The sequence below is a fragment of the Pan troglodytes genome, chromosome 16, assembly GCF_028858775.2.
Source record: "Pan troglodytes isolate AG18354 chromosome 16, NHGRI_mPanTro3-v2.0_pri, whole genome shotgun sequence".
Lineage (NCBI taxonomy): Eukaryota > Metazoa > Chordata > Mammalia > Primates > Hominidae > Pan > Pan troglodytes.
In genome coordinates, this window is record NC_072414.2 from 12,816,128 (window position 1) to 13,104,485 (window position 288,358).

The following is a 288,358-nucleotide window of genomic DNA, read 5'->3' on the forward strand; positions in this document are numbered from 1 at the left end:
ACTAGGCATGCACATTGGGCCTGGGGTCCACCTGGGTCCTGATGTCTACCTGAGGCTGGTATTGAACTGAGGCTTGTGTGTTCACTTGGAGCCTGATGTTCATTTGGAAACTGGTGTTCACCTAGGACATGGGTATCCACCTGGATCCTGATTTTCAGGTGGGGAGTGGCTATAGACCTGAGACCTGATGGCCACCTATGCTATAAGTAACCCAACCACCTGGGGCCTGGTGTTCACCTGTGGCCTGATATCCACCTGGTACCTATGTGTCAATCTAGTGCCTGGTGTCCACTTGAGGACTAGGTAGACACCTGGGGCTTGGTGTTCACCAGGGGCCTGGTGTTCATCTTGCGCCCAGTGTCCACCTGGACCCTGTGTATCAACCTGTGGACTAGGTGGCCACTTGGAGCTTTATGTGCACCTGGGGCCTGAGAGCTTCCTGGGATCTGATGACCACTGGGGCCTAGCGATCCACCTGGGACATCAGGCTCCAAGTGTACGCCCAGGCTCCATATGGACACCAGGCCAGGAGAATGTCAGCCCTTATCTGAACATCAGGTCCTAGATGGATGCCCAGGTCCCATATGTACATCAGGCCCCAGGTATACACTGGACTCGAGGTGGACACCAGCACTCAGTTGGATACACACACTGAAGGTGGACACCAGGCCCCACGTGAATTCCTACACTCCAGGTGAACATCAGGTCCCAAGTGGATACCTGGACCCCAGGTGGATACTAGTCTCTAAATTAATACCAGGCCTCAGATGGTCCTTAGGAGCCATGTGGGCATTAGTCGTCAGGAAGTTACCTAGGCCCAAAGTGGACATCAGGCCCCATGTTGACACAAGATCTAGTTGGAAGTCAGGCCCCAGGTGGACACCCAGGCCCTAGGTAAATACTTAGGTCCCAAGTTGACAGCAGGCCCTATGTGAACACTCAGAACTCAGGTGGACATGAGGCCTCAGGTGGACATCTGAGTTCATCTGGAACCTCGTGTTACAGGCCCCATGTAAACACCGGGCCTTAGGTGGGTACCCAATCTCTAGGTGGACATCAGAGCTCAGATTGACACAAAGACCCCAGTAGACATAATGTACCAATGAATATCCAGGCCCCTGGTAAATACCCAGGCCCCACATTGACACGAGGGTCTATGTGGACACACAGGCCCTGGGTAGAAAACAGTCCCAAGGCGGACACTGGACTGGACATCAGGTCCCAGGTTGACAACCATGCTTCAAGTTGACACCAGGACCCAAGTGAACATCTGCCCAGCTGAACACTGGTCCCCTGGTGAATATCTAAGCCCAAGGTTGAAATCAGGCCCCATGTGAACACTAGACCCCAGATAAACACTTATGCCTTAAGTGGACATCAAGCCTCAGGTGGTTACCCGGTCCCAAGGTGAACATCAGGACCCCGATGGGTACCAGTTATCAGGTGGATTCCTAGGCCCCAGGTGAATATCAAGCCCTAGGTGGATACCAGGCCCCAGGTGGATACCAGGATCCTGGTAGACATCAGGTCCCAAGAGGACCCTAGAACCCAGGAGTACATTAGGCCACATTAACACGAAGGCCCCAGATGAATACCAGGCCAATTGTGGACATCAGGCCTGAGAAGGGTCCTCAGGCTCCAGGTGGACATCAGGCGCCAGGTGAACATCCAGCACTCAGATGAACATTAAGCTTCAGGTAGACATCATGCCTCAGGTGAACTCCAGGCCCCAGCTAAACATCAGGCCCCAGGTGGATGCCCAGGTTCTGGGTGCACATCTGGCCACAGTTGGACATTCAACCCTAGGTGACCATCAGGCCATGGGTGAATACACAGTTTCCAGGTGGACATCAGATCAAAGGTGAACATCAGTCCCCCAGTGGACATCAGGCCCAAGGTGGACACTGAACTAGAGGTTTACATCAGGCCACACGTTGACACCTAGTCCCAGGTGGACATCAGGCCCCAGGTGGATACCTAGGCTCCCAGTGAATTTGACACCAGGTTGACATTCAGGCCCCCAGTGGTCATCTGGCCTCATGTGAACACTCAGACCCCAGGTGCACATGATGTCTCAACTGGACACCAAACCCCTAGTTTGATACCCAAGGCCCAGGTGGACACCAGGTCCAAGGCTGACACTCAAGCCCTAAATGAATACCAAATTCTAGGTGAACAATTCAACCCAGGTGGTCATTAGGACCCAGCTGGATACCAGTCCCCAGGTTAACACAAGGCCCCTGGTGGGCACCTAGGCACCAGGTGTACATCAGGCCCTATGTAAACACCCAGGTCTCAGGTGAAAACCATGCCACAGATGGACATCAGGCCCTAGGTGGACATCTAGCCCCTGGGCGACATCCAGCCCCAGGTGGACATAACCATTTCCATGGATAAACCATTCCCAGGTGGATATCAGGCCTCAAGTGGATAGCAGTCACCAGGTAGCCATCAGGCCTCAGATAGACACCAAGGTCCCAGATGTATAGCAGGCCCCAACTGAACCCCAGACTCGTGTGGACATCAGGCCACAGGTAGACACCAAGCCTTAGGTAGATACCTAACTTCAGGTAGACATCAGACCCCAGGTGGACACCCAGTTCCCAGGTGGACAATCAGGCCCCAGGCACACATCAGGCCTTAAGTGGACACCCAGGCCCCAAGTTGATATCTGGCTCCCAGGTGATCACCAAGCCCCAGGTAGACACCAGGCCATAGGTGAGCAACAGGATGCAGTAGATCATCAGGCCACAGCTGGATACCAGTCCCCGGTGAACACAAGGCCCCAGTGGGACACAGATCTAAGGCAGACATCAGGCCCCAGGTGGACATACAGGCCTGAGGTGGAATTCACCCTGAGGGGGACATTCGGCCCCAGGTGCGCATCAGGCCTCAGGTGAATAACCAGTCCCCAGGTGGACATTAGCCTGCAGGTCAACCACAGTCCCCAGGTTGATACCTGATCTCCAAGTGGCTACCCAATCTGCAGGGTAACATTAGGTCCCTGTAGGATCCCAGGCTGCAAGTGGATTCCTAGGCCCCTGGTGAACATCAGGTGCAGGTGTCCAAGCAGGTCCTGGGTGGACATAACTGTGTACAGGTAAGGAGTTGACCTGTGGGGAGGGTAAGCAGTCAGCAGCCCACTGGGGTCCTGAGAAGGTTTTCTGGAAGGAGGAGGCCGAGGGGTTGGAAACTTAAAGAAGCGACCTCACTTCCTTGGCAACAGACCCTAACAGAACTAAGAATTCTGGTAGCCAGGCCAGGCACGGTGGCTCACACCTGTAATCCCAGCACTTTGGGAGGCTGAGGCAGGAGGATCATGAAATCAGGAGATCAAGACCAGCCTGACCAACATGGTAAAACCACATGTCTACTAAAAATACAAAAAACAAATAAGGTCAGCAAATCGAGACCATCCTGGCTAACACAGTGAAATCCCGTCTCTACTAAAAATACAGAAATTATCCGGGCATAGTGGTGGGTGCCAGTAGTCCCAGCTACTCAGGAGGCTGAGGCAGGAGAATGGCATGAACCCGGGACGCGGAGCTTGCAGTGAGCCAAGATCTCGCCACTGCACTCCATCCAGCCTGGGCGACAGAGCGAGACTCTGTTTCAGAAAAAAAAAAAAAAAAAAAAAACGAAAACAAACAAACAAACACAAAAAAACTAGTCAGGTGTGGTGCTGTGTGTCTCATGTCTGTAATCCCAGCTACTCAGGAGATGGAGGCAGGAGAAGTGATTGAACCCAGTAGGCGGATGTTGCACTGAGCCGAGATCATGCCACTGCACTCCAGCCTGGCCAACAGAATGAGACTGTCTCAAAAAAAAAAAAAAAAAAAAAAAGAATTCCGATAACCAGGCACCCACATCCTAGAGTTAGCCCCGTAGCCAGCTCACTTGGTGGGAGACACTCAAGAGAGCAAGATGTTCTTGTGCTGCATCCCCACATCTCCAGGCTCTGGCTTCAGGAATGGCAGGAGTGAGAGCCTTTCTTTGCTGATGACACCCTTGTAGGCTCATCCCTCACCCCAGATGCCTCTGGCCATTTGGCAGAAGCCCCCCCCACCCCCTCCCCCAGGTACCACAGGACAGGAGTCACCAGGTAGACATCAGGCCCCAGATGGAGCTAGCAGGCCAGGCCTCACCAGTGTTCCCACCAGGGCCACATCTGCACATTGTCCTTTTCCAGCTGGAGCCTCTGGAGCTCATTGAGACACAGGCACATGGTGAGGTCACCTGCAGTCTGGAAGTCTTTCCAGGGACAATGTTTTCAGGCTGAAATTCCTTTAAATTCAATGAGGTTGTTTTCATGTTTGTAAATTCCAGTGGAAAGCGAGTGATATTGGTGACCTCTCTCCTTTTTCAGCTCCTGCTTCAGGTGCAGAAATACAGCTATTTCCAGTGCCAGCTGTTGAGCCACTGCCAGCACCAGGGCCAGATTCCCCTCCAGGGACAGCGCTGGAGCTAGAGGAAGCTCCAGAGCCCTCCTGCCGCTGCCCTGGGACTGCCCAGGACCAGCCCAGTGAGGAGCTGCCTGACTTCATGGCACCTCCTGTAGAGCCACGGGCCTCAGCCCTGGAGCTGAAAGTGTGGTTGGAGCTGGAGGTGGCAGAGAGGGGTGACCAGCACAGCTCCAGCCAGAAGCTCCCACACTGCTCCCAGTCCTGGGCACAGTGGAAGCTATGGAGGCAGAGACCAGGATGTGCAACCTGGGCTCCTCTGCCTCACTGGAGAGGGACTTCTCTCATTCAGCAGAGCAGCAGCCCTGCTGCTGAAGGGCCTGCTGCTACTGCTGCTGGGGGTGTTTGCCTGCCTGCAGGAGGTGCTGGAGAGCAAGAAAAGGAGCCTGTGAGCAGGGGTTCCAGCAGGTCCTCCTGCTCCCAGAGGTGACCTCCTCCTCCAGGAATGGAGGTTTGCCCTCAGCTAGGCATCTGGGCCATTTGCCTCTAATGTGCTGCCCAGGATGGCCTCTTCTTGACAGGTGGACAGGGGTTGAGGGGGCCAGGGGGCATCTCCAAAGGAAGCTCTTAAACTCAGCAGCAGCACTCCAGAATCTCCATGCCTGCACCTGCCCAAGGATTTATTCATAGCTTAACTAAGAATTTCAAATTTCTACCATAACACTGAAATAAAGTTTGACTTTTTGAAACTTCCATGACTTCTTTCACTCCCTAATATCGTAGATGGTGTTTTTGAGGCAATGTTGAAAACCTCTGATAGTTGCATGTTTTGTTGTGTTTTTTTCTGTGATTAAATTGCCATCTGATCAAGTGATATTGAAAACCCTTCAGGTATGGCTTTTAGAAGACTTTGACCTATTTTTGCTTTTGTTGACTCTCCCTCCAGCTTTGCGGAAAGAGGGATCATGTAGGTTCATTTCTCAGGCAGATCAGTCACCTTTTGCCATCAAAGTTTTAGCATCCATTTCCAAAATTTGGTGTACAAGTTGATATTTTGGTGTTTTTAGCTAATCTGGGGTCAAAACAGAATGCCATAGATGAGGAAGCTTGTAAACAAATTTGTTTCTCTCATTTCTGGAGATGGCAAAATTCAAGATCAAGTGGTTAGCAGATTCCAAGTGTGGTGTGGGCTTGCTTTGTGGTTCATAGACAGCCATGTTTCTACCATGTCCTCACATGACAGAAGGGATGAGGGAGCTCTCTATGGTTCCTTCAATAGGGGCTACTAATCCCACTCATGTGGTCCCTACCTTCATGATCTAATCATTCCCCAAGGCCCTACCTCCAAATATCATCACATAGGGAATTAGATTTCAACACTTGAATTTGAGGGGGACAATAACATTTGGTCTATAGCATCAGGTTACCCAGAGCCTTATGCAATCAGAGGAAATCCAAAATCACCTATAAGTATTCGCTGCTCCCCTCTGGGCTTAGGGAAATCTTTAATTGCAGCTCTTGATTCAGCTTGGTCCAAGCTTAAATTCTACATTTGCCTGCATAACTTGTTCATGGGACAGAGGGAAGTTTAGAGGAAACTGACCATTTGGAGTTTTAGGACAATTGATGGAAGAGGGCTTGGCATCTGGATGAGAAGTGGAGGGAGAATAGAACAAAGGCACAGAAGGAGAGAGCACAGTGAGAAAGGGGAAGAGGGACATCTGGACATAAGGGCCAACTGGAGGGCAGGGAAGGTAATTTTCCTTACATTTTAAACTCAGACCACATATCACATCAGAATCACCTGAGGGAGACATTTTCAATGCATATTCCTGAGTTTCTTCTCTTGGAAATTTTTATTTCTTAAATCTTGAGTTGTGCTGATTTATCCATATTTATCATAAGAATTTTGGATAATTCTTAACTTTGGGAGGCCCAGGCAGTGGATCACTTGAGGTCAGGAATTCAAAACCAGCCTGGCCAATATGGTGAAACCTCATCTCTACTAAAAATACAAAAATTAGCCAGGCATGGTGGTGCACGCATGTAGTCCCAGCTACTTGGGAGGCTGAGGCAGGAGAATCACTTGAGTCAGGGAGGCAGAGACGACAGTGAGCTGAAATCATGCCACTGCACTCCAGCCTGGGCAACAGTGAGACTCCATCTCAAAAAAAAAAAAAATTGTGGATAATTCTGATGCAGTTAGAAAACAAAGCAGAGCTTGACAACCACTGGGTTGGGATGTATATCAAGAAGACATTTGATTATGTAAAATAACTGCAAAACAAACTGAAGGGGAATTATTTTAAAATGCTTGAATATAATTATATAATTCAACTCTTCCTATGTACATAGTTTGACCAGATATTTCATGTCTGCTATACTAAGATTGGAAATGTGTAGAAGTTTTTTTAAAAATCAGGTAGAAGCACAGAAAAAAGGAGTTGGAGAGAAAAGAAAACTAGCTATTGTCTGGTAACAAGAGAAGAGAAGGGAAACGAAGTAGCATATTTTTGTTCATTGTTTGATGGCATCTAAATTATGATCCCAAATATTTTTTTTCTAAGAAATCCAATAATACAAGTATTCAGAGTGGAGTACCAACACTGATTTACTGGAAAGAGAAGTGTACTCTGTTTTGCTGCATAATGTTGAGGGAGAGGGAAAGGAAAATTAGTTGAGTAAACAAGTAAGAGACTGGTCCTCAGGGAAGCTGTCTGCCTGAAAAATCACAACTACTGCACCTACAGATAAGCCCTGAACAGATAAGCATGCAGGGTCCAGCACAGATGCCTTCTGTTCTTTGTGTAATTGGCAAGCTCTCAGGAAAAATTTTCCTCTCTTTTTCAGGCATAAACATGGTGGCCTCTGTGGGAACTTGCACAGGGAGGAGGGGGGCTTACCTAAAACAAACCCACAGTTATACAAACAAGAGAAGCCCACTTTGTGCTTGACTAGAGACATACCCACAGCTGGATATATAAAGGGAATTGTGCCGACAGTTTTATATATAGCTGAGAGGAGTTTCTTATAAAAGCTTTTTGATTCAACTGTAAAAACGGCAATCCACTTGGACGCCCTTGTCTGCTGCAGAGAGCTTCCTCCTTTTGCTTATTAAACTTTCACTCCCACCTCACCCGTGTGCCCCGTTCCTTAATCATCTTGGTGGTCAGATGAAGAACGCCAGGTGATACCTCACAAGAGAGACAGCTACATTGTGTTGCCTTGGCGAGACTGCAACTTTAAGAAGTGTGACTTTTATTGCTGCTGAATTATTTTATCTCCTACCCAATTGAAAATAAAGGATATAAAGTGCTTAGGTTGAACCCAAAGTCCTCTGCTCTAGGTAACATCTTCAGCAGCCACATTAGTAGAGGGATGGGTGGTAATGGTGGAGTAGATGTCTCTTTGCTTCTGACAGGGTGTCTGCTTATGTGTTAAACAAAATAGTATGGTATATATTTCATTAAGAAATCTGCTAAAAAATGAAGTAAAACAGGTTCATGTTCTTAAAAGGCACAGTATTTGCTATGGCAGCAAGACCAAAAGGCTTAAGTAGCAAAAATGCGCGTAGTAGTTACAAACATTTTCATATAAACAAAACAATGTGAGCATCTGTATATGACAATAACTCATGCAAAAAATATTTTTTTAACTGAGACTGAAATCATTTTATACATAACAAAAGTTATCACTGCATTCTGAGGTAACATATTGTTTGTATATAGATGTTGTAAATAATAACTTATTTAAGTTATTCATCATTTATACAACAAATAATTCTTCGGAATCTACAAAATGCTGGTTTTGTTCTAGGCACTGAATGTACAAATTGACTTAAAATATGTGTTCTTAGAGTGCGGTAGATTAAAAAATACAAAATAGACTGAACACAGTGGCTCATGCCTGTAGTCCCAGCACTTTGGGAGGCCGAGGCAGGTGGATCACCTGAGGTCAGGAGTTCGAGACCAGCCTGACCAACATGGTGAAACCCCGTCTCTACTAAAAATACACAATTAGCCGAGGGTGGTGGCACATGCCTGTAGTCCCAGCTACTCAGGAGACAGAGGCAGGACAATCGCTTGAACCCGGGAGGTGGAGGCGGCAGTGGGCCGAGATTCCACCATTGCACTCCAGCCTAGGCAACAAGAGCAAAACTCTGTCTAATATATATACATACATTTTGTATATATACATATATACATATGTGTGTATATATATACATATATGTATATATGTATATGTATAATATACATATATATCTGTCTAATATATATACACATATACATATATAATATATATGTATATGTGTATATATACATATATTATATATATACACACATATATATTAGAGGTTGTACTGCTGAAAACAAGAGCTATTAATAAAAAAATTTCAGGAAACTGTGATTATTTTTAATAGAAGTGGATATTTTAATACAGGTCTCTTGTTTTTTCTTGTGGAAATAAATGACAAGATGGAATTTCTGGGTGTTTGGTATCTGAATATTTAAGTATAGCAGGTATGGTCAGTTTTTCAAAGGCATTTTACCATCTTACTTGTCCATCAGCAACTCATAAGATATTATGTTGAACAATGTCCTCTCCAACAACCTCTAGTATCAGTCTTTGTAAAGTTTGTCAAGTAAATGGGTGTTTTTTTGTTTTTGTTTTTGTTTTTTGAGACAGTCTCACCCTGTCACCCAGGCTGTAGTGCTGTGGTGTTATCTTGGCCCACTGCAGTCTCTGCCTTCCAGATTCAAGTGATTCTCCTGCCTTGGCCTCTCAAGCAGCTGGGACTACAGATGCCCCCCACCACACCCAGCTAATTTTTGTATTTTTAGTAAAGACAGGGTTTCACCATGTTGGCCAGGCTGCTCTCAATCCTGACCTCAGATGGTCCACCTGTCTCAGCCTCCCAAAGTGCTGCGATTACAGTCATGAGCCACTGCACTTGGCTGGGTTTTCTTTTTCTTTCTTTTAAATATATATATATATATATACATATACATATATACACACACACATATATACACACACATATATATGTATATATGTATATATACACGTATATGTATGTATATATGTATATATACACGTATATGTATGTATATATGTATATACACGTATATGTATGTATATATGTATATATACGTATATGTATGTATATATGTATATATACGTATATATATATACACACACACATACTTAAAGTTCTGGGATAAATGTACAGAATGTACAGGTTTGTTACATAGGTATACATGTGTCATGGTGGTTTGCTGCAAAATGGGTGTCGGTTTTGCAGGTAATTATTATATTATTAAAAGATAACAGAATACCTAGCTAAAAAAAATGCAAGGAGGCATTGATGGGCACATGTTTACTGAGCACATCCTGACTCCAGAATTAGAAATCCAATTTATGCCTCTGCAGTCCAATAAAATTTTTCCTTAAGAATCCAAAGATCAGACTTTCACTTCAGCAAACACTCCAATATGGTTTCTCACCTACTCACTCCAACGAAGCTGCTCGTATCAAAACATAAGTGCTATCCATATTGCTAAATTATAAATTGAACCATAACTCCTCGGCCTTCGTCTTAATTTATATATCAGCAGCATTTCACATGGTTGATCTCTACCTCCCCTTGTAAAACTTTTTTTATAGAATTCCAGAAAACTTAACCTACTTTCCCTCCACCATGTTTTTGATAATTACCCCTAGTCCTTTTTTGCAGGTTTCGTCTTTAGTATTTTTTAAATGTTAGAGGATGATTAGGCTCACGACTTTGACTGCTTATCTTTCTTTGCTTTCTTGCTGATTTTTGTGTCATTAATTTCCTGATATTTCATATTACACCTAAACACTGGACACTACACACAACACTCCCTGACTTATCCACGTGGATGTCAGTTAGGAATCTCAAAATTAATATGTTTATATGGAGCCACTGAAACTCCCCAAATTTGCTCTTCCCCATTCTGTTTAATGGCAACTCCCATTGTATAGTTTCTCAGCTCAGTATTCTTGGTGTCCCCTTTTAATTCTGTCTCTGTAGCCCTGTCACTCTCTTTCTGTATCCGTCTGATTCTCTCCTTCTCTCCAAGATCAACAATGGAAGAACCAGGATGCAAACCCAACAAAAAGACCCATGAAAGAAGAAGTAGCTGGACAAGCACAAATTCATTTCTAGAGCTAGTAAGACAAAAACAAAAATGATATGGAAAATATATGATAGCAGGTATTGTTGCCTTGACATAAAAATAATAGCACTATAATTCTTCAATATTATTATGGTTATTAAAGTCACTGAGAAAAAAAGATCTTTTAATATAGGTAAATTCAAACTTTCCTCTCTCTCTCTCTCTATATATATATATGTGTGTGTGTGTGTGTGCGTATATATATAAATATATGACATAAAAATAAAAAGAGAAATACCAATGCAAAAATACAAAGGCCAAAGAGGGAATTTTTAAAATGTTTTTCCTTTCCATAACACAATCTTCACATTAATTATTTAAATTGAGTTCAATATATATATATATGTGTGTGTGTGTGTGCGTATATATATAAATATATGACATAAAAATAAAAAGAGAAATACCAATGCAAAAATACAAAGGCCAAAGAGGGAATTTTTTAAATGTTTTTCCTTTCCATAACACAATCTTCACATTAATTATTTAAATTGAGTTCAATAAATAAACCAAGCTTCCATACAAGACAAGTACTCCTTCAGAATTATCAACACTTTGAGTATAATGTGTAATTCTCTTTCAGCTCCAAGTAGTTTGAGACTTCACAATTCCCAATGTGATTTAAACAGAACCTTCATATATTTCCCTAGCCAGGTGTACTGCACATTTAAAACTAACTCATATATGTGCATGCTATATCTTACCTAGAGTCTTTGTTCTTAAGAATCAATGAATGAGTTCATATTAAGTGCCTATTTTATAGTTACTGCTGTCAAATAGCCTTTTAAGTATCTGTTTTAATATGGATGGTTTGATTTCTGAAACAACCTTTATTCTCTTGAGAGTTAATATCCTAAAATAGAGAATATAGAAAAATTTTTTCTAAAGTATAGAAAAATACAAATGATTTATAAACATTTGAACAAGTATGCTTTCTGAAGTTAAGAGGGGAAAATTAACTGGTTTCTCCCTCCCACCAAAATATAAAATACAAACTTTGTTCTACAGATTACTTGAATGCACTATTCAATTATTTCATAAATATTTTGAAAAATAAAAAGTTATAATAATCCTTAATCACTAAAATATTAGTCATTTCAAGGTATCTAAAATACTTTGAGAAAAATTCAATTTTGTCCATTTCAATTTAGAAAATAAAAATAGGCTGGGCACGGTGGCTCATGCCTGTAATCCCAGCACTTTGGGAGGCCAAGGTGCACAGATCAACTGAGGCCAGAAGTTTGAGACCAGCCTGGCCAACATGGTGAAATCCCGTCTCTACTAAAAATACAAAAATTAGCCAGGCGTGGTGGCATCTGCCTGTAATCCCAGCTACTCGGGAGGCTGAGGCACAAGAATCACTTGAACCTGGGAGGCAGAGGTTGCAGTGAGCCAAGACTGCACCACTGCACTCCAGCCTGGGTGACAGAGCAAGACTCTGTCTCAAAAAAAAAAAAAAAAAAAAAACAAGGAAAAAGAAAAAGAAAAAAAATAGTGTGTTAAAGAACTCAAAAAAGTCAGTAATACAAAACAACAGTGTGCTTCTATAAAAGCAAGGTCAGGTCCAGACATTTAACTGTCTAAAATGCCCACCCTTTTTTCAGGTTTTTCATTCCAGGTAATCGTTAATTTATTGCAAACTAAGTCTTTTACTTGATTCGAAACTGACATATATGTTAGCCCTGATTAAAATTAGAAGAGAAAATCTTTAAAGTAGTCATTTAACCATTGTTTCTAAATATTACAAAATTATCAAGAAGAAACCATAAAAAAAGAGCTTCAAATAAATTTAAGGAAAATCTTATAGAATTTTACATGTATAAGAATTAAAGTTTGCACATATTACCTTCACCGAGTTTGAAACTATCCAACCAGAATGCTATCTAAATAACACAGAAGACACAGTCTTTATATTCTAGAGTAAAATGTAAAGTAGAGTAAAGTAAAATGTAAAGAAAACTTTACATTTCTTTTTTTTTTCAGAGAAAGATACGCCACTTTTATAATAGACAAAGTTAACCTGCCTTAATTATTAGGAACGCTTATAAATCAACAAGAAAAGGAAAGCTATTCATTAGAAACATGAACAGGTGGCCTAAACAGCAAATTTACAACGAAAAAGAAAGACAATGGCTTCTGAACATACTAAAAGATATTTAGCTTGTAATTGTAAATGTTTGTCTAGCATGGAGCTAACCTGCACAATGTGCACATGTACCCTAAAACTTAAAGTATAACTAAAAAAAAAAAAAAAAAAAGAACACAGGCGCTGTCCAACTGCAGCCTGGTAGTAAAGTTGCCCTATTCCACTTCGTTTCTCTTCCTACGTTTCTAAAGAGAAGAGACACAAATAAATACCTATATATAGGCAAAGATTTCCTGCCCAAAGACAATTTTAAGATAAACACTAGATGTATTATCATACTTATTGGTGTACTTACAATTTAAAAAGTACTCATTCAAACAATACTTACTGAGTTCTTACTACTTCAGATAACTTAATGTACTGGGCAGGATAAATTTTACTTCCTAAAGACATGAATTGGGTTCCCAAATTACTAGCTCTATGGCTTTTGGCAAATTACTTAGCATCTCTGAACCTATTTTCATCTCTGAAAAAGGGGAATAATAATGCCTACTTTGTGGATTCCTTGTGAATATTATAAACAGATAATGTATGAAAACTATGAAGAAAAGTTCCCAATGTATTTGGCACCCATAAATAACATACCATTCACTAAACTACTATTTTAATTTTATCTACTATGTCCTCATGATGAGGTTCATTTATGCTAAAGTTGATTATTAGTTACCCTTCAGAGTCATTCATTCATTCAAAAAATGTACTAAGAGCCTACTTTATGCCAAGTACCCTGTCCCAACCTTGGATCATGGATATATAAAGACAGACAACATACGCACACTCAAGGAAGTTTCACTAGAGAACCAGTTATGAGAACAATAGAGAATATCTAAAATACAGATTTGAGAGTAATAAAAGTAATTACTATAAGTAACAGGGAAGGAAAGACAAACAGAGAAGAAAGACTATCATAGAAGTATTCACTAAAAGCATAAAATGAACCATAAGACTATGCTTGAAGGATGAAAAGGAATTGTTCAGTAGACAGGGGTAAAAAAAACATTCCAGGTGGAATCTTAATATGATACAGCACAGATGCTTGACAAAACTTTCTTCAGTGTGTAGGTTTAGAAGGAAAAACAAAAACAAAAACAAAAACAGGCAAAGACCAGATTATAAACAGACCTTTAGGAAACTGGCCTTTGTTTTTTGCATAATGTGGTATAACTAAATAATTTTGAGCAGGGAAGTTAAACGATCAGCTTCATAGTTAAGGAAAATACCTGGCAGCAATGTGGAGGTGAGATAGGTAGGCAAGTGTGGACAAAGATAAAACTGAAAAACCACTGCAAAGGTTTAGGTAAGACACCATAAGCCGCTGAACTAAGACAAAGTCATTAGTAATTTTAAAATGAGGATGGGAATTAACTAACAACTGATAGGAAGTGTTAACATACAACAGGGGAGTCTAAGATGGCTTCCAATTTTCACTTAGATGGGTAAGGGTACCATTAACTTAAGATCATTAATACAGAAAAATTAATCAGATTTGGAGTTTATCAAGGTTTGCTTTTGGTTGTAACAATAATATATGGTAAAATTAAATGAATAAATAAATGAATGCACTGATGAATTAATGAACTGATCTCAGTTAAGACCAGAGTACTTATTTACAAGAAAAGTAACTTTTCTCTTTCCTTGGTACATCAAACTGTACTCTACAGATAACGGACACAAGTGAGTTTTTCAATGGTTAAAAAAAGCCTAACTTTTGACCTTATATATGTTGACTAAAGAAAATAAAAACAAACTTGGAAACTAGCTGTGCATACTGATATTATGTATATATAGTGAAGTCTGCATTTAGTTTGAGACTCAAAAAGAAATTTATAAAAGAAGGACACAACCAGGAATAAGGGGAAAAAAAAGATCCATATTAAGAATCCACAAGATATATATTACAAATTGAAGATATGGAAATAAATTGAAGACAAAAAAGTACAGATGATATCAATAATAGCTAATATGTCTAGAGCACATATTACCATTAGGTAACATGCTAATGGTTTATACCCATTTTCACAAGTTCTAACAGCTGGTAAGTGGTGCAGCTGGGAAAGCAAAAGTTTTAATGTAAAGATTTCTTTTTGAAAGGCCAGTAAATCTCTTATTAGGAAGGATAACAACAACTTAGCTAGGGCATCTGTGGGAAATTAAAGAAAGGAAGAAATAAGAGAATAAATTTATTTTGAATAATGAAACACAATGAAAGCAAATACTTATGACTTTTCAAGGTTTTTGAGAATCTTCACAGAAGACTTTTAAAAATCCACATCATTCTCTGGCCCTGCTCCTAACTAGACCCTTAGTATCATTGCATATTGAGAGCTTTACAAAGGAGAATGTGTTTTCCACAAGTAAACAGTGAAGAAAACACAAAATAGAAAAAGTGAGAACAAATGGGTTAAAGCGCTTTTTATTGGCTAATGACAATTTCATTTGGTTATAACTTCACTCTAATTGTTTGCATGTATATTCTTTAAACCACTGTTTCCTAAAACTGTCTGATGAGAAAGTTACCTAGCATATTCATTACAAACACACAATCCTAACATGAAAAATTATAATACCAACAATCTGTACTTCTAATCAATTCCACTGAAATTCAAAATAATTTGGCAATTTTAGCAAACAATCTTGGTCTTATCTTAGTTTTAATAAAACAGAATTTCCAGAGCAAAGGCAATGTGATTGGTATTAAAGAAATCAATTTGTATTAAAAAAGAAAGAATACACCATTATAACGAACGAATATATTTATTCAGATCTTTGCTTTTTAAACTATTTTCTAAGTATATATTGATGAATTATTGTTAAATTGATATTCTTTAATAGAAACCACAATTGCTGACATTAAATATACAACAAATATTTTCATTAGAATCACATAAAATCTAAACAAATTTTTGAAAATACCACCCAAAATATTTTTTTTCTGTATATGACAAGACACACATCAGATCATAAGCTACAAGAAAACAAACAAAAAAGATATGAAAAAGATATAAAGACCTCCCCCTCACCACATTTGGATTCATCATATCTGTTATGATTGTACCATTAATCACAAAGGGTAAGGCGATATTTCTGTTAGGAGGAGGCAGTGTGCCCTAAACAACGTTGACAATCTCACTGTCATATACCCAAGAATGAACCCTGAACCTGGAAGGGCAAAAAAGCCTTAAACATGTGAGATGGGAACTGCTATGCACTCTGTCCTTGTTTTCTTTCATCTGGACATTCAGATGGTTTGTTGCTCTGACACAAAGATGGAGTCTGGTACACACGCAGGAAAATCTCTCTAGAAAATGCCACCCGATTATGAATGAATTATCTCTTATAATTCTAATTATACAGTTGCACATTTCTCTGCATTTTCTCTTTACAGCAGTTTTTAAAATGTGTTTTGACCTTGTTTTTGCTATTATTTGGGATATTTAGTAAAGACATATTTTATGAGCCAAAACTAACAGTACAGCAACATTCAACTCCTTGAAGCCAGCATTATTAAAGCATCACAAAATAACAAAACCTCCACTCTTAGGAAACAAGATTCAGAACTACTAGCATTAGGTGAATCTCCCCAAGAAAACTATGTGTGCATTGCTTAATCTGGGGGTTTAACATTTAACTTTTTAAAAAAAGAGGCAAAGATTTCTAACTCCCTAGTGCCTACAATGGTGTCCAATACTCAGTAAATAGTAAGTATCTATTGAAAGAATGCCATAGAACAGATGAGACTGAGATAATGAGAGAATGTAAGAGAAATACACGCAAGAGATCAAAGCACTGACCTTACAGAAGACAAAAATTAGACATAAAAGTAAAAAGAAAATGCAAACAAGGATAAGAGAAAACCATTTAAAGCATAGGAAATCCAGTGAAAGAGAATACTACAGAGGTCATAAAAGGATAGTTAAGAATTCTGTCATAACAAGTGAGTTATAAAAATATTTACTTTTACCTACCTTACGTGGTTGAAAATCATATTTCGCACAATGCTGAAAACATTTTCCTTTGGACTTCGATGATGTGACCATAAAACAGTTGCCAACAAAATGAGCAGAGTAACCAACTCCTTTGCTAGCATGAAAACTGTAAAGACAACTGAGAATAGTATAATATCGTCTGATAAAAAGAACTAAACACCTAATGGCTATTAAACATTCCTATAAAAATAAAACTTATTTCCCTGTATGGTAGAAGGAGTTTAGTATGTGTCAAATAAAAACTAAAGAAAAATATAAAAGGTTTAGTTATAAGTAAATATAAGACATTTAAACTAGGAAATAAAAGACTATGGAAGCTTTTAGTATTTCAATCTAAAATCTCAGAAATACATAAAAACAAATTAATTGCCAACAAAACCCTACCACCAAGTAGACATTATCTACCTTTAAGGACCATTTGCAATCAGCAAATACAGAACACATTTATACAAAGTTCACATTTTAAATGACAACCTGCTCTCTAATTCTGGTATACCTTTGAAAATAGCATACAAATTAAAAAGAAAAAGGAAAAAAAAAAACTTGGTCATAGTCAAGTTTGATAAATACTGCAGCTGATCGAGCAAAGCAGTACATTTTTAGTTTAAAAAATTAAAAAGATGTAACTATGAAATATAGTTGTTTTCTTCTACAGAAGCATTCCCTTAGCTGTAAATTTAATCATGAAGTAGAAAAATGTGTAATCATTGAAAAATGAAGGTACCACTGAAATTAATGTATAATCTCCCAAAATGACCACTTTGAAGTTCAACCCCATTTATGTTTGGAAGTTCAGATGCTTATTTAAAACTCGCTCTCATGTTATCCATATATAGTATTTTATAATAGAGCTTAAAAGATAGTAATAGCGCACATATTTCTGTGCTCACATTTCTGACCCAGGCATTATAAAAGGGCTTTAAATATGATTCTCTCATTAAATCCTATGGGATAGGCACTATTCCTATCCTCATTTTATAGTTGAAGACACCAAAAGTACAAGGTGAATAGTAGGTGGTGAAGCCAGAACTTGAACACAGGCAGTCTTATTTCAGTGTATTGCAAGTATTACATGAGTACATATATATAAACACTTACAATGCCTAACATATAGAATGGCAATCAATGAATGTTTGATGTTCTTATAGGTAAGTATGCTGTACTGTGCATTACTGGCATACTAAAATTACAGAGGTTTCAATCCTTACAGATCAACACATTGTTAAGTTGATCAACTCATTCTAGTGGTTTTCAGTAGCAATCCATTTGGTTAAAGGAGATTGAATCTTTAAAGCCAAAAATGACTGAGCTAGAGAATGTTAATGGAATCAATATTGAAGAAATGCAAGCATTAAGAGATAATGTTCATAATGTTAACAACATTGAAACCAAGAAAGGCAAAGCATGACACTTATTACTCAGCAACATAACCACTGATATTTATAACCAAAAAGGATTTAGATCCATTCATAAGCAGAAAAGGAATAACGTAGGACTCCTTTGAAAATAGCAATCAAATAAAATGTAGCCATTCTACGGAATAAATGAGAAAGTAGCTGATTATTTCACCTGACTTCAAGAAACATCTGAATGGATTTATTTATTTTCCTAGACTTTATTCAAATTCTACATAAAAGATAATTACCCATTATGACTTTAAAATTCATCTGTTCCCCAAACAGATCCTTCACGTTGCTGATAATGGCCTTTCTCAAATACAACATGGACCTTCCATGTCAAAAATCTTCTGCATTCAGAATAAAATTGTAATTTCTTCAGGTTATACAAGACTTCCCACATGCTATGGCTCCAACAAACCCTTTCGATTTTATCCTCCTCTAGTACCCAACCCCACATTCCAAAGTACATCTAAATATACCAGCTGTTCCACTTGTTCTTTTACAGTTCCTCTTCCTATACATCACGTTGCTTCTATCCAAATCATTCTTCCTTCCAACAAATTCTCGATTATTCTTTAATAGCAGACTAATATGTTCCTCACCTGTGAAGCTTTTCTGGACTTCAACCTAGCTTGGTTTCTCTTTTCAGTTGTGTCCCCATAGTTTTGAGTACCTAAATCTACAGTATCAGTTATAAAACAAGCTGTATTTGCATGTCTAGCCATCAGAGTTCTTCAAGAATAAGGAATGTAATCTACTCCAAACATAATGGCTGAAGATATAGAAAATACTCTGTAGGTGGCCAATAAATAATTTCAAAGTAGTCAAAGAATTCTAAGTGCTTGCCGTGAAAAAAAGTACACATACACACTATTTCAAATGAGTTAAACCCTATACTAACCTTTCAGATTTTAGTGTGTAAGCAACTATTTCAGGCAGTTTTATTATCATACAATATAACTAGCATTTTATTATCAAACAATATAGCTTTTCTTATCAATTTGCTATAAATGTTTAATTTAGCCACCTTCTAGTGACACTTTTACTACATTATTAAATAAAAAGTACCCCATTGAACTTAACATACTACAATACATTCAGATGTGAACAGTTAGAAGTGTTTTGGTGGCTACTGGTTCTTCCTTAGTATAATATTTAAAGTTTAATTTCTCTGTTAAAAAGCAAGACAGAGGTATTTTTCTGACATTTATTCTCTTTTCTCATATCCTTCCATCATCAAGCTCTTTTGAAAGGAAATACTAGAAATTACAAAAAGTGAAAAATTTTGTGTTATTAATATTATTACTGAGAAAAAGATAGGAGAATTAAGAAGCTTTATATAATGGCAATGTCAAAATATGAACTTCTATGGTACGATCACCCTCACTGTCACTTTTACATTTCAGTGTTGATGAATTATGTACTAGTAAACTACTATGCATGTAATTTTGGCTCATTCTCTAAACTGCACTCCATAGAGTAGCAGGCAATTTACAAAAAAAAAAAAATTAAGAGCTTAAACTCAGATATAAGAATTGAAGGATCATATGATGTTCTATAAAACATGTGTACACATAAGTCTATATTAATAAATTCCTATTAAGTAACTCTAGAATTTATAGAAATGCTACTATTAATATATCTGTATTAAAAAGGTATTTTAAGAAACAGATGTGTGAGTCTCATTTTTCACCAAGTTAGCCATCGCTCCCCAATACAGGGGTGCTAAGTCATTATAAAAAAAGATACATGCCACCCTGAAGGTAATTACATATGATTTTTAATATATTTTCTCAGAAAATCAAATTTTTGGAAATATTTAAATTCAAAGCATTCTTTTTGCGATTTTGCATTCTTTTAACCCATTTTTCATTCCATTCCTTCTCATTTAATGTCTTGTTACATAAATTTTAAACATAATTAAATGCGTAAGTCAAAATGTTTAAGAGTATTCTCTGGTATCTGAACTACTTTGCAGGATCAGATATTATACTGTGGAGAGTAATATCAGCACTTTTATAATTATGAAAATGCTTTTATGTCAGAAGATACTTAAGCTGAAGATTCATGGGTTACAAAAAATAAACATTTCAAACTTTAAACTTATTTTCTGGAATGATACTCGCTCTGAAATAATATTCAAAACACTTTTCCGAAATGCATCTAGCCACACAGGAGAATGAGCATGCAAGGAGGTAGAGGGTTGGTGGTGAAAAAATTATAGATTTCAAAGTTATTGTTTGAAATAACCCAAACAAGCAAAACATTAGTATTTTTATCTTGAAATTCTTGGTGAATTTTATGTTCTAGCCCATAATATATTAGTTTATTTTAACACAAAAGTTTCTTCCAAAATGGACATGTCCAAAAGATACACCATGCTGGCGACGGGGGTGGCGGCGGCGGCAGCGAGTTCGGTTGCGCGTGGCGCACCGGGTGGGAGCGGAGACCAGGCCGGGAGCAGGCGCCACCGCCAGCGACCATGGGGAACATGTTGGCCGCCAGCTCGCCGCCCGCAGGGCCGCCACCTCCGCCCTGGCCGCCGGGCTTCACGCTGCCGCCGCTGAGAGGCGGCCTGGGCGCCGGCACCACTAGGAGTCGAGGTTCGGAACGGACCCCCGGGGCTGCAACCGCCAGCGCCTCAGGGGCCGCTGAGGATGGGGCCTGCGGCTGCCTGCCCAACCCGGGCACATCCCAGGAGTGCCACCGGAAGTGTAAGCAGCTGTTTCCCATTCAGATGGAGGGTGTCAAGCTCACAGTCAACAAAGGGTTGAGTAACCGTTTCCAGGTGAACCACACAGTAGCCCTCAGCGCAATCGGGGAGTCCAACTACCACTTCGGGGTCACGTATGTGGGGACAAAGCAGCTGAGTCCCACAGAGGCGTTCCTTGTATTGGTGGGTGACATGGACAACAGCGGCAGTCTCAACGCTCAGGTCATTCACCAGCTGGGCCCCGGTCTCAGGTCCAAGATGGCCATCCAGACCCAGCAGTCGAAGTTTGTGAACTGGCAGGTGGACGGGGAGTATCGGGGCTCTGACTCACAGCAGCCGTCACCCTGGGGAACCCAGACGTCCTCGTGGGTTCAAGAATTCTCGAAGCCCACTACCTCCAGAGCATCAGGCCTTGCCTGGCCCTGGGCGGAGAGCTGGTCTACAACCGGCGGCCTGGGGACGAGGGCACTGTCATGTCTCTAGCTGGGAAATACACATTGAACAACTGGTTGGCAACGGTAACGTTGAGCCAGGCGGGCATGCACGCAACATACGACCACAAAGCCAGTGACCAGTTGCAGGTGGGTGTGGATTTTGAGGCCAGCACAAGGATGCAGGATACCAGCGTCTCCTTCGGGTACCAGCTGGACCTGCCCAAGGCCAACCTCCTCTTCAAAGGCTCTGTGGATAGCAACTGGATCGTGGGTGCCACGCTGGAGAAGAAGCTCCAGCTCCTGCCCCTGACGCTGGCCCTTGGGGCCTTCCTGAATCACCGCAAGAACAAGTTCCAGTGTGGCTTTGGACTCACCATCGGCTGAGCCCTCCTGGCCCCCGCCTTCCACGCCCTTCCGATTCCACCTCCACCTCCACCTCCCCCTGCCACAGAGGGGAGACCTGACCCCCCTCCCTTCCCTCCCCCCTCAGGGGTTGGGGGGGACATCGGAAAGGAGGGACCCCCCCACCCCAGCAGCTGAGGAGGGGGATTCTGGAACCGAATGGTGCTTTGGGATTCTGAGTACCAGGGGCAGTGTGCCCAGTGGGCATGGGGTCCCAGGAGGGATTCCGGAATTGAGGGGCACGCAGGATTCTGAGCACTAGGGGCAGAGGCGGTCAGACAACCTCAGGGAGGAGTGTCCTGGCGTCCCCATCCTCCAAGGGGCCTAGGCCCGCCCCGAGGGGGCAGCGAGAGGAGCTTCCCCATCCGGGGTCAGTCCACCCTGCCCCGCCCACTTTCCCATCTCCTCGGTATAAATCAAGTTTATAAGTTATGGAAGAACCAGGACATATAACAGAAAAAAAAATATATATATATACGTGGGGAAAAAAAAAAGATACACCATGCTTATCTAAGGCTTTTAGTACCTCCTGTCACAGTTGCATATATGCCAGATTGAGGGGCACAGACCTAGGGGAATTTGATAAAATGCTCATTATACAGAACTGTAATACCTATTGTGGCATTTTAATTATGTAAAAGCTTAATGAAATACTACATAAAAAGATACTGTTTATTTTTCTGATAGATTTCATAGCACTCCGTGGTACTGAGATTTTCTAAAATTTAGAAAACAACATTAGTAATTATATTTGTCTACTATAGTAAGTATATTTTTCTTCTTTCACTCTTCAGGCTTTCCATTAATATAAACAGTAAAATTTCCATACATTTCCATTTATTTTAAATCAAAGTAGTGTCAACAAATCTACATTACCTATAGAATATAAAGAGAAGTATGTGAAACTTTATAAACTTTTAAGTTATACTTTCCTAACAGACAACCCCATACCTGCTCTCATGTCATCTACAGCACTCATTTTCAGCAATACTTGTTTAATTAGCCCAACTTCTGTGCTAGTCTGTACATTCCAAACACTTTTTCATAGAATGGCTGTAAACATGCTCCCTATTTCTGCTTGACATGTCACATCACAGTGCTCTAGAAGCTCTGTCATGCGTATTATACTCTCAGCATCCTGGATAATAAAGTTCATGTCCAGTTCAAATTCTCCACCAACCAGCTGAAAGTAAACAGAAAGAAACAATAGTGTTAACATGGGAGGTTACTGATAACAGTAGAATAAAATAATAACAAGAGTTCAAATCTACCACTCTAAAAAAATTTCAAGGCTTTTGGTGTAAAATTACTTTTTATAAAAAGTATAAGAGCTACAGATAAATGACAGGCATTGTAAGCATTGAAACTAGCGAACACTGAAGGGGTGGCCTGCCGCTCCACACCTGTGGGATATCTCATCGGGTGGGATGAGAGACTGAGAAAAGAAATAAGACACAGAGACAAAGCATAGAGAAACAACAGTGGGCCCAGGAGACCAGCACTCAGCATACCAAGGATCTGTACCGGCACCAGTCTCTGAGTTCCCTCAGTTTTTATTGATTATTTTTTTCATTATCTCAGCAAGAGGAATGCGGTAAGAGAGCAGGGTGATAATAAGGCGAAGGTCAGCAAAAAAACATGTGAGCAGAAGAATCTATGTCATAATTAAGTTCAAGGGGAGGTACTATGCCTGGATGTGCACGTTGGCCAGATTTATGTTTCTCTCTGCCCAAATATCTCAGTGCAGTAAAGAATAACAAGGCAGCATTGCTGCCAACATGTCTCGCCTCCCGCCATAGGGCAGTTTTTCTCCTTTCTCAGAACTGAACAAATGTACAATCGGGTTTTATACCGAGACATTCAGTTCCCAGGGACAGGCAGGAGACAGTGGCCTTCCTCTATCTCAACTGCAAGAGGCTTTCCTCTTTTACTAATCCAACTCAGCACAGACCCTACACGGGTGTCAGGCTGGGGGACGGTCAAGTCTTTCTCATCCCATGAGGCCATATTTCAGACTATCACATGGGGAGAAACCTTGGACAATACCTGGCTTTCCAGGGCAGAGGTCCCTGTGGCTTTCCACACAGTGCACTGTGCCCCTGGTTTATCGAGACTAGAGAATGGCGATGACTTTTACCAAGCATACTGCTTATAAACATTTTGTTAACAAGGCACGTCCTGCACAGCCCTAGATCTCTTAAACCTTGATTCCATACAACACATGTTTTTGTGAGCTCAATGTTGGGGCAAACTGGCTGGGACAAAGTGGCTGGGGCAAAGTTACAAATTAACAGCATCTCAGTGAAGCAATTGTTCAAGGTACAGGTCAAAATGGAATTTCTTATGTCTTCTCTTTCTACATAGACACAGTAACAGTCTGAGCTCTCTTTCTTTTCCCTACAAACAGAAATCTAATTTTCACATACATGGGAAAGGGTGATTTCAAATCTAGTAAATCAGAGCAAACTACAGCATGTGATTCCTGGATGGGATTCAGGAAAAATTCCTAAAAAGAGGGTTTGGCCTTTAAAAGTGATAATCAACAGAAAATATAGAATTTACTAAGGATAAATTTTAAGACATGAAATTCATTTTCCTTTTTGATATTACTAGTCTTACAGATAAAGAGATGTAACTGGGGCATAATCTCCATATACAGAAGATGAAGAAATATGAAACTGATACAACTTACAATAAATGTTGCAATAATGAAATGAATGTTAAAAATAAGTTGAACAGAAATATGCAAGGTCTTGTAATGCTTGTTTTTTAAGCACAAATGTGAATTGGGTAAAGAAAGCTGATTTAACAGCAACACATTTGACTTCAATATTATGGCAAATGAGTCCAAAGTCATACTGCCCCTCCCATTTGGTATTTTAAGTACAGTAATAGACAAATACACACAGAATAAAATACCATAATAATACTCTGTTACTCTCTGTTGATCGAATCCCATAGGAACTATTATATTCAGTTATAAGCATCATTCTTAAAAAAGAACACTGTCAAACTGGATATCCTTTTGGTCTAAAGAATGATAAGATTTAGGAATAAAATAATAATCATATACAACATCTCGCAAATTCAAAGTAATTAATTCCTTTGTTCATTCAATAAATAATTTATTAAGGTCTAGAAGTTACTGTTCTGGGAACTAGAATATATGAACATCCAAGATAAAGACCATGCACTAACAGTGCTAAATTCTAGGAACAAAGATTTATATGTATGTATGCATACACTACTTTATTCCAAAAAAAAACACTGAAGGTGGCTACAAGTTATGTAAAGCATGAAGGAAGGCATAAAATATGAGTAGATGAGAAAAGAGGAAGCAAAGGAAAAACAAGATTAGGAACAGACAGGGAGTAGAATTAGGATCAAGAAGTAGAAATAATTTCCTATCACTGAAAGGTATTCGCAAATACTGACAGGTCAGCACAGAATATGATATAAATAAGATAAATAGTAACAATACCACCACCTAACCTTACATGGCGTTTAGTACTGTTTTAAAGGTTTTACATCCATTATGACACTATTCTTATCTTCATTTTACAGAGAAGGAATCATAGGCACAGAGTTATAAGTACGTTGAAGAATGTTACAAAACGGGTAAGAGACCCAGGATCCAAGCACAAGACGTCTGTCTTCGTGCAAGTTCATATAAACATTACAATCTCATTTAAGAATTTTTTTTAGGAGGGAGGTGAGACAAGATGGCAGAACAGAAAACTCCACAGATCATCCTCCTACCCCTACCACAAGGATACTAAGTTAACAAACAACTACACAGAAAAAAGCATCTTCATAAGAGCTAAAAATCAGGTGAGCACTCACAGTACCTGGTTTTAACCTCGTATCACTGAAAAGACAGAAAAACAGTTCTGAGTCTCCGATGCCACCCCTCCCTGACCCCAGCAGCATGGCTTGGTGCCAAGAGCATCTCTGGGTGCTGGTGAAGGGAGAACAGAGCAATTGTGAGGCACTGAACTCAGTGCCATTTTGTTGCAGCAAAAAGGAAAACCTGACCAAACTAAGCTGAAGTCCACCCAAAAGAAGGCATGTCAACCAGACTTAGCCAGAGGGCAATCACTGATACCAGCAGTCCAAACCTGACTGCCCGCAAACCTCAGTACCAAAGGCCACAGTGCTCTTGCTGTCTAAGTAAACTTGAAAGGTAGTCTAGGCCATAAGGACTGCACCTCATAGGTGAGTCCTAGTGCTGAACTAGGCCCAAAGACAATGGACTGAAGTGGCATGGGACATACTGAGATACCAGCTGGGGCAGCTAAGGGAATGTTGGCATCACCTCTCCCCTAACCCGAGACTGCACAGCTTGTGGATCCAAAAGAAACCCCTTCCTTCCACTTGAGAAGAGGAGAGGGAAGAGTTGGGAGGAGTTTGTCTTGCATCTTGCTTATCAGCTCTGCCACAGAAGGACAGTGCACCTTGAGGTCATGAGGCCCTTGTTCCAGGCTCTAGCTCTGGGATGACATTTCTAGATACACCCTGGGCCAGAAGGAAACCCACTGCCTGGAAGGAAAGGACCTAGTCCTGGCAGCATTCATCATCTGCTAACTGAAGAGCCCTTGGGTCCTGAATAACCAGCAGTGATACCCGGGTACTACGTTGAGGACCTTGGTGAGCTTCTGAGACTTGTTGGCTTCAGGTGAGACTATGCACATTACCAGCTGTGGTGGCTATGGGGCAAAACTCCTTCCACTTGATAAAAACAGAAGGAAGAGTAAAGGGGACTTTGTTTTGCATCTTAGGTACCAACACCACCACCGTGGGGTAGAGCACCAAGTGGGCTTTTGGGTTCCCAATTCTAGGACTTGACTCTTGGACAGCATTTCTAGACCTGCCCTTGGCCAAAGGGGAGCCCACTGCCCTGACGGGTGAGTCCCAGGCCAGGCAGTATTCACCACAAGCTGATATAAGAGCCCTTGGTCCTTAAGGGACCATCGGTGGTACTTTGGCAGTACTCCTCATGGCCAGGTGTGGCGGTGGCTACGGGGTAAGGCTCCTCAGCTTTTGGAAAGGGGAAAAAGTGGAAAGAGTGGGAAGGATTGTGTCTTGTGGTTTGAGTGCCAGCTCAGCCACAGTACAACAGAATGCCAAGTAGATTTCTAAGTTTTTTGACTCTAGTCCCTGACTCCTCTATGGCATCTGTGGACCCACTGGTGGCCAGGGGGACTTTGCCACCCTGAAGAGAAGGACACAGGCCCAGCTGACTTTTCTACCTGCCAATTGTAGAGTCCCAGGGCCTTGAGTGAATATAGGCTATAGCCAAGGAGTGATTAAGACAGGCCTTGGGCAAGACCCAGCACTGTGCTTGCTTCAGGTGTGACCCAGCACCTGAAGTGGTGGTGGTGGTCATAGGGGTGCTTGTATCATACATCATACCAGCCCTAGCTTTACGTGTCTCAGAACAGAGAGAGAGAGAGACTCTGTGTTCTTGGGAGAAAGTAAGGGAAGAGAAAAAGAGACTCTGCCTGGTAATCCAGAGAATCACCCCAGATCTTATCCAAGGCCATCAAGGCAGTACCTCTACAAGTCTGCAAGAACCAGTGTCACTGGAAAACCTTCCCAAGAAGGATGGCTACAAATAAGCTCAGGCGATGAAGAGTACAATAAATACCTAACTCTTCAATGCTCGGGCCCCGAGGAACATCTACTAGCATTAACACCATCCAGAAAAACAGGACCTCACCAAATGAACTAAATAAGGCACCAAGAATCAATCCTCGAGAAACAAAGATATGTGACCTTTCACATGGAGAATTCAAAATAGCTGTGTTGAGGAAACTCAAAGAAATTCAAGATAACACAGAGAAGGGATTCAGAATTCTATCAGGTAAATTTAACAAAGATATTGAAATAATCTTAAAAAATCGAGCAGAAATTCTGGAGCTCAAAAATGCAGTTGGCATACTTAAGAATTCATCAAGTCCTTCAAGAGCAAATTGGATCAAGCAGAGGAAAGAATTAATGAGCTTCTGAAGAAAGGCTATTTGAAAACACACAGAGGAGAAAAAAGAATAAAAACCAATGACACATGCTTACATGATCTAGGGAATAGCCTCAAAAGGGCAAATCTAAGAGGTATTGGCCTTGAAAAAGAGGTAGAGAACAGGGTTAGAAAGTTTATTTTGAGTAAACCTTCAAATAACAGAGAACTACCCAAATCTAGAGAAAATATCCAAATACAAGAAAGTTATAGAATACCAAGCAGATTTAACCCAAAGAAGACTACCTCAAGACATTTAATAATCAAACGCCCAAAGGTCAAGAATAAAATAAGAATCCTAAAAGCTGCAAGAGAAAAGAAACAATAACATACAAAGCAGCCCCAATACATCTGGCAGCAGACTTTTCAGTGAAAACCTTATATGCCAGGAGACAGTGGCATGACATATTTAAATTGCTGAGGGAAAAAAACTTTTACCCTAGAATAACATATCCAGTGAAAATATCATTTGACCATGAAGAGGAAATACAGACTTTCCCAAACAAATAAAAGCTAAGGGATTTCAACAACAGCAGACCTGTCCTACAAGAAATGCTAAAGGGGGTACTCCAATCAGAAAGAAAAGGGCATTAATGAGCAATAAATGATCACCTGAAAATACAAAACTTACTGGTAATATAAGTACACAGAAAAATACAGAATATTATAAACACTGTTACTGTGGTTTGCAAACTACTCTTATCCTAGGTAGAAAGACTAAATGATGAATTAAACAACAATAATAACTACAACAACTTTTCAAGACATAGGCAGTATAAGATATAAACAGAAGAAACAAAAAGTTAGAAAGCAAGGAAATGAAGTTAAGGCAAGTTTCTACTAGTTTTCTTTTTGCTTGTTTGTTTGCTTATGCAAATAGTGTCATGTTATCAGGTTAAAATAATGAGTGATAAGATAGCATTTGCAAGGCTCATGGTAACCTCAAACCAAAAAACATACAATGGACACACAAAAAAATAAAAATCAAGAAACTAAATCACCAGAGAAAATCATCTTCACTAGAGGAAGACAAGAATGCAAGAAAGAAGACCACAAAACAACCAGAAAACCAAAAACAAACTGGCAAGAGTAGATCCTTACTTAATAACAACAGTGAATGTAAATACACTAAACTCTCCAATCAAAAGACACAGACTAACTAAATGGATGAAAAGACAAGACCAATTGATCTGTTGCCTAAAAGAAACACACTTCACCTATAGAGACACACAAAGACTGAAAACAAACAGATGGAAAAAGATATCCCATGCCAAAGAAAAACAAAAAAAAGAGCAAAAGTCACTATACATATATCAGACAAAAGAATTTTCAAGACAAAAACTAACTGTAAAAAGAGACAAAGAAGGTCACTATATAAAGATAAGGGGGTCAATTAAGCAAGATGATATAATAATTTCAATATATATGCACCCAACACTGGAGCACCCAGATATATAAAGGAAATATTATTACAGCTAAAGACAGCTATAGGCTCCATAATATCTGCAGACTTCAAAACCTCACTTTCAGCTTTGGACACATCTTCCAGAAAGAAAACAAAGAAACATCAGAATTAATCTTCACTACAGACCAAATTGAGCTAATAGATATTTACAGAACATTTCATCCAGAAGCTGCAGAATACACATTATTTTCCTTAGCACATGGATCAGTTGAAAAGACAGACCATATGTTAGGTCACAAAACAAATCTTGAAACATTCCAAAAAAATGAAATAATATAAAGCATCTTCTCTGACAACAATGGAATAAAACTAGAAATACCAAGAGAAGTTTCAGAAACTATACAGGTACATGGAAATCAAACAATATGCTCCCGAATGACAAGTGGGTCAATGAAGAAATTAAGAAGGAAATTGAAAAATTTCTTGAAACAAATAATAATAGAAACACAACATACCAAAATCTAAGGGATACAACAAAAGTTGTACTAAGAGGGATGTTTATAAGTGCCAATATCAAAAAAGAGGAAAAATATCAAATAGACAACCAAATGCTGCATCTTAAAGGACTGAAGTATCAAGAGCACACCAAATCCAAAATTAACAGAAGAAAAGAAATAATAAAGATCAGAGCAGAATTAAATAAAATTGAAATAAAAAATGCAAAAGATCAAAGAAATGAAAAGTTTATTTTTTGCAAAGCTAACGAAAATTGACAAATCTTTAGCCAGACTAAGAGAGGAGATCCAAATATAGAAAATCAGAAATAAAAAAGGAGACCTTACAACTGATACTGCAAAAGTTCAAAGGATCATTATCAGCTACTGTGGGCAACTACATGCAAATTAGTTGGAAAATCTAGAAGAAATTTATGAATTGCTACACACATAAAACTACCAAGATTGAACTAGGAAGAAATCCAAAACCTGAACAGACTAATAACAAGTTACAAGACTGAAGTTGTAATAAAAGTCTCCCAGTAAAGAAAAGTCTGGGAAATGATAGCTTCACTCTTGAATTCTAACCAAACATTTAAAGAACTAATATTAATCCCACTCAAACTATTCTGAAAAATAGAAGAGAAGGGCATACTTCCAAATAGAGGAGGAAGGAATACTTCCAAACTCATTCTATGAGGCCAGTATTACCCTGTTACCAAAACCAGTCACAGACACAAATTTTAAAAAATATATTTATTGACTGACCAAAAAACAGAACAAATGAGGGATTCTTACCCCAATTTTGTTTGTTATAAATATTTATAATATGTCTCTAGTTCTACAGTAAGGATATAAGCTTGGTTAGTTACATGGCTTTAACAAGTTTACATCAAAAAATATCTCATAAGCCACTGGCACTCTGAAAAAGGTACTGTGATGCATTTCATTGGTTTCATTATAATAAGGTCTCTTGTAAAAATTGTCACTAAGCAAAAAATAACATAACTCTGGGCTACTAGAAAATCCTTAGTTCTTCATAAGTACAACAAACAAGCACCTAACAGTAGAATTAAATTGGACATACTGCCAGAAATTACAACAATGAATGCAAGTTTGAATACTAGCTTCATAGTTCTCAGCCTCAAAAGTGAGAACCTTAAAAGGTAAAAAGACTTTGGGATGACAGTTTCAGTAACACTTGGTTGGGAAAAGATTAGGAAAAATACAAAGAATAACTTTATTCTTAGTTTTTCCTAAAAATGAATTATTAGGGAAAAATATAATGGATATCACGTGTGTAACTCATAAATTACTGACATTACACAGCATAAATATTTTTAAACAACTACATTTACATGTAAGAGTTTTTGAGATATTAGCTTGCTGGTCTAGAAGCAAAATAATTACCACTTGGGGAATAATAGTAAGGAAGAATGAGTTCATATATCAATGTGCAATGGAATCAGAGTATCCACATTTTAAAACTGGAAAAGATGTTACAAACCATCTATTTGAATTGCTCCCTTCATGGAGAGCCTAGCTAGGCTTTTATAGAGACAAATGGATACTGTTTCAGTGACTTTTAATATTTCAAAAAGTATCACGTATCATATCTCACTGGAAAACAAAGTCATATTTATTTAATAGAAATAACAGTAGAAACTGGAGAAGAAGGTAAGGTAAGAAATAATTTTAAAAATTAAATGTTGGTAATCATGGAATCCCGACACCAGGGTCAAAAACTAAGGTAACAGACAGGTAGAATATTCAAATTTCCTGACTAGTCCAGTGATCTTGCCCACCTCCACACTACTTTGAATACAGGACATAAATAATAGATTTAACAAATGCCAAATGTTTACAATAGTGACCATGGAGCAATGAGATTACTGGCGACTTTCCATTTCTTCTTCACATATATTTTTAAATGATTTGCAATGAGCACATATACTATTATAATAAAAACATACGCAAACATGCACACACACATTCACACACATTTAATAGTGAGTCTTCCTAAAGCAAAACCTATAATTGGACAAATCATGTTCAGAAATATGATTTTCCCATGTTTCCTTTTCCATTCACATAATCTTGGAGTATGTTTCATCATTTATAAAACAAGGGTAATGGTTGGTTCTTACACTATGTTTCACTAATTATTGCTGGGACCACTCAAAAGATAGATGTAAAAGTAAATCTACTAACCGATTATGCAATGAGTGCCACTCATGTGGTATCTAATAAACAGTCTTCATTCACTAGAAACATAAGATAATTTTTTTTTTTTTTGAGACGGAGTCTCGCTCTGTCACCCAGGCTGGAGTGCAGTGGCGCGATCTCGGCTCGCTGCAGGCTCCGCTCCCCGGGGTTCACGCCATTCTCCTGCCTCAGCCTCCCGAGTAGCTGGGACTACAGGCGCCCTTAAAAGCCTAAAGGAGAACTAACATTTTATTCCTTACTACACCTATCTATTGAATGTATTTTGCAAGCCATGTGTAGTTTCAAGGTACAGGAAATATAGCGGTAAATGAAACAAAGTCCCTGTCTTCATATAGCTTATGTTCTAATACAGGTCACAGACAATAAACTAGTAAAATGTATATAAATAATATGATTTCAGAAAATGATACTTTTTTATGGTATTTATTTTTATGAAAAAAATATAGTCTTGTAGTAATTTGTTATACAATTTTTTCCTGACTACCTTAGCACTACTTGAAGGCAGGGACTATAGCTTATAAATAAACTCTGCAGCAATAAGCTATGCTCATTGATTGATACATGGTAAATACTTGATAAATGTCTCAATTAAGGAAAGATAGGAGGAAATACCTTAAAGGTAAAAATTCAATACATTCAATAGTTTGATACAGATTACTTACATTACAAGGCAATGTCACATATTAAAGGAAGAAAAACAAAAGGTTTTAAAGTCAGAATAAAATCATTCCTCTAAAGGACTGTTAAATTCCCTAAAACATGATTTTGGGGGAATAATAAGGTCCTCAAAACTAGCATTCAAAGTATTAAACCATCATTGTTGTGTTAAGTAAATTATTTGGCCTCTTGGAGTCTTGATTTTCTTACCAATGAAATAGGAATGAGAGCATAGGAATGAACAGCTGTCATTATAGAAAGGGGTTGTAAGCACAAATGAGATAAATTATGATCCTTTGAAAAGTACAAAGTATTACAGAGAAAGCAATAGCATTAATTCTGGCAGCAGTCTGGAATGGAGCAGTAATTCCAGTCATCTGGAAATACAGGCAGTAGTGAGTCATGGCTATAGACTCAGAGCAGGGAACTGGTTTGGATAAAGTGTGTGACAAGTTGTGGGGGATATTAAAAGGAGCTAGGCAGGGTCAGGCATGGTGGCTCACGCCTGTAATCCCAGCAGTTTGGGAGGCCGAGGCGGGCGGATCACCTGATGTAGGAAGTTCGAGACCAGCCTGGCCAACATGGGGAAATCCCGTCTCTACTAAAAATACAAAAATAAGCCGAGCGTGGTGGTGCATGTCTGCAATCCCAGCTACTCGGGAGGCTGAGGCAGGTGAATCACTTGAACCCGGGAGGCAGAGGTTGCAGTGGCCACTGCACCACTCCAGCCTGGACAACAGAGCAAGACTCCGTCTCAAAAAAAAAAAAAAAAAAAAAAATCAGAGCTAGGCAGGTTCCACACCCAGAGCTAGTGGTCAGGAATCAAATGGCAAGGAATCAAATCTAGTCATACAAGCCACAGTCGGGTCAAACCTGAAAAGACAGTTGCAGTGACCATGGATCCTCAAGAACAGAATAGGAAGGCAATATAAAGTTTGGTAAACAGTCAGGAATCTGGAAATGTGATGAACAAAAAGAAGGATAATGTAAATGAGAGGCCAAATTTGAGATCTTCAAAAATGCAGCAAGGCAGTTTTGTGCATCAGCTCCAGTGTATGTATAAGGATCCTTTGAAGGAAAGCATTCACTCTTGAGGAGCAGGTGCTCAGGATTACATGATTGAGGTAAGGGAATGTAGGTGGAGCCGAACCAACACTTTCTCCTCAAGAAAATTCTGGCAATAAATATCTTAGCCAGTTTTTAGAAGAATCTTTCCAGTCATTCATTTTCTAACTGGACAGCAAGATAAAGCTTCATCAAATCTCTAGACGAATTTCCCTTGGGACTTATGCCATGTTTTCATGATACCACAAAATATTTTGAAAGTAAAAAAACTCAATCGTCGATGTATGCACTCATTATTAGATCCTCAGTATGTATGGTTTCAGCTATGAATGAAAGCACTGCCTCCTTTCTTGTTGACCTGAGTTTACTAAGTAATTGGCTAAAGTTAATTAATGAATCAATTGTACTGTAGCAACATGCATGTGAATGCTGGGCAAAACCCTCCTGTGGATGGGAGAGAATTACTGTCTTTAGGTAACTGTTTGTTTGCTTTCTATCTCTACATTCAAAACTGACCAAGGAATGCCACTAGCTAGACATGTGTAGTGACTACCAGCGAACCTCAGGGAGGCTCACTCAGGACTGGCTACCCCCAGGATGGAGGGGTGGCATGCCAGTAAGGAACCTGGCCTTAGCAGCAAGTTGGTTTTTTTTCTGCAAGTATCTTATATATCTTCTCCAACCAATTTTGTTCCCCTTGGTTCTTGGGAACCATTATACTGTTAGGTTAATGGATCATTGGTTTATCCACCTGTACATTTCCTGAATTTTGGCCATTCAACCATGCATTCCTGGTGACTGGGTTTATAAGTATTAGCTTCCTAGGTCCAACACCACATTTGGATATCTCTTAAGTATAAATTGGTGTAGTAACCGTGATATATCAGCATAGAGATGGCTCCATCCATTAAAAATATATTGGTATTGGTGGTTTCAAAAAATTGTATATTTGTTACTGGCATATAAAACAAATGAATGGCCAGATACAAAATTGTACAGAACCCAGATTAGTATCTAATAAAGAATTAATAAAGAATATGTATTAATGTAGATATATTCATTTACATATTGTTTTTTTCAAATTGGCCAAATTTTTCAAAACAATTACATATTAAAAACTGAGATATACGGAAATTCCAACTAATAGGTTTATAGTCATTCCTAGGGTAGGCATTAACACTTCTTGGTAAGTTCTGTAAGTTAATTATAGTTTAACTTCCTAATTAATTAATTCTGTAAGTCAATTTATAGTTTAACTTCCCAGAGGCTTTGGTGTCTTTTTTTACCCTCACTTTAAAGTACACACAATCGTATAAAATAGATCACATCTGGTCAACAGTTCAAATTTTTTTATTCTTTAAAGCACGTACAAAAAATATACTAGTTAGAATTCCTGTGAAAAATTCTAATACAGAGGAATTATATGGCTATGTTTGGAAAGATAATATTTCTTTAAAAATGTGTTTTTTTATGTTTTATGTTTGCAATAAGGATTATTTAAGTTTGATTGAAGAACTTCATGATTTTTATGTATTATTTTCTTGTATTGAGAAATAGTGGCCCATTGTTGGGCTGTATTTAAAATTAATGTGTATGAAACAAGAAATATTTAATTAGAGTTATTAATTTTCCACAAGTAATATGTGTACTTGACGTAAATCAGTATCTTTTATCATATCAGCCTCACATACAACAAGAATAATAGCAAGGACAACAACAACAAATTTGAATGTTTCCTTTGTGCCTATGCTCCCAACTATCATGTTATACTCATTCATATAAACCTAACAATTAATTTGAAGTCAGACACACAGGATTTACTCATCAGTATTAGAGCATTCGCTGTTATCCAGGAAGAAAACTATCCCTGGTGCTGAAACTGCTCTGTGTAGTCCTTGCGGTTGAAGAATTAAAAGTCTCTTTTAGACATTTCCTTTCATTGAAATTATGAATTGGATAAGTGTTCATACCTTAAAGGAAGTATTAAATTTCACATATGTTAACATCTTAATTAATATAAGATTAATATTCTACTTATGACTATGTTTTAATATTGAAAAATGAGTTTATGATGAGTTTCATTAGTTTCTAGAGAAAACAGTGGTTTAAAAAATTTCAGTCATAAGACATTGAAGAGTCTATGACTGTTCCAGAAATCTGAAAACATATACCACTAATCAAAAGTTTCTCCACTCATGTTGACTAGCATTTGCCTTAGGTGTCAGAATTAATGGATTTGTGTTAAAAATAAACACCTGAAATCTAATTCCCTAACTACATTATAACACACTTGATTTCAAGTTCTTAGCTTTTATTTAATGCTTATAATGACTTTAAATTGTAGCAAAATGGGCTTCTCCCAAGAGCACTGCTTTGTTGATCCTGAGTTGGGGTCCTAAGCCAGAAGTTAACTATGCTTTCTTATATTCTTGCAAGTAGAAGTACAGTGTTGGTGTAAATTCCCCTTAGATGGATAGCTAAGCCCAGAGGAAATGATGGTAATTGGAACCATATGACCGTATGCAATTCATGTGCATATTTATATCAAGAAAAGAACATTATAGGTCTGGTGAGACCCTATTTTGTTCTGACAATGCCATCTGTATTTACATGTCTGTTTCGGGAGTTTGGATGTCAAGGGATTCTGTGCTGGATTGTAAAGCATGTGCTTCTGCTTGATGTAGCTACTCAATTTTGTATTCTTGACTAATAAAGTCATAAACATAATTCAACCTCTGTGTGTGTGCTCTCCTTCCATTAATTTATACTTTAGCAAAAAGTATTGAATGTGTGTGTTATGTAACAATTTCCTATAAATTATATTAAATGATTTAGTAGCTTTATTCAATAAAGTTTTAAGTGTTTTCTTCTATGACTACATTACTTGTTAACAAGAAATTTCTTTAACTGAAAACTTCAAGGAAGATTATCTGGGTAACTCTTTCAAAAAGAATTGTACCTGTATTTTGGGATTGAATATATTAATTTCTTTTACTCTTTTAACAGCACATAATTTTACAAGACAAGCCACTTTTTCAAAGCCTGCGTCTCCTCCCATTTTCCCTATCTCTGTGATTGACACCTTCAACCCCTGTAGCCTGCCTCTGCTCTCTCTTAACCAGTCCTACTGATACTACTTCCTAAGTATTTTTCAGCCCTGTCCTTCCTCTCCATCATGATGGATTCACTTCCAGTTGAAATCCTTATGGTACCCTCCCTGGATTATGGCAGTAATCAGAGAGCTGGTCTCCTTAACTCAGGATTCACTTCTTCTCATCTGTTGTTCACAGTGACATCAGAAAGATATTTTAAAATGATGAACTAGAATTAATTATATAAAACACACATACACACATAAATAATACTTAAATTTTTCAATGATGTTCCAATTATGTAAAATATAATATAGGAGGCACTTTATGTTCTGGCCTCAATCTTTCAATTCAAACTTATCTCCTGCCACTATCTCCTTTGAACATTGTATTCCAGCTACTTTAGAATAATAATAATATATAATATTCATAGAGCCCTTCCTGGGTTCCTATCACCGTACAAAATACTTCACATATAACATTTAATCTTTGACAACTTTATTAGGCATGCACAATTATTATCTATCTATATATCTATATCTATATATGTATAATCTATATTTTATAGATAAGAAAATAGAGGGTAAAAACTTGCCAAAATTACAAAGCTTAGAAGTGTAGCAGTTGGGATTTGAATCTAGGCATCCTGCCTCTATAGTCTACAGTGGCTTTCTTGTGCCAAAAGCCTTGCAGTTCCCTAGACTTAACATTTCTCAAAATCTGTGTCTTTCACATGCTCTTCCAATTGTCTGGAAAATCTTTCCCAACCTCAGTCTAACTGTGGTACTCATGTTCACCCCACAAGAATTGACTCCATCTGTCCCCTCTCCATGAAAATTTCTTTGAATCTCAGCACTTTGGGAGGCTGAGGCAGGTGGATCGCCTGAGCTCAGGAGTTCGAGATTGCCCTGGGCAACATGGTGAAACCCCGTCTTTACTAAAATACAAAAAAACTCACCTGGTATGGTGGCACACGCCTGTAATTCCAGCTGCTCTGGAGGCTGAGGCAGGAGAATTACTTGAGCCTGGGAGGCAGAGGTTGCAGTGAGCCAAGATTGCACCACTGCACTCCACCTTGGGCTACAGAGTGAGACTCCGTCAAAAAAAAAAAAAGAAAGAAAGGAAGGAAGGAAGGAAGGAAGGAAGAAAGAAAGAAAAAGAGAAAGAAAGAAAGAAAGAAAGAGAAAGAAAGAAAGAAAGAAAAGAAAGAAAGAAAGAAAGTAAGTAAGTTTCCCTGGTAAGGGCTTATGCCTTGGCACTGAGGGCATCTTGCAAAACTCAAGGATGCCACTTGGCATAGCAGATAGAAAATAATTGTGATATGAGACAGGCCTGAATTGGATTTATGGCTCTATTGCATATTGGTTTTGTGATTTTGGGAAAGTCATTTAATCTCTCCGAATTTTAGTTTCTTTAGGGATTAATAGTACCTTTTCCAGGGAGCTGTTATTAGGATGAGACAACGACCAGAACATAGCAAGAATTCATTAGTGCTCTCGCCACCCTTCCTCCGTTGCAGCCCTCAGTACCTGAATGGCAATCGTGCATCTTCTCATCGGCCTGGAATTGCTTCCCCTTTCATCTTTGGCTCTGCAGTATTCAGTGTCACTAGTGAAATGTGTGAAATGAATGAATCGACAACTGATGCTTAATACCTAATGAGACAAGTGAATGAATCCTTTTGCTCATTTTATGGCCAGAAAGATAGTGTAATTAAGTAATAACAACTGGCAAAAAAGAGAAACTCAACCTATACTTTGTCCTTTTCTCAAGTAGCATCTAAAACTTTTTCCTTCTGATTAAAAAATTATCACTGAAGGATCTCTTTGAATGTGTCTTGAATTTTATATAAGCAGATGATCACAGCTCAGCATAATATTAGAAGATTATATGATTTTAAAAATTGGTTCATAGTTTTATAGTCTTGGAATATCTATCTATCTGTCTCTCTGTCTGTCTGTCTGTCTGTCTATCTATCTAGGTATCTATCTATCTACCTACCTACCTACTTACCTACCAATCTGTCATCTTCAAATATATTTAGGCTGCTTTCCTGAGGCTAATTTTTTATTCCATTCTTTCATCTTTTTCAAGATCCTGGTATTCCCTGGTGTATTGGGTCTAGGTATTTATGATTAGGAGAAGAAATGATTCAGTGGCAGCTCCCCAGGATTTTGAATTATGAGATATGAAACTAGAAATGGCAACTTAGGTGGATTGTTTGAGAACACTGCGTATTACTGCTTCTGTATCAACTTCTATTCTCCCTTGTTCATACTTTTTAAATACGCATTTCAAGCACTATATATTGGTGAACATTTGAACCCAAATCATATAGCAATAGAAGATGCCATAGTTGGAAAGGCATAAAAGGTCATTCTAAATGTGTGAACAAATTAGAGAACTACAAAATTAGAGATCATCATAGCTATATTGCAGACAGACTTCATTGCTTTTCACAGAAATTAAGCCATAGATAACAATGACAGGTTGAAATAGGTCATGATTTCTAAAAATAATGTCATGTAAATTACCTATCTAAATACACTAAAATATGAATTATTTGAAAAAATGAATAGCAGGTCCTCAGAATAGCCCTACACATAAGTATCTAATAAAAGCATGAGTTCAAGAGCAGAATGTTAATGAAGCTCCCTGCCTTGGTTTCTTTAATAAGATTTTCTATTCCGCTTTCTGGAACTATTATGTTCCCATTATAAACTTTGTACCAAGTTAAAAGTAAGGCCCCTTTTGCCCCTTTTTTCTGTCTTCCTGGCTCTCTAGTCCTAGGAAGTTAAAAAGAGTCAGAAAATCCCATCTTTTCTTCTATGAAGTTTGGGAGAAAAGTCAAGATAGGCTATAAAGTGTTGCACGTGATAATCCAAGCATCCTTCTACTGATAGTAGAGTCTCATTATCCTTCCTCAGATATATGCAATGATGAAAATAGATAATGAGAAAGCATGCATCCAAGTAACTCTTTGAGTGTATAAGGGCTGATTAAGTTGAAAGAAGATTGCCAGGCGAGGTGGCTCACGCCTGTAATCCCAGCACTTTGGGAGACTGAGGCAGGCACATCACTTGAGGTCAGGATTTCGGGACCAGCCTCGCCAACATGGTGAAACCCCATCTCTACTAAAAATATAAAAAATATTCAGGCGTGGTAGCGCATGCCTGTAATCCAGGTACTCGGGAGACTGAGGCAGGAGAATCACTTGAACCCAGGAGGCAGAGGTTGCAATGAGCTGAGATGATGCCACTGCACTCCAACCTGGGCAGAAGAGTGAGACTCCATTAAAAAAAATTGCAAAGTATCTACTAATCTAAAAAATGCACAGCCTCAGTTCTCAAAGAGTTTATGTTGTAGGATCACGTCAGTTCCATATATAATTTGTTTATCACAACTGCACACTGTTACTGAATCTGAAATGCTTCAAAATCTGAAAGTTTTGAGCACTTACATGATGCTCAAAGGAAATGTTCATTGGAGCATTTCAGATTTCAGATTTTCAAATTAAGGATACTCAACTGGTAAGTATAATGCAAATATTCCAAAATCTGAAAACTATCCAAAATCCAAAATACTTCTGGTCCCACGAATTTTCGATAAGGGATACTCAACAAGTATTTTAAAAGATCAAAATAAGGTAAGAGAATATGGATATTTAAGCTTATGGTTATTTACATGGAACAGTTGAGGCCATTAAAAAAATGTCTAAGACATAGGCAGTGGAAGGCTGAATTCAAGAAAAAGTCTCAGAGCTGAGGAAACAAAGAACCTATGAGGTTAAAGTGTTAAATGAGCCAACCACATGAGTGTGAAAGGGAGGCCAAATGAGAAAATGATGTTGCTTGGATGTAGAGGAAGTTCTGGAATAAATGTGGCAGTTGTTAGAAGACATTATAGTTAGAAGACATTATAGTTAGATGGATAGACAGTAAAGAAGGGGCTTTTGTATTAAAATAGAGGAATAGTGGTTGGGAATAGGAAATATGGAGCTAAAATTATGCCAACCCACTTCTATTAAATAAATTCTATGACACCTTAGCCTTTGGGAAAACGACTAGCCTTCAGTGGAGCACATGTCAAGGGAAGCATTGTCCCCATATAGATAGCTGAATTTTAATTAAAGCAAAGAAATGGAGTCAATGTCCTCTAATGAGGTTTCCAGAAGTCACATTGAAAATATTTGGGAGGGAGGGAAGATTGATTCAGAAGTAAAACACAGAGCAGTATGGAGATAAGACACTGGAGAGCATAAATGAGTCGAGTTTTCAAAAAAATAGAACAAAATTTTTGAAGTCAGTTGCCTATTAGCTTCCCTCACAGTTCTTAGGGAGATATAACTGAAGGCCTCCAAAGAATTTGTGTCTGTCCATAAGGTACAGAATAAATTTATTTCAAAGATCTCCTCCTCCCAGAGTTGATTATTTGACTTAGGGCAAAAGACTGAATGTAAATAGTAGCGAAACTGTCTCTGATATTATTGTAAGGAATAAAATAATTTTGCTTTGTAAATAAAATAGAATATTTTCTAGAGAGAACTGACCCAAACTCAATTTTAGGACTGGTCCTGAAATTCAGAAATGCCTTTCCCATATTGCCTAACTGTGCCTTTTTCACTGGAAAAAAAGTGCTGCCTTCAGGGAGCACGCCTCCCCCAGAGATCAGTAAAATCAATGAGAAATGCAATGTCCATTTGTCAGTAAAGACATCTGAAGTTTGATGGGTTTCTTGGGACTGGACAACTAGTTAAAGATTCTAAAGAAAAATTAAGTGGGGCGTAGAAACCAAAAATCTCAAGAGATCTTTGAAGAAGGAAACATGAAAAATGAGGACAAATTTAGAGAAATGTTGCTGGCATAGATGTTAACTTCCAGAAGAAGATGGAAATAGACTACCATGCAAAACAAAAAGACAGAAGAGAATATTAGCACTCTGTTGCAAAGGAGAATAGGTATGCTCTACTGGTAAGTATAATGCAAATATTCCAATATCTGAAAAAAATCCCAAATTCAAAATACTTCTGGTTCCCTGCATTTTGGACAAGGGATACTCAACAGGTATTTTAAAAGATCAAAATACAGATCACAGAATATGGATATTGAAGAATATGAGCAAACGAGAATAAGAAAAAATGTTGGAGGACTTTTAAAAATGTATAAAGAATTAATGAATGCAATTAGTATTTTTTTTTAATCAGTCATTAATAGCCACTTGCCATGATTGCCAACCCCTTTGATGAGTACTAATTTCAAAAGTATTAAGGAAAGGCAAATATTTAGACTCATACAGGTTAAAAGAAAATATTTTCAAAATTTCAAATTTAAGCTTATAAATGTTCTAATCTACTTTTGAATGTGTATTCGTGACCCAAGATTGGTTTTTTCCGGGCCCCATCATTCTAATGACTTTTTTTTTTTTTTTGAGACAGAGTCTCTCTCTGTTGCCCAGGCTGGAGTGCAGTGGTGTTATCTCGACTCACTGCAACCTCCACATCCCAAGTTCAAGCAATTCTCCTGCCTCAGCCTCCCGAGTAGCTGGGACTACAGGCACATGCCACCATGTTCGGCTAATTTTTTTTTCTTTTTTTTCTTTTTAGTAGAGACAGGGTTTCACCATGTTAGCCAGGATGGTCTCGATCTCCTGACCTCATGGTCTTCCTGCTTTGGCCTCCCAAAGTGCTGCGATTACAGGCGTGAGCCACTGCACCCAGCCCAGAGTTTTTTTTAACAAGGTTCTTCTCAGCAATTCTAGTATCCAGATATAGGCCCATCATAGACATCACACAAGCGTGTACTTCATAATCCTGGTGAATACAGAAGTTTCCTGGACTCCTTGATGAGCTACTGCTTTCGCTCCTATATCAGTGTTTTCAGCTGATGTCATTTGTGATTGTGTTTCTGACTTTCTGTAGGCAGAAAAAAACTTTCATTTTTTTTGCTTACATGCACATAAATGTAAGTGCTAATTCTTATATTAAACTGTTTATTTCTATAATACTTAATTGGCTGTTTTCCTGGCTGAACCAAACCAAGAGCATAAAGGGATGATAACCTTCAAAACTGATTAAATTAGAGATCAATAAATGGAGCTGTTTTAATTCTATTATTCTTCTTTCATACATTAAATAGAAAATTTTTGTAGATAGTTTTTCTTCACTGTCTCTTTGGTTACCATGAGGTACTGCTTGTAGTGAAAAGGTAGAATAAATACGTGATTCTTTCCCTTTATTTACCATTTTCTATTTATCACTCTTTTATTTGCCAGTTTTCTAAGTAGCAATATGGTTTCCTAAAATCCTAGAAAGTACTTGAAGTTAAAAATGGATTGACTTTTTAAAAATTAATTTTGGGAATTATTCTCCTGACTCTTCTCAGTCTGATGAAATTTTTCTGTAAGATGTTGTATTTTTAAGTACTAGAATTTTTTTAAAGTTTTTATCTCTGCTGAGGCTTCACATCTGTTTGCTCAATTTTATTTTTATTTCAATCCTTGAGCATGTTTATAATATAGTAGTATCCCCTTATTGTGGCTTTACTTTCCTCACTTTCAGTCACCCACAGTCAAAAAATATTAAATATAAAACTCCAGAAGTAAACAGTTTATAAATTTTAAGTCACACCTTGTTCTGAGGAATGTGATGCAACCTCCCGCCATTCTGCTGTATCCAGTTCAGGATGTGACATACCCCTTTGCTCAGCAGATACACAATTCCTGCTTCCTGCTCATTAGACACGTGCAGCTGTCTAAGTTATCAGATGGACCTATCTCAGTATCGCAGTGTTTGTGTTCAAGTAACCCTTATTTTACTTAGTAATGGTCTCAATATGCAATAGTATTGATGCTGGCAATTCAGATATGCAAAAGAGAAACCTGAAAGTGCTTTCCGTAACTGAAAAGCAGAAAGTTTTCCACTTAATGAGGAAAAAGATATGCTGAGATTGCTAACATCTAGGGTAAGAACTATTCCTTTATTGGTACAATTGTGGAAAAGGAAAAATAAATTCTTGCTAGTTTCGCTTTTGTACCTCAAACTTCAAAAGTCACAGACACAGTGTGTAGTAAGTGCTAATGTAGGGTTCGGTATTATCCATGGTTTAAAACATCCACTGGAGGCCTTCCAAAGTATGCCCCAGAGATAAAGAGGGAATACTGTAGTCTTTTTATGCTAATTCCAGTATCTGGATAATGTATTTATTCTATTGACTGCATGCTTTAACATCATTATAAGCTCAATGATTTAAACATATAAGGTGTGCACCTGCTCATTGCAGTCATCATCATCATCATCATCATCATCATCATTTTGGTTTGTTTGTTTTTGAGACAGATCTTGCTTTACGGCCCAGGCTGGAGTGCAGTGGCATAATCACAGCTCACCGCATCCTCAGACTCCTGGGCTTAGGTGACCCTGCCACCTCAGCCTCTCAAGTAGCTGGGACTACAGACACAAGCTACCATGCCTGGCTAATTTTTTGTTTTCTATTTTTGGTAGACAGAAGGTTTTACTATGTTGCCCAGGCTTGTCTTGAACACCTGGGCTAAAGCAATCCACCTGCCTTGGCTTCCCAAAGTGTTGGGCTTATAGGTGTGAACCACCGTGCCTGGCTTGTGGTCATCAATATTATTGATGCTTATATTAGTTCATGTTTGGAGAGTGGGACTTCCTTCAAGTTGCCTCTTGGATCCTATGGACACGATCCTAGGGGGTATAAAAGTGCCCTTGCATTCCAGTATGATGACATGCTCTAGATTGATTTTGCACATTGCCTGCCTGCAGCCAGAAAGCAGCCATTTCTCCGAGAAGCTTTGGTTCCTTTTAGTGAATGATGACATGGAGAATCCAAAGTTATGGCACCAAGGTGCTTTCTGCTTCTGTTTTATTGAATGCTTCCAGGACTTTTCAGTGGATAAGTCTAAAAGATAAGTGTATTTTTTAATAAAAATTTATAACTTTTAAACAAACCTTTCGGTTAATAGTCTTGATTAGAGGATTTTAATTATGCTCAGAGATATTACATCTATATCTTCTATTTCATTAGAAAAGTACCAGTTTTCAATGTCACACCCATAATGAGATGGAGTCTAGCTCCGTCACCCTGGCTGGAGCGCAGTGGTGTGATCTAGGCTCACTGCAACCTCCACTTCTGGAGTTCAAGCAGTTCCCTACCTCAGCCTCCAGAGTAGCTGGGATTACAGGCAAACTCCACCACACCTGGCTAATTTTTGTATTTTTAGTAGAGACGTGGTTTCACCATGTTGGCCAGGCTGGTCTTGAACCACTGACCTCGTGATCCACCCACCTTGGTCCCCCAAAGTTCTGGGATTACAGGCATAAGCCACCGCGCCCGGCGCTTTTTTTTTTTTTTTTTTTTTTGAGACGGAGTCTCGCTCTGTTGCCCAGGCTGGAGTGCAGCGGTGCAATCATTCTCCTGCCTCAGCCTACCGAGCAGCTGGGACTATAGGCACGTGCCACCATGCCTGGCTAATTTTTTGTATTTTTAGTAGAGACAGGGTTTCACCGTGTTAGCCAGGAAGGTCTTGATCTCCTGACTTCGTGATCCACCCACCTCAGCCTCCCAAAGTGCTGGGATTATAAGCGTGAGCCACTGTGCCCAGCCGATTTTTTTGTATTTTTAGTAAAGATGGGGGTTTCATCATCTTGGCTAGGCTGGTCTTGAACTCCTGATCTCGTGATCCACCCACCTCGGCCTCCCAAAGTGCTGGGATTACAAGCATGAGCCACCGTGCCCAGCCCCATAACTACTCTCTTTTTATTTCTTTTTCTTTTTCTTTTTCTTTTTTTTTTTTTGAGACGGAGTCTCACTCTGTCAGCAGGCTGGAGTGCAATGGCACCACCTCGGCTCACTGCAACCTCCACCTCTGGAGTTTAAGCAATTCTCCTGCCTCAGCCCCCTGAGTAGCTGGGACTACAGGCACATGCCACCACGCCCAGCTAATTTTTGTATTTTTAGTAGAGAGGGGGTTTCACCATGTTGTCCAGGATGGTCTCAATCTCTTCACCTTGTGATCTGCCCACCTCAGCCTCCCAAAGTGCTGGGAACTAATTGTTTTTTTAAAATCCTGCAATATAAGACAAACCAATAGCCTAGGACTAAAAATACAGCCTTCTGAAAAATAATAAGCAATCTGAGATTATTTTTGTGCATTATTTTGTTCTTAGGCTATATTTCATCATGAATATACAGTCATATTATTGCTTTTTAAAGTCAGTGTAATTCTGATTGACAGATGACATAAATATATTGATTAGAAAATAAAATATTATTTTCCAACCATTCCTAGACAGTGTTCTAACATGATTAACTTTAATTGCCAGAAGTAAAAGCTTTTATTTTACATGATTACACTTCATTGTACTAGAATATATCACAATCTCTATTTCCTTGAGACAAACAGTTTCCCTAATATGGTATTATAAAACTGTTTAAACATATAAAAATGTTGTGGGAAGTGCATATTTACAGTCCAACCACTTAGATTGTACAATTATCATTTTGTTATATTTGCTTTATTACATATCTATCACTCTATCCACCATTCTATCCAATTATCAACTCACCGTTTCTTACTTATGTCAAAGTATATATTTTTCTTACATACTTAACATATGTATCATTATTGTTCAGTATTTGTGTACAGCTCATTTTTTTTTAAGTTACTAAGGTTTTTTATTAACACCTCAGAGTAGAGGTTATGAAAGGACCCTGAATTGTTCTAGGAATTTTCTTCAGTGAGCATTTGTGAAGACTCGGGGATCAAGGTTGGGTTAAACTTTGTGATGGGTCCATTGGCAGTCTAGTCACAAGCACCTCCTCGATCCTTAGGTCCCAGTGGAAAATGATGCCAGACTCTTAAACCGCCACAAGGTAGCCTGGAAAGAACTCTACAGTCCAGAAAGAGCCTGGAAAGTGGTTTTGTGAGATGAAATTTACTCCTGGTGAAAATGCTGTGAATATTGTTTAGCCTACAACAAAGGATTTAGAATATTGATAAACATAGTAAAACAGTGGCAGGGTGTGAGAGGACTGACTCCAATTTTGAAAGAAGTTCTACTATGGGTAAAATGCTTATCAAACAGTATCGCATGGTACACTGAAATCTTTCGTGGAAGGAAGAGTCAGTTAATGTGGCAAATTTCATTGTTTTCTTTTAAGAAATTGTTACAACCACTTCAATATTCAGCAACCATCGCCCTTATCAGGCAGCAGCCAACAACATCAAGGCAAGACCCTTCACCAGCAAAAAGACTAAGACTCCCTGAAGGCTCAGGTGATCATTAGCATTTTTAGCAATAAAAGATTTTTATATTTTTTCTTTGTTTTAAACAATTGAGCTTCAAGTAAGGGCAGCAAGTAGTTTTTCTTCTTTTTCTTTCTGTTTTTCTTTTTTCTTTTCTTTTTTTAAAGACGTGTTTTGCCATGTTGTCCAGGCTGGTCTTGAACTCCTGAATTCAAGTAATCAACCTGTCTTGGCCTCCCAAAGTGATGGGATTACAGGCATGAGCCACCGAACCCAGCCAGCATCAAGAGTTTTAAAATTAAGGACATAACGCCATTTCACACTTTAAATAGACTATAGTGTAGTGTAAACATAGCTTCTTTTTTTAAATAGAGACAGGATCTCCCTATATGCCCAGGTTGATCTCACAATTCCTGGGCTCAAGTGACCCTCCCGCCTCCGTCTCCTAAAGTACTGGGATTATAGGCATGAGCCATCACACCCAGCCAATATAACTTCATATTCACAAGGAAACAAAACAATTTGTGTGACTCACTTTGTAGCAATATCTGCTTTATTGTGGTGGTCTCGAATCAAATCTACAGTATCTTTGAGGTATGGCTGTACTTTCTAAGCATTTCCTGAGTCAGCCTACTTTTTCTCCATTTTTATTGTCACTGTTCTATTTTTTGTTTTGTTTTGTTTTGTTTTCTTGTTGTTGTTTGGAAACAGGAACTTGCCGTGTCACCCAGGCTGGAGTGCAGTAGCACGATCATAGCTCACAGCAGCCTCGATCTCCTATGTTGAAACCATCCTCCTGCCTCAGGCTCCTGAGTAGCTGAGACTACGGGTGCATGCTACCACACCTGGCTCATTTTTAAAAAGATGTTTTTAGAGATGGGGTCGCATGATGTTGCCCAGGCTGATCTGGAACTCCTGGCCTCAAGCAATTATTCCACCTCAGCCTCCTGAGTAGCTAGTGTCGATCCACTGTTGAAGAGTACATGGATGTTACTTTGCAGACTGTCAACCTGAATTTGTATTTGCTTGACATTGCCTAATTATTAGTTTCAGTTTCAGCTTACCCACTTTTTGTCTGCAACATGCAGAAGAGACAGTGCCCTTTTTAGTGCATCATATCAGGAATCATCTCACATTGGTTTGTGCCATTACTGGTGCAGTGACTTTCAGCCACTTGGTTAAAGTGGAGTTGGCCATATGTCTCCACTGCAAAATTACTGATTTTCCTTTTGTAATTAATAAGTGTGTGTGCAAAGATTCTTTGAGATGAGGTATATATCTCACTCTTCATCAAACTATAAGTTTTTTTAAGTAAAAGAAAATTTATTATGAAACTAAAGGAATAAAAGAATGACCACTCCATAGGCAGAGAAACGTCACTTTAAGGTTTTGACGTCAATTGATTTTTGTCCAAATCAATAATTACTGCAATGATTGAAAAATGATTATTACTAAGTTTATTTTCATTGTCTCAAGGTCTGCTGAACTCTGGATCCAGGCTGTGTCAACGGGTAGTGTGGTGCCTCCTGTACCTGTCTTGGCCTCCTACAGTCCTTTTTACTTATTTTGTTTTTTAGAATAGAGACAGGGTCTTACTATGTTGCTCAGACTGGTTTCAAACTCCTAGGCTCAAGCAATCTTCCAGCCTCAGCCTCCTAAAGTGCTGGGATTACAGGCATGAGCCACTACACCCGGTCAAGTTCTTTACCATCTTCAGAAGGCTTAGCTTGCACTTTTGGAAGAAGAATAGACTCCCAGGAAGACTGTGAGAGAGATTTGGGGCCCAAATTGATATTATCAAATACACCGAACTTGACTGTATTCACCATGTTCTGGCTCCTGAGAAATGAGAGTGCTAGTGAGGCTGGTGCCATTTTGTGTATCTTCTGTACCTTGAAGTCCCTCAGAAACCTTGCCCCTGGTCTTCTCTGGTCTTCTCATTCTAAGGACATAACAGGTTCTCTTTTTCTCTGGAGATGAAATCTAGATCTTCGATTTTGGAACCAAATTTGGACTCTTAACTCTGAAGCACCAATTTCTTCAGCAAGTTGTTCTCTGGAATCAATCCCAGGGTATGGGTTTTTCATAAATGCATGGATGACTGTGTGTAATTGAAAGGTGCTATAGGTGGTACGACACCATCTGGCTTCTCTATTTTGAAACTCCACACCAGGTAAATCTTGTCCATGGCTGTGGCTTAAATCTAAAGTCAGGTTCTGGTGTTTTCTGGAATCCATGCCTAGCTCTTTGATTCTGAAACCAAATCTGGATTCTGGACTCTGCTGCATTGATTGCTAAAGCAAGTTTTTGTTTGGTAGCATAACCTGGGTAAGGTTTTTGAGTGAAGGTATTGATGAGGATTTTCAATTGATCTTCTGTGAATTTGGTGCAATTGCACCTATGATTTGTTGCTACCATCTTGTGTGAAGAGGTGTCTTCAACTATGCAGAAAGAGAGTTCTGGAGGCTGAGCTACTGTCTGGGAGACTGCTTACAGCTCATTTTTTAAAAAGAAAGGTCACATATAATACAATATAAAATTCGCAAATCTAAAGCTTATGGTTTTCTGGGTTTTGACAAATGAAAACTCCTGTGCAACTTCAAGCCTTACCAGGATATGGATGAGGGTTTCTACCCAAAAGCACCAGTATTCTAACAAACAACTTTACATTTTTTGAATTGTCCAGTGCCTGTGAGGATTCCTTACTCCAAGTTTATGACAAACATATTCAGAAGGCATAGTCTACAATTAGTGTTTGGGTAAGTATTTTCATCAATTGTCTGATTATTTGCTGTGAATTTGAAGTATGCTGATTTTTATGTAATTGTCTTCTGAGAAACATTGTGCCATTTTTCTTGTGGAAACCACCTGTAGAATAAACAGAAATTATGAACGCACAGAGTTGGTTGTGATGGGCACGTCTACCTGTGGCTGCCATTTAAGTGGAAGGTGGAATCCGACTCTGGAGCATCGGCAGCCTGAGCTGCTGCTGGGCTCACACTGACCCTGGGAGTGCTCTATGCATGCTTCACCTTATGAGGGGTGCAGAAGGAACAAAAGTAGAAAAGTGTGCTCTACTTTCACGTGTTACCAAAGGACAGAGGACACTACCAAGGATTTAGAAAACTGTTAAGTGAGGATTTATTCTTCTTAATAGCCTTTCAAACAAGGAATTTGAAAACAAGATTCTACTCATCCCACACCAAAATGTAAACAGATATATTATTTTCTATACTCCAAGGATAATTTTGGTTTTACTTAAGCATCACTATTGCCCTCAAATGTCAAGTGGAAAAATAAATGTGAATAATCCCACCACTAGCCTCCAGACTTGATGTTTATGCCATTTCGTTTTTAAAATGACCTTTTAAAAGTTATAAATTAGAAACGTGGAAGTAGAATGGCTTCATGCAAGAAATACTGGAAGAAGATCCCTGTTCTGGCCCCAGAGTCTTAGACAAGTCATTCAGCCTTTCTAAGCATCAGTTCTCCCTTCGGGAAAACATGGGCATTCATCTCTATGGGAGCTGCTAGCTCTGTCAGTGAGTTTCTGAAACTTGCCCAGGAAGGAGCAGCCCCAGTGTGAGTGCATGCCGCCCCTGTGCTTGCCTTTTGCCTGCTTCTTATCCTTGAGGTAGCCTGCAGGCTCCTCCTCATTCGTCTCCTAAGCCAGTGCTATCTGACGGCACGGAATATGTTTCCAATTCTGGTCTCATCTGAAATAAATTTTTCCTGGAAGAAAGATTACATCTATGACCTGCAAAGCATTATGCTCCTCTCTGTATTCCGGATCTTGTGTTATTTTTTTCATATGGGAAAATTTATGATTTTTTTTTTTCCTGAGATGGAGTTTTGCTCTTGTCACCCTGCTAGAGTCCAATGGCATGATCTTGGCTCACTGCAACCTCTGCCTCCTGGGTTCAAGCGATTCTCCTGCCTCAGCCTCCCGAGTGGCTGGGATTACAAGTGCCTGCCACCACACCTGGCAAATTTTTGTATTTTTAGTAGAGATGAGGTTTCACCATTTTGGCCGGGCTCATCTTTAACTGCTGACCTCAGGTGATCCACCAGCCTCAGCCTCCCAAAGTGCTGGGATTACAAGCATGAGCCACCACTCCCAGCACGATTATGTCTTTTTATATGAGAAAAATTTCTTGAGATCATAAGGAAAAAAAAATCCCTGAGCCAAAAAATGTCAACCAAGAAGAAAAAGAAAGTGAGAAGTAAGAAAAATATGTATTTTAAAGAAAGTGAAGTGGGCATAGCAATCACATTGAAATCTGGGTATAGAACAACCTTCATCTCTAAAATTTATATTTAGTCAACCACTATGCTAAGCAAGGTTGTGGTAGGAATACCTGCCACCTATTCTAGGCCACATGTCTCTTACGGGCAAAAAGTAAAGCAAAGCCATAATTGTGGTTCGATATTTTGGATGTATTAATTCTCATTTCAGCATTTGCATAGTCTCCCATTTTGGAAAACAAAATTGTGGTGATTTCACTTGTCTCTCCATATCATGATTATATTCAAAACTAGGAAACAAACGTCGACTAAAGAAGCAAATACTAAAGAGTGAGATCATGCAGGTTAAACAGATACTCTTTCTCAGGGAAAAGTCATTTACCCATCATGAGCTGATATACTGTTGTGAGTTTATATGGTTTAGTGTATTTACAACTTGACTAAGTATACATGATTCACTGTGTACTGTAGAATATAATTAAATTGACATTTGCTGGTACGGAATAAATTTGCACATCAGTGAAATAAATGATGAAAATAAATAAAGTCTGAGGCCAGATAATTCCATTGGTTACCAATTTATGTCTTCAGCTCTACACCAAAGCAAATATTACAACTCTAAACAAGCAAACAGGTGAAGAAGAGATTTGCTGTAACCTCAGATGTCAGAGAATGCATTTGTCTCTGAAAATATTTGTATTGGTTATTTATTTATTTTTTTTTAGTCATGCTGTACTTTATTTAAAGGTGGCCATAGCATTAAAGCGTGAATTCATTTTGTACAACCAGAAATGGAAAAGGAGTCAGTCAAGGTGGGGCAGAAGTTTCTAACAAAGTCTAAAGCATAGTTTTATATAACTAATAATAAGGACACAATATTTAGCTTACTTAATTCCCAAACTGAGGTCGCTAAAACTTAAGAATATCTACCAAAACTTAAGCAAAATCTCAAAGAGAAACTTTAAAAATAACATTTTATTTTTGATCATTCAAAACGTGTAGGTGAGTGCTTTCTCCATCTTTGCACATGTGAAGTGCGCCTGAACCATAGCCCCACATTTTCTCAAACACCATCACACTCATAGAACAGAAAGGAAAGGGCAGTTTCACCAGCTAGCCCCCATAAACCACTCCCTAGGTTCCCCCCCAGCACCTGCTAAATTTGGGAGGCCTGATTCCAGGGGGCTGGATAATGAGCTGGCAAAATAAACCCAGAAGAATCGTAATTGCAGACAAAGATAAACTCAGGTTCCAGCGCAGATAGACAGCCCATACCAGTGCTTTTGATATTAGCTGCAGTTAAGGGGGCAGGAAAGGCTCCCACTCTATGGCCGGTGGTGTGGTCAGCTCAGCGCCGCCACCTCGGCAGGCTCCATCCCACCATCACCCTCCCAATCAGGCTGATAGTGTCTCCTTATGCCAAGTGGAAGGAACTGCAATCAAATTCTAACACGACCTGCAAATCCTCCAGGGCCCTGGGCTACTGGTTAGGCAAGTAGAGCTGTGTATCAACCGATTAAACCAATTAATAACTGGCAGCACAGCACGGCCTCCTTCTCAACAAATTACGATGCTGATCCCCAGACTCGGCCATCCATGCCCATGGTCTATTGTTCTTACGCTTTCAAAACGCCTCCCCTGCTTCATGCTTTCTAGTCTTGAGGACTTGGCTTAAACATGCTTCTGAATTGCCACTCCCTTTTGTTGACAATTCTTTTTTTTTTTTTTTCTTTTTGGAGACAGAGTTGCTCTTGTCACCCAGGCTGGAGTGCAGTGGCGCGATCTCTGCTCACTGCAACCTCCGCCTCCCGGGTTCAAGCAATTCTCCTGCCTCAGCCTCCTGAGTAGCTGGGATTACAGGCATCCACCATCACGCCTGGCTAATTTTTGTAGCAGAGACGGGGTTTCACCATGTTGGCCAGGCTGGTCTTGAACTTCTGACCTCAAGTGATCCGCCCCTCTCGGCCTCACAAAGTGCTGAGATTACAGGCGTGAGCCACTGCGCCCGGCTGACAGTTCTTTACACCGTTCTCCAGTTGGGGCGGAGTGGGAGACACCACGGAGCCTACCTCTGCAGGAGGCATGGCTTGACAGAAGGGAGACACCAGCCAGAGGAAGGGTGCACTTTAGGCACCGAACTTTAGGTAAAGCGCTCTGGGTCAGGCGTCTCCTCCAGAGTGGTCTGTTTAAAGTTAAAAAGGTCGCCTTCAAAATAGTTGTAAAATCTATACACTTACCCAGACATACACATTTTTCGAGACACAGTCTTGCTCTGTCGCGAAGGCTGGAATGTGCATTCCATCTTCCTGCCTCAGCCTCCCGAGGAGCTGGGACCACAGGCCCGCACCACCACACCGGGCTAATTTCGTTTTCTGTTTGTTTTATTTTCGTTTGTTTGTTTTGGAAGGACGGAGTCTGACTGTGTTGCCCAGGCTAGTCTCGAACCTCTGGGCTCAAGGGATCCTCCCTCCTCGGCCTCGCCAGGTGCTGGAGATTAAGGCTTGAGCCTCCACACCCGGCCCTATTAATTATTCTTAATTAAAACATTTAAAGGACACAGCATTTGGGGTCAGCGCAGCATTTGCAGTGGCTGCTCCAGCTTCGGGGCCGCAGGTCACCGCGGGGGCCCGGTGCCTACTGGCCCGGCCGCCCTGCGGGTCAGCTCATGGGGAGTCTCTGGAGAACCCTCAGCCCACCTCCTGCGCCCCGCCCAACCTTGGGTCCCCAGGCCCAGCCTCCGAGGCCCCGCTCCCAGCGCTGCCGCCAGAGCTCCAGGCTGTGCTCCCCCAGGCAATGGAGCCACCGGCGTGTCCAGCGCAGCCTCCTCCTCCAGGCGGCGCCTGTGAGTCAATGGAAATGACCGTGGCGGGCGGAGCAGCCACCTAGGACATCGCGGAAGCCTCCTGAGGGGACTTCCACGGCTTGTCCCAGGAGCTTCTACAACAGCTGGCACTGAGAGTTCAGTTATAATATTTTCCGCCAGTTTTTCCCAGCCCGGCCCCCAAGCGTCTGATTTTAAAGTTCCCGCCTCAGGCTCCGGGGCGCCTACCCTGCAAGGGCGCCAGTTCTCCGACACCTGCTAGGGAATGAATCCCCATCCCAGGAGGAAGGCGTGGCGGGGACGGAAGAACCAACCACACGATCTGTGACAGTGACCAAGCTTTAGAGGCCCCGCGTGCCTGCCAGGCGCCTGAGCCCACACCGTCCACGCTTCCCTGCCCCGGCGGGAACCAGCTGTTCTCCTTGCACCTGCGAGGGCGCGGGGTCACCCCCGCCGGGACGACCCCAGGCGTGAGCTCCAGAACCCCCTCCTAATCGCCCCGTCTTGGGAGCGCAGGGAGCCTGGCTCTTGCCTGCCAATAACGAAATCATCACGGACAGAAGGAAAGCGCGGCGAGGCTGGGAAGGGAGCGGCTTTAATCCGGGGTCCGCCTCCTTCAATTCTCCAGCGCAGCGGTCCCGAAAGTGGGGTGGGGACGGGGATTGAGGCTGAGCTCGCTTCTTCCTTGTTTTCCGGGTCTTGCGCCTCTGAAGCGAACTAGGCCTGGAGGAGTGCTGGGGGGTCGAGGAAACAGGGTTGGGGATGACCCAGGGAAAGGTGGGGCGGGCCCCTGGGCCCCGGTCGAGGCGGATTCCGAGGCGGAGCCGCTGCCTGCCTGCGCCTCGCCTGCTCGGTCCACCCAACAGCTCCACCCTAGACTCGCAGCTGCGGAAGCGGTGGGCCGGGTGGTGATTACAACCCTGAGCGCTGTCCCTTTAGAACCTGACTCCCGACTCCGCTCAGCAACCGGGACGTTGCGACCTCAAAGTCCTCTGTGCTTCTCCATCGATACCGGGCCGCCTCTCTCGCCTGCAGCGCACGCCTCGGCCCCCAGGGGCAGCGCAGCAAGGCGGAGACCCTCCTGCATTCCGAGCGTGCGGGGCAGCCCTCAGACTGCGACTTCGTGGGACGCCGGTGTCCGCCACTGCGCCCCTCCAGGGAGCAGAGGCGGCTCTGGAAGTCGGTTTAGGGCGGAGACCGCGACTGGAGGGGCGCAGAACGCTCTTCCCAGCGTCCCGGGCTCCGCCTGCACAATTTTAAAGCCAGGGGCGAAATCCGAGTCCTGCCGCCACGCGGGGTTGGAGAGTGACCGCCTCGCCGCGCGCTGTCTCAGGCTCCGCCGGCTTTAGCGCCGCGAGGCTGCCAGGTGAGTTCCAGGGCTCTGTGGTTCCTAGAGCGCTCCCGGGAGTCTCCTGGCTGCAGCGGGAACCGAGCTGGATGCCCGGACGGCGCCGGGGTCGTTTTTCTGCCCCCGCCCCGTGGCCGGAGCCGCAGGCCTGCCGCTACCCCCACCCGGGCCGCGCCTTCCTTCCTCGCGGCCGGACCGCTCCAGAGTCCCGGGCCCTGGCTGGAAACTCGCACGCCCCGGGCAGCCGGGGCCGCAAGTGCGATGAAGAAGCGGGGCCCGGCGCGCACATGGGGTGCCGGGCAGGAGCCCCGGCCGCCTCGTGCCCTTCTTCTCGCCCACGACGGTGGCCGGCGGCGGCCTCTGCTTCCCGGACCCACGAACAAAGCTGGAGATGTGGCTTTGGAGTCGGCCCTGGGACCTGCTTCTTCTCTTGGCTTCGGGGCCCGCAGCCCCGGATCGGTGGCCAGGGCTGCGGGCCCTATCTTGACTTTCTGATGTTTTTAAAGAGTATTTATGATAGATTTAGTTATTTCATTAATATTGAATGTATTTAAAACTAAATGCATCCCAAAGGAAACTGAACAGTTAAAACATGGTTTATTTCTGCAAATATTAACTTAGTGAGAAATCCCAGGGAATCTGCACATTTGTGTTTACTATCTAACAATCGTGAATTTCTTAGTGTATGTTTTGATCAGGCTGTCTTTTGATCACAGTTTTGTGACCACTCTGTTATTCCTCTCTCTGGCAGTCATTTCCCAGAATTGACAAGGAATTCATCCTGAGATGATTTCTGCTAAGTAAATCCTAGCACTTCTTGACACTTTAGAAAAGGCTTTGGAATAATTTTATATTAGCATTTTTCACCTGCATATTTTTACATGTAAATATAAGCTGTGAATGCATTACTTTGAAAGAGAGCCAGGATAAAATTTAAAGAAACATGGTTTTAGAAGTCCAATGGTAGTATAAGAGTTCACAAAGAAACAGACTGCTCTTCATTCAGTACTTCCTATTTACTCCCCAGACACAGCCAACTTCAACATTTTTTACTTAAAAAATGTATTTTTATATTTCAAAATAACATGTTTATGTGACCTGTCTCTCACCCATCCTGCCCTACTCTGGCTTTACCCCCTTCAGAATATTTAAAATTTCTTGAGTATCCTTAGCATATACCATTCCAATCATGAATCTTGGGGTAGGCTTATTTTTTTTTAATTTGTGCATTTAATAAACCCCTAGTGGTACATGTCTGTTTTTCTTGTTAATTCTTGGAAATGTCTTTCTATTGTTTCTATAATAATTTTCTTCCCCTCTAGCTTCCCTTTTTCTTCTGGATCTCGTTAGGTATTGAACCTCTTGAGTTGATTTTCTAATTTTTGTCATCTCCCTCTCTCATTTTTTGTATTTTGTGTTGAATTTTCTGGTATCTAATTCACCTTGATTTTCTATCTTTCTGGTGATATTTTCATATGCTGTCACTCTTACAGTTGTCAAACGCCTTCTCCTGACCTTGCCTTGTGTTCTGTTTACTCTGCCCACCTCTTCGATTCTCCCCATTGCTACCTGGTGTTTTGGTTTCTTTTTCTTTTCTTTTCTTTTCTTTTTTTTTTTTTTTTTTGAGACAGAGTCTCGCTCTGTAGCCAGGCTGGAGTGCTGTGGCGTGATCTCAGCTCACTGCAACCTCCACCTCCTGGGTTCAGTAGCTGGGACTACAGGCACATGCCACCACACCCAGCTAAATTTTGTATTTTTAGTAGACACTAAACATACATTTCACCATGTTGGCCAGGATGGTCTCGATGTCTTTACCTCGTGATCCGCCCATCTCAGCCACCCAAAGTGCTAGGATTACAGGCGTTAGCCACCGCTCCCAGCCTTGGCTTCTTAATTTTGTTTTATAAGCTTTCTTCAAAGGCCTGGTCATCATTTGCTGTGTGTTTATATATTTTTATTTTTTCAGTGGGCAAAATACATGTAACATAAAATGTATCACATTAACTATTTTAAGTGTACAATTCAGTTGCTTTAACTATATTCATAATGTTTTGTAATGATTCCCACCATTCCTCTCTAGAACTTTTTCATGTGAAGCTCTGTACCTGTAAAACAGTAATTCCTAACTCCTGTCATCTTCCAGTCCCTATTAACCACCATTCTACTTTCTGCCTCTATGACTGTGCCTATCTTAGGTACCTCATATAAGTGGAATCATATAGTATTTGTCTTTTTGTGTTTGGCTTATTTCCATTAGCATAATGTATTCAAGGTTTCATTGTTCATCCACATTGTGAAATGTGTCAGAATCTCCTTCCTTTAAAAAGGAATCATATTCCAATAATATTCCATTGCGTGCATATATCACATTTGTTTATCCATTCATCCACCAGTGGGCATGATGTTGCTTCCACCTTCTGGCTACTGTGAGTACTGCTGCTGTAAACATTGCTATGCAAATATCTTTTTGGGTCCCTGCATTTAATTATTGGGGCTATATACCTCAAAGTGGAATTACTGGGTCATATAGTAATTCTGTGTTCAACTTTTTGAGGAACCACTGTGCTGCTCTGTAGAGCAGTCCACCACTTTACACTACTATTAGTAATGCACAAGGGTTTCATTTTCTCCATGTCCTTGTCAACACTTTTAATTTTCCATCTTTTGTTTGTTTGCATTATAATCGCCATTTTAATGGGTATGAAGTTGTACTTCTTTGTGATCTTGCTTTACATCTCCCGTATGACTTGTGATATTTTCTGCACATATTTTAAGGTTTATATACTAACAAAGCCGATTACTAGGGGTGTGTGTGTAGGGGGAACTGTGTGGCTGCTGAGTGGCTTCCCTGTGGGATGATCAGCCAGAACCCACTATTGTATCAGGAAATCCCCAGGTGTCACCATCTATGGGTCTTTTGTAGTTTTTATGGGTACACAGTAGGCATATATGTATTTATGAGGTACATGAGATATTTTGATACAAACATATAATGCATAATAATCACATCAGGGTAAATGGGTTATCCATCATCTCAAACATTTATCATTTCCTTGTATTATGAACAATTCAGTTATACGCAGTTATCTTAAAATGTACAAAAAACTATTGCTGACTATAGTTACCCCGTTGTGCTATCAAATAAAAGATCTTATTCATTGTAACTACATTTTGTACCTATTAACCATCCCCACTTCCCCCCACTGGCTACACTTCCCAGCCTCAAGTAACAACCATTCTACTCTATCTTCATGAGTTTGTTTTAATATTCAGCTCCCCCAAATGAATGTGAATGTACAAAGTTTATCTTTCTGTGACTGGCTTATTTTACTTAAAATAATATCCTACAGTACCATTCCATGTTGTCACTAATGACAGAATCTCATTCTTTGTCATGGCTGAAAAGTACTCCATCATATATAGGCACATTTTCTTTATCCATTCATCTGTTGATGGACACTGAGGTTGCTTCCACATCTTGGATATTGTGAGTAGTAATGCAATAAACATAGGAGTGCAGTTATCTCTTCGATATATTGATTTTCTTTTTTTGTGTATATATCTAGCAATGAGATCGCTGGATCATATGATAGCTCTAATTTTAGTTTTTTGAGGAACCTCCAAATTGTTCTCCATAGTGGTTGCACTAATTTACATTCCCACCAACAGTATGCAAGGGTTGGCTTTTTTTCCATATCCTCACCAGCATTTGTTATCACCTGTCTTTTGAAAAAAAAGCCATTTTAACTGAGGTGAGATGATATCTCTTCATAGTTCTGATTTGCATTTCTCGGATAATCAGTGATGTTGGCCACCTTTTCCTAAGTCTGTTAGTCTTTTGTATTTCTTTTTTTGAGAAATATCTATTAAGATCTCTTGCCCGTTTTCAAATCAGATTATTAGATCTTTCTCTATACAGTTGTTTGAGCTTTTTATATATTCTGGTTATTAATCCCTTGTCAAATGAATAGTTTGCAAATACGTTTCCCCATTTTTTGGATTTTTTCTTTGTTGACTGTCTCTTTTGCTATGCAGAAGCTTTTTAACTTAATGCAATCCCAATTGTCCACTTTTGCTCTGGTTGCCTGTGCTTGTGGGGTATTGCTTAAGAAATCTTTCCATAGTCTAATAGCCTGGAGAATTTCCCCAATGTCTTCTTGTAGTAGTTTAACCTACCAAGATTGAACCATGAAGAAATTCAAAACCTGAACCGACCAATAACAAATAATGAAATCAAAGCCTTAATAAAAACTACCAACAAAGAAAATCCTGGAAGCAATAGCTTCACTGCTGTATTTTAACAAACACTTACAGAATAACACCAATCCTACTCAAACTATCCCAAAAAATAGAGGAGGGAGGAATATTTCAATGCCTGATACTTAAACCAAAGACAAATTAAAAGAGAAAACTACAGGCCAATATCCCTATGAAAAATTGATGCAAAAATCCTCAAGGAAATTTACAAACAAAACAAATCCACAACATATTGAAAATTATTCATAATGACTAAGTGGAATTTATGCCAGGAATGGAAGGATGGTTCAAAATACGCAAATCAATGTGATCATCATATCAACAGAATGATGGACAAAATTTATATAATAATGTCAATTGATGCGGTAAAGCATTTGATAAAATTCAACATTTTATTGTAAAAACCCTTCAAAAAACAGGGTATAGAAGAAACATACCTCAACACAATACAAGCCATATAAGACACTCCCACAAGTTTAGTATCTTACTGAATGGCAGAAAAACTGAAAGCCTCTCCTCTAAGCTCTGGAGCAAGAGATGCTCATTTTCACCACTCTGCCTCCTGAGTTCAAGCAATTCTCCTGCCCAAGCCTCCCTAGTAGCTAGGACTATAGGTGCATGCCACCACACCTGGCTAATTCTTTTCTTTTCTTTCTTTTTTTCTTTTCTTTTTCTTTGTATTTTTAGTAGAGATGGGGTTTCACCGTGTTAGCCAGCATGGTCTCAATCTCCTGACCTTGAGATCTGCCCACCTCAGACTCCCAAAGTGCTGGGATTACAGGCATGAGCCACTGGGCCCAGGCCTTCCTGTCTTCTTCTAAGCTCTCCAAACTGTTCCAACCTCTGCCCATTACCCACTTCCAAAGCTGCTTCCACATTTTCAGGTATCTTTATAGCAATGCTCTACTTCCCAGTACCAATTTTCTGTATTAGTCTGTTCTTGCACTGCTATGAAGAACTACCTGAGACTGGGTAATTTATAAAGAAAAGTGGTTTAATTGGATCACGATTCTGCAGGCTGAACAAGAAGCATGGCTGAGGAAGCCTCAGGAAATTTACAATCATGGCAGGAGGTGAAGAGGGAGGTGACACGCCTTACATGGCTGAAGCAGGAGGAAGAGAGAGCAAAAGGGAAGATGCTACATACTTTTAAACAATCAGATCTGGTGAGAACTCACTATACAAGAATGGCAAGGGAGAAATCCTCCCCCATGATCCAATTACCTCTGCCCAGACCCCTCCTCCTACACTGGGGATTACAATTAGACATGAGATTTGAGTGGGGACACAAATCCAAACCATAAGGTTAGTATTAAAAGTTAATTGCTTTCCTATATAGTAGCAATGAAAAAAATTGGAATTTGAAATTTCAAATACAATGCTATTTACATGAGTACCCCCAAAATGAAATATGTAGGCATAAAGTAAACAAAATATGTACAGGATCTATATGAGGAAAACTTCAAAACTTTAACGAAAGAAATCAAAGGAAACCTAAATAAATTGATATATATTTCATGTGCAAGGATAGCAAGACTCAGTATTGTTAAGATGTTAATACTCCCCTTCTTGATCTACAGATTCAACTCTACTCCAATTAAAATTCTAGCAGGTTATTTTGTAGATATAAACACATTTATTCTAAAGCTTATATGAAGACGCAAAAGACTCATAGTCAAAATGCTGAAGAATAACAACTCAGAGGACTGACACTACCCAACTTTAAGACTTACTCTCCAGCTAAATAATTGAGATAGCATGGCATTAGTGAAAGAACATGCAGATTGATCAATGGTTCAGAAGAGAGAGCCCAGAAATTGACCTATGCAAATATAGTTAGCTGAGCTTTGACAAAGAAGCAAAGGCAATTAAATGAAAGAATACAGTCTCTTCAACAAATGGTGCTTAAAAATTGGACGTCCATGTACAAAAAAAAAGAATCTAAGTTCAGACTTTACACCCTTCTCAAAAATTAAAACTCAAAATGGATCAAAGATCTAAATGTAGAATGCAGAATCACAAAACTTCTAGATCAAGAATATCCAGGTGACCTTAGTTTTGGTGATGTATTTTTAGATACAGCTAAGTGTAGGTGCAGTGTCTCACACCTGTAATCCCAGTACAGGTGTGGCTGTAGGGAAGCTGAGGGAGGCAGATCGCTACAACTCAGGAGTTTGAGACCAGCCTGGTCAACATGGTGAAACCTAATCTCTACCAAAAATACAAAAAATTAGCAGGTGTGGTGGTACGCATCTGTGGGGCCAGCTACTTGGGAGGCTAATGGGGGAGAATTGCTTGAGCCTGCGAGGCAGAGATTGCAGTGAGCTGAGATTGCACCACTGCACTCCAGCCTGGCAACAGAGCAAGACTCTGTCTCACGAAAAGAAAAAATGTCGTTTTATCCACTGGGTTTTGTTTCCTACTTTTTTGATTTGTGTTAAGAAAGGGGAAAAAAATCACAAGTTTGTCTAACCATTCAGTAGAAAAACAGAGCATTTGCAGACAACTTGGCAAGGGTAGAGAAATGGACGTACTGTTTTTCAGTATTTGGGGAAGGTGGTTTGAGCAGTATTTATTGACAATTTCATTAGTGGGGATGTTTCTATTAAAAACACATAGTAAGATCATTAAGTGTTCTTGTAATATAAAGTAATAATACCACCAGTGTTTATCTTACTGTTTTCATATTCTAAATGCACGCACCTGAGTAAAAGGATCTGGGCTGCAGTCTAGGCTGAGAGATGCCAGCAAAGGCTGCCTAGGCCAGTGCAGTCCAGTAAATCCCTCTTTAATCTTCTCTTCCACACAGACAGCAGTGATGAGCATGCCCATGAACCCACATGATTATTTTGGGAAAAATGAAAGAGTTGTATCCTTTTTGTGGTAGTAATTCCACTTCCAGGGGCAAATACATTTTGATTATTTTATCACCTTTCAGTGAGTTGTTTTTGTTCTTTAACCAAGGATGTATGTTTGAGGTAAGAAGTAAAGCGTAAAGTATATGATTTTTTGTGTGTATTTTTATCTTGCTATACCCCTAGGGAATGTTCAATTCTGCCTTGGAAGTGGCCATATTTGAAGGTGCTGTGATTCAAACTGTCAGCGAGATAAGGCAGCAGATCAAGAAAGCACTCCGGGCTCCAGAAGGAGCCTTCCAGGCCAGCTTTGAGCATAAGCTGCTGATGAGCAGTGAGTGTCTTGAGTAGTGTTCAGGGCAGCATGTTACCATTCATGCTTGACTTCTAGCCAGTGTGATGAGAGGCTGGAGTCAGGTCTCTAGAGAGTTGAGCAGCTCCAGCCTTAGATCTCCCAGTCTTATGCGGTGTGCCCATTCGCTTTGTGTCTGCAGTCCCCTGGCCACACCCAGTAACAGTTCTGGGATCTATGAGAGTAGCTTCCTTAGTGAGCTTTCCCTTCAAATACTTTGCAACCAGGTAGAGAAGTTTGGAGTGAAGGTTTTGTTCTTTGTTTCTTCACAATATGGATATGCATCTTCTTTTGAAAATGTTAAAGTAAATTACCTCTCTTTTCAGATACTGTCTTCATGTGAACTTGGTATCCTGTTTCCATCCCAGCCTTCTATAACCCAGTAACATCTTTTTTGAAACCAGTGGGCGAGAAAGACACCTGGTCAGGAACGCGGACCACAGGACAACTCAGGCTCACCCACGGCATCAGATTAAAGGCAAACAAGGACTCTGTATAAAGTACCGGTGGCATGTGTATTAGTGGAGATGCAGCCTGTGCTCTGCAGACAGGGAGTCACACAGACACTTTTCTATAATTTCTTAAGTGCTTTGAATGTTCAAGTAGAAAGTCTAACATTAAATTTGATTGAACAATTGTATATTCATGGAATATTTTGGAATGGAATACCAAAAAATGGCAATAGTGGTTCTTTCTGGATGGAAGACAAATTTTTCTTCTTTAAAATAAATTTTATTTTATATATTTGAGGTTGACCACATGACCTTAAGGATACATATAGACAGTAAACTGGTTACTACAGTGAAGCAAATTAACATATCTACCATCTTACATAGTTACATTTTTTTTTGTGTGACAGGAACAGCCAAAATCTATGTATTTAACAAAAATCCTAAAGACAATACATTTTTATTAACTACAGCCCACATGATGTACATTAGATCTCTAACTTGATCATCCTATATGTCTGCTACTTTGTATTTTCTTAATGTACGTCTCCCCATTTGCTATTGGTCATTTCCTATTTGGCTCGTTTTTCAACTGGGTTGTTTTCCTGTTATTAAAAGAGTTCTTTACTGATTTTTGGACATTAACTCTTTATCAGATATGTGATCTGCAAATATTTCCTCCAGTCTGTAGGTTCTCTTTTCATTTTGTTGGTTTTTTCCTTTGCTGTGCAGAAGCTTTTTAGTTTGATGCAGTCCTCCTTGTTTATGTTTCCATTTGTAGCCTGGCTTGTGGTGCGATATCCAAAAAATAATTGCTAAGGCCAATGTCAAGAGGCTTTCCCCCTATGTTCTCTTCTAGGAGTTTTAAGGTTTCAGGTCTTATTTGGGTCTTGGGTCTTGTATCTGTTTTGAGTTGATTTTTGTGTATGGTGTATGATCAGGGTCCATTTTTATTCTTTTGAATGTGAAAATCCAGTTTTCCCAGCACTATTATTGAAGAGACTATTTTTCTTTCCATTGTGTTGTCTTGTTTGCCCTTGTCAAAAATTAGTTGACAGTATATGTTTGGATTTATTTCAAAGGTCTCTGTTCTGTTCCATTGGTTTATACTTTTTGTTTTTATGCCAGTATCATACTGTTTTGATTACTATAGCTTTGTAATACAATTTTAAATCAAGAGGTGTGATGCCTCCAACTTTTTCTTTCACAGTAATCTGTTGGCTGTTTGGGGTTTTTTGTGGTTCCATACGAGTTTCAGGATTGTTTTTTCTGTTTTGTTTTGTTTTGTTTTTTCTTGAGATGAAGTCTCACTCTGTTGCCCAAGTTGGAGTGCAGTGGCACAACCTTGGCTCACTGCAACCTCTGCTTCCCGGATTCAAGCAATTCTCCTGCCTCAGCCTCCCAAGTAGCTGGGACTACAGGCACATGCTGCTATATCCAGCTAATTTTTGTAGTTTTAGTAGAGACAGGGTTTCACTATATTGGCCAGGCTGGTCTCCAAGTCCTGACCTCGTGATCCACCTGCCTCAGCCTCCCAAAGTGCTGGGATTACAGGCATGAACCACAACACCTGGCCAGGATTGTTTTTTTCTGTGCTGTGAAGAATGCCACCAGAACATTGATGAGGATTGTGTTAAATCTATATATTTGCTTTGGGTAGTGTGAACATTTTAACAATATTAATTCTTCTGATACATAAACATAGGATATCTTTTCATTTGTTCATATCTAAATTTCTTTCATCAATGTTTTATGGTTTTCAAGTGTACACATCTTCCATCTTATTGGTTAAATTCATTCCTAAGTATATGTTTTTCTTTGATGTTATTGTAAATGAGATTGTTTTCTTGATTTCTTTGTCAGCTAGGTTATTTGTATATAGAAATGCAACTGATTTTTATATGTTGAGTTTATACTTTGCAGCTTAACTGAATTGATTTAGTAGTTCTTAGAGTTTTTTGTGGAATGTTTGGAGTTTTTTACATAAAGGGTCTTGTCATCTGCAGATAGAGATAATTTTACTTCTTTAATTTAGTTGCTTTTTTTTTCCTCATCAGATTGCTCTTGCAAGTACTATGTTCAATAAAAGTGAGGAGACTGGGCATCCCTATCTTGTACTCAATCTTAGTAGAAAAGCTTTTAATTATTCCCCACTGACTATGATGTAGGCCATGGGTTTCTCATAAACGGTCTTTATTATGTTGAGGAACTTTCCTTCTATACATAAACTATTAAAAGGTTTTATCAAGAAAGGTTGCTAAACTTTGTTAAATGCTTTCTCTGCATCTTTCATTTTGTTAATGTGATATATCACATTGATTTACATATGTTAAACCAGCCTTGCATGCCAGAGATAATTCCCACTTAATCGTGATGTATAATCTTTTTGATGTGTTGTTGAATTCTACTTCCTAAATTTTTTTTTCCTGATCAGCCATTTATTTTTATATACATATATATATATATATTTTTTTTTTATTACACTTTAAGTTCTAGGGTACATGTGCACAATGTGCAGGTTTGTTACATATGTATACATGTGCCATGTTGGTGTGCTGCACCCATTAAGTCATCATTTACATTAAGTATATCTCATAATGCTATCCCTCCCCCCTCCCCCCACCCCACAACAGACCCAATGTGTGATGTTCCCCTTCCTGTGTCCACGTGTTCTCTTTGTTCAATTCCCACCTATGAGTTAGAACATGTGGTGTTTGGTTTTCTGTCCTTGTGATAGTTTGCTGAGAATGACAGTTTCCAGCTTCATCCATGTCCCTACAAAGGACATGAACTCATAAATTTTATGGCTGCATAGTATTCCATGGTGTATATGTGCCACATTTTCTGAATCTGGTCTATCATTGTTGGACATCTGGATTGGTTCCAAGTCTTTGCTATTGTGAATAGTGCCGCAGTAAACATATGTGTGTATGTGTCTTCATAGCAGCATGATTTATAATCCTTTGGGTATATACCCAGTAATAGGATGGCTGGGTCAAATGGGATTTCTAGTTCTAGATCCCTGAGGAATCGCCACACTGACTTCCACAATGGTTGAACTAGTTTACAGTCCCACCAACAGTGTAAAAGTGTTCCTATTTCTCCACATCCTCTCCAGCACCTGTTGTTTCCTGACTTTGTAATGATCGCCATTCTAACTGGTGTGAGACGGTGTCTCACTGTGGTTTTGATTTGCATTTCTCTGATGGCCAGTGATGATGAACATTTTTTCTTGTGTCTTTTGGCTGCATAAATGTCTTCTTTTGAGAAGTGTCTGTTCATATCCTTCGCCCACTTGTTGATGGGGTTGTTTGTTTTTTTCTGGTAAATTTGAGTTCATTGTAGATTCTGGATATTAGCCCTTTGTCAGATGAGTAGATTGCAAAAATTTCCTCCCATTCTGTAGGTTGCCTGTTCACTCTGATGCTAGCTTCTTTTGCTGTGCAGAAGCTCTTTAGTTTAATTAGATCCCATTTGTCAATTTGGGCTTTTGTTGCCACTGTTTTTGGTGTTTTTAAACATGAAGTCCTTGCCCATGCCTATGTCCTGAATGGTATTGCCTAGGTTTTCTTCTAGGGTTTTTATGGTTTGGGGTCTAACATTTAAGTCTTTAATCCATCTTGAATTAATTTTTGTATAAGGTGTAAGGAAGGGATCCAGTTTCAGTTTTCTACATATGGCTAGCTTGGCAATGTCAACTTTGTAAATTAACTGAGAACTGTCTCAGATTTTGAGGGTTCACAAACTATACTCCAAGGATATAGTAACCAAAACATCATAGGTCTGGTACAAAAACCATGACACAAAAGCCAATGGAACAGATTAGAGAAGGTTGTAGGCTGCACTCCTACAACCATCTGATCTTTGACAAAGTCTATAATTAGAAGCAATGGGAACAGACTCCCTATTCAATGAATGGTACTAGGATAACTGTTTAGCCATATTCAGAAGATTTAAAATGGACAACTTCCTTCCAACATATTAAAAACTCAACTTAAGATGGATTAAAGACCTAAATGTAAAACCTAAAAGTATAAAAACCCTAGACAAAAGCCCAGAACATAATATTCTGGACATAGGCAATAACAAGGATTTTATGATCAAGTTTCCAATAGCTATTGCAACAAAAACATAAATAGACAAGTGGGACCTAAGTATACTAAGGAGATTATGTTCAACAAAAGAAACTATCAGCAGAGTAAACGGACAACCGACAAAATGGGAGAAAATATTTGCAAACTATGGATCTGACAGAGGTCTCATATCCAGAACCTGTAAGGAACTTAAAAAAATTTTTAAGCAAAAACTAAACAACCTCATTGAAAAATGGGCAAAGGACAAGAACAGACACTTCTCAAAAAAGACACACATGCTGTTAACAAGAATATGAAAAAATGCTCCATTTTAAAAATCACTAATCATTAGAGAAATGCAAATGAAAACCACAATGAGATACCATTTCATACCAATCACAATGGCTACTAATAAAAAGTCAGAAAATAACAGATGTTGCTGAGGTTGCAGAGAAAAGGGAAATCTTATACACTTCCGTTTGGAATGTAAATTAATTCAGCCATTGTATAAAGCAGTGTGAAGATTTCTCAAAAAACTTAAACAGAACTACGATTTGGCACAGCAATCTCATTACTGGGCACATACACAAAGAAATATGAATTGTTCTACCAAATGACACATGTACTTGTATGATTATCACAGCACTATTAACAGTAGCAAAAACATGGAACCAACCTAGAGGCTCATCAGTGTGGACTAGAAAAAAAAATGTGTACCGCCTGACGTGGTTGCTCACGCCTGTATTCCCAGCACTTTGGGAGGCCGAGATGGGTGGATCATTTGATATTAGGAGTTTGAGAAAAGCCTGGCCAACATGGTGAAACACCATCTCTACTAAAAATACAAAAATTAGCCAGGCATGGTAGTACATGCCTGTAGACCCAGCTACTTGGGAAACTGAGGTGGCAGAATAGGTGAACCTGGGAGGCGAAGGTTGCAGTGGGCCCAGGTTATGCCACAGCACTCCAGCCTGGGTGTCAGAGTGAGACTCTATCTCAAAAAGAAAACAAATTGGTACATATACACCATGAAATACTGCGTAGCAACAAAAAAACAATAAATTTATGGCTTTTGCAACAAAATGGATGTAGCTGGAGGCTACATCCCACAAATTAAGCAGATTAACACAAAAACAGAAAAAGAAAGCATATATTATCACCTATAAATGAGAGATAAACATTGGCTCCACATGGTCCAAAACAAGGACCAATAGATACTAGGGCCTGTGTGAGGGTAGAGGGTGAAAAATCGGTGAAGATTGAAAAATTACTTATGCTTCTCAGGTACTATGCTCACTACCTCAGTGACTAAATTATTTTTTCCATGAAACCCCAGCAACATGCAATTTACCTACATAACAAAGCTGCACGTGTACCCCCTGAACCTAAAATATAAATTAAAAAAGAAAAAAACGAATATCAATAAGATACTTAGTAAACACACAAGTGTTTGGAAATCAAACAACAAACTTCTAAATAATTCACAAAGAAACATCAAAATAAAACTTAGAATACATTTTGAATTGAAAGATAAACATCTGAAGTGCTGAAAGAATAGAGATGGCTTTAGTCTCGAAACTTACATATAAAAACATTGAAATTTCAATCAGATGGCAATTGGTATGTGATTTGATAATCTACTTTAAAGTTTATACAAAACTGAGAACCCGGTTAGGTGCGGTGGCTCATGCCTGTAATCCCAGGACTTTGGGAATCAGAGGTGGGTGCAACACGAGGTCAGGAGTTCAAGGCCAGCCTGGCCAAGATGGTGAAACCCTGTCTCTACTAAAAATAAAAAAATTAGCCAGGCGTGGTGATGGATGCCTGTAATCCTGGCTACTCAGGAGCCTGAGGCAGGAGAATCAATTGAACCAGGGAGGCAGAGGTTGCAGAGAGCCAAGATCATGCCACTGCACTCTAGCCTGGGTGAGAGAGCAAGGCTTCATCTCAAAAAGAAAAAAAAAAAATTGAGAACCCAGATAAAAATAGCTAACTTTCTTCTCCAAAAGAAAAAAGAATGACAGTGAGTAGAGGTCTGCTTCTATTGGCTATCAGATAATCTTATAACCCTGCAGTACTGTGATGGTACGAAGCACATCCACAGCAGTAGTGTGACCGTCAGGTATCAAATAGACAAGAACTTCAGAGAAGACAAATGTAACATTTGAAATCAGTAGAAAGAAGTATTACTTTGAGAAAGTTGGTTATTATTTGGAATTTGAAGAAATAAACAATAAATTTCAAATAACTTAAAGAATGAAATAAAAAATAAAATTAATACTACAAGGAAGTTTTTAAAATATTCATGCCTTTTCCTCACGACATGAAATATAAATATCATGAAGTAAAAGACAGACAAATTTTACTAACTAAACAAACTCATTTTTAGCAAACAATTGATAAATACCATTGAGACAAAAAACAAATTAGAAGAAAATATTTACATGGTATATATAACCAAAAAATGGATATTCAGAATGTATAGAGATTATCAAATAATAAAGAACTTGCAAATCCCAGTGGGAAAATGAGCAAAGAATATAAAGAGGAATTACACAGAAGAAAAAGTATGCTATGTATTAACAAATGAAAAGTTGCTTCATCTGTGTAATGGCCAAAATGTATGTTAAAATATAAGACAGCATTTCTCCCATCTCATTGGTAAAATAAAAAGTACATATGCACCTCATAAATTCATATGTCACTTCAGCATTTTACAGTTAATATCACTTTTGTTATTCTTAAAAAGTTGAAAAATTAAATGAGTTAAAAGCAGTATGAGAGAAATTATTGCAAATATGTGTATAATATTGTTAGGAGAAACCCAAGTAAGACCCCAGAGGTACAAGTTTAAATTGAAGACTAATCATTTATATATATAATAATTTAAAAATATTCTGTGCATTATAAAACTCACAAAAGAATTAAAAGGCAAAAAAATCAAGAAAAAATAATTTCAAAATAAATGCCACAACACAGCTTCCTGTGGTCAAGATTTCTCTCCATTCTACTTTGACGTCTAAATAGATTTTTGGGCATCTAGACTAATATTGGGTTCGTATACTCCCAGAAAATTCAAGACTACTAAATGCACCCAACCTTACAACCCCCAAGCATATTATCACATAGGGGTCTTGTGTAGTTTGCTAAAATATAATGTACTACCTGTCACAGAATGAGCACTTAACTGATGTTGGGTGTGATGTAGCATAGTAGCAAAAAACTTTAGAATTAGGCCACAATGTTTTTAAGGGCTTTGCATGACCCATTATTTTTTGGCACTTAATTTAAAAAAATCTGCATGCTTATTTTAATTTTGTCATTACTTGCCATTGTATCCATCTCAGGACACTGATCAAATAATCACAAAAATCACAGAGATGATACTCTGCTAATTAAGAAAGTTTTCTTTTTTTCTTTGTGAAACCATTCTTCATTTTTTTTTTTGGTATTCAGAAATAATTTCTAGTGCTAATTTATTTTTAGTGACATTTTGCACAGACTCTCCAAATAAAAAACCAAGAATGACCAATTTTATTGGGAAAATACTAAATGTAACAAACTTTATTTTTTGATAAGTGAAGACTATTTTTCTAATTTTGCTTAAAAATTTTAGGTTTAGCCTTAGGTAATAAAGTTAATAGAGAGAATGTTTACTACCATGCATAAATTCAAAAGACTTGTTAGTTTAGATTGTCAATTTAATGTTGAACAAAGTTGCTTGAAATTTTCAGATAAAATAACTTTAGGTAAGCTTAAGAAAAGTTTGATTGCATTTTGTTTATAATCTTGTACTTCTATTTTCATTCTGATTTAGTAGGCTGCACACTTTTTTAAAAAAAAATTTCAGGTGGATTGTGGCCATTCCTTTTCCTCTTAAGTCTTATTTGATTGTTCTTCCAGAACAAATATTAACATTTGCAGTCCTGCATCTGGATCAAGCAGTTTGGTTAGAGAAATTTAAACCTTTAAATCACAAAACAGCTTATTTTCAATTGTCATAGCTGACACTGAATCTATGCCTAATGGTGTAAGCAATGTGGATATTGGAATGTCTCTGAGTTTTATATTAATAAATTTACTAGCTACATAAGTGATGTAATCATCTGTTGATGTCTGAGATGAAGAGTGAGTAAAAACCACATAAAAATCTTCCATAAAACGAAACTTATCTTGGAATTCTTTGTAAAAATAATTTCTGTGAGATGGAACTTTGGAAAGTTTTCCTGTAATTTCTTGAAATCAAATTTAACAGTGCATGGTAGTCTGACCATTCTGCATTCTCCTTTCTGTATAAAAAACATCACTATTTCAAGGCCAGAGAGCCCCCTTTACATGGCTTGTTAAGAATTCTTCAAAATCCAGCATGATTCAAGATACTGATGGATTTTGGGTATTTGAAGAGAATTCCTCTGGTGGCTAAAATGCTTTGAAGATCATTTGTGCAGCAGTCACTCAAGATGAAAGGCTCCCTAGTTAACTGTCCAGTGAGATTACAGTTCCTGTGACAGTGGCAGAAGAAGTCCAGCAAGGAGTTAGCAGCAGCCTAGTTGGCTTTTGTTGCATTCTCAATGACAGCAGAAACTAATGAATAGCACTCAAAGTAATCAAGTTCCTGCTTTCTTGTCAAAAATTGAAGATGTACTGCTCCAGCTACTTTGGGGCTTAACACTTTCTCCAATTAAGAAGAGATGTTGAGAGCTTCTAGGAACCCATCATCCAAGACTGCGGCACTAAAAAAACACACCTGAGATTTTACTCTACGAAGTTATTTTCTATTAAATTCACTGCCTTTTTCACATCAGAGTGAATAATGACAAAACATTGTAGCTTGGTCATTTTGCACTCTTCATTCTGATTTTGCAGCAACTTGCATTCCTTTCAACTGCTCATAAGTTAAATTTCTCAATGAAGTAATCACAACAGAACTATCTCCTTGGACAGTTTGGAGTTCCCTGAAAAAAACAGATATACCACCATATGATCCAAAAATCCCACTGCTTGGTATATACCCAAAAGAAAGGAAATCAGTATATCAAAGAGACTTCTGCACTCCTAGGTTTGCTGCAGCACTGTTTACAATTACTAATATTTGAAAGCAACCTAAGTGTCCATCAACAGATGAATGAAGAAAATGTGGTACATATACACAGTGGAGTACTATTCAGCCATAAAAATGAAAGCCTGTCATTTGCAACAACATGGATGGAACTGAAGATGATTATGTCAAGAAAAATAAGCCAGGCACGGAAATACAAACAGCATGTGTTCTCGCTTATTTCCGGGATCTAAAAATAAAAACAATTAAACTCCTGGACATAGAGAGTAGAAGGATGATTACCAGAGCTTGGGAAGGGTAGTGAGAGAGTGAGGGGGAGGCAGGAATTGTTAATGGATACAAAAAACAAAAAAGAAATAATATATAATACAAACCTACTATTTGATAGCAAACCCAGGTGACTATAGTCAATAATAACTTAATCATATATTTGAAAATAACATAAAGAGTGTAGTTGGAATATTTGTAACTCAAAGAATCACTGAGGGGATACCCCATTCTCTAGGATATGCTTTTTTTCATATTGAATGCCCGTGTCAAAACATCTCATGTACTCCATAAATACTATGTACCCACAAAAATTAAAAATAAAATACAAAAAAGAACCATCTTCTCTCTGTGTAACAAATACTATAGTTTCAAATCCAAGGCTAGAGAGCTGCCCTGAAATAACATACACTCTTTTGACTTGAAGAGTTTTCTCTTTGCTCTATACATAGGTATTTGTAGAAGTTAACATTCTGGAACACTGACTTCCAACACAGCAAGAGGGACAGCCGCACATGTAAAATACAATGACAGAGCAGGACTCACAAGTGCATTCTGCTGAAAATGTGAGCAAGCCAACTTCAAATTATTTTTCAAACTCATTGATTTTAGCTACCGAAAGGTCTATAGGACATTATCAGACAGAGTTTTTGTAGAACCTAAGATTTAGAAAGTGAACTTGAATGTGACTGTGATCATTATGCAACAACTGCTGTAAAAACTCAGGTTGGTGTTGGCCACATAGGACTACAACACTCTTGTGTTGCCTTGACGAGCTCCTCTAAACGTGGCAGTAAACTTAGTGCCTTTCAGTATTCTCCTTTTTCCCACAGACTCACAGACAGCGAGAGACACTTGGCTCCCCCACATCACTTCCTTAGCAGCCAAGAACAGCATGTCACCCAGAATGAATTCTGGCTGTGGCAGAAAATGGCCCACACAGAGAGATGTCTGGCATTTGGTAGTACCTGGGTGAGAGCTTTCCAAGCTCTTATGAAGTATACAATGCATAAGGTCCATTTCTAAATACTAGAAACATCTTGCTGTGAAAGCACATAAAGTCCATAGTTAAGATGATGATGCCATGCAGAAAAACACGTGGCAATGTAACCACCAGTCTTTACTTTTTCAATGGCCTTGCACATGGCTGTTACTGTACTGCTGAAGTCCAGCGTCAGCAGTTTATGTTTCCCCATTGTGTCATCAGCCCAATGCAAAGTACCATCAAAATAACACCTGGAGGTGCTAACAGGAAAATAATCTGAGTAAATCCACATTTGCTGTCTCAGCTTCCAAAGACTGGTCATCAAACAGTGTGTTTCTGTCTTTCTATCTTGGCTGCCACCTTTACTACACTGTAGGGGTCTGAGGTTTGTAGAGTGGATATCGCAGAGTTCTGGTTGTCCTTGTGAGGTTTTGATATGATAAACTTTTTAAAAGAAAGTATGCCTGATTACAGAAATGAGCATTGTCCCGACAATCCACATAGAATTCTGGGGCATTCTTCTCTTTACATTCAATAATAGCTTCCGCTAAACTTGTAATGTTCTGTGGGAATGTATCACTTCTTCACCTTCTTGCTCACTTCCCACCTTCTTGCTCAGAGCTCCAATGGGCTCAGAGCAATGTTTGGAGTGCCAATCACCCTGAGCTCAATCTTGCTCTGAGCATCATCTTCTCTGAGCTCCATCTTACACTGAGAAGCACCTGCTGCAAGCTCCATCTTGCTTGGAGCTCCTTCTTGCTCCAAGCTCTATCTACTCCAAGCTCCATCTTGCTCAGAGCTCCATCTGCTCCAAACTCCATCTTGCTCGAAGTGCCAATCGCTCCAAGCACTATCTTGCTGTGAGCAACATCTGCATAGACATTCATCTTACTCAGAGCTCCATCTAGTCAGAGATCCATCCACTTTGAGCTCCATCTTGCTAGGAGTTCCAATCACTCCAAGCCCCATCTTGCTGGGAGGTCCAATCACTTCTAGCTCCATTTTGCTCTGAGCACCATGTGGACAGAGCTCATCTTACTCTGAGCTACATGTGCTCTGAGCTCTACCTTGCTTGGAGCTGTAATCACTGTGGGCTCCATTTTGCTCTGAGCTCCAACTAAAACCAAGCAACATCTCCTCCAAACTCCATCTTGCTTAGAGCTCCTTTTTTGCTCAGAGCTCTGTCTGCTCTGAGCTGCATCTTGCTCAGAGCTCCAATTGCTCAGAGCAATGTTCAGAGTGCCAATCACTCTGAGCTCCCTCTTGCTCTGAGTACCATCTGCTCTGAGCTCCATCTTACACCAGCAACATCTGCTCCAAGTTCCATTTTGTTTGGAGCTCCTTCTTGCTCAGAGGTCTATCTGATCTGAGCTCCATCTGGTTCGGAGATCCAATCACTCCAAGCTCCATCTTGCTCTGAGCACCATCTTCTTGAAGCTCCATCTACTCCCAGCTCCATCTTGCTTAGAGCTTCCATCACTCTGAGCTCCACTTGGCTCAGAGCTCCATTTACTCAGAGCTCCATTTGCTCCAAGCTCCATCTTTCTCAGAGCTCCAATCCCTCCAAACTCCATCTTGCTCTGAGTACCCTCTGCTCAGAGCTCCATATTCTCAGAGCTGCATCTTCTAGCTCCATCTTGCTGATATCTCCAATCACTTCCAGCTTCATTTTGTTCTGAGCATCATGTGCTCGAAGCTCCATCTTACTGTAAGCAGCATGTTCTCTGAGCTCCAACTTGCTCTGAGCACCATCTGGCTCTGAGCACCATCTGTTCTGAACTCCATCTGAAACTGAGGAACATTTGCCCCAAGCTCCATCTTGCTTAGAGCTCCTTCTTGCTCCGAACTTCGTTTGCTCCAAGCTCCATCTGCTCCGAGCTCCATCTTGCTGAGAGCTCCAATTACTTCCAGCTTCATTTTGCTCTGAACACCATCTGCTCAAGCTACATCTTACTGTGAGCAACATGTTTTCTGAGCTACATCTTGCTCAGAGCTGCATCTGCTCCAAGCCCCATTGTGCTCGAAGCTCTAATCACTCCGAGGCTGATCTTGCTCTGATCACTATCTGCTCAGAGTTCCAATCCTCCAGAGTAAAGTTTTTAAGTTCCAATCATTTCAAGCTCCATGTTGTTACGAGCATCTGCTCTGAGCTCCATCTTACACCGAGCAACATCTGCTCCAAGTTCCATCTTGCTTGGAGCTCCTTTTTGGTCAGAGCTCTATCCGCTCCAATCTTCTCTGAGCTCCATCTTGCTTGGAGCTCTAATCACTCTGAGCTCCATCATGCTCTGAGCACCATCTGCTCTGAGCTCCATCTGAAACTGAGCAACATCTGCACCAAGCTCCATCTTGCTTAGATCTCCTTATTGCTCAGAGTTTCATCTGCTCTGAGCACCATCTTGTTCAGAGCTCCATCTTGCTCAGAGTTCCAACTGCTCAGAGAACTGTTGAGAGTTCCAACGACTCCAAGCTTTATCTTGCTCTGAGCTCCATCTTACACAGAGGAACATCGGCTCCAAGCTCCATCTTGCTTGCAGCTCCTTCTTGTCTGAGCTATATTTGCTCTGAGCTGGACACTCCATGCTCCATGGTGCTCTGAGTTCCATCTGCTAAGAGCTCCATCTGCTCCAAGCTCCATCTTGCTTGGAGCTCCAATCACTCCAAGCTCCATCTTGCTCTGAGCACCATCTGTTCTGAGCTCCACCTTGCTCAGAGCCCCAGTCACTCCTAGCTCCATCTGGCTCTGAGTACCATCTGCTCGGAGCTCCATCTTGCTCTTAGACCACAGGCTTGGTGCTCCATCATACTCTGAGAAACATCTGCTCCGAGCTTCATATTAATCGGAGCTCCATCTCACCTGGAGCTCCATCTGCTCTGAGCTCCATCAAGCTTGGAGCTCATCTTGCTCAGAGGTCCATCTTGCTTTGAGAACCATCTGCTCCATGTATGGTTATAGCAGCACTATTCACAATGGTAAAGACTTGGAACCAACCCATATGCCCATCAATGATAGACTGGAAAAATAAAATGTACTACATATACATCATGGAATACTACACAGCCATAAAAAGGTATGAGATCAAGTCCTCTGCAGGGACAGGGATGAAGCTGGAAGCCATCATCCTCAGCAAGCTAACACAGGAACAGAAAACCAAACACTGCATGTTCTCGCTCGTAAGTGGGAGCTGAACAATGAGAACACATTTTAATACTATTATGCCCTCTGAAAATGGTCTCTGTTTCTCTTAACAAAGGATATTTATACTTTGTAATTTTTTTCTCTCTAAAGGATTGTGGCTTCTTCTGTCTGTGCCAGTCTAGGGTACAGGTTGACTACCTCACTTTGAAATGACCCACCCCATGTCCGTCCGCACATGGTTGGTCCCTCCTGTAAACTGTTTGTTCACAGACTGTTACCACCTGTGGGTCATTTGACGGGAGGTGACCTCACATAGCAATGCACCAGGCAAATCACCAACTGAAAGAATCACTGAAACAACATGTGTCTGCTTATTTCAAAGAACGAATAGGAGTCAGTTGAAGGTGATTAAGTCAGCAACATCTTAAGGTGATAAGATATCAGTAACATCTTAGATGACCAAGAATAATCTTGTGGGCCCCAAGAACATATGACAATATGGACTACGCCAGCAAAAATCTCACCCATCAGACAACAGCAAATGACACTGTGGCTCAAATGTTAAATGTCCTCTCTTGATGTGTGAAAGCACATGACCAGCAGGAGGCAAAAACATCAGGGAGACAAAGGCTTTGTTGCATATCTGTGGACTTCAGTCTCCAGTGAGACACTCAGAGCCTACATCTCCTCTGTTACCACTGCTGTTCTTATTGCACAGAACATTTCCATATATGTTTCATTCTACAAGAAACGTTTCGACACACATACATCTGATGAAAGGCTGTCTTCAAAATGTCTAAGCAACTAACACTACTTACTAGCAAAAACACAAAAGAGAAACTAATAACCAAACAAAACCTGAATAGACATTTCTACAAAGAAGACATAACATTGAAAACAAGTTTTAAAAACTTGAATAACATCACAAACCATGAGAAAGATATAAATCAAAACAACACACATATCTCACTATAATTCAAATGGATGTTATCAAAGTGATACAATATATTAAAAGAGACACAAATGCTGGTGGAAATTTCCAGAGAAAAACTCATTTGGTAAGAATGTTAATTAGTATACAGCCAGGCACTGTGGCTCACGCCTGTAATCCCAGCACTTTGGGAGGTCGAGGCCGGCAGATCACGAGTTCAGGAGATCGAGACCACCCTGGCTAACACGGTGAAATGCCGTCTCTGCTAAAAGTACAAAAAATTAGCTGGGCGTGGTGGCGGGTGCCTGTAATCCCAGCTACTCAGGAGGCTGAGGCAGGAGAATGGCGTGAGCCCAGGAAGCAGAGCTTGCAGTGAGCTGAGATCATGCCACTGCACTCCAGCCTGGGCAATACAGTGAGACTCCATCCAAAACAAAAAGAATGTTAATTAGTATACATACTACAGAAACCAGTGGGAGGTTCCTCCAAAAATTAAACCTACAACTACCACTTCATCTAACAATTCTACTACTAAGTATACTTTCAGTGCCAAAGAAATCAGTTTATGCAAGAGGTATCAGCCATCCTATGTGGACTGCAGCACTATTCACAATCGCCAAGATAAGGAATAAACTTACCTGCCCATCCACAGATGAAGGGATAAAGTAACTGTGGTGGACATACACAAAAAGAATAGTCTTCAGCCAGAAAATCAGAAGGAAATTTCATCATTTGGAGCCATACTGTTGAACCTGGAGGATTCATGGTAAATGACCTAAACCAGGTAGAGAAAGAGAAACATTGCCACATCTCACTCATGTAGAACCAAAATAAAAGGCTTTATTGCAATAGATCTAGAGAGCACAACAGTGGTTTCCAGAGATTGGAAGGAAGCAGGGGCATGGGCAGGGATCAGAAATAGGTACAAAATTACACTTAGATGAGAGGAATGAATTGTTCCTCTCTGTTCCACAGCACTGTGACCAGAGGTTAACAAAACATCACAGCTTTTTCACAAAATCTGGAAAAGAGGATTCCAAATGTTTTCACCACAAATAAATTAACAACTGTTTGTGATAACAGAGACTCTAAATATCCTGATTTTAACATTCCTCAGTGTCTGCATTAAGCAAAATGCCCCACTCTAACTCCCCCCATTGTATACCTTTACTATATGGCCAACCTTTTAAAAAATATGTAAATATGCAATGCTAAAATTCATGCAGACCACAAAACACTCTGAATTTCTAAAGCAATCCTGAGAAGTCCACACTACATTGGTTGTGTCACACTTCCCGATTTTAATTTTCATTGAAAAGCTAGGGACCCCATTTCACACAGAGCAGTGGAACAGATTACAGGACCCAGATGTAAACCCACACCCCTAACACCATCTGATCTTCAAAAAAATCCACAAAAATAAGCTTTGGAGAAAGGACTCCCTCCTCTCAATAGATGGTGCCAGGATAAAGTGCTAGCCAGTTGCAGAAGAAAAACAGTGGGCCCCTGTGTCTCACCCTGCACAGAAATTAACTCAAGATGAATGAAAGATGTAAACACAAGACCTCAAACTATGAAAAGCCTGCAAGAGAACTTGGAAATACCCTTCTTGACAGAGGATTTGGCAGAGCATGGCTATGCCTAAGTCCCCAAAAGCAAGTGCAACTAAAACAATTATTGACAAGTGGGGCCTAATATACAAAAGAGCTGCTGCACGGCAGAAGCAATTACCAACACAGTAAACACACAGCCTACACAATGGGAGAAAATGTTCCCACATACGCATCTGATGAAGTCTAATATCCAGGATCTACCTCAAATACATTAAGCAAATAAATCAGAAAAACAAAAACTCAATGAAGAAAGGGTAAGGGGCATGAAAACATGCATCTCAAAAGAAGGTTTACAGCAACCAACAGACAAGATATCATTTCTTTACCTCAGGAATCATCAGAGAAATGCAAAGCTAAAGGCCCATGAGATAGTATTTCACACATTCTGATGAATGACAATTATGACACAGTCCACAAGAATGAACACCAGCAAGGCAGAGGAGGAGGGATGCTGGTCTGCTGTTGGTGGAAATGCAAACTAGTTCGGACACCATGGAAAGCAATGTGGGGATTTCTCAAATAACTTTCTCGACATCACTAAACCTCACAAAAAAATGTCCATGAAAACCACACTAAGATTCCATCTCATTCCACTCAGAATGAGTACTACCAAAAACAAAACACAAATTTTTGAAGGTGACATCCAGTGTAGACTTACAGAAAGGTAACCTCTTAAACACTATTGGTGAGGATGTAAATTAGTATACACACTATAAAAAACAGCTAGAGGTTTCTGAAAAAATTCACAGTACAACTACCATGTCAGCTAACAGCCCCACCACTGGTTCCACATTTAAAGCAGTTGAAGTCCCTAGGTTGAAGAGAGCTATCTGCCTTCCCACGGGTACTAAAGCACTCTTAACTGTGGCCAAGGTAGAGAACCAACCTACCTGTTCAAACACAGCTGCAGGGATGAGGAAACTGCTGTACAGATACACCAGGGAATATGTTTCAGCCATAAACCTTTGGGAAATCCTGCCATCTGCAGCCACATGAAGAAACCTGAAGAACATGAGGTTCAAAGAATAAGGCTGGTAGACAAAGTCCCATGCCACGTGATCTCAGGCATGCAGACTGAAGAAAGCTTTATCTTCTAGAAGTGGAAAGTTCAATAAGGCTTACCAGAGACTGCTGGGGAAGTGGAGGCAGTCTCAGAAGGAATCAGTGATGGGTACAAAGTTACTCTCAGATGAGACTGATCAATTCTGGCCTTCTATTCCACAGCAGCGTGACTAGCCTTAACACAAATGTATCATATGTTTCAAAGTAGCTAGAAGGAAAGATTCTGAATGTTGTTACCACTCAAAAATAATAACTATATGAGATGAAGAGATGCTAAATAACCTGACTTTATCATTACTCAACACATACACCTATCAAAATCTTCCTTGTACCTTTTAATTGTATACATTTAGTATATGACAAATAGTGTTTTAAGAAATATAAAGAAACAATGCCAAAATTTATGTGGAAATGTGAAACACCCTGAATTTCCAAAGTTATTCTGAGAAATACAAACCATATGGGATGCGTCACATTCCCTGAGTTCTAATTAAATGAAAATCTGTAGTTAACAAACCCATATGTTACTGGCGTACACAGAGAAACACAGACCAGTGAGCAAAATGAATGTGCTCAATAATAAACAAAAATTTATATGGAATGAACACATTTTTCAAAACACCACCAAAATGACACAACGGGGAAGATTTCCAAAACTAGATATCCATATGCAAAAGAATAATACAGGACTCTTATGGTACTAGATACACCATAATCAACTCAAAATGATTAAAGATTATACACAAAACTTGCAACCATAAAGCTCCTATAAAGACAACCTCAGGTGTGCGTATATTTAGGGCAACTTGGATGTATGCTCAGGGTTCGCAAAAAGTAAACAAAAATACAAGGGAAAAAATTATTGACAATGAACTGCTTTGGTAGTGATTTGTGATTTTGTTTTTTCTTGATTAGTAACCAACAGCACAGCCACCAAGAAATTATGCACATGTGGGACCACGTCAAGCTGAAGCGTTTGTGCCCAACAAAGGAAACAATAAAGAAAATAAAAAGGCACACTAAAAATTACAAGTTTGGGATAAGGGATTATTTTTGAAAAGGTACAAGCGAGTCATACTACCAGCTGGCAAAAAAAAAAAAAAAAAACAGAACAATTGCCAGACAAAAACTGGGCAAATAACCGGATTAGATATTTTTCCAAAGAAGACAGGAAACTGACCCAATGTCTACAAAAACGTGGTTAACATTACTACTCATGAGAAAAATGCAGATCAAAACCACACTCAGATCTTATCTCACTCCAATAGAATGAACATTACAAAAAGATCAAAATATTTAAAAAGACAATTCCTGGTATGAATTTCCAGAAAGGGGAACTGTTTGTGGAAACATAAATTAGTATTAACACTATAAAAAACAGTTGGAGGTCTTGCAAAGAATAGGAAAAAAAGAAATACCATATCATCTAGCAGTCCCATTACTGGGTATAAATTCAACCTACCTGTTCATCCACAGATAAAGAGATCAAGAAACTCTCATCTACATACACTAGGAAATATTCTCCAGCCATCAAAATAATGAAACAGTGTCATTTAGAGCAACACAGATGAGCCTGGAACACATTATGTTAAATGTAATGAGCTAGGCCTAGAAAGACGAACACTGCATGATACCACTCATGTGAAATCTTAAGATGTTTATCTTAATGAAGTAGAAAGCACAATATTGGTTACCAGAGTTTGGGAGATAGAGGGGGAATGGGGAAGGATTGATTATGGAAACAAAGTTATCTTAACATTAAAGGAATAAATCTGAAGTTCTCCTCCTCAGCCTGGTGACTGGAGTTAACAATATCATATTTTTCTAGAGCAAGAAGGGAGAATTTTGAATGTTCTCCCCACAAAAAAGAAAAAAAAAATGCCTGGACGAGCAAATAGAGATCCTAAGTACCCTGATTTGATCATTACCCAATCTATATGTATGAAAATGTACCCCTAATTATGGACCTTTATGTTGTGAAAAAAAGTTAATAGAAATAAATAGGTATTGCTAAAAATCACAGGGAACCACAAAAGCAATGAATACCTAAAGGAATCCTCAGAAATACAAAGTGAAGACCCACAATCCTCAATATCAAACTACACTGCCAAGTTGTAGTTATACAGCTGATATATGATACTTGCATAAACTATGGACAAAAACAGGGAGAACAAAAACATGATCAACACAAATATGGACACAGTCAACTGACTTTGATAAAGAACACTGCAATGTGGAAGGCAGAGAATGAATACCTTTGAGAAAAATGATATTCAGATGCAGAAGCGAGAAATAGGACCTTATTTTACACGATGTATGAAAATGAACACCCCCTCCCCCAAATTGAAGGCAAAACAAAAGACCATAAACCACAAAATGTTTTTAACTAAAACACAGGACGAGCATATATTTTGGGTCACTTGAATCTCTGCTCACCTTTGCAAAGAGGAAAATAAACAAACACCCTAGAAGAAAAACCTCATTGACAATTAAATGCTTTGTCACTGATACATATTTTCTTATGTGGGTGACAAAAATTACATGCATGAAACGCAAAAATAAATATATGGGACTATGTCAACATGAAAAGTTTCTGCACATCAAAGAAAACTACTTTCCAAATTAAAAAGCATCCTATAGATTAGGCAAAAATTTCAGGCAATCATGTAATTCACAAGGAGTTGTCATCTAACATGTACACAAAAAACACTACAAAGTAGCAAAAGCATCCAATCTAATATTTTGCAAAGAACCTGAACAGACAATTCTGCACAGCCATAAAATCGAACAACAAATAAGAGATAAGGTCCTCAAAATAAACTATTCATTAGAAAACTGTAATTCAAAACCACACACAGATAATCTCACACTTATTGAATATTCCTAGATTTTTTTATAAAAAAAATAAGAGGGGCTGGGAATGGTGTCTCATGCCTGTAATCTCTGCACTTTGCGAGGCCGAGGCAGGTGGATCACCTGAGGTCAGGAGTTTGAGACCAGCCTGACCAATATCGTGAAACCCCATCTCTACTAAAAATACAAAAATTAGCTGGGCATGGTGGCGGCGCCTGTAGTCCCAGCTACTCCGGAGGCCGAGACAGGAGACTTGCTTAAAACCAGGCAGAGGTTGCAGTCTGCCGAGATGGCGCCACTGCACTCCAGCCTGGAAGACAGAGCAAGACTCCGTCTCAAAACAAAAACAAAACAAACCCCAAACCAAAAATAATAGGAATGCGGGTGTGGTTTTGGAGAAAGGGAAACTCATACACTGTAGGTGGAAATGAAAATTAGGGTACACACCATGGAAAACAGCTAAATAGCTGGAAACTCCTCAAAGAACTGAAACTACAGATGTCCCCTGCTCTAGAGAGGTCTCTTTTGAAAGGTGCTGAGGCATCAAAAATAATCCTAGACTCCAGCTCAGAGGCCCCTGAGGCTCGGAGGGACCCAGGTCCGGCGTTTCACCGCCAGCTGTGGGCCAGGGCGCTCCTATACGCTGGACGCGGGTCGGACATTGGCATAGCCTTCCCGGTCGGGGTGCGGACGCTGCAGTAGCCAGGACCCCACAACCGCCCCCACGCGGAGGACTCGGGCCCAGATGCCCACGAAGAAGTGAAAGCACGAAAACAGGGAGAGGCAGGGAAGGAGCCGGGAGGGTTCCCGGTGGGGTCCGCGCCCCCGCCACTTACCGCGGAGACCTGCCTCCTACTCCACCATCACATGGAACCCACCACTGCTTCTCCGAAGCTCGCTCTGACCACGCCGCTGCTGCTGCTGCAGGGGCCTCGAAGGAAGTGCAGTCTCGGCTTCCGTAGGGACACGCACGCTGGCAGCATCCCTCGTGCCAGGTTGAAGCTCCACCCCCTCTTTTTTTTTTTTTTTTCTTTTTTATTGATCATTCTTGGGTGTTTCTCGCAGAGGGGGATTTGGCAGGGTCACAGGACAACAGTGGAGGGAAGGTCAGCAGACAAACAAGTGAACAAAGTTCTCTGGTCTTCCCAGGCAGAGGACCCTGCGGCCCCCCGCAGCGCCTGTGTCCCTGGGCACCTGAGATTAAGGAGTGGTGACGACTCTTAACGAACATGCTGCCTTCAAGCATCTGTTCAACAAAGCACATCTTGCACCGCCCTTAATCCATTCAACCCTGAGTGGATACAGCACATGTTTCAGAGAGCACAGGGTTGGGGGTAAGGTCACAGATCAACAGGATCCCAAGGCAGAAGAATTTTTCTTAGTACAGAACAAAATGAAAAGTCTCCCATGTCTACCTCTTTCTACACAGACACAGCAACCATCCGATTTCTCAATCTTTTCCCCACCTTTCCCCCATTTCTATTCCACAAAACCGCCATTGTCTTCATGGCCCGTTCTCAATGAGCTGTTGAGTACACCTCCCAGATGGGGTGGTGGCCAGGCAGAGGAGCTCCTCACTTCCCAGTAGGGGCGGCCGGGCAGAAGCGCCCCTCACCTCCCGGACGGGGCGGCTGGCCGGGCGGGGGGCTGACCCCCCACCTCCCTCCCGGACAGGGCGGGAAGCTCCACCCCCTCTTAAAGGGACGCGCCTCGGACTTGCCAGAAGCAGCCTTGGGTGGCAAAACAGGCTGAGCCTCTGCCCAGCCCCAGGGGACGACGAAAGACCCCTGGTCTCTCATCCTCCCCAGCTTTCGGGCCCTAGAAGTCGCAGGGACGCTCCCTGTGACCCCCTCCCCGAGATCGGCTCCCTTTGCCTAGGGAGCACCCGGGACCTGCCCCTGCCCTCCTCTGGACCTCAGTTTCACCATCCGCAAAGGAAGCAGCCTCGCTAGAGCTCTGGGGTTCCTCAAGTTTGGCGTCTCAGGATCCAGGGTGTGCTCCCCTGCCCCTCTGCAGAGGGGGTCCAGAGAACCACAGAAAGCTGGGGTCTGGAGGGACAGTCCGGAGGGCAGCAGGGCCTCCCCGGCCTCACTGTCCGCATCTGTCCTGTGGGAGCCCGGGGGCCTCGCTATGGCCCAGACACCCACAGCCTCACCAGGGCTGCCTGGGTCACCGGGCTCCCCAGGAGGCAGGCAGGGGCCCTGGGGTCCAGCGCTGCCCCCACCTCAACTCCATCCTGCGTCAGGGCCCACGAGGGGCCCTGTGGACTGGACGCAGGCCCGCCCATTCCCAGGGAGAGGCTATTAATTATTGCCTCAATTTCAGAGCCTGTTATCGGTCTATTCAGAGATTCAACTTCTTCCTGGTTTAGTCTTGGGAGGGTGTATGTGTCAAGGAATTTATCCATTTCTTCCAGATTTTCTAGTTTATTTGCGTAGAGGTGCTTATAGTATTCTCTGATGATAGCTGGTATTTCTGTGGGATCGGTGGTGATATCCCCTTTTCTATTTTTATTGCATCTATTTGATTCTTCTCTCTTTTCTTCCTTATTAGTCTTGCTAGCGGTCTATCAATATTGTTGACCTTTTCAAAAAACCAGCTCCTGGAATCATTGATTTTTTTGAAGGGTTTTTTGTGTCTCTATTTCCTTCAGTTCTGCTCTGATCTTACTTATTTCTTGCCTTCTGCTAGCTTTTGAATGTGTTTGCTCTTGCTTCTCTAGTTCTTTTAATTGTGATGTTAGGGTGTCAATTTTAGATCTTTCCTGCTTTCTCTTGTGGGCATTTAGTGCTATAAATTTCCCTCTACACACGGCTTTAAATGTGTCCCAGAGATTCTGGTATGTTGTGTCTTTGTTCTCATTGGTTTCAAAGAACATCTTTATTTCTGTCTTCGTTTCGTTATGTGCCCAGTAGTCATTGAGGAGCAGGTTGTTCGGTTTCCATGTAGTTGAGCGGTTTTGAGTGAGTTTCTTAATCTTGAGTTCTAATTTGATTGCACTGTGGTCTGAGAGACAGTTTGTTATAGTTTCTCTTCTTTTACATTTGCTGAGGAGTGCTTTACTTCCAACTATGTGGTCAGTTTTGGAATAGGTGTGGTGTGGTGCTGAAAAAAATGTATATTCTGTTGATTTTGGTGGAGAGTTCTGTAGATGTCTATTAGGTCTGCTTGGTGCAGAGCTGAGTTCAATTCCTGGATATCCTTGTTAACTTTCTGACTCATTGATCTGCCTAATGTTCACAGTGGGGTGTTAAAGACTCCCATTATTATTGTGTGGGAGTCTATATTTTGGTTGAAGTTGAGTTTCTAGTCAAAGAAAAAAACACATGAAGGGCATTCATGTTTCCAGGAACAGAAGCATCCTGTCTGGTTTTTCAAAGGTGAAGGGAGCAGTCTGAAGGGGCCATGGCATACGTGTGTCTATAATCAAAGCTCACAGCCAAGGCCCTGGGGGAGGGTCAGGGGTGCCCCAGGGGGTGCGCCCCATCCAACACTGCACTGCCAGGGGCCTCGTCTTTATTAAATTCTGGGCCTTTTCCTGGGCAATAGTTACACAAGGTGGGTTCAATCAACCCTGTGTCCTGTGGCTGCCACCCATTTCAGGGTCGTAAAGGTAATGATCACCCCTTCACCTTCTGCTGAGGGTCCAGGTGACCCCCTGGTGGTGTAATCCAGGCCCTCGCCCCTAAGGGGTCCTGAGTCTTGCTCACCACTGAGTCCTTGGTCTAGGGCTCCCGCACTTGTCCAGGTACCATCAAATGCTGTGTACTGAGAGGCGCTTGCGTAGAGCCACTTCTTCCCCAGGCAGCACAGCCCTGCTCCTGCTGACACCATGGTCCAGGTGGTACACATCTTTCTGCCCGCAGGTCCCATGGAGGAGCAGCCTGAGAACAAAGCAGCACCCAGAGCTTGTTTTTTTCAGAGAACCTGGCTCTGTCCTGTCTAGAAGCCCCACAGCTCTGGAAACCAGGACCTCCTGCTTTTCAGAGCCTAGATGTGCAGGATATAGATGCACCTCAGAGGTCCTGGGTGTGAGGTGGAAGGTTGGGGGACACTGGGCTTCCTACTGCTGTGCTCCCATTGCCACATCTTCTACCTGGTGGGACAAGGCAGCTAGCAAAGGTGACAGATTCACCCAGACACTGTGTCCTCCCACATCCTGACCTGGCACCTGAGCCACACTGCTGGCTCTGAAGTTCCCAGGAGCGTGTGTGTGCTGTGACCAGCGGACCTATGGCATGTGCCGTCTTCCTCCCTCTGTGGCATGGTACCAGTTCCTCTGATGGTGTCATGTGAGGTCTCGTCCTGATGGGCAGAACTTTCTATAAACCATCCCGTGGCCCCGGGGAAAGGCAAGCTCATCCCTGCAGGTTTAGTTGTTTCTGTTAAATGCAACCCTGTTCTTCCCAGGATGTCAGGGCCTGGTGCAGTTGTCCCAGCCTGGCAGGCAGTCCCCTTGATGGTTTTGTGGAGCGCGCAGCCTGGGCCTAGCTCATGACCCTGGCAAAGGGCAGGTGAGCCCTGGGGCTGACCACCTGCACTTTCTGTTTGGTGGTGGGAGATGTGGGGCAATATTTCTTGCCTTTCCTTTAGAGATCATCTCCCAGCCTGCACAGACCACTAGACCCCTAAAAATGTGATTTGTAGGCAAGGCCTGGCTCTCTGTGGTGCTTTTCTCTCCCCTCCAAGCACCTGTGACTCCCAGGCCTCCAGCACCGCCGGTTTCCCCTATCTGTGCTCCTGATGCAGGGGGAGGACTGTATTATGGCAGACAGCATGCTGGTTTACACAGTTCTGGGACAAAACTGTAGGTATACATTATTTTATGTCCCAAGTAAATGAATCCAATTTCTGGATGCTTTTTTGACGCAGAGGGAAGAAATGCATTGGTGAGATCCATGAGCCAGAGCTCAGGTCCATGCTCAGGCTCTGGGAGCAGCTGTGCAGCTCTGGAGCTGTTGCGGGGCCCGGGGAAGGCGTAGGTGCTGTGTCTTTGCTCACGGTGTTAAAGGCTTTATTTGTTTCTTTGTTCAGTTTGTTTTCTTTGATCCCTGTTTAGCAATACTGAAAATCAAGCATTTCTAAGAGGCGGAGACCTTGATTTGGAGCAGGGGCGGGGCATTGGGTGGAAATGGAAAATAGGTTGATAGTGGGAATTTCATGTTCTGGAGCTCACGTGCAGCCTCTTGATGGCCCCGTCACAAGTTCACCTGATGACCTGAGTGGCCACTGTCCTTCTCCTGAGTGGTTTGCGTGCTTGCGAGGCACATGAGCAGTGCATGCTCACATTCTTCAATTGAAGGAACTAAGAAGGGTTTGTCAGCAGATTGTAAGCCTGAAGCTGCCAGTGTTTGGTCCACAGTAAACCACATGTGGAGAGCTTTAAAAAATTGCCTTCAAATCTGGCAAGAAAATTACAGTAATAAATTATTACTATAATACACATATTTATTTAGTTACAATTATATATATAAAAAACAATTTTGCAGAAGTTTCCCATCGACCAGCATTTATTATTATTATTATTTTTGCATGATAAGTTTCCAAGGAACCTTAGTGATGGGGACTGTCTCTTTTAAAATTAAATTGTGTAAATAACTCCCAGAGCCATGCTGGTAAGAAACAAAACAAAACAAAAAGAACTAGAAACTTGAAACAAACGTAGGATTTCTGCCGGTAAAAGGATGCAAAGCAGGCCTGCCTGCTGCACTTCCCCAGAGCTAATCCTTGAGCCAAAAGAGCTTCCTGGTGAAGCCTCGCACTCTCCGTAACAGGGTGTGGGGGGACCGAGACATGTGGGCTCCAGACTTGACCATCTTTACCTAGTTATGGGATTTCAATCATGTCTTTTAAATTCTTTGAGCTGCAGTTTTCACATATATAAAGTGGAAATATTTTTAAATTTTTAATTTGTATTATAACCTTGTGTAAAGATAAAATAGTACACTTGAAAGCATTTTAGCTGAAGTCAAACGTTCATGTGTGTGCATGCGATGGCTTAATTATTTTAGGGCTTATCCTGGTTTTACTGGTACTGTTACTAGCACTGCTACTTCTCCATATCTCTGAAGACTATGAAATACTTAGAACTGAAGCAACAAGAAGCACCTGTTAAAGGGTTCTATGGCCGATGACAGATTTGACACAACTGGATATAATAATATGTTAGATGGTGACTAGAGCACTGCTGAGCAGAGACTTCATGCTGTTCAAAGTCAAAGGTGTCCCTAGAATTCTGAACCTGCTGAAGCAGCATTCAGAACTGAAGTTGAGAAAAGTACATTTTCAATTAAAGAAAGTCTGAGAGAATGTGTTGCCATCACACCCAAACCACAATAAATGCAAAAGAAAGCTGTTCAGCTTGAAGAAAAATGATAACAATTGGAAATTCTAGTTCTCAGAAAAGATGAAAGTGTGCCAAAAATAGTAAACACGTGGAGGGGAAACTGCTGTTTTAATGACATCCTCCAGGAATTACAACATGTGCAGAAGAAAAATCTATGACAACATGGCACAAAAGATGAGAGAAGGGAGGAGGGTAAGGTAAGGTTTTTATATTTTATATACAGTGTTATGATATTTAATATACTTTAAGTATTTTTATTTTAATTTCTAAAGAACTCACTAAAAATAAATAAATGAAACAAAGAGTCATAGTTAAGAAAAACACAAGATACAAAATCCATACTAAAAAAAAAAAGAAAACCCCATAAAACAAACAAACAAACAAATGAAAACTACAATAATCCAGAAGAAGACCAGGAAGGCAGAACAGAGACTGTCAAAGTAGGTAAAAAGGAAACCTCAGTATCAGCTTTTAAAACGAAATACACTTATGAGGTAAAGATACAAATAGATTCAAACTGAAAAGATGGACTAATATACACTATGCAAATCTTTGTTATCAAAAACTGCAGCCAGTGTATTAATGGCAGATAAGACAGACTACAAGAAAGACAAGCATCAACAGGGATAAAGAAGGATGTTTTATGCAATAAGTCCATTTGCTTAGAAAACCTAATAAGCATAAGCATGTATGCACCTAAGAAAAATAACAAAATACACAAAGCAAAAGTTATTGAATTAAAAGGATAAATGCATAAATCCACAATTTGACAATTCTAATTCTTATATCTCAGAAATTAATAGAAAAAAATAACTACGACAATAAGGCTACCCGGTATTAATAGGAGAGATTATAACCAGAGCACTGGGAGAAAAACAGCAATATCCAATATGCTTACAATATTGGTTGACAACTCAAAAGTTCCCAAAATAATTTTTGACACTAAAGGTAAATAGCCTGGAAAACCTAAAAGTCAGCATAGGAAGGAAGTGGAAAATGAAATGCTGATTGAAAATAAATCTGGAAGTCCGGGCGCGGTGGCTTATGCCTGTAATCCCAGCACTTTGGGAGACCAAGGTGGGTGGATCACCTGAGGTCGGGAGTTCGAGAAATTCTGTCTGTACCAAAAATACAAAATTAGCCAGGTGTGGCGGCACATGCTTGTAATCCCAGCTACTCGGAGGCTATGGCAGAAGAATCGCGTGAACCTGAGAGGCAGAGGTTGTGGTGAGCCGAGATCACCCCATTGCACTCCAGCCTAGGCAATAAGAGCAAAACTCCATCCCCCACCCCCCCAAAAAAAGAAAAGAAAAGAAATCTGAAAAAAGGAAAAGAGAATTGAGGATAAAGCTTTGGGATACAAAATCCAAAATCAAATGCTAGAAATAAGTTCAAATATATCACTTTTTCCTACCAAACATAGAAGGATTAACCTCATATATTAAAATACAAAATATCAGTAACAAAGCAGCACTTTCAAATTAAAGAAAGAAAAATAATGGGAATAAAAATTTTAAGTAAATATTCACAGAAAGCAAGCTGCTACCACAAAATTAATTTTAGTTCAAATAAAATTTAAGGAAGAAATAATGAACAGCAGGAGAGACACTGCACATGGAGGGACCATAGAACCGAGTAGGTGAAGCAACGTCAAGTCCAACGCTGGCCTCGCCTCCAGGACATACAAAGAAACTAACAGGAAGAGCAGGTCTAGAGAGGGACGCTGGAACTCATACTTCTGAATTTAAATGGGAAATAGACAAAAATGTTATGTGTTTATAAAAGATTTTAAAATCACAACAAATGCTGAATATACAGCATTTCCTAGTATATGTAATACTTACTAAATGGGACTCATATTAGGTTGCAAAAGAAATTACAAAAAAACTGGAGCTAGGGACCAAAGGACTAACAGAAGTGAGAACAAAAAACACACCCCATATATTTTAGGAAAAAACGGCACAGTGATTTAATGGTAAGTCACTATAAACATGAAGGGAAAGACTGCCATCCAAGGAAGCGCAGAAAAGGACACCCCTCAGGTCCTGGATGGAGGAGGATGACCCCCAAGTCCTGGATGGAGGAGGAAGACCCCCAATACTGGATGGAGAAGGATGCCCCCAGTCCTAGATGGAGAAGGATGCCCCCCTCAGTCCTGGATGGAGACGTCATGAGTAACTGTCGGTAAGAAACATCATGTTCCTCATTCTGCCCTTGCTCCTTGGGCTCCAACAGGAAAAACCAGAAATTCTGTGGATATAAAACATGGAAACATTCATTCTTTAAAGAAAAAGGCTGCAGAGACAAGAACAGCGAAAGGATGTTATTGAATACATGCGAATGGATAAAATATGAATGATTATGTTCTCATGTTCAACCCAATTTTTAAAAGTGGATGTATGAGCAGTGCGAGCATTTAGTCAGGCCATGGTGAGCCTGTGGGCAGCGGTGGCAAACCCGGACTCTGCCCGCCGACACCAGCGGCCCCGAAACCCTAGAGCCAGAGGCCACCTAGTGGCCAAAGTCAGGCAGTCGGCCCACAGCTGCAGGAGAGCTGCAACCCGCCCTTCAGCGGATTCCTGGAGGCTGCACAGTGCCCAGCTCCCGCCACCCGGTGCTCTGGGCGCGGGCAAATGACCCTCAGGCCATCTGGGACCGGACCAGCCCTGCAGCCTCAGCGGTGGGCTCAGGGACGGCTGCCACGTGCACACGGTGAACTATAGCAGCTGTGGCGGCCCCCGACCCTGTGCAAGCCACCGGCAGTGCAGACCCCATGACCAAAAGCCGCCGCGTCCCCTAACTCAGGCGGTCGGCCCCCCAGCAGCCAGAGGGAGGAAACCTGCAGCTCAGCCCCATCCCAGCGCTTGCACTGTGCTCAGCGCCTGTAATCCCTCTCTCTGGGCGCGGACAAGGAAGACTGGACCTTACGGTGGGAGGGCGGTGCACTCGGGGACCCTCAAGCCTTCTGGAACAAGCCCTGCCATCCTCCGCCGCGGGCTCAGCGGCAGCTGCCACCTGCACACTCCTGGAAGCAGCAGCGGTGGCAGCTCTGGTCTCTGCCAGCTCCAGCAGGAGCGCGGACCGTAGAGCCAGAGGTCACTGCAGCGCGTTAGGAGGTTGGCCTCTCAGCCGCAGGAGGGCGGGAATCTCCGCCCAACCAGATCCTCATGGCTGCACAGTGTCCAACGCCCACGACCCCGCAATCTGGGCGCTGGTCTAGGAATAACGGACCCTAGGGTGGAAAGGCGGTGCACTCACCCACCCCTGGGTAGCCTCACACCAGCCCTGCCAGCATCTGCCTTGGGCTCAGCTGCAGCTGGCGCCTGTGCATGGTGCATGGCAGTAGCAGTGGCAGCCCTGACCCTGCCCTCAGACACAAGCAGCAAAGACCCCAGGGCCAGACGCCTCCAAGGCATCTAAGTCAGGTGGCCGGTCCCATAGCTGCGAGAGGGCGGGAATCGGCTGCTCAGCCCCATAGCAGCTGTGGCAGCCCCCATCTCTGTCCATGCCACCAGTAGCACGAACCCCAGGGCCAGATAATGCGGCGGCGCCTAATTCAGACTGTAGCTGCAGCAAGGCGGGAATCGGCCGCTCAGCCCCATCCTGGAGGCTGCTCAGTGTCTAGCGCTCGCACACCACGTCCTGGGAGCAGTCTAAGGAACAGGAGACTCTAGGGTGGTAAGGCGGTGCACTCAGCGACCCTCAGGGTGTCTGGGACCAGCCCTGCCAGCCTCTGCCATGCTCTCAGCTGCAGCTACCAGCTGCACGGGGCCAGGTGGCGCCCGTTAGCAATGGTGGAAACCACACCTCCATCCCCCGACCTTGCCTGCCCCCAACAGCAGTGCAGATTCCATGGCTGGATGCCTTGCCAGGGCGGGAACCAGCCGCACAGCCTATTCTGGGCAGCTGCACAGGGCCCAGCGCCCGAAACCCCGAGCTCTGGGCGCGTGCCAAGGAAGAGTGCACCCTAGGCTGGGAGGGTGGTGCACACCGCGATCCTAAGGCTTTCTGGGACCAACCCTGCCGACCTCTACTGAGAGCTCAGCTGCAGCTGCCACCTGTACAAGGGCACGACAGCAGCAGAGCAACCCGGCACTTTGCCTGCACCACAGCCCTGACACCAGGGACAACGCAGCCTCAGCGCCTAGTTCAGGCAGTCAGCCCCGCAGCTGCAGCAGGGCAGAAACCTTTGCCCTCGGCCCAGTCTCCTTGGCTGCACAGTTCCCAGTGCCCGCGACCCGGAACTCTGGGCTCAGGCAAAGGAACAGCGGACCCTAGGGTGGGATAGTGGTCCACTCAATGACCCTGAGGCTGCCTGGGAAACGCCTTGCCAGCCTCTGTCATGGGCTCAGCTGCAGCAGCCACCTGCACATGGCGGGGGAGCAGACTTGATGGCAACCCCAGACCATGCTTTTACACCAGCCAGGCACACTCCAGGGCCAGGCGCCGCCCAGCGGCCAATTCAGGTGGTCCGGCCCCAGCTTCAGGAGGGCGGGAACCGGCAGCTCAGCCATTTCCTGGCGGCTGCCCTGTGCCCAGCCCCTGCACACCCTGATCTGGGCACCTACAAGAAAGAGCTGACTCTAGGGTGAAAGGGCCGTCCACTCAGCGACCCCCAGGCTGTCTGGGACCAGCCCTGCCTGCCTCTGCTGTAGATTCAACTGCAGTGGTAACCTGCACAAGGCGTGCAGCAGCAGCTGTGGCAAATTCTGACCCTGCCAGCGCCACCAGCAGCGCGCACCCTTGGGCCAGAAGACTCCACGACGCCTAAGTCAGGGGTGTTGGTCTCCAGCTGCAGGAGGGCAGAAACTGGCTCTCAGCCTCACCTCAGAGGCTGCATGGTGCCAGAGCCAGGGCCCAGCTCTTCTAGCGCAGGTTGTGGAGGGGCCAGGGGCCCCCCAGGCTGGAGAGGCCCCCCAGGCTGGAGAGCAGCGTCATGAACACAGCTTACTGAAGCCTCAACCTCCCAGATTCAAGCTACCCTCTCATCTCAGCCTCCCGAGTAGCTGGTAGCTGGGACTACAGGCGGGTGCCATCATGCCTGGCTATTACATTTTATATACATTTTGGAGAGACAGGGTCTCACCATGTTGCCCAGGCAGATCTTGAAAGCCTGGACTTCAAGTGATCCTCTCACCTTGACCTCTCTCAGTGGTGGGATTATATGTGTGAGCCACTGTGCCCTACCTGCCGCTTTTCTTATAAGGATACTTGTCATTGGATTTAGGGCCCATCCTAATCATCTCAAGGTGCTGGATTTAATTACATCTGCAGATTGTTTTCCAAATAAAGGCACATTCACATGTTCCAGGTAGACATATCTTTTGATAGACCACCATGCAATCCACTCTAGGAGTATTAAAGTGCCAGTGTGGACTGAGGCACCAAAGAATCACATTATTAGGTCATATAACTTGCCTTCTTTGTAGTGACCAGTGGGCTTGGAAACAACGATTTGCAGCTGTCAGGGAAGTGCACAGTGCCTGACCTTTCCCACAGCCTCCTCCCCACTGGTCTTCCATGAGAGGATCACCCCTTGGAGTGTCCAGAGATTCCTGTTAAATGCTAAAGACCACAGGAGAGTTTGGGAGGGGAAAGATGTTTGGGGAGCAGCTTAGTTGTCCTGAGGTGCCCATCACCCTTCACCGTTTCAGCAATATGGATCTTCCAAGGATCTGGGAATGGGAACCAAGCATAAGACAGATACATGTGGATGAGAAGGGGCCAGAGTCTTTCTCTGTGTAGGCACCATCCAGCCCAAGATGAGCATTGCTCCAGAAACACATGCACTCATGATGCTAAACCCAATCTATTGAGGACTTAATACAAACTGCGATTTTTTTTAAAGCATTTAATTCTTACCACAGTCCTTTGACATCTTATTATCTCCATTTTACAGATAAAGAAACAGGCACAGAGGGTTTAAGTAACTTGCACAAGGTCACACAATCACAACTAGTAAAGCCAGAATTAAAGTCCAGTCGGTCTGCATTCAAAGCCTGTGCTCCTGCCCCAAAGTGACAATTAGTGACTTAAAGGCAAGAAAAACAGACCCTCCTCTACCCACCATCTTCATACACAGCCTTCCAGCCCAGGATCTGAACCATTTATTCATTTTCTCTCATATTCATTCATTCATTCAATTCTTCATCACACATTTAGTGAAGCTCTGCCGTGGAATGTTCACACAGAAGTTACAAAAATGAGGCAGGTGTATTTTCTCCCATCTAACAGGGGATGACCACATGAAAAGAACTGGTGGCCTCTGTGTCCCATGGCCTTACAGGGCAGTGGTGGAGGGTGGCCCGGTCATCCACTTTCTGGGGAGGCAGAACCAGAAGCACCAGTGGGACAACTGCTAAGAAGATATTTATGCAGCCTCATATGTTAAGTCGTATATTTTGAAAGCTTTTTAAATTTTTTCTTTAAGATTTTAGATGCTTATCACTGAGTACCAGAGGGATGTAGGCTGATGCCCTTATCAACAAAGTCAGGGACTGTGGCACACAAGGATTGACTACTGCAGACACGGTCACAATGCTACCTCTAGAGTGCCTGAATCCCCCTGCCCTCTCTGGTGGGGAGAAGGGCTGGCAGAGCCATTAGCATGGGCTCCGGCCAATCCTGGCCACTTTGACATTCCTGGTGCTGACCCAGGGTCCTGGAGGAAGGGATGAGGTGGGCAGTAGAGATGCTCAGGGCAGTGGCCCCTTTCCATCCACACTGGAACTATTTCAGTATTTTACCACCAATTCAGCCATTCCCTTGTGCACTGGCTGAACATCAGCCCTGCTCCAGGTCTCAGTTTCCCCTTTGTAAAGGGACAGCTCTGGATTCAGGAGTGATGAGAGGTCATCATGGTCTTGAGATTCCAGGCCTGTAGGCAGGGGGTGAGAGGTTCACTAGGAGCACAGAAGGCAAAGGTTGGGGAGAGGCAGCAGAGAGAGTGGCTTCCCTTCGGCCCAGGTGGGAGGTTCACAGAGGCAAACTTCCTTCTTCCTCAAGGCAGGACTTGTTACAGTGAGCTTCAGGCAGTCTGGCTCTTAGGACTAACTGGGATGTCACCCTCCCTGCAGCATCCACTCCACAGACAACATGAGAGGAGTGTGTAAGTATAACTAGGAACAGGCTAGTGTCCTGATATTCTCTGTGATGGAGGGGATAGCCCTCCTCAGAGACGCGGGGGAGCCCAGAACCATGGGCAGCCTGAACACACCTTACTTTCTCAGCAGTGACAATCAGAACCTTGGCCTACTAAAGCAGAAATTAAAAGGAGAAAAACCTAAGTTCTGGCCTGTTCCAGGCTGACTCAGTCCAAGGCCCTGCTAGGACTGAGATAACTTTATATACAAGGCCAGGAAGAGCCCAGAAGGAATGGACTCCAGGAACAGGGATGAGAAAAACAAGTTCTTATCAGCTTCCCCATTTGAGATTCTTTCCCAGGCCAATATTTCTTTGCTCTGCTCTCATAACTATTTTTGTAACTATTTCTGTAAGTTTATAAGGATTTTTTAAGTTCCTGTTTTCCATCGGTGTGACCCTGAGAAGGTCACAAGACATGCCTGTGCAAGCCTAAAATAGTTGCCATCTGCTGAGAGCCTGCTGGGTGGCCCAGCAGAGGTCACCAGACATGTTTGAGTCATACACTTGTCACTGTTGGATTAACTGCCTTTGTTCTGCTTCTGTAAGCTTGCTAAGCCTGCCCTGTAAGTTTTGCAAAGCTGCATGCTTAAAAACCAGGCCCCATCTTTTTTCCGGGCTCAGCCTTTTGGATGCAAATCCACTGGGCAAGTGGTCACTTTAATAAAATCCTCCTGTCTCACCCATTGGTCTCTCCAGTCTCTTGACTCCCTCAACACTGAGATGGCTCCAAGATAGCATGTGAGATTTAAGTAATAACTTTTTTGTTTGTTTTTATTTTTGTATGAGACTGGGTCTGGCTTTTTCACCCAGGCTGGAGTGCAGTGGTGCAGTCACAGCTCACTGCAGCCACTTCCTGGGCTCAAGCCACCCTCCCACCTCAGCTTCCCAGGTAACTTAGGACTACAGGTGTACACCACTATCATTGGCTAATTTTTGTATTTTTTCCAGAGACGAGGTCTCACTGTCTCACTGAGCTCAGGCTGGTCTCAAATTCTTGAGCTCAAGAGATTTACCAGTCTCAGCCTTCCAAAGTGCTAGGATTACAGGCATGAGACACTGTGCCTGGCCAGTAATTTTGTTTTATTATATTAAGGTCAGGTTTATACCACCTTCTTCTGATTACAGAAGTAATACATGCTCATTATATAACACTGGAAATGTAAGCAGTATAAAGAAGAAAATAAAAAAGAATATGAAAATCACTAGTGGTCCCATTGCCTACCGATACACTATGTGCTGCTTTCTAATCTTTACTTCCTCTCCCTCCATGTGTGTCTTTGTGTGTGTGTGTGTCTGTCTGTGTGGTTTTTTTTTTTTTTGGCACATAGGACAATAGCTGACATTTATAGCTCCCCTACCAGTGTTGAACATTATGTTAAGCAATTGAAAAAGTGTATTTTAACTCCTACAGAAAACCTATAAAGGGGAAGGGCAGTATAATTAACAGAATTTTCCAGATGAAAAGACTGGGACCTGACTTCAGGTCACATTTTATATACAGCATTGCATTTTACTTCAGACACTTAACAAAGTAAGTGTCCTGGAGAATCTTGGTCTGTTAGTCTATATAATAACATAAGCATCTTTTGCGGGATTAATAGTTTTTCCAAAGCATGCCTGGAATGCTTGCATAACATTTTAGAGTTTAAATATGTTGTTTATCGCCAGGCACGGTGGCTCACACCTGTAATCCCAGCATTTTGGGAATCTGAGGAAGGTGGATTGCCTGAGCTCAGGAGTTTGACACCAGCCTAGCCAACACGGTGAAACCCCATCTCTACTAAAATGCAAAAAAATAGCCAGGCATGGTGGGGTGTGCCTGTATTCCCAGCTGCTTGGGAGGCTGAGGCAGGAGAAGTGCTTGAATCTGGGAGGTGGAGGTTGTGGTAAGCCGAGATTGCACCACTGCACCCCAGCCTGGGCAAGACTGAGAACTTGTCTCAAAAAAAAATGATTTTATCAAACCATTTTCATCTTTGAAACATTTTAGGTCTCCTCTTTGGCTTTTTCACATTATAAATAATACTGTGATAAACATCCTTCAGCAGAAACCTTCATAGGCCAGCTTCCTAGAAGTAGAGGTATTAGGTCCAAGGTTGTGAATTATTTTAAAGCTATTGATTTTTCTGGATAAAATTGCTTCCAGATATATTGTCCCATTGCATTGCAATCAGTGGATCTCACCTTCAGTATTTTGTGCAAAAAAAAAAAGAATGTTTCTCCTTTTAAAGATTGTATTTAAAATAGCTTTTAAATATTAAAAATTTGTATCTACAAATAAGAGACAGTGAAAAAAATAATAAAAGAAACATAAAAGTAGAAAGTAGATGAAAACATCAAAATTCAGATCACAGGCCTCTGTCATGGAGAAGACAGCTGCAATAGCTTTTTTGTTCTTTTATCTATCCTTGATACATTTTTCTTTTAATTAATTTTTACCCCAACTTTTAGTGCTGGCTGAGTTGTCGATTTGTTGCTGGGATGGAAAGAAGAAATTTGCACCTTGTCCTTTGCAGGTTATGAGAGCCTGTCTGTCCTCGTGGTTATGTGGATGTCTTTTAGATTATTGTGAATATTGAGCTTTGAAAATAAACTAACAGTCAATCAATTGCTGAGATACTATTACCAGTAGTGGGACACAATGTACATCATGTAGAGAGGCAGACTCGTCATTGACAAAAGGGCTGACCCCTGGAAAACCAGCACAGAGCCAGCTCTTCTGTCTGAATCCACTCTCTCCAAAACATAACATAAGTCATGGAAAGAAATGAGTCTCAAGAAATGAGACTCTTACCGTGATGAGAGGGGGACACTGAAAAGCTACTTTAGTGATTAGGGAGAGAAGTCCCCTTTTGCATCCCAAATCAAGCAGAGGACTGGTAGTCCAAATATAATTTTGGAATAACCTGAGTCACCTGGGCCTTGAGGAATCCTGGCCTCTTAGTCCACATTTGCAGAAATATCAGAAGGTCAATCAGGAAGCTGGTTAGGCATCTCAACACAGGGTCAAAAAGCTCCTAGGTACGCAAATAAATGTGCACACTGGAAATTGAGTTCAGTAATTTTTCCATGGCCTAGAGAACTATGATGATGAAAATGTTCTACATTTGTGCTGGCCAGTTTAGTAGCCAATAGCCACATGTGGCTATTGAGTAACTGAAATGTGGCTAGTACAACTGACCAACTAAATTGTAAATTTTGTTTTATTTGAATTAATTTTAATTTTAATAGTCATCTGTGGCTATTGGCTACTGTACTGGGTAGCACAGAGATGAGAAATAATAGAAACTTTTTGTTCGGTTGTTTCAAGAGCTAACATTGTCAAAAGCTCAATTCCTGTTTTATGTAAGGTTTTGGTTTATATTTTCTCAAAGAAGTGAAGTACAGAAAAAAGAAAACAAAACAAAAGGATGATCAAGCAGAACTTTGGTAAGGAAGGGTGAAGCAGAGATACTTAACTCAGGGTGGGGACAACAGCAATGACCTTGTTTGAAATGCAGCTCCTGTCTCTGTGGCTCTCTGTGCTCTGCTGGGGCATCAGTTCCTTTACTTCTTAGTTAAAGCAGTTATTTTGATGGTGCAATGCTTTTTTGTTCAATAAGCATGATTTTTTACACAGCTGGTTTATCTCAAGTATGGAAGCTCTCTGCTTAATCATCTTGATTTTTCTGGGTTTGTTCCCACTCTGCAGATGTAAGCATGACACCTGTATCTCTCTCCCCAGGCTCTGATCTAGGATGACAGTTTCTATGATGTGCCCATCTAGAGAAATACTCAAATTGCAACTTTAGGAAGAGGAAAAGAGGGCCCTGCAAAAGGCATCTACAGGCCCCATGTGCTGTTCACCTTTCTTATTTATGGGTGAAGTGAGTCCTCATCCATTTATTGGGCAGTTACAAGCAAAGGAATTAAATGACTATGACAACGCACCTTGAGGTACAACAATTTTGTCTGTTTTGAGTTTCCACTGTTGAAAAAAACCTAGTTATTCCAATTAAGAATAGTTATAGATAGTACAGTGATAACATTTTTTTTGAGACAGGCTCCTGCTCTGTCACCCTGATTGGAATGCAGCAGCATGATCATGGCTCACTGCAGCCTCAACCTCCCTGGGCTCAGTGATTCTCCCACCTCAGTCTCCTGAGTAACTGGGAATGCAACACATGCCACCATGCCTAAATTTTTTTTGTATTTTGTTTTCTTTTGTAGAGATGGGACTTTGCCATGTCACCTAGGCTGGTATTGACCTTCTGGTCTCAAGTGATCCTCTCTCCTCAGCCTCCCAAAGTGCTAGGATTACAGGTGTGAACCAGCATGCCATGCCTATAGTGATATCTTTAAGTAAGCCTCTCCTATCTTCTTTTGAGCAGTTTTTCAAAGCAACAGGCACCTTATTAAATTAGAAAGTTGATGTGCTTCCCTAATGCCTGCTAATAAAGTAAAGAACTAAAGAACCTCTGTGATTTCAATGAAGTCCATTCAGATGTTATGGGCTACTTGTTACTGACAAGTATGGTAGGAAATGTAGGTCAAGCTGTCACAGGCAAATAGATCTTGCTGAAGAGGAAGAATTATTGGCTAAGATAACACCCTAGGACACCTGGCATATTTTAGACACAGCTAAATTGAATGCTTTCTGAGGAGGAGTGTATTAATCTGTTCTCACACTGCTATAAAGATACACATGAGAGTAGGTAATTGAAAAAGAAAAGGGATTGAATTGGCTCACAGTTCTGTGGGCTGTACAGACTTATGCTTATAGGGAGGCCTCAGGAAACTTACAATCATGGCAGAAGGTGAAAAGGAAGCAAGCACATATTCACATGGCTGAAAAGAGTCAGGGGAGGTGCTACACACTTTTTAAACAAGCAGATCTCAGGAGAACTTTATCATCAGACAGCACGAGGTGGATGAGGCTTAACCATTAGAAACCACCTCTATGATCCAGTCACCTTCCAGCAAGCCCCTCCTCCAACACTGACAATTACAATTCCACATGAGATTGGGGGTGGGGGGTGCACAAATCCAAACCATGTCAAGAAGCATTTTAAAAATTGAGGGAAGTTCTAATCAGATAGCAATTCAGGACAGGGCATTTCATCAGCATAACACTCCTCTCAATACATGCCAAAATGGGAAAAAGGAAAAATTGCAAGGACGAAGATGGGACACAGCAAAATGACAAGATGACTAACAAGATGACCCCTGTGGAAAGCATTTACTGATTCAAAAACCAAATAATGAAGAAAATAAGAGCAAATTTGCTGAGTTTATATGCTCTTTATGCTTAGTAGGGAAGGGCAAAAGCCAGCCCCTCAACATTGTTATTATTAATTAACATCATCACCACCTGCTCTTAAGTGTCTAGATACTTTCTGGAATCTAGTATTATCTTCACTCAAATGTTTTTTGGATATGCCCTTCGTGCATGTGATACTGCAAAAACATTCTACATTAGCCACAGCAAGATGGCTATGTAATAATTGGGATCACTTTAGGGGAGGGTATTTGTACCACATTTTGAGACAGAAAATGAAGTAAAGATGTCCATTTGTCAATTTCTTCTACGTTATGTCAAACATTCAAAGAGATTATTTTATTTATTTCAAAGATGTATACATGTTGAAATTAAAATTTAAATTAAGAAAATTTATAAACTGAGTCAAAAGTAAGCGAGGCAGTTGGTTAATGTGTCGGTTAATGCCACCATAGTTCTGCATGCCCTGGAAGTGCCAGGCATAAACAACTCTAAAGTATTCGGCATGCAGCCAGGTGTGGCAACTCATGCTGTCATTCCAGGATGTTGAGAGGCTAAGGCAGGTGGATTGCTTGAGCTCAGAACTTTCAGACCAAGCAAGGCCACGTGGTGGAACCCCGTCTCTATGAAAAATATGAAAATTAGCCAAGCATGGTGGTGCCCGCTTTTAGTACCAGCTACTGGAAAGGCTGAGACGATCATTTGACCCCAGGAGGTTGAGGCTGCAGTAAGCTCTGGTTGCACCACTGCACTCCAGCCTGGGTGAAAGAGGGAAACCCTCTGCCCAGGACTCTTGGGATATGACTATACCCATAGGGACTGCCCGCAGTAACCTCACATTTGAGTGGAAGTGGAGATCATATGTACCTACACCAATATGTAGCAAAAAAGAAAAACAGAAATGATAGCAGAAATGGCCCAAAGAATAAAAGAAGGTGGGGGTAATGGAGAGAGGCTTTCTGGTGATAAAATTTGAACTGATTTCTGGAGAATGGGTTTAATTCCAATAGGGGGAGATGGACCAAATTTAATTTTGATGAGGGAAATGTCTTGAGAAAAATGTAGAAAAGGAAAATATGCCCATTTTAAGTTTTAATGAGTGGTCCAGTTGGGGTACAGTGCAAGAAGAGAGTTCTAGTGAAAAGGTAGTTGGTCTGATAGGTCAGGGTCTTGCAGGCAGAGGCAGATACTATCATTATTCCGTTTTTCAGATTGGAAAACAGACACAGAGAGTCCAAGGTCACAAAGACAGAAAGGGAATCTGGGCAGTCTAGCAGTAGCACCCTCTTCTTAAATGATCCGTTAAAGGGCCTCTTCTCCAGGCACTCTAAAACCCTTCTCCATCTTTAGTTCCCCAGAGTACAGTGAGGCCCACTATCTACCTCACAGGACGGGGTCTCAGAAAAGCAACAGATCCCAACTCATACTAGCTTTTAAATAAAAAAATTTATAACCTTGCAAAACAAGAAGTGCAGAGGTTGGGCAAGAGCCAGCCCTGGTTCATTCAGCAGCTCAACAATAAATCCAAGGACCTGGGTATTGGTTCACCTCTCCCCACCACCGTCCTCATGGGCCAGCTTCTACCTCCTCCTGAATACTGTGTCTTTCCCTAGTTTTCTCCCTGATTTTGGCTCAATTGCTGCTTCCTGGAGGCATCCTTTCCTGTCTCTGTCTTGGGGTCAGTCCGCCTTCACAGGCTCTTGCAGCACACCTGGGTCTGCTGCACTTTCCCTTATTACATAATTTTGTGACTAATGTCAGCTCTTTCTGTTAGATTCTAAGCTCCACTAGGGAAGAAATTCTGTGCATTTTTGATCACTATTGAACCCTGGAGTCTACCACTCAAATATTTGTCAAATGAGTAAATGGTAGCTCTGTGCAGGGCCAAGGAACCCAAGAACCACAAGAAATCATCTGCCAAAATACTCATTACAGCTCACTCTCCTCTGGTGACATTTCCCTGAGGCACATTCCTGTTGGTTTCTTCCCCTCAAGAAGCATTCTTCTTTCTCCTTCCTATAAAAGCCAGGTTTTTCTCAGATAGCCACACCATGCCCCATGCAAAGAGATTTGGATTATTCTACCATCTTGAAGCATTTCTGTGGAAACTGCTATCAGCCAGGTGGCCCATGACCTAAGTTGACCCAAGCCGACTGAAGGGAGGATGTATTCTATGCACCGTATGGAATTCCACAGGGTGCTGGTTGTCCCGGCTGCTGCTGGTGGGCATCATGTAGTGAAGATATTTCTTTTTTCAGCACAGGCCTCAAAGGGTTCCAAATATCCACTTGCAGATTCTACAAAAAGACGGTTTCCAAACTGCTCAATCAAAAGAAAGTTTCAACTCGTGAGAAGAAAGCACACATCACAAAGAAGTTTCTCAGAAAGTTTCTGTCTAGTTTTCATGGGAAGATATTTCCTATTTCCCCTTAGGCCTCAATGGGCTAACAAATATCCCTTTGCAGATTCTACAAAACGACGGTTTCCAAGCTGCTCAATCAAAAGAAATGTTCAATTCTGTGAGATGAATGCACACATCACAAAGAAGTTTCTCAGAATGCTTCTGTCTAGTTTTTATGTGAAGATATTCCCTTTTCCACCATAGGCCTCAAAGCGCTCCAAATATCCACTCACAGTTTCTGCAAAAAGAGTGTTTCAAAACTTCTCAATCAAAAGAAAGGTTCAGCTCTGTGAGATGAATGCACACATCACAAAGAAGTTTCTCAGAATGCTTCTGTCTAGTTTTTACGTGAAGATATTTCCTTTTCCATCATAGGCCTCAAAGCACTCCAATTATCCACTTGCAGATTCTACAAAAAGAGTGTTTCAAAACTGCTCAATCAAAAGAAAGCTTCAACTCTGTGAGATGAATGCACATATCACAAAGAAGTTTCTCAGAATGCTTCTGTCTAGTTTTTAAGTAAAGATACTTCCTTTTTCACCATAGGCCTCAAAGTGCTCCAAATATCCATTTGCAGATACTACAAAAAGACTGTTTCCAAACTGCTCAATCAAAAGAAAGGTTCAACTCTGTGAGATGAAAGCACATATCACAAAGAAGTTTCCCAGAAAGTTTCTGTCTAGTTTTTATGTGAAGATATTTCCTATTGCCCCATTGGCCACAATGGTCTCACAAATATCCCTTTGCAGATGCTACTAAACGACTGTTTACAAACTGCTCAATCAAAAGAAATATTCAACTCTGTGAGATGAAAGCACACATCACAAAGAAGTTTCTCAGAATGTCATGTAACCAAGGTATTGCTAGTGCTTATGGAGAAAATAGAGCAAGTGGAGAGAAACTGAGTAGGTAAAAGTGGACAGGGCTTGGTGATATTTGGGATATGAGGGATAAGACAGAGGATGGTCTTAGGAAAATCTCCTGTTCCTTCTTTTTGGACAATGGTATAGATGAATAAAAGTTCCAATCACTGGGATAGAAAACACTTGGAAAATATGAGATTCATCCAGGCGAGTCTTTCATAAACTATTCCATAATCAGTTTTCTAAGTGAAAGGGAGTCAGAACTCATCTCAACCTTGTTTGCTTCTATCATACTGTGTTGTACCCTGTTGGATCTACTTATCATATTCTTCCTGCTAGCAGACTTACCTACTAATGTTTGCACTTACTCCTTGCCGGCCTGGAAGCTCTGAGGCAGCAGGAGCAGTGTGTGTGCACACGTGTGTGTGCACTTTCTTGGGTGTGTGTGTGTCTGTGTAATTGGATTCCCCACAGCACATTATTGTTTTATCCATAGTAAATGGTGGATGAATATTTGCAGTATTTAACTGGACTGCAGCATTGTGGAGGTCAGATAACCACATTTTGATAGACAAGTTGCATTCTAACCTTGAAGCAAACAAAATGCCCATCTTATCAGCCTCCCTCACACTGGCTGTGCCTTTCCTTTGTGGTTGTATGTTTAAAGAGCTCATCCAACAAGCTTCTTAAAAAGGGGATTGGACCTTTGCCAGCCTCTGGCTGCATGGCAGGGTGACTGTGTCTTTGAATATCCCTGCTGAAAGCTGGTCATCCTTTTGTCTTTGGGTGAATAGACTACTCAGGAAGACAGGGATGAATGCAGCCCCCACCCTGCTTTCTTGTTAATGAGTTTGCAAATTATTTTGGCAGATCTGAAATAATATTTCGAAGGCAGTGTAGAAGCAGATGGGGACATTACTTGTAATTGTTTAATACTGTTATGACATGACATTTGCTTACAGAAGGAGAGGCAAGCCACCATCTTCAAGGGAGGGCATAGTCATTGACTGTGATCCTGGTGTCCATGTTGGAATATCATGTCAACTATCTCCCAGCACTGGACTTGATTACTTCTACTGCATTCCCAGTGATAGCTGAGTTGCTTAATTTACTTTCTTCAACACCGTTTGAGAAAGGGAAGCTAGAAAAGTGCACTATGTATGGCTTAGTGCACTGAAAATTTGATGTTATCAAAGGAGCCATGATCTCGTCTCTCTCTATCCCTCTCCTAATGTTTTCTACAATTATATTCAAAGGCTCATGGGTCTTACCATGGGTCATCGAGGAAGGGCTGGTAACTCTTTCAACCACAGGTAAAATATTACAAACATCTGAAACCTGCATTTTTACAGGTGAGAGAAATGAGGCCAGAAAAGTTAAGTGCATCATGTCGAATACAATTTTCTTTGGTGATCAGGCAGCCCTGGGATCAAATCCTGGCTCGATTGCTACCAATTAAGCCACTTAACTCCATCTGAGCCTCAGGTTGTCCATCTGCGTAACAAGCAGTAATAGCAGCTATCCTGTAGGACTACTGTGAGAATTACAACTCAGGCAATGACCATGATATTTCTTGGCACAGAGGTGTTCACTACTTAGGTAGTGTTATTCTTATTATGTCTAAAGTCACAAAGGGAGTTTTTGAGAAAGCTGGAATGAAAACTTGTTTCTCTCAACTCTGACCTTATTAGAGCACACTGTTGCTTGAATGAAGCAGCCCTGCAGTCTCACAGTGGAGGGTGTTTGTAACATCTGCTCAGGCACGGTTTCATTTACTATATACCCAGAGACTAGCACTGTACAAGTTGTGGGGAGATACTCATGTGAGTTGGTGGACATTTGGTCAAATATTTTCCCTAAACCCAGGTCTCTATGGCATTCTACAGAACACTCTGCATCCTTCTAAGGGACACTCGAAGAGCAAATGGATTGTACAGTGAGTTACAAATAAAATGGCCAATCTCAGCATGAAAGACTGAGGGTGTTACCTGAATGAGGATGCAGACCCTCCATCTACATATAAGCAAACCTAGGTGACCATGAGCCTGCCAGAAAGAAATCACATGCTATGTAAAGGCTTAGTAACAGTGATGAATATTTGAACTTGAACTCCAGCTCCAGAGCAGTTCAGTGGCCTCTCTTCCAGGAACAGAAGCCAAAGCAGCTCAGGATTCTTGAAGGCTCTGAAAGGTCAGTGAGAATCCTGGTATATGTTAAGACTTTCCCACCAAAGAAGGGCTCTGTGTGTAGAGACTGAGAAAGGATTCCCAACTTTGGTCCCTTCAAAACCAGAAACAAAGGTGGGGGATAGCCCAATTAAGTAGCCCTAGAGATTTGCCCAGGAGCTGGAGCCTTCCGGAGAAGTCCAGTTTTCCTATGCAGGGAGAGGACTGGGAGTTCTCTGGTCACAAGCGTTCTGCCTTTGTTTTCATGAAGCTATGTCTCTTATCTGGTAAGAAAAATGGAACTGCATGCAGCTGCTGAAAACTTTAACCAGAAACCCAAAGATGCTGGCACAAAGAAAGGAGGCCTGAAGAAAACAAGTGACCATGGAAACACATTTAGCTCTTAATCTGACCCATTTCTCATGGGCCAGGCCTGGTGCCAGGAATGCGGTGATGAATAAGGCCTGAGCTGAGATTGTGAGGATGAGAGGGAGTCCACCCTGTGGGGATCTGGGATGATAGAAGGGCTCCACAGATAGAGGACCCGGGTGGCCAGAAGTTCTGCTGAGTGGAAAAGGGCTTGGAGTAACTGAGGTCAGCTGGATTCCTTAAACACTGCCCAGAACCCTTGAAGCCATCTAAGGGCACACTTCTCAGGGCTGCGCCGAACCACACTCAACTGGGAATCTTTTGAGGACAGCTGCTGGGTTAGGCTTGCCAGAGATGGTGCAGTTTTTCCCCGCGGCGGTATAGAGGAACAGACCGCCTCTGTGCAGGAGCGGGGCCTCACAATGCCTTGGACTAGGGCAAAGGAGGATCTCCGCCTCTCCCCGTTCTGGGCTAAGACATGGCAGGACGCCGACCCATGGCTCCATGGACTCTGGCACCAGAGGACCCTCAATCTCCAGCGCCGTAGACTGAAGCAGAAGACCTCAGACCTGCTCCGCCCTGAACGAGAGTACAGTGGGACCCACGACCCGCCCTGGCCTCAGGCACTGGAGGACCCCTGCAACGCCATGCGCTAGACTATGCTACTGAAGGACCTCTCCCCCGGCTCTGCCCTGGACTAAGGTACCGGAGGATCCCTGCCCCGCTGTGTCCTGGGCTGTGTCACTGCAGAACCCCCACCCCTCCACACCCTGGACTGTGGCTCCCGAGGACCTCGGCCCTGGCTCACCCTGAGCTATTCCTGCCCCTCTGTGCTCTGGACTGTGGATCCAGAGGACCTGGTCCTGAGGCAACTTGGGCTACCGCGTGGACTCCAGGACCTCAGTTCCGCCGGGCCCTAGACCAAGACACGGGAGAACCTCTGACCCACCGCCCCCTGGATAGGGCACCAGAGGACCCACACCTTGCCGTGCCCTGGACTACAGCACGGAGGGACCCCGATCCGCCGGGCACTGGGCTCCTGCACAGAGGAACCCCCGCCATGGAGATCTGGACTATCCTTGCCCCACCGCACCCTGAACTACCGCACGCCAAGACCCTCGCCTGAAAGCGCCCTACACTCTGGCATGGGGGAACCCCGCCCCGCAGAGCCCTGGACTCTGGCATTGTAGTACTCCCACTCCATTACGTCCTAGACTTCTGCACCAGAGGACTCCTGCCCCACCGCACCCTGGACACCTGCACTAGAGAACCCTGCCCCGTCGCCCCCTAGACTATGGCACGGGAGGATCCTTGCCACCGACTTCGGAACGATAAGACCCCTGACTCGCCATGAACTGGATTCCAGCACTGGAGGACCCCCTGCCACGGCGCTCTCTGGGCTACTGCTGCCCCTCCGCGTCCTGCACTACAGCACAGAAGGACTGCCATCCCTCCGCGCACTGGACTAAGCTACTGAAGGAGCCCCACCCCTGCCTAACCCTGGACTAAGGCACTGGAGAACTCTTGCTCCGCAGAGCCACGGACTCTTGCACAAGAGAACCTCCGCCCAGCCGTGCCCTGGACTGTGGCACAGTAGGGCCCACACCACACCATGGACTCCTGTATTGGAGGAAGAGTAGTGATAAATGTCCAGGTTTACAACTTGAAAAGTAGCAATCAATGTGCCACAATAGATGGATGTGATGTAAAATTATAAATGATGAAAACATTATGTGTAATTGCCTAGCCAGAACAATTACACAAGACAAAGACGTATAAGAAATCCACATAGGGGAGGAAGATGTAAGATTGTTTCTGTTTTTTGAAAATATAATCTTTAGAGAAAATCTTAAAGATTCCACCAAAATAAATGGTTACAGCTGATGAAGAAATTCAATAAAGTTAATAGTTACAAAATCAACATACAAATATCATTATTGTTTCTATTAACTAATGACAAACTATTACCTGAAAAATAAATTAAAGGCAATTCAATTTATAATAGAATCAAAACAGATATATAAATATATAAAAGACAGGAGTAAATTTAATCAAAAACACAAAAGATTTACATACTGAAAACTATAGCACATTGATGAAAAAATTAAAATGGCATAAATAAATGGAGAAACATCCTTTATTGATGGATTCAAAAATTAGTATTGTAAAAGTGTCAATGCTACCCAAAGCAATCTACAGATTAAATGCAACCACTATCAAATTCCAATGTCATTCTTCACAGAAATAGAAAAATTACTGCTAAAATTTGTATGGAACCACAAAAGACCTGGACCAACCAAAACAATCTTGAACAAAAAGAACAAAGCTGGAGGCATCAGACTACCTGACTCCAAACTATATTACAAAGCTATAGGAATTAAAACAGCATAGCAATGGCATAAAAACAGACATGTAAAACAGTACAAAGGGATATAGAACCTGTAAATAAATCCGTGTGTCTGTGGTCAATTGATTTTTTGATAAAATAACTAAAAATACACAGTGAAGAAAGAAAATTATTTTCAATAAATGGTGTAGAAAAAACTGACTATCCACATACAGAAGAATAAAATTTGACTTTTATTTTGCTCTTTATACAAGCATCAAATCAAAATTAAAGTTTAAATGTAAAACTACTACAAGGAAATATAGAAGGAGACTGTATGACATTGGCCTGAGCTACGATTTTCTGTAGATTATTCCAAAAGGCAACAAAAGCAAAAACACACAAATGAGACTGCATAAAACGTAAAAGCTTTTCCACAGGAAAAGAAGCAATGATAGAATTAAGAGAACCCACAAATGGGATAATATTTTTAAACCACACATCAGATAAGGGGCTCATATAATAATATATAAGCAACTCAACCTACTCAAAAATAAGAAAAAAACTATGCTTATTAAAAAATAAGCAAAGAATCAGAATAGACATTTCCTACATCATACAAAAGGCCAACCAGGTACATGAAAAAAATCATAAACATTCCTAATTATCAGAGAAGTGCAAATCAAAGCCACAATGAGATATCACCTCACACATTTTACTAGGGCTATTATAAAAAAAGATGGAAGATAAGTGTTGGTGAGGATGTGGAGAAAAAGAAACCCTGTACACTGTTGGTAGGAATGGAAATTAGTACAGCCATCTTGGAAAACAGTACGAAGCTTTCTCAAGAAATTATAAATATATTTACCCTATGATCCATCAATCCCACTTCTGGATATGTGTCCAAAGGAATTTCAATCAATATGTCAAAAAGAGACATCTGCAATTTCATGTTCATTGCAGCAATATTCATAATAGCCGTGAATTAGAAACAACCTAAGTGCTTATCAACTGAAGAATGCATAAAAATATGTGGAAAAATTGGAACCCTTCTACACCACTGGTGAGATCTTAAAATGTAAAACAGTCTGGTAGTTCTTCAAATGGTTAAACATAGAGTTATCATATGACCCAGCAATTCCACTCCTATGTATTTACCAAAAAGAAAAGAAAACAAATGCTACACAAAAAGTAGTACACAAATGTTTATAGCAACAAAAAGTAGAAAAGAACAGAAATGTTCATCAACTGAGGAGTGGATGAATAAAATGTGGTGTGTCTATAAAATAGAATCTTATTTGTAAACAAAAGGGAAAAAAGTGTTAATGCATGCTCCAAAATGGACGAACATTAAAAATATGTTAAGCGAAAGAAGTGAGTAAGAAATGACTATGTGTTATTATGATTCCATTTATGTGAAATGTCCAGAATAGGCAAATTCATAGTCAGAAATTAGATGAGTGGTCACCTAGACTAGGAGGGGTTTTAAAAAGGCTGGAAAAAATAGGGAAAGCTTGCTAATGGGTGCAAGTCTCTTTTAAGGAGCATTAAAATGTTCTAAAATTATCTTATGAAGATTATTTGTCCACCCAGGTAATATACTAAACGAATTTGAAGTTTGTACTTTAAATGAGTGAATTACATAATGTATGAATTATATCTCAATAAAGCTGTGGAAAATTAAAAGTATATGTAGGATGCATACAAAAATACTATTTATCTTTATAAATGAATGAAATTCTGTCATTTGCAAAAACGCGGATGAATTTAGAGGACATTATACTAAGTAAAATAAGCCAGACACAGAAAGACAAATATCTCATAATATCACTTACATGTGAAATCCAAAAATGTGCACTCATAGAAGTTAAGAGCAGAATGGTGGTTTATCAGAGGCTGAGCAGGTCGGGCGGCGGGGGTGGAAAAAGGGGAAATATTCAATGGGATAATGCTTCAGTTAGGAGAAATACATTCTGGTGATATGGTACACAGCAAAGTGACTGCAGTTACTCATAATATAGTGCATATCTTAAAAGCGCTAAAATAGTACATTTTAAATGTTTCACCATAATGTAATAAATATCTGAGGTGAAGGATATGTTATTTAGCCTAATTTGTCCATTTCACAATATTTACATGTATTGTACCACATTGTACCCATATATATTTATCAATAAAAACAAAATTTTCAAAAGTTAGAAAAACAGATGTGCTAGATCTTCATCTAAAGACATTTCTGAGAAAAATGTATCTGTTTTCTTTCAGAAGAAATTTACACTTAATGGATATTATGGTAACTAAAGTAAGGCAGATAATTTTGGCCATCAGCTTATATTGTGGGATAATCTCTTTTTGCTGACCTTGTAAAAGCTGTGGCATATTAACAACAAGTAGGAAAATTTTTTATCATGATCAGGTAAATGTTCTGCATGCTTCTATTTTGAATAATATTTTCCCCTTAGAATCACAAAGTGTGAATGCCTTTTATTTCAGAGGTCTAGCCCTAAATGGTTTAGTCAATTACATCATGCATTCTGAAATAAGTACTGGTGCATTTGTGAAGGTACTATATATAATTGCGTTTTTAATTTAACCATCATGTAAGTCTACTTTTCTAGTTAAGAGTCTATATTGTATAGAGGCCCTCCATATATATATAAGAGCTTTTCTGACAGTATATCCATTAAATTTCAAAGATAAGTAAAGGAACAATTTTGCTTTCATTTTTTATTATTGTTATTATTTTTCAAGGCTAGTCAAGTGAAGCAGTGGGAGTGGAGAAGGAACTGCTTTAATTTTTATATGTTGGTGTTACAGGCTATAGGTGACAGGCTATATATTAGTCTGCTGAATTTTAGAAACAAAGTGAAATATTTATTTCATATTTCATTAGATAGGGATGATGATTACATTGAGAGATTGGGACTAGACTGAAGGCACCACATCATCAATCACTTGGAAACAAAATTTTGCCTATGTGTTATGTTATATTGGCAAAAACTTTTATTGTGTCAGGCAATATAGCTCCTTATTGAAATATGTGAAAAATGCAGAGAAAAAAAGGCAGTATTGGTTATCAAGGGATATTTAGGCCTGAGATACATGATGCAAATATTGAAAACATACACTTTTTAAAAATTAGATTTAAAATGTAAATTGAAGCAGAGCATTTAGAAAAAGACATAATATCTACTATAAAAGTCCTGGGTTAGAAAAGTTAAAATACTAAATGAAAAAATAATGCTTCTTGGGTGGCTTAAAATCAAATATGAGACAAAAAATTACTCAGAAATTTTTCTAAGATTAAAAACGTATACAGTTTCTTTGATACAAAATGAAATAAATGTCTGGATGTAATTTTAATAGAATAGAATAGGGAGACAAGGGCAAAGAGCAGGTGTATGCAGAATGAAGTGAACATATTATTGTAACAACGAGAGGGACAGAGTTGAATGATTGCTCTTGGAGACAAGGGGTTTTGATGTCTAAGTTAATGACAAATCTTTTGTTTGCAAGTTAAAAAAATGTAACTTAAACTTGGTGAAGGAATAAAGGGTGGTTGGAGGGATGATTCTTTGTACATTAAACTTGTTTTAATGACTAATGAATTAATCATAAGTTCAAAAGATTTTATGGAGGCCCTTTCTTTTTTATTTGATGTTTCTGGACTCCTTTTTTCTTTGTATTTGCTCCATTTTTACCTACTTCAACAATTTTTACCCTCGAAGTTTAGGAAACACTGTAACCAAATGTTCCAACATGATGTGATCCCTGAAAGCATTTGCAGCTGGGGGATTAGAAGAAAAGGGATTTCTCTTTCAACAAATGCATGTTAATCTCGATGAAAACTCAGAAGTTTAAACATGGTCCTCCTTGGGTCATGTGGCTACCCCAGGACCAATCATTGCACAAACATAGGAGATAATCTCAAAAGCCAGGCTGGAGTCAAGGTTATCCAGTGGAGTTTCCACTTTAGAAATCAGTTTTGTCAGCCTTTGTGTTTGCATATTACAGACATGATAGCTGTCTATTCCACTTCTATTAGAGATGAAAACTAAGAGCATATGCCCATTCAAAGGATTTTACATGAATCTTCATAGCAGCTTTACTTGCAACAGCCAAAACCTGAAAACATTCCAAATGTCCATGGCAGGTGAATTTGTGACTTATAAACTTACTATGGTATACGTATATAATGAAATAATACTCCCTAGTAAGAACAGAACAATTGATAGATGTAGCAACATGAATAAATCTCAAAAATAGTGATGCTGAGTGATCAGAAAGTATACATACCCTATGATTTCATGTATTTGGAAATAAAAACTCATGGATAGTGACTGGAAGTGGATCCGTGGTTGCCTATGGAAGGGATGGGGATAGGCAGGAAAAAGTGAGTAGAAAAAACACAAGAAAACTTTGGCGGTAAAGGTAATGGATATGTTTGCTATTTTAATATGTTGCCGGTTTTATAGAGCTACAAATGCCAAGAATTATCAAAATGCACAATTGAAGTATGTGCAGTTTATTGCATGTAAATAAACCTTTTAAAAATTAACCGATACAAATTGACTTACATGACCAGAAAGCTCTTGAAAAACTCTCCTGTTTTCTCCCCTATTTTTATTCTTGCATGCCCTTATAGACTGTGTTAACACATTTCTCATCTTATGGTTCTTTTGTGTCTACATTTCTCCAGGTCACTATAACTATCACCATAATTTCTTGGTTTCTCTTTAGTTCATCAGTAATTATGAGTAATGTATTGAAATGTTCATGATATGTTCATGCATTCAGAATCCTCTGCTCGCTGATCTACATAATAGTGAATTATGCTATCAACAATTACACAGTATATTGCTTTTTTTTTCTTTTTTGAGACAGAGTCGTGCTTGGTTACCCAGCCTGGAATGCAATGACACATTCTGGGCTCACTGCAACCTCCACCTCCCGGGTTCAAGTGAGTTTCCTGCCTCAGCCTCCTGAGTAGCTGGGATTACAGGCATCTGCCATCATCCCCAGCTAATTTTTGTATTTTTATTGGAGACAGGGTTTCACCATGTTGACCAGGCTGGTCTTGAACCTCTGACCTCAGGTGATCTGCCTGTCTTGGCCTCCCAAAGTGCTGGGAATATAAGCATGAGCCACCACGCCCAGCCAGAATATTGCTACTTTTGCAAATAGCTACAAATGACCCTGATCTGGACACATTGAGTTGATCATAGCTTTGTAAAAGAGGATAGCATTGTAAAACTACAAAATTAGACTAATAATAAATAACATAGAATGCTTTCAGTAGAAGAAATAATACTATCCTAAGCAAAAATAAATAAATAAATAAAACTGGAGAAATTATATTTTCTGACTTCATATTATACCACAGAATTATAGCAACCAAAAGAGTATGGTACTGGCATAAAAATAGACGCATAGATCAATGGAACAGAATAGAGAACCCAGTAACAAATGTACATACCTACAGTGAACTCATTTTTGACAAAGGTGCCAAGAACATACACTGGTGGGAAATGGTGTTGAAAAAACTGGATATCCATATGCAGAAGAATGAAAACAGACTAGTATCTATCACCAAATACAAAAGTAAAATCAAAGTTGTTTAAAGATGGAAAGCCAAGACCTCAAACTATAAAACTAGTACAGAAAAACGTTGGGGAACACCTCCAGGACATTGGTCTGGGCAAAAATATCTTGAGCAATACCCCACAAGCACAGGCAACCAAAGCAAAAATGGACAAATGGATCACATTAAGTTAAAAAGCTTCTGCACAGAAAATGATACAATCAACAAAGTTAAGAGACAATCCACAGAATGGGAGAAAATATTTGCAAACTACTCATCTGACAAGGATTAATAATCAGAATATATAGAAAGCTCAAACAACTCTTTAGAAAACAATCGAATAACCTAGCTAAAAAAAAGGGGGGCAAAAGATTTGAATAGGTATTTCTCAAAAGAAGACCTACAAATGGCAAACAGGTATAAGAAAAGTGCTCAATATCACCGATCATCAGAGAAATTTAAATCAAAACTACAACAAGATATCATCTCACCACAGTTTATATGACTTGTATGAAAAAGACAGGCAATAACAAATGCTAGCAGGGATGCAGAGAAAAGGGAACTCTTGTACACCGCTCCTGGGAATGCAAATTAGTAAAACCACTAAGGTGAACAGTTTGGATGTTTCTCAATAAACTAAAAGTGGAGCTACCATATGATCTAGCAATCTTACTGCTGGGTGTATACCAAAAATAAAGGAAATCAGTATGTCAAATACATATCTGCACTCCCGTATTTGTTGCAGCACTGTTTACAACGCTAAGATTTGGAAGAAACCTTAGTGTCCATCAACAGATGAATGGATAAAGAAAATGTGGTACATATACACAACGGAGGACTATTCAGCCATCACAAAGAATAAGATCCAGTCATTGTCAGTAACATTGATGGAACATTATGGATCATTATGTTAAGTGAAATAAACCAGGCACAGAAAGACAAATGTCACATGTTCTCACTAATTTGTGGAATCTAAAATCAAAACAAACTCATGGACACAGAGAGTATAAGGATGGTTATCAGAGGCTGGGAAAGGTAGCGGCAGGGGGTGTTGTGGGAAGGTGGGGATGGCTAATGGGTATAAAAATAGAGAGTTAATAAGACCTACTATTTGATAGCACAATAGGGTGACTATATTCAATAATAATTTAATTGTACATTTTGAAATAACTAAGACTGTAATTGAATTTTTTATAACTTGAAGGATAAATGCTTGAGGGGAGGGATACCCTATTCCCCATGATGTGCTTATTTCACATTGCATGCCTGTATCAAAACATCTCATGGACCCCACAGATACATACACATACTATGTACCCACAACATTTTTAAACAATCTAATACAATTTTTTAAATGGCACTTACTTTTTGTTACCTTCAACTCTTGTAAAATATATTCTATTATTTATGATTAGCCCTGTTTGAAAACAAATTTTAAAAACACTATTGAAAACCAAATAAATGGACTAGGAGTAACTTGCATAAAAATGACAGAAATTGCTGCTACTTCTTCTAATTATTGAGATGGTATTTCTATATTTGTGAAATTATCTGTGATAGAAAGTTGAATTGTTTCCAACATTATTTTTATAATTAAATATGTTATATTGCTACTTCTTTAAAAGTAGCCTTTAAAATATTACCAATCTACTTTAAAGTCTACTTGCCAAAATATTAAACTATTCTTAAAAAAAGTAATTTATTTAATTACCTAACTTCCTCAAAGCAATGTCCTAATTTTCTCAAGCAATTATCTGATTTTCTCAAGCAATTGATATTAGCAAGTTGTGCTAGTTAACTGCTGAGAATCATTGTCTACATATCAGATAAACCATCTGTCAATCCTTTAAGGAAGATTTTATGAGCCTTAGAGATGGTAGTCCAATCTGTATCACTGACTTTAAACACTGGATAATTGACACTCCATGTTGCCTGTAAGCCTATTTCACAGCAGCTGAGTGATGTTAATAGGTACTTCTTGGAGTGCCATTTTCCTTGTAACCCTTAGATTAATTCAGATTGACTGAGTTCTGTGTCAGTGGAAATTGCCAGAATTACATCATTGTGCTTTGCATCTAGTTTCACTTTTCCAAAAGCCTACACAGATTTCAGATGTTGAGAAAATAGCTCTTGTTTTCCTTCTGGGTAATCTTTTTCATGTCACCACTCTTGTCAGCATCTGCACTGGGCAAATTTCCTAGGACCTCCCTTCTGCTTCTTTTAAAATACGAAAACAAAATCAATGTAGCGCAGCAAGCCAGGGAAAGTCTGCTTTGATTGACTTACGACCATAGTCACCCAGCAGTTCCTTCAGAGGTGGCTTCCCAAGTCAGACACTGAGTCCACGCGCTGTCCTCCTGCCTGCAGAAGTGGCTCTGAGAGCTGTTTGAGGAGAAAATGGGGGACTTTGAGCTTCAGCCCGAGGAGAACACGGTGGAGATGGAGGAGCCCCTGGGGGTCCGCAGGTTAACTGAAAACATGAGAGGACACAAGCGCGGGACCAAGTCTGTCACTAACCTGTAAAGAACTCTGACCAAGCTGACTGGGCACTCTGTCTGCGCGCCTTTGCCACCATGTGTGCGGGAATACCTGGGGCACGACTGGGCCATCCCAGTGTTCTTGTTTCTAGCCATTCCGAGGTTACCCCTCAGCAAAACGCCAGAGGCTGGCAGACACAGCGGAGCATCCTGCAGTAGGGATCCGAAGCCGTGGAATCTCCAAAGGGCCACGACTGCTTCCCAGAAGCTCTAGCACGTTGCCCGGAAAGCCCAGATCGTCTTTGGCAAGACCTCCCAGATTGTGGTTTTGACTTGCATTTCTCTGATGACCAGTGATGATGAACATTTTTTCATGTGTCTGTTGGCTGCATAAATGTCTTCTTTTGAGAAGTGTCTGTTCATATCCTTCGCCCACTTTTTGATGTGATTGATTTTTTCTTATACATTTGTTTAAGTTCTTTGTAGATTCTGGATATTAGCCCTTTGTCAGATGGGTAGATTGCAAAAATTTTCTCCCATTCTGTAAGTTGCCTGTTCATTCTAATGGTAGTTTTTTTTTTTTTTTTTTTTTTTTTTTTTTGCTGTGCAGAAGCTCTTTAGTTTAATTAGATCCCATTTGTCAATTTTGGCTCTTGTTGCCATTGCTTTTGGTGTTTTAGACATGAAGTCCTTGCCCATGCCTATGTCCTGAGTGGTATTGCCTAGGTTTTCTTCTAGGGTTTTTATGGTTTTAGGTCTAACATTTAAGTCTTTAATCCATCTTGAAAACTTAATAATAATAATAATAAAATATGGAAGAAATAATAAAAAAAAAAGACCTCCCGGAGACCAGGAACTTGGTCGGTGCTTGTGGCCTGAGATCGAGCTCTGGGGCACCTTCCTGTCCTTCTGCTTTTTCCTTGGCCGCCTTAGGGGGCGCGCCTCGCCATGGGTCTCCCTGTGGGCGGCGCGGTGGTGCTCCTGGATGTCACCTCCAGGCGCTTTTGAGACTGCGACCCGCACCGGGCGCCCAGCACCTGCGGATTGGCCTCCCCACGCCCGGCTCAAGGACCTCCAGCACTCCGCAGTGGGGGCTGCAGGCGACCTCAACGTGGAGCTGCTGCCAGCGCCACAGGTCCCAGGGACGCCCAGGATCTGCTTCCCAGGCCCAAGAAGGGCAGTTTCGGAAAGTCTTTGGCATGATGGAAGGCGGCGCCCATCCGGGGCGGGGCTGAGAACTAGGCTGGCGCCGCTGCCTGGTAAGCGGGGACCAAGAGGCCCACGGCCTCCATCAGGAAACAGGTGCTTCTCCAAATCCCGGACTTCAAGGAGCAGCAACGGCGTCAAGCTGGCTGACACCAGGAACACCCAGAAGTCCCCGCTCCTGTCTGTCCTTCCGCACTCAGGAGCGGGGATGGCCGCAGGGTCACCATCCGCCCACAAACCTCTGGTGTTTGCTGCCATGGTGCGCGGAGATGCGGTCCCCGAGGCCACTTTCGGCCAGGACGCCGGGATCTTATCTGCGGCAGCATCCCGCGCTGACACTCAGTATTGACTTTCCCCAGACATTGCTGGATTTTTTTCCTTTTTAAAACAATTTTGCAGTGGGAGAACAAAAAAGGGCATCCTCGGAGCTTTTACAAACTTCTCCTGGACCTGTGGTTCTATGGTGTTCACCTCTGCGTTTTACTGACCACTAATTGGCCAGAGCTCCTAAGGCCTATAGGGGTCCCTCTGCCCCACCGGGCGCTTTAGACACTCCTGAGGGACATTCATGGCTCAGGAGGATAAAGGTCCTCAGGGGCCTGCTGCAAGGAGGACATGCAGCCCCTCTGCCGCCGCGTCTTCCGCCATTCCAGCCTGGAAAGAGAGACCTTGCCCTCCACCCCACAGGCCTTCCTGACCTTGGGACCCACTCTTTAGAGGCCACGTGCGTTTCCACTGCCAAAGCAATGACACAGGAGATGGAAAGAAATTCTTGGCCTGGCGCGCTGGCTCACGCCTGTAGTCCCAACACTTTGGGAGGCCAATGCGGGCGAATCACGAGGTCAGGAGATCGAGACCATCCTGGCTAGCAAGGTGAAACCCCGTCTCTACTAAGAACACACAAAAAGTAGCGGGCGCCTGTAGTCCCAGCTACTCTGGAGGCTGAGGCGGGAGAGTGGCGTCAACCCAGGAGGCGGAGCTTGCAGTGAGCGGAGATCATGCCACTGCACTCCAGCCTGGGCAACAGAGCGACACTACGTCTCAGAAAATAAAAAAAAAATTTTGCCTTCACCATATGTCCAAGTAATTTCTCGATTAGAGCCCAGAGTCGTGGGGCCCACACCGCCAGCTGACACATGAAAGTGTGGCAATGATGTGGTGGTGTCTGTGTGGCAGTGTGTCCGCATTTCTGTGTGGTGGTGTATCTGTGTGGCAGAGTGTCTGGTGCTATGTCCATGTGGTGGTGTATCTGCAGGGTGATGTCTCCGTGTGACAGTGTTTTGTGTATCTGTGTGACAGTGTCTGTGTGTCCTTGTGTCCACATGGCAGTGTGTGTGGTGGTGTGATGGTGTGTCGGTGTGTCCATGTGACAGTGTGGCAGTGTGTGTGGCAGTGTCCATATGGCAGTGTGTCGGTGTGTTCATGTGTGTGATGGTGTGTCCATGTGACAGTGTGGTGATGTCTCGTGTGTGTGTCCCTGTGGTAGTGTGACAGTGTGTCCATGTGGTGATGTCTCCGTGTGTCTGTGTCCCTGTGATAGTGTGGTGGTGTGTCCGTGTGGTGATTTCTCCATATGTCTGTGTGTCCGTCCATGTCACTATGCCAGTCTGTCCGTGTGACTGTGTGACGGTGTCTCCATGTGGTAATGTCTCCGTGTGTCTGTACATGTGAGTCTGGTCGTGTGTCCACGTGGCGGTGTGTCCGTGTAACAATGTGGCGGTGTTCCCTCCCCGGCTTGCGGAGCTAGCATCTTTCTCTCTCAGCCCAGGACGCCTGAGGAGGCCCCAGCTTGAACATAAAGTATTGATATTTTACACATTTGCACATAATTAGAATTTTGAAGCCATAATTTCAGATAAGGTGTCTAGGACATAACAATATTGATGTAAGAAAGCCATAAGCAATGTTTATTTTCAATCAGATTTACTAAAAAATTTTATTGAACTGGTCAATTTTCTTTGCCAATATTACTGTATTCTTATTTCTAGTAATAGAAGTGTGAAAAAGCATCAAGGAAAATTAAATTGCATTCTCATACTGACTGCATACAATAATTCTGAAAACAGCGGAAGTTATATATATCCCCCATAAGTAAAACATGAGTAACACAACAAATGAAAAACTAATAGGAGACAATTCAAATAATGGCAACCTGTTATTCTCATCTAGTTAAGTACTATTATTTTCTAACAGGAATTTGCTATTTCAAATATATTATCTGAGATGTCTATATATTTATATTTTGAGATACTATACAAATTTGAGCCAACGACATAGAATTTTGCAAATCAAGAAGCTTATTCTGGGGCCATTTCTTTTGACGTTTTCTCTAAACTACTAAAGAGGCATTAATGATCCATAAATTATAGTATCTACATTTACAGCATTTAAAATGTGTTCAGCATGAAATATTAGCTACAGGGGAAGCTAAATAAATTAAACATGGAATAAAGATTTGTCCTTAAATATAATCTACAAGAAGACTTTGATATTTGTTTTTCACAAGTGAAGCATTCTTCTAAAGTGTCATAACCTTTCTGGGGAAACTATGGGAAAAAATGGAGAAACTCTGAAGGGTTTTAAGTATCTTACTGAAGCTACAGACTCCATAACCTCTCTTTACAGGGAGCTCCTGCAGCCCCTACAGAAATGAGTGGCTGAGATTCTTGATTGCATAGCAGAGCTTCTCATCTAAACCCTTTCCCTTTTTAGCGTCTGTGTATCAGTATACAAGTTCTATAAACTGTAGTTACTTATTTTAATCCCAAAGCACAGTAACAATATACTTCATCCTAGGGTTGGCAGTTTCTCTGAGTGTTTTGTTTAATTATCATTATTATATTTGCAGGATTCCAAAGCGCCTAAAAGTAAAATATTTTAAAAAGGGGAAAGAGAGAAAGAGGAAGAAAATAAAATTAATAGCCCATTCTGTCAGTTATTACACACCAGAATACCTTTTTGTTAATCTAATTAAAATTAGTGACATCATTTAACATTTATGTCTTCAACAAAAGTTTGGAATCCTGAAAAAGCCATTTAATTTGCTAATAAATATATTTGAATTGAATTGAAATCCTTATGTATTACTTTAAATAAAGAACACAAGATGAATTATGATGTAGAAAATTCTATCCCTCATTGTCCAAAATCTAATAGTTAAATTGAACTTGTTAAATAATATTTTTGTCCAGGCGTGAGGCTTACACCTGGAATCCCAATAGTTTGGGAGGCAAAGGCAGGTGGATTGCTTGAGCTGAGGAGTTGTAGACGAGGCTCGGCAACATGGTGAAACCCAATCTTTACCAAAAAAAAAAAAAAAAAAAAAAATTAGCCAGGCATAGTGGCTTGCCTGTACTCCCAGCTACTCAGGAGGATGAGATGGGAGGATCACCTGAGCCTGGGGAAGCTGGGGCTGCAGTAAGCCATGATTGTGCCACTGTACTCCAGCTTGGGCAACAGAATGAGACCCTGTCTCAAAGAAAGAAAGACAGACAGATAAGAAAGAAAGAAAGAAAGAAAGAAAGAAAGAAAGAAAGAAAGAAAGAAAGAAAGACAGAGAAAGAAAAAGAAGGAAAAAGAGAAAGAAAGAAAGAGAGAGAGAGAAAGAAAGAAAGAAAGAAAGAAAGGCAGGCAGGCGAGAGAGCGAGGAAGGAAGGAAGGAAGGAAGGAAGGAAGCAAGCAAAGAAGGAAAGAAGGAAGGGAGGAAGAAAAATAATGGTTTTGGTGCCAATAATCTTTGTGGAATTTTGCTTTAATGAAATAGATTTAACTAAGTAGTGACATGATCTGCTTAAGTGTATTGACCCTAGCAATCAGAGGCATCTGAATCCCCACAATGACTTGACACTTACATTTGACAAACATTGATTCTCCTATCATACCTACGGCATAGTCGGAATTTCAGAATTCCAACTTTCCCTATGCTATTTGAGCACATTGCTTAACATTTCTAAGACTCGATATTTTTACTCTTAAGATACTACAAATAATAGTACATAGTTTCTATGATATAATGTGTATCAAAAGCATTCTACTTTCAGGCAGACAGCAATTTCCCAATAAATATTTGCTAATGTTTTAGTACAAACAGGAAAATTGGATTATGATATTTATGACACTGTTGATCCTCCTTCTAGAAACATTTGTTTCTAAAACTTGTTTTCAAGTTAGAGCACTATTTTGTGTTCAAATTGAAAATACTATATGTTCAGATTTTTAAAAAAACAGTATTGCATTATGTTTTAATAAAAATATTCCTAAATGAGCTTGAGCAAGGAGGATGGGGAGATAAGTAAAATAAGGCTTTGTGGCATAGGAGACATTTGGTGGAAATCTTTCAGCTCAACTAAGATTTGAAAAAAAAAAGAGAATTTTTATAAAAAATATAAAGGCAGGATTTACCCTGATGAGCTTGTGGAGAAAATACAAAGTCTAACGTAATTCAAAAGAGACTAATCAGTCAAAGTAGTTTTGAAGGAAATATCTTGAAGAGAGAGAACATAAAATGAAGATCAGGTATGTAATTATTTTAATAATCTATCCATGAGATAAAAAGCATTGGGGTTTTTTTTATTTGTCAAAAAGGGACAATAGTTTTAAGAACCATTCTTTGTTCAGCCTAAAGAGGATTTTACATCTTGAGCCAGTGACATATTGTGCTAAGTAGGATAATATCCTAATTTGTGTCTATATCAACAATTTTGTTCTCAATAAAAACACTTTATTCACACAACTGATGATCACCTGCATTTGATTTAGTGCTGAACTGTCAAAGGGGGGCTAATAAAAACAAAATATTAGAGTTGCAAGTGGCATAAGCGGAAAATAATGATCATACTCATCACTACCGAAATAATAAAACAAAGCAAAAAATAAATAAGAAAAAAATTGACTACATGAACATTTGCTTCTCTCCTAAGAATCAAAACCCTTCATTTTCTGTGGCAAAAAAGCATCTGGGTCCATGAACCCACACAAAAAAGTCTACTGTTTCTGGGAGATAAGAAGCAGCAAAACACAACAGCTTTCCGAGAAGGTTAAGAAACCTCTCATACCCTACCCTATCCCACCTGAGACCAGGCAAAGGATCACTGCTTCTGGGGGAGGGATGCAAGAAAAATACTTCTCCATCAGGAGAGGAACAAGGATTGTTTTGGGGCCCAGGATTTTGCACTAATGCAGAGTTGTGCTACTGTGGTAAAGGGTTGGAAAATCTCCATCCAGTGACACAGACAAAGGTGCATTGTTCCTATGGAAGAAGAAATAAAATAGTATGTCCTTAGTGTGGGGTTGAAAACTTGCAATGATATAAATCAAAGGTTTTCTACCACTGAGGTGGGAGGAGGGCAAGGTATCATTTCTTCCTCAAAAAACAACACAGATAACAGACAGTTTGATTCCCACTAGAATAAGAGTCAGGAAGTGCTAAAAATACCCCTTCTCTGAGTGTCCAATGATGAAACTGGCTCAAAAATAACATGAATCATCCCTCTGCCCCCAACCTGAATTTTCTGCCTAGTCACACACACACACACAAAATGATGTTCTACAGTTAGAGAGGAACAAGAAAGTGGAGAGAGACCCTCCTATGACATATGTGGTAAGGACTACGGAAAGATAACTGGAACAGGAGCACTGGAATATGCCCTCCAGAGCCTAAGGCCCCACACAAGGGACATGATATAGCAGCCTGCTGCTGGAGAAATCTGAGTTACGTGGTTCACTGAATGTTTCAGACACCGCAGCAAAAACCAACCTTTGTTCCTGCCCTCACTAATAGCATGACACAAACCAAAATGAAACATAAATATAAAACAATCTCAACATAAACAATTATCTCATGATCTCCTGATTTTCTACATCTGATGATTTGCATTTTTTAGAAATTGGGAGACACATAAAACCAAGTTAGAAATTTGGGTTATGAGTTATAATATTTTCAAAAGATAAAAAGTCAACAGAATCAAATTCAGAGATAATTCAGATGTTGGAACTAAATGCAACTAATTTAAAATAATAATGATCAAAATGTTAAAGAATCTACTTAAAAAAAGACAACATGTATGGAAAAATGAGGAATTTCAGCAGAGATGGGAACAGTAAAAGGCAAAAGCTAGAAATAAGTGAAAGCATGAGAACAGAAATGAAGAATTACAACAGCAAGCTGATTAGCAGACTGGTCATCAGAGCTAAAGAAAGAAGCAGTAAATTTTATGCTAGGTCAATACAAATTATTTGAATGGTAGCACAAAGGGAGGAAAGAGAAAAACAAAATAAACCAATGAGCCAAGCAAATAAAATACTCCAGTGAATCCAAGAATTCTCTGGTAACATGAAATTAAGTAAAATACAATTAATTGGAATTCCAGGAGAGTAAAAACAGAATGTAAGGGAAGAAAAATTTGAAAAAGATGACTAAGGAGACCAAATAAACTCAAAAAGATCCAAGAAAGATACATACAAAATTTAAAGAACGCTAGAATAATCACACTAGTCGAACTGCTGAAAACCAACGATGAGCAAAAATCTTGAATTCAGTCACAGAAAAATAGGAACACTGTGTAGAGAGATAAACAGAAATTGACATTACAGTGAACTGCGTGTCAGCAACTCTACAAGTCAGAAACCAATGATACAAAATTTTTAAATAACTGGAAAAAAGTCAACCCCCAATCTTACATCCATTAACTATATAGTGAAAATAACAATGAAATGAAGACATTTTCAGATTAACACTGCAAGAGTCCCTTGCTAACAGGTCTGCACTAAAATAAATGTCAAAATCATTTCTTGAGGCAAAAGGAATATGGAGGCAGATGAAAGTTGAAACTACACAAAGAAATAAAGAGTGCCAGAGAAGATATAAAGATATATAGCCCAATTATTTTACATTGCTCTAAAGATAATTGTCTTATTTTTTTAAAAAAAGAGTAACTTTATATTATGGAATTCATAATATTTGAGACTATAATGCATGACATAAATAGTATAAAGGAGAGAGGAAACAAAAATATACATTTTAAGGTTTTTATACCATGGTTGGTATAATACAAATTATAGGTTACTATAATAAGCTAGAATAGGTATTGAAATCTCTAGAGAAACCATGAACATTTTCAAAAGATGGTATGTGCATTAATATTTTCATAGAACTTCCAGCTTTTGTTTTTCTTCATTTAATTTTATTTATTTATTTATTTATTTTTGAGAGGGAGTCTCGCCCTGTTGCCCAGGCTGGAGTTCAATGGCCTGATCTCAGCTCACTGCAACCTCCACCTCCCAGGTTCCAATGATTCTCCTGCCTCAGCCTCCCAAATAGCTGGGATTACAGGTGCCCACCACCATGCCTAGTTAATTTTTGTATTTTTAGTGGACATGGGGTTTCACCACGTTGGCCTGGCTTGTTTCAAACTCCTGACCTCGTGATCGGCCCACCTCAGCTTCCAAAAGTGCTGGGATTACAGACTTGAGACACTGTGCTAGGCCCCAGCTTTTATTTTTTAAGGTAGTTGTTGTGTTATTACATGTGAAGTAAGGTTATTCTTGAATATCCACGCTTTGAGAATAATGACAAATTAATTTATCTCAACCTAAATAACATTTCATTATTGAATATTTAAATATTTTTATTATTTTTACTTTTTAACAGAAGTCATTCTAACTGGTGTGAGATGGTATCTAATTGATGTTTTGCTTTGCATTCTCTAATGATTAGTGATGGTATGCATGTGTTAATATGTTTGTTCGCCACATATGTGTTCTTTTGAAAACTGTCTGTTCATGTTCTTTGCCTATTTTTTAATGGGGTTATTTTTTGCTTCTTGATTTGTCTAAGTCTCTTATAGATTCTGGATAATAGGCCTTTGCTGTATGCATAGTGTGTGAATATTTTCTTCCACTCTGTAGGCTGTCTGTTCAATCCCCCTAGAGAGTTTCTCATGCTGAGCAGAAGCAGCTCTTTAGTTTAATTAAATCACACTTGTCAATTTTCATTTTTCTGGCAATTGCTTTTGAGGACTTACCCATAAATTCATTGCCAAGTGCAATGTCCAGACGAATATTTCCTAGGTTTTCTTCCAGGATTTTTATAGTCAGAGGATGGAATCTTATGCCAACGGGTCTTAATAATCAAATGACTCCACAGTGAGAATCATTACTCTGAAAAATTGATTTTGTTATAATGATAGAAATTTAAATATTTGAAATTAAAAACACATGCCACCTTTTTGCTAGAACTCTGCAAGGCAAATTGCTGTAAGACAGGCAGAGGAAGCACAATATATATATATATCCAAAATATAATTTGCAGTGAAATAAATGAAAGCAAATTATAAATAAACTTACCTGATTTTACAAACTAACCTGTAAAGGGATTCCTACTAATTTTTCTATTGCCTGCATTGCCCTTTCTTCTAGATCCAATTTATATTTTTGTACTTCACCAATGTGTCTTGACCAATGTGTACTTTCCATATGTTTTTTAAGATTTAATATTACTTTTTCCAACATCTTTTTATCCTCTTTAAGTTTTTTATATTCCTGTTGTATTTTTTCGTAAATAACTCCTGTTGAATAACTTCTTTTTAGTCAAATAGACATATTTTGAAGATACAGCTTTCAGCTTTGCTGTAAGATCATCGAACTACATTAATAAAATAATATAGCTTGATAATGAAGTAGGCTGAGAATAATCTCATACAAAACCAATAACAAATTTTGAAATACATTTACTTGCAATAAAATGTTATCTGTAATGTAGATTCTTTAAAAGTTAACCCGTACTCAGATATTCAAGAACAAAGTAAAAGCCACCATGAGTCACAAACATATATTCTTTACTCTCATCATCTTTGCCACAGAACTTTTGCACTTGATCTTACTTTTGTTTTTCTGATAATTTGTGTTTTTTCCTTTCTTAAATGGCTCTAAGTTAACTCTTATTAGAAAGTTTCAAACCCCCTTCTCTCATCATCATGCCCCAAAATTTGTCAAAAAAAAGTTTCAGAGATATTATATTGAGTTATTTAGGCCAAAGGCAATAAATGGCTCTTAGAATAAGACTTTGAAAATAATGTAATACTCTACAATAGGCATGGTGTATCATGCATATAATCCTAGCACTTTAGGAGGCTGTGGCAGAAAGATCCCTTGAGGTCAAAAATTTGAGATCAGCCAGAGCAACATACTGATACCATAATCTCGACCAAAAAAAAAAAAAAAAAAAAAAAGTGAAAAAATTAGCCAGGCATGATGCCTTATGCTTGTAGATCCAACTGGCTGGGAGATTAAGGCAAAAGGATGGCTTGGACTCAAGAGTTCAGGGCTGTGGTGAATTATGATCAAACCACGGCACTTCTGCCTCGATGACAAAGACCATATCTCAAAAAAACACAAAATAATCCTATAAATAAGGATTCTAATGCCACAAGCCTTTCCATAGGCTGTAAATGTTTTATGCTAATTTAAATTGCATTTTAAAAAGCAATGATTCTTGGGGTAAAGGCCATAGAATACAGTCCCAAGAAATAAATCCACATATTTACCTTACAAGAAATAAATCCACATTCTTGTGTTACAAGAGCTCCTGAAGGAGGCACTAAACGTAGAAAGGAAAAACCAGTACCAGCCACTACAAAAACATATCGAATTGTAAAGACCATTGACATTATAAAGAAACTGCAAACTAATGGGAAAAATAAAAAGCTAGCAACATCATGACAGGATAAATTTCACATGTAACAATACTAAACTTAAATGTAAATGGGCTAAATGCCCCCGTTAAAAGACACAGACTGGCAAGTTGGATAAAGAGTAAAGACCCATTGTTGTCCTGTATTCAGGAGACCCATCTCATGTGCAAAGACACACATAGGCTTAAAATAAAGGGATGGAGGAATATTTACCAAGCAAATGGAAAGCAAAAAAGAGCAGGGTTTGCAATCCTAGTCTCTGATAAAACAGACATTAACTGAAAAAGATCAAGAGAGACAAAGAAGAGCACTACAAAGCAGTGCCATCTGCTTTTCCTCAGGCCTCTGCTCCATCAGCCATCAGGTGGCAGCCACTCAGGATGTTGGAACCTGGCCATCCCTGCTTCTTTGAGTGGGTGAGGCTGGTGGCTGCTCCACCTGCTCCAGGCACACCCTTAACAGAGGTGGCTGCTTGCTCTTTAAGCCAGCTTGGCCTTGCCTGACATGCACAGACCCCGGGGACCGACATGCTGCTCTGACTGAGACCGTCCTGACTTTGTCAAATTCTACGTCTGGCCTGGGCCACAGAAGCACAAGTCCCCTGGGTGGTACCACTGGCTGCTTTCTGGACTGGAACATAAAGTCCTCCTCAAGACGACCTGTGGTCTGCCTCTTGGCAACCAACAAGCCCGCAGTGTCATACGACCCATGAGACATGGACTGAAGGCCCAAAGGGAGTGCACACCATGCTCCAGAGCCAGCTGCTCCTTTCCTCTATATGGCCCCATTTGCAGCACAGTTGTTGCACTGAGGCTTGTGCATGCTGGGCAAGGGCAAGCTGGCTCAAAGGGCAACCAGCTACCTTTGCCCGGATGTGCCAGCATCAGGCAGACCAGCCATCAACCTCACACGCTGCCAGTCAGGCTAAATCAGCTCTTCTACCATAAGGTAGGGCCACAGTGCCATCTGGTTTTCCTAAGGCCTCTGTTTCTTCAGCCATTAGGTGGCACCCACTAAGGCTTTGGGAACCTGGCTACCCTGGCTTCCTGGAGTGGGTGAGCTGGTGGCTGCTCCACCTGCTCTAGGCGCACCCTTGCAGAGGTGGCTGGTTGCTCTTTGAGCCAGCTTGGCCTTGCCTGGCATGCATAGGCCCCAGCTACTGACACGCTGCTCCGAGTGAGCTTGTCCTGTCTAGGCCAAATTCTAAGTTTGGCCAGGGCCACAGAAGGCAGAGTCCCGAGGGTGGTAATCCTGGCTGCTTTCTGCACTTGAACATAAAGTCCTCCTCAAGAAGGCCTGTGGTCCGCCTCTTGGCAACCAAGAAGCCTGCAGTACCATACGACCCGAGGCATGGACTGGAGCCCCAAAGGCAGTGCACACCCTGCTCCTGAGCCTGCTGCTTGTTTCCTCTCTGTGGCTCCATTTGTAGGACAGTTGTTGCACTGAGGCTTGTGCATGCCGTGCAAGGCCAAGCTGGCTCAAAGAGCAACCACCCACCTCTGCAAGGGTATCCCAGGAGCAGGTGCACCAGTCACCAACTAGCGGCCGGACATGGTACATCACTTCTTCTACCCTAAAGGTGGGCTACAGCGCCATCTGCTCTTCCTAAGGCCGCTGCTCCCTCAGCAGTTAGGTGGCAGCTAAGGCAGGACAAGCTCACTCAGAGCAGCGTGTTAGTACCTGGGGCCTGTGCATGCCAGGGAGGCCGAGCTCGCTCAAAGAGCAACCAGCCACCTCTGCAAGGTCTGGCCAGGGCTACAGAAGGCCCCCCTGGATGGTAATCCTGGCCGCTTTCTGCACTTGAACATAAAGTCCTCCTCAAGATGGCCTGTGGTCTGCCTCTAGGCAACCAAGAAGCCCGCAGTGCTACACGACCCCTGAGGCATGGACTAGAGCCCCAAAGGCAATGCACAACCTGCTCCTGAGCCTGCTGCTCGTTTCCTCTCTGTGGCTACATTTGTAGCAGAGTAGTTGCACTGAGCTTTGCGCATGCTGGGCAAGGCCAAGCTGGCTCAAAGAGCAACCAGCCACCTCTGCAAGGCTGGGCCAGGAGAAGGTGGACCAGTCACCAACCTCACTTGCTGCCGGACATGGTACATCCATTCTTCTACTCTAAAGGTAGGGCCAAGAGGCAGACCACAGGACGTCTTGAGGAGAACTTTATGTTCAAGTGCAGAAAGCAGCCAGGATTGCCACCCTGGGAACTCGGCCTTCTGTGCTCTGCAGTGCCATACGAGCTCTGAGGCATGGACTGGTGCCATGTGCTTTATAGAAAAATTAACTTAAGATCCATTAAAGAGTTAAACGTGCCATCTCATTTTCCTCAGGCCTCTGCTCCATCAGCTATCAGGTGGCAGCCACTCAGGCTTTTGCAACCTGGCCATCCCTGCTTCCTTGAGTAGGTGAGCTTGGTGGCTGGTCCAACAGGTCCAGGCTCACCCTTGCACAGGTGGCTGGTTGCTCTTTGAGCCAGCTTGGGCTTCCCTGGCATGCGCAGGCCTCAGGTGATAACACGCTGCTCCGAGTGAGTTTGTCCTGCCTTGGCACAAATTCTAAGTCTGGCCAGGGCCACAGAAGGCCGAGTGCCCTGGGTGGCAATCCTGGCTGCTTTCTACACCTGAACGTAAAGTCCTCCTCAAGATGGCCTGTGATCTGCCTCGTGGCAACCAAGAAGCCCGCAGTGACATTTGATGCCTGAGGCATGGACTGGCGCCCCAAAGGCAGTGCACACCCTGCTCCTGAGCCTGCTGCTCGCTTCTATATGGCTCCATTTGTAGCACAGTTGTTGCACTGAAGCTTTGTCATGCCGGCCAAGGCCAAGCTGGCTCAAAAAGCAACCAGTCACCTCTGCAAGGGTGTGCCAGGAGCAGGGGCACGAGCTGCCAACTAGCAGCCAGACATATACATCACTTCTTCTACTCTAAAGGTGGGCTACAGCGCCATCTGCCTTTCCTAAGGCCTCTGTTCCATCAGCAATTAGGTGGCAGCCAATCAAGCTGTGGGAAGCTGGCCATCCCCACTTCCTTGTGTGGCTGAGGTGCTGGATGCTCTGCCAGCTCTAGGCGCACCCTTGCAGAGGTGGCTGGTTGCTCTTTGAGCCAGCTTGGCCTTGACTGGCATGCATAGGCCCCAGCAACTGACACGCTGCTCCGAGTGAGCTTGTCCTGCCTTGGCACAAATTCTCTGTCTGGCCAGGGCCACAGAAGGCCGAGTCCCCTGGATGGTAATCCTGGCTGCTTTCTGTACTTGAACGTAAAGTCCTCATCAAGTTGGCCTGCGGTCTGCCTCTTGGCAACCAAGAAGCCTGCAGTGCCATACGACCCCTGAGGCATGGACTGGAGCCCCAAAGGCAGGGTACACCCTTCTCCTGAACCTGCTTCTTGTTTCCTCTATATGGCTCCATTTGTGGCAAAGTTGTTGCACTGAAGCTTGTGCATGCCGGGCAAGGACAAGCTGGCTCAAAGAGCAACCAGCCACCTCTGCAAGGGTGTGGCAGGAGCCGGTGTACCAGTCACCAATTAGCGTCCGGACATGTACGTCACTTCTTCCACCCTAAAGGTAGGGCCACAGTGCCATCTGCTTTTCTTAAGGCCTCTGCTCCATCAGCAATAAGGTGGCAGACACTCAGGCTGTGGGAACCTGGCCATCCCCACTTCCTCGAGTGGGTGAGGTGGTGGATGCTCCGCCTGCACTAGGCGCACCCTTGCAGAGGTGGCTGGTTGCTCTTTGAGCCAGCTTGGCCTTGCCTGGCATGCATAGGCCCCAGCTACTGACACGCTGCTCCGAGTGAGCTTGTCCTGCCTTGGCACAAATTTTAAGTCTCGCCAGGGCCACAGAAGGCTCAGTCCCATGGATGGTAATTTTGGCTGCTTTCTGCACTTGAACGTAAAGTCCTCCTCAAGAAGGCCTGTGGTCCGCCTCTTGGCAACCAAGAAGCCTGCAGTACCATATGACCCGAGGCATGGACTGGAGCCCCAAAGGCAGTGCACACCCTGCTCCTGAGCCTGCTGCTTGTTTCCTCTCTGTGGCTCCATTTGTAGGACAGTTGTTGCAATGAGGCTTGTGCATGCCGGGCAAGGCCAGGCTGGCTCAAAGAGCAACCACCACTTCTGCAAGGGTATGCCAGGAGCAGGTGCACCAGTCACCATCTAGCGGCCGGACATGGTACATCACTTCTTCTACCCTAAAGGTGGGCTACAGCGCCATCTGCTTTTCCTAAGGCCACTGCTCCATCAGCAGTTAGGTGGCAGCCAAGGCAGGACAAGCTCACTCAGAGCAGCGTGTTAGTACCTGGGGCCTGTGCATGCCAGGGAGGCCGAGCTCGCTCAAAGAGCAACCAGCCACCTCTGCAAGGTCTGGCCAGGGCTACAGAAGGCCCCCCTGGATGGTAATCCTGGCCGCTTTCTGCACTTGAACATAAAGTCCTCCTCAAGATGGCCTGTGGTCTGCCTCTAAGTAACCAAGAAGCCCGCGGTGCTATACGACCCCTGAGGCATGGACTAGAGACCCAAAGGCAATGCACAACCTGCTCCTGAGCCTGCTGCTCGTTTCCTCTCTGTGGCTACATTTGTAGCAGAGTAGTTGCACTGAGCTGTGAGCATGCCAGGCAAAGCCAGGCTGGCTCAAAGAGCAACCAGCCACCTCTGCAAGGCTGGGCCAGGAGCAGGCGGACCAGCCACCAACCTCACTCCCTGCCAGACATGGTACATCATTTCCTCTACCCTAAATGGAGGGCCAAGAGGCAGACCACAGGCCGTCTTGAGAAGGACTTTATGTTCAAGTGCAGAAAGCAGGCAGGATTGCCACCCAGGGGACTCGGCCTGCTGTGGTCCGCAGTGCCGTACGAACTCTGAGGCATGCACTGGTTCCATGTGCTTTATAGAAAAATTAACTTAAGATCCATTAAAGAGTTAAACGTGCCATCTGATTTACCTCAGGCCTCTGCTCCATCAGCCATCAGGTGACAGCCACTCAGGCTGTTGTAATCTCGCCATCCATGCTTCCTTGAGTGGGTGAGCTTGGTGGCTGGTCCAACTGGTCCAGGCGCACCCTTGCACAGGTGGCTGGTTGCTCTTTGAGCCAGCTTGGCCTTGCCTGCCATGCACAGGCCCCAGGTACTAACACGCTGGTCCACGTGAGTTTGTCCTGCCTTGGAACAAATTCTAAGTCTGGACAGGGCCACAGAAGGCCGAGTGCCCTGGGTGGCAATCCTGGCTGCTTTCTACACTTGAACATAAAGTCCTCCTCTAGACAGCCTGTGGTCTGCCTCTTGGCCACCAAGAAGCCCGCAGTGCCATATGACGCCTGAGGCATGGACTGGAGCCCCAAAGGCAGTGCACACCCTGCTCCTGAGCCTGCTTCTCGTTTTTATATGGCTCCATTTGTAGTACAGTTGTTGCACTGAAGCTTGGGCATGCCGGCCGAGGCCAAGCTGCCTCAAAGAGCAACCAGCCGCCTCTGCAAGGGTGTGCCTTGAGCAGGTGCACCAGTCACCAACTAGCAGCCAGACATGTGCATCACTTCTTCTACCCTAAAGGTAGGGCCACAGTGCCATCTGCTTTTCCTAAGGCCTCTGTTCCATCAGCAATTAGGTGGCAGCCAATCAAGCTGTGGGAAGCTGGCCATCCCCACTTCCTTCAGTGGGTGAGGTGGTGGACGCTCCGCCTGCTCTAGGCGCACCCTTGCACAGGTGGCTGGTTGCTCTTTGAGCCAGCTTGGCCTTGCCTAGCATGCATAGGCCCCAGCTACTGGCACGCTGCTCCGAGTGAGCTTGTCATCCCTTGGCACAAATTCTCAGTCTGGCCAGGGCCACAGAAGGCCGAGTCCCCTGGACGGTAATCTTGGCTGCTTTCTGCACTTGAATGTAAAGTCCTCCTCAAGACGGCCTGTGGTCTGCCTCTTGGCAACCAAGAAGCCTGCAGTGCCACATGACCCCTGAGGCATGGACTGGAGCCCGAAAGGCAGCGTACACCCTGCTCCTGATCCTGCTGCTTGTTTCGTCTCTGTGGCTCCATTCGTAGCACAGTTGTTGCACTGAGGCTTGTGCAGGCCGAGCAAGGCCAAGCTGGCTCAAAGAGCAACCAGTCAACTCTGCCAGGGTATGCCAGGCACCGGTTCACCAGCCACCAACCTCACTCGCTCCCGCAAATGGCACATCAGTTCTTCTACCCTAAAGGTAGGACCAAAGGGCCATCTGCTTTTCTGAAGTCCTCTGCTCTATCAGCCATCACGTGGCAGCCACTCGGGCTGTGGGAACCAGGCCATGTATTTCTTTGGTTAAGTGAGGTTTGTGGTTGGTCTACCTGCTGCAGGTCCACCCTCAAATAGGTGGCTTGTTGCTTTTTGAGCCAGCTTGCCCTTGCCTGGCACTCACACGCCCGAGCTACTGCCACACTGCTTCGAGTGAGCTTGTCCTGCATTGGCCCAAATTCTAAGTCTGGCCAGGGCCACAGAAGGACAAGTACCCTAGATGGTAATCCTGGCTGCTTTCTGCAGTTGAACATGAAGTCCTTCTCAAAACGGCCTGTGGTCTGCCTCTTGGCAACCAAGAAGCTCGCAGTGCCATACCATCCCTGAGGCACGGACTGGAGCCCCAAAGGCAGTGTACACCCTGGTCCTAAGCCTGCTGCTCATTTCCCCTATGTGGCTCCATTTATAGCACAGTTGTTGCACTGAAGCTTGTGCATGCCAGGCAAGGCCAAGCTGCCTCAAAGAGCAACCAGCCACCTCTGTAAGGGTACGCTTGGAGCAGATGGACCAGCCACCAACCTCACCCACTCAAGGAAGCAGAGAATGCGTGTTTGTACCATGCATTTCACTACAAGTATACTTCCCCTGAGGTTGGTGGCCTATGTTTTCTTCTAGGTTTTTTGCTTTTAGGTCTTACATTTAACTCTTTTATCCTTCTTAAGTTAATTTTTGTATATAAAGTGTAAGGAAGTGGCCCAGTTTTGGTTTTCTGCATATGGCTAGCCAGTATTTCTAAAATCATTTATAAAATGGGGAATCCTTTCCCCAGTGCTTACTTTTGTCAGTTTTGTCAAAGATCTTGTGGTTTTACAAGTGTGGTGTCATTTCTGAGGCCTCTGTTCTGTTCCATTGGTCTATATACTTGGTTTTGTACCAGTACCATGCTGTTTACGTTACTGTGGCCTTGTAGAGTAGTTTGAAGTCAGGTACTGTGATGCTTCCAGCTTTGTTCTTTTTGCTTAGGATTGTCTTGGCTATGCGGACTCTTTTTTGATTCCATATGAAATTTAAGGTAGTTTTTCTAATTTTTTGAAAAAAGTCAGTGGTATCTTGATGGGGATAGCACTGAATCTATAAATGACTTTGGGTGGTATGGCATTCAGGCACAGAAATGTCCTTGTGTTAGGCAATACCATTCAGGACACAGGCATGGGCAGAGACCTCATCACTAGAACACCAAAAGCAATGGCAACAAAAGCCAAAATTGACAAATGGGATCTAATTAAGCTAAAGAGTGTCTGCAGAGCAAAAGAAACTATCATCAGAGTGAACAGGCAACACACAGAATGGGAGAAAATTTTTGCAATCTATCCATCTGACAAAGGGCTAATATGCAGAATCTACAAAGCACTTAAACAAATTTACAAGAAAATAAACAACCCCATGAAAAAGCAGGCAAATGATATGAACAGACACTTCCCAAAGAAGACATTTATGCAGCCAAAGAACACGTGAAGCAAAGCACATCATCACTGGTCATTAGAGAAATGGAAATCAAAACCACAATGAGATACAATCTCACACCACTTAGAACGGCCATCATTAAAAGATCAGGAAACAACACATGCTGGAGAGGACGTGGAGAAATAATGCTTTTACACTCTTGCTGGGAGTGTAAATTATTTCAACCATTGTGGAAGACAGTGTGATGATTCCTCAAGGATCTACAACTAGAAATACATTTGACCCAGCAATCTCATTACTGGGTATATACTGAAAAAATAATAAATCATTCTAATATAAAGACACATGCACACGTATGTTTACTGCGGCACAGTTCACAACAGCCAAGACTTGGAACCAACCCAAATGCCCATCAGTGACAGACTGGATAATGTGGTATATATACACTATGAAATACTATGAAGCTATAAAAAAGGATGAGTTCATGTCCTTTGCAGGGACATGGATGAAGCTGGAAACCATCATTCTCAGCAAACTAACACAAGAACAGAAACACATGTTCTCACTCATAAGTGGGAGTTGAAAAATGAGAACACATGGACACAGGAAGGGGAATATCACACACCAGGGCCTGTCAGTGTGGGGGGCTAGGAGAGGGATGGCATTAGGAGAAATACCTAATGCAGATCATGGGTTGATGGATGCAGCAAGCCACCATGGCATGTGTATATTATACCTACGTAACAAACCTGTATGTTCTGCACATGTACCCCAGAACTTAAAGTATAATTTTAAAAAAACAAATTTTCTTTTAATTAAGCTTTTAATCATAGAACTTGTAAAGAAAATCGTTTTGAGTCTCTTACTACCACATCATAGCTGGGACAAACTGCTGATATTTTAAAAGCAACACAAACATCAAACAGAAAGAACTAGACTTAGGAACCAAACTCAGGTTTCTGTAGTGAACAGGGCAGAATCTTAACATTGGGTCGCCACCTTAACATTGGGTCGCCACCATTACTCCTTCAGTTTGGCCTTTGCTAGCAAAAGATGGCCTTGTTATGTAAATGAGACCACTTATATAAAAAAAAAAGTTTCAAAAATTTTCCAACTGGATTTTCTGTTTTTTGTTTTTGTTTTGTTTTTTGGGGTTTTTTTGTTGTTGTTGGTTTTTTTTTTTTTTGCCTTTTTTTGTTTTTTTAGGTTTTTTTTTGGCTTTTTTGTGTTTTTTGTTTTTGTTTTTCATTTTTTGTGTGTGCGTTTTTTTTTTTTTTTTTTTTTTTTTTTTGCAGCCACAGGAGTTTTAGCCATTTCAGATGCCTTGCTTCCCACAATTTGGAACATTCCTTTGGATTTGACCAAGTCAGGAAGAGATGGGAGAAAAGTGAAACAACAACAATAAAACCCCAAACATAAACAAACAGAAAGAGTTAAGCAAAACAAACAAATACACAATTCATATGATTACTGAGTGTTCTAATGGTAAGGAGAAATTAAAAGCAGCTGGTGGGTAATCTTAAATTTTAATCATTAAGGAAAAATTTTAAGACAAAACTCTAATTCAGCTACTTACCTGGAAATAAGGCTCAGGCTGGTGATCGTTCTCTGCCATCTTAGAAGCTGGAAAAAACTTACACTCACCTTCCCTGTCAGAAGCAAGCTGAAACTCAGGAAAGGAGATGCCTGCTCTCCATCATCATGGAAGCAGGAAAACTTGCCTTCCTTGTTGGAAATGAGTAAAACTTCAGAAAAGGAGTTGTACAGCAAAATCAACCTTACATCTCAACCAAATTTTGGGAGATCAGGGACTCTCTGCAGGGGAGAAGCTCCACAACCTCAGCAAATTATCCTATTGGTTTGGGCAATGAAAACAGCCCAGGTTGGTATCAAGCAATGAGATTTATCAAAGGTCAGGACCACCTTTGTAATGTCCTTCTCTTTTTTTATCTTTATTCGTATAGTCTGTTTTGTCAGAAAGTAGGAGTGCAACACCTGCTTTTTTCTGTTTTTCCATTTGCTTGAAATATTTTTCTCCATTCCTTTATTTTGAGCCTATGTATGCCACTGCATGTGAGATGGGTTTCTTGAAGACAGCATACTCCAGTGGGTCTTGGTTCTTTATCCAGCTTGCCCCGTGTCTTTCAATGGGAGCATTTAGCCCATTTACATTTAAGGTTAGTAATGGTATGTGTGGATTTTATCCTGTCGTCATGCTGTCAGCTGGTTATTTTGCAGACTTAACGTATGTGGTTGGTTTTTAGCATCACTGGACTGCGTACTTCACTGCGTTTTTGTAGAGGCTGGTGATGGTTTATTCTTTCCATATTTAGTGCTTCCTTCAGGAGCTTTTGTAAGGTAGATCTGGTGATATTGAATTCCCTCAGCATTTGCTTGTCTGGAAAGGATCTTATTTCTCCTTCACTTATGATGCCTAATTTTGCTGGACATGAAATTACGGGCTGAAATTTCTTTTCTTTAATGGCAGTTGATGTGGGTTGGGGTGTGTGCTGCACTCCTGTGTGCTGTCAGTGCAAGTAAAGCAAAATCCACCTGTGTAAACACACACAGCAAAGTGATGTAGGAAGTTTCCATATAAGGGGCTGCAGTATGGAGAGGTAATGTGCAGGCTGGTGCGTGGCCATACGGGCCACCTTGCTGCAGCTCTCCACTGATATGGTATGCTCCACTAGCACAGAAACTATGGTGTGGGCATCTGAGAGTGCCCTGTAAGCAGGTGCGGCCAGGCTGGGGCCCTGGGAGAGGCAAGCAGACTAAGGAGTGCTGAGATCAGACCAGCCCCATCTCATGTGCAAGACTGCCCAGCCTCTAAAGATCAGGTCTCAGAGGAGAACTCTCAAAAGTGAATCTCCAGCACAGCACAGCTGCTCTACACAATCGTGGCTAGACTTCTTTTTTAAGCAAGTCCCCTTTTTTAAAAGGGGAACTCTCAGACCTGATGTCTGCTGGGCAATCTTGCACATGAGATGTGGCTGGTCTGACCTCAGCATTCCTAAAGTGTTGGGATAAAGTGTCTCACAAGGGCAAGTGGAGCCTAGAGAGATAGCTGTCCCTGCCCTCTGGGCTCCACATCACCTGACTTGCTGCTCCACCACTTTGCTTGTCTCCTGGGTGCTCCATCCCAGAGACATGTGAGTTAGCAATCACTTAGTGTAATCAGCCCAGGATGGAGGGTCTGTGCTGTGGGCCCAAGCCAGGGTTCCCTGTCTGGTGATGAGTAGTGGAGTGTGTGTGGTACCTGTGGGAGATGGATTGGCTTGTTCTTCGGGTCAACTGCAGCTTATTGGAGGTGTTGATATGGCACTTAGGGTCTTTGCTCCCTTGATATATCTTCTGAGGATAGCAAGGGCAGTTCACTGCAAAGGCAGTGGCAGAAAGGATTTCATTTGCTCCTGGAAGCTCTGTCCAAGGAACTGCTGAGTTGCTACTGGCTTGATAGCTCCAGTGGTGGGCTGGCTAGAGACACAGGCCAGGAGGATCTGCCCATCAAGTACAGAGTCCGGCCACTTTTCTGAAGGGCTGCTGTGGTATGCTGGGGGTCCCCTCAAGTCCCTAATTGACTCGTATTTTCCAGGGAAGATGATAGCCTACCCCTTCCTCTGGGAGCTCTGTACCACTGAGGTACGAACCTGTTGCCAATCTGAACACACCAATAAGATGTGGCTGGAGGCAAGTTGAGAAGTCTTACCTAGTCAGGAGGAATAAGAACAGGGACTTGCTTAAAGAAAAAGTCTGGCCACGTTTTTATAGAGCAGCTGTGCTGTGCTGGGGGTTCACTTCAGCCCCTGGCTACCTCAGACACTCTGAAGCCCTAAGGCTGAAATGGCTGGGTCACCCAAACAGCAAAGATGACAATCTGGTCCTCCCCCTGGGAGCTCTGACTCAGGGAGGCCTGAGACCTCTGTCGGCCAGAAAACAGCAGTCAAGGTAGCCAGAGACCTTGGTTGAAAGACTTCACCCACTGACTAGAAATGTGGTCGGGGACTGACTTAAACAAGAGTCTGGCCATGTTTTCGTAGCGTGGCTGTGCTGTGCTGAGGCACCTCTTCTACCCCTTGTCAGCTTGGGCTCTCCAAAGCCTGCAGGCCAGAACGGCTAGTCACCCAAACAGCAAAGGTGGTGGCCTGCCCCTCTCTCCAGGAGCTCTGTCCCAGGAACATTTCAAATTTCCATTGGCCAAGGGATGCTGGTGGGGGTAGCTGGAGGCCCCAGTTGGGAGGTCCTGTCCAGTGAGGTGGAACAGGATCAGGGGCCTGCTTACAGAAGCAGTCTGGCCATGATTTGGTAAAGCAGCTATGCTGTGCTGTGGGATCTCTTCTTTCCCTGGTCGGTTTGTACTCTCCAAAACCCTCAGGCTGGAATGACTAAGTTGCCCGAACGGGAAAGATGGCGGCCTGCCCCATCTTTTCTCTCAGAGTTTTATCTTGTTTCATGGAACTTAATTTTTAGCCTGTTGATTTTACTGTCTCCATTAGACTTGTTGAGAAAGAATCTGTAATCTTTTAGGTTAGACAAATGAGAATTCATTGTCTTCTGTAAATAAACCTGTTCATGTCTTGTTCTCTGGAAAGAAGTCTCTTTCAGATCTCTGACTTTGGTCACAATCATGTAGAGCAGTAGCCAGTCTACAATGATGTAATTGAATTTCCATTTCCAGTGTTTCGTCATTGTGTCTTACATTGTCCAGTTCAGAACTGAGCATTTTATTCTCAGTTGTCAACATGCTAAGCTGTCCACTGTACAGAAATACTGTTTTTGTTAATGTTTCCTCATTGAATTTTTTTTAAGGTGTGCACTTTTTTCCAACTCTCCTTAAGTCAGAGTACAGGTAAGCCCTGGCTGCCTCCAGCCACTCTCAGGGAGACCAAAAGCCTTCATACACCCCAAGTTGGGGTACAAAAAAGGGGGGCTGCAAAGGCTGATCATTCTAAATAAAACAAAATTAAAAAGTATTTAGGCAAAGATTCAAAAAATTTTGCATTACGTAATTTGCATGAAAGCAATGCCATCACCTCCCCTGTGTGAATTAGGGAGAGGACTGGGCCATTCTCCTTAGAGAGAAGTGGGGTGGCTTTTAGCAGGGCAAGGGGCTTCCTGAAACAATGCATTTCACAATATTTGGAATGACTATTGAAAAGAAAAACAATGTACGATCAAAGTCCTCAGCCACATTGTAGAACTTTTGGGGAAGCTCACCCCAACCAACTGCTCTCGCCTTCACCATTCCAGTTTTTAAATCCTGAGTCAAGCCAATAAAAAACAAAACAAAAAAATGAAATAAGAAAACAAAGCCATGCCAATCTCATGTTGTTTTCTGCGGTTTGGTTTTGTCAAGAAAGGGTGTAATGCAACTAAGTCAGCGTCCACCTAGAAGCATTTGCGGTGGACAATGGAGGGGCCTGACTCATCATACTCCTGCTTGCTGATCCACATCTGCTGGAAGGTGGACAGCGAGGCCAGGACGGAGCCACCGACCCACACGGAGTACTTGCGCTTGGGAGGAGCAACAATCTTGATCTTCATCGTGCTAGGCGCCAGGGCAGCGATCTCCTTCTGCATCCTGTGGGCAATGCCAGGGTACATGGTGGTGCCACCAGACAGCACTGTGTTGGTGTACAGGTCTTTGTGGATGTCCACATCAGACTTCATGATAGAGTTGAAGGTAGTTTCGTGGATGCCACAGGATTCCATGCCCAGGAAGCAAGGCTGGAAGAGCACCTCGGGGCAGCAGAACCGCTCGTTGCTAATGGTGATGACCTGGCCGTCGGGCAGCTCGTAGCTCTTCTCTAGGGAGGAGCTGGAGGCCGCTGTGGCCATCTCCTGCTCGAAGTCCAGGGCAACATAGCACAGCTTCTCTTTGATGTCACACACGATTTCCCGCTCGGCCATGGTGGTGAACCTATAGCCACGCTCGGTGAGGATCTTCATGAGGTAGTCAGTCAGGTCCCGGACAGCCAGGTCCAGGTGCAGGGTGGCATGGGGGAGGGCATTCCCCTCATAGATGGGCACAGTGTGGGTGACCCCGTCACCAGAGTCCATCACAATGCCAGTAGTACGGCCAGAAGTGTACAAGGACAGCACGGCTTGGATGGCCACGTACATGGCTGGGGTGTTGAAGGTCTCAAACATGATCTGGGTCATCTTCTCGCGGTTGGCCTTGGGGTTCAGGGGTGCCTCGGTCAGCAGGATGGGGTGCTCCTCGGGAGCCACACGCAGCTCGTTGTAGAAGGTGTGGTGCCAGATCTTCTCCATGTCGTCCCAGTTGGTGATGATGCCGTGCTCCATGGGGTACTTCAGGGTCAGGATGCCTCTCTTGCTCTGGGCCTCATTGCCCACATAGGACTCCATCTGACGCATGCCCCCCATCATGCTCTGGTGCCTGGGGCACCCCACGATGGAAGGGAAGACAGCCCGGGGGGCATCATCACCTGCAAAGCTGGCCTTGCACATGCCAGAGCCGTTTGTCAATGACGAGCACGGCGGTATCATCATCCATGGTGAGCTCATTCAATTGTAGACCCTTTAAAAGATTATCATTCTTTTTTTCCACACTTTCAATTTCCTCCAAATATTTCTTTTCTCTTAGCTGGCTCTGATGTTTCATTATGTCTAGTTCCAGTCTTAGCATGACAATTTCTTCCTGCAACGTACTGTTTTCATGCAAGAGGTCTTTTTCTTTCTTATAACTAAGAGAAAGCTAAGTAAACAAAGGGAACTTTTAGTTAGCACTCAATAGATTGATATATCATGATTTCTTCTGAAATTAAAAAATAACATCTGTATTTGTATAATGAAAGAATCCCCACAGTGGATATTTAACTGGAAAAAACTGGACAAAACCTCAAACCTAACAGAGTGTAAATTCCTCTAGTGATTTATTTTTCATAGTCTTTAAATAAAGATTTAAACTTTTAGGAGTCTGCTCCTGAATTCCTAAAAGTTTAAATATTTATTTAAAGACTATGAAAAATAAATCACTAGAGGATTTTTAAGAATCTCAGAATTAAAAAAGCCTTTCTCTGAGTTACAAAAAACCCAGAGGCATAAAATATAAGATTAATACATTTGACTATATTTTTAAGATTAGGTTTATACTCTGATATCTAACCTATCAACCACACCATCCTAAGAGCCTTAGCTATGCATATATTTGGACAGAAGCAATTTCTCAAAGTTCTTTAAGTTTCTTTTACTGAAGAACATTTTACCAATATTCTACATTTCTAATATTTTTATACTCAGTTATAAGAATTATATTTATTTATAACTTAAATCTAAGCACTGTACCCTTCTACACTGTACACATCTGTATCTAAGCATTGCACTCCTACATACAAAACTGAACTCATTTAAGATCGTGATTCTTAAAAGGAGAAGTCAAAAAATATATACAAGATGCAGGGTTTTCCCCAGGTCTGCTGACGCTACTTCTAGTGATCCTCCACAAAACCACAGTTACTTCTGTGGTGTAAATATATAAATACAAAAGAAGCCTTTTGTTTCAAAATATGAATGGTAAGTAAGATACAACTTATAGAGATTTTCTTAGAAATCATGAGATTCTTTGCCATTGTGATAACTTTTATTTCCTCTTTATAATGTTTGAAACAGTAGTAACTGTGAAATAGGGGAAATATACTCAACTATTTCTCTAGGAACAGAATACTTATCAATAAATTATCACTAAATGTGTATCATGGCATGTCATTGTTTTCAAACCTCTTTACATTGAAATGAGAAATTACTTGGAGCAAAGTGTTCCTCTCCACAAAAGTAAGGATGATGACATCCACAATTTGGCCTCTGACCCAACTATATATTTCCTACTTTCCTATCAGTGAAAACAATCAATTGACTTCTCTATTAACATTTTTTAAAAAAACTAATGTCCAAAAACTAGAAAAGTTGTTTTTAGTAGCAAAACTTACTTTTGATATGGAAAGATCATCAATTCTTATGAAAAATATCAAATGCTTCTCCTTTGGATTGAGGCCATTGTGAAGGTCACTACTCAACTGTTGCAGGCAAATGGAGTTGAATTAAGAACATGGCTTTATCCTATATGTACAGATATACATACATGACAAAGGATATATAGAATATATACACACATATATATGACTTAAAAATCCTTTGTATATCCAAAATACATAGTTTTTAAAAAATATATACACATATAAAAACATTTGAAAATAACTAAATACCTCAGAATTCATTTCCAGCCACTTCTATCTGCTTTTCTTCATGAATCAGAATCTCATCTGGTAATATTCCAGTGTTCTGTTCTTCAGAAAGTTGCTTCTGAGTATCATTCTGTTCATCACTAGAAAAAAATTTAATTTTCATGAAATACTGGAGGTGTCCCCAAAATGATCTACAGGGCAAGACGGCGCCATCAGATGTCATTCACACAATGTATATCTGCACATTATTCCAAGACAAGGCAAAGGGGTCTCACATCTGTTAACCGAGTATCCCCAACCATGCTGGCACCAGGGACTGGGTTTGCGGAAGATAATTTTTCCAGGAACCTGAGGTTTGTGATGGTTCCAGGATGATTCAAGTACATTACATTCATTGTGCACTTTATTTCTATTATTATTAATATATAATGAAATAATTATATAACTCACCAAAATGTAGAATCAGTGGGAGCCCTGAGCTTGCTTTCCAGTGACTAGATGGTCCCGTCTGGGGGTGATGGGAGATGGTAACAGATCATAAAGGCATTTGATTCACATAAGGAGTGAACAACCTATATCCCCTGCATGAGCAACTTACAACAGGGTTCAGGTCACACTCTTAGGATGATCTAATGCCACCGCTGATCTGACAGGAGGAGCAGCTCTGGTGGTAATGTGAGCGACAGAGAGTGGCTGCAAACAGATGAAGCTTTGCTTGCTCACCTGCCTCTAACTTCCTGCTGTGTGGCCCAGGTCCTAACAGGCCAGGGACTGGTACTGGTCTATGGCCTATAACTCATACTTTCTATGTTTATTTTTTGGAAACATTTTCCACTTATATTCTTGATTCCTATGTATTTTATAAACAACTTAGAAATTCCTTTTAGAACAAGACAGGGTCTAATATTATGTTTTTAACATAGGACTTTGAAATAATTTTATCTGTGTATGAGAGAGAGATGTGAAATAAACTCATTGTTAAGCACTTTCCATTTTACTTTTATTTCATGCATATTAAGAATAAAACTGGGAAGTTCTAGGCAAAGCAATTGGGCAAGAGAAATAAAGGGCATCCAAATTGGAAAAGAGGAAGTCAAACTATCTCTTCACCAATGATATTACCTTATACCTAGAAAACCCTGAAGACTCCTACAAAACACTCCTAGATTTGATAAATGAATTCAGTAAAGTCTCAGAGGTTACAAAATGAATGAATACCAATCAGTAGCACCACTACACACCAACTACGACCAAGCTGAGAGTTCATATCAACAATCCAATCCCTTTTACAGTGGCTGCAAAAAAGTGTGAAATACCTAGGAATATACTTAATGAAAAAGGTGAGTGATCTATATAAAGATAACTGGAAAACACCACCAAAGAAAATAACAGATGACACAAACAAATGAAAATACATCCTATGTTCATGGACTGAAAGAACTGATATAGTGAAAATGACCATAGTGCCCAAAGCAGTCTACATATTCGATACAATTCCTACCAAAGTACCAACATCATTCTTCACAGAATTATTTTAAAATGCTGACATTCATGTAGGACCACAAAAGAGCCTGAATAGCAACAGACATACCAAGCAAAAGGAACAAATATGTTGGCATCACATTACCTGACTTCAAATTATACTCTAAGGCCACAGTAACAGAAACAGCGTGGTACTGGTATAAAAACAGATACATAGATCAACGGAACAGAACAGACAACTCAGAAATAAAGCCGCTACAACCAAGTGATCTCTGAGCAAGCATACAAAAACATACACTGGAGAAAGTACAGGTTATTCAGTAAATAGTGCTGGGAAAAAAAGTGAGCCACATGTGGAAGAATGAAACTGGATCTCTATCTCTCAACATATACAAAAATTAATTCAAGATGGATGAAAGGCCTAAACCTAAGACCTGAAAACATTGGCCTAGGCAAAGAATTGATGATGAAGACCTTAAAGCAAATGCAACAAAAATGAAAATAAATAAGACCTAATTAAACTAAAAAGCTTCAGCACAGCAAAAGAAATAATCATCAGAGTAAACCAACAACCTATACAATGGGAAGAAAATTTGAAAATTATGAATCTAACAAAGGACTAATATCTATAACCTACAAGAAACTCAAACAAATCAACAGGAAAAACACAAATATTTCCATTAGAATGTGGCCAAATTACATGAATAGTCATTTCTCAAAAGAAGATGTACAAACGGTAAACAAGCATATAAAAACATGCAAAATATCTCGAATCATCAGGAAAATGCACAATAAAACGACAGTGAGATATCACCTCGCTGCAGCCAGAATGGCCACTATTAGAAAACAAAAAACAACAGATGTTGGTGTGGATGTGGTGAAAAGACAACAGTGATACACTGCTGGTGGGAATGCAAATTCATACAAATCTATGGACAACAGTATGGAGAGTTCTCAAAGAACTAAAAATAGATCCTACCATTTTATCCAGCATTCTCATTTCCGGATAGCTACACAAAATAAAAGAAATCGTACTCTCAAAAAGACACCCGCACACATATGTTTACTGCAGCACAATTCACAATATGCAAAGATATGGAATCAGCCAGTGTCCATCAACTGATGAGTGGAATAAAGAAAATGGAGATATATACAAATATATATGTCACATCACATGTATGTATCACATATATGTATGTGTGTATATACACTCACACATATACATATGTACATACCCGAGACTGGGTAATTCATACACATACATACCTGAGACTGGATAATTCATAAAGGAAAGAGGATTAATTGATTCACAGTTATGCATGGCTGGGGAGGCCTCAGGAAACTTAACAACCATGGTAGAAGGTGAAGGGGAACCAGGAACCTTCTTCATAAGGCGGCAGGAGAGAGAGAATGGAAGGGGAAAGAGCCCCTTATGAAACCGTCAGCTCTTGTGAGAACTCACTCACTATCACAAGAACAGCATGGAGGAAACCGACCCCATGAGCCAATCACCTCCCAGCTGGTCTTTCCTCAACACCTGGGAATTACAATTTGACATGAGATTTGCATAGAAACACAAAGCCAAACTATTGGGGGGGGGGTATCCTTATTTTTAAAATATCTAAATGTCATTATTTATAATTCAAAATAGTAATTTTTATTAGTTATGATTTTGTTTGAAAATAGAATGATCTGATAAATTTTCTTCACTTTAAACCTATTCAGTCAAAATATATAAAAAGCTAGATTTGCCAGCAGAATATTGTAACTACGTTTTAATGAGATAAAAATGTATAACAACATCACTATTATTGTACAGAGAAAAAAGTGAACATAAAAAGGAATTTAAAAAGACAATATGACTATCATATACATACATGAACTGACAGACTAAAATCTCCTACTGGAGATTATGTTAGGACTTGAGCAAAAGCTTCTAAAAATACCAAAAACAAACACAAAACAATTATTTTTAAGAAATAAATTATACAGAGAACTCTTTTGGTTAAGACGATGTATCAAAAAAAAATCTTCGTGAGAGCTATTATTAACCAAGTCATCATAACCAAAACTTTAAATCCACAATTCTGAAATATTAAGAAGTTTCATTTTGAACATAGTTAATGGAAGGCAACTTTTGAACAGAAAATTTCTGTTTAAAGTTGACTCAAACTTAGGAAAGAATTGACCTGTAGCCATGGTAACAAGAAGCCACCCAGAGCCAGTTCAAAATCTAGTCAATCGATCAATGACCACTGGCCTTGCTCACCAACCAATATCAATGTGAGCAGCTTGCTTCTGAAAGACAGCCAAGCAGCAACAGCTGCTCCATCAGAATAGACAGTGCCTGACCAGTACAGTCTTACTATCCGAAGCAAAAGATTCCAACTGTCTTTTTATTTCAAATACCAAAGGTCTATAATCCCTTGGAAAGAATTTGTGAGTCCATTACATTTACCACCCTAATATTTTTTTAACTAAAATACCAGTGGCCGGACATGGTGGCTTACGCCTGTAATCCACCCAGCACTTTGTGAGGATAAGGTGGGTGGATTGCCTGAGGTCAGGAGTTCGAGACCAGCCTGACCAACAGGGTGAAACCCCGTCTCTACTAAAAATACGAAAATTAGCCGGGCATCATGGCACGCGCCTGTAATCCCATCTCTTCAGGTGGCTGAGGCAGGAGAATCACTTGAACCCAGGAGGCGGAGGTTGCAGTGAGCCGAGGTCACGCCACTGCACTGCAGCCTGGGTGACAGAGCGAGACTCTATCTCTAAATAAATAAAATACCAGTAAAGTTTGCAATTCCTCTGACTCATTTTACCATAATTGCAATTATCATGATTACCAGTAAAAGAATAGTGAATAACCACAATATTGGACTTTTCTCCCTAAGTGAAAAAATATTAATATAAAGAATGTAGCTTATAAAAAGCCAAAAGAATTTTAAAAATACATATAATTACCAGGCAAAATTGTTAAAATGAACCCTGTCAAGCATTTTTTAAGTGAGAATCAATCAAACAATATAGCCAGGATAAACTCCATTCATTCATTTAATACTTATTTATTAGGTAGCTACGTCTGATAGGCTAGGCCTTTTTCTAAGAAGTAAGGATATGGTAATGAACAATAAAAACCCTATTCATGAGAGTGAGATAAACACACAATAACAACAGACAGATAAGGCAAAATATACAGTACATTAGAGGAGAAAAACTAAAGCAGGAAAATGAAATGTTTACCTGTTTGATGGGAAGGGTCGTGGGAAAGTTGGGATGGCCAGAAAAGTCCTTGATGAGAAAGAGGATTTTTCTTTAATACAAAGAAACTTTTATTTGTACATCAAAGACTCTAAAAAATGATGATGTTAACAGAGTTGATGTCAAGACCCAAATAGGTTTGAAGTTAGAGATGATAAATCACTGTTTCATTGAACCTTCCCTCAATTACGTTAGAGAGAATCCCTGGTATGCTCCCAATTGAATCTTAAGCCTGATGCGTCCTGGTGATACAATCGTAATTCCTTTCTGTTAGTCCTCCTTATCTCTTTTTCTTTTTCTTCATTTTTCTCTGGACTAGGAATTGTGCTGGTACATGGTTCTTCCTCTGAAAGTGGTTATTCCTTAATGTGTTTCTTTTTACCCTTTTTCTTCTTCTTAGAAAGGGGATTTTAAGTAAAAAACTGAAGTAATGGAAACAGTAAGCTAGAAGAATATCTGGGGAAAAAGCATTCCAGACACAGGGAACTGCTAAGTGCAGAGGTGTGACTGGAGTTTTTAAGCACTAGAGATAGGTAAGGAATAGCAAGAAGTTCAGTGTGGCTGAAACAGAGCAAAAGAGATAAGAAACAGAAGTTTAAGCAGGAGAGATAACATGCCAGATGGTTGACTGCCTTTTAGTTAGTAGGAGGAACTCTGACACATACTCAGCGTGAAATGGGAGGCAATCAGAAGGGCTTGGGCAGGGGAATGACACAATTTGACTTATGTTTTAAATACACCCACTGAGTTAAGAATTGATGAAAGGGGAAGTTTTTAAAAACCAGGACTATCAATTCCCAGTCTATGACACTCATCTAGACGGCAGATGATGGTGGCTCAGATGTACAAGATATGACTGGCTTCTGGACATATTCTTCAGGTAGACCTGACGAGATTTACTGAGAGATTAGATGTGAAGTGTCAAGAGAGAGAGAAAGATGAGTCTAGAATGACACCGAGGTTTTTGGCAGAGCAACTGGAAGAGTTGCCATTAACCAAAGTAGGAAAGACTACATGAGGTGTAGATTTCAGGAAGGCCATCAGTAGCCCAATTTTGGATCTGACAAGTGTGTGATACCCAACAGCTAATCAAATAACTATTTATTAGGTAGCTACGTCTGATACGCTAGGCCTGTCAAGTAGCCAGGCTGATACAGAGATCTGGAATTAAGGAGTGAGATCTGAGTTGGAGACATGCATTTGGAAATCACTAGCATATATACAGTAGAAAAAGTCATGAAGGGCCAGGCACTGTGGCTCAGGCCTGTAATCCCAACACTTCGTGAGGCCAAGGCGGGCAGATCACCTGACATCAGGAGTTTGAGATCAGCCTGGCCAACATGGGGAAACCCTGTCACTACTAAAAATACAAAAATTAGCCAGGTATGGTGTCACACACATGTAATCCCAGCTACTCAGGAGGCTGAGGCAGGAGAAGCGCTGGAAGCCAGGAGGCAGAGGTTGCAATGAGCCAAGATCATGCCAATGAACACGAGCCTAGGGGACAAAGCCAGACTTCATCTTAAAAAAAAAAAAAAAAGTCATGAGAAAGAAGATTGAGGACGGAGCCATGAGAAACAACAATGTCCAAAAGGAGAAAGATGAGGAGGAGCAAACAAAACAGACCATGATGAATGGACTAGAAAGGCAGGAGTAAAAGCCTGAGGGAGTGAGGTCCTGAAAGACAAGTGAAGACGCCGTTAGGGAGAAGATGCCCTCCATTGGCTCAAATATTGCTGACAGATTAAATAAAATGAGGTGTAAGAAAAAATGCATAGATTTATTTACAGAAAAAAGTAGTGATAACCTCGAGAAAAACAACTCTGGAGGAGTACTGAAATTGAAGACTTACTGGCATTGAGATCAAGAGTGAATGGAAAGAAAATTTGAGCTCGTGAGTGTAGACAGTTACTTAAGGGACAACATACTTAACACTCATGACTGAGAATGATGTAATTTTCGTCCACAGTCATGGAAAAGTGATAGACAAGAAATAGTTTCCAAATTTTACATAACAGGTGGAGGTTTCAAATGCTATGTAACAATTATATATTTCAAAGGTTATAAAAATTATACACATGTGGCATTAAATGCCAGACCAAGGTTTTAAAGGCCCCTTGAACATTTCTAGATTACATAAGCTGATTATCATTTTGTTCATGCTTATACATAAACACCAAGAAATACTAAAGGTCTCAACAAGAATATTTCTTGCTTGATAAAAATCAGCCAATTCTAGGACAGTTGACACTCATCAAATATACAAAGTAATTGATCACAGTAAAATACTGAGTTCTATTAACAGGAATAAAGTGAGAGAAATGCAGAAAATAATCTTCTTTTATAAATGAAGTTTTTAAAATTATATGAAGTCACTGTGGAAAAATATGGTGAGGTGAATACTCAAATATATCCTTTTCTCAAAGGAAAGTTAATGTCACCCATGCAGGACACTTTTACATGTAAGAGTCAATGCATTAGCAGCCCCTTCCTTTGAGCACAAGGGTCAGCAAATAAGCACCTGTGGGCCAAATCCAGCCCACTGACTGTTTTTGTAAGTCAAGTATCCTGGAACACAGCCATGCTTATTCACTTTACAGTCCATAGTGTCAATTAGCTGGGTGTGATGTTGCACACCTGTGGTCCCAGCTAGTAGAGAGGCTGAGGTGGGAGGATCACTAGAGCCCAGAAAGTCGAGGCTGCAGTGATCACACAACCATGATCACACAACTGCACTCCAGCCTGGGAAACAGAGCCAGACCCTGTCTCAAGAAAATAAATATATGTAGTCCACAAAGCCTAAAATATTTACTAATTGGTTCTTTGCAGAAAAAGCTGGCCAACTCTTGGTTTAGTAGATCAAAGATCTTTGATGTATTTTAATAAAAGTTTTACCCAATACACTGAAATGTTTATATTAAATATAGATCCCCATGTACAATCCCTTGGCAATATTCAGACTGAGGGTCCAATATTTCAGCACTCAGGCACTGACAACAAAAATTTAATAATTAGCAATCTTGTTGCTAACAAGTTACAGTGTCAATGTAGCATGTAGCTTCCATTTCCAACACAGCAGATATTACAAGATTTTTAACAAGAACTCTTAAGATGTGTCATCAAACTAAATGCTTTAAATACATTTTATCTGTGAAATAATCAGTATACCCTAGATCTAACCTCATTTTTCAAAAATGGTTGCATAATACATTATTTTGGGGGTATGGAAATTGAGCTATTTCCTATTGATAAGGAAGTAGACTAGCTCCAAATTTTTAATATAATAATGCTATAATAAATGTCCTTATATGTAAGTATGCATGTAACATATCTACACAAATATCCTTTACATGTATTATACATCCTTACTCTGTTATATATCCGTGTGTGTGTGAATATGCTACTAAATTAATGTTCAAAATGTATTTACCAACAGTGTATGAAATGTCTTTTTCAGTGAAACCATTTCCCTTGCAGCAACACAGATGGAGCTGGAGGCCATTATCCTAAGCAAACTAATGCAGGAACAGAAAATCAAATGCCACATATTCTTACTCATTAGTGGGAACTAAACATGAGAACTCATGGACACAAAGAGGAGAATAACAGACACTGGGGCCTACTTGAGGGTGGAGCGTGGCAGGAGGGAGACGACCAAAAAACTACCTTTCGAGTATTTTGCTTATTATGTGGCTGATGAAATAATCTGTACCCCAAACCTCCATGATACAGTTTACCTATATAATAAACCTGCACATGTACCCTGAAGCTAAAATAAAAGTTCACTGAAAAGAAAAGAAAATGTCTTTTCCCTCACATTTGCCAATACTGGCTATTTTTCAAATAAATTAATGACTGGAAAAAATGGTAACTCATTGTTTACTGATTTTCATTTTTCTGATTAACAGGCAAGGCTGAATATCCTAGTAAAAGTATAAAATTTGTTCATCATGAATTAGATTGACAGCATATAGTTATCTCCTGTTCAATGTTGCCACAGACTTACCTGTGATACTGTTCATTCTCAGTGTCAGGAAATTGCTGGCTTTCAGGTGTTCTGCTTTTCCTTGGTGGAATTACTCCATCATCACCATTGCCAGCAGTGGCACCGTTAGTCAGGTTTTCTGGGAATCCCATATGAGTACTTCCGTGCTTCTTCATTTCTTCTTCAACCTTGAATGAAAGTTTGATATTAAGGATAGTTATCCCTTTATTGAATAGAAAGAATATTTTTCATTGATTTTATCACTTGACCAGTTTATCATTATTTTAGTCATTAAAAACATTTCACTCTTAAATTGGATCATATACACAGAACTATTACCATATAATTTTAAGATGCACTTATCATATCACTAATATATCACAGAAATTTTTGTAAAGTTTGCTTCATTTCTGTTTCAATGAGTAAAACAGAATTTTCCAAAATTCAAAAAGGGCCCTCCTCTATTTTGTACTTTTATTCTCAATCACTCTTCAGAATCTTATATATGTATTTACCCCCATTTGACTGGTGGGAACACATACATAAAAAGACAAAGATGCAAAATGTGTCTTCATCCCTCTTTACCACCTAGATTTTACATTAAACAGTCATTTTAGAGGATGAGACATCATGGGGCTTCAGGAATAGAAAGGAAGATTGCCCTTTTCTGCACTAAGATATTCTTCTCCCCCACTGCCTTTGAGCATTCTTTTTTCATTAGGTTCCTAGGATATCAAAAACACGAAGGTGCTCACTGAAACATGGGAACCAAAGTTTCCCACAATATAAGGAGCAGAGTGAAACTGCTGAGGTACAATCATGGAATTCCAGAAAATGAGTTGCTCCCCAGATTTCACATTCGATAGCCATAAAATTTTCTAGCTGGAAAATACACAGAATAAAAAATTATCTACTTTAGCCACATTTTCTATTGATAATCAGACTAAAACCAAGAAAGATAAAATTATTGATCCAAAGCTCCTAAAGTGGCATTACTTAGCATTTTACGGCACCATTCGGGACTATTCCATAATAATGAAAGAATATCTCTAGGGTTTGCATCTCTTTAAAATTCAATGTATAGAATTCTGAGTTAAGTATTAAATTTTTCACTGATGATTTATGCTACTTACATGATAGGATCATGTATGCCTACACTTACTACACTTTGTTAAACAACATAATGTAAAAATCTAATTCAACACAAACATTTGAATATAGAAGTATACCTTTCTATCACCACCCTTATTTATTTCTGGTTCTTGAGACATTTTCTGCAGATGCAAAAACAGAAGGTTAATTTGCTTGTTGTATTTCTGTGATGTCTCCTCTTTTGGAGCACATGTTTTTAAAATAATTTTATTCTTAAGTAATCAAGTATGGACAATAAAAATTAGAAAATAATTAAAATTAAACTTAAAAAAATAAATAATAATTAAAATTAAGATTAACTTTTTAATCTATGTTTAGCTACCGCCACATCACTGGCTTCTAACATGTGAAAAATAATTCACCTTAGCCAAAGGGAGAAGAAAAACATGAACCAGCAAACTTAACTTGGTCACTATTTGTTCAGACTAAACTTAATTTGTTATGTGTTAAATCTACCAAAAATGAATCAGCAGATCATTTGTAGTGTTGCAAAACCTTCCTCACCTGAAAAGAGTTTACCTCATGAAACCCTAACTAGTGAGCCCCTACAGTGCACCGAAGTGCTTCTTTAAAAGATTCCTAACTGGATTGTAGGCACACTTTAAATTATTAGGAGCCGAAATCAACACCCAACAGAAAGAGATGCAAATTCTTAAATTTTAATTGAAATTATATACTGTAATATGATAGTGTTATGTATCTAGATTATCTGCTTAAGTCCAGTTCTAATATATTCTAATATGTACTAATGACAGTAGATAAAAATTTTAATCTGTCCTGATTTTCTGCAACTGAAATAAATTAGAATGTTATTGTGTTTGTGCACTAACACCAAAGGTCCCATTCTGAAAGATATGATTCCTTTAATAGGCAGTTGGGTTGCTTTTTTGACCTGGTTCCCTCCCTGAACAGAAACACTGAGGTCAATGAGAGACCACAAGGCAGAATATATCTTTAACCTTAGTATCAGTGACTGACAATATAAAACTGCAGATTTTCAATCACTGGCCATGATTACTCTTTAACCATGAATCCAGCTCAGGGACCATCAGTGTTACATTGTTCATAATTCTATTGCTTAATAATATAATCCAATAATTGATGTTACCTTCTTCATCATGTTAGGGTGTTGTAAAAATAAAACAACAAAGTTCTGAAATTTGTTTTTGCCTCTATTCCAAAAGGAAAGATTAGCTATAAGCTAATCAAGAAGGCAGATAAGAATATTTTAAAATAAGAGTATTTTAAATTTCACAGTGGGTTATGTTGAAGTTAAATATCAAATATTAAATTAGAATCTATTGATTCTTCTTTTAATAAGGTTGCTGAATTTATTACAATAAATTTTAAGAATCTATTAAAATATTTTTTGTTTTTTGTTTTTTGTTTTTGACACAGAGTATTGCTCTGTCGCCCAGGCTGGAGTGTAGTGGCAGATCTCGGCTCACTGCAAGCTCCACCCCCCAGGTTCATGGCATTCTCCTGCCTCAGCCTCCTGAGTAGCTGAGACTACAGGTGCCCACCACCACACCCGGCCAAGTTTTTGTATTTTTAGTAGAGGCAGGGTTTCATCATCTTAGCCAGGATGGTCTCGATCTCCTGACCTCATGATCCGCCCACCTCGGCCTCTCAAAGTGCTGAGATTACAGGCATGAGCCACCCCCCCAGCCAAAAGATTCTTAAAAAAAGAATCTATTGATTCTCAAAGCCTAGTCTCAAAGGTAATTTCATTTGGACTATCTAATATTATTAAAGCAAAAAAAAAAAAAAAAAAACATTAAACCAAAAGTTTAAATTTAAGAGTTTCCATGCCTCTGGCTGGCTATTTTCACTTCCTTTAAGCCTTTGTGACTCTTCCTCTGATGTCAGCTTTAAGTCTTGTTCTGTTGAAAAATCCATATATTCAGTGAAAATCAACCACTTAGAACAGTTAAAAACTATTGCCTTTTAAAAACAGATTTAAGACATTTCATTTTATTTCATAAATTGAGTTTAATCTTTCATGAAATTGTCATTTACGAAATAATTCTCAAAAACTTCAAAAAACCACTTGGGGAGACATCAGATGTCACCAGATTGAAGACATACACACATGTTTAAAATTCCCTCATAAATTCATCCACCCAACATAAATGAACAAAACCACCATAAACCCAGCTTTAAAATACAGTAGAAACAATAAAGTGACACAGTATATTGTTCTCCACTTCCTAATAGTACCTTATAAATGATTTCCAAAATCACTGCTGACACCTTTATTACTGTACAACATTTTCCTAATATCTAAAATGTTTCCCTCCATAATTCTGACAAATTTATTTTAATTTTTTTTTTTTTAAATGAGCCAGGGTCTTGCTCTGTCACCAGGCTGGAATGAAGTGGTGCAATCAGCTCACTGCAACCTCTGACTCCCTGGTTCAAGCGATTCTCCTGCCTCAGTCTCCTGAGTAGCTGTGATTACAGGCAAGCACCACCACACACAGCTAATTTTTGTATTTTTAGTAGAGATGGGGTTTCACCATTGGACAGGATGGTCTCAATCTCCTGACCTCATTATCCGCCCACCTCAGCCTCCAAAGTGCTGGGATTACAGGCATGAGCCACCACACCCAGCCTTATTTTCATCTTTTGAAACAATCCTATGTGAAGTCTTCCTTGATTCTGCATGTCTTTCCCCAAATAAACAGGTATCTCCTTCCTTGAGGCTGCCTTAGAATTTTACTGATTTTTCTACGGCATCTTTACCCCCTAAGCTGTACATTATTTCTCCATATGTCTGTCCCCTCTGCTCCAAGACTGCAGGGGAGAGTCTTGCACATCATCTTTGTAAAAACAGTCTTTGTTTTACTCAGAAAATTTGTATTGAGTCCTGCTACATACATGCTAGGCATTAGGGTCTAAAAAGAATGAAAATAAAGCATCTCAGGGATGGCTTTTCTAGAACACATGCCCAAGCAGAGACTTAAATATTGAGGCTGGCCAGATTAAAAGGGGTAGAGGGCAGGAAAGGGTGACAGCATGCCCGGCAGCAGTAAGAGCGGGAGCGAGGCCTGAAAGAATGAAAGTATTTGCCTACAATAGAAGGATGAGTGAGTAGGGCACTACCAGCAGCTCAGTAATGCCAGAGAAAGGGCACACAGGGAAAAGGGCTAAAGATGGAGAGTGGGGCAGAAGTCAGATTATGAAAGCCTCATGTGTAATTTTAAGATGCTTGGACATTAATGTTCAAGAGTGGTCCCTGGTCCTATCTGCATTGAGATATAGATCACTTTAAATGCCAAAACCAATATTTCAAGTGAACCATTATTCATTAAGACAAAGTGACAGATAATTCATGTGGACACAACTGAAATGATACTATGTAGCGAATTCTCAATAATTCTCATGAACACTTGGAAAGTCAATTCTTTAATAAAGTCATACAAATTATAATAAATCAGTAAAGATTTGGTTTGGGAAGATGCTTTGTAAAGTTATAGTGCATATGAATACAACTAAGAGTCGTGAATTCAGAGCTGTGACAATAAAGCAAAGAAATTACATTGTGTTTGAGTCAGCAATCTTTAGATTTCTATCCAGTCTTCCCATCCAGTCCATAAATTCTAAGTATAATCCTGGTACTCACTCTCAAGTTTATGTTAAATACTATCCCATACAAAAACCACTCTTTCTCTTGTTTTCATTATTTATATGTTGCCTTGTTTAAAGGAAGAACACAAAAATGCCCTGCTAAAGGGATTCTGTTTGGCTGCAGGCAGCAAGAGGGAAAAACACAAAGCATATTTTGCAGAAAATGATTTATTAGAAGTCAGAACTATGACACGAAGCCAAGCAGGGCACTCTACGACTGAATTTGCTGTGCTGCCTTCATACGCTCCTTGCTCTTTCTTTTCTGGCAGCTGTGACTCACACAGGTCATGGAGAGTATCATTCCCTAAGAGGAACAACTCCGATATTCATCTTTATCTATTAAGTTCATCTGTCCCAAGTCTGTGTTCTGTGGATGCTGACTTTCGGTCATGGATGGTGATACACATGGACATTTATCATCCACTTTCAGATTCTTGGATCTTTGACAAGTGTTATTAGTGAGAGTCAAACTAGTAGGATGCAAGTTATAAATGCTGATTATCCAATTACCTACTCAAAATATCCTACACGAATATTCCATTAAACATGCATAGAAAAACATTAGTCATTCCTGCTGACCTGCTGTTCTTTGCTCTTCTGTATTCACCAGAAAATTTCCTACTCCTTCCTCACAACTAGGTTAAATACTAGTGTACAACCTGGAAACCTGTACATCATCTGAGATTTCTCTCTGTCCCCCAAGCCTTTCTCATTCAATTATCACTAAATCATATTGACAATACCTCTCTTCTGCCTCCATTTTGTATTCCCACTGCCACTGGGAACATAAACATTTACAAAATGGCTTTTATTTAAAAGAAAACCGCCAACTATTAATGTTATTTCTTACATGAAAAAAAAAATTAAGCAAAACAAATGAAAAAGGCATAACAAAGGCCAACATATTAAAATGAGTAACTGAGATTCCTAACGTTATTTATTTCACCATGGATGGGTGAAACCCTTATGATACATTGATACTAGTCCAAGGATGTGTGACATGGAAACCATAGCTGACTACTGCAAAAGCTTCCTTTGTCTCCTGGTCTGTACATGGTTGTCTTCCATGAATCCCAGCAAACTATAGGCCACAGGACAAATCCAATCTGCATTATGGCTTTGTAAATAAAGTTTTATAGGAGCTCAGTCATGCCCGTTTGCTTATGTATAATCATGATTTCACGCCACAACAGCAGACAACAGCAGGGTTAAATAGATATGATAGAGACCACATAGTCTGAAATATTTCCCACCTGGTCCTTTACAGAAAAAGCTTTCTAACCCATTTTACACCATAACCAGAATGACTTAATACTCAAATTTAATCTTGTGACTCTCCTGCTCAAATTTCTCCAATGAGCCCCTGCAGCACACATTGTTGGCTATCAGTAGCCATTCCTTATTCTTTCTTGCAGAAGAAACACAAGTCTATTGGGATGTTTATTATCCCAATCCCCCTCCTTAACCTCAGAAAGAGAAATGTTTATTCTAAGCTAATTAGGTATTTGCCTTCTCAGTGCCTGGTTTGGGAATGAGCAGGTACTGTGACCCAGCCAATGAAATGTTACAGGAAGCCCCTTGCATGCTTGTAAGTTTTCTCACTGTTTAAAAGACACACGTGAAGAAATGCAGCCCTTGCGATGTTGTGTTGTGAGAACAAGATGTTTGGAGCTGCTGCGGATTAGCGAACCATGAAAGGAGACGTGAATAAAACACTGCCAACAGCACAGCTGAAAGAGGGACAAGTGGGATCCTAGGATATCAATGAACAAACAAAACAACTCTGGTTCCTACTGTTTTAGCCACTGCTTATCTAGTATTTGCAGTCCAAAGCATTCTACCTGGTAAACTTCCCATGGCCCACGGGGTAAAACCTACTCATTTCTATAGTATTAAAAAGTCTATCATGAACTTGCCTTAGCTAAGTATTCACCTCATTCCCAACCTCTCGTATCTCACACTTTTGGTATTAGCAAAAGTGAATTGCTCAGAATCCCTGCAAAGTTCACTCAAGCATCTTGTCTTTTGCACTTGCTGCTCTTCCTGCCAAACAGGCAATCTCATTAGATGTTCCCTCTGGCAAACACACAACCTCGTTGCATGTTCCTTCTGCCAAACATTATTCTTCTGCTTCTTTACCTAGAAAAATTCTTCTTTCTCTGCATGCTTACCTTAAATCATACCTACTTTTTTCCAAAACTTTCATTCCTCCTCACATATGTCTGGCACATAATCAATATATAATAAATCATAATTATAAGCTTCCAGTGGGCATCTAGCACACAGTAAGCACTGAATAAAGTAGCAAAATAATAAAAATGACAGTGATAATAACAAGCTCCTGCCTGTTTTTTTGTTTTCTGTAGCCTTAGAAAAAATGCTTAGTATCTAAAAGACATTTGACAGTTATTTGTTAAGTGGACAAGTGAAAACATAAATAAAAATGTTTCCTTTGTGAATGCTGTTGAAAAAGCACAGAAATGAAATAGAGACAGTTCTGTTATGAGCATCTTAAAGACTAAAACTACATCTATTCCATCTTTGTCTCCTGCAACTTATAAAACCTAACTTATAGAAGCTTTTTGATATGAGATAGCTAAATTAAAGGTGTCCTTATGCAGCTTGGATTGTACCATGTATTAGGTGTCCACATCCAGGTAGCATACTAGCAATTTTGTTACTGTGAAACATTTTTATACTTTTATTATAATGTGCTGACCCTTGAGTTGGGCAAATTGTACATTATGACAATCGTTTGCCAAACGGTAGCAGAGCACCTTCTTCTAACAAAATTACTGTTATCATGACAATTAACCAGCAGGTAGAAGAACAGATCTTGTTCCAACAAAGTAAATGTATCTCTTTCAACTTCCAATTAGGAGGAATGAAGTCAGTAATAATGAGACCTTGTTGGCACAAGCATACGTAACATGACCTGTGCTTCACTGTTCTTTTGTGATCAAAAATTCCTTACTTTTACTTTTTTATCTATGGTAGGACCACTCAGAGCAGGGTTCCACAACTCCCAGGCCACAGACTGGTACCAGTCCATGGCATGTTAGGAACCACGCCACACAGGAGGAGGTGCACAGCAGGCAAGCCAGGGAAGCTTCATCTCTATTTACAGCCACTCCCCATGGCTCATATTACAGCCTGAACTCTGCCTCCAGTCAGATCAGTGATAACATTAGATACTCCTTGGAGCATCAACCCTGTTGTGAACTGCCCATCCGAGGGATCTAGGTTGTGTGCTTCGTATGAGAATCTAATGCCTGATGATATGTCACTGTCTCACTTTGCCCCCAGAAGGGACCATCTAGTTGCAGGGAAACAAGCTCAGAGCTTCCACTGATTCTACATTATGGTAAGTTGTATAATTATTTCATTATATATTACAATGTAATAATAATCTAAAGTAGCACAATAAATGTAATGTGACTGAATAATCCTGAAATCATCCCCACCTTCCCCCAGTCCATGAAAAAATTGTCTTCCACAAAACCGGTCCCTGGTGCCAAAAAGGTTGTGGACAACTGACCTAAAGTAATTCACTATCACAAGTCTTACCTGGGTTGCTGTTTTCAGAAGAGTATTTTGGCATCTGTTTTTCTTTGTAGTCAGAAAGTAATTCACAAATTCTATGTATAAAAATATAATAAATAAAATTACTGTTTTAAAATACTGATCTGGAAACTCACCAAACGTAAAATATCAGAACTTAACAGTATTATCCCATCCACTTATGCGTACTTTCTACAAACTTCTCATGAAGCTTCTAATTAAAGAAGAAAAAAAAAGGTGAAATACTCATAAATCGAGGGCACTTTGACCCAGTAAATTAGCTTGCATTAGCATTACATAATATAAAGTGTCCCAACTCTGCATAAGTCCTAGTTCCATAATGAACAGCTATTTGCTCTTGAACAAGCTGCTTCTCTTAGGCTCAATGTCTTCTTCTACAAAGTGAGGACTATGCTGCCTTATTTTCCTAGGTTGTTGTTATGATTTAACAAGATAACATTTTTCTAAATGCTCAGAGAAACAGTAAAACAATTGAATAATCTCTGCCTAAACTTTATGACTGAAATTATCTTGGAATCCCAAATAAAACCCAATGTGTATTTTATTCATAGGTTCTAATATGCAAATGTTATAGTTTTCAGGAAATGTTATTAAATCCTAATTTTGCTTCTTAGTTGTCCTACTCTTTATGGTTTATAATTCAGGGCATCTCAACTATGTGATAGTTTGTAACTAAGTTTTTTCATAAATATCTCATTAAAGTAGACAATGTGATTGTCCACTATTACGGAGTTGATCAATCACGCCAAGGGCAGAAAAACCAATGGATGTTAAGACTTGACTTGGACCAACGATTCTTCTCTACAGACTCGAACTCTGAGCCAGATGTTTGTTACAATGATGCTTATATACATGTTCATCTCCAGCTGACATGGGAGACCAAAACCTTACTTTTATTTTTTTTTTTAGGTTCCATGAAGAAGTTGCAAGTTGATATTCTCTAAATTTTAACATACATACTAACAATATATTTTGCACACAACACCCCACACGTCATTTGGCTCTGGTGTCATCTCACAGACCACCTTACATGACTATTTTTGTAGCGCAAATCACAATTTCAATATTTTGGTGGCACCGTTTTGCTTTGATTCACACTGTTTCCTTAGAGCTAGTCAGCAAACAGTCAAATGAGCTTCCAGTGACTGTGAGAAATATGGAATGCTTCCAAAATTTGTGTGGCCGCCTTATGCAAGGGCCAGCTCCTTAGGAGGCTGAGGCAGGAGAAATGCATGAACCCAGGTTGCAATGAACTGAGATTGCGCCACTGCACTCCAGCTTGGGTGATACAGTGAGACTCCATCTCAAAAAAGTAAAATAAGATACCACTAAAGTTTGCAATTCCTCTGACTCAGTTTACCATAATTACAATTATGATTACTAGTAAAACAATAAATAGTGAATAACCACAATATTGGGCTTTTCTCCCTAAATAAAAAAATTAATATAAAGAATGTAGCTTATTATAAAAAGCCAAAACAATTTTAAAAATGCATACAATTACCAGGCAAAACTGTTAGAATGAACCATGTCAAACATTTTATTTATTTATTTATTTTTGAGACACAGTCTTGCTCTGTCACCCAGGCTGGAGTGCAGTGGTGTGATCTCGGCTCACTGCAAGCTCTGCCTCCCGGGTTCATGCCACTCTCCTGCCTCAGCCTCTCCAGCAGCTGGGACTACAGGCACACACCACCACACTCGGCAAATTTTTTTGTATTTTTAGTAAAGACGGGGTTTCACCGTGTTAGCCAGGCTGGTCTCAATCTCCTGACCTCGTGATCTGCCTGCCTTGGCCTCCCAAAGTGCTGCGATTACAGGTGTGAGCCACTGCGCCCGGCCCATGTCAAACATTTTTAAAGTGAGAATCAATCAAACAATATACTCAGGATAAACTCCATTCACTCATTTAATAAGTATTTATTAGGTAGCTACGTCCAAAATGCTAAGCCTTTTCTAGGCAATGAGGATACGGTAGTGAAAAATAAAAACCCTATTCATGAGAGTGAGAAAAACACACAATAACAACAGACAGATAAGGCAAAATATACAGTATGTTAGAGGAGAAAAACTAAAGCAGGAAAACAAAACGTTTATGTGTTTGATGGGGAGGGTGGTGGGAAAGTTGGGATGGCCAGAAAAGTCCCTGCTGAGAAAGGGGTTTTTTTTTTTCTAACACAAAAAACCTTTTATTTGTATATCAAAGACTCTAAGAAACGATGACATAAGGTTAACAGCGTTGATGTCAAGATACAAATAGGTTTGAAGTTGGAGATGATAAATCACTTTTGTTTCATTGAACCTTCCCATGATTACATTAGAGAGCGTTCCTTGTATGCTCCCAATTGCATCTTAAGCATGATGCATCTGGGTAGTACCTGGTTCTTCCTCAGAAAGTGGTTGTTACTTAATGTGTTTCTTTTTACCCTTTTTCCTCTTCTTCTTAGAAAGGGGGTTTTAAATAGAGAACTGAAGGAATGGAAAGAGAAAGCTAGGAGGATATCTGGGGAAAAAGCATTCCAGACACAGGCAACTGCCAAGTACAGAGGTGTGCCTGGAGTCTTTAAGCACTAGGGGTAGATAAGGGACGACAAGAATTCAGTGTGGCTGAAGCAGAGCAAGGGAGATAATTAGGAGGAACTTTGACATATACTCAGAGTGAAATGGGAGGCAATCAGAAGTGCTAGGGCAGGGGAATGACACAATTTGACTCATGTTTTAAATACATCCACTGAGTTAAGAATGGATGAAAAGGGAAGTTTTTAAAAGCCAGGATGATCAATTCCCAGTCTATGACACTCATCTAGACTGCAGATGACCGTGGCTCAGATGTACAAGATATGACTGGCTTCTGGACATATTCTTCAGGTAGACCTCACAAGATTTACTGAGAGATTAGATGTGAGGTGTCAGAGAGAGAGAGATGAGTCAAGAATGACACCAAGATTTTTGGCAGATTTGTGGTTAAGAGTTACCCTTAACCAAAGTAGGAAAGACTACATGAGGTGTGGATTTCAGGAAGGACATCAGTAGCCCAATTTTGGATCTGACAAGTGTGTGATACCAAATAGAGACGTCAAGTAGGCAGGCTGATATAGAAATCTGGAATTAAGGAGAGAGATCTGAGCTGGAGACATACATTTGGAAATCACTAGCATATACACAGCAGAAAAAGTCACGAGGGGCCAGGTGCAGTCGCTCACACCTGTAATCCCAACACATCGTGAGGCCAAGGCAGACAGATCACCTGAGGTCAGGAGTTTGAGACCAGGCTGGCTAACATGGGGAAATGCTGTCTCTACTAAAAATACATAAATTAGCCAGGCATGGTGGCACACAGCTGTAATGCCAGCTACTCAGGAGGCGGAGGCAGGAGAATCGCTTAAACCCAGGAGGCAGAAGTTGTAGTGAGCCGAGATCACACCACTGAACTCCAGCCTGGGGGACAGAGTCAAACTCTGTCTCAAAAAAAGAAAAAGAATAAGTCACAAGAAAGAAAATTGAGGACTGAGCCCTGGGAAACAACAATGTCCAAAAGGAGAAAGATGAGGAGGAGCAAGCAAAACAGACCATGATGAATGGACTAGAAAGGCAGGAGGAAAAGCCTGAGGGAGTGAGGTCCTGAAAGCCAAGTGAAGATGCCGTTAGGGAGGAGATGCCCTCCATTGGCTCAAATATTGCTGACAGATTAAATAAAATGAGGTGTAAGAAAAATGCATAGATTTATTACAGAAAAAAATTAGTGATAATCTTGAGGAAAAACAACGTTGGAGGACTGCTGAAACTGAAGACACTGGTGTGAGATCAAGAGTGAATGAAAAGAAAATTTGAGTTCGTGAGTGTAGACAGTTCTTTTAAGAACATCACACTTAGGAGTCATGACTGAGAATGTTGTAATTTTCTTCCACAGTCATGGAAAAGTAACAGACAAATGGTTTCAAATTTTATATAACAGGTGTAGTTTTCAAATTTTATATAACAATTATATATTTTAAAGGTTATAAAAATTATACACATGTGGCATTACAAATGCCAGACTGAGGTGTTAAATTCTTATAACTATAGAGTAAAAGTTGCCTTGAACATTTCTAGATTACATAAGCTGATTATCATTTTGTTCATGCTTATACATAAAGACCAAGAAATACTAAAAGTTTCAAGGAGAGTATTTCTTGCTTGATAAAATCAGCCAATTCTACGACAGCTGACACTCATCAAATATACAAAGTAATTGATCACAGCAAAATACTGAGTTCTATTAACAGGAATAAAGTGGCAGAAATGCAGAAAATAATCTTATTTTATAAATGAAGTTTTTAAAACTATATGAAGTCACTGTGGAAAAACGTGGTGAGGTGAATACTCAAATATATCCTTTTCTCAAAGAAAAGATAATGTCACCCATGCAGGGCACTTTTACATGTAAGAGTCAATGCATTAGCAGCCCCTTCCTTTGAGCACAAGGGTCAGCAAATAAGCACCTGTGGGCCAAATCCAGCCCACTGACTGTTTTTGTAAGTCAAGTATCTTGGAACACAGCCATGCTTATTCACTTTACAGTCCATAGTGTCAATTAGCTGGGTGTGATGTTGCACACCTGTGGTCCCAGCTAGTAGAGAGGCTGGGGTGGGAGGATCACTAGAGCCCAGAAAGTTGAGGCTGCAGTGAGCCATGATCACACAACTGCACTCCAGCCTGGGAAACAGAGACCCTGTCTCAAAAAAAAAAAAAAAAAAAAAATAGATATAGTCCACAAAGCCTAAAATATTTACTAACTGGCTCTTTGCAGAAAAAGCTGGCCAACTCCTGGTTTAGCACATGAAAGACCCTTTGATGTATTTTAATAAAAGTTTTACCCAATATACTGAAATGTTTATATTAAATATAGAACCCCATGTACAATCCCCCTTGGCAATATTCAGACTGAGGGTCCAATATTTCAGCACTCAGGCACTGACAACAAAAATTTAATAACTAGCGATCTTGTTGCTAACAAGGTACAGTGTCAATGTAGCATGTAGCTTCCATTTGCAACACAGCAAATATTACAAGAATTCTAACAAAATTATCTTAAGATGTGTTATCACTAATGCTTTAAATATATTTTAATTGTGAAATAATCAGTATACTCTAGATCTAACCTCACTTGTAAAAAATGGCTTCATACTACATTAATTTCTGGATATGAAAATTGAGCTATTTCCTATTGGTAAGGATTTAGTTTTCACAAGGATAATTTCCTATTGATAAGGATCCATCTTTTTGATATAATAATGCTGTAATAAATGTCCTTATACCTAAGTATGTATGTAACAAATCTATACAAATATCCTTTACATATATTACATATCCTTAATGTTACACATGTGTTTGTGAATATGCTACTAAATTAATGTTCAAAATGTATTTACCAGCAGTGTATGAAATGTCTTTTACAATGAAACCATTTCCCTTGCAGCAACACAGATGGAGCTGGAGGCCATTATCCTAAGCAAACTAATGCAGGAACAGAAAATCGAATGCCACATATTCTTACTCATCAGTGGGAACTAAACAATGAGAACCCATGGACACAATGAGGAGAATAACAGACACCAGGGTTTACTTGAAGGTGGAGCATGGCAGGAGGGAGATGACCAAAAAACTACCTTTCTGGTGTTTTGCTTATTATTTGGCTGATGAAATAATCTGTAGTCCAAATCTCCATGACACACTTTACCTATATAACAAATCTGCACATGTACCCTTGAAGTTAAAAGAAAAGTTCACTAAAAAGAAAAGAAAATGCCTTTTCCCTCACATTTGCCAATACTGGTTATTTTTCAAATAAAGTAATGACTGGAAAAAATGGTAACTCGTTGTTTGCTGATTTTCATTTTTCTGATTAACAGGCAAGGCTGAATATCCTAGTAAAACTATAAAATTTGTTCATCATGAATATTAGCCCAAATTAGGGTTAGTTTGCCAGCTCATAGTTATCTCCTGTTCAATGTTGCCATAGGCTTACCTGTGATACTCTTCACTTTCAGTGTCAGGAAATTGCTGATTTTCAGGTGTTCTGCTCTTCCTTTGAGGAATTAATCCATCATCACCATTGCCAGCAGCGACACCATTAGTCAGGTTTTCTAGTATTCCCACATTATTACTTTCGTGCTTTTTCATTTCTTCTTCAACCTTGAGTGGGATATTAAGGATGGTTATCACTTTATTGAATAAAAAGAACCTAAAAAGATTTTACCAATTGACTCAGTTTACCATTATTTTAGTCACTAAAAATATTTCACACTTAAATTTGATCATATATACAGAACTATTACCATATAAATTTAAGATGTAATTATCATATCATTAATATATCACAGAAATGTCTGTGAAGTTTGCTTCATTTCTGTTTCAATGAATAAAACAGAATTTTCCAAAATTCAAAAAGGGCCCTCCTTCATTTTGTGCTTTTATTCTCAATCACTCTTCAGAATCTTATATATGTATTTACCCTATTTGGCTCGTGGGAACACACAAATAAAAAGACAAAGAAAGATGCAAAATGTGTCTTCTTCTGTCTTTACTACCTAGATTTTACATTAAACAGTCAGATTTAGAGGATGAGACACTCTGGGGCTTCAGGAATAGAAAGGAAGTTTGCCCTTTTCTGCACTAAGATATTCTTCTCCCCCACTGCCTTTGAACATTCTTTTTTCATTTGGTTCCTGGGATATCAAAAACATGATGGTGCTCACTGAAATGTGGGAACCAAAGTTTGCCACAACACAAGGAGCAGAGTGAAACTGCTGAGGTGCAAACGTGGAATTCCAGAAAATGAGATGCTCCCCAAATTTCACATTCAATAGCCATACAATTTTCTAGCTGGAAGATACACAGAATAAGAAACTATCTTCTTTAGCCACATAATCTATTGATAATCAGACTAAAACCAAGAAAGATAAAATGATTGGTCCAAAGCTCCTAAACTGGCATTACTTAGCATTTTATGGCACCATTCAGGATTGTTCCATAATAATCAAAGAATATCTTAGGGTTTGTATCTCTCGAAAACTCAATGTACAGAATTCTTTCTGAGTTAAATATTAACTTTTTCACTGATGATTTATGCTACTTACATGATAGGATCATGTATGCCTACACTTACTGCACTTTGTTAAACAACATAATGTAAAAATCTAATTTAACAGAAACGTGAATATGAAGGTACACCTCTCTATCACCATCCTTATTTATTTCTGGTTCTTGAGACATTTTCTGCAGATGCAAAAACAGAAGGTTAATTTGCTTGTTGTATTTCTGTGATGTCTCCTCTTTTGGAATGCATGTTTTAAAAAAATTTTATTCTTAAGTAATCAAGTATGGACAATGAAAAATTAGAAAATAATTAAAATTAGAATTTAACTATTAAAATAAATAAATAATAATTACAATTAAGAATTAACTTTTTAATCTATGTTTAGCTACTGCCACATCACTGGCTTCTGATTAACATGGGAAAAATAATTCACCTTAGCCAAAGGGAGAAGAAAAACATGAACCAGCAAACTTAACTTGGTCACTATTTGTTCGGACTAAACTTAATTTGTTATGTGTTCAATCTACCAAAAATGGATTAGCAGATGATTTGTAGTGTTCCAAAGGCTTCCTCACTTGAAAAGAGTTTACCTCACGAAACCCTAACTAGTGAGCCCCTACAGTGCACTGAAGTGCTTTTTAAAAAGATTTCTAACTGGGTTGTAGGCACCCTTTAAACTATTAGGAGCCGAAATCAACACCAAACAGAAAGAGATGCAAATTCTTAAATTTTAATTGAAATTATATACTATAATATGATAGTGTTATGTATCTATACTATCTGCTTAAGTCCAGTTCTAATATATTCTAATGTGTACTAATTACAGCAGATAAAAAAATTTTTAATAATATGTACTGATTTTCTGCAACTGAAATAAGTTAGAATGTTATTGTGTTTGTGCACTAATACCAAAGGTCCCATTCTGCAAGATATGATTCTTTTAATAGGCAGTTGGGTTGGTTTTATGACCTGGTTCCCTCCCTGAACAGAAATGCTGAGGTCAGTGAGAGACTACAAGGCAGAATATATCTTTAACCTTGGTATCAGTGACTGACAATATAAAACTGCAGATTTTCAATCACTGGACATGATTACTTCTTAACCATGAATCCAGCTCAGGGACCATCAGAGTTACATTGTTCATAATTCTATTGCTTAATAATATAATCCAATAATTGATGTTACCTTCTTCATCATGTTAGGGTGTTGTAAAAATAAAAGAATAAATAAAGTTCTGGAATTGTTTTTGCCTCTATTCCAAAAGGAAAGATTACTTGTAAGCTAATCAAAAAGGCAGATGAGAATATTTTAAATAAGAATATTGTAAAATAAGAATATTTTAAATTTTATAGTGGTTATGTTTTTTAAGTTAAATATCAAATGTTAAATTAGCATCTATTCATTCTTCTGTTAATGAGATTGCTGAATTTACTAAAATAAATTTGAAGAATCTATTTAAAAATTCTTTGAAAAAAGAATCTATTGATTCTCAAAACCTAGTCTGAAAGGTAATTTCATTTGGACTATCTAATATTATTAAAGCAAAGAAAACAACATTAAATCAAAAATTTAAATTTAAAATTTTCCATGCCTCTGGCTGGCTATTTTCACTGCCTTTGAGCCTTTGTGACTCTTCCTCTGATGTCAGCTTTAAGTCTTGTTCTGTTGAGAAATCCATATATTCAGTTAAAATGAACCACTCACAACAGTTAAAAACTATTGCCTTTATAAAAATAGATGTAAGACAACATTTTATTTCATAAGTTGAGTGTTTAGTTTTTCAAGAAATAGTTATTTAGGAAATAATCCTCCCAAACTTCAACAAACTACTTGGGGAGACACCTGATGTCATTCACTCACAAATTCATCCACCCAACATAAATGAACAAAACCACCAGAAACGCAACTTTAAAATACAGTAGAAGCACATAAGGTAACACAGTATGTTGTTCTCCACTTCCTAATAGTGAAGCAGTAAATGTAAAGAAAAGGAAATTTAGTTTTAAAGAGAAACAAGTTTTCCTGCACTTAGCTACTCTGACTCTAAGGATAGTAACAAGCAGGGCCCAGGAAAGGTCGTGGTGACCCTGCCTGAGAAGCCAGAGCCCACAGATATGGGCTCCAGACATCCCAGAGCAAGGTTAAGAAAACAAATTTCTTTAATGTCTCCCCTTCCCCTCAGCATTTACTCATAGCTATTTTTACAAATGCATATTATTTGCAAGTTCCTGTTTTCCTTCATTGCAGTTGCAAGGTCACAAGCTACGCTGAGGTTGCAAAACTGCCACTATATGATTAACTGCCTTTGTTTTGCTTCTGTAAGCTTGCCTACATAAGCCAAGCCCTGTCTTTGTTCAGGGCTCAGCTTTTGGCTGCAAATCCACTGAGCTCACGCGCACCTAAATGAAATCCTCCTGTTTCACCCACTGGGTCTCTCCTGCCTCCTGTTTTCTGCAACAATAGTACCTTATAAATGATTTCCAAAATTACTAATGACACCTTTATTAGTGTACAATGACTTCCTAATATCTAAAAATGTTTCCCTCCACTATTCTGACATATTTATTTTCATTTTTCTTTTTCTTTTTTTTTTTTTTTTTGAACCAGGGTCTTGCTCTGTCACCAGGCTGGAGTGCAGTGGCACAATCTCAGCTCACTGCAACCTCCGACTTCCTGGTTCAAAGGATTCTCCTATCTCAGTCTCCCGAGAAGCTGGGATTACAGACATGCACCATTATGCCCAGCTAATTTTCGTGTTTTTAGTGGAGATGGGGTTTCACCATTGGCTAGGATGATCCTGATATTTTGACCTTGTGATCTGCCTGCTCCAGCCTCCCAAAATGCTGGGATTACAGGTGTGAGCCACCACACCCAGCCTTATTGTCATCTTTTAACACAATGCTATGAGAAGTCTTCCTTGATTCTGCATATCTTTCCCCAGATAAATAGGTACCTCCTTACTTGAGGCTGCCTTAATAGTTTACTGATTTTTCCACTGCATCTTTACCCCCTAAGCTGTACATTATTCCTCCACATGTCTGCCCCTCTGCTCCAAAACTGCAGAGGAGAGTCTTGCACATCATCTTACTCACATTGCACTCAGAAATTTCTTATTGAGTCCTGCTACATACATGCTACGCATCAGAGTTTAAAAAGAATGACAATAAAGCATCTCAGGGATGGCTTTTCTAGAACACATGCCCAAGCAGAGACTTAAATATTGAGGCTGGCCAGATTAAAAGGGGTAGAGGGCAGGAAAGGGTGACAGCATGCCCGGCAGCAGCAAGAGTGGGAACGAGGCCTGAAAGAGTGAAAGTATTTGCCTACAATAGAAGGATAAGTGAGTAGGGCACTACCGGCAGCTCAGTTATGCCAGAGAAAGGGCACACAGGGAAAAGGGCTAAAGATGGAGAGTGGGGAAGAAGTCAGATAATGAAAGCCTTATGTGTAATTTTAAGATGCTTGGACATTAATGTTCAAGAGTGGTCCCTGGTCCTATCTGCATTGAGATATAGATCACTTTAAATGCCAAAACCAATATTCTTAGTGAACCATTATTCATTAAGACAAGGTGACAGCTCATGTGGACAAAGCTAAGATGATACTATGTAGCAAATTCAATTCTCATGAACACGTGGACAGTCAGTTCTATAGTAAGTCAGAGAAATTATAATAAATCACTTAATACTTGGTTTGGGCAGGTGCTTTCTAAAGTTATAGTGCATATGAATTTAACCAATAGTTGTGAAGTCAGAGCTGTGACAGTAAAGCAAAGAAACCACATTGTGTTTGAGTCAGCAATCTTTAGATTTCTATCTAGTCTTCCTACCCAGTCGGTAAATTCTAACTATAATCCTCGTACGCACTCTCAAGTTTATGTTAAACACTAGCCTATACAAAAAACACTCTCTTTCTTCATTTTGTTATTTATATGTTGATTTGTTTAAAGGAAGAACACAAAAATGCACTGCTAAAGGGATTCTTTTTGGCTGCAGGCAGCAAGAGGGAAAAACACAAAGCCTATTTTGCAGAAAATGATTTATTAGAAGTCAGAACTATGACACAAAGCCAAGCAGGGCACTCTACGACTGAGTTTGCTGTGCTGCCTTCATACGCTCCTTGCTCTTTCTTTTCTGGCAGCTGTGACTCACACAGGTCATGGAGAGTATCATTCCCTAACAGGAACAACTCCGATATTCATCTTTATCTCTTAAGTTCATCTGTCCCAATTCTGTGTTCTGTGGATGCTGACTTTCAGTCATGGATGGTGATACACATGGACATTTATCATCCACTTTCAGATTCTTGGATCTTTGACAAGTATTATTAGTGAGAGTCAAACTAGTAGGATGCAAGTTACAAATGCTGATTATTCAATTACCTACTCAAAATATCCTACACGAATATTCCATTAAACATGCATAGAAAAACATTAGTCATTCCTGCTGACCTGCTGTTCTTTGCTCTTCTGTATTCACCAGAAAATTTCCTACTCCTTCCTCACGTCTAGATTAAATACTAGTGTACAACCTGGAAACCTGTACATCATCTGAGATTTCTCTCTGTCCCCCAAGCCTTTCTCATTCAATTATCACTAAATCATATTGACGATACCTCTCTTCTGCCTCCGTTTTGTATTCCCACTGCCTCTGGGAACATAAACATTTACAAAATGGCTTTTATTAAAAAAAAACCTGCCAACAATTAATGTTATTTCTTACAGGAAAAAAATTAAGCTAAACAAATGAAAAAAGCGTAACACCAAAAAAAAAAAAAAAAAAAAAAAAAAAACAAAGGCCAACATATTAAAACAAGTAACTGAGATTCCTAACTTTATTTATTTCACTATGGACAGGTGAAAACCTTGTAATACATTGATGCTACTCCAAGGATGTATGACAAGGAAACCATAGCTGACTACTGCAAAAGCTTCCTTTGTCTCCTGGTTTCTTTACATAGTAAAGAACCTTCCATCAATCCCAGCAAACTATAGGCTACAGACCAAATCCAATCTGCATTATGGCATTGTAAGTAAAGTTTTATAGGAGCTCAGTCATGCCTGTTTGCTTACATATAATTCTGGTGGCTTTCACACTACAACAGCAGACAACAGCAGGGTTAAGAAGACATGACAGAGACCACATAGTCCAAAATATTTCCCACCTAGTCCTCTACAGAAAAAGCTTTCTAACCCGTTTTACACCATAACCAGAAGACTTAATACTCAAATTTAATCTTGTGACTCCCCTGCTCAAATTTCTCCAATGAGCCCCTGCAGCACACATTGTTGGCTCCCTATCAATAGCCATTCCTTATTCTTTCTTGCAGAAGAAACACAAGTCTATTGGGATGTTTATTATCCCAATCCCCCTCCTCAGCCTCAGAAAGAGAAATGTTTATTCTAAGCTAATCATGTATTTTCCTTCCCAGTGCCTGGTTTGGGAATGAGCAGGTACTCTGACCTAGCCAATGAAATATTACAGGAAGCCCTTGCATGCTTCTAAGTTTTCTACCAGTTACGTGAATAAAACACTGCCAACAGCACAGCTTAAAGACGGACAAGTGGGATCCTAGGATATCAATGAACAAACAAAACAACTCTGGTTCCTACTGTTTTAGCCACTGCTCATCTAGTATTTGCAGTCCAAAGCATTCTACCTGGTAAACTTCCCATGGCCCATGGGGTAAAACCTACTCATTTCTATAGTATTAAAAAGTCTATCATGAACTTGCCTTAGCTAAGTATTCACCTCATTCCCAACCTCTCATATCTCACACTTTTGGTATTAGCAAAAGTGAATTGCTCAGAATCCCTGCAAAGTTCACTCAAGCATCTTGTCTTTTGCACTTGCTGCTCTTTCTGCCAAACAGGCAATCTCATTAGATGTTCCTTCTGGCAAACACACAACCTCGTTGCATGTTCCTTCTGCCAAACATTATTCTTCTGCTTCTTTACCTAGAAAAATTCTTCTCTCTCTGCATGCTTACCTTAAATCATACCTACTTTTTTCCAAAATTTTCATTCCCCATTACATATGTCTGGCACATAATCAATATATAATAAATCATAATTATAAGCTTCCAGTGGGCATCTAGCACACAGAAAGCACTGAATAAAGTAGTAAAATAATGAAAATGACAATGATAATAACAAGCTCCTGTCTCTACTTTTAATTGTTTGTGCTCTGTAGCATTAGAAAAAATGGCTAGTATCTAAAAGACATTTGATAGTTATTTAAGTGGACAAGTGAAAATATAAATAGAAATGTTTTCTTTGTAAATTCTGTTGAAAAAGCACAGAAATGAAATAGAGACAGCTCTATTATGAGCACCTTAAAGATGAAAACTACATCTATTCCATTTTTGTCTCCTGCAACTTATAAAACCTAACTTACAGAAGCTCTTTGATAAATAGATGGCTAAATTAAAGGTGTCCTCATACAGTTTGGACTATACAATGTATTAGGTGTCTACAATCAGGCAGCATACTAGCATTTTTGTTAGTGTGAAACATTTTTCTACTTTTATGATAATCTGCTGAGCCTAGAGTTGGGCAATTTGCATATTTATTATGACACTCTTTTGGCAAATGGTAGCAGAGCATCTTGTTCTAACAAAATTACTGTTATGATGACAATTAACCAGCAGGTAGAAGAACACATCTTGTTCCAAAAAAGTCAATATATCTCTTTCCAACTTCAAATGAGGAGGAATGAAGTCAGTAATAGTGAGACCTTATTGGGACAAGCATGTGTAACATGACCTGTGCTTCAGTGTTCTTTTGTGATCAAAAATTCCTTACTTTTAGTTTTTTATCTATGGTAGAACCACCCAGAGCAGGGGTCCTCAACTCCCAGGCCACAGACTCATACCAGTCCACGGACTATTATGAACCACACCACACAGGAGGAGGTGAACAGTAGGCAAGCCAAGGAAGCTTCACCTGTACTTACAGCCACACCCCATGGCTCATATTACAGCCTGAACTCTGCCTCCAGTCAGATCAGTGATAACATTAGAAACTCATTGGAGCATGAACCCTGTTGTGAACTGCCTATCCGAAGGATCTAGGTTGTGTGCTTCGTATGAGAATCTAATGCCAGATGATCTATCATTGTCTCACTTTGCCCCCAGATAAGACCATCTAGTTGCAGAAAAATAAGCTCAGAGCTTCCACTGATTCTACATTATGGTAAGTTGTATAATTATTTCATTATATATTACAATGTAATAATAATATAAAATAGCACAATAAATGTAACATGATTGAATAATCCTGAAACCATCCCCACCTTTCCCCAGCCCATGGAAAGATTGTCTTCCACAAAACCGGTCCCTGGTGCCAAAAAGGTTGGGGAAAACTGACCTAAAGTGATTCACTGTTGTAAGTCTTACCTGGATTGCTGTTTTCAGAAGAGACTTTTAGCATCTGTTTTTCTTTGTAGTCAGAAAGTAACTGGCAAATTCTATGTATAAAATTGTAATAAACCAAATTACTATTTTAATACTGACATAAAAAATACTTACCAAATGTAAAATTCTTAAGAGTATTTCAAACAATAATATCAGAACTTAACAGTATTATCCCATCCACTTATGAGTACATTCTGCAAACTTCTCTTTAAGCTTCTAATTAAAGAAGAAAAAATGTAGGGTGAAATACTCATAAATCGAGGGCATGTGACCCAGTAAATTAGGTTGCATTAACCTGACATAATAGAAAGTGTCCCAACTCTGCATAAGTCCTAGCTCCATAATGAACAGCTATTTGTTCTTGGACAACTTGCTTCTCTTAGGCTCAATGTCTTCTTCAACAAAGTGAGGACTTTACTGCCTTATTTCCCTAGGTTCTTATAAAAATTTAATGAGATAACATTTTTTAAATGCTGAGAGAAATAGTAAAGCAATGGAATAATCTCTTCCTAAACTTTATGACTAAAATTATCTTGGAATCACAAATAAAACCCAATGCATATTTTGTTCATAGGTTCTAATATGCAAATGTTGTAGTTTTCAGAAAATGTTATTAAGTCCTAATTTTGCCTCTTAGTTGTCCTACTCTTTATGGCTTATATTTCAGGGCATCTCAACTATGTCATAGTTTGTAACTAAATGTATTCATAAATATCTCATTAAAGTAGATAATGTGATCGTCCACTATTACGGAGTTGATCAATCACACCAAGGGCAGAAAAACCAATGGATGTTAAGACCTGGTTTGGACCAATGATCCTTCTCTACAGACTCAAACTCTGAGCCAGCAGATGTTGGTTACAATGATGCTTTATATTGATGTTCAATTCCGGCTGACATGGGAGACCAAAAGTCTACTTTTATTTTTTTTAGTTTCCATGAAGAAGTTGCAAGTTGACATTCTGTAATTTTCGACATACATACTAACAATATATTTTGCACCAAACATGTTATTCAGCTCTAAGTCATCTCATAGACCATCTTACATGACTATTTTTGCAGCGCAAATCACAATTTCAATATTTTGGTGGCACCCATTTTGCTTTGATTCACACTGTTTCCTTAGAGCTAGTCAGCAAATAGTCAAATGACCTTCCAGTGACTGCACAAAATATGGAATGCTTCAAAGATCTGTGCTGCCTCCTTATGCAGAAGTCATGCTAACTTTCTCCGTATTGTTCTAATTTTAGGATATGTGCCGCCAAAGCAAGCACAAAGCCCTGCTTTTACACATGATTAGTGATGAGTCATGGACAAGGCTTGGCTCTGTTAAGTCCAATTAACCTACTTGAGATTCTGAGAATTCTCTTCAATGGCTTCCTGTGAGCTAGAGTTTGAAAATATCTTAAAATCTTGAGCTAGAAATGGAAGTAGCTTGGACGATTTTCATTATCATGTAAATCGGGTCACTCAAGGGGCCAACCACAGCTGGGAGCCACTGCTCAGGGGAAGGTTCATATGGGACTTTCTACTGCCCAAGGTTCTATACAGGATATAAAGGTGCCTCACAGTATAGATCTGGTAGCAAAGAAGAAGAAACAAACACTGATCTCTTTCTGCCACCCCTCTGACCCTTTGGAACTCCTCTGACCCTTTAGAACAAGCCTACCTAATATCTGCTAGAGAAAAGACCAACAACGGCCTCAAAGGATCTCTTACCATGAAGGTCTCAGCTAATTCTTGGCTAAGATGTGGGTTCCACATTAGGTTCTGAATATGGGGGGAAGGGTCAATTTGCTCATTTTGTGTGTGGATAAAGTCAGGATGCCCAGGGGCCAGAGCAGGGGGCTGGTGCTTTGGGAACAATGGCTGAGCATATAACCATAGGTATGGGAACAAAAAACATCAAAGTCACTGTATCAATTGCCATGAAGACTTGAGGGACCTGAATCTACCGATTCATCTTAAGGCAGCAGGACCAGTTTGAGTGGCAACAATGCAGCAGCAGAATCAATGAAAACAACAGAATGATTGTAATGTCCTTTTTTTTCCTCCTCCTTCTGACTTGATAAAAGGGACTGTCTTCCTTGGATTTAGTGAACCCCTTCGGTTCCTGAAAAATTCAAGGAGTATCTAGGACATAGTCCCCAGAAGACAGTACAAGACTTTCTGATAAACTGGACATTTCAAGACCCAAATAACTAATCAGAAAAATCAAAGATGTGATACTATTTTTTATCCCATGCATAGGTGCTACACTTGGATCAAATGAACAATGTTGGGATCTCTATGGATAAAGGTCTTAGAAGTCCTGAGATAAAGAATCCTGCACCCACTGGTACTTCTAACTTGTCTTGTTTTTTGTCTGATTTCTGGCTGATGCAGGGGACTAACTCACTGCCACTCGAAAACTACCTGAACTAAACTATGACATCTCACCTGATATGTAAGATGGAACTGTTATAATTATTTTAAACTTCAATTTAGCATTAACTAGCCTTTTAATGTAAACACTTACACATTATGACGACCAGAAACAGCATACTCTCTGGCCGTCTGTCCAGATAGATCTTGAGAAGATACATCAATGTTTTGCTCAAGTAGAAGGCTGACTATACTTGCCGATCCACAACATACAGCAAGTATGAGAGCAGTTCTAAAATGACAGAGATAGGAACAGTAATAAAGTTATTTTAAAAGCTAATTTGATATACTTTACCAATTTAACATCTTGCCTGTCCATGCAGAATCAAAGATTTACATGCACTAAAAGACATAAGCATCTTCAGTGCTCAAGAGTTCATCTTTGTAAAATACCACCAAGGTTAAAAGGAAGGGACAAAAAAAAAAAAACCCTCTTATCTCAGTGGGGTATTGCATAGCAGAAGCTACTAATTTAAAGTCCTTTGATGGACAAGAAACAATATTAGGGCCACTTATCTGAAATGAACAAAGATTTAAGTGAAGATTTCATCACAGCTTCCCTAGACTGATATGCTGTAATAGAAAATCAGCTAGGGGGTAAAATAAATAAGAGCTCTCTGCATGCTGAAAGCAAGTAAGATTAATAATAATGGTAAGAATAGTAGTCACAGGAGTTTCAGTTAATGATGCCAATAAGCATGTGCTAGGCACGGAATTAAATGCCACATATATCTTTCTTATGCACAGCCAACTTTGAAGGATATATTCTCCTACTTTTCATATATGACAACATATTTGGTGGTAAATAACGTTCCCAAGGTCACACACCTAGCAAGTAAGAAAGTTAGGAATTAAACCCAGTATTGTGTGAATCTAAAGCCTAGCTCTTTTCTCTTTATCACCCACCTACGGTTTGTCTTCATTAAAGGAAAAGTGTATCCACTTAAAACTATCTTCACTCCCTCTCTCCATACCAATTAAAAATAAAAACATCAAAATACACTGGAAATAAAAAAGGAAAAAAGCTGTTGAACCCACAGTATGTCGGAACAGCAATTAATTGTCATGCAGGGATAAGCTAACATTAATATTCTTCAAAGAAAGCAACTTAAGGCAGAATCATTGAAAAGACAAAAGGATTTTCAACCCCTATTTATGTTTAATACAGCGTATTTAGTGGAAAAGCATGTAAGACACAGGTTAAAAACTATTAGAAAGGGTTAAGAAGTTCAATACCGAGTCATAAAGTAAACTAAAAGTTAAAGTTCAAACTTCATAAAATATGAAATCCCTTTAGCTAACATAAGATCATGTAACCAAAAACATCACATAGCAAATAACATCAGTCAATATAATAAAAGATGAATCCTACTCAAACTTTTATGTTGCCCAGTCCAAATAATTGTTTTTCTACCTAACTGATATGTGTTCATACTGATCACTATATCCCAATAAGTATACATTAATCTTATTAATTTAATATTTATGACTTGAGTGACTGCTATCCATCTAGAACACACAGATTAAAAGAAAGAACTATACCTTCCATATCTATCCAGTGCATTTAAATTAGCTTTTTTCTTGATTAAAAATTTCACCACTTGCTGTTTTTGCTCATGTACACCAAGTAACAGTGGTGTGAGGCCATGCTGCAAAACAATATAAAGCAAAAACGTATGTAATTCACAAAAGTACATATTCCTCAACCGAAGTGGAAACTTTATATAAGATCTTATGGACTTACACGCATGGAAAGTAAATAAAATGTAGTCGCTTCCTTCTCACTCTTCTGTGCTTTCCCACACGCTGCTCCTTTCCTTGGAAACACCCCTTCTCTGCCTCACCACAGTAACTCTACTCATCTCAAAAACTCACTTTAAACATTTACTGCTTCCAAGGCTCTTTGCTTCTAACCCAGCATTTGACATGGTATTATTGGATGATAATATTTTTTCCCATCTAAACAAAGAGCTTCTTGAGGGCAGGGGCTGTATCTTTTGTTTCTATATCCTCAACCCTAAGACAAATTGCGTATAAAGCAAGAATATGCATGTAAAATATTTCTTTAGTTTCATGTTTTATTGAAAGTTCAACCTCCAACATGCAACAAAAATTGCTATTAAAACTCACACTGCTCATCTGAAAAAATTTTCCAACATTTATTTATTTAAAATCTATTTATATTTAATTTTCCCAGATTGTTACTAATCAGTTCATAGGACTACTGAAACTAAATTAACAGAATTCCTATCTGTATTCTTAATAACTCCATGGTTTTAAGTGTTTAAAACTGCCATGCTGATTATGCCAAAGCTCTACATACTTAAAGAGACACACTGGACAGTCCATAATACAGCTTCAATTAATAAAAAACAGTTTGGAATTTGCTTAATTCCAACTGAGAAAACTCTGCTCTTAATGACTTACTGACCTAAGCACTTGAATGATTGAACAAAGAGACACAAAATCCTGAGAGGGCCATCCTCTACTTATTGAAAGACTGCTCACAGCAAACTACTAAAGACCTTCTGAATGGCAGTGAATAACTGATGGTAGAAAGGAAAATATATTATTCTGTAACCTGATAGATACTACCAATAATATTCATTTTAATGTCTCAACCACAGAGATAAAAGTCAGACTAGGCCAGGAATAGTGGCTCACACCTGTAATCCTAGCACTTTGGGAGGCTGAGGGGGATGAATTGCTTGAGCCCAGGAGTTCAAGACCAGCCTGAGAAACATGGCAAAAACCTCATCTCTACTAAAAAAAAAAAAAAAAGAAAAAAAAGAAAAAAGAAAGAAAGAAAAAAAAACTGAGGTTGGAGGACCATCTGAGCTTCGGGAGGTCGACATTGCAGTGAGCTGTGATCACACCACTGCACTCCAGCCTGGGAAACAGAGTGAGACCCAATCTAAAAAAAAAAAAAAAAAAAAAAAAGTCAGATTAATGTTATTGGAAAGGAAAGATTTAAAGAAATCAGCACATATCCAACTCCAACTCTTCTAGAGATACCTTAAGTTTCTGAGATATAAGAATTTATATATTACATTTATGTATTCAGTGGTTCTTAAGCAGGAGTGCATCCAGATTTTGAGAAAATTGTTGCTGTTGTTATTGTTGCTGTCGTTGTTAGAGACAGGGTCTCATTATGTTGACAAGGCTAGACTCGAACTCCTGAACTCAAGCAATCCTCCCACCTCAGCCTCCCTAACAGTTGGGACTACAGCCATGCACCAACATGCCTGGCTTCAAGGAAACATTTTTAAATATACATATCCAAGCTTTATTAGACTTACTGTATCAAAATCTTCAGGAAAAAGCCCAGACTTGTTGATTATTTAAAAATTTTCCTCAGGTTACTGGGATGCACAATTCTAGCTGAAAGCTAGTGCAATAGACAATTACTTCAGTCTCATTTCTCACCACCCACATAACCAATTCCCTTTCTCATTTGAAGATTTGGCCAAAAAGAGTAAAGAGTAGGAGAGAGACCCATTTGCTGAAAACACCACATAATTTTTCCCGGTAACACAACAGGGTCTAGTCAACTCAAAATCCAACTTGATCTTGTTACTCATTTATCTTCCACCTTCCCATCCAGACACTCTAGATTTGAAAGCAGAGCTGAGGCTCTAATTGGCCATTTCTACCAGAAGAGGATACTAAGTCAGTTAATTACTGGTATTCCCCCTGCTCAAGGGTTTCCCCTTACATTACCCACCTATTCACTGCCAATCTGGTTCCTCAGAGGCCGCCTAAAATTAATCTCTAGGCAGTTTACAACCCACTAACTCCCTCTCCCAAACTGAAAACTGTCATTCTCTAAAATCAAAGAGAACTTTGTCTCACCATACAAAGGAAACAAATAAATGAACAACAACACCACCACCACACACACACAACCTCTTCATTGTCTTTTCCCTCTATTGCCTAATTTCCAAATTGGCCCTGATATTTCTGATTGCTCTCTTTTTCCCTTTCCACTTCTGCCTCATGAGCAATCAGAAATATCTTAAGCCTTGCCACTGAGAGGTGCATCACCTCATATCTATTACTGTTTTTTAGGAACTTGCCAAAGAAGCAGGATCTCTATTCACTGAGACATGTTTAAGTTTTCTTGGAGTTTTCATGTAAAACCTATTTCAGGGCAAATTTTGCCATTTTACATTCATTAGGGGAAAATAATCCTAGGAGGGAAAAATTGAAAAATAGTAAGTATTACCTTTTACAAATTCAGTGTTTTCAAAAAAAAAAAAAGTATTTACCACAAGTGCATTAAAAAAAAACTGTACCCTCTAATGCTTCTTTGAAAGTAACAATATTTAAAATAAAATCTTAGATAATTAGGTCATTTCAAAATATTTTCATTCAGGTTATGCTTGAGCTTCCAAATATGGAAAACTGGCCCTTACACAGGTCAATGTTAACACGAATGCATTTCAGTATTTTGAAGATAAAATTGGTAGATCTATACCTTGTTTTTTGATTCGATATCAGCACCGTATAAGAGCAGTGCTTTGGCCATTAATTTATCTTCATTGTAGATAGCATAGTGTAGAGCGGTATTTCCATACTCATCTGGAATATTTGGATCAGTGCCATGTTCCAGCAACATTAACGCACATTCATCTTCCTGGCATTGTACGGCCTGTCAGTATTACACCATAAACAAATTACAAATCCTAGGATTTCAAAATAACATTCCACAGCTTTCACCAACTAGTTATATTTAAAGGAGAAAACTCATTTTTATGCTATGTATTGAAATCAAACCTACCTCACGCTGACATAGTTGGCTACTGCATACCTTTGTCAGAGCTGTCCTCTTTTTGTTGTCAAGGATATTAAGTTGACATCGTCTGTCCAGCAGGAGTTTTACTACTTCTGAATTTCCATTGGCAGAGGCCAGATGTAGAGCAGTCCTATGAGAGTGAGAAGACTTTTTAGGAAATTGTAGTGCACTAGCTACAGCCATATCAATGATACACATAATTGCAAACACTGAATAGCCTGCTATTGCTCTGCCTTCAAAACAAACATTTAACTTTCCCATGAAAAAAGCACACGATTTATTATCTCTCATTACTCGCTGTATTAATGAAAGAGCAGCCTATATGAATACAAAGAGCATAGCCCTTGGATGACATTCAACTTGGGCTGGAATCCTACTTGAAGCTCTGTCACTTTCTGGCTGTTGCTTAGCCTTTTGGGGTCTCAGTTTCCTCATCAATAAAATAGGAATGAAAATAGTAGCTTTCTCACAGGAAACCACTGTAATGCTTAAATGAGACTCTGCACAAAAGATACAGAATAGTTCCTGACACAAATAACAGCTCAATAATTGTTAGATATTATAATTTTTACTAATACCACTAAAGACAACATTTGAATTAAGTGAGATGATACAATTATACCTACCCTTTGAGGTGTGTTTTAAATATTACAGCTAACATTGTATTTTAGTGATTCTGAGATGATCATTGTCTCCATGTTGTCTCCACTGAAATACCACTTACAATTCATGATTTACTATAATTGGCGGCATTTAAATAATTCTCTTATTGAGACATAAAATAATGGGGCATCATACAATCTCTGGTGCCTTACATTAAGTAGAATATGTTATAATATAACAGGTCTGGGGCGGTTCCAGTCAGATGACCAGCATTTAAATTTTAGTTCTTAAAAGTACTATGGAATAAGAGAGCTGAAGTGAAAACAAAAACAAATTTCTAAAATAAACCAATTCTTACTTTGGTTTTCAATAAACTTTAAGCCAAAGAAAACTTGGAACTGAAATGAATAGCATGGGCTCATTTTTTTTCAATACTTAGATTTATACAATGTATGTACATCAGATATTTCCAATCATTCATATTAGGATTTAAGACTGTTATAAATTTCCTCTTTTTAAAACGGATTTATGAAACTATTTGTGGAGCTTTTTTCAACTTTTACATTCAGGGGTACGTGTGCGGGATGTGCAGGTTTGTTACATAGGTAAACGTGCACCAATGGGGTTGGTTGTACAGATTATTTCATTACCCAGGTGTTAAGCCCAGTACCCGTTCATTCTGTTTCCTGCTTCTTTCCCTCCTCCCACCCTCCACCCTCTGATAGGCCCCAGTGTGTGTTGCTTCCCTCTAGGTATCTGTGTGTTCTCCTCATTTAGCTCCCACCTATAAGTGAGAACATGCAGTATTTGGTTTTCTCTTCCTATGTTAGTTTGCTAAGGATAATGGCTTTCAACACCATCCATGTTCCTGCAAAGGACAGGCTCTCGTTCCTTCTTTTATGGCTGCATAGTATTCCATGCTGTTTATGTACCACATTTTAGTTCTTAAAACAACTAAAACAGTCTTTATCCAAGACTTATACATTTTCAAAAGGGCAGTTAAGGGTTGTCTTTTACTATTTTCTACCTTCAGAAATGCTTCTGTTTGAAAGGAGGGAGGAAAAGCTTCAATTGAGATTAAGTCCTAATGCCCCAATTTTAAATCTCTCAGCTTGCTCAAGCCCAGCAGGCAAACATAAATGTTTTCAAAGATGGAAGGATCCTGAGAGATAGTAGAATATGCCTGCCCCATAATAGGTGTCTGGCTTATGTCTGATGACTAAACGGATTGAAAAAAATGGATGAACACAGCTTGGGAGTTCAATATTTTTAAAGAAAACTCCTGTAGAGTAGGGCAATACATTTGCAATAGTAATAATCATTTATATTTGCTATTTTAATTTTCATAAATATATAACTCAACTAAAATGATTAATTCATACTTTTTACATGTTAATCTATATATAATGAAAAGGTAATTATGTAATAAAATCTATATACAATAAAATCTACAGGAACAGGTAAACACAATCCCTCTACTTCTGAAGAGGGTAAAAGTTCACAGTAGATAGCCAACCACAGAAATAAAAATAAATAATAGAATGTGAGAAATTATTTGCATCTATGCAAGAAGCATATTCCTTCTCTTCCCAAGGATTATTTCATTACTAATGAACTTAAACTAAAAGTTCAGATGTTCATTGCAGAAATCACAGATAAAAGGAAAAACTTCATTTACAAATCCCCAGAAACAAGTTTGATTATATTTTCTACATATTTTCAGCTAACACAAGAGCAGATTCTGTTCATGTATATGTGTAACAAACTGATTTTTTTCTCACTTGCTATAGCAAAGTACATCTTTGCATGTCGACATATCTCTATGTACTGACACTCTCAATAGTTACATATTATTCCGTCCTATGGATGCACTGAAATTTGTTCATGAAATCTTTATATGGGCTTTCCTAAATACACTGCTATTTTAAGCAATACTAAGAAAAACAGACATCTATTTGGTGAAGATATTTCAGTATAATGGAACTGATGAGTAAAAAGCATAACATTTTAAAAATGTGGTTCTTACCACTAAAGTGCCTGTTTGAAAAGCTGCAGCAACTTAAACTTTAAACAACTATATAAGTACCACTGTTATTCATCCTCACAAACTTTGTGGATAGAAAACAGTATTTCATTCCTTTTTTTTTTTTTTTAGATGGGGTCTCACTCTGTCACCCATGCCAGAATGTTAGTGGCACGATCTCGGCTCACTGCAACCTCCACCTCCCTGGTTCAAGCAATTCTCTTGCTTCAGCCTCCTGAGTAGCTGGGATTACAGGTGCATGCTACCATGCCCAGCTAATTCTTTGTATTTTCAGTAGAGATAGGATTTCACCACACTGGCCAGGCTGGTTTCAAACTCCTGACTTCATGATCCACCTGCCTCAGCCTCCTAAAGTGCTGGGGTAACAGGCGTTAAGCCACTGCACCTGGCCTTTCATTCCTCCTCTAACTTAAATAGAAAACAGTATTTCATTCCTCTTCTAACTTAAATTCCTTCTTCTACCAGGAATGCTATCTTTTCCTATGCACATAGGTCACTGGTAGATATGCAAAAAAGTACTTTGCCCAATTTTAAAATGTGCTTATTTTATTGCATATATAGGCCAGGCATGGTGGCTCACGCCTGTAACCCCAGCACTTTGGGAGGCCAAGGTGGGTGGATCACGAGGACAGGAGTTCAAGACCAGCCTGGCCAAGATGGTGAAACCCCATCTCTACTAAAAATACAAAACAATTAGCCAGGCGTGGTGGCAGGCGCCTGTAATCCCAGCTACTCAGTAGGCTGAAGCAGAGAATTGCTTGAACCTATGAGGCAGAGGTTGCAGTGAGCCGAGATCGCACCACTGCACTCCAGCCTGGGCAACAGAGTGAGACTCCATCAAAAAAAGAAATTTTATATATATATATATATCTGCATATATATATATATCTGCATATATATATATCTGCATATATAAATAGGCACTTGTGTTTTCTTCTGGTATGTTTCTCTTTTTGTATATTTAAAATTTTTAATCTATACTCTGATTTTTGTGATATAAACATCTAGCTAGTTTTCTCCAAAAATGAATTATGAACAATCCATCTTTTTTAAATAATACAAAACATCACCATTATCAAGCGCTAAATTCCTACACATATTTGGGTATTTCTAAATTTCCTATTCTGTTTTATTCATTGATGTCTTTTCAGCTGTTAGTAAACAATTTGTGGAAATAAATAACATGCACATTTTGACATCTGGAAAAGCAAGCCTTTGTCCATTCTGCTACAAAAAAATTAACTTATCACAATAATAAAAGACAGCATGTGTAATTTAAAAACTCTAAAACTGCTATTTTTATTTGGCTTAAGTAAAAGTGATAAACAGAAAAAGCTCACTTTTTTTTTTTTTTGAGACGGAGTCTTGCTCTGTCTCCCAGGCTGGAGTACAGTGGCGTGATCTCAGCTCACTGCAAGCTCCGCCTCCCGGGTTCACGCCATTCTCCTGCCTCAGCCTCCTGAGTAGCTGGGACTACAGGCCCAGCTAATTTTTTTTATATTTTTTAGTAGAGACGGGGTTTCACCGTGTTAGCCAGGATGGTCTCGATCTCCTGACCCCATGATCTGCCCCCCTCAGCCTCCCAAAGTGCTGGGATTACAGGTGTGAGCCACCACGCCCAGCCAAAAAGCTCACATCTGAAGAAAATTCAATCTTCCTATTCAAGCACAAGAACCGTCTTCCCATTTCAGTTTCCTTCTAAGATTACTCAGTAAAGAACATATTTACATAGTGTACATTGATATAAAATCCATACTGGATTTTATTTGAAGAATATTTAGTCCTGAAGTTGATGTGTTATGGGGCTTCATTCTTAGTTCTCAATATACACTTTTTTAATGTATAGAACATTGTTTTAAAATCTGTACATTAAAAATAATCTGCTGCATCGACAATGTTGCAAGTTAAATCACTTCAAAACAGTCTATTAGTGTTCTAGGAGGGAAATTATACTTTGATTGGAAATCAGCTAAAGTTTTGTTTTTGTGTTGCTGCTCATAAAGGGGCCTGTGCCCTGACCTCTCTGAGGTTTCCACATCCAGGGTGGTGTGAGGCCTGCGGAGGCAAGAAAACCAGGCTCCCCTCCTCCCCCGCCAGGAGGGTATGTCCCCATCATCCTCCCACATCCCACCTCCTCCCAGCCCAGGCCCGGTTACCTCTTTTGCTTGTCCTTCTTGTTCATGTCAGTGTCCTTGAGCATGACGATGAGATCCTTTCTGGGGACTTTACCCCACCAGGCAGCTCTGTGGAGCTTGTCCAGATCTTCTCGATGGATGTGGTACCTCGGCTCCATGAAAGCGCTGTCGTCGTAGTCTCCCCAAGGGCCCACTTTGCTCTTGCCGCTCCCCCTGCAGCAGGGGAAGCAGTGGCAGCACCACTTGCCCATCTTGCTCCTGAGTGTCTTCATAGCAGAGTCGTCGTGGTCTCCAGAAGTGCCCACGTTGCTCTTGCCGCTCCCTCTGCACCAGGGGAAGCAGTGGTGGCACCACTTGCCCATCTTGCTCCTGAGTGTCTTCATAGCAGAGTCGTCGTGGTCTCCAGAAGTGCCCACGTTGCTCTTGCCGCTCCCCCTGCACCAGGGGAAGCAGTGGCGGCACCACTTGCCCATCTTGCTTCTGAGACCAAATGGCTTCTTCACAGAGGAGAAAGCCGGCATTGAACTAGCCTCAGCCACCATCTACTTTTAACAGCCAGGGGAGGCCGGTAGTAGCCAGCAGATCTCGTCTACCAACCAGTTTCACCAACTAGCAGATAACTCCGGGTTTCTAATCTGTTTGAAGAGAAAACCTGCCAACCCCAGCAGGGGAGCCCAGCCCACCCCACCCAGGGAAAACCCACACCCACCTGGGGAAAGCCCACACCCACCCGGGGCGACCCCACGCCCACCCCAGGAAGGGCCAACCCCACCCCCCAAGAAAACACCCGGCCCACCCAAGGGAATGCCAAACCCAGGAGAGAAAAGGTCAAGTCCAGCAAAGCAACGTGACAGAAGAAACGTCAGTCCAAGGAAGAAATGTCAATCCAAGCGACAAACGCCAAGCCAAGCAAAGAACGCAAAGCCAAGCCAAGCGCTACAGGCCAGCCAAGCCGTTACGCACGTGCAGTGTGCGCATGCCGACTGTTACAGACCAGCCAAGCCGTTAACGCGCGTGCAAACCACTACAGGCCAGCCAAGCCATTACGCACGTGCGGCATGCGCGTGCAAGCAGTTACAGGCCAGCCAAAACGTTATACGCGTCCGGCGTGCGCACACGGCATGCACGTGCAAGCCCTTACAAGCCAGCCAAGCCACTGCCGCGCGTGCGGCGTGCGCGCGTGGCGTGCGCGCGCGGCATGCACGTGCAAGCCGTTACAAGGCAGCCAAGCCACTGCCGCGCGTGCGGCGTGCGCGCGCGGTGTGCACGCGCAAGCCGTTACAAGCCAGCCAAGCCACTGCCGCGCGCGCGTGCGGCGTGCGGCGTGCGGCGTGCGCATCTCTGGTGGTGTCAGTACACGTGGCATTGTAGAAAATACAATGACTTTGCCATCTCTTTCTCTCTCCCTTTCTCTCTCTCTCTCACGAGACACAGAAATCCATGCTGACAAAAGCAAATATAAACCTGTGACACCAACACTTTAGAGCTTCCGCATGTGGGAGAAAACAATGACCCCAAAGAGCATCCTACCTTGGCGGAAAGGATGATTGGGTTAAAATTGTGGAAAATCATAATTTTGGAAGGGGTTCTTATCTAATATATTCAAGCACTAAAACTACTAAGTGGGGAAAAGATTAAAAAAAAATACACAAGCTAAAAATATGCAAAGGATATACACAATCACCTCTGCAAAGGACATGAAAGTGATTCACAGGTGAAACAGAAGTTTCTCCACATCACTAATCACTCCAAACATGTAAGTCAGAATCATACTCCGATATCAGATACCATCAAACTCCACTGAGAATGAATATTACCCAAACAGCAATAAAAATTTTGGACGGCAGCAACCAGTGTAGACTTACAGAAAGGGAAACTCATATATGCTATTGATGTCGACGTAAATTGGTGAACATACTGTGAAAAAAACTTGGGAGTTTCTCATACTGGGTATGCATTTAAAGCAAAGGCAACTGGTACCATAAAAAATTATCTGCCTTCCCATGTTTTATGAAGCGCTATTCACAATATAGAAGATATGGAATGAACCTACCTATCCAACCACACATCAAGAGATGAAGACACTGCAGTATATCTGCACAATGCAATAATAGTCTTCATCCTTAACAAAATAATGTAATTTTCATTTGGAGCCATATGGATGAACCTGGAAAATATATTATTAAATAAAATAAGCCTGGCATAGAAAAACAAGCAAATTCATCTCACTTATATGGAATCCAAAAAACTTTGCCTTCAATAAGTAAAAGGTACAGTAGTGGTTTTCCGAAGACAGGGGAAGGAGGAGATGGAAGGATTGGTTATGGAAACAAAGTTGCAGTTAGTTGGGACAAACACATTCTTGCATTCTATACCAAAGCTGGGTGACTCTGGTTAACAAAATAGTACATTTTTCAATAAAGCTAGAAGGGAGCAATTTGAGTGTTATCACAACAGAGAAATAATACCTGTATGAGAACAGATACAGCAAGTACCCTGATTTGATCATTACTAAAAATATACATGTACCAAAATGTCCCAGAGGAAAAACAGTCCCAGCATACTCTCTAATTATATACTTTATTACGCACAGAAATTTAAGAAATGTGAATACGCAATGCTAATGATCACATGGAAATGGCCCTGAATGTCTAAGGAATCCTGAGAAATAGAAACTAAGTTGGAGGACTCACAATCCCTGATATGCCGCAGTGCTCCAGCCTGGGTAAGAGAATGAGACTCTGTCTCAAAAAAAAAATTGTTAGAAAATTTGAGGGAATCATAGAAGTGATAAATTGTTGTTACCAAACATGTACACAGAAAAAAGCAATACTAAGTAGCATAAAAATACATATCTGAACTCATATTGAGCAAAAAACTTGAATAGAGTTATCTGCAAAGATGACATAAAACTAACAGGTAAGAGAAAAGGTCCTCAACATCACTGTTCATCAAAAAAAAGTACTTCAAAACCACACTCAGATGTCATTTCACTCTTATTGAAATGAATGTTACTAAAAAGATCAAAAAAAATTTTTTGAGACAGGGACTCTGTCACTCAGGCTGGAGTGCAGTGGCATGATCATGGCTCACTGCAGCCTTGACCTCTCCGGCACAAGTGATCCTCCCACCTCTGCCTCCTGAATAGCTGGAACTACAGGCACACACCACCACGCCTGGCTAATTTCTTTGTATTTTTTTGTAGAAATGAAGTTTTGCCACGTTGCCTAGGCTGGTCTCAAATTGTTTGGCTCAAGTGATCTGCCCACCTTGGCCTCCCAAAGTGCTTGGATTACAGGCATGAACCATCACGCCTGGCCATAAAAAAACATGCATGGCTACATCAAAGTGAAAACTTTTTGCAAGGAAAAGGAAACAATGAGCCCAAAGAGGAAGGCCGGGAGAACAAATCACATATCGGCTAATGGGGGTTGTTATGGAAAATATGCAACACATTAATAGTACTAAGTAGCAACAACAAACAAATGATCCATCCAAAACTGAGCAGGGAACCTGAATAGACATTTCTGCAAAGAAGACATTAAACCACATGGAAGGGCGCTTCCTCCACAGTCAGGTGGCCGTGACTAGATGGACAGAGTTAGGCGGACGCTGTGGGGGGCGGGGGGTGTTGAGAAAAGTGACCCCTATGTCCCGACAGCTGGGAAACAAATGTAAAAATTCAGTAGACCACCTGCAGTAGTTCATGCCTGTAATCCCGGCACTTTGGGAAGCCGAGGCGAGAGGATTGCTTTGAGCTCAGAAGTTTGAGACCAGCCTGGGCAACATGGCGAAACCCTGCCTCTACCAAAAATACAAGAAAAACAAAATTCAGCAGACCAGGCACAGTAGTTCACACCTGTAATCCCAGCACTTAGGGAAGCCGAAGTGGGAGGATTGCTTTGAGCTCAGAAGTTCAAGATAAGCCTGGGCAACATGGCGAAACCCCGTGGCCACCAAAAATATGAAAAAAAAAAAAAAAAAGCTGGGCATGGTGGCACAAGCCCAGCTAATGGGGAGACTGAGGCTGGAGAATCCCTTGAGCCCAGAAAGTGGAGGCTGCAGTGAGCTGAGATCTGCCACTGCACTCCAGGATGCACAACAGGGCCAGACCCTATCTCCAAAAAAATAAAAACAATTAAAAAATCAGCAAACCCTGGAGGTGGCTGAGATCCTTTCCTTCCACCTGAGGCTTGGATGCAAGGCAGCCAAACTGGGGCCTGGTCCCAAAACCCCACCTGGGCCGGGCTTCCTCTTCCTCCCACATCCAGAGCTTTCCTCTCTCTCCACCTACATGGGGAGTCTCCCTCAGAAACAGCCCTAAAGCCTCCTACTCTTTCCAACCTCACAAGCCCTCAGGGACTGAGTACTACTATAAAATTCATACTAAGATGGAAAGAAAGAAAAAAGGAAGACCCATCAGGAATACATAGAACATTCCAGAAAACGAAAGCTTCTGTACTCACCATGATGGAAGAACTCCCCGAAGAAGCCGGCCGCAGAGAAGCCACACCAAAGCTCTGTCCTCAGCCGTCAGCGCCACGGACAGGAGGTATTTCTTCCCCAGGATGCAGCCTCAAGTTATCCCGAAGCTGCTGCGGCACACGGTGGCTCCTGAGAACACCTTAGCTCTTCCGGTTTAACACAGGCAAGTCAATAAATGTGATAATCACATAAACAGAATTAAAAGCAAAGTCACATAATCATCTCAATAAACACAGAAAAGGCATTTGACAAAATCCAGCATCCATTTATAATTAAAACCCTCAGCAAAAAATGCATAGAAGGGACATAGCTTCAGGTAATAAAAACCATCTGTGACAAACCCACAGCCAACATAATACTAAATGGGGAAAAGTTAGAAGCATTTCCTCTGAGAACTGGAACAATAAATACAAGGATGCCCACTCTCACCATTTCTATTCAACATAGCACTGACAGGCCCAGCCAGAGCAATCAAATGAGAGAAAGAAATAAAGGGCATCCAGATCGGTAAAGAGGAAGTCAAATTGTCACTGTTTGCTGATGATATGATTGTATACCTAGAGACTCCTCCAAAAAGCTCCTAAAACTGATAAATAATTTCAGCAAAAATTCAGGATATAAAATTAATGTACCCAAATCAATAGATCTGCTATACACCAACAATGTGCAAGCTGAGAATCAGATCAAGAATTCAACCCCTTTTACAATAGCTGCAAAAAAATAAAATAAAACACTTAGGAATATACCTAACAAGGAAGTAAAAGACCTCTACAAAGAAAACTACAAAACACTGCTGAAAGAAATCACAGATGACACAAACAAATGGAAACACCTCTCTTGCTCATAGATGGGTAAAATCAATATTGTAAAAATGACCGTAACGCCAAAAGCAGTTTACAAATTGAAAGCAATTTCCATCAAAATATCACCATCATTCTTCACAGAACTAGAAAAGATAATTCAAAAATTCATAAGGAACCAAAAAAGAGCCCGCATAGCCAAAGCAAGCCTAAGCAGAAAGAACAGATCCGGAGGCATTACATTACCTGGCTTCAATCTATACTACAAGGCCATAGTTAGCAAAACAGCATAATACTGGTATAAAAATAAGGACATAGACCAATGAAACAGAATAGAGAACCCAGAAATAAACCCAAATACTTACAGCCAACTGGTCTTTGACAAAGCAAACAAAAACGAAGTGGGGAAAGGACACCCTATTCAACATATGGTGCTTGGATAACTGGCAAACCACATGCCAAAAAATGAAACTGGATCCCCATCTCTTACCTTATACAAAAGTCAACTTAAATCTGAGACCTGAAACCATAAAATTTCTATAAGATAACATTGGTAAAACCCTTCTACACATTGGCTTGGGCAAAGACTTCCTGACCAAGAACCCAAAAGCAAGCACGACAACAAAATGAAGATAAACAGGTGAGACTTAATTAATCCACAAAGTTTCTGCACAGCAAAAGAAACAATTTGCAGAGTAAACAGACAACCCACAGAATGGGAGAAAATCTTCACAATCTATATATCTAAGAAAGGACTAATATCCAGAATCCACAAAGAACTCAGCAGGAAAAAAACCAATCCCTTCGAATAATGGGCTAAGGACTTGAATACACAATTCTCAAAAGAAGATATAAAAATGGGCAACAAACATGAAAAAATGCTCATCATCACTAATGATCAGGGAAATGCAAATCAAAACCACAATGCCATGCCACCTTACTCCTGGCAAGAATGGCCATAATCAAAACATCAAAAAATAATAAATGTGGGTGAGGATATGGTGAAAAAAGAACACTTTTACACCGCTGGTGGGAATGTAAACTAGTACAACCACTACAGTAAACTGTGTGGAAATTTCTTAAAGAACTAAAATAGGACTACCATTTAATCCAGCAATTCCATTACTGGGTTATCTACCAGAGGAAAAGAAGTCGTTATGTGAAAAAGATACTTGTACACGCATGTTTATAGCAGCACAATTCACAACTGCAGAAATATGTAACCAGCCCAAATGCCCATCAATGAGTAGATTAAGAAATTATTATATATATATATTATCGATATAATATATATACACACACACAGCCATAAAAAGGAAAAAAATAGTGGCATTCACAGCAACCTGGATGAGATCAGAGATTACTATTCTAAGTCAAGTAACTTAAGAATGGAAAACCAAACACAGTTTGCTCTCACTCACAAGTGGGAGCGAAGCTATGAGGATGCAAAGGCATTAGAATACTACAGTGGACTTGAGGGACTTGGGGGAAAGGATGGGAGGCGGGTGAGGAATAAAAGACTACAAATTGGATACAGCGTATTCCGCTCAGGTGTTGGGTGCACCACAATCTCACTAATCACCTCTAAAGGAGTTACTCATATAATCAAACACCACCTGTTCCCCAAAAACCTATGGAAATAAAAAAATACAATAAGTTTTTGTGTATCTGTGTATGCATCACATATTTAACTTTTTTCACAAGTTCATTGAGATGTAATTTATATATTATTTAATTCACTCATTTAAAGTGTAAATTTCAATTTGTTAGTGTATTAACTGGGTGGATAAACAATCACAATATAACTTTAGAACATTTTTATGCTCCTTAAAAGAAACCTTGCACTCATTAGCAATCTTTTCCCTTTTTCTCCACTTCCTTTAAACCCCTCCCAGCCCTAGGCAACCATCCACCCACTTCCTAAGGATTTGCCTACCCTGGAAGGATTTGCCTGTTCTGGACATTTCATGTCAATGGAATCATAATAATACATAGTTATGTGTGACTCACTGCTTTCACTTATGTTTTTAACGTTCATCCTTTTTGAAGCATGTATATTAATACCTTTTTCTTTTTTATTGCCAAATACTATTGTATTTCATGGACAGACCACATTTTATTAATCCACTCTGCAATTCATGGACATTTCTGTTGCTTCCCACTTTTTGTTGCTATAAGTACTTGTATGCTACCTTTTGAGTAGACGTTTGTTTTCATTTCTTTTTGGTGTATACATAGGAGTTAATTTACTGAGTCATATGGTAATTCTATACTTATCCTTTTGAAGAACTGCCAGACTGTTTTAAACTCTCATCAGCAGTGTATAAGGGTTTCAAATTTTCACATATTTTTAATCCATTCTTCAGCTGATAAACACTTAGGTTGTTTCTAAATCACAGCTATTATGAATAACTGCAATGAACATGAAATTGCAGATGTCTCTTTGACATACTGATTTTAAGTTCTTTAGACGTATATCCAGAAGAGGCATTGATGAATCATAATGTAAATATATTTATAATTTCTTGAGAAAGCTTCATACTATTTTCCAAGATGGTGGTAATAATTTCAATTCCGACCAACAGTGTACAACCGTTTTCTCCACATTCTAATCAACAGTTATCTTCCACCCTTTATTAATTATTTAATTTATTTATTTACTGAGATGAAGTCTTGCTCTGTCACCCAGGCTGGAGTGCAGTGGCGCAATCTTGGCTCACTGCAACCTCTACCTCCCAGGTTCAAGCAATTCTTCTGCCTCACCCTCCCAAATAGCTGGAATTACAGGTGCATGCCAGCACGCCCAGCTAATTTTTTGTATTTTTAGTAGAGACGGGGATTCACCATGTTGGCCAGGCTGGTCTAAAACTCCTGACCTCAGGCAATCCACCTGCCTTGGACTCCCAAAGTGCTGAGATTTCAGGTGTGAGCCACCGTGCCCGGCCACATCTTTTTTATAATAACCTCAGTAACATCTGTGAGATAGTATCTTCATGGTTTTGACATCTATTTCTCTGATAATTAGGAATGTTGATGTTTTTTATCAACATTTTTTATAAAAATCTGGCCTTTTGTATGTCTGTTTTTAGAAAATGTCTATTCAACTCCTTTACTTATTTTTTAGTAAACTTGTTTTCTCATTTCTGGGTTGAGTTCCTTACATATTATCGGTATGAACCCCTTACCTGAGATATGGTTTTAAAACATTCTCTTCCCATTTGTGGGTTGTCTCTTCACTCTATTACTGTTTCTTTTGCTGTGCAGAGAAGCTTCTTAGTTTTATGGCATCTCGTTTGTGTATTTTTGCTTTTGTTGCCTGTACTTTTTGGGGTCATCTGTAGAAAATCATAGCTGAGGCCACTGTCATACGGTTTTCTCCTATCTTTGCTTGTAGCGGTTTTATGGTTTCAGGTTTATATTTAAGTCTGTCATGCATTGCTACTTGATGTTGGTATAAAGAGTGAAAAAACAATCCAATTTTATTCTTCTGTATGTGAATAGTCAGTTTTTCTCTACATTATTTATTGAAGAGAATTTTCTTTCCACATTGTGTATTCTTTGTCCTTTTATCAAAAATCAACGGACCACAGACACATGGATTTATTTACAGGTTCTACATTCCTTCACACTGGTCTAGGTGTCTGTTTTTATGCCAGTGCTATGCTGTTTTAAGTACTATAACTTTTTAATATTGTTTGAAATCAAGTAGCCTGATGCCTCTGGCTTTGTTCTTTTTGCTCAAGATTGCTTTGGTTTTTCAGAGTCTTTTGTGGTTCCACTCAGATTTTAGGACTAATTTTTCTATTTCTGTGAAGAATGGCATTGGATTTTGATAGTGATTGCATTAATCTGTAGATTGCTTTCGGTAGCATTGAAATTTTGACCATATTAATTTTTCAAATCCATAAATATGGGATGTTTTTCTACTTATGTCACTTTCAATTTCTTTCAACAATGCTATAAATTTTCAGTATACAAATATTTCACATCCTTCATTAAAATTACTCCTTAGTCTTTTATTTACTTATATATGTTATGATGCTATTATAAAATGAATTACTTTATTAATTTTTCAGTTAATAGTTTGTCATTGGTGTATAGAAACAAGAATACTATTTGCATGTTAATTTTGTAACTCTCAACTTTCAATGTGTTTATCAGCTTTAACACTTTTTTTCTTTTTTATGGAGTCTTTAAGATTATCTCTATATTGGCTGGGCACGGTGGCTCATGCCTGTAATCCCAGCACTTTGGGAGGCCGAAGTGTGTGGATCATGAGATCAGGAGTTCGAGACCAGCCTGGCCAATATGGTGAAACCCCGTCTCTACTAAAAAAATACAAAAATTAGCCGGGCGTGGTGGCACGCGCCTGTAGTCCCAGCTACTTGGGAGGCTGAGGCAGGAGAATCACTTGAACCCGGGAGGCAGAGGTTGCAGTGAGCTGAGATGGTGCCACTGCGTTCCAGCCTCTTTCCTATTTGGATGCCTTTCCGTTCTTTGCCTTGTATGATTACTCTGGCTACATGATTACATATAACATTTTCAGCATTTGTAATTTGACCTCACATCCATCTGTTGTAATACACTGATTGTTACTTTTCAACTTGAAAACCTGGACATTTATCACTACTCTCCCTTTCTCTTCATCTAGTTCTTATCCAAGAAAACAAGCTGTCAATGTAAACCAAGTTAGATAATTATTTTTCTATAAAACCACTTCAAATGCATTTAAAATTTTTTAACCTAACAATTTTTAAACTTTGTATGTCAATGATTTTCAACTGTGGTCTCTCAAAACAAATCCAATACTTTTAGTAGGAAAAATTACGTTAATTCCTACACTACCGTTGGGGCGACCCAAGAGTTGACCAAAGGTGATATTAATACATATGCTTATTTATTACCCTGTTCTCACAGTTCTAGTGTAAGTCTTGAAAATCAAGTAAATTTGGAAACATAGTTGCACAAATCTTCTCATGAGTCACACAGTTAATCCAGAATATTATTTCTAAGTTATCATAAAGCCAACAAGCAAATATGATGCACTGTTTAAAAAGAATAATCATAATTTTATATTATACAAATGAAACATGTATTCAATACTGTTTACTGAATATCTCAAGTATACTTATTTACATAGAAACAAAGGAATCAAAGGATATCTGTTATATAACGTTTAAATTACTAAAAATACTTTATGTAGCATCGCTCCATAAATGCTAGTGTAAATGCTGACGAAAGTAAAAATGTCATTCCCTACATTTGCTAAATATATTGTGACACATTATAAGTGTTTTTAAAACATATCACTAAGGGGCAAAATAAGTAGGCAAAAATAATTGTAAATATTTAATTCTGGAAAAATTTAGAACACAGCATAGTATTCATGTGATGGAAGGATTTTAAATGGAACCCAGAGATTAGCAGCAGTAGGAAGTTTCTATCATACTTAGGACTGGGAAAACAACAGAAGTTACTGGAACACAAAAGCAGGGTCATGTTATTAAAAACTGGGGCCATGGTGAGTGTCTGTGACCATTACCTAATATGTCACAGTGAATAAAGACAGATAGCACATGATCTGAGGCTTTTTTCTTCCACAGATGCCTTCCATTGGCCAGAATTAGCCAGTATTTAGAGTGCACTGAAGACTGGGAGGGTCTGTTCTCTGTAACAGATTGAAGAGAAGGAGAAGGTGAGATGCTCACTACCTTAGTGATGGCTTCAATCATACCCCAAAACTCAGTATCACACAATAAACCTGCACATTTTTATTCAATCTAAAATAAAAGTTGAATTTAAAAAAATACAGAAAGCAGTTCAGACTTTACTAATCAGTAGTAAAGTCTTTAGAGCTGCTCTTCCAAAAGTAAGCCATTGCACTGAAAAAACTGACCATTTTATTCTTCAGAAGAAAAATTCAATGAACCTTTACTCACTGACAATAGTGAGAATCAGAATGAATGAATCAGAATGTCTGTCCTAACTACTCCCTCTGGTTCTACTTCAATTCCTGCTGTCTCCATATTGTTCATCAGTGTGTGGAAGATGAATGTGGTAAAACTGAAGTGGCTGCTTGTACTTGGAGAACAACAACAATGCACTGAAAATTCACTGCTTAGAAGCTGTTGAAAGAGTTTGGCAATAAATACAACCTAATATTCACAATAAAGAGCAATGATCTATAAGCCCATTTTCACATCTATTGTAAAGGCCAACCATGTGTTTCAGCCAAAACAAACTGATTTTATTAATACAATGACCAGACATATATAAATAATAATATGAGTTTATTTTACCAGAGGAATTGGCTCTCACACTTGCATTCTATTGCAGGTTTTTACACTTATTCAATTCTAACAAGAGTTGGATAAACTCAGGGTTTTCCTAAAGTAACAATGACTATTCCTCACAAAAGAGTCACAAGCAAAGTCTACACTTGAAAATGTGTAGCTTGCCTTCCTTGTCCTGTGTGCATTAAGAAATGTTTTATTTTTAGACCTGGTATATGGACATCATGGATGAATATGTTGGCTAATTAGAACAAGTTTATCAAGTTCTCTGAAAGCCTTGGTAGACGAAGTAAAGTAATTCAAGGATTCAATCCAGACTAAATAGCATGAAACCCTGCAAGAAACCAAGCTGTAGAAAAGTAATAATGTAAATACAAATGGGATTTCAATCTCTGCTTGGCGACTGACCTCCCTCAGACCACTAAACTCTGTGAATCAGATGCATTAACAATGAGACATTGGTCACTCACTGAGGAGGTAGGCAAGGTGACAGCCTTTTTTACCCATAGATCCGTGGGAACTGCTTAAAAGCCTGAAATGCATTCAGTTGATGCACCAGACATCAGTTACTGAAGAAGCAGAGGCGATGAACTTCCCTTAACGTTGACCTAACTGGATAAACACATGGCAACATGCTGAGTGACTTCAACAATGCAGACACACCAAAAGTCAAAATGCCACAGGGCTACCCAGTGCTGCAAGGCTGGGACTGGGTTTCCGTGAGACTGTCTTAAGGCAGTGGGATTTCTGATGCAACTGTGAGCATAAGCATATGTCCCCATACTCCACTCCCACTACTCACTGTAGGAACAGCAGTGTAACATTTGTCCTGGCTAACAATGACAAACAATCCCCAAGTCCCGATGCAAACCAACAGTGCTGGGGCCACACAGTGGCCTGAGCAACATACATATGGGTAGTAACCGAGAAGACATTGCCAAGGGATTGCCATTCCAACAGGCACGGGGAACACTCAACATTACTAATCATCAGAGATGAGGTACCAGTGCCACCACACGCTGGTCAGAATGACCATTTGTCCTAAGTTAAAACATAACATGCTGGTGTGGCAGCAGAGAAAAGCAAACATGGCTATTCTCTTGGAGGTAATGCAAACTAGATCTCAAACTGTGGAAACCAGTCTGAAGATTTCTGGGAAAAAAAAGGATGGAAAACAGAGTTACACTTTGACGCAGCAATCCCACCCCATGCATCTACCCAAGGGAAAAATACATGTGTCTATCAAGAAGACACAAACACATGTCCACAGGAGTGTTACTGACAGGAATAAAGATGTGGAACTGATCTAGATGCCCACCAACAGAAAACTGGATTTTTAAAAATGTGGTTCCTATACATCACAGAACACTAAAAGGCCACTAAGGAAAATCAAACACAGAAACAAAATCATGCCCTCGGTAGGAAGATAGGTGGAATTGGAGGCCACTCTGCTAAGCAACTGAGGCAAGAACAGGAGACCAAACGCTGCAGGTTCTCATTTATAAGTGGGAGCTCAATACTCAATACACATGAATATAAAGATGAAATCAACAGACGCTGGGTACTACCAGACGGAAAAAAAAAGGGAGACAGGAAGCCTTGGAGGAAGAAAGACCCAACTGGTGTTGTGTTCACCACCTGGGTGACAGGTACGTTAGGACCCCAAGCATCAAAATTCTACTGTATAGCCATGTAGTGAAGTGAACCTGCAGGTGTACCCCTTGATCACAATAAAAGTAGCTATCATTTTAGAAAACCCAGCTTTGGGAATAAAAATAGAAAAAAAGGAAGAAAACATAAGAAAACACACAAAACAAAACAAAAAGACTACAGTGACCCAATCCATCCATTAGTGGCATGAACACAGAAAGATAACCGAATGGACACAATGAAGGAGCCAAATAATCAACCCACAATTATAAACACTGAACCCGCGGGATTCTTGTTGTTCCCCCAAAAGCACACCAAAGGTGCAATGATTGAGGAAACTGAGGGGTCACGTGCAAAGGACCAAACCGTTCCTTTACCCAAGACACGAAAAGTGACACAAAATCTATGGAACACCTAAGTTCAATCCTGAAACCAAAATCTCCAAGGAAAACACATAGGGTGCGTGTCCACTGTGGGTAAACTTGAACCTGTGAACCTAAGCTACAAACAGAAAAGGAAGACATAGGAACCAAATACCCATAGACTATACAATGGCTTCGCCATCTCGCTTTACTTCTCAAAGGGACACAGAAATCACCGCTAACAAAAGCTAATGTGACCATGTGAGACTAAGGACAACTTCAGAGCTTCACACAGCTTCAACACTGGAGAGAAAACAGTGAACCCAACAGAAGACATTCCACAGACTGGGAGAAAATTATGGCAAACTGTGGATCTGGAAGGGCTTCTTATCTAACATATTCAAGAAACTAATGTTCCTAAGTGGACAAAAACCTAAAAACCAATACACACGCTAAAAATGCCCAAAAGACTGGCATAGGCATTTCTGAAAAAACCTGAAACAGCCTCTCAGGTAACAGAAGTTTCTCCACATCAGAAGAGTTTCTCCCCAGAGAATGAGTATGACCAGAAACAGCAATAAAACTTTGGAAGATAAGGGCAGTGTAGATTTGCAGACAGAGGAACTATTACATACTACTGGTTTGAATGCAAATTTGTATACCCACTGGGAAACAGCTGGACGTTTCTGAAACAATTAACAACACAACCACCAGTTCCTCTAGCCATCCCAACACTGGGTATACCTGCAAAGCCAAGGAAACCTACCTTAAGGAGGTATCTCCCTTCCCATGTTTCATGAAGTACTCTGGACAATAACCAAGGTGGGGAATCAACCTACTTGTCTTTCTACAGATGATAAAATCAGGAATTGAAGGATATATGCACAACGGTATACTCTTCGGCCATGAAACTTCCGGACATCAGTTCACTACCAGCAAGATGGAGAAACCTGGAGGACATTAAGTTAAAAAACATGAGCCAGGCAGAGGAAGACAAACACAAATACTGTGCAATCTCATGTACGTGGAATCTAACAAAGTGAATCTCATACAGTAGCAATGTCAACAGTGGGTATCAGAGGCTTGGAGGAGGATTGGAAATGGCTACAAAGGGATGCTCAGATGAGACACAGGTACTCTGGTGTTCTACAGCACAGCAGGGTGACTAGGCTTAACAATATCATAGCATAATATTCAATATTGCTGGAAAGGATTTGGAATGCTCTCTCCATCAAGAAATCCTCACTGTAGCATGAAACAGATGCTAGGTCCTGTAGTTTCATTGATTCATGTAAAAAGGTCCATTGCACCCTTTAAATAAAAACATAGACCATGTGATATTTTTGTTTTCCAAATAGGATCACAACACACTACTAAAAATCCCGTGGGACAATGAAATGCCCCGCATTCCCAAAGCAGTTTCTGCACATACAAAGTCAGTGGAGTGCCATCACACTTTTCCACTTTCAACTACTTCCCAAAGCTTTAGTTACCCAAGCGATTCGTGATAGGCATTAACAGAGAAACACAGGCCAACGAACACAATGAGGGTGTCCAGCAGCAAACTCAAATGAAGGTCTCAGTTAATTTAGAAAGTTTATTTTGCCAAGGTTGAGAACACACTCGTGACACAGCCTCAGGGTCATGACGACATGTGCCCAAGGTGGTCAGGGGCACAGCTTGGTTTTATACATTTCAGGGAAACATGAGACATCAATCAATATATCTAAGAAGTATATTGTTTTGGTCTAGAAAGGTGTGACAAGTTGAAGCTAACTCAGAAGACTGGAAGGAGGGAGGGAGCTTCCAGGTCACAGATCACTGATACACAAATGGTTACATCCTTTTGAGTTTCTGATTAGTCTCCAAAGGAGGCAATCAGATATGCATCTATCTCAGGGAGCAGAGGGGTGACTTTGAATAGAATGGGAGGCAGGTTGGCCCTAAGCAGATTCCAGCCTGAGTTTTCCTTAGTGATTTGAGGGGCCCAAGATATTTTCCTTTCACATTTCCCCCCTTTTCATTTTAAAAAATCTTTTGGAAAAAGCATTTTACAAGAAAATGAGTCTCTGGTCTCGGGTTTCATCTGATCTCTCATGGCTAGGAGTGTTTATTCCTAGAGAGGTAGGTCCCAAAAGCTCATTTTTAGCAGGTTGTGATGTCTCACATCCTTTGAAGTTAAAATAGGGGGGAGGAAGTGAGAAAAAACAACAACAAACATAAGAACAATCCTGGAAAAATCAATGTAAGCCACATTACTCTGCAGTCCATGCCTCAGTAGGCAGGTATGAAAGTGGCTTAGGTATGTAAACAGGTTGCTGTTATTTTCTTCTGAAGTTTAATTTGTCTGGCTTCAGTTCACAGGGTTTTAAGAAAGCACAGCTTAGTTTTCAGTGACTCCAAGTTAGGAATAACTGAAAAAAAAATTGAAAACATTAAAGACTTGTAGCCAAGAAAAATTAGAATTTGGTCCCAACTGTAGAAAATAATAAAAATTGAAAAAAATACTAGGCAAGACTAGAATCTAAAAACAGGTCTACTGTAGTTTTGAAACATAATTTTTTCTCTCTCCAGTTTTCCATTTTTACTAAAGATAAATCATGTTAGAACTGATTTGCTTTATTATTCTTGGCCTAATTATTTGCATACAGTGCAACAACAATAATTATTTTTTACACAGGCTTTTAAATTGGCTTTGATGGAACTTTGTTCCACAGGAGGAATCTTAGATAAGACTTTTTTAAGCCAAGCCCAGCCATGGATTTGTGCCATCAAATACCTATGATGTCAGTGAATTTCCTCTCCTCTTGAGGTTCCAAGATAAACCTGGGGCTTCTGCATCTGTCAGAAAGTGACATTCTTTATTTACCACAGGTCAAAACCCTGTACAGGGACTGTGTACACAAAATATGAGGCCAGTTTTTCCACGGGCTTTATTGGCTTCTATAAGTCAAGCTTGATTCCTTAAAGGAAAGCACAGCATTTCAGTCAAACCCTTGATAAGATTACCAACTTCTCCAACTGTGTCCTATTGCAAAATAAAACAGATTCTTATTGCACTTATGCAAATAACTATATTGCCATAAATTAAGAATACCCCCAGTTTCCAAATTCTGGAGAAATTAGGTAGAGAAAAACAAATATGCTCCAAATTTTGTTCACAGGAATATACTTTATTGTTAAAAGCTGCAACTAACACAGTTTTCTTAACTCTGAAAAACTAAACAAAGTATCAGCAATGTTTTAAGCAAAAAGTCAAAAAGATTACTTCAATTTTCTGTTGGTTCAGTTATTTCAATTAACTCCTGTTCTGTTTGATAGTCAGGAACATTTCAGCTCTCCATGAGAGAGTTCCGAAATTTTTTGCTTTATTCCAATGTAACAATTTCCAAAATTATCAGAAAACCTGAATTTAAATGCACCTGTTAAGAGTCCTACAGCTGATTATAAACCCACCTTATAAAGAGGGTTTAAAACAAGACAAAACAAGACAAAACAAGACAACTGTCTGTGGATGAAAAAAAAGTAAAGGCAGCCATAGTTAAAAGATACAATTGACAAGTGAATGTGTTACCTCCGTGGCACACGATAATTTTAACATAGCAATTATGATTATTACGAATAATGTACACTAAGTTATATCAGAATTACAGGAGTGTCCCATCATTTTGAAACACATACCAATAACATATTTATACAAATGGATATGAAAGAAAGCTAAACACCATTTCTTATCTGACAATACTTTCCTGTATAAATTTTATACCAGATAAGCCAAATTATGTCATTTTTAGACTTTAGAGAAACTAATGTTCTATTTAGGATGGAAAAAGACATAATATATAATTTGATTTTGGAAAGTTTGTCAAATATAAAATGTTTAAAACACTTGATATTAAAAAATAGGATTACATGTCATTGTAAAGTCATTTATTTAACCAAAGTGATAATTCAAGGATTTTTTAAAAGTGAAAACCTTCATCCTTTGAGACAGGAGACTTAATTTTTTAAACAAGAAGCCTTAATAAAAACAGCATGAAGCCAATTACATTTGTTTTTAAAAATTTTCTAAATCTATAAAATGTAATCTTGATTATAAAATATAACTTCCATAAGCCTTTTATAAGCTGTACTAAGGAGTTGGTAAATGCTTCAAGAAAACCTTGTTAATCTGACACAGGCGTCCATATACTGGTTTTGCATCAGTGTGACTTTGACATTAATAATTAATGTATAGAGAAACTGAACCAACTTTATCTTTCAAAATCGGCCCTTACAATCTTATGCTCCCACCTCTTTCACAATAGTCTCTTGGTCTTGAGGAGTTCAATAGCTTTCATTTCCTGCCCTGTGTCTCAGGAATGCAGCAGTTTATTTAAATTGGCGTCTTCTACTGGTCCTGAAGATGAGGCTTTAATTGCTGTGGGTATTTAAGATTTAGCAGGAATTGGTTTTCGTTTTTAGACATAGGAGTTAAAAAGCCCTGTAACTCAATGTTGCAAGGATTTTGAAGGCATATACAGGAAGATACATGGATGTAATAACTTCAATTTTAAAAAATCTCAGTTTTTTTCCTAAGTAAACCAAAGCTTAATGTGACAACTTTATTATATAAAAGTTTTTGGATTTTTTAAATGTATAAATCCCTATTGAAACTTACATTGTTCATGACATGGTCAGACTTTCTGATTTGTTCTGAACATCCCTTCTTTTTAAACAACCAGTTATTTTATTTTAGGACTAAACTTACTACACAGGATTCTTTCTTATATAATAGTATTTCTCTTTAAACTCTTTTTACCTCAAAAACTACCTCTTTACAACTTCCTTTACATTTTTTTTATTTCCTGGTTCCTTTTACTTTGTTTTATATATAACTTTAAATAAGCTTTGAATTAGACAAAACATGTTCTTTTTTATTTTTTTAGAAAAAAAGACACTTTTTTGGCAAGAATGTTTTCCTACAATATATGTGTATTGGAAAATACCCAAATAATGAAATATCAATTATTTAACTTAACTTTATATTCTAAATTATGACCAGTTTGTCTACAGTATTTATCCCATTACAATTACCTAATTATTTTAATTGTTTATCTAGATTATTTATGAAATCTGTGATAGTCATGATTTAAAGTTATGAAGCCGCCATTGCACAATTATAACTGAGACAGTGAAAAAAAGATTTGACCTAACTGGCTCCATCTTGCTCATAACCTCCAAGCTGTCCTTGTTCATTCCTAGGCATAGGCTGAACTAACACTGAGAGGAACCTGGTTTATAGTTTAGATTTGAAACAAAGGCAGTAACAGTCCTTTCCTTATTGTCTGTAGACTAGACTGCCAAATGCCACAGGATTAGAAGTGCTAGTAATCTTACTAAATTCAACATGCAGCTGTTTTTATTAAACCCCATATCAATGTCTTACTTATTAAAAATTACACAAGTAAAGATCATTCTGTTTTGGGCTGGGTTTATACTTTTGAAACCCCAATGCCAAATTTTGACACCTTATAGTATTTGGCAGGAATATGTATGAAATTGGTTGATTACTAAATGTAAACAAAAATGTATGCTGCCAATTTTTAAGACATTTCTAATATTATTTTACCAATAATTTTAAAGATAGCTTATTTATTAAAGATTTTGCTTAAGTTACATAAAGTTGAAAAAGCACTTGACAAGTCTTTCTTAGTATTTAACTTAAGTGGTTTTATTTTTCTTTAAGCCGATTAGAGCTTTTATATATTTTTAGTAGTTCAACATTCTGTACACAATACATAAATACATCTAAAAATCTATCTGGCATATCTATGGAAGTACTGAAACCACCTTTGCAAAACTGTAACTAAGGAAATTATGGCAGTGAAAGAAATCAGACCTAACCGACTCTATCTTGCTTCTAACCCTTAAGCTGTCCTTGTTCATTCCTTGGTGTAAGCTCAACTAACTTTGGGAAGGAATTTAGTTCACGGTTTGACTCTGAAAGCAAATTGATAACAACCCTTTCCTGAAAAGAACCCCTTCTTGCCTGGGGAGCAGTCTGCCTTTGCAGGGCTAACATATTAGCTACAAGATTAGAATGTACAGTTTAGGGGTCATGCAGTCTCTGGCTCCGAAAGTCTGAACCTCCCCAAACTGCTTCTGCAGGTAACATCACATCACTACTGTAAAACCTAAGATCAGGGCTTGATATGTGTTGCAGACCCTGCCCAGGCCAGTAATCTGGCCCAACCAGTTGTGCCGTCATACCCATGAATAGAAGACAGAAAGAAAACCTCATTTCGACCCCCTATGATTCCATCTCCAACCTGACTAATCAGCACTCCCCACTTCCCAAGCCCCTACCCACCAAATATCTTTAAAAACTCTGATCCCCGAATGCTCGGGGAGACCGATTTGAGTAAAAACTTTGGTCTGCCACGCAGCCGGCTCTGCGTGAATTACTCCTTCTCCACTGCAATTCCTCTATCTTGATAAATCGGTTCTGTCTAGGCAGCGGGCAAGGTGAACACATTGGGCTTTCACAGAACATTTTATAGACTGAAGACCTCCCCCTTTTTTTCTCTCTTAGACTTTCAGATTCTTGGTAACTTGTTTCACAACCCTAGGCAGTTGTCAACTAAACAGCCTTAAATTTGAACATTAAGGGAAACAATTCAGGTGAAAATAAAATAGCAAAATTTACTACATAAAGCACACAAAGAAAGAGTCTGGTGGTGCTAGAGGGAGACACTAATATTTTCTTCGAGCCAAATTAAACATAGAATTAAACTACAGTCTTCCTTAAAAACCCAAGAGTAGCCTCCGTTGCAATAACTACTTTAGTCAAGAAAAATCAAGTGAAAACAGAATTCAGTCAACTGAGAAAAAAAAGACAAAAAAACATAAACACATTTGCTCAACAACAACAAAAAGACAAGGTCTTAGGAGAGTAAAACAAACAAAAAAACCAAAAACATGAAGGCCTTTCAAATACAAACATGCACACATGCACACACATCTGGATGTTACCCTTTTAATTAAGCTGACTTTTACACAATTGTGCTCCTTTAAACAAAACTCTTTTAATCTTATTACCATATTTCAGCGAGGACAAAATGCTGCTAAACTAACAATGGTCACACAAATTATATGATTTCTGAGCACTCTAACGTGTAAGCAGAAATTAACACCGGCTGGTTGTTAAATGTTAACTTTATTCTTTAAAAGGAATTTGCAAGACAGAATCCAAAACTAGTTTCTTACCTAGTGATGGATCTCAGGCTGCAAACTACTCTCTACTATCCTAGAAGCAGGAAAAACACACAAACAAACAAACACACAAAACAAATTTGCCTAATAGAAGAAGTGAGCTCAAACTCTATAAAGTAGTTACCTGCCTTCCAACATCATGGAGGTGTGAAAACTTGTCTTGTTGGACGCAAGTAAAACTCCAAAAAAAAAAAAAAAAGAGGAGTTGTACAGCAAAATAAACTTTAGATCTTGACCAAAGTTTTGGAGATGAAGGATTCTTTGGAGGGGGTGCTCTCAGATCTCAGCAAATTGTCCTATTGGTTTGGGTCATAAAGTGAGCTCACACTGGTCCCAAGCACTGACAGGAGATTTGCCAAAGGTCAGGGGCATCTCCACTCAGAATCCCTCGTGGTTACCAAAAGGTGAACTCTGAAAATCTGAAACAGGTCTCAGTTAATTTAGAAAGTTTATTTTGCCAAGGTTGAGGACACACTCATGACAAAGCCTCAGAAAGTCATGAAAACATGTGCCCAAGGTGGTCAGGGCACAGCTTGGTTTTATACATTTTAGCGAGACATGAGACAACAATCAATGTATGTTAAGAAGTACATAGGTTTGTTCTGGAAAGGTGGAACAACTTTAAGCAAAGGCAGGAAGACTGGAAGCAGGGAGGGAGCTTCAAGGTCACGGATAAGAGATACACAAATAATTACATTATTTAGAGGTTTTGGTTAGCTTCTCCAAAGGAGGCAATCAGATATGCATCTATCTCAGTGAGCAGAGGGGTGACTTTGCATAGAATGGGAGACAGGTTGGCCCTAAGCAGTTTCCAGCCTGAGTTTTCCTTAGTGATTTTGGGGGACCAAGATACTTTCCTTTAACAACATACGAGTAAGCACATGTTTGAAAACAACCACAAAAGTCACCCTGGGAAGGGAGAGTCTGTCCAATACAGTGTTCAGGGAACTGGATATCCCTAAGCAAAATAACATAGGGTCCTTATTGTGTGAAATTCACAACAATTCATTCAACATGAAAGAAAGACCTAAACCCAAAACTGATCAAGTCATTCTCTAAGAAGAAAGCATATAGTGTGCGGATACCAGGGTCAACTTGGATCTATGCTCATGGTTTGCAAAAAGGAAAACAGAAAAAATAAAGAAGACAAAAAAAAATACAAACAAGCAACAACCAAAACTCACTGGCAACAGATTGATAAGCTAGTGAATTTCTTTAACTTCATCAGTCACCAAAGTAAGGGAAAACCAGAACACTGCACACACCTGAAACTGCATCAGACTACATGGCTTGTGGGCAAAAAAGAATGAAAAACATGAATGAAAAGAAAGAAACATACAAAGGATGATAAGAAGCATTTGGAGAAAAACACAGCTGATGAGGCATTTTTTGGAAAAGGTGTAACTAACATTACTAACTAGCAAAAAAAACAACTAACATTACTAACTAGCAAAAAACACCAGAAAACAGAAATTAATTACCAAACCAAAACTGGATAAAGAAACCAAAGAGGCTTTTCTGCAAAGGACACATAAAACTGAAAATAAGTATGCTTGTTAACACCTGGTTAACACCACTAATCATGGCAAAAATGAAAATCAGAACAAGACTCAGATACTGTGTCTCTCTTGGTGGAACGATTATTACAAAGACCTTTGTGTATCCTAAAAGAAGCTGCTGTGAATTTCCAGAGAGGTTAGCTTTCTTATCCACAACTGTTAACAGGTAATTAGTATGCACACTACAGAGGCCACCTGGAGGTTCCTCAGACAACTAAAATTACAACTACCATTTCACTGAGCTGTGCTGCTACTGGAATCATATGAAATCAGTACACAGAAGACGTATCTGCCTTCCCACGCTGACTGTGGAACCAGTCGCAATAGCCAAGATAAGCAATCAACCTACCTGTCCACTTACAGAGGATGAGATCCAGAAACTGCAGTATCCAGTCACAACCAGATACTCTTCAGCCAGACACGGGTACTGAAATCAGGTCATCTGCGGCAACACTGTGGAACCTGGAGAACATTACGGTAAACGAAACACACTAGGCAGAGAAAGACAAACCTCGTATCACTTCACTCATGAGGAATCTAGGAAACTTTATCTCACAGAGACCTACAAAGCACCATCGTGCTTGCCAGGGTTGGAACAGAAGGCTGAGCATGGGTGGGCATAGGAAACAGGTACAAAGTGACACGTTGCATGAGAGGAATGAAACCTGCTGTTCTATTCCTCAGCAGGATGACTAGGGAAAATTTTACCAAAGTGTGGTCTTCAAGACAGCCAGAAAGGAGGGTTCTCGCTCTCTTCACTCAAAGACATGAAAACTCTACCAGGCATAAAAGGATGCTAAATACCCTGATTTCATCTCTATACGATGCATGCATGGACCCAAATGTCCCACTCGACCCTCTAGTTGTACATATTTAGGACAGGGCCAATTTTGTTTCCTAAAAACAACATAAACAAACAATGCTAAAATTCCCATGGGACCACAAAATGCCCTGAAACTCCAAAGCCACGCTGAAACACCAAACATCAGATGGACAAAAGGCTCACTATGCAGTGAAGGGCACTGGGCTAGGTGGCTAGACACATGCAGATGGACAACACTGGAGCCTTAACTCTCGTCAGATACAAAAACTAACCCAAGGTGAATGAAAGATTTCAGCAGAATACCTCAAACTATAAAAGTCCTACGAGGAAACCTAGGACATATCTTTCTCAGTACAGGCTTTGGAAAAGCATTTAAACAAAAAGCAACAGTAAGAAAAACCAAAAGGACAAGCTGGGCCTAAGAAACTATAACACTGCCAGATAGCAAAATAAATCACCGGCACAGTAAACACACAGGCTACAGGATGGGAGAAAATGTTCCCAAACTATGCTTCTCACCAAGGTCTGATAGCCAGACTCTAATATGACCTTAAAAAAATCAAGAGGCAGAAAAACAAACCATTCAAACAATGGGTAGAGAACATGAACAAACACCTCAACATCACTCATCATCAGAGAAATGCAACTCTCACGCACACTGAGATCCCATCTCAAATCGGTCAGAATGGCCATTTGTCCTAAGTCCAAGCATTAACATGGTGGCAAGGCAGCGGAGGAAACCAAACCACGCTACACTCTTGGTGGGAATAAAAACTAGTTCTCACACTATGAGAAGTGGTTTGGAGGTTCCTCAAAGAACTTAGAACTACCATCCAAATGAGCAATCGCATAACTGGGTATCTACACAAAGGAAAATAAATCATAAATCCTCCTTTCAAAATGACACAGGCATGGGTATGTTCTTGGAAGTGCTATTCACATGGAAATATAAAATAACATCGACCTATGTCCCTCCTTAACAGTTGATTACATGCTTTAAAAGTGCTGTACATAGATACCGCAACATCCTACACAGCTTAAAAAAAAAATTAATGGCTTTGGCAGCAATAAGGATGGACCTGCAGGTCACTATGCTAAGCAAACTAACACAATAACAGAAAACTAAATACCACATGCTCTCACTTACAGGCAAAAATATCTATACACAATACAATGACTTTGTGATCTCTTTTTTCCCCTCTCTGATTGGACACAGAAATCCCTGCTGACAACAGCAAATATAAACCTCTGAGAGCAACACTTCAGAGCTTCTGCATTGGGGAGAAAACAATGAACCCAAAGAGAAAGCATCTTACCTTGGCGGAAAGGATGATTGGGTTAAAATTGTGGAAAATCGCAATTTTGGAAGTGGTTGTTATCTAACATATTCAAGCACTGAAGCTACTAAGTGGAGAAAAGATTAAAAAAAAATACACAAGCTAAACATATGCAAAGGACCTGCACAACCACTTCTGCAAAGGCCATGTAACTGATTTCACAGGTGAAAAAAAAGTTTCTCCACATCACTAATCATTCCAAACATGTAAGTCAGAATCACGCTCCAACATCAGATACCATCAAACTCCACTGAGAATGAATATTACCAGAAACAGCAATAACATTTTTGGAAAGTAGCAGCCAATGTACATTTACAGAAAGGGAAACTCTTATATGCTGTTGATGCCAATGTGAATTAGTGAATATACTGCGAAAAAGTTGGGATGTTCCTCACACTGCATATGCATTTAAAGCAAAGGAAACCAGTACCTTAAGGAGTTACCTGCCTTCCCATGTTTCATGACAGTATTCACAATACAGAAGATATGGAATCAACCTACCTGTCCATCCACAGATGAAGGGATGAGAAAACTGCAGTATAGCTGCACAACGCAATACTCTTCATCCATAACAAACTAACGTAATTTTCATTTGGAGCCATATGGATGAACCTGGAAAATACGTTAAATAAAATAAGCCAAGCACAGAAAAACAAGCAGATTCATCTCACTTATATGGAATCCAGAAAACTTTGCCTTCGATAAGTAGAAGGCACAGTAGTGGTTTTCTGAGGAGAGGGAAGGAGGGAATGGGAGGATTGGTTATGGAAACAAAGTTGCAGTTAGGACAAATACATTCTTGTGCTCTATACCACAGCTCGGTGATTCTGGTTAACAAAAAATAATATTTTTCAGAAAAGCTAGAAGGGAGCAATTCCAATGTTCTCACAAAAGAAGAATACCTGTATGAGAGAACAGATATGACAAATACCCTGATTTGATCATTATTAAAAATATACATGAATCAAAATGTCCCAGAGGAACAACAGTCCCGGCATACTCTCTAATTATATACTTTATTATGCACAGAAATTTAAGAAATGTGAATACACAATGCTGATGATCACATGGAACCACAAATGGCCCTGAATGTCTAAGGAATCCTGAGAAATAGAAACTAAGTTGGAGGACTCACAATCCCTGATATGCCGCTGTGCTCCAGCCTGTGTAAGAGAATGAGACTCTGTCTCAAAAAAATTGTTAGAAAATTTGAGGGAATCATAAAAGTGATGACTACAGGGACACTCTGTCACTCAGGCTGGAGTGCAGTTGCATGATCATGGCTCACTGCAGCCTTGACCTCTCCAGCACAAGTGATCCTCCCACCTCTGCCTCCTAAATAGCTGGAAGGAACTACAGGCACACCCCACCACACCTGGCTAATTTTTTTGAATTTTTTGTAGAGATGAAGTTTTGCCATGTTGCCTAGGCTGGTCTCAAATTCTTTGGCTCAATTGATCTGCCCACCTTGGCCTTGCAAAGTGCTTGGATTACGGGCATGAGCCATCATGCCTGGCCATAAAAAAACATGCATGGCTACACCAAAGTGAAAAGTTTTTGCAAGGAAAAGGAAACAATGAACCCAAAAAGAAAGACTGGGAGAACGTTTTGAGGAATCACGAATCAGCTAAGGGGTTGTTATGGAAAATATACAACACATTAACAGTACTAAGTTGCAACAAAAAAAACCAATGATCCACCCAAAACTGAGCAGGGACCCTGAATAGACATTTCTGCCAAGAGGGCAGTAAACCACACGCAAGGTCCCTTCCCCCAGTCAGGTGGTCATGACTAGAGGGACAGAGTTAGGCAGGCACTGCAGGGAGTGGAGAAAAGTGACCCCATGTCCCAAAGTCAGGGACACAGATTTATAAATTCTCCAGACCAGGCGCAGTAGTTCACGCCTGTAATCCCAGCACTTTGGTAAGTTGAGGCGGGAGGATTGCTCTGAGCTCAGAAGTTTGACACAAGCCTAGGCAACATGGCGAAACCCAATCGCTACCAAAAATGCAAAAAAAAAAAAAAAATCTCTTGGCATGGGGCATAGGCCTAGATACTGGAAAGGCTAAAGCTGGAGAATCCCTTGAGCCCAGAAAATGGAGGTTACAGTGAACTGAGATCCACCACTGCACTCCAGCCTGGGCAACAGGGCGAGACCTTATCTCCAAAAACAGGGCGAGACCGTATCTCCAAAATTAGCAAACCCTGGAGGCTAAGTTGGATCCTTTCCTTCCACCTGAGGCTTGAAAGCAAGGCAGCCAAACTGGGGCCTGGCCCCTACACCCCACCAGGACCGGGCTTCGCCTTCCTCCCACAGCCAGAGCTTTCCTCTCTCTCCACCTACATGGGGAGTCTCCCTCAGAAACAGCCCTAAAGCCTCCTACACGTTCCAACCTCAAAAGCCCTCTGGGAATGATTATTACTGTAAAATTAATGGTAAGATATCAAGAGACAAAAGAAAAAGGAGTGAGAATCTAGGAGAAATACACAGAACTCTCCAGAAAAAGAAAGCTTCTGTACTCACCATGAAAGAAAAACACCTCAAAGAAGCTGGGCCACAGAGAAGCCACGCCGAAGCACTGTCCTCAGCAGTCAGCACCACGGACAGGAGGTGTTTCTTCCCCAGGATGTGCCCTCAAATTATCCCGAAGCTGTGGCAGCACCTGGTGGCTCCTGATAATTCTAAAACTCATATGGGAAAAAAAAACGAGGCCACATAGCCAAAGCAAGACTAAGCAGAAAGAACAAATCTGGAGGCATTACATTACCTGGCTTCAATCTATACTACAAGGCCATAGTCAGCAAAACAGCATAACACTGGTATGAAAATAAGCACATAGACCAATGGAATAGAATAGAGAACCCAGAAATAAATCCAAAGACTTACAGCCAACTGGTCTTTGACAAAGCAAACAAAAACATGAAGTGGGGAAAGGACACCCTACTCAACATATGGTGCTTGGATAACTGGCAAGCCACGTGCCAAGAAATGAAACTGGATCCCCATCTCTTACCTTATACAAAAGTCAACTTAAATCTGAGACCTGAAACCATAAAAATTCTAGAAGATAACATTGGAAAACCCCTTCTACACAATGGCTTAGGCAGAGACTTCATGACCAAGAACCCAAAAGCAAGTGTGACAACAAAATGAAGATAAACAGGTGACACTTAATTAAGCCAAAATGTTTCTGCACAGCAAAAGAACACTTAGCAGAGTAAACAGACAACCCACAGAAAGGGAGAAAATCTTCACAATCTATATATCTGAGAAAGGACTAATATCCAGAATCTACAAGGTACTCAAATTAGCAGGAAAAAAAACCAATCCCTTCAAATAATGGGCTAAGGACTTGAATAGACAATTCTCAAAAGGAGATTAAAAAAATGGCCAACAAGCATGAAAAAATGCTCATCGTCACTAATGATCAGGCAAATGTAAATCAAAACCACAATGTCGGGCCAGGAGCGGTGTCTCACGCCTGAAATCCCAGCACTTTGGGAGACTGAGGCGGGTGGATCACGAGGTCAAGAGATTGAGACCACCCTGGCCAACATGGTGAAAATCATACAAAAATTAGCCCGGCATGGTGGCAGGCACCTGTAGTCCCAGCTACTCGGGAGGCTGAGGCAGGAGAATCACTTGGACCTGGGAGGTGGAAGTTGCAGTAAACCAAGGTTGCACCACTGCACTCCAGCCTGGCAACAGAGCAGACTCCATCTCAAAAACAAAACAAAACAAAACAAAACAAAACAAAACAAAACAAAAAAAACCCAATGCCATGCCACCTTACTCCTACAAGAACAGCCATAATCAAAACATCAAAAAATAAAAAATATTCGTGGGCATTTGGTGAAAAGGGAACACTTTTATACTCCTAGTGGTAATGTAAACTAGTACAACCACTATGGTAAACATAGTTCTTAAAGAACTAAAAGTAGAACTACCATTTAATCCAGCAATTCCATTACTGGGTATCTACACAGAAGGGAAAAGAAATCATTATATATAAAAGATGCTTGCACATGCAAGTTTATAACATCACAATTCACAATAGCAAAAGTATGTAACCAGCCCAAATGCCCATCAATGAGTAGATTAAGAAATTGTGATATATATATATATATATATATATATACACGTATACATACACACATATATACATCTTATGGAATACTATTTAGTCATAAAAAGGAAAAAATAATGGCATTCACAGCAACCTGGATGGGATCAGAGACTATTATTCTAAGGGAAGTAATGTAAGAATGGAAAAGCAAACATCGTATGCTCTCGCTAGTAAGAGGGCGCTAAGCTATGAGGATGCAAAGGCATTAGAATACTACAACGGACTTCGGGGACTTGGGAGAAAGGGTGGGAGGGGGTGAGGAACATAAGGCTACAAATTGTATACAGTGTATACTGCACAGGTGTTGGGTGCATCAAAATCTCCTGAATCACCTCTAAAGAACTTACTCATATAATCAAACACCACCTTTTCCCCAAAACCCTAGGAAATAAAATGAAGAACTTTTTGTTTATGCATACCACATATTTTTTAACTTTTTTCACAGGTTCATTGAGATATAATTTATATATTATTTAATTCACTCATTTAAAGTATAAAATTCAGTTTTTTAAAAGTGTATTAACTAAACAATCACCACAATTTTAGAACATTTTTATGCTCCTTAAAAGAAACTTTGCACCCATTAGCAATCTTTCCCTATTTTCCCCATTCTTCCTTTAAACCCCTCCCAGCCCTAGGCAATCATCCATCTACTTCCTAAGAATTTGCCTATTCTGGAAGGATTTGCCTATTCTGGACATTTCATGTAAATGGAATCATAATAATATAGTTACGTGTGACTTACTACTTTCATTTATCATGTTTTCAATGTTCATCCTTTTTGGAGTATGTATTAATATGTTTTTCTTTTTCATTGCCAAGTAATATTTTATTTTATGGACAGACCACATTTTATTAATCCACTCCAAAATTCATGGATATTTCTATTGTTTCCTACTTTTTGTTGCTATAAATACTTTTATGTGTAAGGCATTTATTTTAATTTATTTTTGGTGTATACATAGGAGTGAATTTACTGAGTCATGTGGTAATTCTGTATTTAATCTTTGAAGAATGGTTTCATTTTTCCCGCATGTGGCTTGCCAATTATGCCAGCACCATATGTTGAATAGGCTGTCCTTTCCCATTTTCTTGTTTGCTTTGTCAAAGATTAGGTAGTCTGATGCCTCCAGGTTTGTTCTTTTTGCTAAAGATTGCTTTGGTTTTTCAGCATCTTTTGTGGTTCCATTCAGATTTTAGGACTAATTTTTCTATTTCTGTGAAGAATGACATTGTAATTTGATAGCGGTTGCATTTAATCTGTAGAATGCTTTGAGTAGCATTGAAATTTTGACAATATTAATTTTTTCAATTGATAAATATAGGATTTTTTCTATTTGTCACTTTCAATTTCTTTCATCAATGTGCTATAATTTTCAGTATACAAATCGTTCACATCCTTCATTAAAATTACTCCTTGCTCTTTTATTTACTTATATATTTGTTTTCTTGCTATTATAAATGGAACTACCTTATTTTTCAGACAATAGTTTGTCATTGGTGTATAGAAACCAATGTTAATTTTGTAACTCTCTACTTTATTGAATATAGTGTTTATCAGCTGTAATGGGTTTTTTGTGGAGTCTAAAACACAGACAATCTCACCCCTTCCTTTCCTATTTAGATGCCTTTCCTTTCTTTGCCTTGTATAATTACTCTGGCAAGTCAGTTACATATAACGTTCTCAGCATTTGTAATTTGACATCAAATCCATCTGTTGTAATACACTGATTGTTACTTTTCAACTCGAAAACATGGACATTTATCACTACTCTCCCTTTCTCTTGGTCTAGTTCTTATTTTAAAAAAAACCTATCAACGCAAACCAGGATATTTTTCTACAAAACAATTTCAAACACACTAAATGGTTTTAATCTAACAATTTTTAAACTTTCTTTGTCAATGACTTTGAACTGTGGTCTCTCGGAACAAATCCAACACCTTTAGTAGAAAAATTATGTTAATTCCTACATTATCATTGGGTCTAGCCAAGAGTTGACCAAAAGTGATATTAACAGATATGCTTATTTATTACCTTGTTCTCAAAGTTCTAGCATAAGTCTTGAAAAATCTAGTAAAAATTTGTAAAGACTATAATTGCACAAACTCCCTCTCTCATGAGTCACACAGTTAATCCAGAATATTATTTCTAAGTTATTGTAAAGCCAACAAGTAAATATGATGTAGTGTGTAAAAATAATCCTAACTTCATTGTATATTCTGTAAGTGACACATGCAATTGATACTATTTACTAAATATCTCATAATTATATTTATTTACATAGAAAAAAAGGAATCAAAAGCATATATATTATCTAACGTTTAAATGATTAAAAATACTTGAGATAGCACTGCTGCATAAATGCTATGTAAATGCTGATGGAAGTAAAAACGTCATCCCCTACATTTGCTAAATATATTGTGACACATTATAAGCATTTTAAAAATATATCACTAACGGTTGGGCCAAGTCAGCAAAAATGATTCTAAGTATTTAATTGTGGAAAAATTTAGTACAGGGGATAGTATTCATGTGATGGAAGGATTTTAAATGGAATCCAGAGATTAGCAGCAGCAGTAAGTTTTAATTGCATACCAGGTGCAGAGTCTAGGATACAAGACAGAACTGCAGATAAAATCTGACTCCTTCCAGCATAGCTAGGAGACATGGCTAACTCCCCCTGTCCGGAGACCTTACCTAGAAATCTAACGGCTCCAAACCAGGTAAACAAAACTATTTTCCAAAGTCAAAGAATTAATTTATGACATTAAAGCACTTCTAAAACTTAACCTCTGACTTAAATTAGACCAAATGGATAAATTTTGAAGATATTTTTATTTTACCACTGATTTTAACACCATCTTTATTTCCCAAAGATTACTGAAGTCACATGAAATAAAAGGCATTAGAGCTTCTATTTTTCTTACAAAAGATTAAAAGCTTTCATTTTCTTTTAAGCCGAGCCATTATATATACATCACATACACAACACTTCTAGACAAGAAAAGATCTAGCAGTTGTTCAGTTTTTCTTTCCCACTTTATGAACCATAACACAACTTCCACAGACTATCTATGACATGATTAAATTTATCTGACCTGTCCTGTATTTCCCTCTTTTGTAATTAGTCATTCTACTTTAGGACAACAATTTGCCATATAAGATCCTCTCTCATATAACATTTCTTTCCTTCATAACATTTCTTACAATAAATACATCTTCATATCCACAATTTTCTTTAGATCTCTCTCCCTTACTAATTTCTGATGCCCACCCAAACCAAAAAGGTCAGACAATGCAAGGCAAAACAGAGGAGAGCCTTAGATTTTTGAGAGGGACCTGTCTGCTTAAAGTTCTTGGGGTTCCATGAGGAAAACAGAGGTTTCTTCCTAAAATGGGTTTTATGGAACCTTCTGTTTTTCCTTAAGGAGTCCCGGGTTGTCAGAAATTACCTTAGATCCTCTCATGTGGGCATCAAGAGTGGCAACAAGAGAGACTGGGGTAATAATTCAGACAACTGAGCAGAAAAACAAAAACTTACTACTGTCCCCACTGTAATGATGGATAAACTGAGGCACCATGCAGTTCAAAAATTCATGTTCACATAATTAGGATCCACAGCTCACTCTCTTACATAATTTTGCCAACTCTGTGCCCAGTCACTGATGCCCCTGTATGGTAGCTCATGGCCCCCATGGAACTTAGTACCTGGGTTTCATTCCTGCTCTACGGCTATATAATTTAACAATTTTCCTTTAAATTTGTTGGACTCTAACCCTGTATATCTCAAATTTTATTAGTATTACTGAATCTTAAAGGGAGCCGTGACGTCTTTAGTCTTTAGAAATATTAAACCTATAAACAAGGACTATATGAGGTTAAACAGTATTCAAATTTCTATATGCTTTAAAACATGGACACAATGTATTAAGAAACACACCTACAAAACTGCACCCCATCAACTCTGGACAAAAATTTAGATATTATCTCTTCAATATAAGCTATCTAGTGGTATTTATACATATTCTTCCATGTATCAACGGTATATTACATGCTCATAACCTTAAAAATAACAAGTGTTCAAATTATAGGCCTTACACATTTCTATGGGCTTGAAAAATGATACAATATAGATTGTCTTTAAAGCAGTCAAGAAAATGCATAAACTTCTAGAGGAATCAGTAAAATAAAAATAAAAAGTTCACACCAAAAGTAGTAATACTAGGAATAAAAGAGGGCTCAACACTGCAGGTTCTTAGATACAAAAGTTAATAAAGCCTTGTTTTTGGTTGTGAATCTTTGCCTTAAAATACACACAGCCGGCCGAGGTGGGTGGATCACCTGAGGTCAGGTGTTCTAGGCCAGCCTGGCCAACATGGTGAAACCCCATCTCTACTAAAAATACAAAAATTAGCCAGGCGTGGTGGCAGGCACCTATAATCCCAGCTACTCAGGGGGCCAAGGCAGGAGAACTGCTTTCACCCAGGAGGCGGGGGTTGCAGTGAGCCAAGATCGGGCCATCGTACTACAGCCTGGGGGACAAGAGCAAGACTTCATCTCAAAAAAAAAAAATTACACACAATTCTCCCCACTTCCTTTTTCTCTTGCAAAGAGGTGGTGATGAACCAGGTTTCCTCAGGCAGATGACAATACTCTTGAAAATGGTGGCAGAGAGCCAGGCACCGTGGCTCACACCTCCAATCCCAGCACTTTGGGAAGCTGAGACGGGTGGATCACTTGAAATCGGGAGTTCAAGACCAGCCTGACCAACATAAGAGAAAACCCATCTCTATTAAGAACACAAAGTTAGCTGGGCATGGTGGCACATGCCTGCAATCCCAGTTACTCGGGAGGCTGAGGCAGGAGACTTGCTTGAACCCGGGAAGCGGAGGTTGCAGTGAGCCGAGATCGCCCCATTGCACTCCAGCCTGGGCAACAAGAGCAAAACTCCATCTCAAAAAAAAAAAAAAGAAAGAAAACAAAGGAAATGGTGGCAGAGAAAGAAAATGAAGGCAATACAGTTCACTTAATCTCATAAATTAGAACTCACCCCGTGACTCTTGCATAGCTCCAAATATGTGAGAGAGATGAAATGGCTGTTTGCCACCAATATTTTTATGTGATGCTTCATTTTTTGATTCTCTGAATAACTAATTATAACGCATTAGCCCATTTATGCCAGAGGCTGCAATTTTTTGAATTTTTGCACGAGTGAAAAATCAAACCTTCTAATGACCTTGAGCAGTAGGATGTAATTAACTCCCTCATGCTTACCATTCCAATAATGGAACACTAGGCATAAGTGGCTTAACACAATCGTGAAAGCATAGCTATTCAAGTAACTAATTATACAACTGATTTTTTTCCTCATCCCGAAAACATAGTAAAGGACCAGTTATTTTAAAAATACAACACAGTGACAATTTTGGCTTGTTGTTTGTTAAGGCCATTGCTTGGCATAAAGAAAACAAAAAGAGGAGAAACAAGAATAGAAACATGAAATAGAAGCAGCAACAAAAGAAAATGAAGAGGAACAAGAAGATGAGAAGAATACACAGACTAGAAAAAGCAAAAAGAACAGATGCAGGAATTAGAAGGCCTATTATGACACCTTTTATCCCCTCCCCAATTCACAAAATTTGAAAAAGTCCAAGACCATCACAACAAAAAAGAAGGAAAAAATGGCCGGGAGCAGTGGCTCACGCCTATAATCCTAGCACTTTGGGAGGCCAAGGTGGGCGGATCATGAGGTCAGGTGATCTAGACCATCCTGGCTAACACTGTGAAACCCCATCTCTACTAAAAATACAAAAATAAAATTGGCTGGGTGTGGTGGCAGGCGCCTGTAGTCCCACCTACTAGGGAGGCTGAGGCAGGAGGATGGTGTGAACCCAGGAAGCAGAGCTTGCAGTGAGCCGAGATCGCACCACTGCACTCCAGCCTGGACAAAAGAGCGAGACTCTGTCTCAAAAAAAAAAAAAAAAAAAAAAAGCCACACACACACACACACACACACAGTCACCCCCTAAATTTTGTTAAGAATGAGACAATGCTGCCACTCATGCCTGGCTCAGAAGGAGGCCACCCTCCAGAGACTGCAAGAGAAGGGGGAGGACTCCTTTCCCTAAGTGCACCTCCACCACTGCCACCGAGGCCCATGATACAGCACCAGCAGGTTCCTCCCCACCCCAGGTAGGACTGGGCCCTGCAGTGCTCCTACTCCCCCTTCCTGGTCCCCAGACTTGCTGCCACTACCACCACTAGCACCAATGCCAATACAATTGCTGTCGCCATCAATGCAGCAGCCTACCCTACAAGGTTCCTACCACCTTGCCCCCGTGGGCACCCTCCTACCACTCCTGTCGAGCTGCAGTCTCTGTGGCTGCCATCAATCACACTAGGCGAGCTGCAGAGTCACGCCACATGCAGGCTCCAGGGTACCACAGGTGATTCCTTCTCCTCCTCCTCCAGCCTGGCTTGGAGCAGCTAGATGGGCAAAGCCAGAAAAGCCTAGAATGGGATGCAGGGAGTGGTAACCTTAGAGCCTCACCTTGTCACGTTGGCCACTAGGTGGCAGGGACCAGCTTTAGCTAAGGCACTCACACCCACCCTCCGAAGTCCAGCCTCTCTTTCTGGCAAAAGCTGGCCAAGAACTGGGGCGGGTGTGAGTGCCTTCGCTGAAACCACCCCCATCCAGGTGCAACTGGCCAGAAATTGCTGGGCCCACCAGGGCTGCACTCCTTGAGGAGCAGGAGTAGGAGAAACTCAGACCCAGCCAGCCCTCCCCACTCAACTGTTGGTTCCCGTTCCTGACACCTCCACCCACAGTGCCCTGTTCCCACAGTCCCCCACGATGCCCACTAATCCCCACCCGGTAGTCCCAGATGGTCTCCCCAACACAGAGCATGGGGTGTGGGCGGGAGGTGCAGGCCGGAGAACCGCAGTGGGTGTGGGGGCCCTGCCCTGCTCAAGATTGCACCAGCAGGAACTCTGGAGTCTGGAAAAGAGAAGAGTCACCGGAAGGAGCAAGGAGACCATGGCTGTTGCTGTCCCCACCACCTCTGCAGCCGACCAACACCACTGGCAGTATAGCCCCCATAGCATCCCTAACCTGACCCCTGCCGCCGGCAGTGTAGCCCCCAGACAGCACACCCAACACACCCTGTGCCAGTTGCAGGCAGTGTAACCCCAATATCCGCCCCAACCACCCCCTCCACAGGCAGTGTAGCACCTGATAGAGCCCACAACCTGACCCAGCCACAGGTGTTGCTGCACAAGACAGTGCCTCAAAATCGCCGCCCCCACCCCACCACAGGTAGCGCAGCTCCTGATAGCGCACCCTGAGTAAGGGCAGTGCAGCACCCAACAACACTCCTAAACCACCCCCCACTGCCAGCATTGTAGCTCAAAATAACCACCCAAACCACTCCCTGCCCCGGGCAGTGCAGCAGAAAATAGCACCCCTAACCCGTCCCCCACCACCGGCAGTACACGTTAGTGCACACAACCTGCCTCCCCCCCACCACCCCCGCCACCACGGGCACTGTAGCCCCGGATAGCCAGCCAAAACCGCCCCCCCTCCACCGCCAGCAATGCAACCTCGGAGAGTGCCCCCAACCAGCCCCCTGACACAGGCAGTGCAGCCTCGGGCAGTGAGCCCCAATAGGACACCCAACCCCTGCCCCCACAGGCGGGCAGTACATCCCCGGATAACTCACCTACACCAGGACATTTCTACACTCTGGCCGAGCTGCAGGGTCCCACGTCACCACCAACCACAGCGAGGCGAGCCCCAGTGGCTCAGGCTCCAGCCTCCAGCATGCGTCGGTGCCGCTCCCTTCTACTCGTTTTCCTGCCCGGCAGGAGAAGCTCCCGCTACTGGCCGCCCTCCTACCGCTCTGTCGACACCACCAACAGCAGTGAGCCAGTGTCCGGGGCTCCAGCCAGAAACAGGTAGCAGCCATGCCGGATACCAAACGCCCACACTGAAGAGCCTGAAATGACCTGACGCCACCTCCGCATGCTTTCCGTACTGAGGTTACGCACATGTGGTTCCCAGACTACATGTTCTGATTGGATGAGAGAAAAACCTCTAGGCCTACTCTGATTGGACTTTATTTTCATGCTGTGATTGGTTGTCTTAAGACTGGCTCTCACCCAATCACAACATGATAATAAAGTCCAATCCAAGTAACCCTGGAGGGTTTTTCTCATCCAATCAGAACATGCAGTCAGGAATCCTCCTGTATATAAGCGCGGTATATGACTGCTGCTGAAGGGAAGTGAGGCTCTTCCAGGTTCCCGTATTTTCCTGTGGAGCTGCTCAGTGCCCGGCTTAGAGGACCAGGAATGGGTAATCACCAGCTGTACACTGGAGGCTGGAGCCGCTACACCGTGGCTCGCCTCGCTGCGATTGGTGGTAATGGCGACCAAGACGGCAGTGCGGCGGAAGCGGTAAGAGGAGGAAAATAGTTTTGGGATAGATGGAGGGGGTAAAGAGGGTGGTCAGTGCCAAAGGGAAAAGAGGATAGCGAGCAAGAGAGCGCATTGCAAAAAGGCGGTGGGGAAAAGATAGTGGGAAAAAAAGTTTTTGGGTAGATGGAGGGAGAAAAACGGGGTGGGGAGCGGGAGGGAGGGAAGGTTTTGCAGAAAGAAGGTGGATAAAATGTTTATGGGTAGATGGAGGAGGAAAAGAGGGTGGCAAGGGGAGGAGGAAAGAGAGGGTGGTGGAGGGGGAAACAGCACTGAGCAGTAGAGAGAGAAGGTTTTGTGAAAAGACAGTGGGGAGAAAAGGTTTTGGGTAGATAGAGGGGGAAAAGAGGGTAACAGGTGGGGGAAGGGAAAAGGGTAGCCAGCGGAAGGAAGACAAGGTTTTGCAAAAAGATAGTGGGCAGGAAAGAAAGACGGTGGAGAAAGAAAAGACAGTGGGTAAAAAGTGTTTGGGTAGATGGTGGGGGGAAAGAGGGTAACGAGGAGGAGGAAAGAGGGAGACGAGAGGGAGCAGGGAAAGAGAGTTGGGAAAAAAATGGGAAAATAGTTTGGGGTAGATGGAAGGCAAAAAAGAGAGTAGCAAGCAGGATAGGGCAAAGAGCAGGACGAGTGGGAAGGGGGGAAGACTGTGAAAAGACCGTAGGGAATATTCTGGGGGGTAGATGGAGGGGGAAAAGAGGGAGGTGAGCGGGAGTGGGGAGAAGGCTTTGCGAAAAGACTATGGTGAAATGTTTTTGGGTAGAGAAGGGAAAGAGGGTGGCAAGGAGGAGCGGGGGAAAAGACGATGAGGAAAACAGTTTTCGGGTAGATGAAGGGCGAAAAAGTGGTGAGCAGCAGGAGTGGGGAGAAGGATTTGGGAAAAGACGGGAGAAAATGTTTTTGCTTAGATGAAGGAGCAAAAGAGGGTGATGAGAGTGGGATGGGGAAAAAGAAGGTGGCCAGGGAGAAAGGGAAAAGACGGTGGGAAAAAACAGTGGGGAAAGTGGGTAAGTGGTTGGGGAAAAGGGTGGTGAGTGAGAGAGTAGAGAAGGCTTTGCGAAATGACGGTGGGGAAAAATGGTGGGGAAAAAGTTTTGGGGTAGATGGAGGAAGAAAACAGGTGGCGAGGGGGAGGAGGCCAAAGGCGGTCGGGAAAAGAAGGTGGGAAAATAATGGTGGGAGACGAAGATTTGGGGTAAATTTTTTTGTAATCAAATTATTTGTATTTTTGCTTTTGAGTAGTTATTTATATATTTTGTCTATTAACCCCTTGGCTGATGCATAGTTTGCAAATACTTTCTTCCATTCTCTGGGTTGTTTCTTCGTTCTACTGATTTCTTCCTGTGCTTTGCAGAAGCTTTTAAGTTTTATGTAATTACATCTTTGCTTTTGTTGCTTGTGCTTTTGACAAGTTTAATGTAATTACATCTTTGCTTTTGTTGCTTGTGCTTTTGATGTCTATTTGAAAATTCCTTGTCCTAAGCAGTTTCATGAAGGATTTATCCTATGTTTTCTTCTCTAGTAGTTTTATAGTTTCAGGTCCTACATTTAAATCTTTATTTTGAGTAGATTTTTGTATATGGTAAGATAACGGCCTAGATGTATTCCTGTACATGTGGGTGTTGAGTTATCCTAGCAGTTTATTGAAGAGATTGTCCTTCCCGAATGTGTGTTCTTGGTGCCTTTGTTAAAAATGAGTACACCATAAATGCGTGAATTTATTTCTGATTTCTCTATTCTGTTTCACTTGTCTATGTCTGTCATTCCTTCGTTTCTCCCCTGCCCCCTTTTTTGATAGTATTATGCTGTTTTGGTATTACCATGCTTACTACAGATTCGTAGTATGTTTTGAAGTCAGGTGTGATGCCTCCAGCTTTTCTTTTTATTCCAGATTCTTTTGTCTATCCAAGGTATTTTGCGTTTCCATGTGAATTTTAGGATTTTTTTTTCTATTTCTACGAAGAAAGTCTTTTGTAATTTCATATGGATTGCATTGACTCTGTAGATCACATTGGGTGATATAGACATTTTAACAATATTCTTCTAGTGCATGGACATGGGATATCTTTCCATTTACTTGTGTCTGCTTTAATAGCTTTCATCTGTGTTTTATAGTTTTCATTGTGGGTTCTTTTGTCTTTTTGGTTAAGTTTATCCCTAGACATAATTTTTTTGGTAATGAAATAGCTTTCTTGATTTCTTTCTTAGATATTTCACTATTGTTGCATGGGTGTGCTAGTCATTTTTATATGTTGATATTGTATCTTGCAACTTGACTAAATTATTTCTAGTAGGTGATTTTGTGGAATCTTTAGGGTTCTCTCTTTCTCTATGTATATATATATGATCATGTCACCTGCAAACAGAGACAGTTTGACTTCCTTTTTTCCAATTTGGATGCCTTTTATTGCATTCTCTTGTCTAATTGCGCTACCTAGGACTTCCAGTACTATGATGAATAAAAGTGGTGTAAAAGTAGCCACACTCGTTCCAGGCCTTAGAGGAAGAGTTTTAACCTTTCCCCATTGATTATGATGTTAGCTGTGGGTTTATCATATATGGCCTTTATTGCCCTGAGATATGTTCCTTCTGTACTCATGTTGTTCAGTTTTTGCCATGAAGGAGTGTTGATTTTTATTTTTTTCAGCGTCTACTGAAATGATTATATGGTTTTTGTTCCTGATTCGCTGAATGTGATGTCGTACATTTATTTCTTTGTGTTTTATTGAATCACCATCATATTCCTGGGATGAATCCCACTTGATCATGGCACATCATCTTTTTATGGTGTTGTCAAGTGCAATTTTCAAGTATTTTGCTGAGGATTTTTTTGCATCTGTGTTTATCAGGGATATTTAAAATGCCCGTGGCTTTCTTTTTGTGTTGTTTCCTGGTCTGGTTTTTGTACCAGGTTCATGCTGTCCTCATAGAACAAGTTTCGAAGACTTCCTTTCTCTTCATTTTTTTGGGGAATATTTTGAGTAAAATTGGTATTAGCTCTTTTAAAAATGTTTGGTAGAATTCAGCAGCAAAACCATGATTCTTGTGTTTTTGTTTGACAAAAGACTTTTTATTACTGCTTTAATTACATTACTCATTATTGATCTGTTCCGGTTTTTTGTTTATCATTCTATCTTGGGAATTTGTTATGTGTCCAGAAATTTATCACTTCTCCTGGATTTTCCAACTTGTTTTTATATAGGTGTTTTTAGTAATCTCTTACAATCCTTCATATTTCTGTGTTATCACTTGTAATGTCTCATTTTTCATCTATGATTTTGTTTTCTTTTTCTTTTCCTTAGTCAAAGCTTGTCAGTTTTGATTTTTTTCTAAAAAATCCAGCTCTTTGTTTCATTGACTTTTTGTATTTTTTGTTTCTATTTTTAAAATTTCTTCTCTAATCTTTATGATATTTTTGTACTAATTTTAGCATTTTATTTTTCTCATTTTTCTCATTACTTCAGGTGTACTGTCAGGTTGGCTATTTGAGATCTTTCTACTTCTCTGATGTAGGTGTTTATAGCTATGCCCTTTTCCTCTTACAACTGCTTTTGCTGCATCCCACAGGATTTGTTATGTTGTATTTCTATTATTTTTTCAATAAATTTTTAATTTTCTTTTTTTTCATTTATGTATTGGCTGTTCATGAGCATGTATTTTAATTTCCATATATTTGTACAGTTTTTCCTCCTGTTATTGATTTCTAGTACTATTCCACTGTGGTCAGAAAAGATACTTGATATGATTTCAGGTTTTGTTTTTTTTTTTTTTTTTTTTTTTTGAGACAGAGCCTTGCTCTGTCGCCCAGGCTGGAGTGCAGTGGCGCGATCTTGGCTCACTGCAAGCTCCACCTCCCGGGTTCACGGCATTCTACTGCCTCAGCCTCCCCAGCAGCTAGGACTACAGGCACACGCCGCCACGCCCAGCTAATTTTTGTATTTTTAGTAGAGACGGGGTTTCACTGTGTTAGCCAGGATGATCTCTGTGAACTCTCTCTCCTGACCTTGTGATCCGCCCCCGCTGGCCTCTCAAAGTGCTGGTATTACAGGCATGAGCCACCGCGCCCGGCCATGATTTCAGTTTTTAAAAATGTGTTGTGACTTGTTTTTTGGCCTAACGCGTAGTCTGTTGTGGAGAATAATCCATATGCTATTCAGTGGAATGTGCATTGTGCAGTTGCGGAATGGAAAGCTGTGTAAATGTTAGGTCTATTCGGTATAGAGTACAGTTTAACTGATGATGTTTTGTTGTCTGGATGATCTGTCCGTTGATGATAGTGGGGTGTTGATTATAGCGAAGCATTGAGGCATTCTGTAACTGTATTGCAGTCTATCCTTTAAGGTCTGTTAATATTTGCTACTGTATTTAGTTGCTTGAGTGCTGGTTGCATATGCACTTGTAATTGTTATGCTGCTGTTTACTTCTTTCTCATTATATAATTATCTTCATATTTTTCTTTTTTTGACTGAAAGTCTATATAATCTAAGTAGAGCTACTCCTGCTTTTTTTGTTTCCACTGGTATGGGATATCATTTACCATGTCTTCACTTTCAGTCTTTGTATGTCTATAGGTGAACTGAGTTTCTTGTAGGCAGTATATAATTGGGTCTTGTCTTTTAATCCATTCAGCCACTCTGTCTTAATTGGAGAATTTTATTCATTTATATTCAAGGTTATTATTAACGGTTAAAAACATACTACTGCCATTTTTTACTTGTTTTCTGGTTGTTTTGCTACTCTCTCTTTTTTATTTTGTTCTTTCTCCCTTCCTTCCGCTTTCTCTTCTCTCTGATCTCTCTCTTTCTTTCTTTCTTTTCTTTCCTCCTTCCCTTCCTTCCTGTCTTTATTTGTAGTAAGGTAATTTTTTCTGGTAGTGTGTTTTAATTGCTTGCTTTTCATTTTTAGGGTGTCTATTATTGATTTTTGTTTTCCGGTTACCATGAGGCTAAACAACATAATTATAACAAGTTATTTTAAACTGAAGAAAACTTAACTTTGATTTGTCCCAGCGACTCCAGAGGCTCAGGTGGGACGATTGCTTGACCCTGGGAGGCCAAGGTTACAGTGAGTTGAGATCACACCACTGCGAATATAAATAAATAAATAAACAAACAATAGCTTATAATGAATTCTGATTGTAAATTTTGAGATGATGATTGATAAGGTATAAAGAAGAAAGTGAAAATCATTCATAATCTCATTACTCAACTACTCCTAATGTTTTGGTACATATGCTTCCTAATTCATAACTCTCTCTCTCTCTGTCTCTCTCTCTCTCTCACACGCACTCTCACACACACACACACACACACACACACACAGGTACACATAAAATAGATATATTTTACACACAGATACAATTTTATTGTAACATTTTAAGAAAAACAGCTTTGTAATTTTTTATTTAAAAATATTGGCCGGGCGCGGTGGCTCATGCCTGTAATCCTAGCACGATGGGAGGCCGAGGCGGGCTGATCACAAGGTCAGGAGATCGAGACCATCCTGGCTAACACAGTGAAACCCCGTCTCTGCTAAAAATACAAAAAAAAAAAAAAAATTAGCTGGGCGTGGTGGTGGGTGCCTGTAGTCCCAGCTACTTGGGAGGCTGAGGTAGGAGAATGGCGTGAACCCGGGAGGTGGAGCTTGCAGTGAGCCGAGATGGCGCCACTGCACTCCAGCCTGGGTGACAGAGTGAGACTCCGTCTCAAAAAAAAAAAAAAAAAACTCAAAACTGACATGGCAGTGGTGAGTGTGGGATCCTCGGCATCCCTGGGAGAATTGGGGCTCCCCCAAGAGCTCCTGGGAGCACTGCTGGGAGGGACCTTCAAGGTTAGGGTGGCCGGGTAGGGGCTGGGCCTGACCTGAGACCCTGCCCACCAGGCCTCTTCCAGGCCAGGTTTGCTGTGCTGGGTGGGAACGTGGGAGAAGTCACTCTCTGTCTGTGGCCCCCATCGGTGTCTCTGCCACCCGGCCCAGAGGGGGCAGGGACTCTGGGGAGGACAAGGCTGTGGAGGTGGGGATTATACCCAGGATCGGCCAACATTGTCTGCACAAGGGTGGAGGCTGAGAGAGAGGCCTCGGGAATCTGGCTGTGAGGACGGGCCTGGGGTGGGAAAGCCCCCTACATGGGGAACCCTCGGGTTCCGGGCTGCTGACTGTGCCCATCCTCTCCAGCCCACTCCCCCACTGCCCCGGGTGCCACCGACCAAACAGCAGTACCTATGCCAGCTGTTCCTGGATGCCATCCTGGCCAACATCCACTCACCCTTTTCAACCATTCCCTGTACCGCACAATCATTCCAACCATGACTGCCATCCACAGCCCACCCATCACGTACATCCATCTGGGCTGGGCTTCGCGGAGGGTGGCTGCCTGGCCCTGGGCCATGTGTGCCCAGTGTGGTCACCATGGTGCCTCCCCAAGGCCCCAGTGGTATGCACCCGGAAGCACAGGCTTGAGGACAATGAGCGGCAGAGCATCCCCAGCATGCTCCAGGGCGAGGTGGCCAGGCTGGACCCCAAGTGCATGATAAACCTGGACTCTTCTCAATGCAGCAACAATGGCACCGTCCACCTGATCTGCAAGCTAGGCGAGTGTCCAGGAGGGCCAGGCTGGCACAAGTTAGCAAGCCTTGTCCACAGCACCAGGTCTCTGCCGTCTGAGCCGGAGGGCACCGTGCCCAGACCCCACCCTGTGTTCACACCCCAGCAGGCTGTCTGCTTTGTCTTCACATACACGGAGCCCAGGACAGACTGGCCATGCCTCTGCCCCCACGCACCCTCACCTCCCCAACACAGATGCGGCTCTGCTTGCCTGGGGCCCTAGGGAGGTGGCAGGCAGGACTTCTGGGCACCCATTGATGCAGGGCACTCTGGGCTTCAGGTTTGAAAATCCGAGAGTCAGAGAGACATCCAGGCTTTGCCACAAGCCTCGCCAGAACCTCCCGGGGTGTGAAGAGTCCTGTTCAGGAGCAGGGCTGTGAGGCGGGGCAGGCCAGGGCTTGTCCAGGTCACAGGTACAGCCTTGTGTGTTGCAAACGACAAGGACCTCCCAAGTGTGCCACCATGTGCCCACCCACTACCCTACCCAGAGTCCACTGTGGATGGACTGGCAGTGGCTGTACAGTGGGCAGACCCAGAGGAGCTGTCTGGGGGCCCAGGGCAGGCAGGGGTCATTCTGGAAAACCAAGCTTCTAGTGCTGCAGGGACAGCCTGTGTGCCCCTCCCCGGCTCAGGCCCCTTCCTTCCCTCTTCTGGCTCCTCCTGTGTGGGGAGGCGCAGGTTTTCCAGTGGTAACCTGAGAGATAGGAGTCTCTGCTCTTCTGTGTCCCTTTGCCCCTTCATCTTGTGTCAGGTCAGCTGTCCAGGGTGGCTGTGTTCAGTGGCTGAGGGGTGAGAAAGCCTACGGCTCAAGGACCGACCCCACTTTTCCCAGAGGCCACTAGGGAGCTCAGTGGAGCTGACAGGTCCTACTAGTAGCTTGGGCACACAAGGTCCCATCTGGGTGACGTGGTTCCAAAGAGAGTCATGTTGACAGGAGTCAGTCTCCCTGAGCCCAGAGCTGACACATAGCAGAGCCAGGGCTGGGTCCCCAAGGTTGTCAGAGGCAAAGCCTTGAGCTCCAAATCCCGTTCAGATTCAGTTCTTCACTGATGATGAGGCTCCGGGAGGAGAGCCTGATGGCCAGGCAGGCAGCGTGCAGGGATCCTCCTGGTGCTTCAGCCAGTCCTGGGGCTGCCACTTCCCAGAGCACTGCCGGGTGTGCAGGGCGTGGGTGCAGTGCCAGCTGCCTCAGGCTCATGCCCACTGTTCGGTTGCAGGCACCAACCCCTTCCTCAGGTCGATGCACCACCGCGTGACCTCCAGGCGGCTGCAGCTCCCGGACAAGCACTAGGTTACCACCTTGCTCAGCACCTGTGCCCAGAGCATCCACAAGGCCTGCCTCTCGGCTGCCTAGCCAGGACTGCAGGGATGGCCCGCAGCCTCATCGGGGCCAAGGATGCATGCCTCCTGTCAGACACTTCTAGATGTTGCCGTCCATGGAGAGCCTGGAGTTAGGTTAGCTTTCCTCCTTTTCTCTCCTGCCTTGGGGATCTGCCAAATGAAATCCCACACTTGTACAGACTGATATGGGCGCAGTGGAGCGGGCTGCCTGCAGGGCGTTGGCTGTCTTCTTGGAGAAGGCACTCCATGTGACTTCCTCCATGAAGCCAGACACAGTCCCCAGCCACGATCCTCGGGCTGCTCTCACCACAGCCTGTCCAGGGTCCGGGTGCATCTCAGCAGCATGAGGGTGTGCTCAGGTTGTTGTTAGAGCGTCTTGTGTGTGCTCGACACACCCCTGCTGCTTTCTATAGGAGAACACAGAGGACATAGGAAACCCTTCAAACACACATGGGACTCTCTGCTCACAGTTTTGGGTTCAGGCTGCACTGCTTTGGGCAAGTGGGGCACCCCCTAGGGAAGCCCCTGAGTCCAGGGCACAGGATGCCTCTTTTAATACTTGTTTTTTTTCTCATACTCAGGATCTATACTGTAGACTTTATAACACTGTACCCTTAAGCTACACCAAATTTATTTAAAAATATTTTTTCTTTGATAATTAACTTTTCTGTAGCTTTTAAAATTTATAAACTTTTAAATTTTTTAACTTTTTGACTTGTAATAACAGCTTAGAATACATTGTACAGCTAGCTGTGTAAAAATATTTTTCTTCATAGCCTGTAAGTTTTTTTATTTGAAAAACGTTCTATTTTAATTTTCATTTTGAAAACTCTGTTAAAAGCTGTGACACAAACATATACATTAGCCTAGGCCTACATTGGGTCAAGATCATCAGTGTTACTGTCTTCCACCTCCACATCTGCTCCCATTGGAAGGTTTTTAGAGGAAATAACGTGTGGATCCAGCTGTCATCTCTTGTAGTAACAATGCCTTTTTCTGGAGTACCTCCTGAAGGACCTTCTGAGGCTGTGTTTCATAGTTAACTTTTTATCTTTAAGTAGGAGAATACTCTAAAATAACAATAAAAAGTATACCATAGTAGGCTGGGCCTGGTGGCTCACGCCTGTAGTCTCAGCACTTTGGGAGGCCCAGGCGAATGGATCACCTGAGGTCAGGAGTTGAGACCAGCCTGGCCAACATGGCAAAAGCCCTTCTCTACTAAAAATACAAAAAAATAAGTCAGGTGTGGTGGCTTGCAGCTGTAGTCCCAGCTACTCTGGAGGCTGAGGCAGGAGAATTGCTTGAACCCGGGAGGCGGAGGTTGCAGTGAGCTGAGATCACGCCACTGCACTCCAGCCTGGACAACAAAGTGAGACTCCATCTCAAAAAAAAAGTATATTATAGTAAATACATAAACCAGTAACAGTTATTTATTCTCATTATCAAGTATTGTATATTATACATAATTGAATGTGCTATACTCTTTTTATATGAATAGAAGTGAAAGTTTGTTTACACCAGCATTGCTGCAAACAAAAAGTAATGCATTGTGCTTGGACATCATGATGGCTATGCCACTAGGTGATAGGAATTTTTCAGCTGTGTTACATATTGTCTATCATTGTCTGAAATGTTGTTATGTGGCATAGGACTACTTACTTTTTTTGGAAATTATTCTTAAATAAGGAAAAATTCTGATATCTACTACTTGTTCTCTGATCTTATCTTCCTGTGCAATGGCTGCATTAGAGAAGAGTCGTTTGATAGTTACACTTAGTTACATCAAAGTAAATACATTTGTTTAATCAAAGTTTCAGCTTGATCTAAGGTGAAACACCTCAACTTAGAGTGAGGAAAAAATACAGTTGAAAGAGAGCAAACAGTAAAACCAGCATTTGTTAAATCATTTAGTAAAACATTTGCCTAGGGGTTAAGGGGCAGTTATAAATATAAAAGCGAGCTATTTGTAAGTTTTGCTATTTCTCTTCTGTTGTGACATTCTTGAGTATAAATGTGTGCATTTAAATAGCTATTCTTCCCTTCTGAGGACTACAGCCCTTCAGTGTTCTTGGGTATAATAACAAATGCATGTTTCACTTAAACACAGAAGATGGTTCATTTGTGTTGTAGATATGCATGTCCGCTTTTTAACATTGAAAGGCAGCCTGTTTACTTGGACATTTGTGTTATGGGTCCAGAGTTGGTACACAGTCTACTATTTCTATGTTATATATATGTTTATATAAAGGCATTCATGTCAAAATCAGATAGTTTTGTGTTGTTTTAAAGAAGAAAAGGAAAATATGTTATAATAATAGGTGATATTAGATCTAGAATATAATTGTTGGATTTTTGGTTGAAAAACATCTATGATTATTTTAATTCATCCTGTGTCTCTGTAATGAAAACATGTTTTCCATAAGTTTACCTTTCTCAGAATTCTTTCTGTTTTATGAATGTTCTTCAGCCAAAATGCGTGCATTCTGTAACTCGAAAGAGATGGAGTGCCATCGAAGGAAAAAGCAAATTTTACAATTAAACTAGTAAATACAGAGATTGCCTAGATAATATATTTCATTAATTCTAAGAAGCACTTATTTTTACTCTTCTCTGAAATTGGGAGTGTATCTTATTTTAGATGGTGTCTTACAATTGACAGTGGGTTTTCATTCCTTTTGGGACATCAAATAATGCTGCATCTTACAACGGACAATACTGTAGAGTCTGTGAAATACTTGTGTGTATGTGTGTGGGGAATGTTTGTTAATGAGTTACCCAGTGTGGAGATTTGTGAGAACTAGAGACCAAATGTTTTTTCCCTTATATTTTTACATTTTGGAAAATCATTTTTTACATAGGAGGTTTTTTACAACCTGATATTAAGCTTTTAGTATTGTAATAGATTTTCATTGTTTTATTAGATTGATTAAAAAGTAATATAAATGATGCAAAAAAATTTCCATTTTTTTAAGCTTAATAATACTGACCTTATGCTTACTATTGAGTGTTTCTACTTATACCACACATTTGGTAGTATAAAAATAGCTTTTTTCAAAGTTTTTTCATAATAAATTTCTTTTAAAAGGTTGGATAGCTATTATCCTGAGTCTTATGTCTGATACCATGTTTTTGTTTGGTTTTTAGACTCTTACATTTAAAGAAAAAGTAACAAGCCTTAAATTTAAAGAAAAACCTACAGACCTGGAGACCAGGAGCTGTAAGTATCTTCTCTTGTCCATGGTGAAACTAATTCATGCAGATCCAAAGCTCTTGCTTTGTGTAAGTGTTTTTTTAATGAAATGTCTCAAAATTACCACACTAAGTTCATTTGGTTTAACTGAAATGCCAAGACCTTGAGGGTAATTTTTAGCTCAAGAGCACTTACTGATCCTTTCTGATCATAACTGAAAACTAAGACGTCTCTAAGAAACCTAATGTATAATGAATACTGATATAATTAGATCAGATTCTTAATGCTCTTATCATTTCTTAATGTTTCTCTTTCTTCTTAATTTCCTATCATTCAACTAACATACTTAACATAACTAAGCTTCTCTAAGCTGGTATTCATTATGGGAGAATGCCATTCTTATGTCTGGTTATATCTGCATTAGGTTATTATTGATGTTAGTAACAATGAACTTTATGTTACTGCAGCTCACAAATGTATTTTTACATCTGCAAGAAATTAACTAGTCATCAAATGCTTAGTAGCACAGAAATTCTCAAATGGTTGCGGGAAATTTTGACCTGCAGGAATAAATTTCTTCTTTAAAATAAGGTAAGCAAAATGACATCTTTAAAAAATGGGAGAATATTTGGAATGGTGATGGGGGAGATTAAGAAAGTGTTTTATAGCCAAATTAGTTTCTATTTCAGCTCCTCCTTCCCCCCAAGGTTCTCAAAAGGATACATATGTGCAGAGGACAAGGGCTGGCAAATTAGCACTTTAAAAATTATTCTGAAACTTTGGCCTTAAAACCACACTGTTGATGAATTCTAGTTCTAGTTGAGTTAAATAGGTCTCTGTGGGACAGGCCTAGGAAAAGTGGTGACTGCCGTAACCAAAGTAGCTTGAGGAGCATATTCTATCTTTACTCTCAAGTTCACACATAGACATAATTCATACATAAAATTTATTTTAACATATAGCTTCTATAATTAATCTAAGAATTCTATTATGGCATAGATTTGGGAGTACTTGGTTTAATGAGTTTTTTGTCCAGTTCTAGAGTCATAGCTCTGAGAAATCGTAAAGGCCTAGATGTTGTGGCTAGACTAGTCCAGAGAATTATCTATCAAGAAGCAAAAGGGAAAAGGTTGAGGGTCCTCAATCTAGGTTTATTTCTATTCCTCCAGTAAGAGTTTCACATCTTGAAAATTTCACGACACTTCTTGGGGTGGAGTGAAATTTTTTGATTCTGAACTATTGAAACATGGTGAGGTTGTGGGGGATAGAGAAGAGTCTTACATTTCTTTTAACGTATAGTGTCTATAGTTAAACAATTTAGGAATTCTATTATGGCCTAGTTTTAGGAGTACTTGATTTAATGAGTTTTTATCTGGTACTAGAAGCATAGCTGTGAAAAACCTTAAATGTATGAAACTCATATCCTTTTCAGTATTATAGAGCTTGTTATTAATAAATTGTCTCTGTTTAGAAATAGACTAATGGTGAAGTGGATTTATTCACATCTGGCTTATTTGATGTGTTAATGTAGCAGAATTTGGCATTATTCCAAACATATGGAAAGAGATTAGACTTCAGACTTTCGTGCCCTTGCCTATGGCATAATCTCCAGAATATGAGTACGAGGAATCCAGTAATGAATTCGTAGTGCCCTGGTCAGCACAGTCACTCTTGTGACATACTTGGTGTATAATATACCAGGGTTAATTACTGGTCCAGAAGAACTTAATCTCAGAGTCAATTTCTAGTTATGCCAACATGGCACAGGATAAAATCTTGTGGAAAAAAAATCTTTGTCATTGAGATCAAATTATAGTTTTCATACAGTGGATTTACATTGTTGATGTTTTACTTATGTTTATGTTAGACTTAATTTATATTTGTAGAATCTACTGTTTCTGATTAGAGAATGAGAAATTGAAAGAAATTTTAAAGACATTAAGTGAACATTATTTGTTCTAATGGGTTTCTAGTGAATTTCCTTCAAGGTGGGGCATAGAGATTGAGAGGAGAGGTTTTCTAGGAGAGTCTCAAACAGGAAGACAACCGATATAAGTGTTTATTCCTCTTGGTTGTCAGTGCATCAGTAAAGCTTCTTTCTTTCTTTTTTCTAGCAGGCAGATAGAAGTTCATGTCACTTTCTCCTTTTTTATGGAGTAGGATGTGATACTCCTTCTAGTGGAAATACCAGTCAAATGTCCATGGGTCATGAAGTGTCACTACGTACTCCTGAACCTCTCTCCAGAAGGGAAAAGGGAACTCCTCTATGGTCAGCTTCTTTTGTAATTTTCCAGTATCATCTCGTGTGCACTATTTGTTTTCTGAATGAACTTTGGTAAATTCCATCCAGGTAATATAGAGTAATAGTGAAAAACTGCTTAGACTCTAGTTCTATCACTGCTCTTTATGGAACTTTGGGCAAGTTCTTAACACCCTTGTTCCTCAATTCCTCAGTTTTAAAATGGGGACAATAATAATTCCTGCTCCAGAGTTGTTGTAAGGGTTAAATAAAAAAATGTGTAATTAGCTGGGCGTGGTGGCGGGCGCCCATAGTCCCAGCTACTCAGGAGGCTGAGGCAGGAGAATGGAGTGAACCTGGGAGGCAGAGCTTGCAGTGAGCGGAGATAGCGCCACTGCACTCCAGCCTGGGTGAAAGAGCGAGACTCCGTCTCAAAAAAAAAAAAAAAAAAAAAAGAAAGGTATAAATAGCACTTGACACTTACAAGCTGTATCTGATAACCTCCACCTCATGAAAAACCATTCATACCATAGAAGTATAGAATTTGTACCAGCTAACAAAGGTACAGATGTAAAAGGATAAAAACAAAGTATTTTGCTTCATGTTAAAGATAAGTGTTTCTGTGATTTGCGTTAGTGTGTATTATTTCCTTTAAATCATATTTCAAGTGAAAATATCAGATCATTAGAGAAGAGTTTATTTTCCAAACCAAAATGTTTTTCATCCCTAATTTTTAATATAACCTTGTTAAAGAAAAAAACATCTAAGCATATGCTATTTATTATTGTCTGTTTTACTTGTAGAATTTGCATTTATTTTGTCAATTATTTTCTCCATTTCATGTTTGGGGAATAGGTAATTCAGAATCGAGTCTATCTTCTACAGCAATATTTAGTTCTTGTTTATGCCCTTGTTTCAATGAGTGCCTCAGTGTACTTATTTTATTACTTTGCTATAGCAAGTAGATAGAATTTCCTGTTACTTCCTCTGTTTTTGTCATTTGTAATTGACTGGGAAGTACATTATATCATCACTGCAGTAGATTTATGTTATGGTGTTTTACCTGTCCATGTTAGAATCAGTTTATATTTCTAGAATCTGGAATAGGATAATACCTATTTGATTTGAAATTGGACAGATAGTCGCTTTATGTTGGTCCAGAAAATCTCATTTCTCATTAGGACAAGATATTTTGGGGTTTGAAAAATTCCTATAATGATTAAAGGAGAAAGCTCTTGTGAGTTATTGTATGTTGAGATATATACGGACACACACACACACACGCACGCACGCACGCACGCACGCAGTTTATTGTGGTGTTGGGTTTTTTACATAAAATTACCCAAGTTGCAAATATATGTCTTCCACTCTTGACTCTCAGGATAGCGCAGCAGGATGCAGCGGAACCCCCCTGACTTGCTGACAAGCGCAGACCAAACTAGAAGTGGCCCTGTACGTGTGTCTGCGGAACCCTGACACTGAAGCTGTTCTGGTTGCCATGTCCTGTTTCCGCCACCTCTGTGAGGAAGCAGATACCCAGTGTGGGGTGGATGAAGTGTCGGTGCGTAACCTCTTGCTCAACTCTAACACATTCATGGAGTTTGCCTGTCAGCAATGTGATGTCAACAGGTAAATGGGAATAGTGGTTTTTTTACTCAGCCTCCCTAAAGCACATGGCATCTGATTGTGAGAATGTATTTAAGGTTACTATTCTGTAAGTTTACAGGGGAAATTCAAGTAGCTTACTTGAAATCCTTTTCTGAACAAAGTAGGATGAAAATAAAAAGCATTTGAAATAAATTGTTAGTCTCCCACTGAGTTTTTAATATGCTATACATTTTAAAACTAATTGGCAGTATATGTTACTATCAGTTATGACTATGTAATTTACATATGGAGTTATGGATAACTCCATGAGTAAATTATAGGTGGGAATGGCTATTTTGTGCTGTGGATATTGTAGAGTCTAAGATAAGTACCTTTCCTGTGAGGTTAGTGAATGGAAGTTTTTGGCTTTATCACTTGAGGCATTTGCTCTGCTCCTCCTACTCTGCCTTTTGGGTGGGGCTTATCAGGTTCTCCATTGGCAGGCAGGGCTCTAAGTGCAGTAACTTGATTTGCTGTTGTAGTTGCTTAGGCACAGCAGCACTTCAGAAAGAGTGATGGCACTGCTGAGGCGCACTGAGCATCCCACTGCAGGAAACACTGAGGTGTGCCCTTAGCAACAGAAACACCCCTCTCAGGCGCCCACCCTCAGTTTTGGAAGCCTCTTGTTACATATGTGTAATGAGGAATAGCTTTTGAAGTAAATCCAAGATATGTGCATATTACAAGTATAATATCTGAGTACTTAATATATATCAAGTTTCAAGGTTGGCTGTTGCTGATTGATGTTTAGCTCTAGACTTAAAGTTGCTTTCAAGTGATAACTGTCTTCATTTTAGGCTTGGGAAGATACACATGCAAAATGGGAACAAGCAACAAAACTAATCCTTAGCTACCCAGAAGCCCAAATGGAAGATGGCCAGGTAAGTCTGTAAAGTTGCCTTTTGTCTATTAACTGATCTGCTAAATATATGTACTTCTCTTTGGTAATCTTTCACGAGTCACTCAGTAAAGTAAGCATATAGTTGTCTGAAGACTGATATTTAGTTGTGGTTTATCTAGACCTGTACTTTGTAATATGATAGCCACTAGCTATGTATGACTACTTAACTTAAATTTTAACATAATTAAAATTAAATACAATTTAGTTCCTCAATCATATAGTAGCCACATTGCAAGTACCTGGTAGCCACATATGACAGGTACTTACTCTGTTGGACAGCAGAGAGAAAATGTTTCCATCATCACAGAAATACTGGGCAGCACTGCTAGAGACTGTTTGTTGCAAAGACCATTTCTTTATCTTTTCTTGCTCTTTCTCCCTTCATCAGGGTGTTTCACAGAATTTTCAGAAAAGGAGCAACAGAGGTAGAGAAAAATTAACATGGAAACAATTCATTTTGCTATTTTGTTAGGTATTCTAATTAAGGAATGTCTTGGGCAGAAGATTGAGCCCATAGATTAAATGAAATTTTAAAATGTGGACAGTTCATTCAACTATTACTATTGACTGTATTATCTGTTACTTTGGAAATTGATGAGTTGGTGTTTGTGTGTATATGATTTATAATGCTCATATTGCTCTCATTATTAGGAGATTTATAAAAACTGGCTCTTCCCCCATGTTATTTTTCTGTCATGCTTAATTATAATAAGAAAAAAGTTATAGTTTTGTGAAGCAAAATTGTATACCTAGTACCTTTATTTGAGGGGACATGTAGCTTTAGAATGAAAGCTTTTGGGGGATAACTGTTTACTATAATATATAATTACATACCATACAATTCACGCATTTAAAGTGTCCAATTCAGTGACTGTTGTTAGCATGTTCACAGAGTTGTGCAACCATCACCACCATCAGTTTCAGAACAATTTCATCAATTGAGAAAAAAACCCTGTATCCTTTAGCTATCTCTGCCTCTAACCACCCCCCGACACTTTCTTGTCTCTCTTCCCCCCGCTTCTCCAACCCTAGGCAACCAGGAATCTACTTTGTAGATTTGCCTATTCTGGATATTTTCTGTAAATGGAGTTTTAGAATATGTGGGCTTTTATGATTAGCTTCTTTCACTTGGCATAATGTTCCCAAGGTTCATCCATGTGAAATCAAAGCTTTTTAAAAGAAATTTGATACCTGGTCAATTATATTAGTGTATAACAAAAATAAATCAGTGGCTCTTTAAAAATGTATATGGTAATTTAGGGGGTTGATTTCAATGTATTTTTTACATTTTTTGTACTTTTGTCACGGAAGAAATGTTGGATAAAGAGTAATTTGTCAAGTCTCAACTAATTTAGGTTTAATTCATGTTTTGCACAAAAATTTTGTGTTTAGGCTGTTGAAAGCTTCACAAGACCATTGTTAAGAGGCGAATGTCCCATGTGAGTGGAGGAGGACCCATAGATTTGTCTGACACAGACTCCCTACAGGCCTGGATCAACATGACTGGCTTCCTTTGTGCCCTTGGGGGAGTGTGCCTCCAGCAGAGAAGTAATTCTGGCCTGGCAACCTATAGCCCACCCGTGGGTCCGGTCAGTGAACATAAGGGTTCCATGATTTCAGTGATGTCCTCAGAGGGAAACGCAGATACACCTGTCAGCAAATACATGGGTCAGCTGTTGGTCGTTAATGGTGTGTAACCTTGAGAAAGTGGGACTTCAAATAAGGACCAATGATAAGAACCTGGTGGGTCTAGAGTTGAGTCCTGCTCTTTATCTGATGCTATTTAACAAATTGAAGAATGCCATCAGCAAGTTTTTTGACTCCTAAGGACAGGTAAAGTGTGCTCTTTTTTATTTTTCACCTTTCCCTATGAATAGAGTGACTTGTTTGAAATAATGAAGCCTTTTTCTTTCAGATTATTTAAATTAGGTACTCACAGTTTTTAAAAATTGTCAAAAAATTATAGAAAGAAGAATCATCTCAATGAATGGTCAGCTTGCTTCTAGGAACTCTGATGTGTATGTGTGCCTGAGGGTATACGTGCCTTGTATATGGGTATGAGTGTCTGTGTATATCTGTGTGCCTGTTTGGCTGCATGCCTGTGGGTGCATGTCTCTATTTGTGTGTTTAGATCAGTCAGTTTCATCCCTCTAGGGATCTGTCTTCTGGGCATTGATGGCAAATCATTAATATATTTGTTCTCTCTATAGGTTTTATTGACTGATACCAATACTCAATTTGTAGAGCAAACCCTAGATATAATGAAGAACTTGCTAGATAATCATACTGAAGGCAGCTCTGAACATCTAGAGCAAGCTAGCATTGAAACAATGATGTTAAATCTGGTCAGGTAAGCCTTCTACTGAAATGTAGCAGAAACATACTTTAAGATTTAAGAGACAAGAAAAACCTCTTACACATTGATATTGATAGTAATTGATAAAATAATTTGCCATTCTTTACTGCACACAAACTAGGGTGTGACAATAAGGTAACCAGAAATTGTGTATGCTCTCATATAAATAAATATCTTACTGTTTTCAAACTTACGTTTAGTTCGTTTTATTTGATGGTTAAAGTATTTTGAATGCCTTATCTTATGTCTGTATCTGATAGTTTTTTTATTGTCTCTATGTCTGTATAGGTACGTTTGTGTGCTTGGGAATATGGTCCATGCAATTCAAATAAAAACGAAACTGTGTCAGTTGGTTGAAGTAACGATGGCAAGGAGAGATGACCTCTCATTTTGCCGAGAGATGAAATTTAGGTGAGTTCTCAAAAGAGCAATGTAGGGTCTTGTAAATCTTAATTTGTTGAATGAAGTACAGAAATAGAGTAGATATCTGGTTACTGGTAGAAAGGAAGACATAAAAAGAGAGCAGTTTACATGTTTGTTTTTCTCTGTGTCTCTCCTCAAATTTCCCTAAGCTTTGTGCCTGTGGCAAGCCTCCCTTTTTCTAAAACTCTGCTATACTTGAGCTAAAAATTTGATTCTGTTTCCAATCTGATAGCATAACTAAAGGCCATGATGGAGGATCAATATCCACGTTGCTTGTTCCTTCTGGCTTTTACATATGATAGCAGTATCTCTTTTATAAAGTCGTCATGTCACCTTGGTTATCTGCTAAATTATTTGCACTATAAGTAATCTTACATGACTGAAGGTGTGTGTGGGGGGGGTGTGACTTCAAAAAAATTGTTTGCTGTTTCTCTTTTCTCCACCATTCTATAGGAATAAGATGGTAGAATACCTGACAGACTGGGTTATGGGAACATCAAACCAAGCAGCAGATAATGATGTAAAATGTCTTACAAGGTAAAAAAAATGACTTTCAAATATTAGTGGGTTTTACTGTGAGAATTATAACTACTTCATTACAGCTTTATACTTGTATTTTATGTGTATTTAAACTTTTTAGATGTAAAACTTTTGTGTTCAAAATATGTAAAGACACTAATCTTTATTACTACTTTTTCTTGACCGATAGACTTTCAGGAAAAATAAATGTGCGAGAGCGGTATGTTTGGGAAGTTGTTGTCAGTTAATGAAGAATAGTCTACAGTTATTGGGAAATAAGATACATAAAGCCTCAGATTGCATTTATGTTATGATGAGATAGATAAAGGTATTATTTGAGAAACTCATTGTGTTGAGTCTAAGAAACAGTTGATTTCCTGATTCAAACACCAGAGATAGACAAACAAAGGAAGTAATTAAGTCTACTTTAATGATAAATACTTATTGACACATATCAGAAAGTGATTAAACACTATGGACTGTATAATAAGCATTTACATATGTTTCTTTGACCAAGCCTAGCTTTATAATACGGTCGTCTCTCAGTATCTGTCAGGGATTGGTTCCAGGAACCACCCCCCAAACTCCTGCCCACATCTCACTCCCATGAACACTAAAATCCACAGACTCAAGTCCCTGATACAAAATGTCATAGTATTTGCATATAAACTATGCACATCCTCCCATATATTTTAAATATTTTTAGATTACTTATAATATCTAATACAATATAAATGTTATATAAATAGTTGTTATACCATATTGTTTAAGGAATAAAAACAAAGAAAAATCTGTACATGTTGAGTATTTGAAATCAAGGAGATTAGGTTGGACTTTCAATAAATGGTGTTGATAAAACTGAGTAATGATCTGGAAAAATATCTTCATACCATTTATGAGGATAAACTCCCATAAATCAAAACAGCATGGCAAAGCAAGGCCTTTTTCATCTATTCAAAATCCATAAGCTAGAAAGGAAAAGATTGATAAAATGAATTCATTCAAAAATCATAAACTTCTGTCTGGGACAAAAATGTCATGAGTAAAAACAATCCTATGGTTAATATCCTCATCCAATAGTTCTCTTAGAATAGTCCTAAAAGTGCTTTTGTGGCTCAAAGAGCAATACCTTGAAATTTTTGGTGCATGTTGTCAGATTACCCTTTAGAATGCCTGTTGCTTTTAAAATATTTTTTTATTTTAGTATTTTATTGTTTATCCAATTATAGACTATTTTACATACTCAGTAGACAACATAAAGCCTCAGAGGTACTCTGTTCTTTTTCTTTTAGGCATCAGGTACATGAAAAAGAAGAGATCAAGGCTTTGAAAACATTAAGTATTTTCTACCAAGCTGGGGCTTCCAAAGCTGGGAATCCTATTTTTTATTATGCTGCATGGGGTAAGAAATACTATGTTTGGTGTCTCCTCCCAACAGAATTTTTTAAATGATAGCAATTATAGAGATGGCAAGTTTGGTTTTTCATATTTGACTTAACAAGAATTGAAGACAAGTTTACCTGGGAGCATACAGTGGGTTAAATAGCCTGCCTTTCCTAAAATGATGGTCAGTATCTAGTAACTGCTTTTCAGACTACCCATTTCATATTGGTGTCCCTGTCCTACATCATTTTTTAAAATACTGCCTACAATGGATTAATTACCAAGAGTTAAAAAACCACAAAGCATCTTTTGTTTTCAAGTATATTCTGATTAAATAGTACAACATGATAAGCGGGAACTTTTTTTAAAAGAAGAAATAAAAGTGTAAGAGCCTGTTTCTGAGAACTTTTAAAAATATGCTGTGTAAGACAGCATCAGGGTGATTTAGAAAATAATTCAAAGGGGTGGTGGGAAATCATGAAGATGGTGCAAGGGGTGGCCTGGAAAATGGTGCTCGTTCATGCTGCCCTCAGTCGAGGCTGGTTCCTAGAAAGCCTTTCTGGAAATGTTGTGAGCTCTTCCTTAATAATAGATATGATGCTTGCATTGCCTTCCCTATCATTGTCTTTTTTTCTTGCCTCATTTTACCTTCCTTTTGAAAACTCTTCTGTGACATTATTTGGTCCCATTTACCATAACATACATTCATGGTAATTGAGCCTTAGAGACAACATGATACGTAAAGAGACCACTGATTTTGGAATCTCAAGGATCATGTTTAGACTTAGTTCTGCCAATCATTAGCTATAGACTTAATCTTTACCAGTTTCCTGGATTTAACAGTGTTTAACATCCATGACCGTTAAGTTAGTAGACGTACACTGTTAGTCAATTTGCTGGCCACAGGTGGCAGTGTGTAGGAAACAAATTGAGGTTGAGAAATAGTGGAGAGACGGTGAAGAATCAGTGGAAGATGGGAAACTTGTCTAATTAGGTCATTCATATAGCCTTAAGACCAAGAAGTCCAAAGGACTGGAGCATTAGGGAATCAAGAAAGTAAGAAAATTGTGTCTAACCTCCCACTGCCCCCGCCCTTTAACAATTCTAAGTAACCCCTTCTCACCTTCCCATGAAAGGACTCTCTCCAGCTCTCATCTCAGTTGCTATTTCTAAATTGCCTAAGATAATTTTAATTTTCTTTTTTTTTTTTGGATTTTCGCATTCTAATTTTTTTATTATTATACTTCAAGTTTTAGGGTACATGTGCACAATGTGCAGGTTTGTTACATATGTATACATGTGCCATGTTGGTGTGCTGCATCCATTAACTCGTCATTTAACATTAGGTGCATCTCCTAATGCTATCCCTCCCCCCTGCCTCCACCCCACAACAGGCCCCGGTGTGTGATGTTCCCCTTCCTGTGTCCATGTGTTCTCATTGTTCAATTCCCACCTATGAGTGAGAACATGCAGTGTTTGGTTATTTTGTCCTTGTGATAGTTTGCTGAGAATGATGGTTTCCAGATTCATCCATGTCCTTACAAAGGACATGAACTCATCATTTTTCATGGCTGCATAGTATTCCATGGTGTATACGTGCCACATTTTCTTATTCCAGTCTATCATTGTTGGACATTTGGGTTGGTTCCAAGTCTTTGCTATTGTGAATAGTGCCACAATAAATATACGTGTGCATGTGTCTTTATAGCAACATGTTTTATAATCCTTTGAGTATATACCCAGTAATGGGATGGCTGGGTCAAATGGTATTTCTAGTTGTAGATCCCTGAGGAATCGCCACACTGACTTCCACAATGGTTGAACTAGTTTACAGTCCCACTAACAGTGTAAAAGTGTTCCTATTTCTCCACATCCTCTCCAGCACCTGTTCTTCATGATTTTTTAATGCTCGCCATTCTAACTGGTGTGAGATGCTACCTCATTGTGGTTTTGATTTGCATTTCTCTGATGGCCAGTGATGATGAGCATTTTTTCATGTGTCTTCTGGCTGCATAAATGTCTTCTTTTGAGAAGTATCTGTTCATATCCTTCGCCCACTTGTCAATGGGGTGGTTTGTTTTTTTTCTTCTAAATTTGTTTGAGTTTATTATAGATTCTGGATATTAGCCCTTTGTCAAATGAGTAGATTGCAAAAATTTTCTCCCATTCAGTAGGTTTCCTGTTCACTCTGATGGTAGTTTCTTTTGCTGTGCAGAAGCTCTTTAGTTTAATTAGATCCCATTTGTCAATTTTGGCTTTTGTTGCCATTGCTTTTGGTGTTTTAGACATGAAGTCCTTGCCCATGCCTATGTCCTGAATGATATTGCCTAGGTTTTCTTCTAGGGTTTTTACAGTTATAAGTCTAACATTTAAGTCTTTAATCCATCTTGAATTAATTTTTGTATTAGGTGTAAGGAAGGGATCCAGTTTTGGCTTTCTACATGTGGCTAGCCAGTTTTCCCAGCACCATTTATTAAATAGGGAATCCTTTCCCCATTTCTTGATTTTGTCAGGTTTGTCAAAGATCAGATAGTTGTAGATATGTGGCATTATTTCTGAGGGCTCTGTTCTGTTCCATTGGTCTATATTTCTGTTTTGGTACCAGTACCATGCTGTTTTGGTTACTGTTGCCTTGTAGTATAGTTTGAAGTCAGGTAATGTGATGCCTCCAGCTTTGTTCTTTTGGCTCAGGATTGACTTGGCAATGTGGGCTCTTTTTTGGTTCCATATGAACTTTAAAGTAGTTTTTTCCAATTCTGTGAAGAAAGTCATTGGTAGCTTGATGGGGATGGCATTGAATCTGTAAATTACCTTGGGCAGTATGGCCATTTTCACGATATTGATTCTTCCTACCCAAGAGCATGGAATGTTCTTCCATTTGTTTGTATCCTCTTTTATTTCATTGAGAAGTGGTTTGTAGTTCTCCTTGAAGAGGTCCTTCACGTCCCTTGTAAGTTGGATTCCTAGGTATTTTATTCTCTTTGAAGCAATTGTGAATGGGAGTTCACTCATGATTTGGCTCTCTGTTTGTCTGTTATTGGTGTATAAGAATGCTTGTGATTTTTGTACATTGATTATGTATCCTGAGACTTTGCTGAAGTTGCTTATCAGCTTAAGGAGATTTTGGGCTGAGACGATGGGGTTTTCTAGACATACAATCATGTCATCTGTAAACAGGGACAATTTGACTTCCTCTTTTCCTAATTGAATACCCTTTATTTCCTTCTCCTGCCTAATTGCCCTGGCCAGAACTTCCAACACTATGTTGAATAGGAGTGGTGAGAGAGGGCATCCCTGTCTTGTGCCAGTTTTCAAAGGGAATGCTTCCAGTTTTTGCCCATTCAGTATGATATTGGCTGTGGGTTTGTCATAGACAGCTCTTATTATTTTGAGATACATCCCATCAATACCTCATTTATTGAGAGGTTTTAGCATGAAGGGTTATTGAATTTTGTCAAAGGTCTCTTCTGCATCTACTGAGATAATCATGTGATTTTTGTCTTTGGTTCTGTTTATATGCTGGATTACATTTATTGATTTGCGTATATTGAACCAGCCTTGCATCCCAGGGATGAAGCCCACTTGATCATGGTGGATAAGCTTCTTGATGTGCTGCTGGATTGGGTTTGCCAGTATTTTATTGAGGATTTTTGCATCAATGTTCATCAGGGATATTGGTCTAAAATTCTCTTTTTTGTTGTCTCTGCTCGGCTTTGGTATCAGGATGATGCTGGCCTCATAAAACGAGTTAGGGAGGATTCCCTCTTTTTCTATTGATTGGAATAGTTTCAGAAGCAATGGTACCAGTTCCTCCTTGTACCTCTGGTAGAATTTGGCTGTGAATCCATCTGGTCCTGGGCTTTTTTTGGTTGGTAAGCTATTGATTATTGCCACAATTTCAGAGCCTGTTATTGGTCTATTCAGAGATTCAACTTCTTCCTGTTTTAGTCTTGGGAGGTGGTATGTGTCGAGGAATTTATCCATTTCTTCTAGATTTTCTAGTTTATTTGTGTAGAGGTGTTTGTAGTATTCTCTGATGGTAGTTTGTATTTCTGTGGGATCAGTGGTGATATCCCCTGGCCGGGTACTCCTCTGAGACAAAACTTCCAGAGGAACGATCAGACAGCAGCTTTTGTGGTTCACGAAAATCCGCTGTTCTGCAGCCACCGCTGCTGTCACCCAGGCAAACAGGGTCTGGAGCGGACCTCTAGCAAACTCCAACAGACCTGCAGCTGAGGGTGTTGTCTGTTAGAAGGAAAACTAACAAACAGAAAGGACATCCACACCAAAAACCCATGTGTACATCACCATCATCAAAAACCAAGAGCAGATAAAACCACAAAGATGGGGGAAAAAAGAGCAGAAAAACTGGAAACTCTAAAAAGTGAGCGCCTCTCCTCCTCCAAAGGAATGCAGCTCCTCACCAGCAATGGAACAAAGCTGGATGGAGAATGACTTTGACGAGTTGAGAGAAGAAGGCTTCAGACAATCAAACTACTCCAAGCTACAGGAGGAAACTCAAACCAAAGGCAAAGAAGTTGAAAACTTTGAAAAAAATTTAGATGAATGTATAACTAGAATAACCAATACAGAGAAATGCTTAAAGGAGCTGATGGAGCTGAAAGCCAAGGCTCGAGAACTATGTGAAGAATGCAGAAGCCTCAGGAGCTGATGTGATTGACTGGAAGAAAGGGTATCAGTGATGGAAGATGAAATGAATGAAATGAAGTGAGAGGGGAAGTTTAGAGAAAAAAGAATAAAAAGAAATGAGCAAAACCTCCAAGAAATATGGGACTATGTGAAAAGACCAAATCTACGTCTGATTGGTGTGCCTGAAAGTGATGGGGAGAATGGAACCAAGTTGGAAAACACTCTGCAGGATATTATCCAGGAGAACTTCCCCAATCTAGCAAGGCAGGCCAACATTCAGATTCAGGAAATACACAGAATGCCACAAAGATACTACTCAAGAAGAGCAACTCCAAGACACATAATTGTCAGATTCACCAAAGTTGAAATGAAGGAAAAAATGTTAAGGGCAGCCAGAGAGAAAGGTCGGGTTGCCCACAAAGGGAAGCCCATCAGACTAACAGCGGATCTCTCGGCAGAAACTCTACAAGCCAGAAGAGAGTAGGGGCCGATATTCAACATTCTTAAAGAAAAGAATTTTCAACCCTGAATTTCATATCCAGCCAAACTAAGCTTCATAAGCAAAGGAGAAATAAAATACTTTACAGACAAGCAAATGCTGAGAGATTTTGTCACTACTAGGCCTGCCTTACAAGAGCTCCCGAAGGAAGCACTAAACATGGAAAGGAAAAACCGGTACCAACCACTGCAAAACCATGCCAAATTGTAAAGACCATCAAGGCTAGGAAGAAACTGCATCAACTAATGAGCAAAATAACCAGCTAACATCATAATGACAGGATCAAATTGACACATAACAATATTAACTTTAAATGTAAAAGGACTAAATGCTCCAATTAAAAGACACAGACTGGCAAATTGGATAAAGAGTCAAGACCCACCAGTGTGCTGTATTCAGGAAACCCATCTCATGTGCAGAGTCACACATAGGCTCAAAATAAAAGGACGGAGGAAGATCTACCAAGCAAATGAAAAACAAAAAAGGCAGGGGTTGCAATCCTAGTCTCTGATAAAACAGACTTTAAACCAACAAAGATCAAAAGAGACAAAAAAGGCCATTACATAATGGTAAAGGGATCAATTCAACAAGAAGAGCTAACTATCCTAAATATATATGCACCCAATACAGGAGCACCCAGATTCATAAAGCAAGTCCTGAATGACCTACAAAGAGACTTAACTCCCACACATTAATAACGGGAGACTTTAACACCCCACTGTCAACATTAGACAGATCAACAAGACAGAAAGTTAACAAGGATACCGAGGAATTGAACTCAGCTCTGCACCAAGTGGACCTAATAGACATCTACAGAACTCTCCACCCCAAATCAACAGAATATACATTTTTTTCAGCACCACACCACACCTATTCCAAAATTGACGACATAGTTGGAAGTAAAGCTCTCTGCAAATGTAAAAGAACAGACATTATAACAAACTGTCTCTCAGACCACAGTGCAATCAAACTAGACCTCAGGATTAAGAAACTCACTCAAAACTGCTCAACTACATGGAAACTGAACAACCTGCTCCTGAATGACTACTGGGTACATAACGAAATGAAGGCGGAAATAAAGATGTTCTTTGAAACCAACGAGAACAAAGACACAACATACCAGAATCTCTGGGACACATTCAAAGCAGTGTGTAGAGGGAAATTTATAGCACTAAATGCCCACAAGAGAAAGCAGGAAAGATCCAAAATTGACACCCTAACATCACAATGAAAAGAACTAGAAAAGCAAGAGCAAACACATTCAAAAGCTAGCAGAAGGCAAGAAATAAGTAAAATCAGAGCAGAACTGAAGGAAATAGAAACACAAAAAACCCTTCAAAAAATCAATGAATCCAGGAGCTGGTTTTTTGAAAGGATCAACAAAATTGATAGACCGTTAGCAAGACTAATAAAGAAGAAAAGAGAGAAGAATCAAATAGACACATTTTCTTAATCCAGTCTATCATTGTTGGACATTTGGGTTGGTTCCAAGTCTTTGCTATTGTGAATAGTGCTGCAATAAACACACATGTGCATGTGTCTTTATAGCAGCATGATTTATAATCCTTTGAGTATATACCCAGTAATGGGATGGCTGGGTCAAATGGTATTTCTAGTTCTACATCCCTGAGGAATCGCCACACTGACTTCCACAATGGTTGAACTAGTTTACAGTCCCACCAACAGTGTAAAAGTGTTCCTATTTCTCCACATCCTCTCCAGCACCTGTTGTTTCCTCACTTTTTAATGATTGCCATTCTAACTGGTGTGAGATGGTATTTCATTGTGGTTTTGATTTGCATTTCTCTGATGGCCAGTGATGATGAGCATTTTTTCATGTGTCTTTTGGCTGCATAAATGTCTTCTTTTGAGAAGTGTCTGTTCATATCCTTTGCCCACTTTTTGATGGGGTTGTTTGTTTTTTTCTTGCAAATTTGTTTGAGTTCATGTGGCACATATACACCATGGAATACTATGCAGCCATAAAAAATGAGTTCATGTCCTTTGTAGGGACGTGGATGAAGCTGGAAACCATCATTCTCAGCAAACTATCGCAAGGACAAAAAACCAAACACCACATGTTCTCACTCATAGGTGGGAATTGAACAATAAGAACACATGGACACAGGAAGGGGAACATCACACACTAGGGCCTGTTGTGGGGTGGGTGGAGGGGGGAGGAATAGCATTAGGAGATAGACCTAATGCTAAATGACAAGTTAATGGGTGCAGCACACCAACGTGGCACATGTATACATATGTAACACACCTGCATTTTGTGCACACATACCCTAAAACAAAGTATAATAAAAAAAGGTAGGTATCAAAAACATAACAATTCAAACTCTCTTTTAATTAAACTTGGTTCTTGTATTAGTAGTAAGCAGGGAACGTTAATTATTATTATTTTCAATGTTGCGAAGAGAACAAACCCTGTGGTGGTGAATTTGCATATGTAAACCTGTTAAACTAATACACAGTCTTTCTTTTCTCATAATATTGTCGCACTTGCACCTTATGTCCTAAGTTTTCTAGTAATCTTGAATGTACATAATGTTTGGTTGTACAAATAAATTTTCCTTTGTGAGGGAATTAGTTGTAATTGAGGGTAGAGTCAAAGTTTGTTCAGCTTAACGAGCATTTAAAGGGAGCTAATAAACACCATGACTTGTATTTGAAAGTAGAAAATACCGACTTTCAATTGTCATTTCCCCCAAGGAAACCATTAACCAGCACAATTATTTTTAAATATCAACCTGAAATAACACTGTATTTTTATTGCTATTCTTTCTCTCTCCTTCTCTCTCTTTGGGATACAGTTTGGCTTTGAAAAAATATGGTATATATGCAGTGTTTGGTCAAATAATTTAGCACTATGGAAAAGGTTGTGAACCAGTCATAGTATTTGAGGTTGTAAGAAGAAACCTTTGCAAAGGTAGTGGCTGCACAAATGTATTAACTTAGTAATACAAAGTAGGGAGTTCTGAAACTGTGGTGGAAATATTGCCTGCCTTGACTACCTGTTCTTCTTGAGTCCGTTTGCTGATCAGAACTCAGGTAACTTAAAAGTCATATACCCTGGAAAGGAGTAAAGAAACAGGAAAGATCCTCAATGGCTATACAAGTGAGAGATATGGCAGAGTTCTAATAAGATTGAGTAAAAGCTTGATACTGTCTTACATGAAAGGAGCAAATAATTGTTCTACCTGGAATGTCCGGGCCCCAATTCACAAATGCATTCTTACCTTTTGAACTGAATAATGATCTCTTTCCCAATAAACTGTTCTAAGACAAAAAATCTAAAAGGAAAATGGTTGCACACACATCATATTCTTATATTCTGTATTTTCTGGGACAGTCTGTTTCAGATTAGATGATGAGTCCTAATTTAGGTTTGCAAAATATTATCAAGGCAAATCTTTATGAAGATTTTATTGAGATATTATTTTATGACAAAAAAATGGGATAACTGTAATGTTCAACAAAAAGATTGGTGGTAGAAAGAAGGAAGATGTTGGAGTGTTCAGTAACCTTACCCCAGAATGCTGCAGTACAAATTCTGTGAGAAGTCATTCTTGTGTAGTACAGGCATTCATTTTTCTCCTAATATCCCTTCTGAAAATTCCCTTTTACTAGTCAGCTCTTAGCTTCTTGGAAGGAAGGCCCTTCGTCTAGGACAATGTTCATCTCACCACATAAAAATTCACAATTCATGGCATGTTAGTTCAATAAAATATTATGCTTTCTATGAATGATAATTATAAAAACTTGCTATAAATGGGAGTGAGTTTAACATTAAATCACATGAAACAGACATATTAACAAAAATAGATACATTAGAGCAATTGAATTATAAATGCTTTTTTCCTTCAAAAATTTTCCTTCATGTTATTTTCACATTCTTTTAGCAGCAAATGACAATGAACTGCCATTGATTTTATTTTATTTTTTGAACTTAAGTAGTGTATCCACAAGTACACCATTGCCCTGTCCAATCTTTAGGGGAGATATTCTATTATCTAAAACTCGGTAAATTGACCTATCATGTTTTTGGTGGTATCTTATTTAGGTAAAAATATTAGGTATTTAGAACAATGCATTTCTGAATATTTTGACTGATATTATTATAGATGGATTTAGAATCTGCCCTTTAGGGGTGCAGAAGGAGGTAATGTTTGGATATCATTAGGCTAGAATATTTTATTGTCCTACAAAAATGTTGATAAATTGCTTATAAGGGCTTATGTATTAGTAATGACCATGTCACCAAAATAATAAACCCAAATATGATAAGAATCACAATCAGAAAATATATTTTTTCTTCTTTTATTTACAACCAACCAAACAAAATAACATAGCTATAATTTTGTCAATCTCAGAACAATAAATTTAAGTAAAATAGAACATAAAGAATTTTTATCACAGATGAATCAGATGGAAACTATCCAGAAAACACCCAAATATGTGTATTCCTCAGTTAATACTCAGTCTAGGTGCCAAAGGGAAACCACACGCTTCCATTTATCTATATAATTTGGCAACTTTAATTTGTAAGGGGTCCAACAGGTATTTAATTTCATAGGCTGATATAGTCAATATCACTAGGTCCATATTTTTTAGATTTAAATAACTATATAATTCTGATTTCTCTTTGTTAGACTGTACTGATCTGATCATGGAGGAATAATCTAATATGCCTTAGATTATGTTGGAACTCCCCAGAACTTTCCTCAGGGCTGCCTTTATCTCCTTATTCTGGAGGCTATAGATAAGGGGATTGAAGAGTGGGGTCACCATAGCATAGAACAAAGTTTCAATTTTCTGCATCCCCATAGAATGTCCGAGTCCTGGGCTCACATACATGACCATAAGAGAGCCATAGCACAGTGATACCACAGCCAAATGAGACCCACAGGTAGAGAAGGCCTTATGTCTCCCAGTGCTTGAAGGCATACCCAACACAGCTTTCAGGACAAGAGTATAGGATACAGTAATAAAGAGGAAGTTACCAAAAATAACTAATGAGCTTAGAGTGTAGCAAAACAGTTGGATTCTTGGGGCAGAAACACAATCCAATGCAAATAGTGGCCCTGGGTCACACACAACATGGTCAATAATGTTTGGGCCACAGAAGGGCATCTGAGAGATGAGAACAATGGGGATCAGGAACCACAGAAATCCACAAACCCAGCACAGTATGACCAGTTTGGCACAGAGATGCCCAGTCATGATATTAGGATAGCGCAAGGGACGGCAGATAGCAAGGTACTGATCAAAGGCCATCACAGTCAAAAGCAAGCATTCTGATGTACCCAAAGAGAAGAAGAAATAAAACTGGAGAAAACATCCAGCAAAGGAGATGGTTTTTTTCTCTGAAAGGAAGTTGACCAACATCTTGGGAACTGTAGAAGAGACATACCATATCTCTAAAAAGGAGAAATTTCCCAGGAACATGTACATGGGAGTGTGAAGTCGCCGGTCACACCACAGGGCAAAAGCAATGGCTCCATTCCCTGTTATAGTCAGTGCATATGTTGTAGTGAAGAGTGAGAAGAGGAAGATCTGAATTGTCCACTCACAAGAGAAACCTTGGAGTATAAATTCATTTACAAAAGCAAAGCTGGAATTTGGCTCAGAGACATTCATTAGGCCAGTGACCTGCAAGGTCAAGGGACACATTATCAGTCAGGACTCTTTTATAAAATGTGTTCCTTTTTTAAGAATGAAGAGAAGATAATGAACATGAAGTCATTTTTCAAAAGAATAATTAGGAAGAGAATGTAGTTTACTTTTTCTCGTCTATACAGTATATGAGTTTTGGGCTTCGTAGGTAGCTGATTGAACAAAAACAAACTTCTGCCATCTTCTAAATCTCTCCTTAATATGCAATCGTGATAGAACTAGGTAAAGTTAAATTCCTTTTGTAAGGTCATTATTTTGAGACAGAAATGATTTAATATAGTTTCTGGATAGCATACAACTCAAAGTTAGTACTTTGAGAAGGCACAAATGTGTTAGTTTCTTACTGCAAACCCAACTTATGGTGCAATAGACTCAGTAAAGAAAGTTTTGACCATTTACATTTCAGCTAAACATATTACTTAACATTATTTACATATGCAAAAGAAATGCACATATTTTAAAATAAATTGGTAGCAATCACATTAAAGCCATTATCTCTGAATTTCTATTGCTGCTGTTGTTAGCTTAAGTGATTATCTAATGTTACTCACCAATATTGATTTTTAATATTAATATTGTAAAGCTGCAATGTTTTCTGTAGAAAGCAAAGGCTTTAAGCTTCTGATTAATCTTTTACCTTAATTTCATAAACTGATATAGTGATTATTGATAAAATCAATATAATATTGATTTAGTCATTATGTACAAAAGTTTGCAAAGATCTAGACATTAAACTTTACTTTTGAAGGTATTTCATAAAATTTTGAGATTGATTTTCCTTATATGCTTTTTTTAAAATTGAAAATTTTTACCAGATGACAGAAATCAAACACTTATTTTGTTATAGGTAAACTTCCTTCTTCCTACATTCTTATAAAAATATATTAGGGATTTGAGTTACCTGGAAAAAACTTTTCTTTTCCTCAGAAATATGGAGGGATGTGAGTCCTAGATGTCAAGAGGACATTTTGAGCAGAAACACAAATTTTCAAAAGTTTTTCTTCCAACTTGCTCTCTACACCAGTGCTCTGGGAAGTCTTTTGGTATGACTAATTAGAAGTTATGTTTTTGCTTCTTTTAGTAATATATGTCTCTTTAATAGGCTTCCAACCAGAATCATTAATAAACCAACATTAAGAAATTATGGAATGAAAAGGGATTGACACAGGAGTGTCATGATTCTCAGCAGTGCTCAAAAGGTGAAGCCATCATCGTTTTGACAGGAACCAAATCTCTAAATGATTTATTTTATAAATCATATTATGTCTCCAGCTAGACAGAGTTTTATTGTGGCCCCAAAATTAAAAATGCACTTTATGAAACTCACATTCTCCTGGGATGTAGCCTCTATAGCATTAGGAAAGTTATCTTCCAAGATGAATCTTTAAAAAGTTAATGATTACATATTCTCTGAAGAATCAGTAAAGAGTAATGACAACTATTCTAAGGCATCATTATTTACAAAGAGCTTGCCCACCAGACGGATTCCAGAAAATCTTCTGGAAGACACAGTCTGAGGAGAAATAAGATACAAAATGTTACCAAAAGTTTTGACATAATGTTTAGGAACATTTCAAGTGTTACTGTGCATATGTTGGAGGATATACAGCCCAGTGAGGAAAATACTGAGGTTCCAACATTGTCACACATTGAACAAAAACTTACAGAATTTAGAAATAACTTTTAGAAGGATGGCACTTTTTTGCCAGAATCCTTTAGATATGAGAAGAAAGTATAAGAAGTAGCAACATTTAAGTTAATTAACAGAAATATTTCAGAGGAACATGTGACTTCCCAATTAATAGAGAGAAGTATTTACTTGTATTTATTTGTGTCCCTTCTATTTTTACTTTATGGCATTTAGGGGCCAACATAGTGTAACTAAACACTCATGTGTGAGTGAATGCTCATACCAAGTGCTGTGAAGTAGTTGAGGACATCAGGGATGTATGCCCTAGGACCACAGACATCTGTCTAAAAGCAAACTTCCACTTTAAGAGACTACAGAGGAAAACGTTTATTCAGACCTTTATTATCACTTAGTCATAATACTTAGAAACTTCTAAGACATAGCTTTGATATTCTTGTCTGCTCAAAAGCCGTCAATGATTTCAAGTTCCCAAGTTCTCCACAAATTGACTTCAAATGACTTTCCTGGTGTTATCTTTCCCTACTCTCTTTTACAGATAAATTAGACAGTAGACAGCATTTCATTCTCTGAATAGCTTCAGTTTCCTATGTTCTCTTCTTTGTGATCATTTTCTGTATTTGGAATTCTATTTATCTCCATCTACATCTGTACAAACCCTCCTTCAAGGTCCAGTTCAAAAGACATTTTTTTCCCCAAAATGTTTTCCTCTCTTCCCCTAACCAAAGCACCTTTTCCATCATTGCATTTTTTTTTTTTTTTGAGACAGAGTCTCGCTCTGTCCCCAGGCTGAATGCAGTGTCATGATCTCAGCTCACTGCAACCTCTGCCTCCCAGGTTCAAACAATTCTTCTGCTTCAGCCTCCTGAGTAGCTGGGAATACAGGCGTGCGCCACCACACCCAGCCAATTTTTGTATTTTTAGTACAAACGGGGTTTCACCGTGTTGACCAGGATGGTCTCTATCTCTTGACCTTGTCATCCGCCTGCCTTGGCCTCCCGAAGTGCTGGGATTACAGGCGTGAGCCACTGCACCCAGCCCCATCCTTGCATTTTTATTTTACCATCTTTGTGTCTTTGTCATGATACTAATCACAAGCTGCCTTATATCAGTATTCATCCATGATATTGGCTTGAAGTTTTTTTTGTTGTTGTTGTGTCTCTACCAGATTTTGGTTTCAGGATGATGCTGACCTCATAGAATGAGTTGGACAGGGGTTCCTCCTCCTTAGTTTTTTTGGAATCATTTCAGCAAAAATGGTACTGGCTCTTCTTTGCATATCTGGTAGAATTTGGCTGTGAATGCATCTAGTCTTGAGCTTTTTAAAATATATATATTTTTTGGTTGATAGGCTATTTATTACAGATGCAATTTTGGAGCACATTATTGGTGTGTCCAGGAAGTTACCCATCTCTTACAGGTCTTCAAGTTTGTGTGCATAGAGGTGTTTGTAGTAGTTTCTGATGGTTATTTTTTATTTCTGTGGGGTCAGTAGTAACATGGTCTTTTTCATTTCTAACTGTGATGTTTCTTTCAAAAGATTAGAATAACTAGTAAAAATTATACCTATTCTGAATATGGCTTCTAGGTGTTATTAAATGTTTAATAGACCCTAATGGGCAAAACCTTTCCCGCAGGTGCCCACCATATACGTGTATCTTAAAACTTATGAATTATATATATGCATTGCTGCTCTCATATTTTATGTATAATCATAAAACTCCTGTCAAAATGGATTTTTTTTTTAGATGGAGTCTTGCAGTGTTGCCCAGGCTGGAGTACAGCGGTGTGATCTCGGCTCACTGCAACCTGCACCTCCCAGATTCAGGATTCTCCTGCCTTAGCCTCCCAAGTAGCTGGGATTATAGGCACACACCACCATGCCTGGCCAATTTTTGTATTTTTAGTAGAGATGGGGTTTAACCATGTTGGCCAGGCTGGTCTTGAACTCCTGACCTCAGGTGATCCACCCGCCTTGGCATCCCAAAGTGCTGGGATTACAGGCGTGAGCCACTGCGCCCAGCCAAAATGGAAATTTCTAAATGCCGAGTAAAAGATTAAACAAACAACATTCGTTTTAATGTCTTGCTAATTATGATGGTTTCCATTACATCTCAAGGCAAAATATGCATTTGGGGTGAGGATTATTGTCAACAGGGATGGATTTTCTAATCTGTACTTCGAATAGACTTCTGGATAACTAGGGTTTGTGTGACTGTCCTCTGTGGGACTGACTGGCTAGCTGCCTTTGCTTTTACCTTGGGATATATCTGATAAAGAGCTCAGGCCAGGAATAAGACAGCTGCTCTGATACGTTCTCACTCTTTACTCTGCTTGGCTTATTAGTGCTTCCTTCATTCCACGGTTCCTTTGTATGAATCTTTTTAAGGCATACATCGAATTTAGTTAGAACCAGACAAGATAGGTACCAGAAGCTACAGATCCACTCTACTAAGCCAATACTTCACCAACATATGTTGCCATATTTTAAGATCTAACACACAGGTGTGGTGGCCCAGACCTGTAATCCCAGCAACTTAAGAGGCCAAGGTGGGCGGATTGCTTGAGTCCAAGAGTTCAAGACCAGCCTGGGCCACATAGTGAGGCCCCATGTTTACAACAAATATAAAAATTAGCCAGGTGTGGTGGTGCATGCCTTTTGTCCCAGCTACTTGGGAGGCTGAGGCAGGAGGATTGTTTGAGCCCAGGATGCAGAGGTCGCAGTGAGCTGAGATCCCACCACTGCACTCCAGCCTGGATTGACAGACCCAGACCCTGTCTCAAAAAAAAAAAAAAAAAAAAAAGAGCTAACAAACTGGCAGATGGGACTTCACTGTGAAATTCCCATTCATCCTGCAAGTTTCCCTTGGGTGACAGCTGAGGAGCCACCACTGCAGTGCCACCAAGCCTGAGGGGTGTCCCCGCCTGTGACCTCAGGTCCCCCTTCTGCCTCTTTAGTCCTCCATTCCTCGTTCCACCAATGACCAATATTAAATTCTCTCTGCTAAACTAACCAGTGCATTTTCTGTTTTTCTGACCAGACCGTCATGGGTACAGAGAGCCAGTGTCAGCTCAGAGTCAATATTCATAAAACCTGATTTCTTGCTTAATCTTAAGCAATAATCTCATCTCTTCTTCCTGGTCCTCAGTGGATCACCTCACACCCCAGGGACATGATCACTGCTCTATAACATAGAACTCATGGGACATTTAATGTTAACTTAATTACCCCCATCATTGGCTTGCTGTGTACCCACTGTGGCAGACTGAATCATGGCACCCAAAAAGATGCCCACGTCCTAATCCCCAGAACGTGTGGATGTGACCTCACATGGTAAAAGGGACTTTGCAGATATGATTAAGTTATGTATCTTGGCAGGGTATGGTGGCTTATGCCTTTAATGCCAACACTTTGGGAGGCTAAGGTGGGAGGATTACTTAAGGCCAGGAATTCAAGACCAATCTGGGCAACATAGTGAGACCTTGTCTCTACAAAAAAAAAAAAAAAAAAAAAAAAAAAAAATTAGGGCAGGGCACAGTGGCTCATGCCTGTAATCCCAGCACTTTGGGAGGGTGAGGTGGGCAGATCACCTGAGATCAGAAGTTCAAGACCAGACTGGCCAACATGGGAGAAACCTCATCTCTACTAAAAATATAAAAATTAGCCAGGTATGGTGGCCCACGCCTGCAATACCATCTACTGGGAAGGCTGAGGCAGGAGAATTGCTTCAACACAGGAGACAGAGGTTGCAGTGAGCAGAGATCATGCCACTGCATTCCAATCTGGGTGATAAAGCAAGACTCTGTGTCAAAAAAAAAAAAAAAAAAAAAAAAAAAAGCCAGGCGCGGTGGCTTACGCCTGTAATCCCAGCACTTTGGGAGGCTGAGGCAGGTGGATCACAAGGTCAGGAGATCGAGACCATCCTGGCTAACATGGTGAAACCCCGTCTCTTCTAAAAATACAAAAAAATTAGCCAGGTGTGGTGGCGGGCACCTGTAGTCCCACCTACTCGGAAGGCTGAGGCAGAAGAATGGAGTGAACCCAGGAGGTGGAGCTTGCAGTGAGCACAGACTGTGCCACTGCACTCCAGCCTGGGCAACAGAGTGAGACTCTGTCTCAAAAAAAAAAAAAAAATTAGCTGGGCATGGTGGCTGATATGGTTTGGCTTTGTATCCCCACCCAAATCTCCTCTTGAATTGTAATCCCATAATCCCCACCCGCCATGGGAGGGACCCAGTGGGAGGGAATTGAATCATGGGGGCAGTTTCCCCCATGCTGTTCTTGTGATAGTGAGTGAATTATCTCAAAATCTGACGGCTTGATAAGCGTCTGGCATTTCCCCTGCTGGCACTCTTTCTCTCTTCTGCCACCCTGTAAAGAGGTGCTTTCTGCCATGATTTTAAGTTTCCTGAGGCCTCCCCAGCTCTGTGGAACTGTGAGTCAATTAAACCTCTTTTCTTTATAAATTACCCACTCCCAGGCCGGGTATGGTGGCTTATGCCTGTAATCCCAGCACTTTGGGAGGCCAAGGCGGGTGGATCACGAGGTCAGGAGATCAAGATCATCCTGGCTAACATGGTGAAACCCTGTCTCTACTAAAAATACAAAAAAATTAGCCGGGCGTGGTGGTGGGCACCTCTAGTCCCAGCTACTCAAGAGGCTGAGGCAGGAGAATGGTGTGAACCCAGGAGGCAGAGGTTGCAGTGAGCCGAGATCGTGCCATTGTACTTCAGCCTGGCAACAGAGCAAGACTCCATCTCAAAAATAAATAAAAATAAATGGCCAGGTGTGGTGGCTCACACCTGTAATCCCAGCACTTTGGGAGGCTGAGGCGGGTGGATCACGAGGTCAGGAGATCAAGACCATCCTGGCTAACATGGTGAAACCCTATCTCTACTAAAAATATAAAAAATTAGCCGGGTGTGGTGGTGGGCGCCTCTAGTCCCAGCTACTCTGGAGGCTGAGGCAGGAGAATGGCGTGACCCTGGGAGGTGGAGCTTGTAGTGAGCCGAGATTGTGCCACTGCACTCCAGCCTGGGTGACAGAGTGAGACTCCATCTCAAAAAATAAATAAAATAAAATAAAATAAATAAATAAATAACCCACTCTCAGGTATTTCTTCACAATGGCCTGAGAACAGACTAATACAGTAAATGGTATTGGGAGTAGGGTGCTGCTATAAGGATAGTTGAAAGTGCAGAAGCGACTTTGGAACTGAATAACTGGCAGAGGTTGGAACAGAGGGCTCAGAAGAAGACAGGAAAATGTGGGAAAGCTTGGAACTTCCTAGAGACTTGGACAGCTCAGAAAACAGGAGGATGTGGGAAAGTTTGGAACTTCCTAAAGACTTGGTGAATGGCTTTGACCAAAATGCTGACAGTGATATGAAGTCCAGGCTGAAGTGGTCTCAGATTGAGATGAGGAACTTGTTGGGAACTGGAGCAAAGGTGACTCTTGCTATGCTTTAGCAAAGAGACTGGCAGCATCTTGCCTCTGTCCTAGAGATCTGTGGAACTTTGAACTTGAGAGAGTTGATTTAGGGTATCTAGTGGAAAAAACTTATAAGCAGCAGAGCATTCAAGAGGTGACTTGGATACTCTTAAAAGCATTCAGTTTTATGTATTCACAAAGGTATGGTTTGGAATTGGAACGTGTGTTTAAAAGGGAAGTAGAGCACAAAAATTTGGAAAATTTGCAGCCTGACAGTGTGATAGAAAAGAAAAACCTATTTTCTGGGTTTTTTTTGTTTGTTTGTTTGTTTGAGACAGAGTCTTGCTCTGTTGCCCAGGTTGGAATGCAGTGGCATGATCTCGGTTCACTGCAACCTCCATCTCCCAGGTTCAAGCGATTCTCCTGCCTCAGCCCCCTGAGTAGCCAGGATTACAGGTACCTGCCACCACGCCTGGCCAATTTTTGTATTTTTAGTAGAGACAGGGTTTCACCAGATTGGTCAGGCTGGTCTCGAACTCCTGACCTCAGGTGATCCACTCGCCTCGGCCTCCCAAAGTGCTGGGAATACAGGCATGAGCCACTGTGCCTGGCCAGAAAAGCCTATTTTCTGAGAAGAAATTCAAGCCAGCTGCAGAAATTTGCATAAGTAACAAGAAGCCAAATGTTAATTGACAAGACAATGGGGAAAGTGTCTCCAGGGCATGTCAGAGACCTTCACAGCAGCCCCTCCCATCACAAGCCCGCAGGCCTAGGAGGAAAAAGTGATTTCGAGGGGCAGGCCCTGGGTCTTGCTGCTCTGTGCAGTCTTGGGGCTTGGTGCCCTGCATCTCAGCTGTGGCTAAAAGGGGCCAACATACAGCTCAGGCCATTGCTTCAGGAGGTGCAAGCCCCAAACCTTGGCGGCTTACATGTGGTGTTGGGCCTGCAGGTGCACAGAAGTCAAGAATTAAGGTCTGGGCCGGGCACGGTGGCTCACGCCTGTAATCCCAGCACTTTGGGAGACCGAGGTGGGTGGATTACCTGAGGTCAGGAGTTCAAGACCAGCCTGGCCAACATGGTGAAACCCCATCTCTACTAAAAATACAAAAATTAGCCAGGTGTGGTGGCACACCCCTATAATCCCAGCTACTCGGGAGGCTGAGGCAGGACAATTGCTTGAGCCTGGGAGGCAGAGGTTGCAGTGAGCTGAGAACATGCCACTGCACTTCAGCCTGGCCAACAGAGCAAGACTCTGTCTCCAAAAAAAAAAAGAAAGAATTGAGGTTTGGGAACCTCCAGCTAGATTTCAGAGGATGTATGAAAACACCTGGATGTTCAGGCAGAAATTTGCTGCAGGGGTGGAGCTCTCTGCTATGGAGAACCTCTGCTAGGGCAGTGCAGAAGGGAAATGTGGGATTGGAGCCCCCACACACAGTCCCCATTGGGGCAGTGCCTAGTGGAGCTGTGAGAAGACAGCCACCATCCTCCAGGCCCCAGAATGGTAGATCTACCAACAGCTTGCATTGTGCACCTGGAAAAGCCACAGACACTCAATGCCAGCCCACAAAAGCAGCTGGGAGGGGTGTGGGAGCCCACCTCTTGCATCAGCATGACCTGGATGTGAGACGTGGAGTAAAAGGATATCATTTTGGAACTTTAAGGTTTAATGACTGCCCTATTGCATTTTGGACTTGCATGGGGCCTGTAGCCCGTTTGTTTTGGCCAATTTCTCTCATTTGGAATGGGTGCATTTACCCAATCAATGCCTGTACCCCCGTTGTATGTAGGAAGTAACTAACTTGCTTTTGATTTCACAGGCTCATAAGTGAAAGGGACTTGCCTTGTCTCAGATGAGACTTTGGACTTGGACTTTTGGGTTCATGCTGGAATAGTTAAGACTTTGGCAGACTGTTGGAAGTGCATGATTCTGTTTTGAAGTGTGAGGACATGAGATTTGGGAGGGGCCAGGGGTGAAATGATACAGTTTGGCTGTGTCCCCACTCAAATCTCATCTTGAATTGTAAGCTCATAATGCCCACATGTTGTGGGAGGGACCTGGTGGGAAGTAATTGAATCATGGGGGCAGTTTCCTCCATGCTGTTCTCATGATACTGAGTAAGTTCAAGACCAGCCTGGGCAACACAGGGAGACCTCGTCTCTACAAAAAATTAAAAAGTTAGCTAGGCATGGTGGTACACATCTGTGGTCCCAGCTACTTGGAGGCTGAGGCAGGAGGATCGCTTGAGCCCCAAGAGGTCAAGGCTGTAGTGAGCTGTGAACACACCATTGCACTCCAGCCTGGGTGACAGAGTGAAACCCTGTCTCAAAAAAAAAAAAAAAAAGAAAAGAAAAGAGGGAAACAAGAAGTTCAAAGGTAAAAGAAGGGGATGTGACTGTGGAAGCAGAGGACAGAGTGATGCGCTTTGGAGATAGAGAAGGAGCCATGAGCCAAGGACTGTAGGCAGCTTCTAGAAACTGGAAAAGACAAGGAAATAGATTCCCCTCTGAGCCTCCAGAAAGAACCAGCCCTAGCCAGGCGCGGTGGCTCACACCTGTAATCCCAGCACTTTGGGAGGCCAAGGCGGGAGGATCGCAAGGTCAGGAGATCGAGACCATCCTGGCTAACATGGTGAAACCCAGTCTCTACTAAAAATACAAAAAATTAGCCGGGTGTGGTGTTGGGCGTCCGTAGTCCCAGCTACTCTGGAGGCTGAGGCAGGAGAATCACTTGAACCCGGGAGGCTGAGCTTGCAGTGAGCGGAGGTCATGCCACTGCACTGCAGCCTGGGCGACAGAGTGAGACTCGGTCTTAAGAAAAAAAAAAAAGAAAAAGAACCAGCCCTGATGATACCTTGGTTTTAAACTCATGGAACTCATTTTGAACTTCTGGCCTCCAGAACTGTAAGAGAATAAATTTGTGTTGTTTTAAGCAACTAATTGTGTAGTAATTATTGTTACAGCAGCAACAGGAACTTACACTCCTACCCAGAAGACAGCATAAATCCCGTAAATTTTTCTTTCCCAGTTCCCTGGACAAAACAAGGAAGCTCGCAAGACTTCCTTGTTTGAAGTCTGTCCTCATAGAAAAATGTCAATCCCTACTTCAGTGTATGCTAAGATGCCAGCTGACTACTAGGAGATTCAATTCTCTTCATTAGAGTCCAACCCAGGCCACACCCCAAGGGCTGTAAGAAATTGGCACTGAAGTTTGTAAAACTCAATGGTTTTGGCCGGGCGCAGTGGCTCACACCTATAATCCCAGCACTTTGGGAGGCCAAGGCGGGTGGATCACTTGAGGTCAGGAGTCTAAGGCCAGCCTGATCAACATGGTGAAACCCCTTCTATACCAAAAATACAAATATTAGCTGGTGGTGGGTGCCTGTAATCCCAGCTACTGGGGAGGCTGAGGCAGGAGAATCACTTGAACCCGGGAGGCAGAGGTTGCAGTGAGCTGAGATCGCACCACTGCACTCCAGCCTGGGTGACAAAGTGAGACTCCATCTCAAAAAAAAAAAAAAAAAGGCAGAAAGACCACCAGCAAACAGTTAATAAGCACCAACTGCATACATGGTACCCATCTGGAGCTGGAAATCCAAAGTGACAAACTTAATCAGCCTCAGCCCTGACTCCTGCTCTCAAGGAGCTGAGAATTTAATTAAGCCTCTGGTCTATGTGTATTGGCATGGCCAGCTTCCACAGGAACACACAGGGGGGCTTTACTGTGTCTTACACCAGTGGTCGTTCTGATGGTTCTGTGCCAGCCTCCTAGTGAAGAGCCATCCCTGGGTAAGAGAAAAGAAGCAGGCATGCCAAGACTCAAATATGTGCAAGGAATCATACATACGACACGTGGACCAGCAGGTTAAAAAAGTGTTAACCCCCAAACCACTCTCAAACAAAGTCTTAAGCTGAAGCCAGCTTTCAGATATGTATTATTATATAGTAATACATGTTAATATATATTAATATGCAATTTGTACATATTAGCATCAATAGGAACACAGGACCTACATATGCACACACGCGTACTTACTAGAGCTGCTGTGGCTCAAATGCAAGGGCAAAATCCTCTGCTTCCTCAGGAATCCCCTAACGTGATGAGGATCACACAGCAAAGAAGACACAGGCTTCATCATCAAGCAGACCTGGACCTGTCCTTCTCGCTGTCTACACTGGGCAAGTGGCTTCTCTAAACCTCAGTTTCTTCATCTGTAAAAGGGGAAGAATGTTCTACTGGCAAGATTGTTGTGAGGGCCAAGGGAAATGAGGACATGAAACCCCAGCCACCAGCAGGTCTCAACAGGCATCAGCATCCGGGACACCAGCCACAGCTGTGAGGCTTCGGGAACCTGGTCCACTTGACCCTCCTCACCAGAGTCACCATCCAGACCCAGCCTTGACCCACAGCCGCTCTGGAGGGAACGGGGCAGTGGGATTTGGGATCGGGAGAACTTGGTTCAAGTCCTAGCCCTGCTGGTATCTGCTGGCTTCCCCCAGGGCCTGATTTCCCCCTCGGCCAGGTAAGGATAATGAGCTATTGATTTTAAAGCATGTCACCAGGGGTAAATGAGGCATGAAAGTGCTTTGTCCCCTGGCACTTCTGCCCTTCCTGTTTTCGGTGCCAAAACCCTTAGCCTGGCCAGGCTTGGTGAGAGGCACCGTGAGGCTGCCAGCCTGAGCCCTAGCTCTGTCCCTGGCTGGCGGGCTGTTCTGCCCCAGTTGTTTCACCTGCAAATGATAACAGCCAGCACCAGCTTCGCTCATGATGGAAGCCCCGGTGTTAAGCCCCTGCCTCCCCCTCCACTTGGCCGGCTCCAGGCAAGGCGGCCACTGTGGCGGTGACTGTCAGAATTGCTCTCTTACAAGGTGCTGCTTGCACCAAACTCAGGTGGGGGTGTCCGTGTTGCAAACACAAGCACACGCACTACACACACATACACAGCACATGCCACACACATGCACACACCACACACACCACACATACCACAGGCATACATATACACACCACATAGCATATACAACACACACACACTCCACACACACCACATGCTACACACAAATACACCACACCCTGCACACATACACAGCACATGCCACATGTATGCACACCACACACCACACATACCACAAACATATATAAACACACATCACACACAGCATATGCCACACACATACCACACATATACATATACACACCACACATAACACACATACCACACAGATACATAAACACATACATCACACACATACAAAGCACATGCCACACACATACCACACATAAACACATACACCACACATACACAGCACATGCCACACACATATACACACCACATAGCATATGTGTGTGGCATGTGGCATGTGTGAAATCTGTGTGTGTTGTGTGTGCTATGTGGTGTGTATATGTGTGTGTGGTGTGTATGTGGCATGTGGTGTGTGTGAAATGTGTGTGTGTTGTATGTGCTATGTGGTGTGTATATGTGTGTGGCACATACTGGGAATTGAGATGATTTGTGGCTTTTTATATTGTTTTTTACTGAGGTATAAGCTGTTCATAAGGAACATGTATTGCATCATAATCAGACAAAACAACAGTCATTTACATGTTTTTAAAAATCCTGTATTTGCTTGAAAATACTCCAGAAAGAACATGTGTGTATGTCGGGGGTGGCGTGACAGAAATGGATGGAATAAGAGTTGCAAAATGTCATCTTTGCTGAAGCTGGCCAAAGGGGACTATGAGAAATCACCATATGATTCTCTTGACTTTTGAGTATGTTTGCACATTTCACAAGAAAAGGTGAAAACAAACAAATGAATAAAACCAAGGTCAGCAGTGAGTTCATCCTTGGCTTTTAGAGGATATCACAATTGCAGTGCAATAAACAGAAATATGAGAAACAAATATACAACAGAAATAAGGCTGCAAAACTTAACGCTAAGAACCCAGGAGCCATCAGCTGTGCGACCTCAGGTCAATAAGAGCCTTATGAAGCCTCAGGTCCGTCATCTGTAAAACGGGAGGAAACCCTTGTTGCATGGCAGGCTTGTGGTTCAGACTGAAAATTCTAATTACTACTGTGGCTGCTGTTGTTCAATCTATAGGCCCTGGAAGTCTGGAAGCAAGAACTCCACACCCCAACAGTGGTTTCAAACTTTGATGTGCACTGAGATGACCAGGGTTACTAGCAAAAATGCAGAGTCCTGGCCAGGCACAGTGGCTCGTACCTGTAATCCCAGCACTTAGGGAGGCCGAGGCCAGTGTATGGCTTGAGGTCAGGAGTTGGAGACCAGCCTGGCCAACATGATGAAACCCCATCTCTACTAAAAATATAGAAAATTAGTCAGGCATGGTGATGTGTGCCTGTAATACCAGCTACTCAAGAGGCCGAGGCAGGAGAATCGCTTGAACCAGGAGGTGGAGGTTTCAGAGAGCTGAGATCGCGCCACTGCCTGGGTGACAGAGTGAGACCCTGTCTCAAAAAAAATGCGGATTCCAAGGTCCTACCCCTAGGGATCCTGACTCCATACGTGGGGTCAGGCCTAGGACCCTCCACTTTAAATAAGACCCCAGGCCATTCCCACTGGGGAATTGCTGCATCTAGCCCCACACCAAAGACACCCGGGTAAGCAGGTCTGCCATGGACAAAAACGCCTCGCCGTGCAGAAACCGGGGCTGGACGTTGTTCGGGGCTGATTGCCCATTTATGACTCTAGGTGGACTTTGTCTGCAGTCATGGCTGGAAAAGCTGGCAAGCAACAGACACCTTTGCAAAAATAGCAAATAAACAATATGTCACATTTGTGGTTTCCTCCTGGGAGGCGCAGAGTCTATAGGCAATTGACTTAGGGCAGAATCCAATTCCAACATGAACTAACTGTGTGGCACGGGCCGAAGCCCTTGACCATTCAGTATCTGCATGATGGGAATTTTGATAGTAGTATCAGAAACAGCCCCATGGGGTTTTGTCAATTACACGAGGCTGTCAGGAACCGAGGCCGGGAGCCAGGACCCCATCAGGAAGTTTAGGGATCCACTGGATTTATGGCCTCCATGCTCAGGGTGTCAGGTCCCAAACCTTCTCAATCACAGGAAAGCAGGACTCAGGCCAAGGGAAGGAAGCGCATGTCGCAGCTGGAGACCACACATACCTTGGCAGCACCCCAGGGAAAGAAAATTCCCTGCTGCACCAGGCTTCTCTGTGCACTTCCAGCCCCGATCACTTAAGGAACCCCTGTCCCACTCTGAGTCTTCTTCTGAGGCCTCTGTTTGTGTTGTCCTGCTCCTGTCCTGGCCTCCAGATCCCTCCTCTCGTAGGGTCCTAGGTCTGAAGGAAAAGCAAGATGGCAGTCTGGGGGAAGAGCATGTGCTTGGGGTCCCCGTGGCCCATTTCTGGGCTTGGCCTGGTCACCTGCTGCAATCACTATCACTCATTCAGACCTAAGCAGTAATGCCAGGCGGGTCATGTCCTCCTTGTAAAATTGTTTGTTTGGAGAATTTGTGGTGAACTCCAAATCCCTCTCTCTCTCTCAAAATTAATACTGTTAGAGTCATTTGTGCTTGACTGCAGCCCTATGGAAGGGACAGCCCCACTTCTCCCCTTGCCTCTTTGTGGTTATTTGTAGGGCAGTCACAGGAAACCAGTACAATGGCATTTCCCCCTAAACATGAGTGTGGCTCTCAGCGCAATCCAGTTCACAACAAATAGTCCTTCCTTGACCTATAGGACCAGGCCTCAGGAAGGGCTCGGGGGCCTCAGAGGCAAATGACACCCAGCCCTTCAACCCTGCACAACCACAGACCTCACACCCAGTGGTAACCAATTTGGCTGAACAGCACCCTACACTGTGGGCTCCCCGTGGTGCTGGGCCCCCTCACAAGGAGGCAGGGCCCACCCTCCTGATCTAGCCTGAGCCCCTGAGTCCTCTCCCAGCCTCCTCCCAGCGATCTCAGCCACTCCAGCAAGGCATGAGGCTGGTGTCCTTCAGCTGCCTCCCTCTCCAGAGGAGGAGAGGCGGCAGATGTTGAGGCAGAGGTGGAGAAAAGCTCCTGGCACGCTTGCAGCCAGGGTCACCTTGTGCACGGGCAGAGTCAGGGAAGGGTGAGACAGTAGGTGCCCTGTGTGGAAAACCAGAATCTCGGGGCCAGGACCCAGAGAATGCTGGAGGGCCCGGGAGGTCAGCGCCTGCCCTCTCCCCATGAGGGAGGCCCCCTCCCTCAGGCAGTCTGCCTACTTCAGAGTGGGGAGTCCAGGTTGTCAGTTCTGTAGGGTTGATGGACCTGGTCTCATTTGCCTCTGAGGCCCCCAAGCCCTTCCTGAGGCCTGGTTCTGTAGAGCAGGGATTTCATATTTGTTGTGAACTGGACTGAGCTGAGCCACACTGACTTCTTGGGGGAAATGACATTGTTTCGGTTTCCCTGGCTGCCCTACAAATAACCACAACACGTGTGAGTGCGGGAGGGGTGGGGGAATGGGGGGTGGGGGAGGGGTGGGGATGGAGTGGGGGAGGGGAGGGGGAGGTGTGGGGGGGGTGAAAACAGTAGCAACTTACCCTCTCACAGTTCCGGAGGCCAGGAGTCCAAAGTCAAGGTGTGGGCAGGGCTGTTCCCCCTGGAGGCTCTAGGGGAGGGTCCTCCCTGTCTCTTGCAGCCTCTGGTAGGCCCAGGCACCCCTCGGCTCCAATCTCTGCCATCCTTGCACATAGTCTCCTTTCCCCCGAAGTCTCTATGTGTTCTTTTCTGTATCTTGTAAGGACAGTCTCATTGCATGTAGGGCTCACCATAATTCAGTGTGATTTTATCTTGACTCTTACCTTAATTATCTGCAAAGACTCTTTTTTCCAAATAAGGTCACATTCTGAGATTTGGGGTAGAGATAAACTTTGGGGGGACATGATTCAACCTACTAAGCCATTAAATCACAAAGAGCACGCAAGAAGGACCAAAAAGGCAGCGGGAAGTGGGGAGGACCTTGATCCAAGGACTTCCACAGCTCAGGCCTCCCTTGTTCCAGCCAGCAAGGACTTTCTTTCCATGAGCACCTTTGACTTCCACTGCTAGCCAGGATGACGGGTTCCTGGCTCTCTTCTACAGATGAGGAAACTGAGGCTCAGAGGCCTTTGAATGCATAGCCAAGTTCACACAGTCAGCCACAGCTGGGACTGGAGCTCACTTGCTACCAAAGCCTGGGAGTTTCACAGCCAGCTCGGCTGGATTGAAGAAGCCCCACCCCCACCCCCAATGAGGTTCCAAGATCTTTCTCCAAGGAGCTTGCTTTATCAATAAGAAATGAATCTTTTGTTTTTGAGACAGAGTCTTATGCTGTCACCCAGGCTGGAGTGCAGTGGTGGGATCCCCATTCACCGCAACCTCCCTTTCCCGGGCTCAGGCAATCCTTCCACTGCAGTCTCCCAAGTAACTGGGACTACAGGCACATGCCACCACATCTGGCTAATTTTTGTATTTTTTGTAGAGATGGGATTTCGCCATGTTGCCCAGGCTGGTCTCGAACTCCTGGGCTCAAGGGATCTACCCTTGGCCTTCCAAAGTACTGGGATTACAGATGTGAGCCTCTGAGCCCAGCCAAACTGTCTTGATGCTCACGTTATTTCACTACCTTAGATTATGAATTTTGGAATGTGGCCAGTTTCCTGGAATCATATTAAGAAGTGAGGTCCAGGACAACGACGATTAATTTAATTATGAATAGAAATCAGCCTAGACCTGGGAAATAAGATGAGGAGACCCAACTGTCCCCAGCCTTATCCTTGTGCCCATGTGGGAGGCCATCCTGACTCCATTTAGATTTTTGCTTCTTCCTACACTGACAAAGAACACTCGGGCGGCTCCAGAGAAATGTGCCCAAGGTGTGGAGGGGGCTGGGGGAGTGGAGAGCATTTTTTTCTGTTCCCAACCGTGCCTTTCTGCAATGTCTGTTCATACTTGAAGACCTAAGACTGGAGAATGTGGGGTTTGTTTGTTTTGGAGAGACTGGGGGGGAGGGGGGGTCTCACCATGTTGCCCAGGTTGGCCTTGAACTCTTGGCCTCAAGCGATCCTCCTGCCTCAGTCTACCCAGTAGCTGGAACCATAGGCGTGCCAGATTCGGCTGAAGAGTTTTGTCAGGAAGTTTTCAGCACCTTGGATCATATCCTGAAAAAGTTCATTCACTGATTCAACCAATCTCTACTGTGCACTGCCCAGAACCAGAGTGTGAGCTCCACGGGGTAAGGAGGGCGCCAGCTTTGCTCTCAGCTGCCCCCGGGCGCTTGGGACCTGGAACCGACGAATGAACAGACCCCGTTCTAGATCAACAGACATTCAAAGCAGCGCTCTAGGGGAAGGGCAGGGGAGGAATGAGCGTCCAGCCCCCGCGGCTCTGCTGCTTTGCCTGTGTGTAAGTGGTGGGATTTAAAGGTGGTTGGGTGCAGAGGCCCTTCCCCCACCTGCAATCCGGTGCCAATGCAAGTGCCAGGGGAGGGGTGCCGTTTCTGTTTACTTCCAGCCAGGTCAGCTCCCTTGCCCCCGCCCCTGTGTTTGCATTTTCTCGGTTTGGGGAGCTGGTGGAGTAGCCGCGGAAAGAAAGCGGATTTAAAGGCTCCATTTGGAGGAGGCTTTTGGAGAAAGCTTGCACCTCCCATCACACCCCCAGGGCAAGTCAGCCGCCTCAAAAGTGCCGGTGCCGGCCCTCTGTGAGCTGAACACCTTCGCACAAACCCCCGGGAGCGGTTATTATTACCCTCATTTTCCCGGGGAGGCGCCTGGGGCTCAGAGAGGCCAAGTGACTCACCCAAGGTCACACAGCTTAACAGTGGCCGACCCGGGATTGGAACCCGGGGCTCCGGACCCCGCGGCGGCCGTTTCTTGAAGATACCCACTACCTCCCTCTTACACCGCTCAGGAATAAAGCAGGAAGGCCGAACGCCCCGTTTTCGCCCAAAAACAATGCTCCACGTAAATTTGCGGGAACAAAAGCAACCAGAAATCCAGCCCGGGTTTTCCGCCTCTCCGCTCTCCGCGGACCAATCGCGTCCTGACGGCCGCCGAGAGACTAGAGGCGGTGGCTCCAATATGATCCACAGCCCCCCAGGGCGGCGTGGCCGCAGCACGGGCGAATGGGATTCGGGACCCGGCACAATCACGGGCCGAGGACGGGCCGCCTGAGCCAATCAGCTGGGGGGGGGGGGAAGGGTGGGCCCCGGCTGTCCGGAGAGGCGGCCACCCCGCCCACTTCTGCTGGTCCCGGCCGCCCGTCAGCCGCGAGCGCGACTATCACTCTGCTCCTCGGCCGGTGCCTGCGCCGCCGCCGCCGCCGCCGGGCCGCCGCCGCCGCCTGTCCGCCGCGCGGGAGCAGCAAGGACGGCAAGTCCCGGCAGGATCCCTCCGCGACTGCCGCCTTGCGTCCCTCCCCCTCCAGCGCCCGTTCCGCGGCCGCGGCCCTCATCGCTCCCCAGGCTGCGACGCCGCGCCCGCGGCCCGGGGTAACGGCCGGCCTGGGGCCCGCAGTGACAGACCCTGCGGCGCGGGGGGAGATGGGGGCGGCCGCCTTCCGGGCGACGACGACGACAACGACGAGGAGCAGCCGCCGTCGCTGCCGCTCACCGGCCGCTGCTGGGCACGGGCATGGGCTCGGGAAGGCGCCTCCCCGTGAGCGGCGGGCCCAAGGCAGCTCGTCGCCCCCTGCCGCCGCGGGTCCCCCCACGGCGCCCCGCGCGCGCCCGCCCGCCGGCCTCTGACGGGAGCCTTGCCCGGCCCCGGTCCCCGCCCCGGCGCCCGCCCGGGCCCGGACCCGACCCCGGCCCGCGCGCCCCCGGTCCCGGCGCGCCGCGGCCCCCGGCCTCCCCCGCGCGGGCCCCGGGTCGCGGCGCGGCGCGGGCGGCAGCGTGGTGGAGAAGCGCTGCCCGCTGCAGAGGGACGGCGTGTACCGCTGGTTCTCGGAGCTGCCGTCGCCTCAGCGCATGGAGTTCCTATGTGGCCTGCTGGACCTGTGCATGCCGCTCGAGCTCCGCTTCTTCGGCTCGTGCCTGGAGGACCTGGCCCGCAAAGACTACCACTCGCTGCGCGACTCGGAGATCAAGGCCAACAACCCGGCCGACCTGGGCAGCCTCACCAACCTGACGGACGAGGTGGTGCGCAGCAAGCTGCTGGTGTCGCTGGCGCTGCTGGGCTCGGAGCAGAGCGAGGCGGCGGGCGTGCTCTACCGCAAGCTCACGCACGTGACTCCATCATCCACAACTACGGGCTGCAGCTCAACGAGGGCCGCACGGGCGATGAGTTCCTGCTGCCGTTCACCATGTCCTCCAACCACCGGGCCTTCAGCTTCCACCAGAAGCAGGTGCTGCGCCAGGAGCTCACGCAGATCCAGAGCAGCCTGAACGGCGGCGGGGGCCACCTGCCCGGCGTGCCACAAGGTGCGTGCCCGCCCCGAGTTCTGCTCTGTACCCCAACCCTGCATCCCCAACTCTGTACGCCAAGCCTCCAGCCTGCACCGCGAGCCCCCACCCAGGCCTCCAAGCCTGCGCCGCGACCCCCCCACCCACGCCTCCAGCCTGCACCACGAGCCCCCAGCCCGTGTCCCAAGCCCCATCCTAAGCCTCTGTGTCGCACCCCAAATGTGTGCCCCACCTCTCCAAGCCTCCACCGTACATCCCAAGTCCCCACCCCGTGTCCCAAGCCCCCATCCTAAGCCCGCACTCCTCACCCTAAGTCTGCACTTCAAGCCCCAAGACCGCACCGCGGCCCTGAGCCCACACCCTCAGTCTCCTCTGCGTGCCCCAAAGCCTCCAGATCTCCGCCTCGCGCCCCTTGGGCAGGAGCGGCTGCAGGGGCCCTGGGTCCGAGGATCCGCGGGAGCGGTGTGGGAGACGTCCGCGGTCAGATCTCACAGTCCCAAGTGCCCTCCTTTCACTTAGCCGGCTGCAAACGCGATAAGGCCTTTGTCCCGTTAATGAGACCCTTGGGTGACAGATAACACACATTGCGGCGCCTTGGTTTCCCCAAATCTGGTATTTATTACTAGAAAAGGAAGGAGCCGTGGCCATGCCAGAAGCCGCCGGTGAGGTGAACATGGCAAGGCGCTGGGCTTCGCCTTCTGAGCCGCTCACTCCATACAGGTGGAGGCCCTGCTTGGGGCGTGTGTCGCTGGGGGCCTGCGCGCGGGAGGTGGCTGTCCGTGTGAGCTGATTTATGGACACGTGCATGCTGTATGATGTACGCGTGTGTCGCATGTGGGCATGTATGTGTGCACACGTGTGTATTTATGAATGTGCACATGCCTGTGAGCGTTGTGTGTGATCGTTTTTAAGAGCCGGGCTACCTGTAACAGACAGAAAAAGACTCCCAGAGCCTTAAATGCCCATGAAACCTATTTATTGGCGACCCTTAGAAACAAAACCCAGGCTGACGTTTGAGTAGGAGGGCACTGGTGCCTTAAAGAATGTTAGGTTAGGTTAAAGATCTCCCGTCTCCAAATTGAACCGGAAGGGCATCCTGGCCATCCACTTAGCCATGTGAACTTTTGTCTAAGTGTTTCAGAACTGAAAACGCAAAGTGTTTGGGGCTCCAGCTATTTTGAACAGGCCCCTGCAATCCAGTGCCAAAATTTTGCTGCCGGAAGAGATTACTTTGACCTGGTGTGATGTGTATTTAGATTACAAACTGATTATTTTTTTGGAAGGGAATAGGTTGCAGTCGGGACCAGTCTTGCTGAGTGCCTCTTTGCAGTGTCTTTAAGCTCTTTGAAGTTAAAACTTTGATAAGACTTTGCTTTTATGAGTGGCTGAGAACACCGTCTGGTTTGCTAGGTTTTTTTGTGTGTGTGTTTTTAAAGCTGTCTTTCAATCCTAGGTTGTGGCTTTTCTTTTTAATGTCTTCCTCTAAGAAGTGGTTGTGGTACATACATTGGTTTTTTTGTGTATGACATTTATCTCCAAGACTATAGTTTTCTTTTCAAGTTCAGCTCCCACCCTACATTTCAGGCTGTGTGCTGCGCAGAGGGTCCTAGGAAATGTAGTTGTTTCTAGTAATCTATGTAAGCCTTGACATGCCAGCAAATTGTCGCCTATTCATGGAATCTCAGTCATTTATGGTCAGTTTCATGTGCTGTTTGTTACTCCTTTGTGTAGATTCCACCCACTAATAATTTCTATGGCTGTTGGTACAGTAAAGTCATCTCTTTAAGGGGATTCTTAATGTGTGAGCACGGGTGCATCACTTTATGCAGACAGTGGTGATTATTATTTTGGTTGGGCAGTGAGCTAAACCTGGAACAAAAATGTCTTTTATAGGAGAGCCTTTCTGTCAAGCAGAAATCCCTTTGACGAGATGAAGGAGCTAATCTATTCGTCTCAGCTCACCCCTGCACCGCCCCCCCTCCCCCCCAGCCCCAAGGCCATGGGCACTGAATTTACCAGCCGTGCAACCTTGGCCAGGATCCTTCTACCTCTCAGTGTTGTCTCTATTGCAGTGGAGGGGATGTAACCTACCTCACAGGCTTGTGTTGAGGATTACATAGGTAACATACGTGAGCTTCCAGCAGAGGTGCAGTAAATGCTGCTTTCTCCTTTATGGCCTCTCCGGCTTTTAACATTTATTTTTATAGAGGTATGCTAACTTAAAGCAAGGCATGTTTTATAGATTGAATTATTTACATCTTGGCTATGAGCGTTTATGTGTTCTAAATTGGTTTTTGAATAGTTACTTGGAGCTGACAATTTTTTTGTTTCATCTTTGGAAAACTGGAAGATTCTGTGACCCTTAATGAGAGGATTATTATAAGGAGTAACCTTGGGCTGTCATTTCCGTATTTCAAAACAACCGTGGATTCTAGTTTTCCCTACATCCCTAGTGTCACTGCTAAGCTAATTTCAGCCCCATTCATTTAACTTTCGTTTCTGTTGCTGCCTCAAAGCTAAGGCTGACGTTGATGAACCCTTTATTGCTTGGAGCAGGCAACTCAGATGAAATCTAGCATTTAAGTATTTTGCTTTCTTAGTTTCTAAATATTCCTGAAAAAGCAGCCCCATTAAAGCTGTCTGCATTCTTTTGTAAGCCTGTTGTATTTTGTTTTGAACTCTTTGAGCTTAGAGATTTTGTGTTTTTCTTTTAGAGATACAAATGTTAATTGCTTTTTAAATTCTTTATCCAATTTGAATTTTTATTTCTTGGCCTGGCAAGGTGGCTTACGCCTGTAGTCCCAGAAGTTTGGGAGGCCAAGATGGGCAGATCGCTTGAGCCCAGGAGTTCAACACCAGCCTGGGCAACACAGCAAAACCCTGTCTCTACAAAAAATACAAAAATTAGCCAGGAGTGGTGGCACACACTTGTAGTCCCTGCTACTTGGGAGGCTGAGGTGGGATGATTACCTGATCCCAGGAGCTAGAAGCTGTAGGTGAGGTATGATCATGCCACTGCACTCCAGCCTGGGTAACAGAATGAGACCCTGTCTCAAACAAATTTTTTTAAAATTTATTTTAACTGTATTTTCCAAAATAGTCATTATTTGCAATTCCTTATCCAAACCCTGTGTTTTTATTTAAAAATTCTTATTATTCTGAGGACTTCTAGAGGTGTAAAAGTGGGGGGAGTATAAAGTAGACATACCTGTGTTTTACTTTCAGAAAGAAAAATGCTTCCAGTAGCCACACTGATGATAGGCTGAATTAGTTGTACTCTGCCTAGTGGCTGGTAATGCTGCTGCTTGCTGCTCCTGCAGTCGCCTGTTCCAGGGTGCCAACTGTGGGGGATAGTTGGCTTAGACTTTCCAATGCCTATTTTACGTAAATAAAAGACCATAGTTTTGGAAATAGTTAAATCCTTTGCAGTTTTTTCTTTTTGTCAGTGATAATAAATATGCTATGGTATGTGCACATGCTTATTCTTGTTTTAAAAATAACAGCTTTATTGAAAGAGAATTCATATACTATACATACTTCACCGTTTTAAAGTGAAGTCAGTGGTTTTTAGTATAGTCACATAGCTGTGCAAGCACGACCACTGCCACTGAATGTTTCCATCACCCCAAAAAGAAACCCAGTGCCTATTAGCAGTCGCTCCCCATTCCCCCTCCCCCCAACCCTTGACCACCCCTTTTTGTCTCTATGGGTGTCTTTTTTGGACGTAGCATGTAAGGGGACCACACACCGTGTGGCCCTTTGTGACTGGCTTCCTTCACTCTGTGTGGTGATATCAGGGCCCCTCCGTGCTGTGGGTGTGTCAGCACTTCCTCCTCTTTCGCGACCGAGTGGCGTTCCCGTGTGAAGAGGCCAAGTTGTGCTCACACGTTCTTCAGCGGGTGGACCTTGGGGTTGCTTCACATGCTTGCTCATAGACTTTTGTCTTCATGGTTAATAGGCTCTTTATCTTCATCCCCGTGCACTGTGCCTAACACTTAGAGCATCCTCTGTGGACGTGTCGGTGCAGGGCTGTCCTGAGGGCTCCTGTTCCACCTGGTAGATTGCTAGGTGCGGTGTGCAGAGCTGTGTAGGTGTGGCCTCAGCCAGCCTGGGGAGCCGCAGTTGGAGGTGGCAGGGAACTCTGTGCTGTCAGTACAGAGCCTCTGGGCTGGTGCATTTGGTCAGCGACAGGTATGGGGGAGCAGGGCCTGGTGGGCAGGGGCCTGAGCTCCAGCTGTGAGGGCCCTGCTGTTTGTGTTTCAGCATCCTCAGGGTATGGATAATGAACTGCTTCATGGGGCTGATTTTTTTAAGGGGGTACTAAAAAAATGATGTTTTAAAAGTTTTTGGTGCAGGGGTGTGGTGGGGGTGGTGGTCTTCCTTTAGGGATATGTTCTGTGGAACAGTTCTGGAACTCTCTGTGGCTTGCATTGTGAGTAACTGAGGGTAAACACTGTAGAAACTTCAGATAGACAAAAATACTGTGAATAAACCTGCTGAAAATGTCTGTCTAAAGATCAGCAACAGCTTTTGCTTTGTTGCTTTTTGTAAGCTGTTGAAAATCATTGCAGTTCAGAGGTGAAACATGGGATAGTTCATCTTCTGGTTATCAGGCAAAGTGGTTTCTCCCTTAGCCCTAAACTCTGGGCCTATTGCAGCCAAGAGTCATCTAGCATTTCATAAGAACGGACTCTCTCTGGAGCAGCTGTTGTCACTGTTGGTTAAAGGAATAGCTGTGACCTAAAAGCACTGTTTTGTCTCCATATTTAACACTCGTTCTCCTGGGCAGCTGGGAACCGCCTGGTCTATGAACTTGTCTGTGAACTAAGTCTTCTGGCTGTCTTTGTATACGTTGCTGTTTTGTTTTTTTTTTTTATTGCATTACAGGAGATACAGGAGATAATATTCTAACACATAGTGGATCTTTATTTTTATTTTTTGGCCAGCTGTTACAGGTCTAAAACACTGTGCTGTTTCATAGTACAGTACAGTACATGATACGGGAATTGAGTCATGTGCTGCTTAAGGACACAGATACGTTCTGAGAAAAGCGTCCTCAGCTGATCTTGTTGTGTGAGTACCGCAGAGTGCACTTGCACAGACCTGGGTGGCAGAACCCGCTACACCTCTGGGCCACATTGTAGAGCCTGTTGCTCCTCGGCTATAAACCTGTACAGCGTGTTACTATACTGAATACCGTAGGCAGTTGTAACCCAGTGGTATTTGTGTATCTAAACACAGAATAGGTACAGTAAAAATGCATTATTAGAATCTTAGAGGATCCCTGGTCCTTGTGGTCTGTCAGTGGTGGAAGCATCCTTATGCAGTGCGTGACCGTGCTGGGATGCAGTTCTGATTGCTTTCTTGGTGGTAGTATTTTTGTTGATGCCATGATGGAGCTGCAGTAGCACTGCCATCTACTGTGTAATGGCTTGGATTATGTGGTACTTTAATTACTGTCCTTTGCCCTCACATTAAATGAAGGCCATTTACTTTGATATGAGCTAGTTCACACTTGCCTCATTTAGTTGAACACACATTTGAGTTTTGCTGTTTTCTACTGTGTTCTGGAGCACAGTTGTAGAAACTGGAAATTCTGTGTCATATTTGGGTATGATGAGTAATATGATGGTATCATTTGTTCAAGTGCGAAGATTATTGGAGATAAGCATCTGCGTTAGTCTTGTCACTGCAGGTGAAGCTTACCGTTTACTTAGGCTTTAGTTTACCCATTTTCTCTTTAGTCCTGTAAACTTCATCTACCTTTTGGATTAACATGCTTTTCCAAGAAATCTACATGAGTCTTAAAACTTCAGAGTCCAACTAGTAGAATAGAATAGTAAGAGGTACTTGCGCTGGGGCATCTTTTTTTGTTGAATTGATGACGAAGAAATTTTTGTTATGCTAGGAAAACTTTCTACTTTAGTATTCTCCCCCGCCCCCCACCTTAGAGGGATTAGATTTTAGAAAAAGATCCTTCTTTTTTTTTTTGAAAAACTGCCAGTTGGAACAGTAGTTATCTTGTTAGTTTAAGTAAGAAGTGTAGCTGCAAGTTACCTAATTAAGGTACATTATTGAAGGGCTTTTGGTTTTGGACTTCAGTCTTAACATACTCAGTTTAGAAATTAGTTTTAGCAAGGTAATTTTTTTCTGCAGTCTCTGTAGATGTTTTTATTGTAGAGAGACCTGACACATTGTAGAAACATTTCCTGTCAAAGGTAAAAAGAGATCATCCAGAACGAACAAAATAGGTTAATTCTTAGCAGTTTCTGTTTTGTTCTGGGTTAAAAGACCTGAAGCTACTTAAAGTGAGAAGACAGAAGCAAGACAGAGTTGCTCTTCTAGCAGCCGTGTGTCATGTCTGATCAGGGCATGATTAAGCAGGACAGGATTTCACATGCCGGCCACAAAACCCTGGACCTGGCCGCTCACCCTGAGAGGGGCACTGTGGAACCCGCCCGCCATTCACTACCCAGCTTGCCAGTGGGGCGGGTGCTTTGCAGGCTCACAGAAAAATCACTGGCCCTTGAAATGTCTTATCTGGGCCTGGACACCTCCTTAGTTTCTCTTGTGTTTCCTTTCTGTGTAAGGCTGGTCCCTCACCGCTGGTTTGGTCACAGCCCTCTGTTTCCTCAGGGTCACTGGTAGGTCAACGTTTGAACTTTGTGATTTCTGTCTCCCTCCTTCAGTCCAGTCTTTGACCTCTAGCCTCACCTGACCCATAAACCATGATGGTTCTCTGATTTGTATTTTCAACAAAACCCCGCCTTTAACACCACTCACCTCTACCAGCCAAGAAAACCTCGCCTTTAACACCACTCACCTCTACCAGCCAACAAAACCCCGCCTTTAACACCACTCACCTCTACCAGCCAACAAAACCCCGCCTTTAACACCACTCACCTCTACCAGTCAACAAAACCCCGGCTTTAACACCACTCATCTCTACCAGCCCCTCTTCTCTTGGTCGCTTCACCACCGAGGCCTCCCTGAGCAGCTAGCAGAAAAGGCCTTCCATCCCGCTGGGTGGTGCTGGTCCCAGCAAATAGGTTGCTGTGTGTCTTTCCAGACGTGTTTGTGCACATATATGTTCATACGTTCTTTCAAGAAACCATACACATGCTTAGATACACGTAAGATCTTACATACACGCTGTTCTTCATGCTGTAACATGGCCACGCTTTGTGAAGTCACTCCTGCTGTCTCTAGTTCCTCACTTTCAGTTATTCCTCAGCCTCCTGTGACCTGCCTTTGGCCTTGAACCTCTTTGACAAAAACAATTTTTACAGAAAAGTATTCAGCAGTCTCTTCAGTGAAGAAAGATTTTAAATCGGTAATGTAACCAGAGGTAGGAAATGGAAAAGTGCCAGAGGCTGCTGCATGGAAAGTCCCTTCTCCCACAGATGGCAGGGAAGGGCACCCAGGACGTTTTAAGGGTCAGGCAAGGTTCTCCTTTCCCTGGGTGTTGATAACTTTTATTTCACGTGTAAAAAACATGTTTCTTACCCTCTTCCCAGCCATCCAGTTCCCCTCTTTGCAGACAGCACACTTCCTCGTAGAACCTTCCAGATAAACCATATGTATTTACAAGTAGGTACCTGATGTCCCACTGCACACACAGGTGCCTCCTGGTCTTCTCTTGGCAGTCTTTCCAGATGAGGCTTCTCTGTCAGTCCATAAAGAGCTTGTTCAGTGGCACAAATGTGTTATTTAATCAGGCCCTGTTGATAACATTTTGTTCCATCGTATTACTACAAAGCAGTGCAGTGTCATTTACATATTATATACATATCACCTACATGTTACAGACAACAGATGGGACCTTTCACATTCAGGTAAGTGTACCTGTGAAGTAGAAATCTGGAAGTGGAGTTGGGTCAAACGGTCTGTGCTTTTGTAATTATTTTACCTGTTGCCAAGATCTGCTTTTAGAATTCCCACAGCCATGTACAAGGCCTGTAACCTTTAACGAGCCCAGCGAGTTAGCCACTTGCTGGTTGCAGCCATTCAGTTAGGTGGAGACTTACCCTGGTGTGGTGTAGTTTTATCTTAGGAGTGAGGTTGAATATTGTTTCAAGTAAACTATTTCATTGATATTTGGTGAGCTGTTTGTCTCCTTTGCTCATCTCTGTTGAGTTGTTGGTCTTTTCTTTTTTTAATTTTTACTTTATTTGAGACGGAGTCTCACTCTGTCACCCAGGCTGGAGTGCACTGGTGTGATCTCGGTTCACTGCAACCTTTGCCTCCCGGGTTCAAGCAATTCTCCTGCCTCAGCCACCCAAGTAGCTGGGATTACAGGCACGTGCCACCAAGCCTGGCTAATATATATATATATATATATATTTGTATTTTTAGTAGAGATGGGGTTTCACCATGTTGACCAGGCTGGTCTCAAGCTCCTGACTTCAAGGGATCCACCCACCTCGGCCTCCCAAAGTACTGGGATTCCAGGCGTGAGCCACCGCGCCTGGCTGGGTTCTTAGTTTTTAGAAACTCCATAAGTTTCAAGGAATTGTCTTTAGTAGGAATTGCATGTATTTGTTTTCTGGGTTTTTAATCTTGTCTTTTGACTTTGCCATGCAATTGTTTTCTTTTCTTTTTTTTTAAATGCTATATTTATCAGTCCTTTTTGGTGTGGCTTCTGGGTTTCGTGTCATAATTCATAATGTATAATGCGTTTCTCATCATACGTATTGTACATATGCATGTATTGTGCATACATAATACACATGATGCCCCGTACATTCTAAAGACAGCCCCCTGCAGTGTCGCCTGGTATGGAACTTGTGTCATTCTCTTTTTATATCAGACGGATCCATCTGGAATTGATTTGGTGTAAGGTACAAAGTTAGTTTTATATTTTCCAGATGACAGCCCATTTGTCCCAGTGCCATCTGTTAAATAGTCTCTGCTCTCCCTCCCACATCTATTTGGGTTCACTTCTGGACCCTGCGTTCTGCTTCATGGATGTCTCCATCCGGATGACCTCATGTTGGCCAGGTTCATTGGATACTCTTGGTTTTGTTTCTTACCTCTCGTTTGTTCTTGTGGGTTTCCTACACAGAGGAATCCCCAGGAAGGGTTTTTTTTGGGGGTTTTGTTTGGAATAAATATGGCTGTGAGGTGCCTGCCCTGGATGGTGGCTTCTGCAGCCTGGGTGTGCCGGGCCGGCTGGGATCTCGCTGCCTCCGCCAGTTCTGGCACTGCTGGTTTTCCTCTTCTCTGGACATTTGTTTTCAGTTTCTCCTCTGCTTTCCTGCACTTTTGATGATGTTATTCCTCAGACTTCTCTCCTTTTTCTTCTTTCTTTTTGCTTTATAATTCGTGACCTTTTCAGCTGTGGTTTTGCCAGTCTCACTGATGAGTCCAAAAAACCTAAAGGCTCAACCAGACCTCCAGCTGCCAGTTCCCAGTAGCTCAGTGTGGTAAAGGCGGGTTTCTGTCTTCCAACCTGCCATGGTTCCCATGTTTCCCCCAAAGTTTGCATCTTAGAAACTTAATCCCCAGTGCAGCAGTGTTGGGATGTGGGTAGGTCACGAGGGCTCTGCCACTGCCATTACAATGAGGTAATATCCTTGTCACCTGAGAGTGGTTTTTGTGAAGGCCGGTGTGGGGCTCCTCTTGCTGGCTTGCTCTCTGGCTCTCTCGCCCTTTCCCCTTCTGCCTTCCACCATGGGATGTCCCAGCAGGAAGGCCCTCAGCAGATGCAGGCTCTTACTGTTGGACTTTGCAGCCTCTAGAACTGTAAGAAATACATTTCTTTTCTTTATAAATTACCTGCTCTGTGGTATTCTGTTACAGGAACACAAAACAGACCAAGACACCAACCCTGACCTGCTCTGTCCTTCCCTTCTAATCCCCTCCAGCCAGAGGCTGAGGCCTGTCATAGAGATGCCCTTTTTTATCCCCTCCAGCTGGTTTATGACCAAGTCCTAAATATCTTTAGATTTGTCTCCAGTGACACCGTTACAGCCCCGGTTCAGTGTTCCCTCAGGGTTTCCCTTTCTTTCTCCCTGTACTTTCCTTTCTTCCTCTCCTTCCTTTCCCCTCCCACTTCCCCTTTCTCCCCCGTTTCTCTCCCTGCCACACTTGCCATGGTGGTCACATACATGGCACACTTCTCTGGATGCAGGCTTAGATTTGAGGCAGTATGCCAGGGAAGCAGGACGTAGATTAGAATAGTCTTCAGGAAACCAGCATGGCCCCAGCCTAGCCTAACTCCACTTTGCTTCTGATCAGAAATCCGTGTTAGAATGCAAGTCAGTTGATGTCATTGTTTAAAGTCTACAAGAAACAACTTCGTAGCTGCTCCATTTTATTTTCTAATTAAATAGTTTAGAAGCATTGGTACCTTAACTCTTTTTAGAAATAACACTAATGTGCCCAACTCTGATCGTGACCTAGGTCTAGCCTCATTAACATTCTAGTCTCCTGGCCTGGGTCTGCCCACTGTAACCCTTTTTGGTCTCCCTGGCCTGGGTCTGCTTCCATAACCCCCTCTGGTCTCACTGGCCCCCTCTTAGTCTCTAACATCAGTTCCCTTGTGTCACTGGAATGGTCCTGGTCAAATGCATGCAGGAGCCTCATTTCTGGCTTATGGGTCTTAGCATGATGTGCCATGGCCTTTGTGATCTGCCCCCTGCCTGTCCGTACACACCTCTGTCTGTGGGCGCAGTTCCTCCTACTCACTGTGTTTTCTCTCTCCTGTGTCCTTGGAGAGGCTGTTCTCTCAGACTGGACACTGGTTACCTGTGATACCCCCATCCCCATTATTGGTTCATAGATACCAGTCATTTTGTTGTTGCATCCTTATCCTAGACCTTACGTGCTGTGTTCTATTTCTGCCCAAGACTTTGACTTTGGCAGAGACTGACTTTTTAAATCACTAGAGCCTAGCAGTTCCTACCACCTACTAGGGGCTCACCTGTAGAGCATCCGTTAAACCTAGGGGCAGGAGGTGTTGGGTGGATGAAAAGCCGTCATAGTACAAGTGCTTTTTTCCCTTTTGGTTTTTCTTTTCAATGGCCACAGTAGTACTCCTGTTACCAACTCATACTTTTTATCTTTTTAATTTTTGCCTTTATCCATTGACTACCTCTCATGTATTATGTAGCTGTAGATTCTAGTGAAGTTTAACTTGAATTTTAACATCTGTATTCTACTTTCTTATTTTTATTTATTTATTTTTTTGAAACACTGTCTCGCTCTGTCGCCCAGGCTGGAGTGCAATGGCGCGATCTCGGCTCACTGCAAGCTCCGCCTCCCGGGTTCACACCATTCTCCTGCCTCAGCCTCCTGAGTAGCTGAGACTACATGTGCCTGCCACCACGCCAGGCTAATTTTTTGTATTTTTAGTAGAGACAAGGTTTCACTGTATTAGCCAGGATGGTCTCGATCTCCTGACCTTGTGATCCGCCTGCCTCAGCCTCCCAAAGCGCTGGGATTACAGGCTTGAGCCACCGTGCCTGGCCCTACTTTCTTATTTTTAACTTATATTTTTCAAAAGCTGGCATGCAAGGCCAGGTGTGCACTGGCTCACACCTGTAACCCCAGCACTTTGGGAGGCCAAGGCAGGTGGATCACTTGAGGCCAGGAGTTCAAGACCAGCCTGGCAACAGGGCGAAACCCCATCTCTATTTTAAAAAAAAAAGAAAAAGAAGAAGAAAAAACCGGCCTACAAAAGCTTTCATTGGGAAAAACTCTCTGACATGAGAGTTGGGCTTTAGGTTACCTGGGTTGCATGCATACAAGGTTGTGAATGCGTTAGCTGAGAGCTAGGAAGAAGCCGCGTGGCATCATTATACTTTGGTGGCCTCGTCTCC

General features: G+C 41.0%; 3 protein-coding genes, 2 long non-coding RNA genes, 1 other non-coding gene and 3 pseudogenes across 9 annotated transcripts in view; 3 read left to right on the forward strand and 6 right to left on the reverse strand.

Annotated features, from left to right (window-relative positions):
- LOC750354 (uncharacterized) overlaps positions 1 to 5,149 on the forward strand; it is a 10,109-nt gene extending 4,960 nt beyond the window's left edge. Inside the window, 3 exon segments of the mRNA XM_054667527.1 lie at positions 396 to 496; positions 4,079 to 4,226; positions 4,367 to 5,149. Coding sequence (XP_054523502.1) covers positions 396 to 496; positions 4,079 to 4,226; positions 4,367 to 4,950 — 833 coding nt within the window. The 3' untranslated portion in view covers positions 4,951 to 5,149.
- A 15,462-nt stretch (positions 5,150 to 20,611) lies between these two features.
- Positions 20,612 to 21,748, forward strand: LOC100615893 (mitochondrial import receptor subunit TOM40 homolog; annotated as a pseudogene).
- Positions 21,749 to 48,624: 26,876 nt separating this feature from the next.
- On the reverse strand, positions 48,625 to 54,516 carry LOC101057663 (double homeobox protein A-like; annotated as a pseudogene).
- Positions 54,517 to 91,498: 36,982 nt separating this feature from the next.
- On the reverse strand, positions 91,499 to 127,499 carry LOC134808502 (uncharacterized). Its single transcript, XR_010151577.1, has 2 exons — positions 127,364 to 127,499; positions 91,499 to 91,804 (listed from the first exon to the last, which is right to left on the reverse strand). It is a non-coding gene; the product is annotated as an uncharacterized LOC134808502 (long non-coding RNA).
- Positions 127,500 to 138,567: 11,068 nt separating this feature from the next.
- On the reverse strand, positions 138,568 to 190,287 carry LOC104001945 (POTE ankyrin domain family member E-like; annotated as a pseudogene).
- On the reverse strand, positions 177,642 to 177,748 carry LOC129137257 (U6 spliceosomal RNA). The gene has a single exon (XR_008539688.1). It is a non-coding gene; the product is annotated as a U6 spliceosomal RNA (small nuclear RNA).
- Positions 190,288 to 225,417: 35,130 nt separating the features above from the next.
- LOC746512 (neurofibromin) lies at positions 225,418 to 246,317 on the forward strand. Of its 4 annotated transcripts, none has more exons than XM_063794655.1 (12): positions 225,441 to 225,620; positions 233,456 to 233,693; positions 236,724 to 236,796; positions 237,237 to 237,360; positions 238,884 to 239,038; positions 240,390 to 240,637; positions 241,453 to 241,536; positions 242,949 to 243,389; positions 243,767 to 243,906; positions 244,201 to 244,323; positions 244,789 to 244,872; positions 246,147 to 246,317. In XM_063794655.1, the coding sequence occupies exons 9-12, from the start codon at positions 243,818 to 243,820 to the stop codon at positions 246,304 to 246,306; spliced, it is 456 nt and encodes a 151-aa protein (XP_063650725.1). In that variant the 5' UTR covers positions 225,441 to 225,620; positions 233,456 to 233,693; positions 236,724 to 236,796; positions 237,237 to 237,360; positions 238,884 to 239,038; positions 240,390 to 240,637; positions 241,453 to 241,536; positions 242,949 to 243,389; positions 243,767 to 243,817; the 3' UTR covers positions 246,307 to 246,317. The 4 variants fall into 4 exon arrangements, with proteins under 4 accessions (XP_054523289.1, XP_063650725.1, XP_063650724.1 ...); XM_063794654.1 differs by having other exon boundaries at positions 225,443 to 225,620; positions 238,884 to 239,119; XM_054667314.2 differs by lacking the exon at positions 233,456 to 233,693 and having other exon boundaries at positions 225,418 to 225,620; positions 238,887 to 239,038.
- Positions 246,318 to 255,724: 9,407 nt separating this feature from the next.
- LOC107966503 (olfactory receptor 11H12) lies at positions 255,725 to 257,993 on the reverse strand. The gene has a single exon (XM_016927681.4). It carries the CDS (start codon positions 257,063 to 257,065, stop codon positions 256,085 to 256,087), a length of 981 nt encoding a protein of 326 aa, XP_016783170.2. The 5' UTR covers positions 257,066 to 257,993; the 3' UTR covers positions 255,725 to 256,084.
- A 19,141-nt stretch (positions 257,994 to 277,134) lies between these two features.
- LOC107968548 (uncharacterized) lies at positions 277,135 to 287,267 on the reverse strand. Its single transcript, XR_010151579.1, has 4 exons — positions 287,194 to 287,267; positions 286,119 to 286,278; positions 279,745 to 279,911; positions 277,135 to 277,459 (listed from the first exon to the last, which is right to left on the reverse strand). It is a non-coding gene; the product is annotated as an uncharacterized LOC107968548 (long non-coding RNA).
- Positions 287,268 to 288,358: the final 1,091 nt, after the last annotated feature.

Coding starts and splice junctions, on each gene's coding strand:
- LOC746512 (XM_054667314.2), top strand. CDS start 243,818: ATGAAGAACTTGCTAGATAATCATACTGAAGGCAGCTCTGAACATCTA. Junction 243,907..244,200: donor ATGATGTTAAATCTGGTCAG/GTAAGCCTTCTA, acceptor ATGTCTGTATAG/GTACGTTTGTGTGCTTGGGA. Junction 244,324..244,788: donor TGCCGAGAGATGAAATTTAG/GTGAGTTCTCAA, acceptor ACCATTCTATAG/GAATAAGATGGTAGAATACC.
- LOC107966503 (XM_016927681.4), bottom strand. CDS start 257,065: ATGTGTCCCTTGACCTTGCAGGTCACTGGCCTAATGAATGTCTCTGAG.